This window comes from Pyrgilauda ruficollis, unplaced genomic scaffold (assembly GCF_017590135.1).
Source record: "Pyrgilauda ruficollis isolate IOZ18807 unplaced genomic scaffold, ASM1759013v1 scaffold81, whole genome shotgun sequence".
NCBI lineage: Eukaryota > Metazoa > Chordata > Aves > Passeriformes > Passeridae > Pyrgilauda > Pyrgilauda ruficollis.
Genome location: NW_024530044.1, coordinates 1,427,207 through 1,633,199, shown reverse-complemented (window position 1 = coordinate 1,633,199; position 205,993 = coordinate 1,427,207). Strand labels below are relative to the sequence as shown.

At 41.8% G+C, this 205,993-nt stretch overlaps 4 protein-coding genes across 8 annotated transcripts in view; 2 read left to right on the top strand and 2 right to left on the bottom strand.

The window, feature by feature from the left end:
* The first annotated feature begins 5,080 nt into the window (after positions 1–5,080).
* STAT4 (signal transducer and activator of transcription 4) lies at positions 5,081–45,492 on the top strand. The gene is made up of 24 exons (XM_041487586.1): positions 5,081–5,141; positions 7,373–7,501; positions 8,986–9,130; positions 21,612–21,710; positions 22,507–22,599; positions 24,477–24,555; positions 26,119–26,204; positions 26,828–26,979; positions 28,131–28,289; positions 29,192–29,284; positions 30,094–30,153; positions 30,936–30,953; positions 31,034–31,127; positions 32,009–32,053; positions 34,571–34,654; positions 34,922–35,020; positions 36,250–36,385; positions 37,718–37,770; positions 38,516–38,610; positions 39,168–39,304; positions 39,725–39,916; positions 41,142–41,208; positions 41,681–41,789; positions 43,904–45,492. The coding sequence occupies exons 2-24, from the start codon at positions 7,374–7,376 to the stop codon at positions 43,928–43,930; spliced, it is 2,250 nt and encodes a 749-aa protein (XP_041343520.1). The 5' UTR covers positions 5,081–5,141; position 7,373; the 3' UTR covers positions 43,931–45,492.
* A 1,405-nt stretch (positions 45,493–46,897) lies between these two features.
* On the top strand, positions 46,898–70,388 carry STAT1 (signal transducer and activator of transcription 1). Its single transcript, XM_041487602.1, has 24 exons — positions 46,898–47,214; positions 49,263–49,391; positions 50,017–50,161; positions 50,791–50,889; positions 52,160–52,255; positions 52,913–52,991; positions 53,616–53,707; positions 53,933–54,084; positions 54,358–54,516; positions 55,580–55,672; positions 56,105–56,164; positions 57,322–57,351; positions 57,438–57,531; positions 58,407–58,448; positions 58,925–59,008; positions 59,574–59,672; positions 60,138–60,273; positions 62,059–62,114; positions 63,093–63,187; positions 65,286–65,425; positions 66,556–66,741; positions 67,235–67,310; positions 67,747–67,849; positions 68,417–70,388. Exons 2-24 carry the CDS (start codon positions 49,264–49,266, stop codon positions 68,438–68,440), a joined length of 2,268 nt encoding a protein of 755 aa, XP_041343536.1. The 5' UTR covers positions 46,898–47,214; position 49,263; the 3' UTR covers positions 68,441–70,388.
* Positions 70,389–70,857: 469 nt separating this feature from the next.
* GLS (glutaminase) lies at positions 70,858–124,513 on the bottom strand. The gene is made up of 16 exons (XM_041487565.1): positions 124,423–124,513; positions 118,877–119,006; positions 118,070–118,149; positions 116,301–116,464; positions 110,404–110,462; positions 102,895–102,927; positions 102,581–102,639; positions 101,421–101,487; positions 100,849–100,899; positions 98,258–98,434; positions 97,032–97,163; positions 95,490–95,582; positions 75,650–75,711; positions 74,642–74,718; positions 74,430–74,493; positions 70,858–74,072 (listed from the first exon to the last, which is right to left on the bottom strand). The coding sequence occupies exons 2-16, from the start codon at positions 118,937–118,939 to the stop codon at positions 73,916–73,918; spliced, it is 1,338 nt and encodes a 445-aa protein (XP_041343499.1). The 5' UTR covers positions 118,940–119,006; positions 124,423–124,513; the 3' UTR covers positions 70,858–73,915.
* A 56,008-nt stretch (positions 124,514–180,521) lies between these two features.
* The window catches only part of NAB1 (NGFI-A binding protein 1), a 25,792-nt gene continuing 320 nt past the window's right edge, over positions 180,522–205,993 (bottom strand). Inside the window, exons 2-9 of one of the 5 annotated variants that reach the window (XM_041487606.1) lie at positions 203,753–203,920; positions 200,249–201,079; positions 194,774–194,907; positions 193,738–193,789; positions 188,128–188,238; positions 185,651–185,792; positions 184,297–184,446; positions 180,522–183,196 (exon numbers count right to left, since the gene is read on the bottom strand). In XM_041487606.1, the coding sequence (XP_041343540.1) occupies positions 183,105–183,196; positions 184,297–184,446; positions 185,651–185,792; positions 188,128–188,238; positions 193,738–193,789; positions 194,774–194,907; positions 200,249–201,064 (1,497 nt within the window). In that variant the 5' untranslated portion in view covers positions 201,065–201,079; positions 203,753–203,920 and the 3' untranslated portion in view covers positions 180,522–183,104. Of the gene's footprint in view, positions 183,197–184,296; positions 184,447–185,650; positions 185,793–188,127; positions 188,239–193,737; positions 193,790–194,773; positions 194,908–200,248; positions 201,080–203,752; positions 203,921–204,859; positions 204,951–205,766; positions 205,988–205,993 lie in introns of those variants that run through there. The other 4 variants (XM_041487611.1, XM_041487610.1, XM_041487608.1 and 1 more) reach the window with 4 other exon arrangements.

Genomic DNA, 205,993 nt, shown 5'->3' with positions numbered 1-205,993 from the left:
TGCTGGTGATATCCAACAATACAGTTATGACCAACTGCACAACTGTTTCAGATTTGTTGGTCTTATTGCCTAGCCAAGAAGCTGACATTACTTCTGAAGATGTTTGCTTTGTTATACAAAGAACACCAAAATAAGGAGTTTCAGAGAAGAATATAAATCAATAAGTCCTCTTGGTACCATCAGGGTTAAAATCTGTAACTTGGGTACATAATATTTTAAGTATTATCAAGCAGAGATGATCAGATTTCAGTTTAATTGCTCCCTTTGTGAAAATACATTATTAAATTAATTAACCAAGTTGTCTTCTCAGTCCACAATACACTACTAATTCTGAAATTGTTGATCTTTGCGTTTAGAAGTCATTGTTTGGCATTAAACTGGTTTTTGCAATTAGCATACACTAGCAGGCTTAATAAAACTCAAGGTCTCCTCTAAGAGAACTACAAAATTAAAAAAAAATTCCTAAGTATGCTCAGAAATCACCATTATGCATGGTCATCTTGACCCCAGGCAAGGAAGGCAGTAAGAACTCCAGCAACTATTGACAGCACAAATCCCAAGTGAGCTTACTATGAAAAAATTCTCTTGCCCAGCCAACACTGACCTATTTACTAACCAAATTAGCAGCAAGGGTCTTCACTTTACCCTGCAAGCTCTACCTCACAGGTACATATATAAAACCTCACAGCATTCACCAGCTAACACTGATTTTGTATTCCTTTCTCACACCCTAATTTGGAAACCACTCATCTTAAAGTCTTCAAGATCTGCACAAACAAAAAGTAATCATTACCAATTGTCAGGGAAGCTGTTATATAAGAGAAAAGCTTCCTGAGCTCCCACAGACTACACTGAGTAAAAAAGCCTGTTAAGGTAACACTACCAGCATTTCTAACAATTTACATAATCACAACCAAAAAAAGGAAACCTGACTCTAGAGTAATTCAGGAACAGTAAAATTCAAATTTGCATTATATCATTCAGGAAGTGGACAGGTTAAATCAATCACACATTTCAAGAAAGAAAACTGCTGAAAAAATGATGACTGGAGCAGACATACAAGGCAAATTTTACATTCTGCATATGCAATATTTCATTTATACTACAAAGTAATTAATACAAGGTCCCGCAGAGTTTCTCTCTTTCTCCTGCCTCTAAATTGCTGTCTTTACCCTCACATTTTTCTATGCTTCCTTCATTTCTCTGCACCCATCCTTTCCATAAACAATGGCAGATTACCACTCTGGTGGAATTGAGGCCCTTCATGCAATTTCTTCCTACCTTAATTTTGTCAGTGTAGAAGTTTGTACGGTGACTGTAGGACCCCAAGTGGCATTGGCCTTAACTTTCACAGGATGCTCAGGCTTCTTTCTCTTGAAGAAAAAAAATCTCACCAGAACTATACAAACCTTTTCTTTTGAGAATAAACACCCTCAAGTCTTCCCAGGATACACATTGAAGCACCCAGTGCAAAATTGCAAATGTGACACCAAGAGGTAAAGTGATAAAGGAATGCATCAAAACAACAGACCTGTTGTTCAAAGACAATAAAAGATTAAAAGTCCTACTGTCCCAGCTCAACAGAATCTCTCACCTGCTGTGAGCTGGTGTAGAAGATCCTCTTCCCAGTGGTAGGGATGGGCATGGACCCTCCATTAGGGCCTGGACAGCAAAAAGGGCAGAAATCCTCTACCTTCAAGTCATTCAATTTTTTCATAGTCACCTCACTCTTCCCTGCTCACGCACTGCCAAGTGGTCACTCTACCTGCACCTACCAAAAAAAAAAAAAAAAAAAAAGGACAGAGACAGCAGGATCAAAAGGTCAAATTGCCCTGAAAGCAGAAACCTTAGCCCAAGTTAGCAGGAGAAAACTTAAGCTTCTATAATTCCTTATTTCTCATTAGTCTCCATGTAGCAAGTCAACTTTTTTCTAATTGATGTCACATTGAATTTGGGCAAGATAGGTATCTTTATATAGATCTGCACATATAGTTCACTCATTACTGGAAGGGGGAAAGCAGTAAGTATTTCAGCAATTAGGAACAAACAAACAGCCAAAACCATTTTTTTTCTAGGCATAATGTCCATTACTTTAGCTACATACAAACACAGAAATAACAGTTCTTTCCAGCATTCATAAAAAGATTATCATAACACTTAACTTTAGGCCAACGCTGCTGTTCCTTGTTAGAATGACAACAGAGGCATGACCAACACCAAAGGTTTCAAACATCTGCCCATACAGAACAACACCATACTACTCCAGAAGACTGCAATCATCTGCCCTTCTTGTTCTTTAGCCCAACCTTTTATCCCCTCATGTTGATGCACGGCACCTGTGTGCCCTCTGCTCCCTTTGGTGGTTGCTCAGTGCCCTGGGCACTCCATGGCTCGTTACCTTCAATATCATTCACCTGTCCTGCACAGCTGTACCCTGGTGGTGTGGAATTGGGGATGAGGCTCAGCTGCAGCCTCACTCCCAATTACCACAAACTGTGTGCCTACAACAGTTCCTGCCTTTTTTTTTTCTCCAAACAGAGGACAGTAAGGGATGTGTCCTGCATACAAAACTACTGATTTATGCTGTGCTGACTAGAAGGAACTACACTGTCAGCAGGACAACTTCTCACAATTACAGTGTTTACTTGCCTCACTGAGACCAGAAGTCCATGTTCTGAATGCAGGAAAAAAAGCTATGGACAGTTCAAATACAAGACATAACACATGTAGAGCGTGTACAAGATGAATGTCTCCTTTATGTAAAAGACAGATGACACATACTCTAATTAAAGGTTAGTCAAGGAGTATAATGACTAGAGGCCAAACATGAGAGATGGTAATCTTGATTACAGGTTGGTCAAAGAGATCAAAGTAATAAATTGGCTCAGTGTTCCTAGAAAAAACTTTGTGAACTTTTGATGAGAAGATTACTATGTCCTGAATTCCTTCTCCATTGCTTGAGACCTTTTCTTCCCTTAAACAGCCCATACAATATAGACACTTTCTTCTTGTTCTCTGCTCTGACCAATGCTGAAGCATCGATGAAGTGGAATGAAACATTACACAGTGAAGATTAACTTCAACCCATCAAACCCAACAGTGGTTTTAATCTTTCCTGGCCTGCCCTATCTGTACTCACTGAGCTCCTCCAATGAGTGTGAGCCACAACTCCTTGCCCCTGAACTTCTCCTTTCAGCCCAGGCACTGCCTCCTTCACAGTCACCTCTTGTGCTAGACCAGCAGCATCCACCACATGCCTCGAGCCATCTCTTTCAGGATCCTATCCACACAGATCTCCTCCAGAGCTTACCTGAACTCACCTAGACCATCTCTTTCCTACCTCACTCCTGCTCCACAGCAGTTTCCCTCACACCTTCAAGCACCACCACATCCTTCACAGTGTGCTAACACGCCCCTGACCCTTGTCCAAGAGCACAGAGCTGAGCTATGCTTCAGGCTCAGAAGGGAACCCTTAGCCCTCCCCACCCTGACAGCTCTGCTGCTCCACACCCTCTTCTCCCACCTGTGGTCCTCAAACAGCCCCCATCAGGCTGTCCCTGCACGCCTCAGGCCTTTTCACGCCCAGCTACACCTCAATGCCTTTGACAATCCAACTCTAATGCCCTTGGACCACAATCCTCTTTATTCCTCTCCCCCAAACAAAGTGCCCTTCCCTTCCTCTTTCTCCAGCAAGCTTCTGCAAAGCCCCAGAGGTCCCTGACTCACTGTAACATCACTTCATCCATTTTCCTGCAGCCCTTGCTGTGAGGATCATGCCCCTGTTCTCTTGCCTCCACAGCTGTGGCTCACATCCAGCATCCTGCACCCCCAACAGCTGGCTCCACAGCTGGCCTCCATCCCAGACACTGACCTGCCTTCACTGCCCTACCTGCCAGGAAGTGGGGGGAGAGAGGAGGGAAGAAGGGAACAGCAACTCTCTTCCCAGAAACCGATCTCCAAACCTCAGATGAAGAATGACCTCTCATTACCCTGGATTTTGAGATCACCAAGCTGAACTTCTGGGTTATGGCCTCCTGAAGCAAGCCTGAACAGATACATCCATCAGATAACAGGAAATATTGTGTTGTCTTAATATCAACCACTCCACCATTCAGATAATTTTCTAGGTTAAGCAGAGAAACAGCACGCAAAAAGGGGATTGAAAACCTGTCACTATCTTGTTTTGTTGCAATGGTATGAACTACCTGTCTTCTCATCATCACAGACAGCAGTTGCTTAAGGATGCTCAGAAAATGAGTGCTTAATGTAAAAAGAAAAAGAAATAGTTACCAATATTTATTTAAAAGAAATACAGTGCAATAGTTCCCCCTACCGACAGCACAAAATCACATTACTAATCAATGTTATTTCCTGGGTGGTCCTCAAATTACTAATTCGCTGCCCTGATGTGGTCCGCATAAGCTAACCAGCCTCCTATGCTTGCTGAACCCTAAACGACAGAGGGCAGGTCTGAGCAGAGACTTAGTCTTAAACTGCACCAGGGGATGTTCAGCTTGAACACCAGGAAGAATTTTTTCATGGAAAGCGTGGCTAAGCACTGGAATGAACTGCCCGAGGAAGTGGTGGAGCTCCTGGAGGTGTTGAATAAAACTATTGACTGCGGGTCTTACGTTGATATGGCGATGTTTAGCCAAATTTAGACTCGATGTTCTTGGAGGTGTGGTCCAACCTCTGTGATTCTAAGTCACAAGAGTTTGGGGAGTTTCTCCGTGGCCCAACTCGTCCAAGAACTGCCCTTTGCCTTTTCAGTGAGCACAGCTCGGGCACTGGGGACACCGATGCCACCGCGGCTTTTGGGGGAGCAGCGCAACCCTGAGTCCCCAGGGATGCCATTGGTCCCCCAGCGCGGCGGGACCCAGCCCTGTGCCCTGACAGCACGAAGGCGAAAGATTTCGGTATTTTTCAGCTTCCTGAAGACAAGCAACTTCCTCCAGGCTCTGAGCTTTGCCCAGGTGCCTGTCGCGACTGGGGCTCCTGCGACAGGCAGCGGGCAGGGCCGTGCCGCGGGGCTGACGCACAGGAAGGCGCTGCTGCCGGGGCCGGGGGCGGGCACGGCCGCTTAAAGCCCGCGGGAAGGGCGGCGGGACGGCGGCGGCGGAGATCGGCCCGACCCGGCACAGGCAAGGGCGGCGGGGACAGCGCTCCGAGCGGGACGGGACGGGAAGGGAAGGGAAGGGACGGGACGGGATGGACGGGGCGCGCACCGATCCTGGAGCGGGCTCCAGGGCAAACCCGGGGGCTGGTCTGCGCTGCCCGGAGTGCGGCTGGACGCGGCTCCATCCCCGCTCCTTGCCAGCCGCCTTACAGAGTGGTTAGGACAGGACAGCTTGCACTAGAGACCAGGATGCTCAGAGCCCCATCCAGCCTGGCCACGAGCACCTCCTGGGATGGGGAGTCCACATCTGTGGGCAGCCTGCTCCCACCCTCACAGTAAAGGATTTTTTTTATGTCTAATCGCAACCTACTCTCTTTCATTTTGAGACTATTCCCCCGTCCTCTCTTGTAGACAGTGTTGCCCCATCTCTCCTGAAAACTTTCTTTCAGTTCCCTTCAGGGGCATTCACGATGAGCTACAAGTGCCCGACCTTCTCAGCTGTCCCCGCAAAACCTTTTGTGCAAAGGGAACATGGGTTGTACGAGCACGTCACAAAAATCCTAGGGACAAACGCTACCCGTGTGCTTTGCAACAGTTTATGCATGTGAGCATCCCCTCAACTTAACGGCAGGCCTAAGGAGGCTGCAGACTGGACAAAATCTTGCCTTTTTTTTCTTTTTTTTTTATTTTAAACTTTGGATTAAAATATTAAATTTCCTCACTAATCTTGTTAGGATATCATAATCACCAGAATTCACTAGCACTTACAATAAAAACTCCCACTGAAAGTGAACAGACTTTAAAATCTGTTTGGTTGAGTAGGGGTTTTTTTGGTTTTTTTTGGTTTGGTTTTTTTTTCCCCCTTGAGTGTGAGCTCAGAAAAAAAAAAAGTTTAAGATTCAGTGATCCTGGAGGTCCCTTCCAAACTTTAACCATTCTCTGATTTTATTCTATAAATTATTAATGCATTATGATTTAATTCCTTGTATGTATCACTAGAAATAAGTTTTGGGATTCTTTGTAACTGTCAATACAGCAACACGGCGAAACACTCCTGTACCTAACTCCTCCTCAGCAATTTAAAGAAACAAAGTAAATATTCAGGCAATACTTTTTTCCTTTCAGAATGGAAGTAACAGAGAGGAGGGAAAAGTCACTGGGCACATTTCCACTGACGTTATATACAGTTTCTTCATACCACACACAGAATCATCCTATCAGCTTTCCTTGAGAAACTAAAACCTGTCACTTTTACTTTTGCATGAGTAAGTGCTCAGGACTCCATTAAACCTTCAGATACTACTTTTTTTTTTTTTTTTTACTTTAAAAGTCAAAAGTCTTTCTTCTGACTTTAAAAATGCAACATGAAAGACTACAGCATTAAAATATGATATCTTTATTTGAAACTGTTGACATTCTGAAACTACAATTCAGAACTGGAAATAGAAAAGCTGCATATGAAAAGGTCAGCTTTCTACAAAAATGTCCATTTTGATGAAATTTTGTCTTTTTCTTCAGGAAAAGTGTCTATCAAAAATGTTCCAACAGATCCATATTTTGTTGGCCAACTTCAGTCTTTAGCCCTGAATATATTTTGTGTCTTTTGTTAAGAAGAAATGGAAGATTACTGTGGGATCGGGGTGTTGGCAGAGCCCACTGATCTCAGCCCTAGGACTGAGATCCCAGGGCACATCAAATATAATTCTATGGTAATTTAAATTAGAGATGTACTAGATTTAGGTTGTAAAGCAGTACTGTCCTAACAGAAAATGTGGGGCTTTAGGAACAACACAGTAACACACAACCATGATGACTTTAGGAAAAATTTGAGTGGCATGAATTCACCAAGAAGAGAGCAAAATCATTGCTTTCCACTACCCTTCAATAAGAATAGTTCTACCTGGGTTTGAAGAGTACAATCCTAAACTTCTTCCCTTGATGAGAGATGGTGTGTAAATGCACTTTTGCCACTTTATAAGCATCATAAAGTATCTCCAAAAATGTACATAAAGGAAGGGAATTGACAGAGATGCCCATTCAAGTGTAAGACCCAAAACTTCTTTAATGGCCTTGCTCACTTTTTTCCCTCTTCCCTTTAACTAACTAAATTTACTCAAGTACCAACTGTTCTGAAAGACAGAATAAAATATCAACATATATAAGAGCTGCAATGAAAACAACTGATTTATGCAGTTTGGGTTAGTAATTCATATGCATTTTTCAGTTGCAAAGATGTTTAATTCCTTTCTTTTGTAGTATGTCCCAATGGAGTCAAGTTCAACAACTGGAAATAAAGTTTTTGGAGCAGGTGGACCAGTTCTACGATGATAACTTCCCCATGGAAATCCGGCACCTGCTAGCACAATGGATAGAAAGCCAGGACTGGTAGGATTTCATTCATTCTGTCTCCTGTTGTTTCAATCACCAACAATTCTTTTGTTTGCTGGCAGGCTTTAGGATGCTCATTTACAAACTGTGCAGGTATCTACACTCTATTTCACTAGTTATGGATTTAGCTATTTAAACTTAGGGAATATTGGGAGGTGAAGTTTCACATTTGAACTTACTCCTAAACAAAATCCAATAAAAATTGATTTAAAAAAAATACAAGTTAATTTTTAATGGAAATGTTATACATTTACCTCTTGCAGTACAAAATTATTCTCTTGTCCAAAACTGCACTTAAAGCTGGATAATTCTGGGTAACAAGCCAGCTGTTTACAGGAAGTGTTCTCTAGGAGGTCCATTTATGCACAAATTTTGTTTCACTTCTCTTGAGAGTAACCTTAAGAAGATTCCAAACTAAATGCAAAGGAAAAAAAAAAAAAAGGTATTAGTCATACCAGAAAGAGACATCTCAATTTTTCAAGCTAACTCCACAGGACTATTGGAGGACTATTGTGCAGGGTGAAAAACTGCTAAGGAATAGAATCTTTCTTTGTGGTTTATGGCTCCATCTTTATGGGGTTCTGGCAACATGGATAACATTAAAATCTCCTTTTTGCCAGATGTGGAGTTAGCAGGCATATCACAAACGGGCACCTGCTATTTGTGAAGAAAGGAGAGAGGCTGTCCCAAGGGCAAGGATGCCACGCTGTCCAAACTTTCCTCCTCAGTTTTGCTCACGAATGCCATTGCACTGCGCTTACCAAGCTGTACCACAAACAGCAGAACCAGTAAAGCCTGGCTGTGTCTGCGTCCTGTGTCCCCTACATACCCTTGACCAGTAGCCTCAGAGTCCTCCTGTATCCCCAAATAGTTTGGCTGGGGGAAGGCTCAGCTGGTCCCTGGTGTGAAGTGATGTATCTTCTGCCTGACCATCTGGCTGTTGCCTCCTGGAGCAAGTTATTGCTGCTGTTTCCCTCAGTGGAGGTGCTAATTTGGATTCCTTTCTTCTACCAACCTGCCAGATTGCCATGAAATTTGTAAGAATTTTATCTTTTGGACTTCAAGCCTGTTGCCAACTTTGTCTGAAACTGGGCAGCAAATTCAGAAATTATATCTGTGTGACTGAGTGAGATGGACAGTTTGCATAAGCACCATTTCCTCTGACAAGTGAGCTGGAAGTATTTAAATATTCACTGGACCAGAGACTAGAAAACTGTGGTTGTCTCCTCTGGCTGACTCTACTGTCTGTGCAAATACCTCACCCTCCATTTATGCATATCTGTAAGAATTTTTTTTATAAACCCCACAAAATCATAAAAATCATTATTCACAAGCTCTAACTATATGCAAGTCACCATATACTTAAAGTCTTTTTTTGCTGCCTAGATTTCTGAATAGATTATAATTTTCTGTACTGCTAGATTGACACATCATACAGCATTTTAAATGTGCATTGTTATTGTTGTTCATTGACTCTTTAGGGAGGCTGCAGCCAACAATGAAGCAATGGCAATGATCCTCTTACAGAATTTGATAATACAGGTGGACGAACAGCTGGACCGGGTGTCACAGGAGAAGAATCTGCTCTTGATCCACAACCTGAAAAGAGTCAGGAAGCTGCTGCAGGTGGGTCATTACTTCAAATGGCAAACTGCACTGCACACTCTCACTGGTCTCTGGAGGCAGTGCTCGAGCTCTGTGGAGTGCAGTTTGTTCCGATGCCCAGCTCAGAGCTGCCCCGATTGCCGTAGACTCTGAGCAGCTCTGGGAAAACTGAGCCTCCAACAAGATAATTCAAAATAACAATTCCACTGTCTTTCTGTGGAACAGTAATTCCTGTTTCAATGCATGCAGCTTGGATACAAATGCTGTGACTTCTTAGCTCTGTGTGTATCTGTGTTTCACTGAGCTCTTACAAATAAGACTGTACAGTGCTTATAGATGCTCATGTTTATTACAAATGTAATTACCACCTCTCAGACACCTACAGATATTTAACTATGGAATAAAATACATGCTTGGGGCTTAAGGCAGCACCATGAAAAAGGAACCTCTGTAAATCATTAGCATGCTTGCTGTTTTATGCTTTTCTGGGATTATTTGTTATGAATTGCTTAAAGGATTTACCGTTAGGCTTCTGCAAAATGATATTTATTTTGATTGGCTGAATGTTTCTCTAATAATTGTTTATCTAAGGCAAGGATTCTCAGAGTTCCACTTCATTAGTCACCTACTTCCTGACATCTATCTGTCTTCTGCATAAAGCAGATATGCCATGGAGTTTGGGGGTTTTTCTCTTCTTTGATGGTGTTTTCCATAAGTACTTAAATGATAATTACATTGCTTGCCAAACATTTTCTTTATTTGAGACATATGTACATACACACACACACTGGCCTGGAAAATCTTCATGACTTCATCAATTACTTTGTTCTCTTCATAGCTGTGTCTTTCTACTCTTTATCCCTAATGGTGGCCTCTTAAAAATATGACACTGTTTCCATCACTGCCACTTTTTCATCCTATGCTATGCAAGCAACCTCCTGTAATTTTCTGGTTTTGGAGCAGCACTTTTCATAATTTCAATACTCTTCAAACACCACATTTACTCAGCTGCAGAAATCCTTTTTGCTCTGTAATGATCTTGGCACATTTTACCACAAAGCTGTATCACCTCAGTAGAAGATTCTTCCACAGGAGAAGATGTGTGGAAAGAGCATTTCAGGCCAAGCAGTTACACTGGTGTATTCCTGCCTTAAAAGACAATGCATTTATGATAGTACCTGCACAGGCAGAAGGACTAGAACATATTTACATACAAGATCTACAAAATTAAAGTCTCTCATTGTTGTTCCTTCTGCTCTTTGCCCATTTATTTTATTCTAAATTTTTCACCAAAATTTGAAGCATCAGCTCTGTGTGCTCTGCCAAACTGGGCACACCGAGCCAAGCAATCAGGCCTTGGGTGAACTCATTTGAGTTCATGTAATAATCAGTGTGAAAATGGCCTGAATGAAAACCCTTTCTTTCAAGTCCTGTCATGTTTGGAAATTATATCATTATGTGCTTCAGGAAGAGCACAAAGTAAAGGAGGCTTATTCCAGAAAGGTAAGAGGAGGGGAGTTTCAAGTGATTTGTGATTAAATGGTTTCTCAGGTGCTAGGGTCTGAGTCATGATTCCAGAACAAGTCAAAATGCTCAGGCATCCCCATTACAGCTGAGCAGTGTTATGAACTCCTTGAGAGCACATGTGTGATATTGGAATTACTTATACTGCTTATAAAACAGGATCAGAATCTTGAGCGTTGCAGTAGAATGTTTCTTGGTGAGAAAAAAAAACCAAAACAGCATCTCTCCCTATCACTAGTAATGTTGACCTTTCTTCATTGCATCAAGACAGCACATAACCTGAATTTAGACAAAAAGCTATCAAAATACACATGTAAACCACCAAAAACTGGATGGCACTTTCACTGTTGGAGCTTTTCCTGATTTTGAACACTATCACCCACAGTCTATATTTTGATCTCCAAAATAATTAGAATAGGCTGGAATAGCTTTAGGTTCTTGCAATGCTTGATAACAACCTATTATTGGATAAGAAAAATAATTTATACTGTCTTAAGAAATCTGTGACACCAGAATTTTGATTTTTGTGTAAAACACCATGTTACAACTTATAAGGTATAGGACATAGAGGATAAATGCATTTTCAGCCAAAGTATGGGCTGCATGTTCTGTAGAGCTGCACAGGTAGTCTCCTGCTGCAGCTGTTAAAATTATTTCTTTCACTGATTAGGTGAGTACATCAGTAAAGAAATGCTATAGTAGCTGAAACCAGCTGACAGCCTGTCCTTGTCATCAACTGTCAAGTGTGATTAATGGACTGAATGTGACACATAGCATGGACAGTATGTTCTGTAATGTTCCTAACTTTGAGTATACAAATTATCTAATTATGGGTCTAATCTTTTGTTAATGCATCACTGGTTGCATTTTATTGCTGAATATGTGAGAAGATTGGAAACGGGCATTTGGCTTCCCAGCCACAGCTGGAAGCCCTTGCAGATACCTAATTCCTGCAATTTGAGCTAGTTTGTGACAGGTTTGTGAGACGGCACCAGGAAAATGTGACTGATGTACAGAGCAGGATGCCATGGTCCTTTTTGTCCCAACACACCACCTAGGGAATGGGAGGCTGGAATGCTACACTGTGAAACTAATGAGGTTTTTCAGTGACTGATGAAAGAAAGACTGGGTTCCCAAATAGGGGAGGAAGCTGCTTTTGTAAACGTCTTTTCCTATCTGATGACTCTGTGAACAATGTTGGTTTGACTTTCTCTGAAGGTTAGTTACCATGAGCCCACCTTCATCTCTGCTTCGCTCTCTAGTGCAAGCACTTCTTTGAAATTTCACAGTTCCCTCCTCTTCCTTCCCCTCTGAACCACACACAGATGCACAGACCCGTGTGCATCGTGCACACACACAAAGCTGTCCAACCACAATAGAAGATCTGAGTACAATGTTTGTTCATTATTTTGAGCCAAATTTTGTTACCCTGTTGAGTAATACTTGACAAAATAGATAATGCTGGAAACCAGCACTTATCACTATATACACAGCATAGTGTGTTGAGCTGTGGTAAAGGTTCCTCAACGATATGACAATAGCAATAATAAAGAAAAATTCAATTAGAGAAAGCACAAAAGCTATTCAAAAGCAACCTGCAGTTCTTGACAAAACACAAATGGAGAGACTAACATTTAATCAGAAATACAAGTGGATGGTTAGTGAAAGGCAGCCTTAGAAGAGGAAGCAATGCACACTTCCTAAGTGGCCTGTGCAGCTGTTTTCTAGACAGACAAGGACTCCTTAGGATCAAGATTCCCAATGCTGTTCCTGAGTCTGGAGGATGTTATTTCTAGGAGTCTCCAGCACCACAGCCAAGCACACCTCACCTAAAAAATTTCCCTGGGATTTTTGTTATAAAATTGAGAAAATCTTCTATTCAGACTGTTTACTGAAACATCTCTACATAAATATGTTAGCTGTTCTGTGAAAATAAGAATGGAAATAGTGAAAGAAAAGAGAATTTGCCTGCCTCAGTTGCAATACAGAGTTTTGGGCAACCTTGGCAGTTGTGAAGGGCAAAGAGCAGAAGTCCAAGCAGGAAGACGGGTCTGCCTGGCACCCCTGCTTTTAGAACACAGGGACCATCCCTATTCTCTCACCATTAGAGAAATAACTATGGAGTGTGGCATTCCTGCTTAGACTGCTTACATTTCCAAAATTATCTGCAGGCAAAAAGAAACACTGAATAGTGCTTCAGGAAATATGTAATTTGAAAAAGTTATAAGCACTTGACAATAGTGTTAAGAAACTTAGCTAAGCAGCTGTTGTCACTGCTAGCTCTCTGTAATTCATTTCTCTATCTCTTGCTCTCATTGAAACATACCTTCTTCCTGACATTAATCTGGTATGAATGCACATACTGTATTAAAATCAGGGTCAGCATTTTAGGTTAAAATCCTTCATATTTACTTCCTACATTATTATTACTTCTCAAGTCAGTAAATTGGATTCATTTTTATAGCAGAGCAGCCTTTTGTTGCTGTGCTCTTCAGTGGGAGGCAGAACAGCACAGTCACTTTCTAAGGTTAAATTCTTTGTCCATCTTCCTAGAGAGCTCCTGCTCCCCCCAGCAGCAGTCTTGGAAAGGGAAGAGGGAGAAAATGTTCAGAGGCAGTGGGGGAAACTATGCTTATAGTTCTTTCTCTTTCTTAAAATCTAGATGGAGAAAAGCAAAGCAGATTAGTCACAAGGAGATGATTTGTGCTGTTGTTATGACAACAAAATGTAAAGGGCAGATGTTAAGCTTGGAAGAGCTGCCTAGCACTTCTAGGAACCAAATTGCAGATGTAGGAGTCTGCATGACCTTGGCCTGTGGATGATTACATCCCAGTTTTCAGAAGGAACGTTTCTACATGACAGCATCACATCTTTGTGACACCTGTCCCTGATGTGAGCCCCTGTTCCACACACCAGTGCTCAGAGACCCTCATGGAAGACAGGCACTGTCCACATTCCTGACTCACATGCCAAAATCCTGGGTTGGGAGAGAGCAGCCAGGCTGCAGTGCAGCCAGGGAGCCAAGGGCAGGGGAGGCTCAGAGGAGCCTGGGAATCAGAGATGCGCACAGTGCCCTCATGTCCCACCGCTCCATTTAGGAATGATGCTGGTGGCAACTGCCTGTTCAGCTCTGGGATGTCCTTCCCCACACACACTCCAAGCTGGAAAGCTGGAGCACTCCTCTTGCTGGACAAGAAGCAGCTTCGTGGAATGCAGCCTGGCCCAAGTATGGGTTCAGATAAGCAATCAGGAGGAGCCTGTGTCTGTGCTGTGCTCTGTGACAGGTGCAGGACAACCCCATCAGGAAAAAAGCAGAAATTCCCAGAATCATCCTACTCATAACTGAAACCCTTATTTATACTCTAGTCTCAAGATTACTTCTGAAAGCAATCCCTTCTCATTAATGGCAACAGGCATCTGTGTCACTTCTCTATTTATGGTATTCAGGGTGAAATCTGATTACATAAATTTTCCTTTATAGAAGTGAAATAACAGATTTCAAAAATAAGAAGGGCTGCTCTGCTCATTTACCATTGAAGCCCGAGTTAATGAGTATACTGTGTGCTCTGGGGAACAATTTGCTGTAAATTATGTATATTCATGAAATTCATTTAATTCTCACAGCAGATTCTCCAGTATTTGTGAACTTTACCAACTCCCCAGCCCTGCTAGAGCCTGAGATGAGGGGAGGGAGGGTAATGGGATTATGCCTGAATGAGCAGATCTGTGGGCACGCACACCATTAACACCTTAGGGTCTGTTTACAAAGGGAGAGGTCAGGCAGAAGCACCAGATCTGCTGATTCACACCAACCAGTTATATAAAAACAAGCTTTTGGAAGTTCTAGTAAGTAGCTGGGAAATAGTTCTTTAGTTACATTACTTTATCCTACACAGCTCTGTTTTTATGGAAAGGTCTGGAATAGTTCTGAAAGTATCTTCTGTCATCTGAAGCAACATATATCAAGGCATTTGTTTTTCTACAAATACATCTTTACATGATGCTGCTTAAAACAGTAACCCAGCAGTGCATTCCTGATTCCTTGTCATGTTCCTGGTTATACTGCCCAGTTTGTTTCCATCTTCGATGAGCATCCCTGTGCTTCTTCAGAGAGAACTAAGTGAACAAATAAAGGTTGTTTTGTTCAAGTGACAGTTTACAAAAGCCTCTGTACCAGAAAGGAACATGCATGAGGATTGCAAGGAACAATCCTAAGATTATTCATTTCAGTACATCATAGAAAGTGGACAAAATAGCGTTAGATCCGAAACAGGACATTCCAGTCGGTGCTCAACAAAAAATTCTAATGAGCCCTGTGCTGAGAAACAGTTGCAAAGAGTGGAAACAGCCATTGATGTTTTAGTTGCAGTTTCCTGTTAAAGCTTACAAAAGGCTGAGAATGGAACAAAATAGGGAAAGTTCCTAATAAACCACAGAAGATCCATTTCAAAATGTTATTTACACGTATTTAGCACTCGTGTAGCCTGCCAGATCAACAACTCAACACAGTAAAGGAGGACATGTTTTGAACCAGCGTGTCCTGCTGTCTAACACAATTCAGATTGTATTAGACTGCTCCCAGTGAGTTTTTCAGTACAACCATTAAAGCTGTTTACAGAAGATTTTGGCGTGCAAATGGGAAACCCCGCACAGAAGTCTGTTTGCTGAAGCAGCTAGGTGTCTGCTCCTAGCAACTGCAGCCTGGTGACTGCAGCAAATAAAGGTTTTTAAAAATTATTGGTACAAGTCTGAAAAAGGTTACTTGTTACAAGTAAAATATGTTGGGATTTCTAGTTATTATTTAAAGAAAGCAAAAAAAGTTTATAAACCTTTCAGTTTGGTTTTGTAGAATGAAAAAGAGTTAACTTGCATACAGAAGTAAAAATACAAGCAAACTAAATAACCTCTTGTGGGTTTTGTTCATTCTGAAGTATTAAGAGCCCAGTTGCAGTTGAACATCTGCCTGAGAGATTAGTTAATAATACTGAGGTCTTTGTGCCCAGAGGAAGAGGCGGATGTGGAGATCAGTCCTCTCTGTCCTCTGATGTTTTACCCTTTTTCACGGGGTATTTATTTTACCCTTTTTCATGGTATTTTTATTTACTTTCAAATAAATCTCATTAAACAAGTTATTTATTCTTAAATAAATATCAAATAAGAGGCATTACTACATTATTCACCCATCTCTGTCTATACAGTTCTGCTGTCTGATGATGATTTCCACAGAAATGTATTTTCTGTAGCTTTATCTCACCTTACCTGCACAGAAATCTGCTGTTTCTGTAGGTTATTCCTGGAGTGGTTTTAGTGTCTGCTGTGAGGGACTTAGCATCGGAACTTGAGGGGTGGAGAAAAAAACCTCTCCCTTCACAGCTCGTTCACTGTGCTTTTACAGATTTGCCTATCGCAATTTAGTTGCACATGCCCCCAGAAAAAATTATGATCATCTGGAAGTTATGCATCACATGCTATGAGAAAACTACAAGACTACAAAGCTGTGTATTAACATTTCCCACACCTCTCATAGGAGTTTTCTAAAACAATGAGGTTGCCTTTCTCTTACATATTTTGAGAGGGGGAAGGAGAAATCTAAAAACAAAAGTACAAGAGCAGTCTAAATAGTGTCACAGGTACTTCCTCTTAAAGACCTCGATAAAACAGATGTATCTTTCTAGTAGAATATTTTTAGTGAGAATACTGCCTGTTTAAGTACAAGCTTTCAAAAAACTCCCAAGCACTTAACCTTTATCAGGCTAACACAAGGACCAACTCTTTCTTTGTATTCTGCTGTTGTCTTCATTAGACTTTCTGCCTGGATGCATAAACAGAGGTAGAAAACAAATCAAGGTGAAGTGTTATTTGTCATATTTGAAGGTGAAAATGGGAAATATGTATGTACAGCTATGCCTTCCTACCCACACAATCGAGATACATAGCTAAACCAAATCTTTTTTTCTTTTAAAAAATAAATTATAGACAAAAGGGGTTTTTCTCCCTGTTTTTGATTTTATGAAGGATGAGATATTTGCTTATCCAGAAAGATGCTGAGTACCCAACTTTGTAAAATAATCATATCAGAAGTAAGCAATAGGGAAGGAAATGTATTTGTGCTTGACTTTGTCTTGCTGTTTCCTATTTCTCCTCCCTTCCATCAGCTTCTTTAAATATTCATTCAGTATGAACAAACACTTCAATGGTCATACTAAATAACCCTTTCACCCCTCCAAGTAAAGCTCCTATTGTATACAATTAAGAAGCTCAAGAAGGGCTTTTACTAGCAGAAATGAGAATAAAAACAGCTGATGGTTTCAGAGTTTAAAAAAAAAAAGGAAAAGAAAAGAAAAGAAAAGAAAAGAAAAAGGGGAAAAGAAGAGAAAACCTGACCAAATTCTGAAGCAATTTTCAGAACTGGAAAGCACCAAAACCTACTCGAGTCCATTTTTAGGTCACTTTGAAAATACAGAGATAATCAGGCAAACCCCTGACTGACTTTCTAAGGGTTTCATAGCCCATCCTTCTACATTACAAGTCGAGACCAACTAACACGTAATCCCCTGCTTTCACCACTGAAAACAGAGCCAGTTGCTCATGCAGTGCACATCCAGTATTCACTGATAGGTGTGTACAGTGTACAGAGAGAGCCCTTTGACAGAAGGACAGCAGTCAGTGTTAGTGTGGCTGGGAGTGATCCACTTTATGATGGAGCTGCCCACAGGAAAATCAGCTAAAATACTGACATTTTAAAAATGGGAAGAAAAGAAGAGTAAGAGAATGATTCTGGTCTAGATTTCTTCCTTTCTGTTAGAGCAAGCAGATACTAAAACTTACATTTGTTTGATGTTCTTTTTGAAAGCACATGTATTTTTAAATGCCATAATATGTATTTTAAAGTTTATCCATGACCTTGCAGCTTACAGAATCTAACCTTGCGTTTCCCCAGCCACTGTTTCCTGCACCTTTAACATACTCCAAAGAGTTCAAGCTGTTTTAAAATTTGGCTCAAGGGCATAAACTCTGCATGCTATAATGTACAAACTGTTTTTGCAGAAATGCCTCTTTGTTTTTCTCCATGATCTAGTAAGATACTGTCACAACAGATGTCCCTGGAGTGGAAAGAGTGCATGCCGGGTGGCAGTAGGAAGGTTTTCTCCAAGAAAATGTCATCAGCATTCTCAGAAAATTGTCACCTGTTCAGAATGAAAGTTCAAGTTCCCCCTGCTTGCTTAAATTTAGCATCATGCTGGTAGTTCTTGAGAAGAGTCCAGTCCAAATAAGATAATTTGTTGTTTGTTGTAACTCATGGCATGGAAAGACCTCACTGGAACAGAAGAGAGGAGAAAGAAAACTTTTAAGAACAACAAAATTGCAGTAATATTAGCAGATATTTTGATTTGAAAGAAGAAAAGCTAATCTTCAATTTCTCTGTGTTGGTATTTGTCAAAATACAAATATAAATTTTCTCCTTACATGTTTAAACTTATTAATACAATTTTGCATATCTAAAGAATCCACACTCTTCTTCCTCTTCTGGCTGCTAGTGTTCATGTCACTGAGTTAGGATTCTCCCATCTCAAGTCATTTTTGGTTAAAGTTCCTTAATTTTCCAATTTATACTACTCTTTGCTGATAGGATATAGTTTTCAATTAGTCATTCAGAAATCAAGGTCATGTTGGGCAATTTCTGCCCTCAGCCAAAGACAAAGTGGAAGTGCAGAGCAACAAGAGCTGGAAGTAGATGAATAATAAGGGAATACCAAGCAGAGCATTCCAAAGTGTAATTACAGCTGAGAAGTATAAAACATAGGCAGAAATTTTTTAATGTTATTATTTTTCCAGAGCCAAAAACATGGTTATTGTGACTTTTAGTAGCTATTGTTATTCAATAAGTTGCAATTATTGAGATATTTAGTGTTACAATTCATTTATCCATTTATTACTGATGAGTTGCAATCCATATGCTCTCTTACTGCAAAAGAGGCTGCTCCAGGAGCACAGGTGGCAGCTCTCTGTTGACCTTCTTGGCATCTACTCAAACTGAATCAAGTTGAAGAAGCACCAGCCTGACATAAGTATGGGAATCACTATGGAACCAGCTTGTTTCTACAGATTTATGAGTTAGAGAAGAAAGGGAGGGGGGAAAGTGAATTTCCACTGCATCTCTTGGTTCAGCTGGTTTTTTCTTAATGAAACAAAGAAAAGGAGAGGAAGAAAGTGTTTTTGAAAGTTTTGCATATGAATCGTGTCTAGAAACGCTAGGGAAGTCCCTAATAACCGGCATCCTCTGTGGGGAATTTTAACACATCCCACTGTCAAAATTTTTTTTAAAGAGCCTCTTCTATATAAATGCATTTTTCCAGCTCCAAGAGAGGATATTTATTTCTTCTTGACTTGGTTAAATAGCTTTTTTGGACCCCTTTACACCCTTGCAGTGCTGGAATTCTGTTGGGCAGTGGTAAGCCAGGACTAAGGTCAGCCTCAAAGGTAAGCTACAAAGCCTCAGGCTTTGTAGCTTCAGGTACCAATGCATGGCATGAACACTTACTGGCCATCTAGAGGGAAGGTGAAACCCTGTTTTACTACCAAAAAGAAGTAACAGCCAGAAGCAGAAATTAACAGAGGAATTAATATGCCCATCAGTGGACTTACAGCAGTGGCAGATTTCTCCCCACAGCTTTCATCCTAAACCTTATTAGTAACAGGACTTTTCCCTCTCTAATCAAGGTACAGATGGATGAGACAGGCTTAGCCATAACAGCTGAAGCAAGGCAGGACTGTTCCCCCCTCTCCCAACTTCACCTGTGCTCATCCTTAATAATAAACTGATCCTTTGCTGAGCAGTTTCAGTCCACCAAGGAGCAGAAAACCCAGTCAGTAAAAAAAGCAGGAATCGTTTCCATCCCAGTTAGCAGCCTGGATTGGATCCTTAAGGTGTCAGACACTGGGCTGGAGCACAGCCAGGAGCACAGTCACTCTTTGCTGCAGTTAATTTGCCCTGGCTGCTACTGTTGGACCTCAGATCCACATGACACCCCACTCAACCCTCTGCAGGAGGATCACAGCCATTTCCCACATGCTCTATTCCCTTCCCAAAGCTACATCCTGACACTACAGAGAGAGAGAGTTTGGGAATATGCCCAATAAAGGGGACTATGAATATATTACTGGACCTGAAGTGCAGTGGTGTTGAAGGAAATGTCCTTACAGTAATGGAGCTGCCAGAGAGAAATGTGTAGTGACAGATCTTTGGCACTGTTATTTGACAAGGAAATCAGCAGTGTGTCCTTAATCAAGTCTCCTCCCACTGCCCAGGAAGGAGCAAGCAGGGAGGGAGTGCTTGGTGTTTCATCTGAGACACAGTGTGTCCTGGGTAGTATTACTCATCATTTCTTGTTTATAGAGAAGCTCCTAAAACCAGTCAGGTTCATAACTCCTGCTCCTCAGATACAGATGGTTGCTGGAGCAAAGTACCATCCTGAACTGCTTTTAAGGAGATCAAAGGAGGCACAGCACTGGGGCTGCTCTGGGTGTGCACCGGTTGCACTGTGGGGCATGTACCTTTCCTGTCCTGAAAAGATTTCAGAAACCATAGAAACAAAGTTTCATTTCACTGCTAACAATGAGAGGGCAGTCAAAGCTTTCTTGGAAGGGAACATTTGGTACCTTGGTTTTTTAGTTTTAAGAGTCCTGCCTCTTTCACCTTAGTCCATACCTGGAACCACAGTACACATGGTATTTAATACCAAGCAACTCAAACCAAGTTGCCATGATCAAAACTACCATTTTTAATACGGTATTTGTTCACTTTGTAATTGAAGTCAAAACATATTTCAAATTACACATTTCATGCATGACCTTACAGGAAATGTTTAGTGAAAAGCATTAGAAAAGTATTTTTAATGCCACAGTACTTGTTGCATACAGAAGGAATGTGTTCACATTTCTGTCAGATGCATTCACACCCTTGTGTCTAACATAACAATTGGTATGAGATATCAAAGGAAAATATGGCATTAATTAAAGTTTGTATAAACTTATTGTGCCAAATTCAGAGACAGCTAGAATAAAAGAGGTTCTGAGTGGCAGGGAGATATGATGAAAATAAAGACTATGAAAAAGAGGAGAAAACAGAGTAAGTCCAGAACTGAAAACTGTACAGGAAAAGAAATTAACTAGATTAACCCTGATGAATGGACTAACACTACAAGCACTGAATGAAGGGTATCTGTATGAATGATACTGAATGAAAGGCTGAAGGATACTGAGAAACACTGAATGAATATATCATCATATAGAAGCTGCTTGAGAGTCCTGGATCATTTCAATTTTATAAATACAGCATAAACCAATATTAGTTCAAATTGTGCCCAGTCCTCAGTCACACATCAGCAATTCAGCACTTTATTTATGGTGGTATAAAAATATAGATTTTTTTTTTCATTATTTACCTTGGGACAAAAATTACTTATTCCTTTTTCTCAGGCACATTATTTTTTGAAAGAGAAAAATTGTTCATAGACATTAAAATTTAAGCCTTCTGCTTTATGCTGAGGAAGCTTTCCTGCTTGCATCATTACCATATTGATATGCTTACAAACTTTTTTGTTGGCAGAAGTGCTACATGCTAAGCAGCAACATCCTATTGAAAATCGAAGACGTGATAAAATCGTGCCCAGAATAGGCTGACAGGAAAGCCCTTTCAAAACAGCTGTGTTAGCAGGGGAGCAATTTGATCTCCAAATCATGTACATCTCGGAACTGTATCTTTATAATCTCCGTGGAACACTGTTCAGAATATTTTATGACGGTGGCACTAACTGATGCTGCCCTGAAAGGCTGAACCAGCACATGAAAAGGGGAGTCTTTTCCACCCACACCAATCTGTACCTCATAGACACTCATACATCATGTTGCTTGTGATTTCCAGAGGGACATCCTGAATTCTGGAAATTTTTTGAGTTGTATTTACTTGTGCTTGCAGGGTAAATATCATGGTAATCCCATGCATATAGCAGTGATCATCTCAAATTGCTTAAGAGAAGAAAGAAGAATATTGGCTGCAGCCAGCATGCCTGTACAGGTAATGAATTACATTTCATTAATCTGCTCCATGTTAATCTGCTCATGTGCTTTTCAGACCAAATCCTGGCCCCTCATTCCAGTGAAGTGATTTGTGTGCACTAGGGGTTGCCAAATGTTGCCCTTTAAACTCACATTTGAACTTCATTAGTGGCTCTTCTGCTGGAAACATTGCTATGAGGGACTTCCATGTCACAGCTAATCTTCAAAGACTTTAATCTGTAGGAAAGGTTTTAAAGAGATTATTCTTTACAAAACAGATGTGTGTATTTTAAATTATGCAACGCATTAATTCATATTAACTATGGAATGCAGAAGACATTCCATCCAATAGAGTTGGATGATTTAGAGAGTTATTGATGATTTTTGTGTTTGGAGAAAAAAAAATTCAAATTACATATGAAACTTATTTTGGGAAAATTGTTACATGATTAAAACCCAGAGAGAATTTTTAAGACAAACGTGTCCTTCTTAATCACTTATGGATGTAATATGTATTCCTATATGAGACTTATGCCATGGATCTTTTTAAAAAAATCTAATAATCTATATTTCATTTCCTAGATGTTTAATGCCTGTAGTACACCCACACCTTTTAATCTCTTGGATTTCAAAGTTAAAGCTGCATGTTTTTCAAATGTGTAGAGCTAAACTTGCCTGTGTGTTTACAGCAGTCTCCAGATGGTTGAACACTGGCTTTGGAATTCCCTCTCTGTGCTGGAACTTGCAGTACATTTTCTATCACCTATTATTATTAATATTACTCACCCACGATTTATCTGTTCAATGTGTTCCAGGGGCCACTGGAAAAGTCTCTACAGAGCTCTGTGGTTTCAGAACGCCAAAGAAATGTAGAACACAAAGTATCAGCAATCAAGAACAGCGCTCAGGTACCCTTTTTGTCCTGTGTGCTGTCTCTGCCCATGTGATTTTCATACAGACACACCTGAACTGTCTTTAAGCTGGGTAGCACAACGACTTCTGCCAACAGACACAACTCTCCATTTTCCATTATTCCAAGGACATCTGCCCAGACTGACAGCTCAGGACACACCTGGATTCTCAGGTGTTAGTAGCTGTCAGGGTTCAGTGTCAGAGCTCCCTCTTTTAAAGCTGTCACACTCATCCCTAGGGAAGTTGCAGGCAGACCACTGAGTGCAGTAAGAGTATAGCTACAGTCTCTAAAAAAGATGCGAGGCTCAGAAAATGTATTTTTGCAATTTCACCTCCTTCAGCTGGGTCAGCAGTAGCTAAACCTTCACAACCTCTGAGTCATGTACTGAGACCTTTGTCGAGCCTGAGGCTACGTGACTTACTTACATGGTTTGGAGTCATGAGGGGACAAGAACACTGGCAGCTGATGGTAACCACTCTCCAGGAGCTTCTCATGCCATTGCAGGCCAGAGCTGGGCTGAGCCAAACCTGTAGCTACGTCCCAGAGACCTTGAAAGCTCAGAGAACAGCTGCCCATTCAGTTCAAGGCAGGATAAGGATTCAGAGTACTCATGGCTTTTTTGCTATCCCAGCCCCACTTTCAGCTTTGCAGCAGACTCAGTGTAGAAACTATATTTGAAATACCTGTCCATATGTTGTTCAAGAGTAGCACTTCTGGTATACTGGAAAGAGATCCTAGCAGCATTCTCTCATCAGTGTATCCTTTCACAGAGAAGAAGGGTTAGGGAGATCAAACCCTTAGAAGGATAAAGTAGTTTCAGAAGAATGTCTTACCAGGTCTCTATCTAGACATAAAGTTGTAAGATAAGAGTTGCAGAGCAAAGCAGCAGCCTGTCAATCTGCTCCTCCTGCCTGTGTGGGGAAGCACAGCCACCCCTGAAGGACCAGTGAAAATGAGAACATTTTCTAGATAGCAGGGTTGGGTTTTTTTAGTAGGTAATTAAGTTGAACGCAGAAATTAGCCAGCTCCTCGTGCATGTAATTTCATACTTTACACATATAATTTAAAACTTTAGTCTCCAAAATAAAGAGTAAGCAAAAATGGCTAATTGTGTGTGGGCTCATTTAGCAAAGAAGTTTCTGTATTTTCACAGACTCTTAATGTGCACATCTTAGGAAACCAAAAAGGCTTGTTTATGAGTTGTTGGCAAAATCAAGGCTTCCTATAAACAGCATAGAAATAGACCTTCAAAGTACAGCAGATAATTTCCTACAGTTTTATTTTCCTTCTTTTGATGGGGTGTTTTGAATTATCATTGATTGGTTACTAGAAAATATCTTTAATATTTTTTATAGCACTTATGAAAAGAAAGCTGCAAAATGCCAAAGCAGCAAAAAGGTTTCATTTCTTTATCTAAATTCATAAGACATTCTGTCAATAAATTCTGTGAGCTCTACTCCTGTGTCTGATTCCACCTTTTTTGGCTCTGCACACCCCAATTAAATTTCCATTTAAGTAAATGTAAAATTATTCCTTTGCCCTGCTTTAAAGTTTCAAGAAGAATGTAGCATTATTGGCATAACAATTTCAGTTTAGCTCAGGCTAAGACAATTGTTCCTAGTTTCTTTTATGTCATTGCACTAGTAAACAAGAAGGGATAAAACTGAATCAACCACTATCAAATGCAGGATAGAGGATAATTGACTTTCTGAACAAGTAAAATAAGTCTGTAGCTATAAATTTATTATTCAATCATATGTTATAAAGTTTACAAGACAGGAAACAAGGGTTCCCAGAACTGTTCAGGGGTTTTCAAATGGTAAGAAAGGAAAATACTACATTATGCATTTGTTAATTTCTTTCCTGGGAAAGATGACTGACCAAGATGTGAAATACTTGGAAGACTTGCAAGAGGAATTTGACTTCAGGTATAAAACAATACAGAGCTTAGGTAAGAGTTTTTATACTAATTTTTAGATTTCCTAGGAAATGGCTGATTCTGCAGCTAGACTCCAGCATCAGGGGGTTTTGTGCATTACTTGATTAATATATGTAAACATAAAAATAGATCTTTGGTTTATACAAAATTTTAGTCCTGGAACATAATGACTCTTTTGGGGTTAAGAGAGTAAAGAGGATCATGTTAAGAAAGTATAGTTATTTCCTATGGATAAGCTGCCCAATGGCACATAAAGTAGTACATTTCTTAATTTAAAGAACCTATTTTTCAATATCCCCACCTTTACATGGCCCTTCTTTGGGAGAATTTGGGAGAGACTCTTATTTCCCAGAGTCGTGCAGAACTGATTTTTCTCGCCTTTAACTTGGCTTTCTGTTCTTTTTTGACCAGAGTGGTGATAACCAGCTGGTAAGCACTCTGAATGCATGTTTGACCAGCCTGTGATGGCTGAGATCTGCATGTGCAACAGTCCTTGCATGGTCTCTTTCAGAAAAGAAACTGGGGTCTGCTTGTGTCTGCTCAGATATCTTTATATTACCTTCCTTTGAACATGCAAAGATACTGGGCTTGAAACACCCAAGTCCTTAAGCACATCAATCCTAAATGTTGAAGGCTGGATAAGACCCAGCAATCAGAAGAGTTGCCGTGGTTTAATGAGTTTCTAATCATCAAGTCAATCATGATTACTGACCACACAGATGCCTGAAAGCTCCCCCACTTCCAAAAGAAAACATACTGACAATAAATTACTTTCAGGGCTTAAAATTTCACTGCTCTGTTCCAGCACAGCCAGCTTAGAGTGTGTGGGAGCAATTGCTGTGGCTGAGGTGGTGCTGGTTACTCATCTGCCTCTACTGAAACATCTACCCTAACTCAATAGGAAGGCATCCATCCAGAGCTTAGCAGGCACACAGCTGGCACCAATTTCTTTTTGGGATGTAGCATGAAAGATGCAAAAGGTTGGGGAAAGCGAGGGTGGGAAAGAGCTGCATGTGAAAGAGCATGGGTGAGCCTGAGGACTCTTGAAAGTAGTGCCTGATCCAGAGAAGGACAAACGTTAGACAGAGGGGGGAAATGCCCAGTGATCAGTGCTCCTGGCTGCTGAAATTCCCCTGGTGATGAACACTTCATCTCTCTTTCAAATGCCTCCCAGCCAGGCATTTTAATTCACATCATATCCAAAGAGCTTTAGTCTAACTGCTGACACCACAAGCTGTTTGTGTGTACAGATCAATCACTGATCCAAGCCAGATGTACATAATACACAGGGATGAGAAATTTAGACAACTCTCTGGATATCATCTATGTTTTCTGCCTTTTCCTGCCCCACACACATATCTACAGATATGATCCATAAAATCTTATGTTAAACTCTCACTAAAGCTAATCCTTCCAAATTAAATATGCTGTTACATAATCTACTGATGTTTATAGTTTATTTTTTCACTAGTTCTTGCTGCAGTCTGGTAGTAGGTTTTTTTTCCTCTTCTCCCCTTATGAACAGGCATACACACCCACACATGTATTTATACTGATTTTTTTTATCCCATGTAGAGCAGAATGACAAAAACAGTGCCCTCATTAAACAGGAAATGTTGGCGTTGCAGGCGATGCTCAATACTTTAGACTACAAGAGAAAGGTTAGTGACAATGTTTTGTCATTTGTGGTTAATCCGCTTTCTCCCCTTATTCTCACACCAAATACTCAAATGTGTACGTGTGCCTTTCTAAATTCTCATCTGAGAAGAACAGACTCATTTCACAGGAGTTAAAAATTTGCAAAATGTTTGGATGGGTCTGGGTGATTTTAACTAGAAGTTAAGAAATTGGCAATTAAGTAACAGCTCAGTCAAGGATATGGTTCTGCACACCTTAAGAGTGAAGCAATTTGAGTCCATGAGGGCACGGTTATGATTAAATCAAGCAAACAAAAACACAATACATTTTATATGATGCAAAACAAAAGCAGAACTTTTTGAACTTGACAGAGCTTGCAAGTGTCAAAACCTTGGAGACATTATGCCCACAAAGAATGCAACACTCTTCCCTCCTACCGTCCCAAAAAAAAAAAAATTACTGAAGAGTTCACAGGGATTCAGGATTAATATACAATGAGTGATGAATCCTGTCACTGAAGCAATAGGAACTAAACATGGTTACTTTCAGAATAATTGAAAATAAACGTAGTAAGCGCTTCATGATAGTTGGTGAATTCTGCAGCTGTTGCCTGTGGTCACTTAGTGAGACCTTTCCTACTTTCCAGGAAGTGCTCAGTAAAATAGGGCGTGTGATCCATGAGATCGATATGCTGATAAGCAACATGCTGACCGAGGAGCTGCTGGACTGGAAGAGACGGCAGCAGATCGCCTGCATTGGGGGGCCCCTCCACGGGGGGCTCGATCAGCTCCAGAACTGGTAAACCTGCCCTGACCTCATGCTTCCACTGAAAACCACAGGAAGTCTGCTGCACTTGAAATGATCATTCCTTTAGATCAGCTGCAACAGCAGCAAATTCATCAGCAGCTAAGAGAGTAAATAACTAAAAGGTGCTAACTAAAAGCAACATTCGCTATTCAGAATGAACACTAGCCTGACTCGTGGTAATCACTAATTTTTGGGTTTGTATCCTGCACATAAATGAGACATACTCTCTTGGGAGTTTTGCTTGAGTAAGAATGGTGCTGACTGAGTTTGTCATTGAAGGCAGTGGGAGTTGTGTCTAGGCAGGAGCTGGGTAGAGGTTTTATGCTTTGACTCACTCCTCCAAACTTCACACTGTGTAGGGATTGAATGGCAGTAGTCTCTGTGGTGGCAACTCTGAAGTGATTGCAAATAAAAAGAAAATAGCATTATATTTAAAAGACAGCATAGCCAGACAATGTCAATACAACATCATGGTCATTACTCTCCCATCAAAACTCTCATATGGAAAAGGTGAAGTAAAAGGAAAGAATTAAAAAGAAAGGTAAAATTGTCAAGAAAATTTTTAAACGAAAAAAAAATGGCTTTTTTGCTTTTTTTTTTCTGTGTAGGTTTCTTTTTTTTTTTTAATGGAGTATTTTTTTTCCCAACGAACATGCTAAAAATAGCTTTAAAATCTAATTTTATACACATATACCCTACTGAACTGTTATCAGGTGTGTTTGGATTTCTTTCTCCTTATTGCTTTTACATTTCTTTAGTCTTGTTAGCTTGCTCATTCTATATAAATATTATCCTTTTAAAAAGTACATTTTGCAAAATTCCTGAGCTGTAGGAAATAATTAATGTTGGCACAAGTGCCCTGCATGTACAACATCAGGACCATACATATATTTCTTCCAAATTATCACAGACGGTGTTGCACTGTTGTGAAAATATTTATCTTTGAAGATAAAGGAAGGTGATTGCCCAGGCATTTATATACTCCTGTAAACAAAAGATGAATGGATGTGAGTTTGGGCAAAGCTGGAAAGCACCATTCAATAGAGATTCTGATTTTCCCCAAGCAAGAACTTCAGTAGTTCTTGTGTTCCAAGAAACGGTTTACAAGAAAGATTGCAAACTAATCCTTTCTCTTGCTGTAGCTTTACACTGTTGGCAGAAAGTCTCTTTCAAGTCAGAAGGCAACTAGAAAAGCTGGATGAACTCCTGACCAGGCTGACTTATGATGGGGACCCTATTCCTGTGCAAAGACCTCAGCTGCTGGAAAAAGTCAACTTTCTGCTCTACAACCTTTTCCGGAAGTGCGTAAGCCACTGCCAAAGTGCAGAACTTCACCTCAACGGGTACAACAATGAGAGCTCACTGTTAAGAACAAGGGGAAAAAAAAGTTTGAATGTCTGAGGATTTTAAGGACCAGGTTCCTAACACAAGAAGTATGTAGAGCTGTCATCATAGAAGCTGTAGGCTCCAGGCAGCTTCTCATGGGTAGCATTTAAGGGCTTGTCATCAAGTTCTGACTCTTAAATGAATGCCAGAAATCCCCTTATTCTAGGAGGACTTATGTACATTCTGCTGAGAAAAGTTGTGAGGTTTTGTGTTTGTGATTTTGCCTTTCTCTTTTAAAGTAAATGTTCCTTTTCTTCCCTCTGTCTCCCCCAAGCTACGCTACCTGCTGCCCTCTCAACTCACCTTTCTATTAGTAGATAAAATATTAGCATAATTTCTCTTGCCTTTTGTACAGACTATACTAGAGATATCCTACAAGTGAGTCTCTGAAAGCAAAGTGGGCTCAATTGTTTGCTCTCTCTATATATAAAAATTAAAATGACAGTTTAATTATTATTATTTAATTTCATTGGAGCCATGCTCAGTGTATTTCCATACTCTGTTTTATGGCTCTGATAAAATGTTGGAAGACCAAGACTTTTATCATCATTGTATTTTAGAACTGTAGAATTTGGATTCATTTTCAATGTCTTTCAAATATCTGTTTTTTACGGGAGCAATTTCAGGGAAAGTTAGATCACTGGACCAGTTTGAGAACTGAGAGTTGGAATGCACAGCTCCCACTTCAGCATCTACAGAGAAATAAGTCTTTAAGAGATACCAGCCCTTTTCCCTTCCTCCCTCCCCCTCAAAAAACCCCATCTGTTTGTTCATACATATTCCTAAAAATCTGTTTGTTTCATTTCTTCTCACACAGCTCCTTTGTGGTTGAAAGGCAGCCCTGCATGCCAACACACCCCCAGAGGCCAATGGTTCTCAAAACTTTAATACAGTTCACTGTTAAATTAAGGTAAGGGAAAAAATCTGATATAAACTCCTTCATTCATGTACAGTATTTTGTCCTAGGAGAATCTAGAAAGCAAAGCAGGCCAACCTGAGTTAGGGATCCATTCAACTGCAGGGAAATTTTCTGGAATGGTGTTATCACAGAATCTGTCACGCAGAACAAGTGGCAATAAAGAGTAAAACACAAGGAAGAAAAGCACATTGTGGCTAAAGGCATCACCTTCACAGTTCTGTATGCATTGAATTCTTGTTGTAATGACTTTACAAACTGCGTAAATAATGATCCTTATCATACAAGCCAAAATCTGAATAGTGAGAGCCATTTCTGCACAGATGAAAGAGAAACTGCTGCATTTGGGGGGTCTTGGGTGAATCACAGACAGATTATTTCTTTCCCAGAAGCTCCTTCCCTGACTTTGGGAAAGAGCAAAGGTTAGAGAGGAACTCTCATTTCATTTCCACCTTGCAGCATGAAGTTCACGGAGGGCTTGGCGGTGAGAAGAGAGACATGAAGGAAAGCACATACACTTCTGTGATGCAGAGATTATACAAATCCATTTCCTAATTACTTTGTGTCGCTCCAGCCACTCCCTCAAACACATGCTAAGTTTTCCACACACTTAGAGGGAGGGTAGGGCACCTACCACTGGAACAACCCAGCTCCTCTTTCTGAGAATTCAACCCTGTAAATTGTGTTGTAATCCTAGATGCCTAATCTGTTTTCAGATTATAATAATTATAATATAATAACCAGTATAGTGTTTTCTGGTGAGACGTTTTTTAATACCCACTCTCTCATTTTCTGTTTTGAAGGTTGCTAATTAAATTGCCAGAGCTGAACTACCAGATCAGAGTGAAAGCAACTATTGACAAGTAAGAAACTTAAAAGTGAAGATATTCTCTTAGTCCCTACAGAGACAACACAGGTTTTTTCAGTGGCTACCCTATCTGATTTTTAAACTGCTTTTAAAACAAAAAGGAAAAGAAAAACTTTAAAAACCCACCAGTTAAAAGATCAGAGTAACACTTCTTTTTTATGTGGAAGACTTCTTTTTTAAAAACAAAGCTGCTAAGTCTAACTGATGGTTTCAAATTAGAGGCAAGAAGTCCATTTGTCTCAAGACTTAGAAAAAAAGTCATCAGACTGATGCAGCAGCATTACACACAAGTTTGAAATCAAACTGAATTGCATTTATGGGATAGTTAATTTTGAAATAGCTCTGAGGTCTCACAATGCAACCTCCCCAGCCCCAGGTACCAGCTACCTCCCTCCTTCTGCTTCTTGTGCTTCTGCAAGCCCCTAAAAACCACCTTGGCTGCATGGACATAGATGTGGGCCCACAAGAAAGAGGGAAAACACCCAGTGAGGAGGGAGCAAGAGAGAAGCCAGGGCTGTTTCTCTCAGAAGTTGTGTCCTGTCTGATAATAAATAGCAAGATAAAGCACACTACCTACATATGGCCAGATGCAAAAGTCTAAGTGGACAGTACGAATTTCAGTTCTTCAGCTTAAAAATTGTAGTTGTAGGGTCAACACAAACCAACTTTGAGCAGGCAAACTCTACCATCTCAGATACGTTTCTCAGTACAAGTTCTGTCTTACACATTTACTGATTCACAATCTGTTTCCTCTCCCCCACCCCTCTTCTCTTTTAGGAATGTTTCAACTGTAAGGTAGGACAATAAAATATCATATTTATTAAATTTTTCCAATACACTGGTATTTGAGTAGATAACAGTCATGTCCTCTGCAGTAACCGTAGATTTGTTCTGTGTGGAACACATGTGAAAGCCATGAACATGGATGAGTCTGCAAATGGGAGCTTGTCAGTAGAATTTCGACATTTGGTAGGTTTGACACTTTTTTACTGTTGTGTGTCGAGAAATAAAAGATTCTTTAGAAACTCTGAAGGGAGAATTGTATTACTGTCAAGGCCACACTCATTTTCTTTCTATTTGTACAAAAACATTACTCCTAGAACCTCTTTATGCCATTCCATACTTCATCCATTCCATGAAATAAGACTATATATTTTCACAGAAATGACAAAGCAAATCCTAATTACACCAGAAAAGAAAAGAGTAATCATGCTGAATTAAAAAGCTTCACAGAAACTGAGTTTGGTTAAAAAAACCCCAAACACCAAACCAAACAGAAAAAAAAAAACCCAACCAAGCAGAAAAACCCAACACACAGAACAAACAAACAAAAAACCACACCACAATTTCTAGGGGAGATAGAATTGAATGCTTGAAATCTATCGGAAATTAATATCTGTGATAAAGCCTCGTGAGAGACTAGAGCAGTGCTTGTGGAACTTCTCTGAGAGCCCAGTGAGTCCTGCTTTCTGAATAACTCTCTTGCCTGTGGTAATTTTGGGCCTTAACCACAGATGCAGTGCATCAGTGTAGTTTTGCAAAAGGAAATTGACATCAATGGTTTTTAGCTTTTTTTTTTTTTTTTTTTTTGTGGGATACACTTGGCAAGCACTCTAATTAATGCTTTGTTACATTAACTTGGTTTCCTAAAAAGTCTTTAAAAATATCAAAAGACTTCTCACTGAATAGAATTTTTTATGTGCAGTATCAGAGCCTTCATTAGACTTCATTTATATATTGCAAATAAAATCTTATTATAACTAAGAATATCCTGGTTATAAATTATGTTATTTATATGTACTTCTGTCTATAGTTTCTCTGACATATAAATATTGCTTTGCTTTACACAGCAACCCAAAGAAATGAAAACAAGTGCTGGAAGCAAAGGAAATGAGGTTTGTGCATTTATTTTACATGTTGTTTTTGCATACTCTCACAAGTATTTCATATTTGATTTTATTTAAATCAAAGAGTTGTTATATTTTGAAATATATATGAAGCACAGGATCCAATTATTATGTTAGTATAATGAGAACTGTTTGGAATGACTCAAATTGTAATTGCATGCCTGAAGTCTGTATATTGAAGAAGTTCCAATAGAAGGTAGAGAATAATAATTCAAATGCGTGCATTCCACTCAAAAGTTACCTTTTTGGTCGTTTACATTTTAAAAAAAAAAACAAACAAACAAAAAAAAAAAAAAACAAAAACAAAAACAAAAACAAAAAACACAACCAAAAAAACACCCAAAACTAAATAAGCTCTTAAAGATTTTTTTTGGGTTGAAATAATTGTTTCCTACAGGAAAGGTCCTTTAAATATATGTTCTGCTGGTCAGGTTCACAGCTGAAGTCAGGGTGTGATTATCTTTGCATCAAAGGGGTTTGCTGCCTCAGCCAGGACCAAAAATGTGTTTAATCTACTTGCACTTGTCCCAGCCTGGTCGTAGGTTCCCCTCTCGTGGTGACTCTGTGTACGGCATGATAGCACTAAAACCAGCATAACTGAAAGTAAAGTTGTATTAGCAAGTTGAAAAAATATTTTTAAAAATATAAAAATAAAATCACATCACAGCCCAAATAGCTGTATTTGTACAAGCACAAGAGATATTTGAAGTATTCTTTAAATATAAAGCAAAAGGTGGGATCAGCATGAGGAATTTGACCAAAACCTAAAGCAGAAGATACATGTGCCCATTTCACACACATTTCTGAGCAGAACAACTCACCACCCGATTAGCAAGACTGAAACTCAAGGCTCATCTCCCAGTTACTTTGCTGCTTACAAAATCACTGACACCACAACAAGCAAATGCAAAAATGTAGGTTAAGAAATGTTGTCACTCCAGTTTTGGCAGCATTTTCCTCCCACTTGTACACATTGTGCCTTTAAATCTATATAAAGCTGTCATAGGGCTGCGGAGAATTGGGACGGGTGAACTGTGACCTGGTTCACTGCTGATTTCCTCAAACAGAGCCTCTCCTTGGTCAAGTCAGTCTGTGAAAGTGGTTATTAGCAGAACAAGAGTTGGGATTTTCTTTGTTAACAGCAACTATAATGCTTTCAAAACTTGGTTTGTTATAGGATGTTCCGTATGCTAAAAGTGTAGTTAAATATAACTGGCCTCATTAAGAAAAAAGTGAAAGTTCTCTATTTTAGATTTCTCCTTTCATGCAGATGTACCTTTTTGCCTAGATGATTTTTCCATGAGAAAAATTTGCTTCTGCAAAATCTTAATGGGGGAAGAAGGGTTGTTTCACCAACCCTTTTCAACTTTGTGTCAAAAATACAGGTTGAGCTGGATTGATCCAACCTATATTAAAACATTTGAGCTAATTTGATAGCTATTTCATGTAAAAGCCTTCAGGTCTACGCTGGGTTTTCCCTTTGCAAAGCAGATTTATTATTCAGATGCCTAAGGACCTCCTGTGATCCCAATTCCTCATTTATTCAGTACCATTCGTTGCAGTGGCCTGTACATGTCCTGGAGGAGGTGCTCCATGGCAAAGATAAAGCCACAAGGTCCTCTACCAAGAAATACTTTTATTTTACATTGATTGAAAACAGATATTTCACTAAGGGAGAGCATTTTGATTTGCAATTTTAATTTTTTTTTTAAAGAAAAGTCTGACAGAAATGCACGATGGGGAGGGAAAGGCCAACAACAAAGAACACTGGAAAAGAGCAAATATATTTTTATACTTTGAGTTGGAAATGTAGTTCAAGAAATCTGTTTCCTAAGGGCCAGAGATTTGGGTCTTTGCAGAGCTATGCTGCTTTGTAATCAAAACAAACGCTAATACTACAAACTTTAATCAACAATGACAAACAGATTTTAGTTTTTTTTCCATCCAATAAAAGCTTGAGGTTTTAATACCAGATTTACTTCAGATTAATGATTTAGGCCTCTAGTCCCTCAAGTAGTACCCACAGCAAACCTGGATGAAGGCCCATTTGTCATTAAAGCTGTGGCTATTTGCTTTGTTTCTGGTTTGTTTCTCCTTGAAGTTGAACATCCCTGTTTAAAGTCGAATTTTCAATCAGTAAGGAAACTTTAGGAAAAAGAAAGTTGGAGACAACCTTTATCAGACACACAAAATTATCTGTTACCTTCTTGTGTGCAAATCTGTGTTTGAAAGTACCATATTAGAAAAAGATAAAAGTTTATAAGTACTGCTTTAGCAATATTAAGGGGCTCTTTTAGATTCGTCAGAAAAAATACCAGACTCCTGGACTAATTTGATATCAGGGTTGAACAAACAAATTGCTTCCTTCACTTCCTCCTTTTCCTGTTCTGCTTATGTATTTGATATGAGTTTTCTTTCCAAGTGTAACCTCAGCAGCTGGATCACTAAAACAGTGTTAAATGCCAGCTCTGTACTCCCAGCTTCATAACCTCAATATTCCCTCAGGGCCCTCACATGGTGACCGAGGAGCTGCACTCCATCAGCTTTGAGACACAGGTCTGCCTGTATGGATTGACCATAAACTTGGAAGTGAGTATTCAGGGCAGATTATCTGGGGCAGGAAAAAAAGGCGTTTCCAGCAGTTTATAGAAGTACAACTGTGCAGGGCCACAGCACAGGGCTGCCTGCCCTCGGTGAGGCCCCCAGTAGTAACCACAAGCTGACACAAGATTTCCAGAGCTTCTGGAAAAGAAGTCTGTGCTTTGGGAAGAACGAGAGGCTAAAAACCCAAAGCACAGCACAGCACTAATACTTTCCTCAGCAGCATTTACCCAGGGCATTCATTCTCTCCACCAGACCAGTTCTTTGCCTGTGGTGATGATTTCCAATGTCAGCCAACTGCCCAATGCATGGGCCTCTATTATCTGGTACAACCTGTCAACCAACGATCCTCAGGTAGGTCCTCAGTATGCAAATACTGACTTTCTGCATTTTCACCTTTGTATTATTTGGTTACTAAATACATTAAGTATAAAAAAATATGTATTTCCCTCTTGAACTGGCCTTATTTTTGTCACGTACACAGTTATCAACATCACACTTTATTGTTGTTCTCTTTATCTTTCTTTCCCTGCCCAGATATAAAACCACATGCACCCTTAGCTTTTCTTTTTGTAGCCTAAAGTAGTAGTTCTTAAACTAAGGAGAGGTGACAGGCATTCTCCACAACTTCTCTGACTTCACTAGTTTTAATTTATCTTTCTTGGGTGGGGCTGACTAAAACTAGACCTGTTAGAAAATAATTCTACCAGTACAACTCCAGACCAGGAAAGCAGGCACATAGGTGAATCTGTAATGTACCTAAGTGCTGCTTTCCCCCATGGATTTTGTAGGAACTTGTGCTTTCTGTGGAGAAGATTATAAATGTTAAGTAGCAAGTTCCAGTGGCTCTAACCCTGAGCAAAGGCAGAATCATTCTTTTGAAGGCTCCAGCTGTCTCAGCACATATTTTAGATTCAGTCACTGTTACTGTATTTGCAGACTGTGGAACAGGGCTGTCAATGGCTCTCAGGCTTTCAGCTGGGGATTAGTGCAGTCACACAGATGCTCAGAGCAGGGAAAGGGGCAGACAGTCTGCCATGCTGGCAGGCCAGCTGACCAGCAGGCTGGACTGCATTATCACTCTGTGATACTCCAAAGAGTTTTTGCACAGTCTTCAGTATGTCCATTGTGTGTGCAATCAAAAAAAAAAAAAAAAAAAACACAACTGAAAAAACTAAGATAAGCCAAATGATTCAACAGCATGTCACCATATCAGCGTGTAATGGTTTAAAATTTTCCATGCACTAAACATTAAAATATAGTGATAATATCTAGATTTTTTTGGACAGGATTTAACCATATTTTCACTGTCTTTACACAGGACACTACCAAAGGCATAGCAAGGTATTTTAACATCCAAGATGCACACAGGGACTTTAGCTCTCTCTAGGAGTCTTGCCCTGCAGCTCTGCTCAGGCTCCCCACCGGACCTAGCTTGGTGCCCACACATTTGCCCAGTGCTTCCCCACACACAGAGCTCACTTTCAACACTTCCACATTCTGCTCAAGTACTTGCAGTCTCCTCTTACAGCCTGATATGTATTCATGGTTGCTATCTAAACAAAGCATTCATTCTGTTGCAGAATTTGTCTTTCTTCAACAACCCCCCTGCTGCCACTTTAAGCCAGCTCTTAGAAGTACTGAGCTGGCAATTTTCATCATATGTTGGTCGTGGACTCAATTCTGAACAGCTCAACATGCTGGCAGAGAAACTTATGGGTAAGTGTGTAGAAATATACAGATTTTATTTGCTTTGGGGTTCTTACATTTGGTAGCTACAGGTAGGGGCTTTAGGCACACGCTGTGGTTTAGCACCAGCTGGCAACAAAGCCCCACACAGCCACCCACTCCCCCAGAGTGAGATGGGGAGAGAATTGGAAGGGTAAAGTGAGAAAACTCATGGGTCAAGCTAAAGACAGTTTAACACATAAAGCCACACGTGCACACAAGGCAAACAAGGAATTCATTCACTACCTCCCATCTGCAGGCAAGTGTTCAGCCTGGAAATCCGGGCTGGATTCATCACACAAAGGAGTTACTTGGGAAGACAGATGCCATCAGCCCAAACATCCCCTCCTTCCTCCTTCTTACCACTAAGTTTACATGCTGAGCATGTCACCCTATGGAAGAATATCCTTTTGGCCAGTTGGATCAGCTGTCCTAGCTGTGTCCTCTCCCAGCTTCCAGCACTCCCAGCCCCTTTGCTCATGGAAGGGTTGAGAGGCAGAAAACACCTTCACTTTGTGTAAGCCCTGCTTGGCAAGAACTAAACCATCCCTGTATTACCAACACTGTTTCCAGCACAAGTCCAAAACACACTGACTACTGTGAAGAAAATGAACTCCACCCCAGCCAAAACCAGCACGGCATGACCTCCACTCCCACACGGATGTCAAAAATGTCACCATGACATTTTTTTCTTTAAAGAAAAGCAGGCATCAGCTTATTCTTATCACAAAGTAATTCAACTTTCGAACTTCCAGGCTGCTCAAGTGAAGGAAGAGGGCATCAAAGTCACACTGAACTGTGATGTTATTTTGCCTCCTTAACAATTATCTCATACATCTGAAATCAAAAGGAAGTATTTCTGCTTACTTATGAGATTTGGTTTGGAGTTTTTTTCATTTTAAGTACCTGTCTTTGTGGGTCTATTCATTTCTGGGGCCTCACCAGAGATGCTTCACTGGTGTCAGCACAGCAAAGAGGCCCTGTAACCTCGGCAAGATGAACTCTGAGTACTCTGAGACCCAAGCGTGCCCCAGAAGGGAGAGACCCTGGGGAAAGCTGACAAGTAACATTTAGGCTAAAAACTGAAACTGAGCATGTAGTGTTGCAAAAACCAAGTCACAGGCTACTTTAGGCCAATATTTCCAAAACTATTATCATCTGCTTCAAAAGAATAGAGAAAAACAGATCTACAGTCCCTTAGCATGCCCCTATCCCTCCCTCCCCTCACCCCCCACCCAACTACACAGATATCAAGCAATTTTTATTTCATAACTTCAGAATAATACATGTACCATTCGGGCTTTTTTTTTTTTCTTCTTTCAGGACAGCAAGTGAGTTACAATGATTATCAACTGTCCTGGGCAAAGTTCTGCAAGGTACTGTTCCAAAAGTAACACTAAACTCTTATTTCTCCTAACACCCACAGCCATGCCTATCTTTGTTTCTCTGATGCTGCTGATAAGATTCCCACTGGCCATATGTGGGACTTTCAGCTCATCACAATCACATCCCTTGTAAAATTGTAACTAGGAAAAAACACTTCCAGAAGCATAAAGCTTATATTATAGCGTGCCTTATATATTTCAGTATATGATCAATTGAAATTCTTACCAAAGCATGCAATACATTTTTCATAAAGCATAAGATTTTTCATGTGTTTAGTTTTGACCGAAATTATTTCAAGACAGTCAATACATGCAATAACTTTGATGAGGAAGAGAGAATGTATTGAAAAAGAAGGGTAAGCTCCTTTAATTCATATTAACTACATTATTTAAACACATGCAGAACCTTGGAAGAAAGTTCAACTTTCTCATCTTCTTTTCACTCAAAATATAAATGTATAACTAGGAAGAAATCACAGATGTGATTTTTATTCTCCTTGAAAAATGAGGTGCTTCCAATGCATATCTTAAAAATCAGTGGGTTTTATGTCAGTTTGAAAGAGAGATGTTACTCAAAACCACAGCTCAAATTGTGATTCACACTTGAGAAAAGTAGCTTATTCTTAAGAAACTGAGAATAAACTGCCATGTGAACGTTGGGTAACATCACTCTCATGATTCTCCTCTTGTGTGTGTTGGTTTTGTTTGTGTTTTGTGGTTGTTTTTTAACTGTTAGGAACATTTGCCTGGGAAGTCCTTTACCTTTTGGGTTTGGCTTGAAGCAATCCTGGACTTGATTAAAAAACACATTCTTCCTCTTTGGATTGATGGGTGAGCAACAAGGGAATTGCTGTATATTGATGTCTCTCCACATTTTCTCTGTCCTTTACTCATCTCAGTTTTAGCCATGCAGAGGAGTAGTATTTGCAATGAGTTCAACACTTCTGTCTCCCTTCTCCCATTCATAACTTTTGGAAATTGCTGTCAAAGGGGAAAAACATGGGATCTCTTAGAAATGCAGGTTTAGAACTTTTCTTCAGTTCTGTCTATGCAGTCAAGTACTGGGATAAATTTCCCCAGGCTTCACAGTACTTTGAGCTCAATGCCATATTCCACACAAAGCTTTGGTCTTAGTCCCCAAGCCTCGTAGAGCTCTGTAACCAGGTTTTGAACACCTGTATAAAGTCTGGCCAGATCAAGGCCAGGCTGGATAGTTCTGAGCAACCTGGTCTGGTGAAAGATGTCCCTGTCCACAGCAGGGGGTTTGGAACCAGGTGAACTTTAAGGTCCCTTCCAACCCAGGCCCTTCTATGACTCTATACATTGCACAGATCAAAGTCTGCATTTTTTTTCCAAAAGTAAACCCATGATTTCCTGTTATACCTCAGGTACATAATGGGATTTGTAAGCAAAGAAAAGGAACGAATTCTGCTGAAAGACAAGACACCAGGAACATTCTTATTAAGGTTTAGTGAGAGCAATCTGGGTGGAATTACCTTTACTTGGGTGGATCAGCTAGAAAATGGTAAGTATAATTAAAATTTTTTAAAAACCAAGCCAACAACTAGATCAAAACTAACCCAAACTCTGCAATATACCTGCAATACAGGAGTCAAGTTTTGTTTGGTTTGAAAGTAAAATTCACATGTATCATGTTATAGTATGGTTTTGGACAAGATACAAGTATCATAATTTCTCAAACACAAACCAAAACTCTGACATTCTATCTCTGAGCCCTTTATATTAACAAAGCTGTCTGTGAGGTACACCTGCTAACTGCAGGCTTTAGATTTGTTTCCAAATATGCAGAAATTAAATATTGAAAGATACAAACGTAGCTAAGAACAGGTAAAACCTGTACAAGTGTAAACCTCAAAAGAAATGCAAAAATGTGTTCCAGCTGCAGCTGTCACCTACAGGTTATGGTGCCTTTGTGTTTTTGCAGGAGACGTAACATTTCATTCGGTGGAACCCTACAACAAAGGCCGCTTATCTGCCCTGCCCTTTGCCGACATACTGCGCGACTACAAAGTTATCATGGCAGACAACGTTCCTGAAAACCCCCTGAAGTACCTGTACCCAGATATCCCCAAAGATAAAGCCTTTGGCAAACACTACAGCTGTCAGCCAAACGAAGGTTAGGCTCCACTTCTCTATCTACCCTTCCTGCACAGCAGCTGCAAAGTCATGAGGCAATTTGAGGACTGTAGGGAGAGGAGGGAGAGAAGAGATTAAGATGCCTCCTGTAATAGTCATCTTCAAGAGAACTGTTTTAACATGTGTCTGTCATTTAGACAGCTTCATTTTGCAAATACATCCCTGGTCTTAGAGGTAACAGTAGAGATGATGACAATAGTCAAAAGAAGCTAAGAAATGGATTTTTCTTTCATGACTGATGCTTCGCAAAATTCAGGTCTTGGGTGTTCAATGGAGAGGAAACTGAAAAGTCATCCTGCTTACTGGATTCATAGTTGTGTTACACTGTAGCATGCTGTATCTTTAATTTCAAGAAAACAGTATTTCCCAAACAGCTTGGAAGCCCTACTTTGTTTCATTTCATGCAATGGAACCCTAAAACAAAGGCTGTTTATCTGCACCACCTTTTCCCAATATACTGCACAAGTACAAAGTTATTATGGCAGACAATGTTTCTGAAAATCCCTGGCAACTGCACTGGAAAATGCAAAAAGGCTAAACAAGGATGGCTCCAAATATGTTCAGGCCCACGTTCTTTTTTGTCCAAGTCCACTCATTTTTAGATCAAATTCATTCTTGCTTAAAGAAAACCCTCAAAGCCTTATTTTTTTAGTAGATAAAACACATTCTTCTAGACTTTCAGTATCAAAGGTTATAATTCCATTTGAACTCAAATTCCTACACAACTCAAAAATATTTGGAGGCTACAGTATTTTTCTCCCTCTTCATTTTAACTCTGGACTTTGCCTAATGCTCCAATCATCTAACGTCTTACATATATGCTTAATTTCATGCAAAAGAATTGGAATTCAGAATACATGGCTGAAGCTGTATCTGCAGAGACAGAGCCCCAAGCATTTGCAGAACTGAAATCTGCAGGTTCAGAGTACCAAACTTAAAGAATTGTATATTTGCTTTGAAGGCCTAACAAAATCTCTTTCATCAGTTGCAGCATTATATTGTGATTCACATCAAGGCAGCACAGGCAATTCTGTGACTAAGATCTGAGCTCAAGGACTAATTTCAGAAATTCTCCTCACTTTCATGGCTACTTATTTATCCAGGGACTTTACAATTGATTATTGTCTTCAGCATTTCAAGCAAATAATCAATGTCAGATAATAAAATGACTAGACAATATTTAATTTCTCTACTATTTATTCTAGTCTCAAAGCCCTCAGATGGAGGAGGGAAAGGTTACGTTCCTTCTGTATTTATCCCAGTCTCCAAAATGTAAGTATCCTCACAAGTGTGTTACACTTTATCCCATTTTAGAGTTTCCCCTGCCTCCTTTCCCCAAACTATTTGAAAATAGTTTGGCAAGGACTGCTAAAGACAAGAAAGGGAAGTGAAGGACTTCACCTGTAGACTGCTTTTTCCATTAATGGGGCAAACCATTTGTAAAAACTGAATGCAGATTTTATGGTACTCTGATCTACTTTTCTTTCACTGACTCCTTTTTTTTTCCCGCAGTAGCTGATGTTAGGGGCAAGGAAAGATGACAAACCTGACTCAATCTCCTACATTTTTAAGTGTATACCACGTTGTTGCATGAGCTTACAGGGCCACCAGCAAGCCTGAGAACAGGGTTAATAAATTTAAAAAACATTCATCATACTCCACTGATATGCATAGAGGGATTCAAGTTTTTTCTTAGATCTATTTTTGCATTTTTTTGTTTGCTTTCTTCTTTTTTTCTTTTTAGTTTAAATGACTCTGCAGAACCACATTCTCCATCAGATCTTCTTCCAATGTCTCCAAGTGTTTATGCTGTGCTGAGAGAACACCTGAGTCCCACAGCCATTGAAACTGCTGTAAGTTGTAAACTTTCCCATTCCTAAGTAAATATTAAGCAAACAGGATACAGCACAGATGGTGGTTAATAAAAGGCTGCTTGTACAACTGTGAATCAGAGCTCTTTTCATCACTTGTTCCATTACATTCTGAAACAATGGTGCAGATATTTCCTATTCTAAATGGTGCAGGATACTGCAAGCATCTTGAAAGCACTGGAATTGCCTGACATGCTGGCCAATGAATCATGAATGTCAGAACACAAAGATCCCAGAGTTCTTGCACAAATGAAGGCTTTACACTGACAAATACATGCCACCTATACTAATTCTCTGGATAGCACGAAGCCTGGACTTGCTCAGGGGAGCTGCCCAAGGAATTTGATTGTTTCCAATTCAGCAAACTTGCACAACATTTTCATGAGGCAAGATTTTACACGGGCTTTCAAAGTGTGAAATTAAAAGTCAACTAAAATACTTGCAGCAAAGAAAAGTAATATTAGCTTAGTATATAGAAAGGTTAGGAAAATAGTCTATGAACATCATATTTTTTTTAAAAATTCCTCTTTTCCTTATTGACTAGGAATGATGTTCTGAATAATCATGGCTCAGAGTCCTTAGAGCAATGATGTATAGCCAGGTGGGAATTAGTCCAGCAGACTTTTCTCAGAAAACATAGCAGTGGTTTGGCTCTAGCAGCTTTAGAAGAACATCTTTTTTATTACTAGCCCTTAACTTTGTGTATGTTCAATGATTTATGATCTTAAAATGGTTATGTATTTAAAAGCCTGCCAATTCCCCTTCAAATGCTTCTCTGTAAACACTTCTTCTTACCCACAAACAGAACAAAACTAAACCAGAATCCTGATTGTCAGTGATTAGAAGTACAATTAAACTTTATATAGAAATGGATGAGTTCTTTAGTACATCAACCTGAAAATCCACTCAAGAGCAAGATATCTTTTTTTATTCTTCACTTTTTTCTCTGATAGCACTTGTGACAAACTAGTTCTTTAGCTGAAAACAAAATAACCAGCCTGAATTAAAATTCTGCATTAAAACCTATCCCACCCAATCCAGGACAGTCCCCACTGATTTCTATTTTGGTTTATAACGTGGAAATGGTTCTGACCTCCTCAACTGCACTTATGAACAATGCACGCATTTGCTTTCCTGAACTTTCGTCAGAGTAAAGAATAGTTGGATTCACTTTCAGTTAACATCAGCCTCCAAACATTTTTGGTTTCTTCTTGCATGCTCAGTAAATCTCAAACCAACTCTATTCAGGGCTTCAAAATAAGCTGTGGCCATTGTTCAAGGTGACAACCTGATAAAAAGAATGCGCCTGGTAGCAAATTGCAAGCGTTAAATACAATTTTAAAGGTACCAAGATGAGCGGTTCAGTGCTGCTAGATGGTAAGTGATATTTCTGTAGGCTCTTCCTGGAAATGTTTTCAAGATCTGCTAGAAATTGCATGAGAAAAAATAGTTTTAGAAGATTTTTAAGGAATTCCTTCCTTCCCTTTTCCATTCAATTTACCTTGCTAAATAGAAATGAGGAAAATATGGAGGTTTTTTTCTCTATCAAATTCACACAACAATCTACCCTGCTGAAGAGCTGGCTGAGTATAGCAAGCAGACAAACTGCACTATTAAAGCAGTACTTTTTCTCCATGAAATGCCAATAAAAAAGCATCATGTGAGATACAGAAAACAAGAGTGAAATCTGCAGCAGGCCAAGTATCCTATAACTGAGTAACTCAGTCTCAGCAAGATATACTTTCTGCAGTCTTGCTGAATTCCCTTCTATTCCCCCCAGTCCAGCTTCCCTTACCCACCCAAAGAACAAGAAAGAACCCTGCTATACATTTCCACAGGCTTCAAGAACCACAGAAGTTCATACAAAAATAAATGCCATGCTTATTCTTATTGCAACACTTTCCTACACAGTGTCTTCTAAAGAGCATTCCTCTATTTTATAAGCAACTAGAAACATGATTTTCCTTATCAGTTTGTACAACATTGTCAAAGTGACTCCACAGTTACCTTGAGCCAGAGAAGGTTTCATCTGCATTTTCTTTTGAATGAACAGCTGTGAGTGCCATGAGACTAATCTTTTCCTTCTTTTCTTCTAGCTGAGTTCTCCTTACTCAACTGACTGAAGTGCACATACTGGAAAAATCAGTAATTGTGTGAACATTGGATGGGTTAAAGAAGTCATCATTTTTTTTTCCTGTCACCTCGAAAGTCAGCTTTTCTGGAAACCATTACATTATTCTTAGGCCTCTTTCAACAACAAATAAACAAGGAATTTTCTCCCTAGGGATTCAAACAGCCTTTTGCAAGTCAGATTTGCTGTTGTCACTGAAAAAAGACCAAATCCTCTCAGGCTTGGGAGTCATTTCACTTCAGTGGGGTCCCAGCAGAGATAAATTTTACTTGCTAATTTGACTAATTTCCATAGAATTGCTGTAAATATGAGAGCATAAGAACAAAGTGTTTTGCTTCTGAAGACAGCATATAAAGATAACGAAAGACATTAATGTGTTTGGAGAAATTAGGATTTATGATGTTAAATACTTTCTGCTCATCCACAATCTTATACACCACTGAGTCAGATACTATTTCAAAGCAAAGATTTTTGTTCCTCTGACTTTGAATGTTGCAGAGGTATCTGGGGATTGCTTTTCTCCAAAGATGAGTTGCCTTCAACACAGATTTTTATCTGACACCACAGCAGAAGTTGTGAAAGGCAGGTAGGCAAGGCTGGGGAGAGAAGGGAGTTCCAGAAAGGAAGCAGACATAAAACTTGTGGTGTTAAAAAGGCTGTCTCCATTTCTCCACTGGAAGAGAGACTCAGTAAAACTTCCCCTCTCACAAAATAGCTGCAGAAGTAAATCTGTTTGGGCAGGAGGCACTCAGATGCCCCAGCAAGTACTGTCAGAAAGTCTGCAAATAAAAAATCCAGTCTGACACAGTTTGGATGCTAATTGCTCAATGGCAACAGGGAAGCAGTTTTAGAAAAACAGTCACTGAAGAGCTGCAGCATTTGCTGACCACCTGGAAACTTGTGCTGTGTGACAGGATATTACATGCGTGTCACAGGCTCACTTAATAACCAGGACAATTAGTTTTTGTAAAAACAGTAAACTACACTCTTTAAATACTCTTTTTTTTTTTTTCTTTCAGACATGTTTACTGCTGAGTTTGGGTTGTTTGGTTTTGTTGTTTTGGTTTTATTTCCCCCAGTGTTATCCCTAAAATCTCTGTTAATAAAATAATAAACAGGCAACTCCAAGGCCACTGTATTTCACAAATGCAGGTTTAACCAAAATGCAAGCCTTGCCCACAGAACACATGGTTAATGCATGCAAAGCTCATAAAACACAAACCCTTGAACACCTGCACCTTACAGCTTTCTCAAGCAGGTATAAATGAGACTTCTGTGATGAAAACCTAACCTTGAAGCAGTAAGACACAGATTTTACTTTCATTTCTCCTTTCATCCATGCTATTTAGGTTAGTTGAAAGTGAGTGAGCGGAAACAAAGTAATGAGATATTTTTGTGATACATGGAAGTAAATTTCAAAGAAACACACACATCTTTGTTCATTACACTGAATGATTCAAAACAAGCTGCATATAAGTTCAGCAAGCATGAGGTGTAAAACAAAAAACAACAAGAGCAATTCTGTATATAGCTTGGTAATACCTGTAATTTATATAACCAGCATGAATAAAATCAGATTTTGGCTTCAAGTTGCATACCTGGACCTCTGTGGATTCTTTCCAAGGCACAACAAAAACACTCTTGCTGCCTTTTGGTTGACCTTAAACTGAGCTACTGACAGTAACACAGAATTCTGAAGCAGGAAACATAACCTCCCTGACATCAGCTATTTGCATGCCTTTTCATTCTAACCTACTCACAACCTTAATGCAAACAAAATGGGGGATACCTTTCATTTTTGACCATCTAAAGAAGTACTGTAAGACAAGATCAGACATGGCATGAGAACCAGTCTCCTTTTTTCTTTTCTTCTTCCCTGCTCTCCATGCAAGGCAAGTTTTCAAGGTTCTCAAGTATTAACTTCAATATAACTGGAGTTTCTGAACAGCACCATGGGTCAGGTTTTGGCATGACAGTTCCTGCTATTGCTTCTGAACAGATTTCTGCATAGGGAAGACTTAATGTTTGGTTGAAAAGACCTGCCTTGAGATCATTTCACTGATTTAAAGTAATTTATCTGTAGGATGAATACATATAGCCCAAACCCCCTTCCATTAAAAAAGTGAGAATTTTTGTCTTTATGCCACGAGGAGTAAGAACGCAGCTCTCCACACAGAGAAACGACGGTGTGGAGGAAAAACACAAAAAAAGGGGTGCCAAGATACTACCAGAAAAAAAAAATCTGCTTTTAAGTAGTTCTATTAACTGTGCTTGTGCTTTCGCTGCGTTTTGCAACAGCAAAGTAAAAAAATGTGATTGTTTTGTGCTTTGTCTTGTCACTGTAACAATCCTAATTAAAAACCCTAAGAACTGCCAGTCACCTTCTTCCATAGCTTTCATTCATAGCCATGTTTATAGATCTCCTGCTCCTTAGTATTTCACACCACGACATTTACCAAACAGACCTATTTTTTCTTTTTTTTTCCTTGTGAAGACCTGCCTCCTCCATCTGTGGAGGGAGGGGGCACAGACCAGGCCGCAGAACCCGCTGCAAAGCCTGGCCTTCAATGGCTTCAAGCACCAAGATAACACCCAAAAAGGCCACGCTGGACCAAGAGGCAGCGACAGCGTCCCTGCGAGCAGGGCTTACAAGAAATGGAATGGGAATGGAAGGGAGACACGGCTCAGCCGCCTGCAGTAGGTCGGCGCCGGGCTGCAGTGACCGCAGCCCCTCAGGCCCGGCCCCGCCGCCCCCAGGGCCCCGCGCTGGTTTCGCTTTCGCCTTCGCCGCCTTTCCCAGAAGTCACGTGACGCGCCCCCGGCCCTGGAACGCCCCCGGCCCGCCCCCGCGCAGGCGCACTCGGCTCCCCGGGCGCGGCCGGCACCGCGACAGCGCCGAGCCGGAGCCGAGGTGAGGGGAGCAGGCGTGAGGGGCCGGGGGATGGTGCTGGCGCTGCCCGCGCCTCGGGGGCTGGCGGGGTGGATACCCGGTGTAACTAAAGCTGTCGCTTCCTCAGACTGCCCCCTGCCCGCGGGACACGCGCCGAGCTTTGCGCTTCGGTGTCCTTGCACCTGGGGCAAACAGGTGTCTCCTAGAGCTCTTCATTCCTGGCAGGGACACCCCTGCTCCTCTGCCGCATCCGCTGTCAAGTCCTACCGCTCTCCACAGCTCACCCTCTCCAGACCTGCCGTGCCGGGAGCGCTCGAAGCGGACCCTGTCCCCAGCCCGGCGCTGACGCTGCCCCCCAGCATCGCTGGGCAGCCGCTGCCGAACAGGTGCGCTGCTCCCTGCGGCGGGGCTGAGCCGGCCCAGCGCTGGGACCGCTGCCCGCGCCCTTGGCTCCCGAACCCCGCCGCCTGGGCCGGCCGCGATCCCCCGGGAATGGCAGGAAAGGAGGTAGAGGAGGAACAGGAATGAGTCCTGGGGTGCATCGGGTGGCTAGCAGGTCGAGAGGGGCGATCAGCCGCCCCTGCTCAGCCCTAGCGAGGCACATCTGGAGTGCTGTGTCCAGGCACAAAACACGAGGAGCTACCGGAGAGGGTCCAGCATGGGTCACAAAGATGATGAGGGATCTGGAGCACTCTCGTAGAAGGAGAGACTACAGGAGCTGGACCTGTTTAGTCTGGAGTAGAGAAGACTGAGAGGGGATCCCATCATTACGTATAAATAACTCAAAGGCAGGTGCCAAGAGGATGGTGCCAGACTCTTTTCAATAGTGCCCAGCGACAGGATGAGGAGCAGTGGCCACAAACTAAAACACAACAAGTTCCACCTCAACATGAGGAAGAACTTTACACTGAGGGTGGCAGAGCGCTGCAACAGGTTGCCCAGGGAGGTTGTGGAATCTCCTTTGGGACCGCTGTAGCACACTCAAATGCTGTGTTAGCTGTAATCTGAAAAGCAAACACATCAAAAGCCTCCAAGCCCTCACTTGGAACATAACATTTTTAACTCCTTTGCTACTCACACCTAGCACATGCCACTCAGCAGCTGAGGGCACTGGCATATAAAAACTAAAGGATTTGGGAGGAAGGGGCATAGAAGATAGTTCTTCACTACAATGCTACCCTGTTCTTTTGGATAGGTCTTATAAGCAGCCATTAAAAAACAAAGATGTGAGTGGATTTGCATCTCGCCACTCATATTCTCAGCCTGGGCTGTTCCTTGGACGTATTTTTACATGCCATTTCCACTACAAGCTGATAACCTGCAGCTTAGAAGGCTGAGGTGCTTCTAAAGACCATCCGTCAGAGCTGAAGCTACTCTCACAAAAGTGTTAAGACTGAGAGAAGCTGTTCTGCAGTCTTAGTTAATTTAAGCACCCGTATCTGCTGCGCAGGTTACTTGAACATAGACTGAAAATATGATCATGAGAACTAAAACATATAGAAAAAACAATTTTTCCCATACTTCTCCATTTAAAGTGACTTGAGATGCAGTCCATTTTCAGAGCAGGCAAGTGTAGACACAAATAGCAACTGAAAATGGGTACTTAGAGGGGTCTCTTAATTTTTCACACTCACTCTCGGTGCTGGGGAATACATCTGCACAAGCAAGAGGTGATACTCCACGTTCAAATTCTCAATTATGCAGAGTATAGGTATCAAAGACACAGGTCCTCATTCCCATATCTGCTAAGCAAGAGAGCAGTAGCACTAGCAATACCCTAAATGCCATGAAAATGGGTTCAGAGGAAAAGAAAAACGAGAAAGCACCACACAGCCACTCACTCACTTTCTCTCCTCCCTACAAGGTGGGATGGTGAGAGAATCAAAAAGGTAAAAGTGAGGTACATTATGGGCTGAGATAAAGACAGTTTATCAGGTGAAGCAAAAGCCATGTACACAAGAAAGCAAAAGGCAGGAGGTCAGCCATCCCTGAAAGCCAGGCTCCATCACACCTAACAGTGGCTTGGGGAGACAAACACCATCATGCAAAATGTCTCCCTTTCCTCCTTCTCCTTCCCCAAGCTCTATGAGCTTGATGCCCCGTGGTCTGGAATGTGCCCTTGGTCAGCTGGGCTCAGCTCCCAGCTGTGTCCCCTCCCAGCTCCTTGTGCACCCCCAGCCTCCTCACTGGTGGGGTGAGGAGCACAAAGGGCCTTGGTGCTGCGTAAGCCCTGCTCAGCTGTAACAAAAACATCCCTGTCTTACCAGCGCTGTTTCCTGCAAAAATCCAAAACTAGCTACTGTGAACAAAATAAATCAGCACATCCTCCAAATCTGTCAATGTTCATGAAAACTTCAAGTTAGTTATTTTTGACCTCTTCAGTCCAAATGCTACTTAAACATTTATGCTGACTTTTTTTTCACTCCTTCCTCAGAATGTCTCAGTGGTATCAACTACAGCAACTTGATTCCAAGTTTTTGGAGCAAGTTCACCAGCTATATGATGACAGCTTTCCTATGGAGATCAGGCAGTACCTGGCACAGTGGCTGGAAAACCAGGATTGGTAAGCCTAGAAATTAATCAGGCTTTGTGTGATAAGCAGTGCCCTCAGAAGTGCAGTTACAGGCAGAATGCTGGGGAAGCAAGCTGCTGGGTGATCCTTTGCTGGCAGGATGCTTCAGTAGCTGTGTGGGTGCTCCAGCCTGTGTTCCTGCCCATCTTCGGGGCTTTCTGGAGGGGTCTGATACCTGGAGTAAGTGTCCTTGCTCATAATGTTCTCAGTGGTCTGGAACAAAAGTGGCTGTTTTATGACCAATTACTACCTTGTTAGCATCACTTTCTCACTCTTCAAAGACTCTGAACTTCTGCCAGACTTTCTGTGGAATGTCTTCTCTTTGAGGAGTGGTACGACATGCACATCCATCAGGGTCACTTTGAGGTTCCTGATGTGCATGGAATGAGTAAATGAATTTGAACAGAATGTGGCAAAAATAATAGAGAAACAACATTTCTGTATCAAGGAAAGTCAGTTAAGAGAATGAAACTGGCTTACATTTGAAGGCAATTCTCAGTGCTTGCATCTTCTACAACTGGAGTTGGGGATTAAAAATCAAGTACACCTGTATATATATATTTTGGCTCTTGTGTTGGAAGTGTGTTTAACCCAAGCATCCTTTAAACGATTCCAGGGAACATGCAGCCAACAATGTATCATTTGCTACACTGTTATTCCATGACCTGCTGTCACAGCTTGATGATCAATTCAGTAGATTCTTGATAGAAAACAACTTTTTGCTGCAGCACAACATAAGGAAAAGCAAACGTAATCTTCAGGTACGCCTGGGTTATCTGTACAATCTATACATCTGTGTGTTATCTATATATCTACACATGTGCTTGATTTGCTTCAGTGCAATTGGATGCCTCTAAGCAGCTACCCTGCTGTGAGGGATTTTCACAGAGGATGTGTGAGAATCCTGATTTAAAAGCCAGAATTCAAGTGTTGCTCCATTTTTGTTTTGATTTGCTACGGTTAGAAAGTTAGAGTTTAATTATCAGCACAGTTAGAGTTTGAGAACTCTAGGAAAAAGAAAGCCCCCCAGGGTAGCACCATCCTGAGCAGAGCAGGGCAGTACTCAATCACAGCACATTTCAGCTTTGTGTGCAGGTAAAACAATAAGGTGGAGTTTGCGTCCAGCCTGGACTGTGTGTTAAACCAGAAGCCATAACAAGGTGTGCAGGGGTGGCCCTTGAAAGATGAGCTCTCTAGGACTGTAGGATACTATCCCACAACTCCTAGGAATGTCTCTGACCCTTGTAATCCTGGAGCAGGCTATGACCAGTGTGTTCCCTGAGGCACACACTAGGGTCATACCCTGATTTTTTTTGCCAGTCTGAAAATTACTGAAAGACAAGAAATTATGTGTATGGACTTTAACAATAGACTGTGTCTCTAATGCTAGGATAACTTCCAAGAAGACCCAATACACATGGCAATGATCATCCACAACTGTCTGAAAGAGGAGAGGAAAATACTGAACTGTGCCCAGGAGTGCAATGAGGTAACAGTCTTGAAATATCTGCTGCAGTTGTATCTTCCCTTGCCTGTTGTTTGGGACAAGGGAAGTGGATGAGGACTGGCAGGGGAAACAGGCTATCCTCTCTCTGCCTAATAAGAGGTTCCTTAAAAAAAAAAAGAGTGAGCACTGATATGTACCAGCTGGACAGCATGGCTCTTTTCTGCTGAATGAAGCATTTGGAGGATAAATGGCCAGGAAATAAATGTTATTCCTTGAGTGACGTAAAAGCTGTGCTGGTTGTTTTAGTGCTCCTGTAGTACGATGTAGCCTGATGTGCCAATTGGATTTTGTTTTAATAATTAGTGCTTAACTCGTATATCCAGTAAGATTTTTGGTTTGTTTTTCTGTATTTTACTCCCCAGTTTACTCTCTTATTACTCTCTCAGCTGAGCATGCTTCTTTGGACTATCTCTGGAAGAATGATGCATCATTCTCCTTCCCAGTTGTCTCCAAGTATTTCTTTCTAATTTTGGTGGTGTTTTGGGGTGTTTTTTTTACTGAAGCCCTTTTCTTTCTTCTGAATTATAGGTAAAGCGATATCTTCTCCATCATTTGTTCTCCAGCTTCTCACCTTTTTTTTTCCTTTGCAAGAACTGTTTCGCAATAAAAATTCCGCACTTGGGAAAGGCGTGCAAAATATATAGATAGCTGTAATCCACTTATGTAGAAATAAAGTGATGCCTGACCAAGCATGTTAATTTCCAATAGGGAAATACCTCAGTTTATAGCAAGGCTTTGAATGTGCAGCATGGGAAGAGCACTTGGGCACAGCTTTCAACAAGGGGCCCTTTGCAACAGTGTCCAAAGCAGCTGCTCTGAGAGTGTGACTCTAGGGAGCCCCTGTAGCTGCAGCACAGCTGCTTGGTCCTGGCAAGTGACATAAAGCACTTGCTGCTCCTTTCCAGTATGCAATAAATGTGGGTTATCAAAAAGGGAAAGGGAATTACAGAACGGTTTGGACTGGGAGGGGCTTTAGAGATCATCTACCTTCCTCTAGACTGGATTGCTCAAAGCCCAATCCAGCTTGACTTAAATCCATGATGGGGGACCTTTGGCAGTTCACTAAAGTAAATACTTTGTTTCTTTCAAATTCACCTGAATTTGATTTTTTTTTTATACTACAAAATTTTAGTATGATTCATCAGAACAAACCATGCTTCCTCAGGTTGTTTGTCAACAAATGCCACTCATTTACAGTAATGAAAAAAGTTACGGGTCACTCTGTTTTGACTTGTTCTGCTTCTTCCCTCAGATGGAAGTAGGGAGTGTACAGAACACTGCAACTGGGATGCCAGACAAGCAGAAGGAGCTTGATGCTAAAGTTAGGGCTATAAAAACCAGTGTTACAGTAAGTATAACACAACTTTTCTCAGCAGTGTTTGTTGATTCGCAGATGCTGAAAATTAGACTTGATAAAATGGCGAATAAAAGTAAGGTGGGGTTTTCAAATCTATAAACCAGGGATTTCCTGAGCATGGGAAGTACCTTGTGCCTAAACTTTAGCAACAAAAGCATTTTACCCATCTGACATACTAGCAACTCAGGGAAAAAAAACCTCTTAAATCATAACTGACCAGTTTGTTGCTAACTAGAAGATGTACTTTTTTTTTTTAGCATATAGATGTTTGTCTTAATAAATACAGCCACTAGAGAAACTTTTTCTCCAAATAGTGTGTAACAATTTGAAAGTTTAAAATGCTTTGTGCTGTTCCAAGTTTTACCACTGTAGCCTAGGTTCTCCTAAACTCTGTGAATTTACATGGCTTGACAACAAGGGCATTTCCATACTTTATAATTAACAGATTTCAGTTAGTTTTGAAGGAGGAAGGGTGAATAGAAGGTGATTAAATGTAGAAATATTTCCTGTTAGTGCAGGAACAGGCATTGCTACAAAACTGGACTTCATGTCTGTCAGGGCTGGTACCAGGCAGTTCCTAATCAGATCAAGTCTTGCATTACTTGAAAATATTAAATAATTGTTGCCACCCTCACTTGTGCATTACAGGATGTGGAGCAGGACATCAAGACATTAGAGGATATGCAAGATGAATATGACTTCAAATGTAAAACCCTGCAGAACAGAGGTGAGTCATTTTTCAAGGACAATCCCCTATTGTGTATAGTTTGTCAGAGTAAACTGCTCTTTATGTCAGGGCACTGAGCCTAATGGTAACACAGCCAAATTTACTGGTAATGTCCCTTGTTGATTAACTCTGCTTCACACTGAAACCTAAATTTCTGCATCTGTCTTTTGTCCCAAGTAAGAGAGTCTCCTTGTTAACACAGCATTCCTTTGCCCTCTACATTCCTTTGCCCTCTACATCCCTTTGCCACTAGAAGTAGCAAACCCTGTAGGCTCTGTGACCGTTCAGCCATACATTTAATTAGTGATGTTTCACAAATGCCAAACCAGCTTTAGGTTTTTAGGCTCTTGTGTACCAAGGGAAACACACAGAGTCCACGCTAGTTTCATTATACAGCTCTGTCTCTGTTGTTGAATTCTTTTTCTGGAAAAGGCTTTAGTTTCTAACACAGCTTGGCAGAGCTGACTGTCCCTTAGAACAGGGACATGTTCAGAAGGTACTAAGGGAAGCTCTAAGTCAGCATCTTGCTTTTTGTATTTGTATCCCTTCTCGCCTCAGCATTCCCCCCACCCATCCTTCAGCACTCCTTCAGCCTCACATTCACAATTTGGACTTATTTTACAGAGCATGAGTCCAATAATATGTCTCAGGAGGAATACAAGAAAGAGCAGCTGAATCTCCAGCACATGTTCTTATCACTGGACCACAAGAGAAAGGTAGCATTCAAGTTTTCTTTCAGAAGTCAGCAGCTCTTCATCTTAAGCACATGCTCATTTTCTTAGAATTGACATAAATTAGCAGTAGGAAAGTTTTTTTAATGTGTCAGTTGAACTGAGATATTTGCAGAGTTTTGCAAAACAGATGAGCACTAGCTAAAACAGTACTTAGTTCTCCTGTATGAAGTATTTCTAATAAACAGGGTAATCTCATATTCTGTGTAGGAGGTGGTGAATAAGATAGTGCAGCTGCTGCAGAGCACAGAGCACACACAGGCTGCCCTTATTAACGACGAGCTGGTGGAGTGGAAGCACAGGCAGCAGACAGCGTGCATTGGTGGGCCACCCAACGCCTGCCTCGACCAGCTGCAGAACTGGTAAGTCTTTGTAAGACCACATTTAAACCATGTTGTGGAGGAACACCACATCTAGGAAACGTACCGATTATTTATATGATCCCTTTTCATTCTGTCTTAGCACAACTGCATTCCTTTTATTACCTCACCACGTTTCCATTGAGCACAAAGTGTACTCCAGGCACTGCCACGTCCTCAGGGACAGTCACCTGGCTAGTGCCTCTGCATTAGTACAATAATATAATAAAATATAATAAAAACCTGCTAAAAGTAATAAGATCACGTCAATTGTAGGTTCACCATTGTTGCTGAAAGCTTACAGCAAGTTCGTCAGCAGCTCAAGAAGCTTGAGGAACTGGAACAGAAGTTTACCTACGACCCTGATCCCATCACAAAAAATAAACAATTTCTGCAGGACCTAACACACAAGCTTTTCCAACAGCTCATCCAAAGGTAATAGACCATAAGGATCTTCTGGTGTTACCATGAATAAATAGATGAAGAGCACCTTCCCTACCATTCCCTCAATATTTCCTACATAGTATCTTGTCATTTTCCAAGGTTTTCCTAAGTTTGTCAAACATTAAACTGAATTACTGGTTTTGAGATTTACCCCATCTAGGATTTCCACAGGTCAGGCCTATGGAAAGGGTTTGTGCTGAGTCATTATTTTAAGTTAGCAGGAGCTTTGCTGCAGTACACATTGATTACAGAGTCAAACTCTTAGTCTGTTAGTCCACTTCTCACTTCAACCTTCAGCCCTGCAAAGTTCAAGTGAAGAGAGGCAAGAAACAATCTGCACCAAGCTGTGCCCAAGATAGATAGACACCAGATTCTCCAATCCTTTGTCCCTGGACACATCATCTTTGCCTCCAGCAGGGGGATACCGGCCCTGCCTCTGTACCACCTTTTTGATGCAAATTACTGTAGCTGGTAGTTGCCTCACATAAGATCAGAGACTTATTCTGTAAACACACAGTAGATACAAATTTGGGGTGTATCAAAACAGGTTAGCCCCAAAAGTTTGTTTCATTGGGTTAGCTGGCCCTCATCAAATCCCGTGCTAGTGTATCCATGCCTTGGGTTAGCTGGCCCTCATCAAATCCCCTGCTAGTGTATCCATGCCTTGGGCATGTGTTGTTACACTGCACTCACTGTAAGAATTCAGGAAGACCTGGGAATGGCACACAGAGCAACACTTCTCACTTGCACCATGTTAATTACAGCACAGTGTTTCCTTGCTGTTTGATTTCAGAGAAGTGTCATGTAGCAATCTCCCTCCTCAAGTCATCAATGTATTTCAGAAAAGCCAACACTTACAAAATCACTATTTCTAGCCCCATTGTAACAATTGAAAGGAACTGAGTCACACACCTCTATGCAGATTGAAGCTGAGTGAATAAAGTATATAGTATTTCTGGTAAATCAGCATTCTTTTAAAGTTCTCTTTTATATGGTTTCTTATTTAAGAGCAGTACAGATAAATCATAGTGCCTTTAACCTGTTCTTCCCGTAGCTCCTTTGTGGTAGAGAGGCAGCCTTGCATGCCAACCCATCCTCAGAGGCCACTAGTCCTGAAGACAGGAGTGCAGTTCACTGTGAAGCTGAGGTATGCTTTCCCCTTTCCCTGTTCCTTTTTTTGTGGTAAGGCTTTCCTGTCACTGGCTTCCTGCAGCCAAGAGGATTGCACAGCCTGCCCTGCAGCCCAGGGGCTGAGGCAGGAGGAGGGAAGTGCCAGGGGCAGGGGCTTTCTTCTGGCAGAACTTAACTCACATTCAGCTTTTAACCTTTCCCAGAAGTGGGGTGTACTGAGTGTGTAACAAACACAACCAAACAGCAAGAAGACACGTGCAGAGCAATTTGTCATGCCAAAGAATAGCTCATTTGCCCATTTAATTTTATCTCTAAATGCTGTCTGGTATGGAGCAAGCTTGGAGCCTGCATGTGGCCCCTGAGTGTGCTGAAATATCTGTGGTAAGCAACACAACAGAAGAAAACCCCTATTTTTCAATTGCTGATGTTAAAATACTTCTCTTTCCAGATTGCTGGTGAAACTGCAGGAACTGAACTACAACTTGAAAGTGAAAGTTTTATTTGATAAGTATGTTGCATTTATTTCATTTCTCTTGTGTAATGGTAAACAGTTCCCACACTCAGAGCCCAAGAGCAGTCACATTAGAAGTGCTGAGTAGACCAGCAGCAGGCTGGTTCTCCATGGCAGAAGGTCCATCCTTCCTTTTTCCTTACCCATTCCCTTGCTCTAAATCTCTCTCTACCACCAGAGACATGTCACAAAGTGCAGATGGCCTCAGCTTCTCACCATCAGCTCCACAGAGGAGAGCTCACTACTGCTAAGTCAGACATGGGGCAGCACCTGGGCAGCAGCCATTCTGCTGGGGTGTTTCACCTGGATTACCATGAGGTGACAGTGTGGAATTGGACTCCACCATTTCTAGCCACATAATTCAGTCATCTCTAGAATCTCTTCCTTTTTGGGTAGTAAGGAATATGGTTATCCTCAAGCTGCCTTTGAATAAGGGGTATATCTGCCTACCTGTAACATATGACATGTTCTCAATCAGAGAGAAAAAAAACAGCAATTGAAACAGATTAATACCAATCTTTTGTATTTTGTAAGGAGTTCAGGTGAGTTTTGCACTTACTTCAAGGGCAGGGAAAGAAATGTGACAGGCTGTCCAAAATAATGACAGGGACCGTGCTTTCAAGAAAGCAAGTGGGTTTTTGTCTTCCCAGCCAAGTAATTTTGTTCACTTGAAATGGCTCTAGGGTCCAGAAACTTGCATAGAATAGTAAAAAAGTAAAAAGGAATTCTTATGTGGCTGTGGGAGGTGCGTCTTTGAAAAGTGCACTAGATAAAATGCAACTCACTAAAATTCCAAGTGCTGGGAAAACCAATTCAAGTGATGCAGCAATTTATTCAACGAGTTTAAAAGCAGATTTAGAGTGGCAGAACTATATTTTTTTCCTCAGAGCAAGAGTTAAAATCTTTATAGTAAAAGAAAGTACTTTCTTGATTATAAACCCCCCGTAGCAATATCAAACCTGAGTAAAACAAAGGCTGTGTTGCACAATATTTATTTTGACTGCTTTAACCAATTGGCTCGTCTTTTGCACAAGAATTTCACAAAAGCATTTTACCAGTTCTCAGTCAGCACTCAGCTACTAAAACATGCACATTTTCTGTGTCTTTGGCAGAATCTTTAAAAGATTATTTTGTCTTTTTTTTTTTCTTGACAGAGATGTAACTGAGAAGAACTCGGTCAAAGGGTATGTGGCATCAGAGTTTGATATATTAACATTAGGTTCTTTCAATGAATGAGAGATTTAATTACATTTTCTCTCTCTTTGTATAGGTTCAGGAAATTCAATATTTTGGGAACAAACACAAAAGTAATGAACATGGAAGAATCTACTAATGGAAGTCTTGCAGCAGAATTCAGGCACTTGGTATGGGGTTGTTTTTTTCTGTTACTGATACAACCACTTAATTTTTAGTAGAGCATGGTAGGAAGGAAACAAATTGCTTTTGTTACTGAAGTAATTATTGATTTTTTGTGTAAAGAGCAACTGTGACTCTCCTTTTTATTTGTTCTGTCCTTTTTAAAATATTTTTTGCCTGTTTCAAAATCAGAATCAATCAAAATGTGATTGCTTGTCACTGAAAAGGGACAGAAATGCAAACAAGAGTATTTGCTGCCATACAGCTTATGCTGCAATGGGTTCTTGGGAGAAGTTAGTTAAAAAAGACTAGAAAGGCTGGTTTGGGCCTTTCAGAGGAAGGTCCATAGGTGGGAAGTCTGGAGGAGTTTGAAGAGCTTTGAGTCTGGAAGATGAAATTTGTCAAGGAGTGCACAGCTGCAAGAGAGTCAGTGCCTTTGGCATGCTATGGGGCACTTCTGATCTGCAGATTGTGAGGGAACACTTTGGTTCCATCTCTACAGCAAGAGAGGAAAAATGCAAGTCCAGAACTAGGGAACATGGAACTCTGCCTTCATTGTCCAGAGCTGAGGCTGTCTAGAGATCGTCATCCAATTCAGAGGGGTACTTTGATAAACCAATATTCCACCTGATCCTGATTTCATACTGCTTCTGTTCTTAAAAGGCCTTTTGCATAAAGGCATTGCAATATCTTTTTTCACAGATGAGCAGTTTATAAAAGGGTAGTAGTTACCTAGCAGTTTATTCCTTAGGCTCCCACACCTTAGAACCAAATAGAATCAGACACTAGTGCAGCATGTTTGCATACAGTTGAGCAAATGGAACTCCACCACTTCCATTTGTGGCTACCATAAACAAGTGACAGGTTTTTTGTTCATTTGCAGCAACTGAAAGAACAGAAAAACACAGGGAGCAGAACAAATGAGGTAAGCAGCCCTAACCTTTCCTTTGTCAAGTTTTAGCATAATACTAACAAGGCATTCATTTAAGACAATGCTCTCTGCTCAGACCCATGAAGACACACGTGAGATGAGAGATCATGGGAGAGGAGTTCAGTGTTTCTACCAAGTGATCCATGTAGGAAGAGTCTGCAAGGAGAGCTACTGCCAGAATGGCAGTGAGGGACTCTCCCACACTGGCATCTGCCTTTTACAGGGTTTCCTGGCAAGCACAGATTTTTGTATGGCTTACAGTAACCCAAAAAAAAACCCCAAAAAGCATGCCTGGAGAGGCAGTTTTAAGAAGTCAGCACTGTCACTGTGACTTTGACCTGTAAGCTCTTACTGAGGTCTAGAGCATGTGACCATGGGCAGAAAAAGGTTTTCCTCATGATAAAGTCACATTACTTCACCCTAGGAATTTTCAGTCCCTGAAAAGTTATCTTATATTTTTTTTTTTGAAGGGTCCTCTGATTGTAACAGAAGAGCTTCACTCTCTGAGTTTTGAGACACAGCTGTGCCAGCCTGGTTTGGTAATAGACCTAGAGGTAAGTCTTAGATCAAAGAGATGGACTTCAGTTCCTGTGTGTCACTTGTGCTGACAATCTTAACTTTTTTCTCTCTTTTTTTGTTCTCTTTTTTGGTTTTTTTTGGTTTTTTTTTTAAGTCCTGGGATATCACATACTTTCAGTTATTTCAAATTATGGGAATGACACTTCACAACAACTCTGTATAGACAGAGGGAGAGAATTCTGTCAGATCTCTGGGTAAATACAAATAGATGTGCTTTGCAAAATGTCTGATACCTAGAAGGCTTAAGCCACAGGGTTGGTTAGCAGTTTACACTTATTTCAGAAGCAGTCTGCTGTGAACTCTGCTGTCACTATCAGTGCTGTAATAACTGACCCTAAATGAAAGTCTTTTTTAGACAAAAATCACCCAAGTCTTTCCAGTATTTCATCATACTTTCTCCCCTACATACAAACAACTACAGAAAAAGTCAAGATTACGCAAACAGGGAATTAAAACAGAAATGGGTGTGTGGATAATCTCAAGGAGGATTGTGGCAACAGTGCAGGGTAACCTGACATGTTTCCTTTTGTGCCCTTTCAGACCACATCCCTTCCTATTGTTGTGATCTCAAATGTGAGCCAGCTTCCCAGTGGATGGGCTTCTATCTTGTGGTTCAACATGCTGTCTACTGATCCCAAGGTATTTGCAAGAAAAAAATATATTTTATCAGGTACTATGTCTAATTTTCAGATATTGTTTGTAAGTGCTGCTGCATTAAAATGACTCTTAATGAGTTTCAGGTCTAGAGAGGGGCAGTGACTTCCCTGAGCTAAACAGAGCAATGTCTGGAACCCACATAAGGGTAGTGTATATGTATTCAGGATGTACAGCACACAGTGAGAAGCCAAATGAACATTCAAGAACTCAATTATGGTGCACTTCAGTAATCCAGCAATTCTGCCTGCTGGGAGAAGACCTATCCAGGGCCCCAGAGATTGCTTTTGCTGGTAAAGAGTGCCTGGAAGAATAGCTGCCTGCTTCTGCAGAGCTGACTCAAGCTGACATCCATTCTTAAACCTGGAGCTTGGGCAATACAAAAATTCAAGTGGCATTCCAAAATTAATGTTTATTAACTATAGCTTGTATTTTTCTCTTCCATTCTAGAACCTGTCCTTCTTTCTGAATCCACCTTGTGCAAAGTGGTCTAAGCTTTCTGACGTTCTGAGTTGGCAGTTTTCTTCTGTAACAAAGAGAGGACTGAATGCAGATCAGCTGAGCATGCTGGGGGAGAAGCTTCTTGGTAAGGTCTGCTTTCATCACAGATGGCCTGTCTGAATTGAAGCTGGTTCTGCACCTTTTCCTGCAATCCATTTGAAGTTTTCCTTTCCTCTCACAGCTTTCCCCCTCCTACAATGTGACTCTGTAGCAATGAAGCATTTTCCACTTTTCAGTATGGCAGGGTTTGTAAATGAGATCATGTCATGAAAAAAATCTGCATTTCTAACTTGGGAGTTTTATGCATTACAGCAAAACAGACTGGGCCTAATTCTGCCTTTTGAAGTAACACTCATGTTTAGTCAGTCTGTGAAGTGGATGTTTCTTGGCATCTCTCGTTTGTTTTTTTTAAACCCACCTCCATTCATTTTAACTTCATGCATGCCCCCAGCTACAGTGGGGATTCATCCTGCATAAACACAGTTGCAGTATCAGCATGCAAACACTATGAAACTGCTAAAGAATATCAAACTGAGTTATCTCCCACATGAGTGTCCTTAATAAAAGCCTCATCAGCCATGGGTTTTGTTTCCAAACTCCCTGCAGTTTGCCTGAATAGGCAGGGCACTTGACACTGCTACTGATTTTGCACAGTAGACTTTAGATGAAAAATACTGTTGAGTCAGTATATTTCACCAGCCTTAAGTTTCAGGAAAAAAAATTATATTTAAAGGCATTTGAGATTCATGTGTCTAGGTGGCAAGTACAGCATTCCACTCTCTAATTACCCCAAGACATAAGATCTGACAAAAAGCTGTTAATTTATTAGATTCCTTTTCAAATTTCTACAAGGAAATTTTTTTTTGTTTAATTAACCAACATAAAGAGACCAGTGATATATTTATATGGCAGATTTGCATTTCAGAACTGCAGGGGTTTTGTTGAGCTCTGGTAGGGTTGCTACTTAAATCTTATTTCTATAGATAAAAATATTACCCAGCTGAAAAAAGTCCTCATTGCTGAACACTATATTCAGGATTCCTCAGTGCAAGGAGGCAGAACCAGCAGGGTGCCAGGGCACAACCTGGCTGCTGCTTTTGCAATGGAAAGTTGACAGAATCTTGATCTCTTAACACCAGCAGTACCAGTAACAAGCTTCCTGACCCAATTTATTTTTAGAAAAATGACAGAGAAGAGCATATTTATGGGAAGCCATAGCATGATCTTTAATTGGAAGAATCTGGCTTTGACGACAGTCATGGTCTGCAAAGCTCCCAGCTACTGTAGGCCCAGCATAGGACTTTTCTTTGTGGCTTGGAGATGGTTATGAAACACTGTAGACATACAAACAAGGCTGAGGGAAACAATTGCAACAGGAATGAGTCTGTGGTTGGGGTAGACTTAGGAGTCAAGAGTTTCTGGGGCACCAGCCTGAAAATCACCAGAATCAAGGTAGGAAAGTGTTTAATTTTAGAGAGATGCTGCAGGGTCTGCTGAGCCTGCAGAGGAGCTTGTGGGCTGCAGTCTTCTTGCTGTGCTGGCAAGAACTGTGCAAGGATTCAGTTTCCTTCCTGGAAGCATTTTGAAGCTGGCAAGTGTTAGGTGCAGCACAGCACAGAAAGCGTCAGGATGGATTGGTTCCCATTACACAAGGGCTGCTCACACAGGTTTGGGGTACTGTAAAACCTCCCAGAGGGGAACTTGGCAACCTCCTCTGCAGTAGCTGTGGAAGCACAGCAGCCTGCCCTTCCTTTTCTTTCTTAGTCCAACAGCTGCCTTCCAAATAAACTCAGAACTTGGTTTTCTAAGTACTTTCAGCCTTACTAAGCAACTCGTGCAACATGACTGAAGTCAAATTTATTGTGTTCAGGGCCAACAAATGGAGGATCTCAGGATGGCCTTATTCCTTGGACAAGATTCTGCAAGGTATGCACACAGTTTTAAAAACTGTGATGGAAGAAGGATCTCATCTTACTTTATTGTGGGTTTTGTTTGGGCTTTTTTTGTTTGTTTTCCCCCCCAAGCTGCCTACTTTTCTAGTAGCATCCCCTAATTATTCTAGACCTTACATGGTCATGGGAGGCTTTGGTGGTGAGGTTAAAGTAGCAGCAGGAAGAAAAAGAGCTTGCAATGGCAAGGAGTAGATGATTTTGAGGCTGGTTTTGATCCATGTAAACTCCACAGGGGGGAAAAAAAAAAAAAATCTATCTTTCAAACACAGCACCTCCATTATTATTAATGCAGCTGCTATTAATAGAATAGCTCTCCTTTTGACTATTACAGAAAATGTAAGCAAAAAACAGCAAGATGAACAATTCTTCTGTGTCTTAGTGAAGGACATTCCCCAGACCATGGGAAACTGGATCAGGGTGAAGATTAACTCAGGGTGTCCAAGAGGGTCAGTATGATGACAGAAAGCCACATCATGGAATTTCACAACCCTGGCTGAAGCAAGACAGGAGGACTCTTCACATTTTTTTCAGCTTTAGACCCTAAGCTGGTATAGAGAAGTAGGAGATCACAGCCAGGAGCAGACTCCAGGGGAAGGGCAAGGCTACAAGTGCCCTACAAGCACTCTAATTCATTGATACAGAACCCTCATGAGACATTGAGATCCAGGTCTCAACAGAAAGTGTCTCTAAGGTCTTCTGCTAGCCAGCCCAGTCAAAAACCCCCGTGGCATGGGTTTGAATGTCCTACAACTCCAACAGTGATAGCACCAGGCTATCCCTATTGGCACAAGAGCCTTTTATCTATCTGCTCTTAGACCAGTGTTGTTGCATGTGAGAGGTGATGGATCACATATTTGTCAGTACTGGAGGCTCAGACAGGCATTTTTACTCATGTCTCACTATCCTTGTTCTTCCCCCTCCCATCCCTGCCTTTCCATATTCTGAATTTCAGGAAAATATAAATGATAAAAATTTCCCCTTTTGGCTGTGGATTGAGGGAATCCTGGAGCTTATTAAGAAACATCTCCTGTGTCTCTGGAACGATGGGTAAGACCTTAGTGAATTTAAAGATGTGATCATTGCCTCAGACTTCACTTTTAGGCTGGCAATTGCACCCTCAGGGTGCAGAGGGTGGATCTTGAAACCAGAAAAATCTGAAGCAAATGAATTCTAGTAGAGAGGAATCCTCTGATGAGGTAACTGCTAAAAACAAGAACACCAGGTTGTCCCATTTAAGTCACAGAGCAGGGCTTTGAATGTTAGGTTAGATTTTTTTTTTTTTTTTGCCTCTGCTCCCATTGTAAGTCGGTTCTTTCTACATCCTAGAACATAGCCAAGAAAAACTGAAGCACAAGGAAGTATAAGTCCTAGTGATATATCCATTTTAAAAACCCAAACCCAAACTCCCTGCCCGAAGAGAGTTACTGTGAGCTGCCTGGAGGTGGCAGCAGCCAGACTCGGAATGCCTGTGCCTGCACCGTGTGCCCAGAACCCGGCAGCCTTCATTGATTTTTTAAGAGTATTACCGAGTAGAAGGACTCTGCCAGATGGGAACACAGTTCCATTTGCCCTTTAATACTGGTTTAGTAAACTTTTCATTCTGGGATTTCCGATTTCAGATGTAATTCAGCCCAAACTAGGCTTATCCAAAGTCACAATCCTGTGTTTTAGCTTTAGCCACATTATGAAACCTCATCAAACAGCACACTCACAGTGGAGCATCCTGGTATCTCACACTTCTGCAGGATCTACAGCAGCAGGATTGCTTTGCCTTGCTGCATTCAGCAGTGGGCTTCACATTTTTACCCCCCAGCTCCAGAAGAGTTCTGTCAAAGGTCTGTGCAAAACCCACTTTCTCTAACTTAATGCACTTGAGGACAGTCATAGTACTCAAAAGATCATCCCTGTGCAGCACAAGCCTTGTTTCCCTTCCCCAAACCTCCCCCCTTTCTTTGTTGCAGTGCAGTGGAAATATTTATAACCATTACTGAAGCAGAGTGGTAGTTCTGGGATTGGGATTACATGTGGATTTGGTACAGACTTGATAGCAGAGACTCCCCTTGGATACAAAAGAGTAAATAATACAACCTCAGAAACACTTGCCTTTCTTCATACTTGAGAGATAGGAAGGCAAAAGACCTCCCTTACACACAGGATATTGACTACTGAACACATTTGTTACCTAAATCATGGCATTTAAACCAAACAAAACACAACGCTCACCAATCAAACCCCCAAACCCCATAAAACAGGGCAACTTACTGCATCTGAAACTCTAAGCAAAATTATGGTTGTTTAGGGGTTTTATGTGCAAAGCCCACTTTCCCTAACTTAATGCACTTGAGGACAGTCATAGTACTCAAAAGATCATTATTGATGGAGTATTTTGATGAATAAGAAACAGGGAAAACCTATGGGGGGAAAGAAAACAGCCAACAAAAGCAAAATACCAAGCAATAAACCAACCAAAACCAAATAGCTGGGGCTTGGCCAGGGTCATACCCTGGTGCTGACTTGAACAACTCCCTCCCCAGTACCTGTCCAGATCAATCAGTCTCTTACAATTACCACCCAGCCTCCTTGTCCATGCAATAACAATTGCTGAGCACAGTGAATAAATCACAAAAGTTTACAGTTCCTGTAGAAAACAGGCTCAAGGCCCAAAGCAAACCCCACACCTGTAAGAGTGTAATCTGGTAGCCAGCAAAGCTTGTTTCATCAGCCAAAAAGGAGAAACAATTATCCTTCAGCATACTTTTGAACCCAAGACTGGCTGCTAGCTGGAACCTGACCCTGTTACACACCTGTGACATCACTTCTGCTCCCACAGCCCAGCTTTGGCAGCAAAATGGACAATCATTTTTGTTCCAAGTTCAGAAAGATGTTTGTGTAAGCCCCCAGGCCGAAGTGAGAGTGCTGCGGGAAGCTGTGGTGATTCACAGCTGCCACGAGGCGTGAATCACCACCTGAGTGCAGCCAGGCAGTCCTGCTGCCAGCTGTTCACAGCACAATGCCTTCTGTGAGGCTTTCACCAGTACTGCAGCTCTTCTAAGTGAAGGAAAGCTTTTTAGTTCTCCTAACTAGCACAGCACAGCTTGGTTTTTATGTTGGGGAGTAATTCAGCTCTTTCTTTTCAACATTACAGCTGCATTATGGGCTTCATCAGCAAAGAGAGGGAACGTGCTCTGCTGAAGGACCAGAGCCCAGGAACATTTTTATTGAGATTCAGTGAAAGCAGCAGGGAGGGAGCAATCACCTTTACCTGGGTAGAGGAATCTCAGAATGGTAAGTCAGCAACAGAGAACCTTTGCTGATCTGATTACATCAGAACAAGAAGTCTTTGGGCCCTTCTCCTCCACCCTGAGGAGCAGCACAACACACCATACTTGGGGTAACTCAAACCACACAATCAGTTGATCAAGGTTTCAGCTAGGACAAGTAGCACTTCACAGGTCCTGCTTCTGTCCTGGAAGTTGGAAAGGAAAAACTGCCCAGACTGTCTTCCCTGCCTACTTAGGCTCTCTCCCAGCCTTTAGTACACACACAATTGCATCTCCTTCCAAGCCCAAATGCAGCTTTGGTTTGTTCCTTCCCACACGCCCCCTAGATAAATTACATATTCACTTCATTTTCCAAGTAGTTCTCCTTCCTCCCCTTGTCCAAATGGATCAAGGAAGATCTTACTTCTTCAGCGAGCTGCACTAGTTTCTCATCCTCCCCTAAGGAATCCCGCAGGCATCTCAGCTACAGGAAGTTAAAACCTCCCTTGTACCCAGTCAGAGCTCTCCCCTTATCACACTCAATACACAGCCTCAGCTGCCAGCGTGGGGCAGCTGTTGACACTTCAGTTTGATGAGCCCAAAACCAGCAGCAAGTGGAAGAGAAACTGCTGAGTGTACTTGGGTGACTTCTTTCTCTTGGCTGCCTTCATACCTGAGACATCCAAAAGTTAAATTAAAAGAAGGTTGATAGTATTTGCAGCATTCAGGAAGGATTATATGTCTCTCCGGATGATTCATAAAAGCCTCAAGTGGTGTATTTGGATCAAACTCCCTAATAGGCAGCAGAGTTTGAATTACATAATTTGGAAGAAGGTTAAAAAGGCAGCACAACCTAAATCACTTAATGAAATAGTGCAGTTAATTTCCATGGACAAGTCACACCAGTCATTGTGAATACAAACCACACCAAGAGCCATCACTGTGTGCTCCCCCCCATGCCTCCCTGCCCCACAGAACAATTGTGCTCCCTTTGCAGGCATTAAATGCTTCCTGCAGCGCTGTAGGTGTCCTCCAGGCAAGGCTTTTGCTCACGTGAACTCTGAATTTGTTGGAAGTGCCTGCAGATTTTCTGGACACTTTCAGAAAAAAAACTTGATAGCCAGCTTTAAGAACTGCTGCTTCTCTCCTCTGCAGAGCCACAGTTCCACTCGGTAGAGCCCTACACCAAGAAGGAGCTCTCTGCCGTGACCTTCCCCGACATCATCCGCAATTACAAAGTGATGGCAGCCGAGAACATCCCTGAGAACCCACTGCGATTCCTGTACCCCAACATCCCCAAGGACAATGCCTTTGGCAAATACTACTCCAGGCCTAAGGAGGGTGAGTGCTGTGTGGGGCTCGTGCCTTGGAGCTTGTCTGCTTGCTCCTCAGCTGCTGGGGCACTGCACAATTTCCGTGGCATGGAAAGAAAGGGAGCAGTTGGCCTGAATGCCTTGGCAGCCCGTCCCGTGTTTATAGGTTAAGAAAAGGTTTGTTTTTAAACAGGCACAACATGAGACCAAAAACTGAAACCCCTGATTGTCACTGGCCCTCCAGCTCTTCTGTCACATGAGCTGTTCCAGAAATGTAGGCTCCCACTAACAGCCCTGACAGTGACTGGTTATGGAAGGGGTTTCTTTGCCATTTTCTATAGGAGAACAGGAAAAGTAACTAAAAATGGAATAAATTAACCATAGTGCTGTAAAATGCATGACAGAGAGACTTGCACATTATCTGGGTCATAGGCTGTATTTTTGGTACAATAATGGTGAAAATATGACGTAAACCTGCTGAAAAAAAAACATACCCACAAGCTTTTCTTCTCTCCTTGAAGCACCAGAGCCAATGGATTTGGATGGTCCCAAGGGAACCGGCTACATCAAGACTGAGTTAATCTCTGTATCTGAAGTGTAAGTCCTCACAAAAATGCTGGATTTTTAAGAACTGATCATAAGATTTTAGTTGTAGTTCATGTCTCTTCATACTGTTTAAGCTGTAGGTGCCCCTGTGAAGTCTTTCCTCTTTGAGAATCTGATCACAACACATTAATGCACTGCTGTGTTCAAAACACCATTTTTAGGCAAAAAACCCTAGAAACTTGCAGGGAGTTGTACAGGCAAGTAATTTCTTGAAAAGCACATTCTCAAAGACTTGCTGGACTTCTTTGGTTAGGATGTGCACCCCTGAGTAGTCTGAGTTTTCATTTAAAGCCAGGCTGGCTTTGCAAAGCCTGCTCTTCCTCACAAGAGGCCTGGTGAGTGGCCCTTCAGGCCTTGGAGCTGGACAGGGTAATCCAGCTGTGTCTCATTTCTTTGGTGACAGTTAATCCCTGCTCTTCTCCATCAGGCATCCTTCCAGGCTGCAGTCCCCAGAAAACCTGCTGCCCATGTCTCCCGAGGAGTTCGATGAGGTGTCTCGGATGGTGGGCCCCGCTGAGATCGATACTGTGGTACGTACCAGGAGCCAACCTGGAGCCCAAGGGTTCTGCCAGAACTTGCTTTTTCCTTTTTTTACCCCCTTATCTGAGACATACCTCAGATACTTAAGCAAACACTTGAGAACATGTCTCTTCACAAGCATAGGAAAAGCTGGGGATCCAGAGTTAGACTGGAATTGCCAGCAGTTGTTTTTCAAACGTGTCTGCAGGGAGAAGGGTGAAGAACAGGAGAGCAAAGCTTCCTGCGTGTGCCTTGCAGGTGGAGGAAAGATGGCAGGGGAGGAAGGAGTATCCCTGTAGTGCCTCTGGTGGGCTCTGTGTGGGGAGGGCCCCGAGCAGGAGTGCACTTTGGAAGTGCTGCCCTGCCAGGGCTGGCGAGGTACTGCCATTAACAGAGCAGTGCTGTCCTGCAGGGTGTGCTTCAGAAAAGGAAACAAATTAAAGTGATCCCCACCTCCCCACCCCGAGCAGCTGAATCCTGGTGTGACTGGGGCAGAACACGGTCATGCTCTGTGGTTAGCAAGGCCTTGAGAAGCAGGGCTGGGCCTGTGTAATGGAGGTTTCCTTTTCTCCTTGCAGATGTGTACACATATCCAGCTCTGAGCTTTGGCTGCGCTTTCCCCGCGCCGTTAGCACGGCCGATCCGCTTCACGCCTCCTGTGCTGCTGCCAGTGCCTTGGTGACAGCGCTTCACTTCTTTGGGTTCTCAGCCTGAAGGCCCTGCAGCAGTTTTAGCTGATGGGAATATCAACAGCAGCAGCCTGAGCAGCCTCCTTACCTGCATATCTTTGTTTAATTAGCAAGATACCCTGCACATTTTTGTTTAATTAGCAAGATACCGTGCCAGAGTGGAGGAAGAGGAAGGTGAGAATGTGAGCTCCTCAACGACAGTGATGGCAGAAACATGCATTCATTGTTTGAAGGAATTAGTTAAATGTTTAAAACAGTTAACTGTACATAGAAGGCTTCAAAGAAAAGCTGGTTTTTTTGCAGAGGTTCTGTTCAGAAAGCTTACACCTTGAATTTTTGTCTGCATCACAAAAGGGAAGCACTCCACAGACACCATGCCACACCAAATCCACGTGCTGCTGAAGGTTGTTGGGCTTTTAGCTCTTCTGGGCATGGCCCATGGAGAGAGCAGAAGCCCAAAATGTTACCTGCATTTAATTTTCACAATTTTCACAAGGCATAATCTTGTGTAGGATGTTTAGCACAATCTTTCTCAAAAAAAGCATTTCGTAGGACACCACCTTCAAGCTGCATTGGCACATGCTGAGCTTGGAACCCAAGGTGTATAATCAAAACTAAAGCCTCTGCAGACTGCAATCATCAGACAAAATCAGAACCTCCTCTTAGAATACTGCAAAAGGGATTGGTCTGTTTTTATTTACTGTGCGTAATCTGCCAAGGTGAGGATCTGGTCACCCCTATCTTTTGCAATAATACAGAATAATGTAGGCTGTAACAGGTGGAATAGAATCCAGTTTTCTCATTCATTATGAACCAGGGCATTTATTTAACTGTTAATTTGAGTAGCTAAAATACTTTACAGGTTTTGATAATGAAGTGGTTTTGTAATTAGGCACAGGAAAGTGAAGAAGTTGTTAAGAGGCAAGGCTGTTCAGGCAGCTGCTCTCCTCTGAGGGTACCTATTAGTGCAGGCTGCTAATTAGCAGGGAGCTGAGCAGAGCACTCGTGCTGCACCCCATCTGTCCAGGCACAGGAACACTGCAGGGGCCCTGCCTGAGCAGGGGGTGGGACAAGGTGACCTCCAGAGGCCCCTCCAGACCCCCTCAGCTGCTGTTTGGGGAAAAAAGGACTGCTTCAGTTTGGTGTGTTGTGCCAAGACATCTGATTGCCCCCTGAAAAAGCTGCACAGAAAAATTAAAGGACCTAGAGCATGTAACACATGTATTTAAATGAAAGCATTGCCAACATATATTTAAAAGAAAGCATTGCAAACTGACTTATTTTTGGTGCCCTGGGTTACTGAGATTAACAGTGCTACAGGAAATGACTTAATGCTTTTATCTTACTGTAGCTAGCTGGATGTGTATCTGTTGCTAATGCAAAAATCAACTTGTTTTTTGAGCTATGCTTTGTATTCATGTTCTACAAGTCATTTTATTCTTCAGTTTTGTGGGACTTAAAGCAGTGGCCTAATTCACAGCTTGGTCTTTCCATAGCCAGTAGTTCTAGAAGCAGTGACTTTTCTTCAGTGGAATATTCTTTTATATATTTTAAATAAAAGGAACTGTCAGTTGCCACATTTGTTCTCTCTCTCGTGTTTTGGCTACTTCTATTATAAAGTGGATGTGCCAGACAGTATTTTACTACTCTGTATCTCATTTTAAACTTGCTTGTGTAACTAAAGCATTACAGCTCTGAAGCCTGAGGCAGTATTGATGCTTTTAATTCTCTGTATTGTTGTAGGTCTGTCTGCACTGGAGTTCTTAGAAGGTGGCTATTACCTTTTTTTAATTACTGCTTGTATCACTTCATTTGTTTCCATCCCCACACAACCTTCAATAAACTGAACTTGAATTTCTAATTGGAGTCCTCAATAGGATAACTGATCCATGGCTCATCTTTATGGGTTACCAAGCTGGACCACTGCTGCTTTTCTCTGGGGCCAGTAAGTGACAGAATCCCTCATCTCACACTTGTCAGGCTTTTGTATGAACTGTACAGCCAGAGTAATAACAAAGGGAACTGTTGGTGTGATGAAGGATAGCAGAGTAAGTCAAGAGAAAGCCAGACCTGTTCAGAGTACCTGGCCAGAATTCCAGCATTAACAAAAAGCAACCACCGGTGAAAGGGCACAGCTCTGGAAGTGTAGGTTTCAAAATAAACACCAAAAAAATCAGAAAAACACTACAGAAATTCATTCTGATTTCTTGTATGCTTTGCACAATGGAAATGACCAGAGCAGGTTTTCCAGGACAGCCTTCCCACAGCTGAAGACTTATTTCAATGGCAGTCCCACAGATAACCAACAAAACCCACCAGCACCACCAGCATCTTGATATTTCCATTTATTATGCTGTAAAAAGCAACACTATCTGGATTTTATTTCTTAAAATAAATAACTTTCATTTTCAGAACCAGTACAGCTCAAGTTTAGATTCATTCATGGGAAACTGCTAGAAATACATTCATCACTGTCTAGTCCCCACAATACAGAATCTAAAAGTCAAGATCAGCCCAGTCAGTTACAATGACCAGAAGCACACTGCCAGTAAGTATAGTCACAGATAGTCCAGCTCTGAAGCAAAAAAAAAATCTGGTACAATACAGTTTGTTCACAAAGGCTAATTAATGCTAAGACTACCACAATATTTCTGAGTACAAAGCATTAAGTTAGCTGAACGAATTCAGGTTGTGATACAGAAGAAACATATATGACATAAAAACAAAGGAGTGGGGGGAATCTTCTTTGGAGCAGAAGGAAGTCAGCGCTGGATAAGATAACCAAAAGCTATTTACTGTAAAATCTACATGTCAGTGTCATGAATGATAAACAGCCAAACCAATGTACTGCATATATTTCTATTTATAAATAACGCCATGTCTAAGTAGCTGCATCGCTGAATTGGACATTACAAAATAATCCATTCTCCTCACAATGAGAAAATACTAAAACTAACCAGCAAAAATGCACTGAAGCTAGGACTGGCTAAAAGCACTCTGTATGAAAGCATTAAGTTTAGGAACAGCTATGATCTTCACTGTTAGCTCAGTTACAATCCTTTTGGTTTTGGTTTGCTTATACCATGTCTACTATATAATATACCTGTGTTTAAAAATGCCAGTTTGAACAATGCAATGTCAGTTAAATAAAGCTGAATCAGGTATTTTTCTGAGAAGCTACAGAATGTGTTGTAATAGGGGCAAAATAGGGAAGATTAGCACTGAAATCCAAAATTTTAAACTAGGGTCCATCTGAAAATATTCCTTTACACTGAAGCTCATAAATCTGTTGCCTTGTGCTACCCAGTGACTGATGTAGCTCAACAAAGAGCCAGAGGCCATTTCATTTAGTTCTTGTTTACAACGGGGGCAGCCATCACACAGGATGTGAAGAGAATGGGTTAAAAGCCTTCAGAAAAATAGCTGATCTTCAGAAGAACAAAAAAACAAAACAAAAACCAAACCCAACCAGCTTAAGAACAGGAGGATTCATAAGAAAAAGTGTTTGATAACCATGCCAGCCAGCTTCGAGATGCTATTGGAGGGCTTTAGACTTTCAGACTCTTTCATGATGAAGACAGTCACTGCTTGTGATGAGTACCAAGCACTTTTCCATGTGGCTTGTCCTCCCTGCAGGGAGGCAGTATGGCATTTTGACAAGAGACTGTACAGGATCTTGAAAGGATTTATTCTCAACTATACTGACCTGCTGGGTCGCTCTGGAGAAGTTCCTCCTCTCCAAACCTTAGTGTACTCATTGCTAAAGGAGGGTAATGTGGTTCAGATCATCTTTATAAAGTGCTTGGGCATTCTAGGAAGAATTTGGGCATTATTTCAGGAGATTTTGGTGCCAAAACACAGAAAATTTGAACTCTGAGATCTACTAATGACTTGTACACTACATGCTAGGATAAAAACCACCATATACACAATTCTCAAGCACAATCTCCTTTTCCATGTGCTAAATGATTCCTGCCTAAAACTCTTGTGCTAAAATCCTTGCCTACATCCAACAACTGTAGTGTGTTGTGAGTATCTGAAGTGACTGCTCACTTCTGAGGTTTTGTGCCACACTACTGGCACAAGCAATTGTACATGGGACAGGGAGCTGTGGCAATATTGGACTTCTGTGAACTACAAATACCTGCTCTACATTTTCCATGACAGGGCACGTGCCATGCTGGCTTCAGCGGCAAGACAATGAATGCCACCATTCACCACAAAAGGCATTTACTCACTCGTGTTCCTGGTGCTGAACTCCTGTCCTACACCAGGGGAATCCCAGTGATGCAATATCCTGCTCCCTGGTTGATGGCAGTGCAAGAAGAGAACATACCCCAAAACCTGGCTTATCTCCTGCTCTGCTCCTGTTGTGATTGGCTCTATGCTCCTTAAAGCTGTTTCACTCCATCCGTGTTCCTTACCACGGCCTAAATGAGCTCAGACTGCATTTGGTTTGGTTCTTTGCCTTTCAAGCACTTCCATTGCCCTGGCTGGCTCCTGGTGCAGCCAGCAGGAAGGAGCAGCAGCTGTCAGCCCCCCCAGGGGTAGTGCAAATACACCTGCAAGGAACACCTGCACGGAGTGGAAGCACCCGCCTTCCCCGGCCACAGGGAAGTACTTTAGCAGCTGAACATGGAGAGAGAGGAGGGAGGCAAGACAAAGGGAACGGAGAGAAACGCTCCCAAGACAAAAATCCCACTACACACCGGAGCTACACGGCACACTCCCCTACGCCATTTGGTCAAACAAACCTCAAAACACATTCCCTGACAAGACTATCTCTAAGAACAAGCCTAGACCACTGACAAGTGTCACCTATATACTCTGTGATATTTATATTATGTAAACAAGGTTGTGTGGAATTCTTTTTTTTCTATTTTTTCCCAAAGATAAGTGCAGATCCTTACTTAACACACCCAGCCTAAATCTACATCAGCATCCTCAGCTTTCAAAAAACCTCACTGACGCTCATACCTGACAGTACTCTGGCTCATCCTGGCCATACTGGAAACAGAGGGCTAAAGAAACAAAAATTCAGCAGAAAAGTTCCTGACCACGGACTAGAGTTCACACAGAACACAAAAATAAATTAAGTAGTGCACAGTAAAGCCAACAACAGCTAAATATTTTTATACATCAATTATATGCAGCATGAGGTAATATTGCTCACATTATGGAGGGAGATTCTTAGTTGGTTTTGTTTCTTTTGAAGAGATTGGATTTGTCCTGTGCGTATAGAAACTCCTGTAACGTAACACTGAAGTAACAGAGACTTCTGTAAAATATATACCACTATCAGATAGAAACACACACGCTCTTCATTACTTATGCATACCACAATTAAACAGGTAAGTGATTTGATTCTTAGGATCTAGCTGAAGATGATTATAGCAAGCCATCCAGATTTTTATGAACCGTTCGGTTCTCCTTCCCATCGTTGTTATCCTCTGATGGCGTGTATTGGGTCTGATATTCCTGAAGAATTTTAAAAACATCATGGTGTCCAAAATGTAAAGCTTCATCCATAGGAGTGTTATTCCACCTACAAAGAGCAGCACAAGATTTTTAAGATCAGCACATTAAGCACAGAGCCAAAAAGCACCACAAATCCAGTTCTTTATGTACTGCACTAATGGCTCAGCACACAGACCCCACTCAGTTCAGTAACTGTGGAACCTCATTAAGCTGAGCACGACCCTTGGAATAATGGGTTTAGTGGTTCATTTTTCATTCCTGCTCAGTCTGCAGAACCTACAGAGAACCAGTAGGATCCCATTCCCCCGCTTCAGTAGCCTGGCTCAATACATTCCACTCTTATTTGACAGGCACCTCTCCTCACAGGGACTAGGGAAGTGTTACTGGAGCATCTTTCCTCCAAACCAGCAATAAAAACACTCACCTGTCTTTGGGGAAAGGATTCACTTTGCATGCTTCCAGCAGAAACTTAACAACATCCACGTGTCCTGCAGGAAGAGCAGCTGTGTGAGTGCATGTACTTCTATATATCTATTTATGCACAGACAAAAGCTGGTATGCACAGCTTTTGACAGCAAGGATGTGCTAAAGGCAGACAGACAGACAGACAGCAAATGCTGTGTGAGGAGACAGTACCTTCTGCAGCTGCCACGTGCAGGGCTGTCCGTGAGTCGTAGTCCCTTTGCTCCATGTCCATTCCTGACAGAGCAAACCTTAAAAACGAAATAAAACACAACAAAAGAGATTGCAGAGCCAAGTCTTAGGTAATTTAAAGCACATTACAGGACACTGCCCTGCCACGAGAGGATGTAAGCAGCACCACGAGCACATCTTTGCTGGTAATGAAAGGGGCTTTGGCTTTGAAAACCAGCTCAGTGCCTTAACTTCCTTTCTGCTCTTTAGTTGCCATAAATAAAAATAAAACATCTTTGCAGAAAACATAAGCGTCAACACGTCTGATTTAAAATCATCCATGGACAAGCTAAGCCACATAAGGCAAAGTAAATTTATACAAGGTGAGAAAATCCCAGGAAGTCTCCCAAGTCTGAAAATCCTGAGCAGCATTAAGGGATTGGGAGGGTTCTTGCTTCACTCTATGATTCCCTGGGACAGCAGAGTTAAACTATACACCATATATTTTTCCACCCACTAATTATATTTAGATACATTCTAGCCAAATTAATGCTTATTTAGCCTACTACCACTATTACTTTAAATTTTCAAGGTCAGGTTCTCCTCCAGATTTCAAAAGCAAAGCTAGATGTCCTAACCTGTCCAATAACAATGTATATTTTCCAACCTGAATTTGTGTGGCACTTTCAGAATTGAATATTAAAGCAGGTGAGAGTATAGACAGGATTTTCTGCCATTGCTATAAAAAATGGTTAAAGAAATTGTTTTACTGTGATCCAAAGAAATGGAACACAGTGGGATTCAGGATAGTGTGAGGGTACTTTTTTCATGGTTAGATTTGGGTCTTTTGGTTGGGTTTTGGATGAACATATTCAATCTCTAGCTCATGCAGCTCAATGCCCCCAACCCAGACACAGTGTACGTACATGTTCCTAAATAAACAACAGCAGGAACCAAACAAGCAGCATTCCTACTCCCAAATTCCTGTTCCAAACCCCCAGTGATTTTTACCTCCGGAGCGCAGACACATCCCCTGTGTAGGCAGCAAACAGCAGATTTATCACAGACTTCACCTACAAAGAGAGATTGAGTTCCAGTTTACTGATCTTCTTCCCTCAACAAGAAAACCCAGTGGGGCCAGCTGGTGCAGTGCTCATCAACTTGTGAATTGTTTCCCTTTGCCTGACCACATTCTGCAGTACAGCTTGCTTTGCTACCAGTCCTGCAAGGTCTGTCTTTCCAAGGCTGAAGTCCTTAAGGACAGTAAAAGAACTAAAACCAATTAATTTCTGCCCTGTTGTGGTAAAAAATATGAGCCTTGCTCTTTGGGCAAACCGTGTTTCTCTCTTCAGTTGCCCAATGACACCAAGTATTGGATTGCACAGCCAGCATCACTCTGCACAATTTATAAAACCACGAACTCCTCAAAAGGCAAACTCGCTCTGGAAAAGTACGATTATTTTTATTTTCAACTGTAAAGATTCCTAATGCCAGGAGAAATCTATGTCAGCAGACAGAGATTTACTTAAAAGTTACCCTTTTTTCAGTGTATTACAGATAATCATTGCATACATCCAACATACACACTTTTGCTCAAATAAACCATTTCAAGCAGTTCTGTTACCTAACAAGCAAGGTTTCCAGGCAGATGAAGCTGGATCTTTTTAGATAAATATGGGCTTAAAGCAAGACACAGGTAAAGTCTCTGGTAAGTAGTGCTTTTCTCAGCTGTATTAATTATTCTAGTAAGAAATGATACTGTCAGGGTGCACCAACCTTGTCCCATGCATATTTTTAATACATCCTGGCTATAACAACTCTGCAGGTTTTAACAAGCACCTAAAATGACACGCTAGATGGTTTTAAGCATCCACATCAGCTTCTTTCATAAACTGACATAGCCACTCCTAGGCACCATTTCACAGTAATTTCCAGTAAACTTTCTAAATGCTGCTTTGCTTTTTGAGTCTACCAAGCTGCGTCGCTGCCACCAGCCAAGCAACAGAGAGAAAAGAGGGAGCTGATGCTGCACTGACCTTCTACAACAAGGAGAAACAAACAAAAGGAGAAATCCCCACCCACGAGCAAGTCCCCCACAGATTTCTGCAAGCACACTGGTGTATTTTCACAGGGCCACAGGCGAGCCAGCACCTGCGCCTCTCCCGGACCAAAGCCGTGGAGCTGCTTCTAGTTTGTTACACCTCAAACACGCACTGAGGCAAAGAGCACCAAGGAGAAGGAGGCACAAAGGCCAGGATGGAAATACACAGGGGACACGGAGCCACCCTGATCACTCCAGCACCCAGTGCAGCTCCTTTGCAGTTTGCACCACGGGGCTGTGAGATGCAGATCTGTAGGACTCCCTCCCTTCTCAGCGCTGGGCTGTCCCTAAACCTGACTGCCTCCAAAGGCTGGGTCCCTGCTCAGGCTCCCTCAGCTCTGACCCCACAAGACCTTCAAGTGTGGCAAACCTGACATGTCACCCCACACGCTCCTCTCCAGCGTTAGAGGACTGGCACTGAGTGATCCCACTCCCCCACAAAGATCTTTTTGTTCTGAGCTTCTGCCACAAGCCAAGCCAGTGACCAAGGCTCCCAAGCAGGTCCTGCTCGGGAGGCAGAGCCAGCTGCTCCCATGGCTGGGCTCTGCCCCTCTCCAGCCCGGTTCAACACCTCGGGAAGGAGCTGCTGGAGCACCCCAGGGCTGGGCTCTGCCCATGCAGGGCCACGGACGCACGGACACATGGACACACGGACACAGCCAGGCCAGCTCGGGGCAGCAGCCGCCCAACCACGCTCCCTATGGGCTTTCCATTGGGAGCACCACAGCCACCCCGAAATGCCAAACCCTCCAAGAGAGACCGCGGCTGCAGGCAGGTGTGGAGGGGGAATTCAGCCGGATAATCTCTGCGTTTCATCGGGATGAGTCAGGCGTTCTCCTGCCGGGAGAAGCCGCTGGCACCCGCAGGCAGAGGGGCTGGCGGCACTCCCGGGTCCGGGTCCTACAGGTGATGAATAGCGTCCCTCTTCGGGGTCTGGGATGAGCAAAGGACACACTGTCTTACACAAAAACCATTTCAGAGGTAACTGGCCATTTTGGCTGGGCTTCTTGATGTTTCTGGGAAATGCAAATATATATTAAAGTAATAAAATAAAAATAGCGCGCATTCCTTTCTTCAAAAAACAACTTTCCAAGTGCAGTCAGGACCCAGAGTCCTGGATTCAGCTGAACATTTCGCTAAAAAGTGATTTTTGTTTTCTATAAAGATGTGACAAAATATAATTTGGAGATTCCTGAGGCTTTGTAACACAATCACCTTAGATTACATCTCTCAGCAGTCTGGGAGAGGTCAAAGCTGCTCCTTCCTTAAGATAAAGTAAAATCAAAGGTTTGCTTTACTTTAAAACTGAACTTAATAGATCAAAACAAAAACAAATACAAGTCCAGACAAAAAGATCTCTGCTTGTTTACCTCAGAAGGAAATTTGTTCTGTGTCCGATATTAAAAGTAATGGGATACAAAAAGCAGGAGAAACACAACGAATTCAGCGGGACAATTATTAGCAGAGTAATTATCCAAAGCTGGTCAAAGGAGAACTCAAACTGAAATAAGCCAAGTGCGGCCATCATAGCTGAAAAAATCCTTTTGGGACAACCTCCTCCTGCTTCTAGAGAGACTTCAGTGATTTTATGTGAGAATTAGACTGGATTTACTGCCAACAAAACACACCCTGACCCCGTAACTGCACCCTCCAGTAACAGCAGCATAGACCAGGCCAAAAAATTAACAAACTTCAGAAGGTATGAAACAAAACTGCTCAGAGGGCAGCCATAAAAAACAGGAGTTTTATTGAGTTCACACAAAAAGTGAATTCAATAAAATTTAGGAATATGCAAATACAAAATACATTTTGCACTCAAAGTAAGAACACACAATTTCCACAAGCATCTTATGGGTCTTCCTTAGTTTCCAAGGAAATATTAATCTAAGCAGTGTACATACTAAATCATTGTGTAAGAGGCTGTCATTTACAGTGAGAAAACTTACTAAGTGAACAGCACTTGCTGCCATAAGCTTTGTATCTGTGCCCTGATGTATCTGATTCTCACTTAGGCTGCCACAAAGTCAAGTACAAATTCTCTACCCAAAACTCACAGTACTAGCTTGAAATAACAGGTTCATTGCAAAAAAAAAAAAAAAAAAAAAAAAAAAAAAAAAAAAAAAAAAAAAAAAAAAAAAAAATAAAAAGGCAAAAGAAAATCTGAAGTGGCAGCAGCAAACATACGATTTTGGGATTTTTAACTGTAGGGGAGAAAAAAAATAGTGAACATGACAGATGAGCTCTATCCATTCAAACTAAGTAGGGCACAAGGCAACTAATTTAAGGGTTTAGAGCTCTGCCAGTGAGTTTCTCACCAAGTGGTTCATGAACATTCGGTGTTGGTGTTTTGATAAATGCACTGGTGAACACAAGCTTCCCTCGTGTTTAGAAAAACAAAGTTTGTTTTTCACAACCTTTTCCTACTGCACGTACTTCCCTAACTGTGAAAATGCAATAAAAGGAGAAGGGATGGAGTCCCTTTGCTCTGCATGAGCTGGATGGATCTCACACGGCCATAGAGCTGCACGGCAGGATCAAACCCAGAGCAGAAGCTGTTGCACCTTTTGTCAAACAGGAGAGAAAACCTGCGTGCACTGAAGCAGAGGGATTTGGCAGCTCTCTCTCACCACACCAAAAAGACAGAGCACTGCTCACTCAGCTACAGGGAGACCCTCTCTGTGCAGCAATCTTTCCTCAGCACTGGCTATAATCCTTGTTATCCAGGCAGTGAGACCAGCATGTAAAGGTTCTTCAGAAATACTCATGTCACCCAGTGGTAGAAATCAGAAACAGTTTCACTGTCAGGTTAGTAGGTGTTAGAGGTCTTGGACTCAGCTGGCCAAAGCTAAGAAGGATCCAAGTCCTGCTTCACATCAGAGGTGGCCAAATGACCAACATCTCCGGAGGCACCTCTCCAATTAATGGCTCTGTGAGTCCGTGGGTCAGCATGTGAGCAGCTCAAGACAGAAAAATCAAGACTGCTGGTGCTCAAGAACTGCACTGAGGTCAAGTTAAAGCAAGGAAACAGCCTGAGCTGAGAGCAGCAGGAAGTCAAAGTGCTGCAGCAGATACTTCAGATAAACACGGGGGACGAAAAGGCAAAAAACAAAAGAGCAAAAACACCATTCCAAAACCCCAAATGGACAAACTGAGCGAGCAACAAAGCCAGTTACAAAGCGAAACTCAAAGTGACTCCTAGTCCAAAGCTTTCCTATGTCAGTTATTTTGCACATCCCCCGAGCCTGGTCGTGGTGGGAGTTTCAAAGCAGTCTCCCTCAAGCAGCAGCGCTGACGTGGAGGATGCACAGGAACAGAGGAACTGCAGTGGGGAGCACTGCAGCAAGTGCATGGCTGTGGCCCCTTCTCTGCAAGCACAAAGGACTTGGGCATGACATGAGAGCTTTAGGGGTGGTTTTCAATTTCTCAGCGTACCAACTGGAAAAACTAAATTTAAAAAAAAAAAAAAGTTTAACTTCAGTATTAATATGCTGAAGTTACTTATTGCAAGTGAAATTTCAACATCATCTAACTGATCTGAGTGGCTTGGCTGGAATGTGGGAATTGCCTTGGTGGAGTATTTGTAACAAAGCAGTCTTTCCTACCTGAGCTGCACATCCAAATCCAGACTTATTTAAATAATCTCACAATGGCTAAGAGCAAATGCCCACACAAGACTGAGCTAGAATCACTCCTCTCTTTACAGAGACCAGTTCAGAGGACTTTTTTTAACTGAAGACAAGGGTGCTACCACTGCCTGGCTCTAATGCCATCCACAGAAGGCCTCTCCAAACACTTCACTGACGCTGTCAGTGGCACTAAGGTGGGAAACTGAGGCCCAGAGATGGCAATGAACTGCTACAGTCTCGTGGTGAAGGGAGGGTGGCCTGACACCTCCTGCCCACTCCTTCATGGTTAATGCAGAACCCCAAACCTCGAGCAGGAGCCGAGCACAAGCAGCTGAGCACACAGTGCTCTGTCCTTGCCCACGTGTCCCTGTCACCACAGGGCTCTGTCCTGCTCTGCCATGGCTGCAATGCCTCCAGCACGGCAGGGAGAGCCTCTGCCCCCAGAAGAGAAAAGCCAAACAGCTGTGCGTGTACAGAAAGCAAATCCTTCAGAAAAAATTAATTTAGCTCAAAGCTGGATTAATTCCGTGAGAAGCTCTTAGCTAAAAAGGTCAGTGAATCTGGATTTTAATTTCCTATCGTGTCCTGCTTCCTGAGAACGCTCCGCCCTCTATAATTTCTTTGAAAACACTACAGAATTAACATCCTGATAAAAAAGTATTACTTCCAACTTTATGTTTCTCCAGGTGGCTGAGCAATATAGTCAAGCTCTACAGTTTATAGTACTGCTGCTCAAGGCAAGCCAAACAAGGATAAATAAACAACTCCCCTAAACTTTCCAACGCTCTTTCCATGAAATTTAAGGATAACAACACAGGTTAGCCTTCTGAAGAGATGTTCAAAATATTGAGAAAAAAAGGTTTGAATGGATATTGTGCCTCAGGAACTTTGCTGTATCTGAACTTTACTGTGCACCAGACCAGGCGTGCTGACAGGAGACTTTCAAATACAACAAGAGGAGTTAAAAAGAGAGAGCAGGGCTAGCTGAGAGAACACGTGCACCACACTCTTCTCTCACATCCCATTTCTTGTGCTTAAAATGGGACACAACGCTTCCTCTCAGGGAACCCTGCCCTTCTGGCCAACTGGCTCGAAGAACAAAGTTATAAACGTCCCCCTGCATGGCACAGAGGTGCAGAGATAAACTGGGATTTAAATTGCAGCGCCTAAAGACACGTGGCTGTCACAGAATGGGTCCCAGGTAAGCAGGGCTCTGGGTTATGTCCCGACGAGGCTCCCAGCCCTAAGAGAGCTGCACAGCAATGGGAATGCACTCCTGCAGCTCTTCACCAGGGAATCAGGGGAGGTGTCCCCGAGGCCCACCTCTCAGTGCCACTAACCCCACGGTGCTGAGCACAGCTCATCTGCACCTGTGACAGCCTGGCTGCCCCCTGGGACAGCCGCACCGCGGGTGACACGGCACAGCTCCACACGGAAAACCCGTCAGGGGGCATTTCCAACCCGCACATCCCGGCAGCACCATGCTCCCTCCGGCCAGGAGGCTCCGTGCTGTCCCACTGGAGGCCACCCGGCCTGCCTGGCAGGGGACACAGGAGCCCCCACACGCCCGGCTCTCCATCCATTGTTCCCAGCACACGGCCCAGCTAATCCGGCTCAGCGCGGCATCAGCTCGGAAGCGCAGAAAATAGATTGTTAAGCTGCCCAAGGTGAGCACCCGTCCAGTGAACGGGGATTAACGCTCCACTGAGGGACTCTGCCTATTCCCATCCTCTGCAAACGGCCAGGGACTGACAAGGAAGGCGAGAGCAAGGAGTTTAGTGAGTCACGAGTGATTCCATAAAGTAACAAAAGCTCCAAGATCGACAGGAATTCACTTCCACAGTAGCACTGTTCAGCTGCTTTTCCTAAAGCTGATCCCTGATGAGGGTCACGCAGCAAAAAGCAATCCCTCCTCCTGCTCTTCGGAAGAACTGTGGATTTTTGGATGCTTATTTTATCAATGGAAAACAATCCCTGAAGCCCAAGATGCCAATGTAAACTCTGAAACAGCAGCGCTGACCTACAGATAAGACACAATAAAAAGCAAACCTAGAGCACAAAGCAAACCATTTAGTCATCCAGTTTTTGCACACTGAACTTGTCACTCACCTACGTTGGAGCACAGCCTTTAGATGGCCTTTTCCCAGCATGGAGAGTTTCAAAATAAAGTAAAAATAAACAGGAAAAAAACCCCTCAAACCCGCACAGAGTGAATGTTGGCGTTTCAACTCTGAAACTAGAATGCAAGTAGTCCCTAAAAGGACAAAAATAAACCAGGGATGGGTCTGAGAGTAGAACACAGGTATCTGTATGTTCAGATACTAGACAGAATCACTTATTTTACAAGTAGGCCAGTTTTGCATTTACATTTATTTTGCAATAACCTGGAATCTACTCTTCAGTGTCCACATATAAGGCTATTGTTGGGGAAAAATCCAGGTCTAAAAGAGACAGCCATAGTCTTCCTTTAAAAGACCATTGTTCAATATGAAGGTAAGCTGTACTTCATAGGGGAAGGAATCTCAGTCAAAAGCCTGTTTTAAAATTGAGCTTCTGCTTTGTTTCTCCTGAAATAAAGTGGAACTTACTACCTAAGGGTAAGTAAAGCACGTATTTTACAAAGTCAAAACTGAGACTGAACCATAGACAAATACCCAACCAACCTCTAAGCGCTCCGAGCTCAGCCAAGCATCCTCTCCCTTTCACAGCCAGGACCTGCCCTGTCTGCCCCACTCCAGTGCAGGCTGCCTGCCAGGACACAACTCCCAGACTAAGTGCCATGTTTTACTCACTAAATGAATCCCAGACTAGTTCAGGTGCCCACCCAGGGGGAGGACTGGCTCTGAAGTGGTCTCAGAGCTGGCTAGTGAGGTTGTGTCCATGAATATTTTTAGGGATGGAAAGTCCTTGAAGGCACTCGAAGCAGCCTCTGGATTAAGCCCCAACATTACCTTACTCTACAGAAAACTCAGTTCCATAAGAACAGGCAATTTCTCTAAATAACTTCCTGAAGCACACAAAAGTGAGGCTTTCAGTAAGTGATCAAATGATCCCACGGAGCTCTACAGCAACCCAACACCAACTGCCTCTGACAGAGCCTCCTGGTTGTTTGACTTCAAACAAACACAGACAAACTTATAACATTTAAGAAGTTATAAACTTAGAATTCCTTGGAAAAGTCTTTGTTCCCCCTACACTATAAATAATTAGATGATGTGTGAATGAATCAATTAATGCATATGCCTACACACATTAAAGTATAGATATATTTGAAAAATACAGACAAGGCTAGTTTTATAAAACTTGTATTTCTTCTTGACAACTTCCATCACCTCTTTAGCCTATCCTATTTTCTGCACTACTGATCCTTGTTTCCTCATGTAATGTGACAGAAGTGCAAAAATAACTTTAGAATCTGCTCTGCCATGTTTTAAAACTGACACAGGAAACAAGATTTTGTCAGTTTTTTCCCCAGTTCCTTTCTAACCCTTTGACTATCCCTTCTTTTCCTCTAGGTGGTGCAAGGTCCTCCCTCTTCACAGCTGGGGACAGAGGACGACACCCAGCTCCTTCAGTTTTACCAGCCGTGGGTGCAGTGCTTATTTTTGGACTCAAAGCTGCCACAAGTGACTTTCAAAGCTGCTACCACAGGGTTTATTTCTGGAGTCTCCCTGGTGGAATTAACTTGAAATGCCGTTTGCACAGCAATTATCCATACAGTTTGTGCTGTTGATATCAAACTAACAGACTAACAAAACGCTTATTTATTCCTCACTCCAGTTTCCAGCAGCCCTGCTCAAACACAACCCGTGCATGTACTGAAATACTGAAAGCTGCTTCTCTCATGAGTGATGTCTAGACTGCAGGCACACAAGAGGCTGTATTTTCATGTATCCAAACACAAAGCAGCTCTAAACCAACTGTGCTACTAGTGCTGCAAAACCCTCAGGCAAGCCAGCACACCGGTTAGTTATTACTTTTATTTAAAGCTAGGCAAAATCCCAGTAGGTATTGAAATATCTTCTTGCAATTCAACTACTCACATTGTTTCAAATCCTAGCTGGTAGAATACTGATGATAAAAAAGTTTTCAATGGTCCTAAAAGTGCCTGTTTAAAATCCAAAAACAGAGCAAGGACTTTTGACTAGGTTCAGGTCACGAACATTGAAACAAGCCTGTACCAGTAGCTCAGTCTTGGAACTTGTCACAGAAGCTGTGCATGCAGCTGAATTTAAGAAGTAATTAAACCAAATATACACATCCAAGGCTTGTCTTGACACCAGGACCCTTTCTTCAACCTAAGAACATCTGCCAGTTTGCTTTACTGGCAAACAGATGGGCTAAGGCCACTAAAGGAGAAGTGCAGCTTTCCTGGAGGGAAGGCTAAGCAGAGGTGGTTTGTTCCCCTCTTCCATCTACTGGCATCAAATGGATTTCCATCATTCATATTTCCCTCTGATTCAAGCCTTTTCAAGTACTGGATTATGCCACCCAAAATTGCAAATAATTAGAGTATTGAAACCACATGTTACAGTAAACTGCATTTCTTCATCCATCTCTGCCTGAAGCCCTTTTTCTTGTCAAAATACTTCAAATTAATGGAGGTACTCAAAAGCATCTAAAAATGGTATTCACTAAAAATGAGCACAATACCATAAGAGTTTGTCCTTGTTTTTTCCTTCTCTGTTACTGTACTAGTTTGCATAAAATTTAAGGACACAGAAAGCAGTAACTGTGAGCAGAAAGTACTTTTCCTCCAATCACATTTGGAGCCATGAAAGACAGAATTCATCTCTTCCAGCACCAACCCCATGCTCATAAGATGGTCATCAAGTGCACACAAATTTCTGGAAGGAGTTTGTAACACTTATATTCCTCAAAACAACATCTCTCTACCTGTGAGTTCACCCTAAACACCATCAGGCAAGAGGTGAAAGTTCTTCAACTGTCCAAAAATATTCTTTGAGTCACAGATAGGTCTGAGATCAGTTCTACAATTAATTCAGCCAGTGCATGCTCAGAGATTATTACGTTTAATTATTCTAATTTTTAAATGCTAAATGAAATTTAGAATCCTGTAAATGAAATTTGAAATCATCTGTGTTTCCAATATACAGGTATAGGCTGCTTCATGCTATGTTGGATTTTATTCAAGTGCCTGAAATACAAAACAGCCCTGGATGAGGGCACCTGACGGAAGCAGTAACCTTGTTTCATGGCAACACACACTGGCAGTTTGTAACGCCTTGTTATTTACAGTTCTGACTATTGATTAATTCTGAAGTATTAGTAAACTGATGCTGTTTAAATTACAGATAAGACTATTTAATGATGACGAATTAAGAGTTAAGTAATTAAACAATATGTTTACTAGAATAAGCGAAACATGTACTTACCTTCTGCAACTGAGATTCCTTCACAAAGACCATGCCCATCTATTCCACTCCTGAGATGTGCAAACCCCGCAGGGGGAGACAAGCTGTTTTGGCCAGCCATGTTCCTCACTCCCACCTCTGCCTCCCCTGATGGAGGCAGAAGAAACAACCATTCACTAATCCTGACTCCAGGGCATGATCTCCAGGTGGGTCACACAAAGCAAAGGGTAATCGGATCCTTGCACACAAGCCTCTCCCTCAGGAATTAAGGCATAGCAACTCAATTTCACTAGAAAATATTACACAGAGTCATAAGAGAGTCCAGGGTGTGTGGATGGGGCAGTTTCACCTTTCCAGTGCCATCATCAGGAGCAGGACAGCAGGAAATGTGGGAAGCAGACACTGGGATCGTATTTCCCCTTTCTAGCAGATAAAACCAATACTAAGGATGAACTGGGTTCAAGGGGTACAAAGAAAAAAACCCCACAGAAATCAGGGTTCAAGATTCAGAGCCATTGACTCCATCACTATTAGATTACAGGATCCCAGAAACAGATACTTCTTTAGTTGGAAGGCACTTCCAGGGAAAAAAAGCCTGATATGAAGTGTCAAGAACAGGTACTAGGATGGACCCAACCAATACTGCAGTCATAGATACCCCTGAACAACAGAACATCCTAAATTTTTCAACACAGAAGGCCTTACAGTACCTAATGCTGAAGCTTCACCAGTGCTCTGATGACAATGTTGTGACTAGAGAGCTTCCCTGCCCCTTCCCATGTGTGCCTGGGCAAACAGATGAGCCTGGCAGAAGAGGAGCTGATCGCAAGAGCTACTCACTAACAATTTCTTGTTATGTCTTATCCTTTCCTTAATATATATATTTTATATATATTTTATATATATATATATATAAAATACCACGTTGGTATGGGTATATCCATCCCATCCCTTTGGGGATGCTTCTGTTGATTTCAAACACTGGGAAGAAGAGAGAAAACGGAGCACCAAAGCTGCCTTCACTAGATTACAGTGAGCATGGCCATACTTGCCTCCACCTCTGCCAATTTCTTCTGTTACCAATGAATTAGCACACTTTTTGCTTTTGGAAACAATAGAATTAAGCACATCGCTGAAAAGACCCCCAAAATATCAAGTGAGAATTGAATTATCCTTCACTAGACTTAAGAGCTAAAGTTGGCTGATTCCACTTTTTTTTTTTTGTTTAAGAAGACCTTTCATGGACATCCATAAACTCATAAATAATGCCAGCAAGAGAAGTTCTTGAACACCTAATAAAGCAAACCAAATTAGAATAGCAGTAGTGAATAACAGTGGATCAGGCAGTTCCACAGAACTGTAAATTAACAAGAGGAAGTCATAGAAAAACCTGGCCTGGCTCCTGGGTGACCAGAAGCGTTACGGCTGCATTGTTGGCCATGAACAGTATGACAAAAGAACCATCATAGGTCAATTAATCCTTTCAACAAAAAGTTTACCAGATTAAGTGAAAGATCTAAAGCATGAAGATTTCCACCCTTTAAGATGACGACCAAGCAAATTTTCATTTCTAGCTGGCATGCATTTGCCATGAGCAGCTTGGATGGAAATACTTCAATGATGCTGCCAATGTCTCAAACCTCCAAGTTTCGTAAGAAAATGACCCTCTCAAAGAGTTTCACTTACTCCACACTGTGAAACATTTTCAGCATTTCTCATCAGCAATAAAACATTTTGTCAGCAAATAATGATGGCTGGAAGTTCAAAAATGGTAAAACAATTCTTGCAGTAAACTATCACAGAAATGTTATACCTACTTTGATAGCTCCTTTTCAAAGACTAAAGCCTGCTAACAGTTCTGCAACAAAGAGCATTGGGAATATACAGAGAAACCTTAAAAAGGGGAATGAATGCTAAGCCATTGATCCTGGATGCAGGGAAAAATAACAAGAGCCTTTGAAGCAATGGACATAGACATCATTAACAGTGCAAGATTTGGGACCAAAGGACTGGGATCAACGGCAGTCACATGAATCCAGTGGAATGCTGATGGGAGTTTTAGTGACAGAGCTGTGTTAAGCAGACAGGACAAAAGGATGTCTGCCTTTTCAAGGACCTATTGACACCACTGATACCCACACAACAGAGTACAGTCGGGCAATGCTCATCCCTTCCCAGCCTGTAGGCACTTCACAATTTGTGGATGACAGTTGACTCTTAAATACAGGGCTTGGAACTGGAATTATAGCCAAAAGAAAGGACTTTGCTCTAGAAGGATGCAGGGCACCTGCACTACCAACACACTGACTTCACCCTACAGGTTGAAAGCAGAATGGGGAAACCTTACCAGATCTACCACTCTACTCTTGTTGAGAAGGTTCTTTCTAAATACTAGGATCAAGTTTCTATAAGCCTTCTTATTTTTAGGCTATGTATTCCATACCTTGTACTGAAAGGTATGTTTTCCTCATATTGAAAATAATTATTGGCTTAAATATATCTTCTGCCTCCCTGCTTTTATCTTTAAACCCTGCAAACAGTCATATTACTCCCCAGCAGCCTTGGTATATGGAATAAAACATACCCAGCTGTTTTAGCCTGCTTGTCTATATTCTCAATCATAATTGTCAATGCTGCTCTGCAATGGCATTAGTGGGGATTTTTTAAAACATGTTAATCAAAACAGTTTATTCTCAGATCAAGATTACATTTTAATTATTTCATTTGCAATAATTACAGGCTGGAGAATTTTAAGAGAGAGGTCCTTTAAAAGAAGCGTGAAATGTACTTTCCATTCAGAAAGTAAATGGAAAGCAAAAGAAAGTAAAAGCTACACATATAACCAAAAGCAGGTCTATGAGTCCAAAAAACCCTGATTATTGCATGAGTAATTCCTGAACAAACAATAAAGTTGCCTGCCTCAAGGAAAAAGCTGGACTAGTGAATGACATCAACAGGAAATGAGTAACATTATCTCTTCCTATCACTCCACTTGTGTTCTCAGTTCATTGTTTTGACAAGTGCTCTGATCACAAGGGGTCCTAACAGTGACATGCCATCCCTCAGCAAATAGCACACTTCCACATTTGCATTTAGCCTGTTGGGCTTCAATAGAAAAATAAAGGGAAGATGGCCTTTTCAAATCCCTAAATCACTTCATTTTCAATGACATAATGAAAGAATACTTAGAATTTGGTAAGAAAACTACAGTAGGAAGTGAAAATACTAGTTACTGCAGACCAAAAGCCACTTTTACTTATGCCACTTCTGGGACTCCCTAGAAGCCAACAGATTACAGCATGATGGTGACATCATCACATTCACTGAAAACACAGGAGTCACCATCACAAGCTACAGAAAGGGAAAATTCCAACTGTAGGTTAGGAAAAAATTCTTTAAGTAAAGCATTAAAGCACTGGGATAACTTACCCAGCCAGATGATAAAATGTTATAATAGGAGGTTTTCAACAGCTGACTGGCAAAGCCCTTGAGCCACACAACCCAAGTGACAGTAGGTGGTTCTTTGAGCAGGGGCTGGACTCTGAGATCTCCAGAGATCCCTCCCAGCCTCTGTGACCTTGTGGTTTCCTTCTTAAGGTTGCTTACAGTGCCCTCTGCACCTCACACAGGTTACAATAACTGCACCCAGCTAAGTAAATCTGACCTGCTTTAAGGAAAGGTACAATATGAAGATAAATGTCCAATTCACAGTGTGCACACGAGTTTTGTAAAACCACACGAAGGCACAGCTATGTGCCAGCTGAGTCAGAACCAGAGCACAGCAGCAGCTAGAACAGGAAGCAGCACCTTACAGCAGATATGCTGCCCCACGAGCCTGCTTAGCACAAAATACATCAAAGTACGGTAGGCTGGAACATTTTTGAGGAAAGGAAGACATTCTAGAATTACTTCCTTTTCCCCTTGTCCTTCCTTCAACCCCATTTCCTCACCAGCCCTAGTGCTGAGGTGTCAAAGTGTCTACTATTCTCCAAACACCCACCTGCCTTGTCCTCGGTCAAGCACCCATGCCAGCTTTATTGACTCAGTTAAGTCCTGTTCAAATTAAACTGGTAAAAAACCAAAATAACAAAGAAAATACCCAACAAACTTGCCCCCACCACACTTCTGCCACTCAGCTCCATTCCAGGCTTTATTCAGCTAAGCTGCAGCCTCAGATGTGACCATCATGTACCCCTGCTATGCACAGAAGAAATGAACATGGCATTTTCTGGAGTAGCTGAGCCATGTGCACAGTGCTGCCACTCAAGTCTTGCAAAAACATTTAAATGTTCAATGTCTGAGTGATACCAAAAGTCTGCATAAAGCAAGATTAGATGCCAGTAATAAAATTAACTCCTACTTGCATGAAAACAAAAAGAAAAGAGGGCATTTCTAATTTTGCACACAATGTTCTCTAGGGGCAAACGGCAAATCAGAAACCATGCTTGATTCAAGGTAGGTAGTTAAATAATTTAGACTACTTAAATTATTCAACACACTAGGACACGAATTCCTGAAAAAAAAGTGGGGCTGTGCATGACTCGTGTCTTTACATATATTAGTTAGTCATGCACTTTCCAGACTAGACAAATGTGGAACAGACAAGGTGCCAGCATGATAAAAAAATAGCTTTAGTTAAAATTTCTACCCAATTTAAAGCCTCTTGCCTACTCTCCAACCACTACAGACATATGTTAACTCAAATCCTCAAGGAGACTGCACTGAAGGCAAATTATTACGTGGATTATTAGGGTATTTGTCATTCTAATAAGAATTCTGCTGAAACAAGTTTATTCTTGTTTCACTGCAATAACTGATTCTGAACCTTCAAAAAACTACAGAAATATTATTTAAAATTTAAAAAAAAAACCAATGAAAGCTTACAAACAGTGTTTAGGATACTAAAACATCATACATAAATTATGCTAATAATTAATTCCTTTGCTCAAAAATTACTGTGCATCAATGACATGTATGTATCAAGACCAAGAGATATATGAGCAATAAAAAAACAACATAATCCATTCCCCGCTCCCACCCACCCTCCTCTGAATCCACTGCCTTTTCATTCCTCTACCCACCCATTGGTCTTCTGACACAAATTTATGCTGAAAACCAAAATACAAGAGCCAAAAAAATTCTACAGTAAATCACCTATGGCTCTTTCTTTGTACCTACTACTCTTTTTCCTTTCATCATCTTTATGACTTTTACAGAATAAATTCTTTTGATATGTGATGTTCTTAAGTATAATGAACATAGAGCTCATTTTACAACCATAGAACGAGTAACTGCAGCTTATAAACCAGTCTACAGAAAAGCTAAATTGACAATTCTGACCATCCTCAGTATAGGCAGGCCCCAGCATCACTACCAAAACAACGTGGGGCTTGCACCACCTCCCTTGCTACACGTGATTTATTACAAGCTGTATTTTTCCCTTCACTGCACTGGCACAATTAACCATACATTTTCCATGTGACTGGAATCAGTATCTTCAAAACCAGACAAATATACAGTGATGTTAAAATTCTACTGCACCAGGATTTCTTTATTAAAAAAAGTCATGGCGACAAAGTTTTGCCACTTTGATTTTTGCCTTCAACTTTCTAAAACAGTTCAAACAGAAAAATAATTAGATTATTGTACAAAATGTTCACAGAATCTTAGGGAAGTTTTCAATGACTGGTTTAACTAAATCTGCTTATTCCACCTACTCTTCCAGAATCTTTTTTTTATAGAGTACTCACTATATCAACTTCAACCTAAAAAATGTGTTTGAACACATCTGTTCTCCATTGAGGGAAAAAAAAAATACAATAAAAAATCAGCTTAAAATAAATTTATTAAACAATACAAAAATAAGCATGCTGGAAATCAAGATACATAAATAACATACAATGCAAATGAAAAATGGAAAACGAGACAGGTAACTTAACAACTGAGCCAAAAGGTACAACACAAATGCTAAAATAAATCTTTAAAAAGCATTTACATTTCTAATGAAATGTTAATGATGCTGACAAAGAAAAACAAACAAACAGCTAAAATGCTTGAATATCAAGAATTGCTATTACTGTAGCACAGGTGAACACTAAAACCGTTGCAGACTTCACACATGGAATGATAACTCTCAGTGGCCCTGGAGTCTCCCCCTGCCCGTGGTGGGTGACCTTGGCTCCAGGTGCCCTGCAGGAACAGGAGCCATCTGCACACGTGGCAGTCAGGGCAAGAAACTACAAGTGTGGGCAAGTTACAGAACTGTTGGTTCAGAGGAGTCTCCTCCTGACCCTTCCTAGCTAGAAGCTGCCTTCAATTCTGAGGCAGGCTTCAAAAGCATATATTACAGAACTGTAATATATATATATATATTTACAGATTGTTTAAGCTGTACCCTAAATATTCTTATTATGCATATCAAAGACGTAGTAGTTCTCTTATTTTTGTGTTTTCCATGGAGGACTTAACTCTACCACAAGTTTTACATGTGGAAAAATCGTCCACCTTCAACCACATCTTTAGAAGTGGCTTCAAACAGTACTAAAAATCAAGGTGGGTAGAATCAGATCAAGCAAATCCTGCATCATGCCTTTTCCATTTTTAATTAAATCAGCAAGTCATCCAGCAACATGTCACCACTGTAAATACTTTCCATTAGCAGCACAGACACGTTATGCTCCCTCTTGCAACTGAGGGTATTTCAGGTAAAGTAGTTCTGCAGGATCTGAATACTCGCTTTGTCTCTGTAGCTACTAGTTTACTGCAAAATCCTCAAACAGGCAAGACATTTTTGTAATTCAAGACTTTGCCTTTATTTTGAGGATAAGCACTAATAAACCAAACCTTATCATCAGAGATAAGATTATAAAATAGTTATTATTCAGCAATTCATGACTGACACTTATTACTGACATCTACACCACAGATTTACCTCTTCATCCCAGTAGGGCATCAAATTCACTGAAAATTGATGTTCTGTATTGTTTTGCTTATATATTTCCATCCTAGACTTCAAAGACAGGAAGCCCATCCTTTTACAATACTCTGCTAAATGAAGATTATTCAGGGTTTAGTCAGAACTTTGTCAAATGTTTATGCAAAATTAACAATACCTAAACAGATAATTAAGAGAAGCCTGCTTTCTCAGATAACATCAGCTCTGTTTTAGGCATCTTCCTAAACTCATGAACATACAGATGGGTCAAAAAACGGCAGGTAAAAACTAACTCTGCCATTAGGCAAAACTCACATATCAGTTTGGAGTTTTAGATAAAAAAAAGGAAAGGGACTGGGGAAGGGAGCAGAGAGAAGAGGTGAGGGTGTTAACTACAGAATTGTTTGTCACTGTCTCTTAAAATCCTCTTATCATGGCTTGCACAAGTTTCTCCAGTTTGATAAACCTGGACTCTCTGTAATGTGTACTAAGGATGGGATGTATCAGATTATTTATAAATTTATAGAGGAGAAAATTTCATAGAGAATGCTATTCTAAGATTCTTTGCATTATTAAGAATCTATTTCCTGCAAGTGTTAAGAATTTAGCAAGTCTTTGACCTCTGTTCAGAACTGCCTATTGAGCCTACCTGAAGCTTAAAAATATCATTTGGAGCTACATCCTACTCAAGATACTCAAATTATCAAATTAGGCAGCTTTAGAGATGCAGCTGCCTGTAGAAAAATGCAAGTCCTCTTTCTCAGTAAGCTGATAGAGCTGCAAACTCAATTTCCAAAAAATAGCAATTAATGATAACTTCTTAAGAATTTGCTCCTGTGTAAGTGAAACCTCATATATGAACATATGCACACATTAATGGTTGAAAAATAGCTCTAAACAGCTCTAGTAAGATCTACCTATCTGCTTCCCTGTGAACATATTTCCTGCTCACTGCTCAGTTGGTTACCAGTCTAAACCCCAGATTGCTCACATTCCTTTCCAGGGTGGAGCACAGCACTATTAATAAGGCAGACTTCTGAGTCATAACTACCAGCTGGCAGCACAAGCTGCAAGAGAGACACTCCAAATAGTTGGGGCAGAAATCTCTCTGCTGCATTAGTTACCTTGCAAACAAGACAGGTTTTTTTAACTCTTCCTCCTCCCCACTTCTCCCACTCTTGCCCAGGCATTTTTGCTCTCTTTATTACAGCATTGGCGTTAGTAATTATTAATGGTTTGATTAAAAGAAAAAATAATCTTCACTAGCATGGCATATGCAAAAGGTCCATTTCGGTTCAAATTTGAAAGCTCATCTTAAAGTAACCCTGATATGGTAATAATATGACTCAGAACCTATCTCCACTTAATATACAATTATTTAGAAATTCAGGAATGTGCTGTATTTTACTGAATACTATTTTATATTTTAATTAATATTCTATCTTTACATGCTGACCCTGCTCAGTGGACACAAGCTCTTGCTCAGCCTCAAAGTTCATATACTTAAAATTCTCAGATATAAACAAAATAAACAGATACATACCACTTTTGTGGTGTATCTTTGAAAACACTAAGATTTACCTTTACTTTTTTTTTTTTTAAACTAAGTATGTTCTAAGTAACTACAAAAGTCAGTTTACAGCTTTGGGTTTTGTTTGCACATGCTTTTTCCCCCACACACCCTTGAACTTTGACAATCTTTTGGTATAGCATACAGAATTTACACAAAATGTATATATAAATGAAACACCAGGTAAACAATATTCAAATCAAAGTTAAATCTGGAGATGCTTGAGGGTTTTTAAAATGAAGAATTTAATGGAACTAGAACCCATTTGTTTAGTTCTGCTCTCCCCGACCTTCCATTCTATACACTACGGTTCTGGAGATGTCCTCGTTTGATTCAGGTGACACTTTTTTCCATACTGTTTCTTTTAAAGCAAGTTCTTGCTGGAGATTCTCATAGTCCATTGGTCCAAAGGAATGCTAGTTGTTCAAGCAACATACATTATTTATTAGTGTACTTGAAGGAAAAAAAAAATCCATACTTGCAGTCATTGCTAACAGACTCAAGTTTTTCAGCTCTTCACATAAACTGTTAAGTTTCTCTTTTCCACTTACAAAAAAAATTAAATTCAAAACTGGGTAATTTTTAGATGAATACATGCAAATAGAAGCACTTTAATAATCATTCTACTGTATTGAAATTTTCATGCCTTAGTCAAAACATAAGAGTATTGAAAACAAAGAGGTTTTCCTTATCTCAATGCCCTCATGCTTGTATCATTAGTAAATGTAGCTGGAGTGGATTCAGTTCATTCCCAGACACTGCTTATGCTGCTCCCTAAGTAGCAGGCTCTTGTCTGCAGCACTACTCATGCCTGAATTCACTGCCTGTGCAACTCTCAGCAGGTCATGTGGTGTCAGAGATATCCTTGTGAAAATACAGCTAAACACAGCTCTCGTGCCTTGCAGCACACAACAGAAAGGCTAAGCCCACCAGCTGGTCAAGTCTTTATTAAAGGCAACCAGTACAGTAAAACTCTGCAACTTCCACCAGATATCATCCACCTAATCTAGCAGGGGGGATGAACTGCATGGAGTTACTAATCCACTAATGAATTCTCCTTACACAAAACCCTGTGATAGTGTGGTCCACCCAGGTTAAGTGTCCACTAATAATGTACACTAACTATATGATCTGAAAGCTTTGATGCAATACATGTCATTGAGCAGTTTGGCATTTAGAGAAGAACTTGCCATATTTCCTCTGAAGTCTATGAGCAATTCTCACTGAACACAGACAGCAACTTACCCGCTGATCACCTCCTTCTCTGCGAGGATCAAGCTTTTTTGCAAAGTGTCTCAAATTATCGTAGTTATGGAAATTGCACAAAGAAACCAGATCCTGCAAGCATTTAGAGAACGTGCATTATTATCTGCATAGGACAGCCAAATGCATCTCAGTTAATAATAATACTACCACTTACATTTTGCATCATATGCTAGTAACTTAAACCAGTAAGAAGGGAAGTTTATTTAATAAATGAATATTCATGTCCACAAGGCACTTTGAACATAATAGATCTACAGGATAAAATTATAATAATACCTTTAAACTCCTTCTTACAGAAGGACACAACAAGGAGGAAATATCTAGTTTAATAAATTCATACTCCAGGCGTATGTAACACTTCAGGAACAGAAAAAATAGCCTGGGCTAGGTCCAGTACATCCAACTTCAGTCAAAAGGATGAAACAAGGAAGTAAGTGACCTAATGGATTCTCAATCACTTTGAATTACAACATGGAAGGCTATAATTACAAAACTTGGCGATGCTGTTCTATTTTTAAAAGTGAATGTTACATTCATGTTACTTGTATGCCACAATCATGTATCAGTTTTTAGGCCTCATTGCAATGCAGTAAATCCTTCACCTACCCCTCTATCCTAGGATTTAGATTTAAGTTACCAGACTATTTAATATGAAGCTTTAAAGCACTTTAACTAGAATTGGTAACTTCTTAATTTGAAGCTGAGTAAATGTTAGATAAATAGAAGCATGAAAAGTTTTAATAGCTGCTCAACCTCCCATTTCTAATTAACCAATCATCATTACAAGGTGGTTTTAGGGAGAAAAAAGGCAAAAAAATTTTTACATTCTCCTCTCTCACAAAACACCTTAACTAATCATTACAAAGTCCTCCCCAAAATCTTTCCTGCTTCTAATGCTCCTATCAGCAGACTCTCCATAGCTCTTTCACTGGCACAACATGAAGCTGGGAAGAGTTTGCCCAACATCTGCATATCATCTATGAAGACATCTTCTATGTCTCATGGTTTACAAACACCAGTTTAAAAATACATCAGAATGGAAGTATTTTGTTACAGTCTTCTTCTTTTATTGCAATGAAATAAGAGTTGTATTTCCAGTGTTTTGAAAACTGCATTTTATAACAAGAGAGGAAAAAAAGTCTATAAATAGAGCTGTACAGTTTTTAACGCAATATACTGGAGTCCAGCGCTTTCATTACCCCATGAAGTGTTCCTTCCCAAAGCTTTTCCACAACAATTTCTCCAGCGTTTCTGGCATCACATTTTAATGCTCACTGAAATCAAGTGCTAGTTACTACTAAAAAGCAAACATCTATTCTTAGACTTTCACCCTTGAATCAGATGAAACTTGCTATGTAGGGAACAATGAAAAATCACTATTTAATTCATTTAAATCTCAGCTATGCCAACTGAAGCTCAGTAAACTGAGTAAATCAGCTGCAAAAGCAAAAAAAAAAAAAAAAAAAAACACCAAAAAACAAACCCAAACAACCAAAAAACCCCAAGGGCAATGGTGCTTACATGACAAAAGTGGATTCCTTTAACACTGTTGCCCATCTTGTCCAAAGGAGGTGACCAGCACATCAAGCCCATGACATTAGGAACAACCAGAAGAATCCCACCAGCAACTCCAGACTTGGCAGGAAGACCAACCTACAGAATAATCAGAGAATTACTGGTCTCTGCAATTGCTCCTCACTATTGTAACACAATGCATCAGCACTTTCCTGAAGACTATTGTGTAGCATTTATAAAACATGTAGCTGGAAGGCACTTGAAGCTGGAAAACCATTATTACTTATCTCTTTTTAGATAAACAATAACCTGATCCAGTTTGTGACAATCCAAGGTTCGCAATCATAAAACTATTTGCTCTCAGGAATACAGTGAGTCAATAATACTGTGAAAGAAGATAATTTAAATCTATTTAAAAAAAGGTAATTATGACTAAGCAGTAGTGCACAAGCGTATGTCTCATGAACAGCTTGCAATAAGGTGGTAGAAACCTGTAAAACACTTGACTGGAAAAGGTGAAAAACAAAATCACAAGAAAACTGGAAAGTGTCTATGAAATCATACAATAACCTACTTATTTACAATCTGAGCAAAGGCATGTCTTTTTTCAGTTGGAACCAACATGTTCCATCCTCATGGCTCTCCAAAAAGCAACTTTCGTTCACTCAATGCACCATAATCAATTTTACATGTATGCAGTAAGAAAAAACAAAAAGTGCTGAAAAAAAATACTGAAAGCATAAGATACAGTCCACCTTGAATTATAAACATGTAAGGAACACACTGCTAGAAAACAGGGGCAGAGTACCTGTGCTGTGTATGACAGCCATTTTCACACATATAAGGACAATTTCTGAGCCTGAGTTACTGAAGAAAAAACAACTGTCTGCAAAGGCTTTCTGCTATCCTTGACTCCCATACAGCAGGATTTCTTCTGCCATGTTTTCAGTTCCTGTTGCTCTCATGAACAGCCTTTCCTAAGGAACAGCATTTATGTTTTGATATGAAAAGGATTTCCAGAAGTGAGGGCAGAGTGCTCTAAGGTATGTGACACTAGTAGTGCCATGAATCCTAGGTGAGATTTTCCCTTACAGTGTGCTCAATTTCTAAACAATTCATGTAACTCCCTCTCTTCTGCCTCAAAAACAAGGAAGCAACCCCTAGAATGTAGAAAATAATAGCACAGATTAACCTTCCTGATCGGCTGTAATTAATATCTGTAAAGTACTTACATGGAAGGCAAACTGCCCTGAAAAGTCATACATGCCACAGGAATGCATCAAACTCAAGGTATTCCGGACTGCCTCGGGGCTCAGGACTCTCTCACCAGTGATTGGGCAAAAGCCACCATTAGCCAGAGTTGCTGCCATCACACTTGCAGACTCACATGTTACTTCTATCGAGCAAAGCTTATGGAAAAGAAATAGAGATTATAAGTACTGGTACTTCTAGCACAGTAAGGCCAACTACAGCAGGATCAACAAAATACTGAAATCTTAAAATAACATCTCAGAATCACCTGTAGCATAACATTTCTTACAGATTACACTAGTAGCATCAATTACTACAGTCTGAATCTTTCTACTATAAAGATCCCAGTGACAGTGTTTGTAAGCCCTCTTAAAAGCTGGGGACAGTATTTTTATGGGTTAGTGTCTCTGCTCGATTCCTCCCCCCACCCCCCCCTTATGTTCCTTTGAGAGGAAGAGGTCTGTAAAACAATCTCTAAAAAAGTATTTTGCATCTGCTTAAATGGCAAAGCCACAGAACAACTGGTTTTTTTTTCAATTTGAGCTTGTTTTGTGTGGTGGGTTCTTTTTATTTTAAAGCCTTAGAAGATCCCACACATTATTAGAAGTCCAATTTAAAGCTGCAAATTCTAGCACATGCAAGTGTTAATGCCAGCACTTCCTGCTGATGCAGCCTTATTTCACCTTTCTCAAATTTAATTTCTTATATAGTAATGATACAACCACACCACAGTTTTTTCCCAGGATCACTGCTTCAGTACAGACTATACATACTTTGGTGACACATCAGGAAATGTGATAAGATGCCATCACCTGATGCTGCCTCATTTCTGCAGAAACCAAAAGATAAGTTGGTTTCAACCTGAAGCTGAAATGCTGCTCTAAAAAGTAAACAAACTAGTGCTCGTATTCCTGCTTCTGCCAAACAGTCATTACATGATACTTCATGAAGTTACCTAAGCCACGTTTGCATGAGTAGTTACTACCTGGAATTCTTATTTTCCGGGTGCCAAACTCAATACATCCTAGTCCAATCAACTGGAGTTGCAAATCAAGAGATTGTCAGAGACGCATCTAAAATGGCAACTGGGTTTTAAACATATGAAGTATTACACAATATCACCTACTTTCAAAAAAAAAATTGTTTCTAGGTTCTCAGTTTAAGCACCTGCATTCTGTACCTCGTTTGTCTAAACTGAGAATAATTCATCTTCACTTTACAGAGATAATAGGCAAATATGTTTATTCCTGCTTAGAAAGTTCCCAGTCACAAAAGGGAGGAAGGAATGTTACAGAAAACCCAAAGAAAAGAAATAACTAGACCTTTAAGTAGAATCTGAGTGTTGGAAAGGTAAGCATTGTACCATAACAGGAAAACAGAAATGCTGCTCGTGTATGAGCTACCCTTTTCCTGAGCACGGAGTGAAAAGGGGATTTTTCAAGGGAAAAAAGAAAGAATGACACATGGTCATTAAATCAGAGATCAGAATGCACAAAAATGAGGCCAAATTAAAATACATCAGAAAAGTAAGCTTTAGAATTTCTTAGCTTATGAATAGCTTCCACTTAGAAAACATATCAGGCAGTGGGATACAAGGCATTTAAACAGCATTTTTACACAGTAAATTCATGTAAATTACACATTCTCTTATGCCACAAGTTCAGAGTAGACTATTAGCTTGTACCTAGTTTCTAACTCAACAGGAGGTCAACTACAGCTAATCACACATACCTTACTTCACAAACAGTCATCCAATCTAAATATAAGAGAGCAGGTGCATCCCAACACAAAAGACTCAAATAAAATTTGCATTTTGAAAATAATGGCTTATAATTTGCATAAGTAACTTGCATTAGCAAGTCTCCAAGTCAAAAACAGATTTTGAGAACTCTGTATTTCTTTTTTTAAACTCTCCCAGATGAAGTGAATCAGTAACACAACTTGAACTGCCTCTTGAGAACTCTACACAGCAGGGCTGACTTGTGAACGTTTAAACATTAGGAAACCCTTACTGAGGAAATACCTCACACTTGCCAAGTTCTCATTTTGTGACAGTTGCAAATAACTTGCTGAAAGTGAAAAAGGAAAAAAAATGGGGGGGGTGGGGGAGGGAAAATATAAAAATATATTCTTACTCAAAAGCATTGAATTAAACCAAAAGGAGGTGATATTCCCATTACTTCCCTTGTAGCTCTCCCTCAAGGCTACAGCTCAGCATGCATTCTCCAGTTACAGAGGTTAAACTCCTCCACAGCACCAAATGAAGCAGCAACCCAAAGAAGAAGTGTTTTGTCAAACTCACTGAAGTAATACAAGACATTTCAAGCTTCTAACTTCAAGTGATTTAAAGACTATTGCTAGTTTGTATTAGCAACAAAGACACCTGAGTAGATCACCTAAGCAAAAGCAAATCTGGATACATCAAACACACATCTGTCATTTCCAGAGTTAAACAGAAGCTGACATTTAACTGCAAGTCATTGAAGCCTCCATGTCTAGGCACAAATCAGCTTCTACTGCTTGTAACAGCAATTCTAAGCCTACAGTGAGTCTCAATTTTAAAGCCAATTACCTGAAAATAGAAGTCTAGTATAGCAACCATATCCGTGCCTTCAGGAAAGCACTGAGGAAGGAAAAAAAAAGAGTCATTTGATAATTTTGGGGTTAAGTATCACTTTTAGATAGACATAACTTTAGCTATATTGTTGTCAGCATACTAAGCATTAGGTGTATTTAAATGTAGTAAGTAGAAATACTTAATGACATCAGACTTATAAAAATAACACAGTGCAGCAATATCAATAAACGAGGTATTAAAATATTTTTCAGCATAGTTTTCAACATCTTTAAATAAGCAAATGGAAAAATGCATCCAGTATAATGTCACCTCTACAGTGCAGATTATACTTTTTACAACAAATAAAACAAATTACTATGGCTATGTTACAGAAAAATATTTAGAGGTGTTTTATTAGGATGGTATATACATCACACTTTTTAAATTACAGCATTTGAATAAAATGAATAAGACATATCCAGTATCAATTTGTGCCATATTGTACATAACATAAAAGTCTTCACAGACAATGAATAAAACTTAGCACATCATCTTTAAAATACACTTAAGAGAAAAAAAAGGTTAACCTTTTTTTCTTTCAAGTAATAGCCAATTGCAAAGTTTCTATCTCCACTCTCCCTTTCAGACTGGAACCTAAAAGAGAAAAAAAAAAAAAAAAAAAGAAGAAAATATAAGGCAACATGTCAGACTTTCCAAAAAACCCCAAAAATCGCTGAACTCAAGGTATACAATGTAATTCAGTAAAATTCCATATAAAGGATACATCACTTCTGAACACAAATATTCTACAAATGGGACAGAAGTAGCCACAGCAGCTCATCCCAGTTCACTCAGATGGAGTGAATCAGCACTGACATCCAAATGAGCACAGTACTGGTTACCTACACAACACAAGCTGACTTGGAGAGAAGGCAAAAGAGGGTAAAATGCTCATCTTGGAAGCATTTCTAAGTAGGCCAGAGTGGAATGGAACATCCCACACTGGGACAGTGAAAGGGTCATGATTCCCCGCCCAAAGCAGAGGAACGTGAGGATCACACAGCAGGCCAGATAACGGCTGCACTCCTCACTGGGATGATTAAGGTAAGGATGATAATTAAAGGAGGAACACCTGCCTGGTTCCTTCTACAGGACACACCTTTTACTGTAACAAAGCTCAGGAAAACACCTCTGCAGTGCATTGCAGTTGGCAACCTGGAAGCAACTCTGCTAAAGGGAATCTTCATGATTTACCCCATGCTGCCTGAAAAACCTCTCAAAAGTTTGGGAATGCTATACACTGAGTTTCTAAGGGGAACTGTTTGTTTGAGAAAAGAATTTCAATGTGCAAAATAAAAAAGCAGAAGGAGTCCCAGTTGTATCAACTGTGCTTCCTAAACATTTGCTATGCAGCCACCAACATGCAGAGTTTAATTTTTAATATCAACGCCAGGAAGAGAAGAGTTGCACTTACAGCTCTCATTGCCATAGCACCAACAGAGCACTAAGACAGAATAATGACATTTTCAAAGAGGTAACCAAGACTTTCAGGTGAAATTCAGCCACACTGATGTCAGAGACATGCACAACTTTAGTTGTAAATTGTTAAGTGAAAGACACCCTCCAACGTAAGGGATGAAACGCTGGTTGAAATTTAAATAAGTGAACTTTGTCATAAACCCAATGTATCAGTTATCAGTTGAACCACTTTCCACCTAACCATACTGAGTGAACAAACAATACTTACGTAGCATTACTGAATCCAACATACTCATTACCAGCCATTTTATTCATGAACTGCATCACCTGTCACAGACAAAGACAAGGAAAAGCAATATTTTTACACATAAAAATGTTATGAACTTTCACCCCAGCCTTACACAAAATCTTGCAACACCATTTCATAAATGCAATATGAATCACTAAATGTTTAAACAACCAAGTACATCTACAAAGACAAAAACCAGTTTATTACTAAAATTTCACTTTCAATTCCCTTGCCATCTTGAAACTTTTACCACTGAAGTTAGTTAAAAAAGAGAAGTTATAATGTTAACTTACGTAGTCAAATTTTTCTGCATTATTTGCTCCTTGCTGCAAGAAAAGAAAAAATAATTTACAAAAATTGTTAACAAAGGAACAAAGTTAGTTCACTTAACAGTATTAGGATTTTAATGCAAATAACTACAGTATGAGTCTAATTAAGAATAAGATACTACAATCACTTTTAATGAAAAATTTAAATGTTAGATAAGTAAATTTTTAATTATTATTTAAATACTCCTATGCATCTTAAACACCTGTATGCTGGAGATTAATTTAAATTGAAAAAGGTATGCTTTATTTTAAGTGCTCTCTATTCAACTTTACATGCTTAGCATAAGTAAATGCAGTAGCTAAAGCAAAAAAATACAAAAGTAACTACAAACAGGATAATTACAGTAAAAACACTAACTTTTTATAGATTAGTAAGGCAAAGGTATTCTCATATTACCAAGAGAGCTGAGCATAGGGAGGTTCAGGCTACTTAAGTTAAAATATTTCCACGGCCAGTGCCCATACTAAGAATTTAGACTGAAGACTTAAAGTGAAGTGTTACCCCTAACTATGAAAATAATGGCAATTAATTAAAAAATATCTGATTAATGTCCTACCTATTAAAAATTGTTAAAAAGCTAGAAAAATAGAATTTCACATCAGACGGCACATCACTGTGCCAACAATGTACAGGAAAACCTAAATCCAACTTAATAAGGATGACAGTAGAACTTAATTCTTAGGGTGGGCTTGGTTTGGGTTTTTCAGGGAGGATGAGGGTTGTTATTTTGAGGATTTATTTTTTCCTCCCTTGTTCAAGAACATTCTCAAATTTAGTAGCTGCCAGTTAAAGACATTAATTTTTTAGAGGTCTCTGATGGGTGACCTTTTACAAACTCCAATAGAAAAATATCCAAAGAGGAGTGGGAATAGCACATGGTCCACTGGGGGGACTTTTAAAATTTTTTTAAGTAGCCAAGTAGAATTTTTGGAGGAAGTTTAAAAACCAATGGCATCGCATACACAAGTGGAAACATTGTATCTGAGAAGATGTTTTAATACAAAATTTTAATATTAAAGACACTCTACTTAGAATAACAAGACTCTAACAAATCTCAAACAATTCAAGACGCTACTTGCACTGTGTTTAGTGTGGGGATAGGGAAGAAAGTGTAAAAAACGGAAGCTTTATATCAACCAGTATTTTACTTAATGAAATGCATAAAGCCAGTCTCATTTCCCACTCTGTATGTGGATTAGGGTGTTGCAGATAATCTTGGAAGCCCATGCTTCAGCTCATCTACGAGAGGATGTGCAGACACACACGTACAATCACTGGTGAAAGGAACATCACACTGTTCTCTCAAAATTACGCGCCAGTGGTTACCTTATGTTTAAAGGCTAATAACCTTACTCCTAAAGGCAATCATCTCTAGCTAATTTTCAATTAGATAAAAAAATGCATGATACATTTCATCAAAATGTTCCTGTATAATATACCAGAACACAAATCTTAAAAATTTAACTCCAAATCTGTTCAATGAAAAATAATTAAAAGAAGAAATTACCAACTTCATTGAACTGTTGCAGTTGTCAAAATATTCCATAGATCCTAATGCTGTAAAATATGTAACAACATTTAAACCACAAAAACCTTTTTAACCTTTCAAATGCACAATGAACATCTTTTTCTGGGAAAGTGGGTCAGCATTAGTTATGGGATGCTGCATTGATAATTGTATGGTTAGACATGTATAATAAATTGAAACAGGCTCTTTTGTTAAAAAAAAGAAAAGAGGGAGAAAGGGATCATGCTTTCTGCAAAAATATAAATACATAATACTTCACTTTTTTGTTCTGCCCAGTGGAAAAAAATATTCCCTCAACAAAAACACGGCTTTACCAGCAGCACATAAAATTGGTGGGCAGAAGACTCAATGCAAACTTTTTCCACATCGACTTCTTATAAAAAAGGTTCCTTTTAAAGATCACAACTAAACTTGTATTTTGGGAAGAAAATCTTCTGCACACTAAGCCAGATAGTGAGTTTGTGGTCCTTGATGTTCCACGCACTTGTAGAGGTATTTCATACCACACACAAAAGCATTGTTACTGAAACCACTGCTCATACACCTGAACTGTTTGCTTAAGCAATCACATGATCCAACCTCAGCAGGGATTTACTACAACTTGTAACTGAAACAAGAAACTCTGCTTCCATACGCATGATGACTAAAAACCCCAACAGATTATTTCCCCTCTTCCAGCAGCTGACAGAGGTGTCCTGCTCCTCCTAAAAAGCTGGAGAGACACAGTGGCAACACACATTCTATGATTAAAATTCAATTGCAAATATAAAATCCTAACATTCAGAGTACCGAGCAACTTTTCCATAATAATTTAAACAAATAGAAGGGACAAGGGAACTTCTGTTCTTCCACAAGTGCTTCTTATTTCAAGTTTAATCGTATAAACCTATGAGTTTGGGGGCACAGTATTTCTTAAATAGCATTTTTAAAGTTCAGATGCAATTTAACCTGTCTAGAACACCAAAGAAAACATTCCATGCACTAAATTCCACAAACACTTTGTACATTTACGGGAACATGTTCATATACACACTTATACATGCTTGTGTGTATATGCATAGGAAAAAAACACTTCTAAATGAATACAAAATTAAATTTACAATGTTAAGACTGAAGCAGTTTGATAGGCAGAAAATTCAAACTTTCAGAAGACAGCTCAATACAATTTTGTAAACACTTAAAACCCCAATGGACACTATGGCTGTCAATCATAAATTTGAATTTTTTGACTGTGTCAGTTTTTAGTGATCTTCCCTTTTTTTTTTTTTAAAGGTACTTGTACTGTATTACTTGTATTTCTACTAAAACATATAAACAGTTGCAAAGGCTACATGCCTACATAGGAAAGAGAGACCCACGGATACTTACCAGAGCTTGCAACAACAAAATTAGGCAGAATTTATTAGAAAAGCAGTTAATATTAGCCACTTTTCATTGATCAACACTGTTTCTGAGACTGGACCATATAAGCTCTTACCACGTGTCTCTCACTAAAGTAATTTCTCAATTTTGAATCTAAGCAAAGCTAATAAAAACACCTGCACCATGAGAAGTTTATAATCATCTAATAATAGAAGATTATTTAAAAATTAATTTCTGGACTATTTAAAGCCGAATTTATAATCTAACACTATACTGTAATGAAAATACCCAGAAACAAAAAAATCATAATTCTGTGTCAGAGTGCAAGAAAACTTTTTTTAAACACGTCTGCATTTTTTATGAAGTTAACTACTAATGTTGTTATTTTAGCTTTCTTTACTTACACAATTTTATATTTTATTTGTTAAGATGGTCCTGTTCTGTGAGAACTGGTGTCTTCACAGTTTAGTGTACCATGTTCAGCTCTGAAATACTTGAGAGTACACTGTGACAGACAGTATTTGACCTAAGACCAACACTATCAAAATTTCAAACACTTGTAAGATTTTTTTTGTGTCCTTCACTTCTGTGCATGTGTGACCACTTAACGCATGTTATTTCACAGAACATACTACATAGTTAATGTCAGATTACATCCAATGTACTTGAGTTTTATTAAAAAGTGGAGAAAAACATGGATGTAAGTTCTAACCCAAATTAGTTACCATAAGAAAATTAGTAACCTAGGAAGAGAGGCAATGTCACCAAAGTGAAGACAAGTATCTGGCAGAGAAGATCACAACACCAACACGTTGTAAAATGGTTTGTATGCACATTTACACATCAGTCTCTCAGGAAGGATAACTCCAGTGACAGCACAGAGCAATTAAGCTAAATCAGTACTATTTATTGTAATTGTATTGTCAAATAAACCATGCATTTTCCCACCTCTCAGGTATTGAGCTGTAACTGCATAGGTTTCCTAATAACTGAATCCTGACAGCAAACAGACTCTTGGCACAGCTAGACAGGTTTTTTCTACCACTCTTCGCCTCATTTGTTTTGTGATTTATCAGCATATTTAGAAAGTTCTTAAATATACCACAACTCTCTCCAGGTTTCATATAAAAAAATAAGCTTCCATTGAACTAAGGGTTTTTTTAGGGTCAGAAAGATCAGGATTTTCATTTTCTTGTACACTATTTTTTTGCAATACCTATGAATTTTGCTATTGCCAACATGTCTAAATGCTTCCCACATAATTCAAGAGCACAGCACACCTCCCTTCAATGAGCACTCCAGTCCACACTGTCTGCATGTGTCTGCCAGCACTTAGAGGATCTAAAGATTTGCCTGAACCTTTGCTGTTAGGTTAGGAAAACTTTTATCTACAGATGGAATGTTAAAGCACACAAAAATGACTTAAGATTAATCCCTTGTTCTCTGGTGATTCCACCCACTGCCATCTGCCTTCTTCTCTGAACCCTTCCTCTTCCTCTCACCTGCACTACCAATGTGACAGTCAGTAAAGGTGATGTGGAAGTGGGAAGTCCCTGACAAAACCACTGATATTCCTGGAGTTGACAAGCTTTGAGAATTGAGTTTAAGGTTTAAGAAAACTGAAGAGATCAGAGCAGTAAAATCTATCCATACTACAGGCAATAAAGACTTTTCCCAGCCAATGTGATGTACAGAAAGCTGCACTGGATCTGTAATAAATCCATACAGGAGTTGAATCACCACCTTTCAAGCACCTGTATTTCCTTGGAGACATGATAAAAATTACTGTTTTATCTCATACCACTTTTCCATAAACTCTTGTAATTGCCACTACAATTTTCTTTTGATAAAAATTATTTGAAAATTGTTATAACTATGTAATTTATGTAACTAGTAATACAGGCAAAGGGCTGTAAGGGAAAAGGTCTTCAGTGGGTTTTTTTTAAACTTTATTTCATTAAAAGTGACCTGCAGGATGTCCTTTTGCTAAAGCATTTTTATTGTAGACACATGCTTTAAACTGCTGGAACAGTCTGTGGAGTGTAATGCAAGTACAATTAGAACAGGGGCAGGGGTTAAGGCACCAAAATGTAAATACAGTACAGTCCCAAACACAGGGCACTTGGAAAATCACTTAAGATGCCAGGAGTAGGATACAGCCATGCCTAAGTAACTCAAACAAACGTGTAACTTAACATGCACATACCCCTAATTATTTTTTATTATGGATTGCAAAGACAATGTAATTTTACAATTTAGGTCCCTGATCTGTTCCAAGGCAGGAACACCAAATTCTGGCAGCACTCAGAACTAGGTGTGTGATGCCAAGAGCCTTTTATACCCCTAAAATGTTAACATATTACATGTTAATATATTCTGATAGAGATTACTCCAAACATCATCCCTCATCCACAATCATAATCTGTGCCAGGCTCCAAGGACAGCTGGGTGTAAGAGCACATCTACTAACAGCTGCTCAACTCAGTACAATGTATGGGAACACTGAAAGACTTCTTAGATCCATTTCTCAGAGAGAGATAATGAATCTCAAAGGAGGGAAAAGCATTCTTAGCCATGAAATACAGCAACAAGCTCTCTGTAGTTATTAACATGCTATCATTAGATAAATCTGTGATATACAGTGAATTTAAATTTTCTTGTACTTTAGGAGCCATACACTGTTTTCAAGACATGTAAGTAACACCTTAAATAAAATGAATAAATGCAGAGGAATTGAGGGCAAAACGTGAGTTAATGAAGCCACCTTTTTCAGAAAAAAGCTAAGTTTGATATTAGATCAAATAAAAATGTGAATTATGTAATTCACTGGTTAGTAGCAATAATGATAAGTTGCAGATTGTAAAGAAGTTACTTCACAAAAATTACAACTACTAAGTAGTTTTGTACCTGTGACCCTCTCCGTAATTGTCTTCAGAATATATTTAGCTTGGTTAGTTATTCAAATGATAAATGGTATCTTAGCAAAAGCAGTACAGAAAATCTACATTTTAATCACACTGAAAACAAATAATGGTGTGATAAGTAAGATATGTGTCCACTAGACGTGCAGTTCCCACATGCAGAAATGTTAGTGCAATGCAATACTCTTTATAAGAACATTACAGAAAAAACCCAAATAAAAGTTAAAAAAAAGCCACCCAGCAAAACCAATCCCCAATCCTTCTAACAAATACCACAGTTGCATGCATTAAACAAATCTGTGTTATCTATTCAGAAGTACACCATTTATCAAGAACTACGTGCCTTCTGCAAGAGGCACGTGCTTTTGTTTTGCCTTATGATCAGTAGGGCATGTTGTAGATGTCCAACATTTTAACATTTCAGACAAGTGTGTTAAGTCAGATTTTAAAATTCACTATTATCCAAGTGAATTTCAATGCTCAGTCAACCTTTAAAAAATATTAAATGTGAATAAATTTACCTGTCATACTTAAGGCCATTTTCTTTCACCTACAGCTATCAAAGATAAATGTCTTTAAGCAGGAGTTCTTACACCTTCTTTAAATATAAAATAACAGAAAGTCATGATCTAAGTAATTTTAAAATCAACGTTGTGGAAATAGGGAGTAGGAAACACACTGTAGCTAATGGACTTGGAAATGCAACCGAGAAACAGGTTGTAAACAAGACTTTTGGACCTCTGAAGTAACAGTATCAAGTTTACTAATCAAAAACTCCAGGGGACTGACAAGTTCCCCAGAACTCTATGCAGGTACGCTTAGGAAAAAAAAAAAAAATTTTTTTTTGTACCTGTGGCTACTAAAACCAGCAGAAAATACAAGTCAAGTAAGTACCTGGCAAGCATTAACATTACACAGAGTTTATACCATTAAGAACTTCAAGACATTTTTACAGCTGTTCTACAAAAAAAAATAAAATACAGCTTTCCAAAAGTCTCAAGATCATGGACTAAACATGTAAAGCCATTCAGACCTGGTGTGCTTGACAAAATAAATATCTGTTTTCAAACACTCTTGTTTATGAAAGCACACTTACATCCCAACAGTAACTATGTACCATAGAAGCTCAACATAATTTAGTGGTGCAGGATGTTAATAGCACACAAAATCAACGTAAGACTGACATTCAGATATAGCAGCAGTGCTCCTGTACAAATTATACTATCTTTCATTTCTTCTGCACTGCAAGAAATACTCTTGTAACTTTATGCTCTTTAAGAGCACTTAGACACTCAGAAATGTACTTCTGAGTGCTATAAAGTATATTCCTGAGAAATATACTTCCTCAGCAATTAACAAACAGAAGGCAACACTCTCAAGAGAATATCAAGTGCTGTGCAGCTAAAGAAGGAAACAAATCTAATACCATCAAGGAAAAAGAGTTTTTCAGATGCATTGATACTTGCTAGAAATTGCTATTCTAACACTGCATTCATTTGGAAGGCTTACAATTCCCAAAATATTAGTTTGTCTACCTGCCAATGAGTAAAGTGCCATCAGATAATGCAGACAAAAATCAAATACAGTTTATAATCTGCACAAGACATTTTTTCTACATTCTACTAAAATACTCAGAGAGAAACTAAATATTAACTTTTTACCTTGATTAAAGATGTGATCACAATTGCTCCAGCATTCACCATAGGGTTATGAGGCCTGTCTGTGAAATAAAGTTTTCCATTACAAATATATTCCAAGACATGTTTGTCAAACAAAACCAGTCAAATGCCTAAGTGAAAAATTATTCTAGATTTAAGTATGACTGAAAAGCTACTATTACAGAATAGCAATTACATAATCTTAAACCTTTAAAAAATGCTGTAATCCAACACTATACACAATATTTTATCATTCTGAGCACAATATTCTACAGCTTAGAACACACTCAGCCTTATGCTACTTAACAATCCAGTAAATTATTTGGTTTGGTGTCATTTCTTTTCTTGAAAATCACAAATCCTCTTCATTTAAGAACTTAATTTACCTCATAGCTGACTTGCACATACCTGCTACACTTCCATTTTCCTTTTTCCCCACTGATGTCCATATTAAGTGTATCTTTGCATTCCCAAGTCATTCTTGGCTGCTGAATAAATCACCTGCTTTTGTATCTCCTTTTTCTAAAAAACCTCTCACCAGCCATCTTACTTTTCCCAAATAATCTACCTTCCACAAATTACCCTTTTCTTTTATAATTAACATTTAACATTTTTGCTGTTCCTTTTAACTAGGATGTTGACTTCTGAGCATTGTGGTGTCTGAAAATCTCAAACAATTCTCAATACATTAATATCATGACAGGTTTGAATTCTTTACTTGCTGTTGCTTTACCTCCAAATCTGAAAAAAATATGTATTTTAAAACTGCACAAAAAGTGTCCACTATTTTTATGTATGATATACAAACAAGGACTCTAAAAGAAATTTGAGAATATTTGGGTTTTGGAGATGAGTCTGGTATTTGCAGCATACACATATATTCCCACAATAATTACACTGGTTGTGGTCAATGGTACTTAGCCATCAATGACTATCAGTTAATCTTCAAAAATTTTCTTTAAACTTTCTAATCTTCAACACTTATTAGTATTTTTCAGAAAGTCAAAATTAAAAGGAACTTTTAAATAAATCAAACCATTCTATTAGTGGAAAAATAAGGCCCAACCTTCCAAAAAAATGAAGCTCCCTTAAAATACAAACTTATGGTCTAGATCATATTTTAAAGATGTTACTGCCATTCCTTTTTTCTCTGAAAGAGACTCACAAATTGTTCAGATTTCATTTGATTGTACTTAAGAGCCACATATATCAAATATCCTGTTGTTATCTACTAATGCAAGCAATGAGGGCCAAATGTGTTTGACTTCTGATTAACACCAGATCCTGGATAAGAAAATATAGCACTTCCTTAGCTCCTCAGGGACCACAAACCTGAACACAAGTCAACTGACCACTCACAGCATCACAGCCTGCGGGTCAGAAGGGACATCTGGAGGTCATCTCCTCCACCCTCCACTCAATGCAAGGCTCTTGCCACAGTTCCATAAACTGAGTCTTGAAAACTTCCAAATGTGGCAAATCCTCTACCTCTCCAGCAATCTTGTTGATCCTAGATGACAAATGCACCCTAATATGCGATCTGCAGCTCCTAAGCCACAGCATGGGGCTACTGCCCCTTGCTGTACCAGGTGCCAGTAGCAAGAAGAGTTACAAGACAAATCTTCATGCTGGCAATTGCTCTTCAAGAATTTGAAAAGGTTTCCAGAGGAGCCCCTAGGCTCTCCCCTCCAACTGCTCCCTGGGAGTTACATGTGCCCTGGGCTGCACAGCACCCTGGCAGCCCTGTGCTGGAGCCCTCCCCAGTGTTTCACTCCTTGAGCTGAGGATCCCAACTCTGGACACACAGTCTCTCATGCACCATCAGAACACACTGTCCTCTCATTTCTCACTCTAGCTATGCTTCTCTTCTTTACAGCTTCCTCTCACCAACATAAGGTATCACTCCAGTCCATAAACACACTCATGAATTTATCACACGCAGCCCATTCTAAAAATATTTTTATAAATATTTTGCTCTTGACTCTTCTGTTCATTTCTGTAGTTTCAATCTGCCACACGGTACAAAGAAAAAACACAACCAGATTCCATACCATGTGTATGTTTGAATAAAAAGGATGCGCAATGTTTATTTAGCACTCAGCAACGAAAGGCTTACCAACGTGGTATGTCCACACAGAATATACCCTCTGAAATGCTATTGCTTCTCATTTCTTTCAAGATGTCACCACCTACCTTCAAAGTCAAGGCATTCCTGGTTCCTCTACTCTCAAGATTCCTGTCTCTGGCTGCTTAACATCCCAAGCTACCTGTCCTTGTTCTGGCCACTTTACAACTAACACATTTCCATGTGCTGCCTGCACGTGAAGAAGAGAAGAACCTTCTGATAAAACAAAACAAGGACTTTCTTGGATGTGCTCCTGAAACACAGTTGTGTGTGGTTCCCTGCACAAGAATGTCACTGAAGGAGCCTTACCAGCTAAGGGGGGGTACAGCAGCCTGGCTCACCCAACACCAAGAGCTGTCCTTTGAGGCTCTGTCCTACTGCTGCCAAATCCAGCATGTCACAGCGCTGGGCAGGACACCTGCCATTAACCCATTAACCCACTGCTGCATCAGAGCAAACCCTGCAAGGTGAGCAGTTTTCACCATTATCTGCACAGCACCAGGGAATACCAGCCAAACACTTCCCATACACAGGTCCCTGTGTGTCATACACCAGACAGACAGACTTCTATCTTGCCAAAACAGCTACAAGCTTCCTAGAGGTGCTCCACGCCCCAAGCCTGTCACTGTTTAAGAGACATTTGGACAATGCCCTTCATAGATGATTGTTGTAGGTCCCTTCCAACCAAAATACTCCAATCTTCAATGGAGAACCTCTCCCCAAACTTAAGCTATACTGGCCTCTCTAAAGGGCTAGGATGCCTAACTAAAAACTTGCATTCTGAAAGATTTCTGCAGATTTCAAAGAAGAGATGTAATTCCCAGGTAATTCCATTCCCAGGTAATTTTTCGCCTCTGGGGGATGTACAGGTTCTGACACTATGTTAATTTTTAAAGAAATTCATACACAGGTCTATTTCTAAAGCAGCAGCCACTACTGATCTACCTCACAGTGGGTGCCATCAGCAAAGGGATTCCAGCCTGTACAACAACTAAGCATGAAAACTGATACTATAATTGCATGTTTGCCTAAGAGGTGAACAAATGCATCCCTTAATCCTTAGAAATGAAAGAGGTATCAAACTGTGCAAACCTGACACATTACTGAAACCAAACACACACACTCTCTCTATTATCAAATAATAAAGGCAGTGATCTGCTCAGGCTGATAAAAAAAATAAAATCTTTTATGCAGCTTCTCTGCAAGTCATGAGTATTGCTGTATCATTTCATTATACTTTCAAGTAAGTTCATGTTTTTATCCTTAATGAAATATAAACAAAATAAACAATTTCCTGGCAATCCCTCACTGAATTACAGTACAACTTTTATTACTGGACTAAGTTCCACAAATTATTTCATTACTGGACTAATTCTACAAATAATTATCACCAAGAGGAGGTTGTATGTATGGATAAGAGATACTAACTGTTCATAAATACAGGTATTGTTAGATTTGTTGCATCATGAACTCAGACATGAAAAAGCCTGTAGCTGCTTAATGACCACTGCAAGGAAAATTATTCCTGATAATGCCTGTTTCAGACATACTTTACTATGCAAAATTTCTGATCTATGTCAATCAACTAGAATAATCTTTTTTAAATTAGCACAGAGATTGTTTTATTCCTCCAGAAATCTGAACTGGATTGGGCAATATATTCCCTTTATTAAAAAAAGTTTTAAAAGAGAATATTCATAAACCAGCAGAAGTCTCCAAATTTCCTTCGCACAGCACAGATCATACTCAAAACACAGCAACAGCTTTTTGTTGTCAGTTGGCATTTTTAGCTATGATTTAAAACTGTCTTACAATATTCTTCATTCTTTCCAGCTTCAATCTCAATACTAGTAAACAATGAAATGCAAGAATAGCCTGTTTTAGGAATCTTCTATATAGTTAGTATAGAAAAAATATCTTCAGATGCATGTCTAAACAGTTTCCAAACACCTGTGTATCACTTCATAAAATCTGGAATTACAAATATGAAATTCAACTATGTCTGAATATTTAGAAAGTAAATAGATTAAATATTTATTTTGTTTAAATTCTCAAACCTGGTCTTCAAGAATTTATGGATGTTCAAATTGACAAATACTCCACATATCTGAAGTTCATACAGTGGTTTAAATCTACAAGTGCAGATTTAATCTTTTAAATCCTTCTCTTCCCTCCTCTTCCTTTACTTGGAGAAACTCAACCTCCCTTTCTCTTACTATAACTGAAATGTTTCTATTTATTAGACTTCTAATTTCTGTTTTAGTCTTTTTTGAAGGACTGTACAAGAAGCCATGCAGTTCAGTTCCAGCAATTTTTTTCTCATGTCTGTCAGTCACAGAAGCACATACGTAAAAACTAAATTTTCTTTCATGTTCATTGGTCAAAACTTCAATTGTCCAAATTCTCTTATGCACAACAGCCTTATAACACTCTTGAAGTATGTAAACAGTAATGTAAAAGACCACAGCCCACCAATTCATCTTCTCCAATAGCTCAATTTTAAAAGTAGCAATAAAAGAAGAAAATAATTACTAGACTTTGTCATGTTATTAAAAAGAGAAAATATGGAACTACTATATTAGTTCAAAGGAATTACGGGGCAATTTTCAGCACCATCAAAGCTTTTTTTATAGTAGAGCTTTTGTAGGATATGAAAGACAAGTCTTCACACTGTACAACACTGTATTTGGAAAAAGGAAAGCAAAAACACGACAGCATAACTTGACAAAATGCTTAATCCTTTCTTGGCAATGTATTCCTACACTGTTATTTCATCGCCATTTACTAACATAATAGAAGAAATAAATTGCAAAGATATATTTTATTTTTAAGTATGGAAAGAGGATTTTAAGGTATAAATAAATAATTTTTATATTAATCATTTGCATGTATTTAAAACATAATAAATATAATTAGGTATCATTAATATATTAATACTACAGATATTTAAGTCAGAATTCAATACAGTCCTTGAAAAAGATGTCATCCAAGCCTTATGCTGCTAATTAAATATTAATAGCAACACCATGGCAACAGAAACATTGTCTGTTCTTTTACTGAGACAGATCCACTAAAAGAAACATTTGTGTTTCAGAGATAACATCCAGTATTTCCTCTAAGTCTACATGAGTCATCTTTCTCAGATTTTTGCCATAAAATTTAAAAAAACACATTTCCATTCTTAAGAATTAATATAATATGAAAAAGAAATAATCTAGGTAAGCGCTGTAGGAGAAATTCTTGCTAAAATAATCCTGCCACAGGGGAAAAAATAAAAACATTGTTTTGAATGTAGCCAGATTCCATTTAGAATAAACTGTGGGAAGATTTTGCCTTCTGGAAACTAGTCAGTGCTGGCCTTTGGCACCAGCACCTGCTTCTCAGAAGGCTGAAAGTGATATGTTTTTCAAAATCAATTTAACATCTTTCATTCTTTCACCACCATTTTATAGAAGCCATGATTAAGGAACCCTTGCTACCAACTCAACTCAATAAAAATAAATTTCAAATGCCTGCACTGTTAAAATTCTTTGGGTTTTCCTACAGCAAATGGAACAGAAGCAATAAAACATCTTTCACTAGCATTCTAAATTAGGCAAAAGAGACTAACAGAGACCAAACCTACCTTGCTGATAGCAAAATATTCTGGGACACTGCCTAGTAATAAGACTTTAGAGGATAAAGTTAAATCAAAAAGACTGAAAAAAACTGTAGGCTTGCCTCATAATTTTCTAAACCTGAGTATTTGCATTATTAAGTACAATGTATCTCTTACCATCTTCATTCAGGAACAATTTGTTGAATCTTAATCCACTAGGCTCTTTACCAACATATCTGTGCACATACTCTGTGCCAAGATCATTGACAGCAATGGCGTATTTCAAAGGCTTTACGCAGGACTGGAGACAGAACGGAACTTTGGTATCACCCACAGAATGCCTGGGAAAAACACAGATGAACAGACTTGAAATTTCCTGTTTGTCAGCTGTGGCAGTGGAGTGTTAAATGCTTCATCCATCCTTAGCAACATTCAAGGACTGTTGACAAAAACGCCCCAAAAAGCAAAAGCATATTATTACTAAGTCTCATTTTAAAGAACATAACAATGAGATTTAGAGGTTTTAGCAACTGACTCCATAAGCCAAGCATAACAAAGTCAGTTGCTGACTACTGCAGAGGTAACAAAATAAAAAGTTCAGAAACGTACCAGAGCAAAAATTGTACCAGAGCAAAAAATCACCTCAAACCTCTAGTTTTACACTTATCCTACTCAATTGCAAACCACATACTCAGCAGGGTAGAGCTGACCCAGATAGAGCCACTATACTGATTTATGCCTATATAAACAAAGATGAGATACAGCTTGGGTTTGCAATTTGAGAACAACAATCAAATGGCTGTATTTACATTTCCTTTAATAATGGCAAAGACACAGCACTTATTACATGCTATCTTTTGGAAAGTTTACTTTCAGCATCTATGTCAGACTGCACCAAGAGTGACTCATGCAAGCAGCATATGCCACATCAAGACAGAGCAAAAGGCTTGAAGCAGCCACTTGTCTGATGGCGAAATCAGGAGTGTATTTGCTTCTGTTCTTTGCAGAAAACACAAGGCTTCTGTGAAAATCACAATACCATTTTGGCATTACAAAAGCTAACATTACACAACATTAAGCATTACAAAAATGAACATTATAAGAACTTTCATTAGCACATAATATGCAAAACAAAGCAAAATGCCAATTTAAAGTATAAGGTTTTTTTTACTATTAATAGATTACAATTCAGACACTTCAAGAGGAAGATGAAAAAATACTTCTGCTTACTTGTACAGCTCCACCCCGAGATTACAGAACATATGGCTAATTAGAAGCAAACATACGGATCTCAACAGATCATGGCAAAATGAACTCCAAGCCACAGTCACCAGAAGCAAGTCTGATGCTCCCAGGAATGCCCCATTCACAAACACAACACCTAAAAATTGCAGTTTCCAGAAGCTGCAGTAGGACCACAGGAAACTGCAGGTCAGCAGAGCTGATGAGCACCTTGCATTGTGTACTCACAAAGGGAGACACAGAGCTCATGTTACTTCTCAGCTAGATGGTGCAAGGTATCCCTTTACATCTAGGCTCCTAACTGTCTCTGCTACTCTGAGTTACTAATACTGAGAAAAATAAAATCACTGACTAGATCTAAGACCTACATACACCCTTACAGGGGAAAGCTTGATAAACTTGAAAAGCAAAATCGTAGTCAGCTCTGTCAAGTTCCCACATCTTCATTTTCCTTTTAAAGAACATGAATCTGCATTTTTTTCAGTGACACACAGATTATATAACAATGCTACGGTGAAAACATTAAAATGCAGAAAAGGAGCTAACACTTAAGTACATTGTGACCTACACAGAAAGTTATATATGTTGATACACAGGTGTTATTAGACAAAGCTTTTCAACTTCCAAATATTATTGCTACAGAAGCAGTGCCTCTATCTTTCCTTGAACTATGCCAAGAACAAAATGTAGAAGTTACAATATACCTCTGTCCATCCACGGTGCAAAGGGACACCCCCCACAAATCGGGGCTGAACTTGGCCAGTTGTGGAATATAGTCAGCAACCTATCAGAGTGTGAAATAAAGAGAGACACATTACAATACCCATAATACTTAACTCTACATTAATTAAAATAAATATCAATGGAAAGAATATACAAGGTACAACTGATTTATTCTACAAATAATCACCTGGTGGTATATCTAAAACTTCATTAGAAATTATTATATTCACTAGATCATTATCAAATAAAACCTTTTTCTAAGTAAAATTTTCATCACATTCAGAGAGGTATCTGTGTTCTGTATAACAGCACGTCCAGCATTTTCAAATAATATAAAATTTTTAGTTTGTAACACAGTCTGGGATTTTTCAACTAATTTATTGGAAATAAGCACCAGAATAATTTTTGTTTACTAACCAATGTGCAGTATTAACAATTACTTTTGTCACACAATCCAGACAGATGTGTAGAGCTGCATCATTTTTCTATAGCCTAACTGTAGTCTGATCAATTATACAGCAGTTTTATAGTTTATATAAAATAAAGAAGGAATAATGCTATTTTCATATTCCAGCATCAAAATGCTACAAGATTCTTAGAGGCTGTGAACTGTATTTCTAACATAGTTTACAAATTGCAGGCATAACTGAACTTCCAAAACTCTTTCATCAATTACCAGTTTAATTTTGCTAAAAACGGTAAGAAAAATCTGCCTACTTAACAAATGATGCATTTCATTAATACTGAAAATCTACAGAAGTTTGAAGTTGAATTTACAAAGAGGTTACCTTTCCTCCAGATTGTTTTTTAGCACTTTCATATAGCTCATCAATATGGGAAGTAAACGACATAAAATCTGGAATGACAAACTTCCTTCTGAAAGCTTGAGTAAGCAACACAATATTACTCTGTACACACCTGCAAAAAGTTAAGTTAACATTAATAACGTTTATTAATGTGCTGTGAAAAAGCAATTACATGTTATTTAATTAGGACCCTCAGTCCCTTGAAGCTACATGCCTACAAGAACAAGCCTACATTACTTTTCCAATTTGCCACTCCATTTTTTAAAATTAGTTGTAATAGCTTTACTGCATTCATTTTTATTCCTTTCTACTTAAAGCTCTCTTTTGAAGTTTCAACTGGGAAGCTGTACTGCAAGGTATTATCAATCTGCCTTCAAGTAGCACCTCAGCTCGCAAAAGGGATCTAAAGCACCCAATTCTTAGGATCAAACCATCAAGTTTATCTAACCCAGTCTAAATAAGTGCTAATTTCAGAGTTAGATCAGACTTGGGAGGTTCAGGGTTGCTTTCTCTCACTTCACCCTTTCACCACTAACTGAGGTGAGAACGCTGCCAACAGACCAAACTGGAATGTGATTCCATTCTTAATAGGAAAAAAAAACCCTGTGGAAAAAATTGATAACATCTCCTGCACTAAGCAAAAGCTTCTTCTGCAAGTTTCTTCTTTCAAATCTCCAGCACTCAAGGAATCTCTGTTGCCTTTCAGCCCAGAAAACACAGCTACGCTATCGGCCACACCCTCTGAACGTCAGCCCATCTGGGACAGCGAAAAAGCCGATGAGGTAAAAAGGAAAAGACTTATCTAGGACAAACAGAAGGAAGGATGAAAACACAAACTGATGCATGCTGAAAGTGGTGTGAGAGAGGAGAGCAACTGGCAGCCATTATCAAGCCAGCTGAAATATGACCTGATAAAAGGTATTAACAGCCCTATCCCAGGGCAAGGAGCACAAAGGCAGGTTTAACAGCAAACAAACAGTTAACACCTTCACACCGTGCCTTCTGGCACTGTTGACAGAAGCAGACACATACTATTAATGCAGGCAAATGGAAAGTTAAGAACATCTAGGCACATGTTATGAAGAAGAGCATACCTGCCAATTAACACTTAATCAGAAAAAAAAAAATTAGGGAAACGTTTTCACTTAGAATAGATATTTCAATAATCCTACTATTAAAAGCCATCATCAGTTCAAAATGATGGTTCATGAAGACCAGTGAAGAGACAGAATTATCCTCCCTTTGAATACCCCCTCTTTTTCTAAGCCTTTAAACTCCTCCTACTTCAAGGACTTTATCTTAAATTCAACTGATATCCATTTCAAATGCTGATAGGCACTGCTCTCCGAAAGTGAAAGAGAAACTGTGAAGTTTCCGATGTACACAGTCACCTTACAAACTGCTGTCTGTAATACACTGCTTTCTTAGCCTGTGTGAAAACTGCAGTTGAGTTGGTTTTGTTGCAATCTGTCATTTTTTTTCTGTATCTTGCAAAATTTGCTGTTTGCTTTTGTTCCCAGCAGCTTCCAATTACAGTCACCTATTCCAGGTGCAAAACCCCTTTTCAAAAGTAATTAGTAACACTGATGGCAGCTATGTGTGCAGAAGGATATGCACTAGGCTCAAACTTCAGATGCACTTCTACATTGTCTGTATTACCTGGGCAGTGTTAAGCACTTCTGCAAGAAAAAAAATAAATATCTGAAGTCCACCCAAACCTTTTAGAACAATTCAATACAAAGTCTGGAAAACAAGAAGGCAGTGTGCACTTAAATACAGTCCTCTTAAGATCACATTATGTTTCTGAAACAAGAAGGGCATTTATATACTCAAAATTTACACCAAGCCTATGATGCTCACTTCAGCAGTTCAATCCCTTTAATGTAGGGATTAAAAATCACTACAGAAATGGTTGTGCTGGTGAAGGACATTGCTTATTGTTACTCTGCCAAGGTCATTGTCTGGGTATTTATCCTGGGTATTTACTCCTTAAACCAAGAAAACAGTATGAATTCACAGACTAAATTAAATACAAGGGTTCAAGTAATCTAGATGGGCATTCAGAACAATAGGTGCATGGAGAAAATAAGAGAGTTCTTGGGTGTCCCTTTAACAGGACACTAAACAGGTTTGACAGTTTTCAGTCAGCCAGGACATGAGCCAAGACAGCCTCTAAAATTCTGCATCTGACATCTCCTCCCACCGAAGTAATTAACTAATTATGCTCCAGATAACCCTCTGGAGATGGCTGGCCTCAGGCTCCGAAGAAGTGGAGCAATAGGAAAAGATCACAGGGAGGAATTCAAGTAAATAATTACACTGATAAATAAAAACCTTTCTACAGTCAAATATTGTGAACAACTTGGCCCTTATCTCTCACATAGTTTAGTGGTGCTCAGGATAGGTACACTAAAAAGTCCTACTTTACTTTCTTCCATTTCCACAAACTTTACAATCTCAACCTGAAAAAAAACCCAGAACTCTCTTGCCAAATCCCAATCCAAGCATTTCTTGCCTCACTTTAAAAAATGTCATTTCAAACAATAAATTTTTCCTGATACATTTTGGTTAGGAAGATTAGGCTACAAGTCTTATGATCAATATTAATTGTCAGTGACTTGTGTAGCAGAGTTTGAAAGCAACAGTTCGAGGGGTTTGGAAATTGTATCTTTGCTCTTCAGCATAACGTTAGGATCACTTTGTTTTCTTTACCACCTTGTTAGGTTGATCTATTTTTCAAGTTCTGACTCTGATTGCTTATTACTGCTTCCCTACATAAAGCAGCACAAGTTTAATCTAATAATAGATTAATTGTTGAGTACTGTTATTATAACTGAGTACTATTATATTAAGTAGTACCAAAAAGGAAAAAAAGGAAAGGAAAAAAATTCTCATATCAAGGTAACCAGCATGTTGCACTGCTTTCAGTAGCAGCCTGGTCTCACCCTGCAAAGACCACATTATGTTACACAAATGCAACATTAACAGCTAATTCATTAATTTATAAACACTCTCTCCAAAATGTGCACCCCAGAAATCTTCATCTCAAGAAATTCTGCAGATGAAAGATTGAAACTCCAAGTTGTTCTGCCTGTAACATGGAGATTCTTTCTGATGTGGAGAGTGCTGTAAAGCCAAAAAACTTCAAAATAATGCAATTTTAGTTGAATTGGAGCCTAATGTTTAGAACAACTAAAAACGCATACAGAATGACAGACAAGACAGATATATGAGCTGGTCTATTTTACAGGTAATTTCTACTGGACTTGATTGATTTAGTCAAACTTATGCTACCACTACTCCAGATCACTTAATCTTGATACTTGATTTGATCTGGCAGCTTTGGATTCAAATTCAAGAGGAGAATTACACCACTGACTTTTACGTTTATAAAACTGAAGCTTTCAAGTCCTGAGGTAAGTACAGCTGACCAGATACATTATTGTATTTCACACATTAAATACTCATAGAAGAAAATACAGGGACACTGTGCAAGCCTATTCACAACAAATGCAGTGTCCCTACAAGGAACAGGTAACTGAAGTTCAGGGGTTTTTAATTTACAAAAGCAGTTACAAAGGAACCTTCTGCTACTGCAAAGAAAATCATATTCAAGAAGCAACCATGTAAAGTTTCCACAAATTGTTATAGTAATGACTACTCTCTTCACACAGAGGATCAAATCCCAGAGATGTGACACAGAACATAAGATAATCCTGCTAATTAGCAATAAATTCTTTTTCAGATGAAGAGCCCTTGCCTAAAACGTAATTCAGTTTATGGTGACAAATAAGCCTTCTAGTATAAATGTAACACATAATAGCAAATGCATTTCCTTTCCAATCCACCCATACACCCAGGAAGGTTTCTGAATCTAACAATTTAGAGTTCTTACTCTGCTGACAAGAAAAACAGTGAAGACCTGGTCTAGAACTCAACACAGGAGTAAAGTTAGTCCATGCTGGACCTTTACAAAGTATCTGACATCTGTTTAAGGAGTTGACTGGCTTTTTTGTTGCACACACAGACATTAACTTCTTCTCAATCTATTTCCAAAAATGTTCTTATATAAATATATATTATAAGTATATACTGTATATATTTTATATACCTACATGTACATAAAATATATGTATTATATATATGCACTTAAAAAATTGTATGTGCAAATAAGTTTTAGGTATTATGATTTACTCTGCAAATGGAATAAAAATGCAGACAGAAAAATAGTCTAAAAATTTCATTTCAAAATTTAAGAGCCTCTACATCTCCAGTCTTTTGGCACACAAAAGCTGTAAGTACAGGAGCAAAGGAGTGTGCTTGAAATGAACAGAAGACAACCTGAACAGTGCTTATACTTTTCAGCTGACTACACACTTGGCTAAAAAAAGAACAAACAAAAGCATCACTAAAATACGGCACACAGATCTTTTCCAAAACAGACCAATGTCTGCAATCCTAACCCCTCTCATCTCCACGTATCTTGAAATTTAACATCACTGTTTTCCACACACTCACTTTTAGAATTACATACATGCTCTGAACATCTTGCCACACAGAAGCAGCATCCTGAACTTCAGATTAAAAACTGACGAGTGCAGCAAGAGAGCAGTTTTATGTAATCATACTAAACACCTCATGCTGCATCAATTAATTTTGTTTGGCACCTGACCAGGAGCTGCAGTACAGGGTCAGACACACATGCAAACAACACTGACACATTAAGCTCTTGTGGAGACCACACAGCCTGCCTGCTGCATGAAATCGGAGAACAAACTTTCATCAGAACAGCATCAGGAGCGTGTGTTTGACACCCTTCCTAACTGATTTATATACCTTATGTCTCTCCTTAAGACAGCACTCAGTAACACACAGACAGCATTCATTCAGAATTATACAGTTACATAATTGACAGAAAGTTTACTTTTTAAAAAGGTCTTTGTCCAGCATAACACCATCTGAAGTAGTCTGAAGAGTCAGTCTTAGCATATCCATGCACTCTTTCAATCGAGGATCAGATGTACGTAATCCTGTAGATTTGAGTGCCTATTACAATAAAACAATAATTACTAAGGGAAAAGATTTGCTATTACAATCTAGTTATCTACTGCTCAGCATTTATCACTGTAAGAGATCTGCCACTGCATCATCAACACAGACATTGTGACACTTGGCTGAATCTTTAGCAATTTCCTCTCGCCATTTTGGCTGCATGGCAGCATTTTATGTCAGAACATTAATGTTATTTGAAATCCAGTGGTCCAACTACATTTTACAGAAGCACAAATACTACCGAGCCATGCCACAGGCACAGCTGCTTTCAAGCATACTCTTTTGCACATCAAAGAAGTGAATAATAACATTAATATTTCAACTACAGAAACTGCTCTGGGAGGGGGACAATACATTCCTTCCCGCAGATAAACACGTACAAGAGAAATTCTTTGCTTTCCATTCTTCCATTTAAAATGTTAAAATAACCTTGCAGTAGTTAGCTTTCATACAGCACTTTGGAACAGTAAACTTACAGTTATGAATTTATGAACTGGTATTTTTTCTTGTCCTTCTGCAATAGTATAGAAAAGAAGATCTTCTAAGCTGGGAAGGAGACCTTGTTTCATTTTACTGGAAAACAGAAAAAAAAAGCATAGATTATTTTAGTGCCTATTTTTATTTACACACATTTTTGCATTATCCTCAGGCAAACACATTTTCACTGCTATCATTAATTTCAAAGAAGTATTTCATCGGTGAACACAAAGCTTAGACTTTAAGCAGAAAAAAATGGTAATCTTACAAGCAGCATACATATATTTTACAATAGCAAACATTCTTAACTGCAACTCAGTTATATTTTTACTGTCATACATTTACTGCTAAGATTATATTTAGATTTTTTTGGGGAGCAGATAAATCACATATCACTCGTTTTGATGTTACCAAGGGTAGGTACGTTACTTGCAGAGGATAAATTATTTATAAGATTCCAGGATGTATATGCCCCATAATGAAATTGTAGAGCATACTGACCCAACTGTTCTACAAGCAAGAGAAAGAGATGATAAATGTGTAATATTTTCTTCAAAACAGTCCCGTTTTCAGCACTCCACAGAGGAGTCCTGAAGTCCCTAGCTTTCTAGAAGCTTATGTAAGCCCCATCAGTTACCATGAAACAAGCAAAGCCATTTGCAGCATAATAGAGCACCTGAAGCAGAAGGAGTGACTCTCATCACACCTACTTAGCTAAGTAAACCCAGTGTAGATGCACCTTTAATGGTCACTGTGCTTATCAGTGTAAACACACCACTCTCCAAGGATCCCAGGTGTTACCTGGGATCATACCTGTTTCACTCTGAGATAGGCTTCCCTTAGCCTGCAGGTTTTCATTACCTGCATCTCCATTTCATGTGAAATCTAAATAAAACCTACCAAACTAAGCACTCAGATTCCTTCTAAGACAGAAAGCTGTAGTACTGACAGCTTTCCCTTCCCTTTGAAGTTTACAGATTAAACCTGTAAAAAGTATAAAAATATTCCTTGATATCCCAAAGCACCCTGCAGCAGGCAGGAGCCCAAGTCTTTACACTTGCCCTGTAAGCAGTGCCCACTACACTTCCAGACTGAGAGGGGCAGTAACAGCAAAGGGATTCTGATTCTTTGGTCGCCTGAAGTGCCCAAGTTTGTTTCCAGAGAAAAAAGCCAATGTTCCAATGTTTGACAAACAAAAAAACACAAAACCAAAAGAAAAAAATATGTAGATAGTAACTAAAATGCAGAGTATACACTCTTACATTATTTTAACCACCAGTTTTAAAGGTCCATCTTATCATCTATTAATACTGGCAATGCTTTGTTACCATACAGTAATAGATAAACTATTACCTGAAACTAGAATGCTTAGTGGCAACTTATGTATTTTTATACATTTATGCATATGTTTACAAAAAGTAGGTCCAAATTCTAGTCACTGAAGTTGTCAAGAGATTAGTAAGTCTTTGAATAACAGAACTCAGGGTTACAACTGCAAAAATAAAATATTACAGCTAAGCATAGACCCTAGATAGGCCAATGCAATCTTACTGACTGACGTTTAATCCTCTCCTCTCCCAACACTTACACAAGTCAGATTTATGATTATTTTTAATAAAAATCTGATTGTACCCAAATACCCTTACAAATTTAAGACAACATCTAGACTGCCCTTGCCTCCCTCCTTTCCTTGTAACTAGCTGTGAAAACAAGTAGTAAAAAAAAAATCACCTCTCATTTTCCAATTTAAAACCTTGTACTTACATACTAAGAACAGAAGACAGCTTTGTAAGCCAACAGAACTTTCCTTGTCTTACAGTCTAGAATTTTTTTTTAATTTAAATTATGCTGGCTGACTAATGCACAGACAGGCTGGCAATTCAACCAAGACAAACGCTTGCAACTACCTCAAGCAAACTACTGAGCAGCCCTTTTGCTAAAGAAAATTCAGGTCTTCCAGGCAGCGTGTTTCATTTTCAATCCTTTGGGGACAGTACGTCCAGTCAAGCCAACAGAACCAGAACTACCAACACAGCAACTAAAGCTTTAGGATGTCTGCATCCTAATTCTGCAGGGAACTAATTTTAAAAGTTATGCTAAGTTACATCATCTACGCCCCTACATCTTCATCATTCACACAAAGCATTCAACTGAGCTCTGCAAAACGTTGAGATTTCATGTTTTAAGGAATGTCTCTGCTACACAAGTCGTTCCTGGACTTAAGGTCTGCTTAAGGTCTGGCAGAGGAAACTTTCCTGTTTCACTCTGGCAAAACCAGCCAGCAAACACACTGAGAAATGTTAACTGATAACCTATTTAATTACACATTTCTGAGCAATTACTCAATTTTACAGCTGTTCCAAGTATGGAATTTCTATCTGGAAAGATGCAGAAAAATACTTCAGCCATTTAACCAAGATTTTACCTGCCTCTTCATAAGATTTTAATCTATTAAAGAGACCTGCACCTTTCACAGCAGAGAATCTCTCAACGTAGTTTCCATATCTTTCACATCTGCTGTAGTTCAATATTGGGTCACTCAGCCTAATTAAACAATGGAGCTGCACAGATGACCAAAGCAAAGAGGATCACATTCAATATATTTACAGAAAATTGCTCTTTGTCAAAGAGTCCATCTTTTGGTAAAGTTTATCAGCTAAATAGGGGTGAAAAGGCTTGCTCTGCAGTTTATCAGATCAGTGATGTCAGTAACTGATGTTTGCTTAACCTAAAAGATGTGTTTTGGCACTGTGAACACACTTAGCAAGATAATTCTGTTCCCCACACACACACAGACACGTAAAAAGCTGTTTTTCAGGTCAGGGAACTTGCAATTTTCACAGTCAAATTAAGTGGAAATTCCGGTTTAACAGACTTCATGAATAATGACTTGATATATCTTTACCTTCTGGGAAAAAAAAAAAAATTAAAAAAACCGACAAAAAAACCACCAGACTATTAAACAACTAGACTTTGGTAGTATACTAATCTGTGGACTACAATACTGGTGGACTGATTGTTTTAAATACAAAGAAAAACAGACATATGAAGTCCAAGCACAAGGACTTTGCAGTCCTTCTTTCAGATCTTCCTTTTGCATCAGTATAATATCTATACCAGATTCTGGGGGACTTCATTTTAACAAATGCTGAATTTCTAGGATAAAAACAAGATTAAATTTCAAATAATGTGGAAGATTCCTACTCTGTACTTCAGGATAGAACTGCCAAAATGCAGAACAGGATTTACAGAACAACAAATTATATAAAGGTATGATATTGCTAATAATAGTTTCAGGCATTATTAACAAATATGACACCAGTCATAAAAATGAGATTACAATTACTGTCACAAACAATGCTCCCTCAGGGACCATTGAAGATCTTCATCAATGACACCGACAGCGGGATCAAATGAAGCCTCAGCAAGTTTGCCAATGACACCAAGATGAGTGGTGCAGGTGACAAGCCTGAGGGATGGGCCACTATCCAGAGAGACCTGGACACACTCAAGAAGCTTGTGCAGGTGTGAACCTCATGAAGCTCAGCCAAGTAAAGTGCAAAGTTCTACGCCTGGGCCACGGTAACTCCTGGAATCAACACATCCCGGGGGAAGAACAGACCAAGAGCAGCCCTGCCGAGAAGGATTTGTGGGTGCTGGTGAAGGAGCAGCTGGACATGACCCAGGCACTGGTACTCAGAGCCAAACCTGTCCTGGGCTGCATCCAGAGCAGTGTGGGCAGCAGGTCAAGGAGGGGATTTTCCCTTTACTCCGCTCTGCTGAGACCCCACACAGAGTACTACCTTCAGCTCTGGGGCCCTCAGCACAGGAATGACATCGGCCCACTGGACCAGGTCCAGAGGAAGCCACCAGGATGGCCAGAGGGATGAGCACCTCCCCTCTAAGAGGTAAGGCTCAAGGAATGAGGGTTGCTCAGCCTGGAGAAGAGGAGGGTCCTGGGAGACCTCACTGCAGCCTTTCAGTACCTAGAGTGAGTCTAAAAGAGAGATGGGGACAGGCTTTTTAACGGGGTCTGTCGCAACACGATGAGGCGTAATGGTTTTCCACTAAAAGAAGGCAGCTTTATATCAGATATAATGAAAAAATTTTATGGGGAGGGTGGTGAAATGCTGGAACAGGCTGTCCAGACCTGGAAACAGGTCCCCACCCCTGGAAACATTCAAGGTCAGACTGCATGAGGCTCTCAGCAGCCTGATCTGGTTGAAGATGCCCCAGTCATTGCAGAGGGGTTTGGACTAAGTGACCTTTAAATGGTTTCTTCCAATCCAAACTATTCTGGGATTCTATGAAAGCTGCAAGTCACAGTCAGTAGCCACTCTACCTAAGACAGGCACCTTGAAGAATTTGTCACCATACTACAAATGCTGTATATCTTGGTTGTATCTCCAACTCTTGTCAAGTCACTAAGTAACTGCTTTCTGTCCACTCTGTATCACTCTATAGTGAGACACTGGTCCCGTAACAGAGGTGGGCAACTATTTACCCAAGAACTACATACTTATAAACTACATATTTATAAACTTAGACATGTTTAGTAGCTAACAAAGTGCTTCTGGTTAAAAAAAAAAAAAAAAAACCCAAACTCTACCTTAAAAACCTTGGCCTCTACAGAGGTTATAAAAGGTCTAATAAAAGTGCACTTCTGTTTCTCACATCTCTGAGTATTGTATCCACACTCCATCAGAAGTATCAGCAAAATTAAACACTGCCTGGTTACTTGTTATTCCTCTGTTATCTGGCCAGCAAAAGAAAATTTATTTTGAAAAGTATCTCCAGAATTCATCCCTGCCCTTAAAAAAAGAGCACTACCACTCCCTTGTCATTAAAAAAAAAAAACAAAACCAAAAAAACTAAAACACTTCCTTTAACTGTTTGTTGATATTCTATATACTACTACCTTCAAAACCTTGGCCTCTACAGAGGTTATAAAAGGTCTAATAAAAGTGCACTTCTGTTTCTCACATCTCTGAGTATTGTATCCACACTCCATCAGAAGTATCAGCAAAATTAAACACTGCCTGGTTACTTGTTATTCCTCTGTTATCTGGCCAGCAAAAGAAAATTTATTTTGAAAAGTATCTCCAGAATTCATCCCTGCCCTTAAAAAAAGAGCACTACCACTCCCTTGTCATTAAAAAAAAAAAACAAACCCAAAAAAACTAAAACACTTCCTTTAACTGTTTGTTGATATTCTATATACTAGCGTCTAGTACTATTGCAACTTAGCTAAAAAAAGTGAGCAATTTAGCTTTCAAAAGTTAGGGTCACTCACGCTTTGCTCCTCTCTCTCACCTTAATCAAGGCCTTTTTAATTTAGAAATAGCTTCTACTAAGATAAACTGTTTCATCCCTTTACTGTTCAGCACAAGATGAACACATACTGAAAGTAAAAGCAAGCAAAGAACAGTTACATTGAAAGCAGGAGCAAAGGGTATTAAACATTACACACATCTACAACTGAGTAATGTCTTAGGCATGAGCATAGATACTATTGTGTTTTAATCCACAACTCCTATTAATTAAATATACTGGTCTGTGACCACTCTCAACTCAAGCTCAATTATTTTTCCTGTCCAAAATACATTAAGTTGCAGTTGGATACATAGTGTGAAGGCTGGATAGCAAGGATAAGGAGGTGGTAGAAGATGTTATGGAAAAAATGCACCAGGGGATCTGGTTATGCAATGGGATACTAGTTATTTCATCAGCCACAGACCTCAAAATTTATTCTCACTATGAGGAATTGAACTGTTCTAAATTTCTGTGTAGTCTTTGCACAGAACCTTTTAGGCTTTTACTTGCAACTCCTACTCTGTACACAAGGAGTGTTAGGAAAGCAAATAAACAGGAAAACCTTAGGCTGTCTTTTGACATCATGGGTTATTTCAGTATCCCAGAACCATGACCTTATAATCAAATAGAAAAAAATAGGCCCCCAACACTAACTAAAAAAGAAAAAGGCTATTGCCAGTTGAGTCCACAAACCATTTGTCAACCATGACTCAAATGTTAAGACACTACGGATGGCAAAGTGCTGGAATCAGCAGAACACAGACTTAGCCCAGTTGTCAATGCAGTTCAGACACCTGTCTTTTGAAGAACCTCGCTTTTCTTCTCAAGCCTGTACTCTGTCTTAATATAGCAATAACTTCCACATGGAATGTACCATTTACAAATGCTTGAAGGAAGATTGTCCCAGTTCTGCTTCAAGAAAAGTAAAAGTGAAAGTATCCAGCAGCCTGACTAATGTGCCACCAGGCATTCCTGAACAACCTGAAATGAAAGTTTCTAGCTTTTTCTGTATTTGTAACTACATGCTAGATGTTTTATAGAATTTCTCCCTGTTCATTTTGCAGTAAGATTTAAAGAACAAGTATCTGACTTTCAAATACATCATTTTGACAAAAGCCAAAAATTATTACAAGTGTTTAACTGGTTTGTGATTATATAGCTTTGCCACACAAGTTAGAAATTAAAGAACTTCCCTAATTGATGCTAGCTGTAGGAAGCTAATAACAGCTCAGTTTAAGAAAATATTACCTCTTCAATAAATCACCTTTGAAATATCCTCCAAAACCCATCACAGCTGGCATGCTGGTTTTTTCCAAAGTTTTTAATGTCTGTATTCCTGCTTGAAAGCAGACATGCAGTCTTTATAAACCACACTTATTCAACTACAGAAGGATATTTTTTTTTGTTCCAAAGCATTATAGAGAGCTAATCCAAAGAGGAGACTTCATATTTGTTGAACAACAGCATAAATTCAAAAATATTACCGGTTATGATTGTGCATTATATTGCATAGTTACATAACCTGACAGGCATGCATTTTTTAAGGCATCTGACAGCAGAAGTAACTGGTGATGCCTTCAAAGCGGGCTGTGCCCCACTGAACCAGTCTGAGTAGCTGACACATCTGGGGGGAAAAACCAGAGAAGTACAAGGTCACAGCCTCTCCCCCCACCTGCCATACTGAAGTTCATGGTAAAAAACCCACAAACCACAACTGAAAAGCAGAACTATTAACAAGCTAAGGGCTGAAGCCTTCCTGACTGGCTTTGTGGAATCTTCCCCAGACTTCCTCTTAGCATTAGACTAACAGAGACTTTACTCGGAGTCAAAACAAACTTTCTCGGCCCTGTTTCTTCTGTCATTTGCTCTTTTCATACAGGTAATAAGCATAGCAAAGCCTGGGAAACAGCTTGGGTTTAATTTTAATTATGCCACCCCATCATCAGGCCACAGGATGCCTACAGGAATGCCATGGGGTACATTTCAAACACATACAAAGGAGAAATCTTCACTGGCCTTGCAGTTAAGCTGTCATATTTCTTGTAAAAGGTTATCTGAGATTCTAAATGTACCCAGGCTCAAACAGCCAATGTACAGACTGCCAAGACAGGGGGTGGTAGGGAATGAATACTCAAGACTTACATAAAGCTGAAGACTAACAGAGAAGAACACTCTGTCCATTAACCTCATCATTATACTCAGGTATCCACTACCAGGTACAAAAACTGGAACGGATACACCTGTCTCTGATGTTTTTGGATTGGTTTTTTTATTAAGGAGTATTTCAGTTTCTGAGTGAAGGAATACTAATTTCATAGAAATATACAGCCTTATCATTCTACTACCTGCATATACCTTTGTCACCAAGGGACAAGTAAGCACCTCAGCACAGGCACACATCCTGCAGCACCTATAAACATCTATACTCACCACGTACGGATGGCAGTATCTGTCCCTGGCTGCACTAGATTACAGAACTGTTAAGGCTGGAAGGGACCTCTGGAGATCACCCAGTCCCCAGTGCCCCCGCCAAGGCTGGGTCACCCTAGGGCAGGTTACACGGGGACGCATCCGCGGAGAAGACAGCGCTGCAAAACTTCCGAGGCAGCACTACGCACCACGCACACTGCCTTTAATAATTAATGCGAGATGACACAGCTTTCACTTCCCTTGAAAAATATTTTTAGCCAAGTGGAAGCGCTACCAAAGCTACCCTACCACCCACGGACAGCAGGGAGGGACCCCCGGGGGAAGCCCGAGGCGCAGCCTGGGCCGCACGCCGCGGGCAGCGGAGCCCCGAGCGGCGCACACGCCCCCCGCCACGCGTGTGCGCCTCCCTCCCGCTCCGAGCCGCCGGCAGCCGCGCCCGCACCACCCGGGGAGCGGCCGGGATGGAGCCCGGCAGCCCCGGGGTCCCCGCACCTGCCGGGGAAGCGCCGGCCCGGCCCGGCCCCTTCCGCAGGCACCACGCGCGCGAGGGGAGGCGGCGCTCACATGGCGCCTCCGCATCATCCCCCGCGCCCGCAGCCCCCTCCACACTCACTTCTCCCCGCCGCCGCCTACGGCCACCTCCTTGCCGCCGCCGTGGTTATTGTTGTGGCCGCTATCGGCGGGGGTCTCGCCGGGAGTCGGCGACGGCGCCTGCGCCCCCTTCCCCGGCTCCTCCAAGGCTCCCTCCGAGCGGGTGCACAGACCCCGCGCTGCCGGCAGAGCCGCCGGGCCGCGGCGGGCGGCGGGCGGGCTAGCGCCGAGAGCGGCGAGCGGCGGCTGGAGGCGCCTGGTGCCGGCGGCGGGAGNGCAGCGCCGAGCGCCACAGCCGCATCATCCTGCGCCACCGCGCCGACTGCCCGCCGCGCCGCCCGGCCGCGCCTCTCGCACCGCGCCGCGCCCGCCCCCCGCTGCGCGCCATTGGCCGAGCCCTCTTAACTGTCAGGCGTGCGGCGGGTCTATTGGCCGGTCGGGACGTCACTCAGAGCCGCTGCCACGCCCCCGGCGCGGGCCGAGTCTCCCCGCGGGGCCGCTGGTGTCGCGCGCGGCCGGCGGGGCGGGAGCAGCAGCGCCCCAAGCGGGCGGACCCGGAGCGCTGAGGGGGGCCCCGGGGCGCCGCCTCCCTCCCTCATTCCTTTGCTCCCTCCTTCCTTTCCTCCCTTCCTCCTTCCCTCTCTCGCTCTGCGACGTGTAAAGGCGTTGGGAGCGGGCTGGGCTGCGGCGGTGTCGGGTTCAGGTTGCCATGGATATGGCCATTTTTTAAAAGTGTATGTTTTTGATTACGAGTGCACCGCCTCTGCCGTGCCGGCAGGATCACAGAATATGCTGAGTTGGAAGGGACCCACAAGGATCAGCGAATCCAGCACTGCACAGGACACCCAAGAACCTCACCCCGTGCCTTGTCCGAACCCTTGTTGAACTCTTGTCAGGCTGGTGCTGTGACCACTTCCCTGGGGAGCCTGTTCTAGTGCCCGACCATCCATGTGAAACACATTCTCCCAACACCCAAGCTAAACCTCTGCCGACACAGCTGCAGTGCTCACCACAGAGGAGAAGGATGCACAAGGCCTGCGTCCCTCACCCACCAGGCACCCTAGGACAGGAGCCTCTTGGAAATGCCCTCGGAAGGAATGGTTGTTCCCACATTTTTTGGGTCAAGCACTTCTGGCAAGGAGCAGAGCAGAGAAATCTCCTAAGAGGTTTCCACGTACTTTCAATTAAAGAGTAACTGCATAGCTCATTGCCAAAATTTACAGTGGAGGCTGTAAGTCTTGGTCAAATGTCTGAAGTTTTTGGGTTTTGAGAAAAATAAATAAACCAAACACAAGCCCACAAAAATCAACCACCTGGCTGCCCAGGTGAACTGGGTGCGGCCATTCTTCATGTTCACATCATCAAACATTTAATCAGAGTGTGGAAATTTTGCTGCTGCTCCCCTACAGGTCCCAGTTTGGGAGCCACTAACCCATGATTGTGAAGTCCTAAAAGCAAAAGTGTAGCAGAATAGCAGAAAATAACTGCAGGGCTTCAGCATAAGGTGTAAATGTCACTCTTTATATACACTTAAGCTTCTGTCACAGCTGTCAGGATGTAGCATTTTGGAAGTCACAGATTTTGCAGTTACTTGGTGAAACTTTGCTCACATCACCAACTGCTAAATTTGCCCTAGATGAGTACAAATCTATATTAGCAAATTTTATCCATTATGGGTAACAGTAGAAGATGAGATTTCCTGTCATCCTACTTCCTCAGTAATGCCAACATGCAAACCAGTTTTTTAATTGTCCCTAGTCTTCTCAGTTTAGGAATCTTAATTTTCAGGGCAAAAATGTAAATACTTGTGGAGCAGGGAGTTTATTACTGCTAAATTTCCTTGTGAACAATTTCCCCATGCATTGACGTTTATTTCATCTGGTATGTTTATTATGTTTGGCAGAGGTGGGGGCGGAAAAGCTGCAATTCTGACTTAAAATGATCTTGCTGCACACTTTATTTGAAATGTTTTACTCTGAAGACACTGACATTTTGTTTTCCACCACCCCCCAGATTGCAAGTTTCAGCTGTCTAGGCATAGTAACTTCCTCTTAAAGACCCCCATAAAACAGAGAAGGTTCTGTTACCCATTTTTCATGCACTCTGAGATAACTACAACTAGACATGGAGAATAGTCTTGCCTTGTGCTTCTACTTACCCGGCAGCACAAATACCCACAGGAGTTCCCTATGCTAATAAATAGTCACAAGAGCCATGAGGGTTTTTGGAAGAAGATATAAAGATAGCTGATAATCTATGCTTATAAAATGAGCCTCCACACACCAAGGGTTTTGCTTCCCACTGATCAAGGAAACTTGAAATACCAGTGTGGGATGTGTAATCCTGTGCTGCAGTAACTTCACATACAAAAATGCAAAGTACCTGCATTTCTCACGTACTTATTACGTTACCTATTATATTTCCTGGAACTAATTTTGGATTTCCATTTGCTAAGTCCTTTTTGGCAAGCCAATACTGCCTCTTTTATTCTGTTGCCCAATAATAACATTTCTCATTTTTAAAATTATGTTATGTAAAATACTGTAAAGCTAGAAGTCTCTCAAGCACCTTTTCCATTTTTTCTACAGTCTGCTGCTCTAAGACGAGAGACAGTGAGTGCTGTCTCTTCCAGACTGTGCATTTGGTCACTAATTGAACAACACAGTTCTGCAGACAGTACAAGATTCAGAATTTTAGTGCCAAGGTGGTTTGCTGGTGTGACAGCTGCACTCTTTTCTAAGCCAGCTGTTTAGCCACAACCTGGTGCAATAACTTGTCTAATTCATCTCTTACACTGTAGGGGGAGAAGAAGTGGAAGAATGAAAAATGTAATGATCTGGATCTTTCCTTTCAGTGCTCTGCTTTCTGTTCAGAACATTTCAGATAAGGTGGTGGGAAGGAAAAGAAAAGGCTACAACATTCACAAAAATACTTGCCTCTTAAAACAGTACCCCATGATACTTAACCCTACAGCAACTCTTTAATTTTACTCACTTCCCTTTTTTTTTTTTAATTTTTATTTTGTACGCTATTGCCTTATTCCTGTATTTAACCTTTAGTATTGCCTTCACATTACTATATTAGTCATCTCCCATTGCAAGTACTCTTCATTAAAGCTTTTCTTAAAACTCACTTAAAAAATTGATCCATTGACCCTCGACTTCTCTCCCTGGAAATTCCCATCTGTGTTTTTACCTGGTGAGGGCAGAAAATGCAAGTTGCTCTGTGTGTGGGACTACAGATACACAGCTTGGGAACAATGCAAAATGATAAATATAGTTTCAGATCCAGAAAGTTCAAGGGCAATAGTGACTCATTCACTATTCTGAGAACTTTTGCTGCATAATTCAGGCCATCACTCCTTGCTCCTACTATGACTAAGCCTGAGACGTTTCACCCACTGATTCTCTCCCCTCCTCCCACTGGCACAGGTATACCAGAGTCTGAATCTAAAGACAGATTTTTTTTTTTTTTCCAATTTAAAATAAACCATAAGAAATATAGTAAAAACAGCATCAAAAGCACCACCATTTGCTTGGGAAAAGCTTTATACATTGAACCTGTTAAACTGGCACTGATTTTTGTATTGATCCAGATGTTAGACTGGGCTTTCCCATATCCCAGCAAAAACCCCCTTTAGACTTCTCCTTTGAGCAGAGTGATATTACTCCTCTCTTTGGAAAGAGAAGACATGCCATCTGCTCTGCCGTTCTGTGTTTCACACAGTATCCCAAGAGAAACAGAAAATTACAAAATGGTTTCCACACAGAGCAAAGAAATTTGAAATTAAAATTCCCCATAGCTTTTATTTTGAGTTGGTTACACAACCAGCAGTAATCATAAGCCAATTATTCCCTTTTAATTTCCACAACTATACATGTTCTTTTGTAAGAATAAAATTATTTGAATTTAAGACAACAAGATTCTTCAGGAAAGAAAAAAAGAGGATCTTTTAAATAGGCATTATTTTTAAAGTATTTCCCTTAAGCTGTATTGTAGCAAAATATTCCTAGTATAGCTCTCTAAAAATAATCCATATTTCAGAGGTTTTCTTTTCTAAAAGGGGCATAGCAGCATTAATCTCCTAGGAGAAAGGGCTCTGAAAAGCAGGTGCAAAGAGGTCTTCCCAGTTCAAGCACATACACTGATAACAGCTTTCAGGAAGGTTAAATCCTCCCATCAGATCAGCAGGGCAGATCTCAGATAAGCAGCAGAAATTAAGGATTATCTTGACTACGACATGAACTGTTTACTTTACTATTTTAAATGGTTATGTTGGCTCCATTTCATTTGTTGCGGGATAATGCTTTCCAAAAGAGAACTGAGGACCAGAGACAACTACTATCTATTCAAGTATTTCCACCCATTCTAGCAGCAGTTCCTAAGAATACTCTTTTCTTTTGTGAGGCTAACTTGGTGCACCTTTGGGTAACAGTTTTATATTGATTCAAGGGAAAGGTGCTCAGTCACAAGAAACAATCCCCGTTGGATTGTACAGAGGATACATTACAGCTCCCTCTGAGCATAGAAGCATAAGCAGTAAATAGTTACTTTTTAATCTAAGAAAATCAATGTTCAAATGTTTTGGCATCATAGTTCAGAAACCCAACAAGGAGGAAAACATTCAGAGGATTTATTTAACTGGAAAGTAATGATTGAGGGAGTGACCTCAAGTGACAAGAAATAAAAATAAAATCAAAAATGCCCTCCCTGCATAGTGCATCGATGAGTCAATAGCTCAGTTCATATCACTCACATTCCAGGCAAACGGAGGCAGTGAGGAATTAATTCAAAGGGAAGAATATTTGGAGGATTTTCTGAGACTGACATAAAAAAAAGACTACAAGGGCCTAGGACATTCCTAGCGTGGTTATCAGACCGCATATGATGTGTTCTAGCATACATAACAAGAGCAAGCAAATCACAGAAGCAGAGTTATTGAGGATGACCTGCAAAGACTGGCACATTTTTTCCCATTACTCTATTGGTGAACCTGCTTCCTTTCATCTTGGTTGGTGAGACAGCACCATTGTTCCTCATTCTCATTATCAGTCATAACATTTTTCAGATGTAAAATTCTTCACACAGTCAGAACATCCACCTCGAGCAGCTAACAGAAAAGCATTCCTTGCTGCATCCAGCACACTGCATGTTATTTGCACTACAATATACCTAAATCATAGTGTTACATACCCCATGCATTTCACTCACAGTCACATTTAATGCTTCATTCTGATGACATCTCAAACTTGATATTAACAGAGGGCAGGGAGCAGCAGCAAATTTGGATCTTCTGTTTGTATTCCCAGTCCTCAAATATCAGCCTAGGTGATCTTGTGCAAGCAAGAAGAAACAAGTGACAACATCATCCAAGTGCCCCATCATATGCCTGAGATGAGCATGCATGAGGGAGCTCAGGGCAGCCCATGGGCTCATGTCTTGCTGCTCTTGAGAACAGACATGGAAAATTGGTGCCGGCATTTGGCATTCTGGAGGTCAGAGCACTTGGGCTGACCACCAGCTGGCTTGTCACTTACAAAGCTCCACAGCACTGGGCAGTCACTGGCTACACATTTACACCTTAGTTATTAGGTCCCTAAAGGGCATTAAGAAAAGATGGGAAGGGACTTTGACAAGGGAACGCAGTGCCAGGACAAGGGGAATGGCTTCAAACTGACAGAGAGCAGGTTTAGATTAAATATTAGGAAGAAATTCTTCATTTGTGAGGGTGGTGAGGCTGCCCTGGCACAGGCTGCCCAGAGAAGCTGTGGCTACTGCATCCCTGAAAGTGTCCAAGGCTAGATTGGATGGGACTTTGAGCAACCTGGTCTAGTAAAAAATGGCCCTCTCCATAGAAGGGGCTTGGAATGAGATGATCTTTAAGGTCCCTTGCAACCCAAACCCATTCCATGATCTGCATTGTGCCATCTCGGCTCTGAAGTGATGGAAAAGCCAGTGTGTGCTGCATCCTCCCCTTGTCCTAAGCTGGTTGCTTTCAGCTCTGAATTTCAGCACATTAAAAAGAGCCTTAGAGAGATGCAAGCTTTCAGGCTGAAAAATAAAAGTGCATCCCATTAAATTATGCCATGAAGGAAAAGCCCTTGTTTTACACTTTCACAAATACCTGTGGCCATGTAGAAGCTTAAGCTTGACAAAACATCCCGTCTTAAGCAGAGAAACAAAACAAAACAAGGTAAAATGAAGCAAGCAAAACAAGCAGTCAGACTGTAATGGAAATTGTCTCATCATAAGTGGTAGTCAAAATAATTTAAAAGTCTTCCACTTCCAGAAGGCTCCTCTGGAGTACATAGAAACCACTCTGATTGGGTACGAGGTATAATGCCAGCATCAACAAAATCCCACTACCTCTGAAATGGCAAATTAATCAGCAAAACCACATGCTTTTTTTCTGCCTGATATTTCTGGCACCCTCTCATTTCTGTCGCTGCACTGAGAGAAGAGGAATGTACACTTCAGGTGACTGAGTCCTCAGCCTTCCTTTGCAACTGCTGTGAGTTGCCAGTCTCCTTCCAAGCTACAAGAGTGTTTAAGTCTCCTGTTTACTTAAAAACAAAAGGTCCCATAAAGACTAATGAGAAAACAGACAACTTTTTTCGTTTTTGAAGGATGTAACCTTGAAAGATTTCTCTCCTTCCCCCACATCTAATTCTCTCTCGATAAACATGTAACTTTTTTAGGGAGGTGAAGGAAGAAGGAAGAAAGACCAACAGCACTCCAGTAGTACATCGTGTACCCTCATACTCCAAGGGTATTTAATGTTTATCCAAGGACTTTTGAACAGTTCCACAACAGTAGGCCAGGGAACTGAAGATCTGCAAAACTGAATCTCAAGATTTAAAAACTAGAGCAAAGGAAGTTTTAAAATAGCCTGGATTAAGTGCATGTTTTTGCTAATAACTAGTCTACTGCTTAAACATGTGTATGTTCATCCTAAATTCCAAGACGAAAAACATTCAAAAATTTTGTATGGTATTTTTGGTGCACTTGAAACACTTGTGGAAGCCAAAGATTTGTGCTCAGTAACATTAACTGCTGTCACAGAACTTCTTCACATCATCTTTAACTGCTCCATAATGCTCCATCTTTTCAGACAGGGCTTGAAACAACTCTCACAGAAGTCAGGAGCTGATAGGAAAACATACAAGACAGGAAACTCTACCTTTTAAATAGTATTTTTAGCCCTCAGCATACTTTTCATAGCAGTATTAGACCAAATTATTTGGGCTTTTACCTCAACTGATTGGGTTGTAATGTGGAAATTGGTGTGTTTCTAAGATGACATGAACTCTGGTGGCAACATCACTCATTCCCACGCACGTGCCATGGCTTGTCACTCCCCCACAGTTGTCCTGAGACAGCTATTGAACTACAAAACAGAAGTGAAACAAGCTGGCTTATAAATTGACAGCTCACCATTCTCTGCTTTGAGAAAGAGGAATTTCACATAATAAGGCTGTGAAACATGTCTTGAGGTGTTTTGAATTAACATGCTGTAGAAGGGCTCAAAGGAAAAGCACTAGCCAAGAAATGCTGATAATTTTATTTCTCTCTGTACACTTGGCCTTGTACTACAGGAAAGGGATGTTGTCAGATAAGAGACTTCACAGCCTTCCTGTCACAGGCAGTTTTTAAACTATGACCATGTGGCTTGGATATTTGGAATATTTAGATAAAGTTTCATCTCGTTCTTTGATCAACAAATGGAGCTTTGGGCAATCAGCTACCCCTATAATAAGGCATAAGGCCAAACCAGTTGCCTATCTGAATAATACGATTCTATTGATTTTAGGAAATACAAATTCTGGAGTTACTAGAACATCTTATTTTGCCATATAGTTGCACAGAAAGTAACCTTGTAATGCCCTACACTAATCACCCAAGACATCGTAGGTCTAACTTGAGAACAAAACGAAGCCCCTACTGTGGTCCATTCAATGGGAACTTCTGTTTTGTTTTCAGGCTGTTTGCTATATGTGCTGTGTTTGACTAAAGTCTCACTGGATATTTGGGGATCAGCTCTGCTAAAACAGAGTCAGAGAACAGTAGCATAGTTGAGCAGCCCAGCTGTGGTAGGGAGGATATTTTCAGCTAAAAATACTTCAGGACAACAAATAAAAAGTGAACTATATTGAGTACTTTGGGCCAGAAGGCATGTAGAACAGATGCATGTAATTATTCATGTAATTATGGTTAGGAAAATATCATCCAGCCACCTTTCTGTTTCCTCCCCAGCATTGACTTACTGTATCATGACTTCAGCAGTTAGAAACTCTCAAGATAGGAAGACACATGCCCTATTAGTCATGTTTAATCAAGGTTACATTTTGTTTCATTTCTTGCACTTTCATTATGTGTATTTTCATGTAATTCTTCTATCCAGTTTATCTCACCTTGCACATTTCTGCAAGTTTTTCTTCTGGCTATCTGCCTTTTCAGTTGTATTTCTGTCTTTTGATTTATATATTCTAACAGGGAAAGCATAGTCAATAAGGAAAAAAAAAAGCCTAAATAGTGACTCATTTTGTTCTGCTTTGCCTGTTAGTTACATTGTTTGATATGTCAACATGTTTTCTTAACAGTAAAGGTGAAAATCAGAATTGAAAAATCACAAGCAGTAGAATGCATTGCCTTTTTACACAGAAATATGATTGAAGAGAAAGGTAACTGCTTAGCAGGGTTTACTGAACCTGCCTTGGTGTAAAGTCAAATAAATTCCACCCTTTGAAATAAGAAGTAATTCTTAAACTACTAGTTGTTGTTAATGATTGCTAGAACTGGAATTAATCAATGAAACCACATGCTAGTGAGTAATAATCTTCTAGAAACATCCTGAATACAGAGATTATACCCTTTATTTAACAGATAAGAGGGAAAAGGTTAATTTACATCTCAGTACTAATTTGAGTAACAAGAACCATTAACTTAGGACGGTAATGAGCTGAAACATCCACCAGCTCAATCCAATGACCCTGCAGTTCAGGACAAGCAGAGGGATCTGTGTGATGGACTGCTGCTGATCACTTCCTGAGGATTGGCCAGGCTCTGGATGCCTGGCACACCCCACCTGAATGGCAATTGAGTCTGGCTCAGGACAAGTGCTTGTATGGAAATAGAAAACCGTGAGGAACAGTGCTCTTCCCACATAGTTCTGATAAAAGGCTGGTAGCCTTTTTTCTGTATTCCCAAATAGATTGCAGAGAATTGGCTGCAAAGCTGCCAAGTAAACATTACAAGGAGGAGAAAAAGAATGAGCACCTTTAATAGCATTACAGCTGTGTCTTTCTGCCAGCTTATTTCTGCCTCTTGCATACTTCTCATGTCTAGGCCACATTTATTGGCACACTGAGACCTCCATCTTAAAAACTGGAAGACTATCATATGCATGAGATGAAGGCAGAAGCAGCAGAGTCCCCAGGTGACTGTCACCCAGACAGACAGACACAGACCAGTTTTGAAGTTGATTACTGCTGAAACTCCATATTGGGAATGCTGTGCTCCAAAGAGAGCAGCAGCAGAGCAGATTGGCTTCAGCCTGCTCATAGCAGGACAGAGCTGGTTTGTCCCTGCCTCTGTTACCTTCTCAGTTCAAGGGCATGAGTAAGAGGCAGCTGTGCCACGAAGCTGCAGGTGCAACCTTTGGGTGCCTATTTCAGAGTTCACGTAGAAAGCCAGCAGCGTCTTCCAGCCAAAACTTGAACTGCTTAACCTTCAGCTCTCACAGGCTTTCAGATCAGAGCTGCAAGTGCATGGAGAAGATTATTCCCAAAAGGTCTGGCAGTCTGTTACACATTACCTTGAAGCAGAGTGGGCAGAAGGATGTCAGGGCACTCTCTCTGGGGCAGAAAGGGATCTCGTGGGAACAATCAGTCCACTGGGTCACGCCTGCCTGTGTGCAAAGGCCATGCCATGGCCCAAGAGAGAGGTCATTTATATATAAGTGCCTTCCTCACAGGTGTCACAAGGCTGTCCACTGAAGGCACTAACAGCTCAGGGCTTGAAATGCTTTCGAATTAGCCTGCATGAGAATGAAATTGTTCTTAACTGCTTCACTTTTCCTTCCTAAAGAATTACATGCTTTTTTGACTCTGTAATAATGAGATTACAAGAAGAGAAAAGCGATAAGGAATGATGCTACAAGCAATCATGAGGTAAGCATTCTTAACAAAGCTAATTAGTTTTGGGTTTATGAAAAGAAAAATTAAAAATTTCTAAGTTCTCTAAGTGATCCTATAGAGATGAACAATGCCACATTCCACTAAAAAAAAATCCAGAACTCTGAGTGCAGGCAAACAGCCATTTAAAGAGGCATTTTTTACTAAGAAAACAATCTGTTTATTATCATTGTTGTGAGGCTTTTTGGTTTTTTAACTCCTATTAGTGCAGCAGACTGAAAGTACCTTTGCATTTTGTGAATCCTCAGCAGAACTGGCTATAGCAGAGTATGTTGTAGTGACACTGCCAATCTGCCCAGCATCTGCCCAGTGTGACATGAGGCAGCACACGGGAGCAGGGCTCCTGGCATGGACACAGCCACCAGCGCTCTGACTGCTACCCTGAACATTGGGCAGAGGGGCATTTTGAGCTCCCTGAACAGTGGGAAGAGGGGCTTTTGGAGCTGGCATCATGAGCAAGTCAGAGCAGAAACTGTCTTGCAAAAAGCCAAATGCAGGACAAGCTTATCATTTTTATAATTGTCCTTTAGAGACAAACCTCACTTGAAGTCACTGCTCTGAGAACAAAACCAGGGGGAAAATAAAAAGACAAAACTTCTAAAGCCTTTTCTGCCATGAGGAAATTCATCTTTGATGAAACCTGGAGGAACAGATGTTACTGAGTTCCCAGGCACGTCAAATCTGGAAAGAAATGAACACTATTATCCAGGAAATGAAAGCGATGGGAAGCAGCTGTGACCTGGAGCCTGCTGGCTCTCCCTGGCAAGTTCTGTGACTGTTGCTCATCCCTGCAAAGAGGAATTTCAGTGTCCCTTTAATTCCCTTCACACCATCAGGGACATCCCTGTGGAGGCTGGCCACCCCAGCCCCACCAGCATACTGGAAGATTAGTTTAGGGAAAGTGTGGATGTTGTCCTAATCCTGTGTTGAAGCCATGATGGATGCGAGCCCTTTGTTACACAACAGGATCCCTCCTCTGACTCAGTGGAAAGGATTTCCTGGATGCCCAGGGCGGTGTGGATCAGACCCAGGGAGGATATGCAAGGGAGCAGGCTCACTGCTCAGTCAGTCACAGCACAGCCATGACTATCCCAGCACTTGAAATAAGAGCTGCTGGCACACCTCCACACTTCTGGGCAGCCTTCCCATGTGCAGGACTGACACACTCACTGTGAACCCACGCAGATATTAAGATATTTGTCTCTAGACCCTAGAGATTAAAACAGACACATGCAAAGCTTCCCCTCCCTGTTCTCAGGTGTGCACAGCCAAGGCCTGTGTAGCTGTGCTCACAAAAACATCCTCCCCAGCTGCTGCTGGAAGGGACTCACGTGGTCACTGTCACCTCGCAGACTGGCTGGCAGCCCTCAGCACTTCCAAGGAGCTGAAGATAAATGAAGCAAGGGCCTTCAGCAACCTGATAGTGCCACAACTGCACAAAGCAAGCTTTTGCTGCCCTGACAAAGGTGGGGGATAAAAGAGGCCATAATACCATAGCCACAGTATTAGACAAACACACAAGTGCAATGTCTTCTGTCAGGAAAGCATTTGCAATAATATGGATAGTGTAACTACTTGCATTTTTTTTAATATAGTACATCATCCCAGGAGCTCTTACACAGGACAAGTGGAAGAGATCCTTTTCACTCATGTGAATCCCATCCCTACCCCTCCACATTCATTTCAGTACTCAAGCTCTGCTAGAGGACTGAGAGGACAAGCAGTCAAGTGCTTCGTCAGCTGATTTGGGACATGCAGATGACAGCAACGATGGCACTGAAGAGACTGCATGACAGTAACAAAGAAAGCACAAATTATCTGGAAGGAACTGGTCAGTGGTCTCCAACTGGCTCCAGGCCCCAGCTCAGAAGGTCACACAGCTGACACATCATCCTGTGAGTCACCCCCTGATACTGCCTGTGTCCAGCATAACTCATGTGGCTTGGCAGCACTGAGGGAAGTTCCTCCTCCTTGCTTGCTGCCCAGAGTCAATGCTGCCCTACAGAACACAACGTTGCCCTACAGAACACACGAGACAGTGAAGCCACCAAGAGACAGATGGCAACTTGACCATCTTGTTAGTCATCATCAGCTCCCTGAGTGGCAGTACCAGACCAGATTCATACATGAACATCAATTACAAGCTGTCTAGATGATGTATCAGCACAGCCAAAATACATCTACTTACATCAAAAGTAAGTTTGCAGCCCAGGTCAACTAATTGACCTACATTGCTTGAAGTCTCTGCTTAAATAACAGAATGTGTTCAGCTCTTAGCTAGGCTGAAACAACAGACACCTTCACAAAACACCAAGACAGGTACCTGATCTCCACAGCTCTGTGAAGTAAGGCCCATAAGGTAATACAGGTTTCATTCAGAGTCTGCACTGCTACACCCTCCGAGTTGACTCCCTAACCAAAGACTTGACTGGCACCCTGACAGCACTAGGATATGACAGTATCACCCCATCAAACAGGTCCTCAGTAAAAACCACACCCCTGTCAAGTAAATGGGAAAATTATCATCACCAGACTAAAGTAAGGTCTGAGTTCCAAGAATTTTGGCTAAACTTAAAAATTAAAAAACTCATACACCAGAGGGAAGACATGGTGTTTCAGGAAAAGGACAAGGAAGCTGTAAATGAAAGCACAGAAGTGTGATGAGATGGGACACCCCTGGCTTGCCAGGTGTGCCTCCATCCCTTCCAGATAAGCCCTGCCAATCATCCTGGAGGAGAAAATGCCATGCCTGGAAAGAAAATGGCTTTCCTGGAGTGTGCAACAGCACCCAGCATGTAATTTCTCAAGGTAATGACAATGAAAGGATTATGTTAGTAGACAGGTAGCTGTAATGAGAAAACAATGACACATAGACCATGCAGGATACATCTTTCCAGGTGTAAGAAGGGATGGTCATGGTGGTTGAGCTGTCTATGACTGTATAGACAAGTGTTAGAGGTGGGTGCTCAAAACATACTGTCTTTCATGAAAAGCAGAGCAATAGCCTTACAGTTTTTTCTGTTAGGGTAAGGTGGTGCTTTTTTTACAGCATTAGGTTCTGGTGACCACCACCTTGAGAGAAGCTGGGATTTTCCTTCTGCAGTGGAAAAAAAAAAAATAAATCATACAAGTCAACATTTAGCTGTCATCCTGTAGTGCTGAATGAAGTGCTGCAAATGCCAAGGCTGCTCCAGACTCACCAACTGCAGAGCCTCAGATGAACCTCTGAGTCCAACACAAGTCATACTGTACACCTGAGACAACACATCTGTGTGACTGTCCACTTCAAAAAGCTGCATTGTGTGTTTAGGGATAGACACCAGTTAGAGCAAAGCAGTTAGGGACAGCACAGATCAGGAAAAAAAGATGTGCAAGAATACTTCTCTAGATGCTGCAGTACTTTCAAAGGCAATGATGAGAGTTTTACCCAAGAAGGGTTTTAAACAGAAGAGCTCATACCTGTTTCCTGAACTAGATGCTAAAGTTACTCATTAGCATTTCAAATTCAGGCACAGGATGTTTGTTTGGGGCAGGAATGTATGTTTGTTTTTTATTTCCTCAGAAGCAGGTAGCTTACATCTGATGGATATCAATAATTAACTCCAGCCTGAGATGAAATTGTACAGGTTTAACTTCCCTGAGAGGCAGGTACCTCCCTGTGTTTCTAGATCTGACAGGTTCTGGTGTGCCTTGCTCCCACACAGGAGGTAAAATGCCAACTTATAGTGAAGTGATCCCTCTGGAAGAAAGGACCCTGCACTAAATGCTGATGGGGATAAGGGAGGGATTGATTTAATTTAAATCCAAATTTTTAGAGTGCTAAAAGAAAAAATGTTATGAAAAAAATATTTATTGTTCCTAATTATCCTTAGGCCTTAGGTTTTGCTAAAATCTGTCAAGAGTAAAAACTTGGTTTTTACATGGCATGACAAGGTGCCATGTTCCTGCACCTGCTCTCAGTAGATGCTTCAGACCTCTACAGAGCCACTTACGTGTGTGTGTAATTAATGTGGGGAAACAATCTTGCACTTCTGAAGGCTGCTCTTGAAGTGCAACTTCAGACTCCTTCATCAGGCCTAATTGAGCTCTTGGGTATCAGATGTTTCTGCACAAACATTTCTCCATGCACAGCAGTATATATATATATATTTTTTTTTTATCAGTTTTTACTGTTGATCCTTTAGTGAGGGGACCTGAAGCTTTCTTTCATTAACACCAGCTTATCATTTACACCTAAAATCACCCCAGCTTTACAGGTATGTGACAGTAGCATCACCCATACCCAGCAACAGCAGCAGATGGTTCACTTGGGCACTGCCACAAGCAGGTTTTGTGTGTTACGTGAACACTTGCCCTCAAGGTATATTCTAGAGCAGAACCTGCTCCCACAGAAATCATAACCAGACTCACAGCATCCCTGACAACTGGCAATAATCAGCTTCCCCAGAAGTATCCCTCTCCTTCAGGGAGGAGCAAGTACCTCCAAAGTAGAGGGCTGGCGAAACTGAATTCCCCAAGTGTTGGATGCCCAGTACATTGCCCTGGGGTCTTCAGAGCTGGCCTCAACACCAAGTGGGACCAGGTGAAGGTCTCCTGTTGGATGACAGTCTGTGCTTATGCACAGCAAGCTGGTGGGGATTTCCCAGTTTTGGCCCTTGCTTTCTAAAATGAGGAAGTTCCCCACATCTGCTGGCTTGCAAATTCCATTTCTGTCTGGCAGCAGACTCTGCAGCCCGCGATGGCAGCACAAGCAGAGAGCTTGTGGAGCACTGCCACGGTGCTGTGCTTTGGGAGGAGGCTGCCTCCCGTACAAAGCAGACCTTGTACTCTCCCACCAGGGCTGTGCCTCATCCCGCCCCGTTCCAGCGGGCTGTCTGCGAGATGCCAAACCCGGGGGAGTCACATGGCTGCATGGCAGACGTGAGCAGATCTATTTAAATTGATTATGCTTCAAACAAAACTGGTTCAATGTCTACTTACATTCCGGTTTCAGGAACATTTCATAACCACTAAGCCTTTTAATTAAAAAATGTACGACCTTCGTTGCTGAGCCAGCAGTCTTTGAAAAGCATCTCTGCAAACAGCAGGTGAGCTCAGGAAGGGACCCGAGGCACGGGAGGAGAATCTATTGGCCCCATTCCTTCTCTCAGAACCCTTGAGCTGCCTGGGCACATCTGCACATAGGTGAGGCTCTTACAGACCACAGCATGAATTATCTGCCCCCAGCAGACAGAGAGGACAGCTCAGACTGGTGCCTGGGGTGACAACCAGGAACATTTCCTAAACCAGGGGAAAGAGCTCTCTCCGTCCAGCTGACAGTGCCTGCAGTCAGAAAGTGTTTATAGCTTCCAGCTGAGAAGTCAGCTAAAGTACCAGCCTGCAAGGAGACTCTGCACTGGCTCTCACAAAGGAGGCTCCTGTTCAGGCAAACTTGTTGCTGTTTCTTTGGTGTGACTGCACACACAGCTCCTCAGAAGGAAGCTGGTGGCCTCCTTCACGCTGAAGTTTTGCAAAGTTATGTAAAGGAGTGTTGTTTTTCTGGCCATCCCTGCAAGCTCCGGTCTGACACATCACCACCACGCTGATTTCTCTCCCAAGGAGAGGCTTGCCGGAGATCTGCGCTTTCGGGCAGTTCCCTTATAAGGCAAAGCTTTGGGCTCAGCTGGACTTAGCTATTCCCTTAGTCTTTAGTCTTCAGTGCAAAAAAATAGTCCTGCACTCTGATAAGCCATTGTACCAGTGTCAAGCCAGAAAGAAGAAAACAGAACTGCTCTTTTTGCCTTTGCTAAATGCCAGCTGACTTCACCATTGGAAAAAAACACCCCGCTCCCTCCCAAAAACAATCGGCTCAGAGAATGTGTAATGTTTGTACCATGAGTTTTGCCCACCAACAATAGCCTGCAAACTCTTCAGCACTTGTCTCTTCATCACATGTTCATCCAGTGCTTAACTCGGCAGAGCTCTGCCACTCATCTCTGAACCCTGGGCAGCACAGTCATGTAAGCACTACAGAAAATAGTGAAAACCCCATCAAACAACAACTTGAGTTACAAGGAGGCTGGGCTGGGCCCTGACTCATCCCTCCCAAGAGCCCTCTCACAAAGGGCACCAGAGAATCGGTAATAACAAACACGCCAGCCCAGCTAACTCCCTTTTGAGCTCTTAGCCAGAAAAAAACCCCACTATTGTCTCAAATCCAGGGAGTGTAAAGCAATTTGGAGATGACAAGCAGTTCAGCTACTGCAGTAGCAATCCTGAGAAGCAAAAGGAAGAGAAAGAAAGTGTTTAGAGTGTGGTATATATACTTATACTACACTCAAGCTGGAAGCCAGGTTTAAGCCTGACCCTGTTTATGGTTGAACTGATAATGCTCAGGTCAGACCTCAAGTCCTGAATTTTCCAAGGAGCTGCAGAGATGCAAGTTTGAATCTAGTTCTACATGATTGTGGTGCCCTGGATAAAGATATTCTGTGTCAAGCATCCTAACACATGAAGCCTTAGCAGTTAACACCTCACAGCTGTGTAAAGTGGATTACAGATTTGCCTTAAAATGTGCTTTCCATAAAGAAAAGCTATTGCTCAGATGCCGATGCAGGCACAGATTCAATGAACGACTGAAATAAGGTGACAGAGAAGATGCTATCCTTGGCTGCCTATCTGCTGTGCATTAGCAAGCCAGTGGCTAAGAGTATCTTTAGCTGTCAGCCTCCTCTTCCTAAGCAAGAGCAATTGCTTTGGTATAGTTAAAAAGCAGAATTTATTATTTCTTAATAAAGGATTAGCAGTGGCCCCATTGATTTTCCTATATGCCTGCCATGGCCCTACTTGTAGATTGCTAACTGGATCTATAAATGCAAGTCAGCCAGCTCTTAAAAGCCATTGAAAGGCATCATTGTGTGCTCCTCAGCTTGGAGATGACTCACTTTTCAAAACTGAAATGCCAGTAGTTATGTGGTGGTTTCTCAAACCCCAAGAGCATTCTGTTGGAATAGTGTCACTGGAAAAAGTCACATCAGCTGAAGGGAGAAGCTGAAATTTGTCACCTTGCAGCTGCTGCCCAGTTTATTTGTTACCTGCCTAGTGGAACATTACCTTACCAAGCGTTGTTTCCTTTTTGAAGGATGAGCACTTTGCAAAAACAGCACGTAACAGACTCTCCCTCTGGGACCCCATGATCCTTTCTCCTCTCCCCATGGGGAGAGAGGGCCTGCCACCCTGCACTCCAGCAGCAGCACGTGAGCCCGGCTGAATGGGTGCTGAGGCATGTGCAGAGTCAATGGGGATTTACTGCTCCACCCAAATTTAATCTCATCATAATCCAAGGTATTTGTACACCAGCGTGTGGTTTGCTGGAGATAACCAGGGCTACTGTGTCACAGGAGGCTTGTCTGTCAGGCAGGGCACGTAGTGTCTACTGCTGCTTTCATGGCTTATCTTACAAATCTATTGCAGCAATCAGAATGAAGGCGGGGAGATCATAATAGTTACCAGAGAACAACAAAAATCTTTTAGACCGGTACGTTTGCAGTGCAAGAGGAAGAGTTGTGGTGCACTTTGTTTTGTTTACTTCCTTGAGTAGTACCACCATGCATACCACAGTGATGGCTTAATCCAAAATAACATCTTTTTTTATGTGTGAGAGGAGGAGGAGAGCTGAGAAAGGAACATGCTGTAAAAACAATGCAAACTGGATATGCAGAAACAAGGGATATTTTTGTTTCTTCTACAAAGTCATTAAGCAAAACAAAATAAAACCTGTTGTAATTAAATTCAACTTGTTCCGAGCCAAGCTGCCTGTTTCCTCCTGCGCCTGCCATATCCAAGCTACTTCTCCATTTAGCAGCACAAGGCACAGCGCTTTCGTACTGTAACAGCAAAATCAGCACAGAACTTCCACTGCATTTCACAAAGTGAAGTGGCATATTATCTATCAGGTGTGGGCAGCAACAAAGGTATTTCATCATGAACAGCAAAGAACTCAACAGGAAAAAAACCCTTGACCACAGAAAACACATCGGCCCCAGCATTTTCATCATGCCACTGCCGTTAATTAATCACTCAATGACATTGCTGCTCCAACATCCCAGCCATTACCTCATTGCTCCAACATCCCTCATTGCCCTTTCTCTGAACTGCTTTTGCTCCAAGAATGCTGTGGGGCAAAGATCTGTCTCCCAAGGCTTTGAAGTGCTTAGTGCACTGCTGGCATCATATGAAAACATCATAAAATATACACAAGCAAGTATCTGCATAGATGATTACTATTACCAAGGCTGTTGCTACATTTGTTGGTTATTTTACCATGCAACAGCTATTTCGCTCTGATTTCTTATAAGCTCGTGATAGGTTTATACAGATGCAAAGGTAATCTAGCAAATGCTAGTGATTAATAACTTCCGCAACTAACATAATCCGCGAGCAGTAAGACAGAAACTGCGTCATTTTCCGGGCCGGGTCTCGGAGAGCAGTTGGAGCTGATGGGAAAAGCTATCCAGAGGCACAACCTACAGGTACAAGCTGATACTGCACGCGGGCTGAGGGCACCAGCGCGGCTCACCACCATGAAAAAGCAGTTTATCCACAAGGGAAAAGTCCTCCTGACAGGATAAAAAATGTTCTGGATGTGAAAGGGATACAAGCTACACAGCTCCCCATGCAAAGCATCCAAGCATTCCCTTTCTTGCGTTTACCCTTTCTGGTCAGGGGGCTGGAAGAAGATTTCCAAACCTGACAGGAACACAAGCATTGGGTGAATGAAGCTTGGATCATCATATTAATAACGGTTTTACCTCGAAGTTCTTGTGTCCTTGGAGAGAATTAGTCACTGTAATTTGTAATATCACCTCCCTTCTTCAACAAGTCAGATTTGGAGTCCATGAAAGCATTATGCACACCAGATACAGGAAGGAGAAATGGCAAAAGGAAAGGTGAGTTGCCCCCAAGGAAGGCTCCTTTTCTTCAGGGAGCTTGCTGAGTAGCTGTGAATGCAGCCTGCTCACCCTGCTGGCCACCTCTTTTGCCTCCATCCCCTTTCCTGCAGCAATTCAAGGAAATAGTCCAAAATCCGTATTTCTGCATCTCCAGGACATTACTTTTATCACCAGGCAACGTTTTTTTCCAGTCTTGCCAACATACCTGGGTCCAGTGAGCTGGAGCACAACCCCAGCAGGCTGCCACAGCAGGAGGAGGCCTGGAGGCACTCATCACAGGCTGGTACCAGGTTGTCAGGGTTATCCAAATCATAGGTGGGGGAAGAAGAGGAGAGCCCTGACTGCTCATGCCCAGCCAGCTGTGCCCCCCTGAGGGTCACACACAGGGAATGAGGGGTCTTGTCAATCCCCCCTCCCCAGGCAGCTCTGTCCCCATCAGTCTCTTGACACCCAAATATATGAACATTGTAATTTGTGTCTTGAAAAATGCAGATGTCCAGCCACTCCAGAGCTAATGAACAAGGTTTGTTTCAGGGCTGACACATCTTAAAAAGCCTGGCTTTCAGCTGCACAGCAATTTTTCTAAATTGGCTCCATTTGAGAGGATTCAAAAGGGGTGGCCAACCATGACCTACAACTCTTCAAAATACCAGTCTTCATACATGCCCTGTGAAGGCCAGATCCAATCTGAAGACCTTTACTGCTCCCAGGTAACTCAGTCACTCTGTCAACTGCAGCAGGAAATCAGCTGGAGTAACTATTTCCAAATCACCGCAGACACTTTGTTCAGGGATAAAGGGACCATTATTTCTTTTTTTCTTTTTTTTTTTATTCTGTTCTTTTGGATGGAAAGTCATATGGAGGCAATCATCACATGGGCATCTGGGAGAGATTCCAGAGCAGAATCAAAGAACATGCGGTTTTTTTGCTCTGTGTTGCTATTCTGGAAATTTTCTTCATGTGGAAAAACCCCAACAACAGTCAAGCTCACCGTGTTGTTTACTTCTCTTAGGGCACGGAGATGTGTTATACACCCTACTTTAGATGTCAGCAGTTTCAGCTGCACAATAAAGTCCTTTTGGTAGCCACAAGGATCTGGTAGAGGTTTCCAAAAGTACTGGAATCTGCTGCAGGAGCACTCCTGGCCAGGCAACCTCCCTGACTTCTGCAGGTCCCTCCTTAGCAGCTCGCACATCACTGCTCGTGATTTCAGAAGTGAAAACCAAGAGAGACACCATGGCAAAAAAAAAAGTTAATTTAGGTTATAAAAAGACGGGATTTCTGTTTCTTTATAAAACGTGCAGCCATGCATTTCCTTTGCACTCCCACTACAAGCCAGCGGGGTGCGCCAGTGGACCAGCTTTCCTACACACAACTCAATTTTTGCCTTAAATGATGCAAACTCTCCTCCGCATGCATCATAGCCTTCTTTAAAAAAAAAAAAAAAAAAAAATAGCAGTCTCTCAGATGAGTGGAATTCTCCAAAGCATCTGAACACTGAAGTTACCAGATTGCTACTTACTTTCCATTTCTTAAGCTAGAACTACCTTTTAACTCAGGAACCATTTCTTTTTTTAAATGAAGTCTGAATGACAATTTTCACCTTACAGAAATAATAAAATACAAACTCCAACTTTTAGTGTTTACAAGATGGAAAACAGCTTGTAGAAGTGATGGGAATGCTATGCTGAAGTTGTAGCTCCAATCCATTGCACCCTATTTTCCTGAGAGGCTCCTTGTTCCTACCACACTGACTTAGTATATTCATTTTTTTTTCTGAAGGGGACCACAGGTACACAGTTTCATACCTACTGTGTAGGCCCAGGAAGACATTTCCATACTGGTGGAGATCCAGCATTTATACAATGCAACATAAAAATCCTGAAAGCTCTAAAAGATGTTTTCACTGTATTAGTGACGATCATTTTGATGTGAAACCTGCTTTAATGAATACCTGACAACTAAAATTCTCAAAGGAATGATTTCACTTGACATGAATGCATTCAACTACTGTTTGTTGAATGATATTCTTCTTAAACAGCCAGCCAAAGAATATAATGACACCTGTAAATCAGGGGTTCACAACCTTAGCAGCACTCAGGGCCACGTTTGAAACCTGCCAGAGCTCTCAGGGTGATGCTGGATTTCAGGATAAGCTCAGGAGGATTTGCATAAGCAGAGAGAGGCCTTCAGGAAGTCAGTGTTTGCACTGTAACCAGGGAGTAGTCCTCACCACAAACATTATCAAGGACTGCATGCAGAATATCTCTTTTGCAGCCAGCATATTTACTGTTTCCTCACAAAATGTGGATGGATGTAATGCCAGCTTCTGTGGGCCAGGTCAGGACATTGTACTGGCTCACGTTCAGAGCAGCTTCTGTTGGCACTGAAATAAGTCGAAGTTCAATTCGTTTAGGGGTGGAGCGTTCTGAAAGCCCATTTTCTGCAGAATTAAAAAAAAAAAATTAAAAAAAATCAAACACCTAAAGAGATACATCCTATATGCATAAGCCCCTGGAAAAAGTACTTTCCAACCTGCCAAAATGAGTCAGAGCGCTGAGAATACCAACGAGGAGCACCAATAAACCCAGCAGAGGAGGGGTGTAAGAACTGAATGCTTTCTGGAAAAAAAAAAAAGGCACGAGCAGGTCTCGTTTCCAAAGGGCAGCCGTGCCTTTTCTTACCAGCAGGTGTCACATGGATGTAAGTTGTCATTTCAGCTGACACCGCATCCCCTGCCTGGGACAACGAGCTTGGCCCCACATCAAGGTGCCTGGGGAACATGTTTCTGGCCAGGAGATAAATGGAGTTGTCCTCCACCTGGACAAGGACCAGAATCACTCAGATATGCCTTACATGCCACACAGGGGACCTGGCTGGCGTTTCAGGAGCCACCTCTCACTGGGCACTTCTCTAACAGGACACACGACCCTCATAGAGGGCAAGGATGCCTGACAACTGACCCTTAGCTCCTTCCTCAGGGGCACTAACAACACCAATGCTTCACAACCTTTTTTTTTTCAGGAAATATCACTGTTTTGTGCCACTTCAGCCTGCATTGCCCTTTCCAAGAAGTCACAGCTAGGTCCTCAGTCTAGGATGCTAGACTGTTCAGCCCAGAGTAAATGCATGGATGGGGGATTTTAGCAGGATGTGCAAGAGCGAGTGGTGTTTCTTCTCAGAAGCATTGGGATTCCCAAAGCGTCCCTATCCAAGATGCGAGTTGTGAATGCTAAGTGAAAAAACACAGACAAATAGCAATTTCTCATCTCACAGCAATTTCTGAGCTTGAGGTAAACACTATATAGGCCATTTTTTAAAACACTTCAACAACTGCTTTTACTCAATGGGATCCTCTGGAGCCCAAATCTCTTCTCCCTCAGCTCACCAGAAACACCGTGGGCTTCATCAGTGTTGCACAGCAGCTGCACAAATCAGCCCAGCACTAGGAGTGCATCATATCCTAGAGGAAAACTGCCATGGAACCACCAGGAGCTCACCCAAACCTCTACCACCACTGCCACTGCAGACTCCCCTGCTCCAGAGGACTTTGCACAGGCAGCCTGCAAAAGGAGTCCCTGTGTGCCCCATGGGATGGGAAACCATCAGGGGATAGGAGCCCCAGGATAACAGGAATTTCACCCTGAGTGCCTTTGGCTGTGCTGGACCACTGTGCTAAGAGGGAGTGACAGCCATTGTTTTGCCCAAAAGGAGAGGCCTGAGCTTCAGCACTGTCACACACAGAAAGGAGGCATCACCTGGGGGGACCCTCCATATAAGCAGCTGCTGAGTGACCAGCAGTGGAGCAAATCAAAGCAATTATAACTACTAAATATAAACATGGATTAGTATGGTTCATAAAGTCAGGAGTCATGCCATGTTCTCTTGCTTTGGTTTTGCTTCCAAAAATTCTTCTAAATGTGAGTATCTTTCCCAGGATATATACAGCCTTGTATTTTGTTCCCCTCCTGGAACAAAGGGGAAGATGGATGCTTTGTAGATACCCATTTTCAACAGCCCTGTGAAAGTGTGGGAGTACAAATGTCTGACATCCCCCTGCACAGCTTCAAATACCCTCAGGCCCATCTCCTGCTTACAGGCTCCTTCAGCCTATGCCAACCTGAAATACCTTGAAACAGAGATGAGTCATTTGTAAGGACTGATGGCTGATGTTGCTTCCACCACCCTCCTTCGTATAAGAGACTTGCAATAAGAGTTTAAGAGACCGAGAAAAGCTTGAGTTTTATGGAAGCTAAATGCTACAGCAAAGCTTTTAAACTAAAGAATAAAATAATAGGGTGACCAATAGAGTCCCTACAGCTGAGGGATGTTCAGGAAAGCAAAATATAAGAAATTTGCTTTATTGGCTTTGAGCAAACAGCTCAGTTTGAGTAGCACAAATGGCACAGAAACACCTGTGGCCTCAGCACTGCTCCACAGTACTGGGGTTGAAATGACCCACATTCATTCATGCTAGAAAATAATGAAGCTCATAACTGAAGTCATCATCCCAGGATGGAGATGCTCCATCAGGGGTGCAGGGTGGTATTTCCCATGCACAAATGCAGTAGGGAGAGGAGTAGAACAAAAACACACAGAAAGAAGTGCTTGTGTGGCCTGAGTGCTGCATGGCCCCATAATTCCCATCACCTCTACTTTCCTACCTACTGTTTCCAGCTTTCACTTTCCAGTCCTCATTCATCCTGGAGCTCTGGGATGCTCATGGCAGGGAATGTGCCCTTATGCACTTCTGCTACAGTGGCTATAGGCAGCAAACAAAAACCCAGCTGTTCCCATCTCTCTCTCCAGAGTATAGCTGGCTCTGGCACCCCAGCATCTACCAATGTTCAAGTAGGGAGGAAATACAAAAGTTTATTTAAATAAACAAATTCACTCTGTAAATGCTACGTGTGGCCAAACCGGATCTCCCAAGGCACACGGAGCTGCTCCTCAGTTGGTACAAAGTGTATCAGCAAAGGATATTTGCTCAGAGATTACAGCCTTGGGGAGCAAAAGCCAAGCCTTGTGACAGGGCAGAGATAAAAGAAACTGGAACTGAGACAAAAAGGAGGGAAAAGGCAAAAATCAGAAGAAAATTAAATGCCATCTTTCAACTGCACATTAATGGGCTTTGAACAGAGGCTGATGTTACACAGTTTTGAGGCAAAGCATGCGTTGCCTCAAAACTGTCCCTCTGTACTCTGACATATTTTTGCAATGGCTGAATACTGCAATTTTTTCACCAAGTGCAGCATCATCAATGCCAGGACCTGGCATCTCCCAGGGCCTGGAGGACCCCTCTCCTCTTACTCAGAAGGTGAGGGGTGGGAAAGGGAGCAGAGAAGGGGCCAGGGCAGCTCAGCTGCCCTTGGTCTGAGGCAGCAGGGCTGGCTCAGCCTGGGAAGATGCTGCATCAGATCAACTCCATCCTAGTCATCCTTATGAATTGACACTGGAAAGAGCACAGTTGTGGTTTGCTCCTCTAATTTTCCTTCTCTTGCAGAAAGACCACCGTACAAGCACAGAGATAATGAGTTTTTCCATAAGAGTCCTTCCTGACCCAAGTCCAAACTGCCAGAAACATCTCCCAGGCTGCTGCATGTAAAACTACTTAGCCCTTTCTCCAGAGGTGAGGAACTGCCATCACTAAAAACCACTTTTTTATACATCTACATGAAAAAAAATATTTTTATGGTTTTATCCTTTTCATATACCCAGTGTCTGCTGCAAGCCCAGTGCAGCCACAGCCAAATTGCTTGGTTGTGTCAGAACTCTGGTGGGGCAGGAACAGTGACTGGTGGGAATTAATTATCCCCTTGCATCCATGGAATATCTCCCACCTTGTTTATTCCCTTCTTCATCTCAGTGTTCCTTTCCACTGCAAACCTCCAAATTGGAGTTGCTTGTTTTTTCCCAAAGTCCCTTTGCCTGTGGGGCACATGTTGTGAGGGGGGGAACACAGCTCTGCCACCACCAGGCCCTGCTGCAGCTACTGACAGGGAAGCAACAGGACAAGCCCAGCAAAAAACCCTTTGATCCAGAAAAACAGATGAGAGAGATGGTTTGGTAGCAAAGATTCCCAAAACATTGAAAATCCAACAACAGTGTGGTTATGACATTTAGCAGAAGCAGCTTAAAAATCACAGTTGTTATGCTCCTACCTGGTATCCCACCATCAGGAAAATGAAAGTCAAGAGAGGTGCTCATCCAGCTGGGTTGTGAGACTCAGGACTAAGGGGGAACAGTTTTGAAGATCTCAGGGAACTCTGCACCATCCCCTGAATCACCTGGACAGATTCACAAGCTGGTGGATATCTTGACTGAACCACAAGATTGTGAAAAAAACAAGCATGGAAAAAGGCTGCCATTCACTGCTATCCCCAGTGGACAAGGGGAATGGCAAGAAAAATTGGCTTTTATTTTTAAGTTCTTCAAGGAGCTTTAAAAAAAATAAAATAAAAAAAAAAGTGATGGAGGGAGTGGTGAAGCAGCAACAGCAGCCTGTGAAGGTGCAGTGGGGCAGGAGGATGAGTCAGTGTGAGTGGGCTGGGGCGAGGGCCATGAGCAGGACTGGGGAGTGGGCAGGCACAGAGCTCCTGCTCAGGGTCCTTGCAGAACACATGGCCTCCAATTGCCACAGGGAAAGAGCAAAAAACACCAAGGACCTGGTTTTACACAGAATGAGAAAGCAGAAAGCTGATGGTTAATGGCTCCAGACTCTTTCCTGCATCCTGCACATTTGGCAGCTTTGCAGTGCCCTGATCCAGAAGCCTAAAGTGCTTCTCCCACGAGATGCAAAGCCCTCCTGCCAGGTGCGCAGGCTGCTGGGCACAGCTTTGTGAAGCTCCAGGAGAGCCTTCAAGCAAGAGGAGCTCAAAGAACCCAGCCCTCAGCCCCCTTGAAACAGCTTTCCCTATTGAATGATCATCATAATTAAACCAGAGCCAAGTGTCATGGCAGAGCAGCAGCTAAATTACAGGGTGGAGAAAGGCAGGGGTCTGACTGCCGGGCAATCAAAGAGGGCAAAGGAAACCTGAGCTCTGTAATTGCACCCCAATCTGAGAACAGGCAGGAATAGAAATGTGCCTCCAAAAAAAAAAAAAAAAAAAAAATCAAAAAAAAAAATCAAACCATGTTGCAATTAAGTTTCTCTCCCTTTCTAATCCATAATTTGAAATGTAATTATTTTACATTATTATGGGTAATACCTCTGTAGACCAGAGAGTGTTGTAAATTAAAACTACCTACTATGCAAACCTAACCTATCTCCAGTAAGTTAAATTCCATGACACTGTTTGCAGGCCATGTCCCAGGAAATGCAGCAAGAAAGGTGAGCACCAGGGTGGCTGGAAGTGACAGAGCTTCATCTCACCTTTGTACAGCTCCTCACCTCTGTACAGGACATCCACCACCCAGCCCCAAAAGTATCTCAATTCACTACCAGGTGCCTTTCCCCCCTCCTGGCAGGGATAACCAGCAGTGGAAGCACCACACTGGGCAGCTGTTTCCAGTATGACCTCTTGTAGCCACAAACAGCAAACTGTTGCACCCACAGCCTGGTGCAGACTTGGAATAGTTTCTGAGGCTTAGAAACCAGGTGAGATTTGGGCACTGGAGCTGACGGTGGCCATGCTCAGCTCTGATAACAGAGACAGGGCTGCTTGTACGTGCTGGGAAATGCTGCAACTGCGTGGGCAGAGTATGATACAGTGGACACATTTAGAAGCACTTACACTGACTTTTAAAAATACATTAATTTTACACATTTACTACTTCAAGAGGTTGGGTTTTTTTGGGGTGGGTTTTTTTAATTATTTAAAATAACACCCTTTCTCCCTGCTAAAATTTGTTCTGCATATCAATCAGAGTGAAGAGAAATCCTTTGGACCTTTCTCTGTGCATAAAACCACCACAAAAAAAAAAAAGTATCAATAAATTATAAAGTGTTCTTTCCACAGCCAACTGTGTGGAGAAGGAAATCCCCAGCATACATGTCTTCTACAGAGCCACTTTATCAAAATACCACTAAAAAACACACAGTTTCCATCAGAAGTTCAGAGGTTTTCTGAAGCATACAGGCAATCCTGAGCTGGTAGACCTGGAAATGTGCAAGGCCACATTTGTAGGACCTGGGAGGACATTTCTTCTGGGAGCTGTGCTTCACCACACAACATCCTCATGGCACATAAGATGCCTGAGCCACTTGCTGGCAGCAAAACTAATTGTAATGCATCATTAAAGTGGCAGGAAAACACATAGGGAATTATTTATCTCTCATCTTGTAACAGAATGGCAAAGCTAGCCTTGGAGAATGCCTTTTTAAATTTTTTCACCTCAAAACACATAAAAATTACTAACAGATTCGAGTAAATTAATACTATGAATTAAGTCAGCAGTGCTGCTGCAGAGAAGTGAAGCTTGAACATCAAAAGCCTAGGTATCAGCCCAAAGCAGGTGCCATTCCTCTGGTTATGCAGGTTTGCGACCACAAGATTTGAGTTTCCTTCATCCCTTACTGAACGAGGGCTCTATTGATTTATTTATTTTAATCAGATTTCTCTCAAGTCACGCACACTCATCAAACCTGATTGGCAGGGCATGAAATAGCAATCCCTAAAAATAGAAGCGAGGAAGAGTCTCGCTCCACTTCCACCCTCCTCCCAAAAATCTGCCACACGGGGCTGTAGCGAGGTGGGGTCCCCTGGGATGGAGTCAGCCAGACAGTGGAATTTGGATGCTGTTCCCATTGCAGGGGACAAACAGCAAAGGAGCCAAACCCACGTCCCTTGGAGGCTCTTGGTTGCAAGGGATTTGCATTGCCTGTAAAGGCAGCAGTACCGCCCAAGATCTTTCTGGGCTGGAGAATTGGGGTCATGTCACAAGTGGGATCTAGCACCAGTCCCTAGAAGCAATAGTGATGGGCAACATAGAGAAAAAAAAAAAAAAAAAAAAAAAAAAAAACCCAACTCAATCTTTTCTGTGAGCTCTGGGCATGATCCTAGTCCCACAGAAGTGTGTGGGCGTTTTGCAACTATTCCCAGTAAATGTAGATCTGTTCTCCTCTCCTTGTTCCCTTACTGTCTCTGCCTGGCATTCCCTCCTCGCCTCAGTTCTCCTTCCCTCTGCCGGGGTCAGCGCCTGCAGCCCCAGGCATGGATTCACCACCCATCCTGTGCCGCCATGGAGGTGTGCACGGCCGCTGGAAACCGGTCCATTTCCAACCAGCAGCTACCGGCGTCACCTCCCACACCATCAGGGATAACTGGCTCCAGGAGCACCGCATCCAGCGGGAAACGCCCGCCGGCCCCCGAGCTGCCGGCAAGCAGCTCTCCGGGAAACGCCGCGCTCGCAACCTGCGCCTTTAAATTCATTTTACTATTACAGTCATTTCACTAACTACTTAATTGCAGCCATCTCTCTGCGTCTGTCTCGGCCCGACACCCACAGCTGCGGCCGCCCACGCTGCCACCCACGCCGGCCCACGCTCTGACTCATGCTCCGAGCCGTGCTCGAAAAGCCCCGCTCCCCGCCGAATGCTCCCTTCAAATGTGTGCTGCTACTTTGATCTATTTCCATAGATTCCTGTGAGTCATCTGATCCGTCTCTGATCTAAACCCAGTAGACTAGAGCCTGCATGTATGGTGTTTTGCATGAATTTGGCTTGCACAGAGGGCTGACCCTGCTGAAACGCACGGGCATGCGAGACCACAAAATTCCTGGGAACTTCTTCCAGGAGGGAATTGCTCACTTATCAAAAAAACAAGAGCAATTATTTTGAATTAAAAAGTCTCATTGTACTTTAAAAATTTATATATATATATGTATAGGTAGCGGGGACAGCATTATTCAGGGATATAAGGCCACAGCGATGCTCAGAACCCCTTTCCACCAGATCCCTTCACAGCCTTTTCCCACCTCCCCGTTTGTTACCCCTCTCCTCCTTTTGCAGATGGCAGCATGGTGGTGCCAAACCTCAAAGTGCACGTTGGCAGGAGCCAGCCTGCCACTGGCAGCACCTTAATGAAGGCACGGGGGATGATCTGTCCTGGACACCTCGAGGCAGAGCAATTTGGCTGCTGTCACAGGGGAAGGGACTAATGAGACCCAGGCTACCACCAACGCCTACTGTCTGGCAGATTTGTGGTCCCTCGTTATCCCAAATCTCGAGAGATGTGCCCCAGGGATACCCAAACTCTTCCCGAGTGGGTATTGCCTCCTGGTGATCAATCCAGCACTTGTGGGCGGATCCACAAAAGCCATGGGGGAACATTTCTAAGCCTGCCATCCCTTCCAGCCGTTATGTGGTTTGTGGAGGATGCTGGCATGGCTGAGTGTGGATAGTCAGAGGTGCTCACTCCCACCTGGAGGCTGTTGGCCAGGTCGTGCCAGCCTGCACCTGAGCTACCCCTCCCCTCTCACAGCCAGCACTCACCCTTGCAAATGTACCTTCCTCAAGCCTTGCTACTGCAGCCACCAGCATTATTCCCATTCCACAGCCTCCCTGCACACAGCAGGCAGGCAGCATTCCTTCCTGAGTGCTTCACAGGCAAGTAGCAGATGGTGCCTGTCACTAAAAGCAAATAAATGCTTTGGTGCCCTGATTTATCTGCGCAAACACCACCTGAATTATCAAGGACAGGAGGTCCCCTTGGAAACGCCCTTCTTAGTGGATTTGCACTCGTTGATAACAAGCTCTAAGTACACGGAATTCACACTTTACAGGGTGTGTATCACTAATGGCTTATTTAGGTTTGCACAGATGCATTTGAAACACAATTAAAACAAACCAAAAAAAAAAAAAAAACCAAAAAAAAAAAAGAGAGAAGCCAGATGGGTTTCATGGAGTTGTCACAAGGATAATTCCAAGACATTCCAGCCTAAAATGCTAAATATTAAGAAAAAAAAATAAAGAACTGAAACGTACTTGAAACGTACACCTGAGCTTCCCAAAGTCAGTGGCAAAGCTCCTGTCACCTCCCTACAAGAAGAGAGCTGCAGGCATACAATTAGAGATGGGAAAGCCAGGACCAAATTGCTTCCCTTTGCTCCCTGAGTACAAAACCAATTAACTCCCTTCTGCACAGCAGATGAGCAACAGAAAGCCAAATCTTCAAAGCTTCCCAGTGGCTGATGTTTGGGCTCCCCCTTTTATATTCCCCATCCATCCTCCTAATGGGTCTCAGCACTGCCATCATGCCTGGCACCAAGGGAGAGAGGGAACCTGTGGCCATCCATCTCCCCCTGCAAAATGCAGCCCAGCTGTAAAGGAGCTCTGGGAACTAGAGGTTTATTTAAACCAAGTCGGTGGATCTGGGCCCCCCCCCTGCACCAGGCACAGCTGGTCTCAGCTCTCCCTGGGAGTTCTGTATCTTCCAGGAATTCCTCCTGGTGAGCACGGCAGGGTGTGGCACAGGGAATGCTCTGCCGGCCTGGAGGGGGGCTGATTATCAATTTAAATATTTTGGACTAGGGAAGCACGAACCTCAATCTGGTAATTTATCACAGGAATAACATCAACATCAGGAGGGCAACCAACCCTTACTGCAAAACGTTGTGGTACTCAATTCCTGGACACCCCAAAAAGTGCCAAAAATAGCCCAAGTGACCCAGGGAGCACAGCAAGGATCATCAGCAAGAGCTAACACTCCCTGGGGTTTTTTTCTGGAAAACCTACAACAACGTAGGACTTCCGTACTGAACAACCCTTTCTCCCTTTTTTCCCCCTGGTTGTTTTTGCTAATTTTCTTTCATTTTGTTTTTGTTTGTTTTCAAGAGAACTGGGGGAGGAGGGAGAGAAAGGGGTAGAAAAAACATTGTGTGATTTGATTTGAATTGCACTGCACTTTTCCTATGCTTTTTTTATGCTCGATGGGAATGATGCATGCAAGTCTGGGAAAACAGCACATTTCACCAGCCTGAAAAATATTGCCTTGGGCCGAACCCAAATTTTCACCACTTTCACTGGAAGTTGAACAACGTTTTTTGAATAGCCAGAGTGGCAACCTGTGATACCCAGCATTCTGATAGATATTATATGGTAACTGAAGCCTCAACAGTCTCAAATATTTTTAGGGTGTTGATGGCCATCAGCAGCACTGAGCATCATGCTCAGAAAGCAACACTCAGCCCTTGCCAGCCCTTGCAGTGCTTCCGAGTAGGAAGCGACAAGGCAAGCAAGTCACTAGAGGGAGAATTTCTGTCTTCCAGGTCCATAAAGGATATGCAATATATAAGCAGAATCAAAATGAATCACAAAACCACATGGAAACTGTCTGATTTCCACTATTATTCCTAACACATCAGCTCTAAATGATACACCCCAGAAGAGCTGCAGTTAAAATATTGTTGTTTATTCAGTTATTTCCATATGCATCTTATTTACTTAGGATCAAGACAAATACTACTTGCATGCCTACTCTGCTGGCATTAATCATCTCCTGCATCCTGGGATGCAGGAGGAACACAACAGCCATGTGTGTGGGCAGGCACAGAGGTGGGTGTTTGCCTGTTGGAGCAGAGGTTTGGAGCAAGCCAGGGTGAACATTCAAATTCAGAGCCTTCCCAGGGTCTTGCACAACACTTCACGTTTATTTATCAATTTTTTCGTTTAAATATCTTTTCTTTGCAAATTTTATCTGTGAACAAGGGGCACATTGGTGGGGTTTGCTGTTTTGGAATAAGATGGGGTATTTGCTTCCCTTTGGTGGAGGCTCACACCTCTGTGGCCTTTGAACACAGATTTTCAGCCTTGCCTCTCTGCTGCATCTTGGCACTCAGCCGCTCCCCCCACCAGCCCTCCCTCTCCATTGAGAGCTGCTGAAAGCACCTTGGCTGTGCCTGAATGGAGGAACATTTGTTCCGCTCGCTCCGGCACAGGGAGGGAGCTGTGTGTCAAGAAGTGACGCTGGTACAGCGCGCAGGAGCCGCGCCAACGTAGCCGCTCGCAGCGGGGATGCCAAGGCGCGGGCGCTGCTGGCTCCACTCGCAGCAGGAATCGCATCCCTTCGTGGGAGCAAAGCCACACTTGCTGGGAAGCCCCGGGCCGTGAGAGCCACGGCATCGCTCTGTGGAGGGGAGGCAGCACACAGACACCCGGCACAGGGATGGGGGTTGTGGCTCCAGCTCTCTGCACCACCCCAGCTGCTAACTCTTTAACCAACCTAAACCCTTTTTCAAACATTTAATTAGCTTAAGAAAATGGTCAATTTCACTTGGAATGTGGTGCTAGTCTGTTTACTTAAAAATCAATTCATCCCGTATCTACACAAACAAAGGCAAAAAGAAAGGCCAGCTCTAGTAAACCTGATTAGAGCAAGCCTGATCAAACACTCCCAAGTTAAACACCTCAATCCATCTGTGCACAGCCACCCTGAGAGTCAGTCCTTTAGGCTAAACCCCACTGGCAACATACACCATTTGGGATAGTAACAACATATTTAATATCTGAATGTCCCCTTTTATCTACCTTAGAATTACAGAATAAATTAGGTTGAAAAAGACTTGCAGTCATTGAGTCCAACCTTAAGCCTAATACTGTCACATCCAACCATGCCCCTAAGTACCACATACCTTTTTATTTCCCTCCTGTCAGCAGCATGTATCACAGTTGAGACAGCCATGAGGTACAGAGTAACACCACAACACCTCAGAAGACTGCAATCATCTGCCCTTCACGTTCTTTAGCCCAGCCTTTTATCCCCTCATGTTGATGCATGGCACCTGTGTGCCCTCTGCTCCCTTTGGTGGTTGCTCAGTGCCCCGGGCACTCCATGGCTCGTTACCTTCAATATCATTCACCTGTCCTGCACAGCTGCACCCACTGGGGATGAGGCACAGCCCCACTCCCTATCACCACAAACTGTGTGCCTACAACCACCTACTTGCAACAGCAAGGAAACCCATAACATCTCCTGTTGATGCAATTCATGACCCAGCTGTGCCCACAATGAATTAAGAGATTTTTCAGCCTGGACAGGAGAACAAATCCCTTTTTTGGGAGCCCTCTGCCATGAACAGAGCCTGAGTTGGCATTACAGGAGTGCTGATGTTCTGCTGACCTGAAGATCAGCACAGACAAATTTCATGCAAACAGCAAAGCAAAAGCCAGTGTCACCAACTTTTACCTTCTGCTACCAACTTCAGTGACCACAGTGGAGGCTTTTTAATCTCACCAAAGCCTGAGGTTCTGTGGTAACATCCATCCTCTTACATCCTCCCTTCTCCATTCTTTCTAAGGAAAGTCCAAGCACAGCAAAAAAGAAAACAAGTAAAAATGTATTATCTGCTTAAATATGCTTTCTGCCTTCTTTTTAGAAGAGAAATTTTAGTAAAGACCCTGAGGGGGAGTCTGAGGGGGGACAGGTTGCATCCCATCGTACCCAAAGGAAATACAACAGCACAGTCCCTTGGGAACAGGGAGCTGCCCCTCTCCCAGCTGCACCAGGACCACTTCGATTTCAGCTCGGGAGCTAAGTGTAAAAAAAAACCCCAACAAACCAAGAAGTAAAAAGTTACTGTATTTTGGTTCCTTTCACCAAGGACCAAGAGGGTGTTGTGGGAATGGCAAATGGGAATTCAGGGTGATCTGCAGAGCAAAAAGGACCTCATGCCTTTTCTTCCTTCTTTGAAATACATAAAAAAGTAAAAAAAGTACATAAAAAAGTTTAGAGGATAATTCTTCTGTCTTCTCTTAAACAATGGAAAGAAAAAATACAATCTTGGCATTTTTGCCCTCAACTACAAAGACTGTGAATTTATTTTGGGAGAAAGCAAAATGGCATCTCAGAACCTAACACATTCAAGACACTGAGCGCTCCAAAAATAAAGCTGAGCATCACAAGGCAGACAGCCCTGTCAGCAGGCTCTGAGCGGGGATCGCCTGCCCCTGTCAGAGCAGATTTCATGAAGTTTGATAGCAAAGGCATCTGGTGAGGGCTCTGCTGTCTAATCCTCAAAGCACACCTGATATTGCAGGAAGAAATCTTGGATGTACTCAATAGTCACACTGTCAGACTGGGGCTCCATTTAGCACCAGGAGCTGTTTCTAGAGAGCTTGAGAAAAAGTGACAGAGTGAGGAAAGAAGGAAGAAAAAAGGGGATAAAATACAGGATGACACTTACATAGATGCAATGGCTAAGAAATGGCTTATTTTCTACCCCTAGAAACATTCCTGTTGAAAAATACTGTATTAGTTGTCTCCAAGTATTGCAGGTTCTATAGGACACATTGATCTTATACAAAGCACAAGGCAAACACGGTCCTTACAGTGGAAAATTGGTGGGGTTTTGTTCAGCAATGGGAGTGGATTTCTGGAATTAGTACTCAAAGTCATTAAAATGGCATATAAGGCTTTAAAATATGCATTGGGTTTTCCTGAGTAAATCAGCATTTACATGATGAGAGCACAGGAGGGAAATCCTCTAGACACCACGGAGGAATTTGTTCATTTGTCATTATTGAGTTTAGATAAACGCTCCTTAATGTGTTTCCTACACTCCTGGAAGTTGCCATCGTTTTACAGGGACTGGGTGTGCCCCAGCCCCAGGAGAGATGTATTGCAGCAGGCATCCCCAGCCAAGAGCTGTCACTCCTGTGGGTAACAGTCAGAGCATCCTGCTCCCTCCTCCTCCTCCTGCTCACAGCCCAGTTATCAGCACAACATCCCTACATGTGCCAGAAATACAGAGGCAAGTGTTGTTTCCACTGCATCCCAGTATGAGGATGAACCATGGAGCACCCTGACCCTCACATTTTACTCCCTTTGCACTGCTGAAGAAAAGGAGAGCATTTTGGGGATGCAGAGCCTGGCTCTGCCACAGCAGCTGGCTCACAAACCAAGTAGTTCTTACTGCAGGGACCCCCTGCATTTTCTCTGTTGAAGTAATTTGTGTAGGAATGATGACACTGTCATTAAGGGTAGATGTTAATAGCGATATCTACACAAAGAGTGTAATTTCAGCTGCTCTGTTCAGCCTGTAGCCCACAAACATCAATAAGCAGGGTGAATAAATCCACACATGTCCCTGTGGGATCACTCCCCTGACTTGCTTTTCATCCTAAACCCTAGTGAACTAAAAGCTACAGTCACCTCTACTGCAACCCGGTATTTAGGCTTATGAAAAACAATAAATCTTTACATTCACAGAAACGGCTTGGGGTGTTATCCAGCATTCCCTGACCTCAGGCACAGCCTCTGCTCCCATCCTCTTTGTGGCCAGGAGCCCAGGGTTTCCCAGCCAGCCATGCCAAACCTGCCAGGCACTGCAAGGGCACCTGGGGCTGACAGTGTTTCTGCTCCACTTTTCACCTGAGCTTCTCTGTTCGGGAGCTCTGTAACACCCATTAATTACTACTCTGAGCAGTGTGATGGATTGGGATGGGTTTGGGCTTTGGAGGGAGCGTGGGGCACAGCAGTTCAGCGGGATCCAGCTTTCTCCATGCCTGCATCTCTTCCTCTCGCTCAGGCGGAAAACAACAGCTGTGACAAGCGGGGGAGCAGCATCGCCCACTCCCTACTCCCACTCACGCCGGGAAGAAAACAGCCTGCTCTCAGTTCCTCCTCACTTCTGTCGGCTTCCAGCAGTGCCGGGCTGCCAGCGAGGCAAGAAGTAGTGTCAGCAGAGCGGGTGCAACTCTAGAGATAAGGGGAGGTCACTGGTTAAACATCTCATTGATTCTTTTCCAAGGACGGGAATTACAGAGTGCCTGCAGCGCTCGTAAATTGTCATTGTTGCGGGATGAAGTTCACCTGTAGTAGCCAGCCATGAGCAGAGACTTTGTCAGAGTCAATGATTAGTTATTTATTTCCCTGGATTTCTACAATACTAAAGTGGCACCCATCCAAAAAGCTCTGGGCTTAGAGCCATGATTTAAAACACGCACATCCGAAGTTATCCACCCCCTGACAGCCTCACCCCCAGCAACACCCAGCTGCGAGTCTTGGATGGGGGGAAAGAGAAGGAGGGAAAAAATATGGAGAAAAGCAAGAAGCAATCCCCCTGGCCAGCCCACTCTTCTCTGGGAAGAGCAGGACCTCCCTCTAATGCCCAGTTACCTGTATTCTCTCAGGACACAGGGCAACCCCTGCAGCCTGGTGTCAGCTAACAGCACTGCCACAGCCTCACCCTTGCAGCCAGGCTTGGCCAGGGCCTCCTCACATCCCTGCAGGTCACAGGGATGCAGATGGTGAGGCCAAGAACAAGGATCTCTAAATCCTGGTTTGTGAGCAGTTAAACCAGGATGGGAGACTGTCTGCAAGGCGAGGGAGAGCTTTTTCTCAAGCCAGGAAAGGGAACAGTGCCTCTTAATATAGCAAGGGGAGTAATATAAAAAGAGTCTTCCCTATCTCCCACCTCCCATCCCTCCTACATCCTGACTTATTTTAGTGCCTGGCTACACCCTGGCATGCAGAAAACCATTAGGGTTGCCAAACGCCTGTTTCAGGAGACAATTTACATACACAAAATAATTTTGTTTTTCTTTGCTGCTTCTCACTGGAGCACCTGTGGCTAAGGCTGACCAGCAACCCTGCTGACAGCTCCTGAAGTTCCAGCAAACTTGGCCGGCTGGCTGGGAGCAGACTGGGCCTCCTGTCCCCAAATCCCAGGAGGTTTCTCTGGTCCTGGCCGTGCCTCCAGGTGTGCTGGTGGCCAGGCTTCAGGGAAGGGCCGTATCAGGTCCCTGCCCGCCCTGGCACCTGCCAGGGAACAAGGGGAGATGTTTAATGGGTCATGGCCACACGACACCACAGCTGGCAGCAACGCAGGGTCTTTGATTTTGGAGTGAGGACAGCGAGAGCCCAGCTGTGGTGGGCTGAGGAAACCTCCCCTCCCACACCAACTCTCTGTGTCCCAGGGAGAGACATTAGTCAGAGCCACAAGGTGAGGTCACAAAGTCACATACTGAGACCACAGGGCCTGTTTACACGCAGCTCTGGAAAAAGCCTGAGCAAAGAAAACTCTTCTTTTTGGAAGAAATCCCGCAGCTTCCCCATGTTTCAGTGGTGGCCAGCATCCCCTCCTAGTCCCAGCAGAGCAAAGCTCTTGACCTGTCCCCTGGTACAGGGCACATCTGCCAGAGCATCTCTGCATCCCAAGAGGCTGTGCACTGAGGAGCCCAAGCTAATGACAACTATTCCTTAATTTTTGGTCAAACTAAGTATTTTCTGTCACAAAGGCACTCACAACAGAATTCATCTGTTGGTGAAACATGCGTACTGATGAAAGCTGCCACTTCATAAATGAAGGCTCCTCCATTAAAAAAAAAAATCTTATTTTATGGAGTTTCATTCTAATAATATTATTTTTACCTATTAAATTACATGTCAGAAGTAGTTACTCTATCATGTCATATTATGACAGGAATAATAGTTGAAATATTCTCCTTTTACTTGCCATTACAATCACAAAGAGCAGCTGTTATCTGGTGCTGTTCAAGACATCTTTTCTTTGTTCTAGATCAAAGTGGCTCCTGTTTGTGCCCCAGTGAAGTCGTCAAACCATTTCGTTACAACATGAACATGAGCCACTTTGATCTAGAAACAAAGGCAAGGGAGATTAATCAGTATCTAGCCAAACCACTCTTAATTAAAAAATTAAAAATAAAAATAGCTGAAGCTCTTACATCATACTATGATGTGTAGGTAATTGTAAGGCATGTAATGCACTGCCTTTACAGGGATGACACAGAAGCTGGAATGGCAAAACATCCACACACACTAACCAGATTTTCCTCAAGCATCCTAAAATTTTAAAAGTTAAAAATAAAATAATTTAAAAAATAATAATTAGTAAAAGATTTCCCCAAAATTCCTATTCATGAAAAACTGAAAATATTTGGGTTTGCTCTAATTCAGCAGGTACAAATTATTTTCCTTTGTGACATTTTATAAGAATGCTGAAATCCAATCCTGAATTTTATCTATCATATGTTTGGTTTATAAAACACCATCTTCAAATAATGTCTGCTGAAGCCTGATTTGGCTACTGATGTATTGTCACAGAAGTTTGCTGAATTCTTTCTGAACCAGGTGATCTCCAAGGACAAAAAGAAATATCAGATTTAGTAAATCCAGAATATTTCAAAGGCATGTTTCTGTCTCATCAAGAGGGCCCTAGATAATCTAAGATTTTTCTTCAAATTTACAATACATGTATAAATTAAAATAGCAAAACAATTATCAAAATACTTTGATAAAAAAAAAATTGTGCATTAATTGTATAAGGTTTTTTAAAAGTTAAAAGAAATTCCTGAATCCTCAATTTCTAGATCCAAAGATTGGAGGTTTAGGGATGAAGTAATATTCCCTTGTTTTTCTCATCAGCTACTGGCCAACTCTTTTGCTGAGTAGGGGAAGGAAAAGCCCCAGCAGTTCCACTATGCAGAAACCTTGCTGGAGGCTGCAGTGGCAGCAGGAGAGGTCTGAAGGACCAGAGGTTTGTGTTCTCTTCTGGTGGTCCTTAATAAACTCTGTCTCCTGCCCCTCTGCTTTCCCTTTGATTTGCTGTCCCTCAGCCTTGATCTTTGCTTTTATTTATGCAAACCCAAAGCTTTATATTTTAAAGGACTGTCTCAGCACTCCAGCAGATGCAAAGCACAACAGCTGGATATTAATGCAGCTTGGCATCACAACCATTTGGGGCCTTTTTTTCCCTTAATTAATGCTCTACCATATTACAACAAGGAAACAGTTTCTCTTCTTTTATTACCATCCTATCCCTGAGCCAAGTATTAAATAAGACTTAATTTAATTAGTTCTTGTATTTTCTCCCCTTGCAAGATTATTCAGTAACACAAGGTTCCTACCCAGCTCCCTTTCTTGCAGACAGATAGAAATCCTGCTGATGGTGGTGGGAACTCTCCAGACACCTAATTTACATGCAAGACGGATTACTGGGTTATGAAAAGTAGAGATATTTTCAACCAGTCCTGTGGTTCACCTTTTGCTTTGCCACACATTCCCAAGCTGCTCCGCTCTCCCTGCCCTTCTGCAGTGTGTGGGGATGCCACCAGCTTCAGACCTCACTCTCAGCACCACCAGGCTTGTCCCACCTCTGGGTTGCTCCAGAAAAATGAAAGCTGTGAACTGTAGGTTCAAGGGTTATATCCTGGCATCCCCTTATCCTGCTGGCATTGCTACTTTCCTTCATTCCCAGCTTTTCTCTGCAGACTAGGTGAGCTGGTTTTCCCCACCCTGTGTTTTGAAGGGAGGAAAGGCCTCTGGTCTCCACTCTTAAGCACATTCCTCTTTGGAGTGGACCACTGGTGTTCTCAGACTCCCTGGACATCTGGATCCAGATGACATCCTGCTAGCTCCTTCATGAGTCTGCCCACCAAAAGCCTGGCTGGAGACCAGGACTGCAGCATCTACTGCATTCCCATACTCCACCACTAAAATACCCAATTAACAGGGCTGCTGCCCCAACAGATCCCTCTCAATCCATCAAGGGGAGGCTTCTGCTGGGATTTGAAGTCACGGAGCCACTGCTGTGTGTGCCCAAGGTAAAGCCCAACCAAGGTGGGCCTTAAGGACTGGGACTGCTGGAACAGAGCTCTCCAGGGGGCACAAACTGCATCTACATGGGTTGGAGCAAGCCCGAGTCTCATCCCAAATCTCATCCTGAGTGGGAACAGCAGTGAAAGAGGGCTGTGCCTCCAAGTGAGCCCCACACTGTCCCTGGCACCTGCTCTGGGCAGTGAGCTGTAACAGCAGATGCTGAGGATGCTGCTGAAGGGTTTGGCACCACTGACATCTGGGCACTGCTGATCTTGGCTCACCACCTTGATCCAGCCCTTGGGTGACCAGGAGCAGCAAGACATGCCTGGCAGCCCAGAGGAGATCTGGCTTTAGAAATCCTGCAGTTGTTTTGACTTAGGAGTGGGCATCTCATCCTTTTGAGGCACAATAAATAACTGACATGCTGTGATTAGTCACTCAATATCAATTGATGTCCACAGTCACAGCTTGGATGGAGCACAGAAAGCAAAGCCCTTGCAAGGAGCCCTTGGGAAAGGGATGCAGTCACACAGGTCATCTTTAAGGAAGAAAAAACCTGTCCCACGCTTATTAGCTAGGCAGTGCCTGTTCCATGAAGCACACACTTCCAGCCAAAAATGGGGAACATCACCTTGAAGCAACAAATTACAGCAAAACCCAGAGCTTGAGGGCAAACACAACCAAGAGAACGAGCAGGTCCCAGCTCTGAGGGTTTCATTCAGTCCAGGGCAGAAAACCCTTGGGCTGAGTCAGGCTGTGAGTCACATCCATCGATTTCCCAGCACTCCTGCAAGCAGGCTTGCCCAAGCAGGGGCTACAGCCTTCCTGCTGCTGGCTCTGCCCCCAGCACCCACCTCAGCTCTGCTTCCAAGCACTCTGCCTACAGGAGACTGGGAGCAAAACTCCCAGCGAAGAGCAAGGAGAATTCTGGCCATGAGCAGTGTCAGGCAGAGGCATCAAATACCAGCAGCACTACAAGGGGAAGGGAGAGATTGATGGGAAGGGTGAAGAGGCAGAAGAAGCCTGGGCAGGAGTGGGTGTTTGGTCCAGGTACTGGTGACAGCACACCAGGAGGCTCTGGAGTCTGAGAAAAGCACTCTGCAAAAGGAAAAACACATTCGAGCAGCGAGGTGAAAGGTCTGGAAAAAGCGGCGAGCGAGAGAGAAGGAGTAGGAGGAAACGTGGGCGCAGAAGTAGGTGGTGCCACATAGCAAGTTTCTGATGTAGCCGGGAAAGGCATCCAGAGCTCCCAATTTCCAGGCCCACACCTTCACCAGGAGACCATCTGTGCTCTCCCAGGGTGAAGGAGCCCCTGGGTCAGGCAAGAGCGTTTTCCTCATTCTGCAAAAAATAGCAGGCGGTGCCGAGGCGCGGAACAGCACCACTTCCCAGGGTTCCTGTGCTGGCAGTGACGCTCCAAGCTGGGTCTGTGCCTGCAGTACCCAGTCTGTGGGAGAACTGCATCACTGCTCTGGGACCTGCCATACTTACCTGCCTCCTGAAATGGTGTCCCTGCTGATGTTTTAAAAGCACCAGACGATAGCTTGGCATTTTTTCTTTCAGTGCACAGCCATAGGTAATCCAATTCCTCCCTTTGTAGCACTTCAGTGAGGATTTTAGGTTGGACCTTTTTTCTGATTTAAGATTGTCTTTCAGGAAGACAGTCATATCCCCCCAGATTCTGTTGAATGCAGACTAGAGCAAAGCAACCAGACAGTGCAGTGGTGGGTCTCTTCTTTCCGTTTTTTCTTTTTCCCTCCAGCCTCAATTGAAAGGAAAATTCTAACAATTCTGAATAGGGATTCCTTTTCCTGGTGTCATTTGTGTTTGTGAATACTCACCTGTTTTCCCAAGTCCTGATGCTGGGGTACCATGGGGAGGACTGAGAGGCAGTGTCGGGAGTGCCTTCAGTGCGGTGGCGGTGCTCAGCTGCAGTGAGGGCACATCCCCATTGCAATGGCCTCATTCCCTGCAAGGTTCCATCCAGCACGGCCTTGAACACTTCCAGGGATTGGACACTCTCAGCTTTTCTGGGCAGCCTATTCCAGAGACTCAAAGGGAACAATTCTTTCCTAATAAGTAATCTAAACCTGCCCTCTGTCAGTTTGAAGCCATTACCCCTTGTCCTGTCACTACCTGCCCTTGCCAACAGTGCCTCTGCAGCTCTCTTGTAGGCCCTCTTTAGGTATTGAAAGGCTGCTATAAGGCTCCTCAGAGCTTCCTCTTTTCCAGGCTGAACTAGCTCGGCCCATCTGCATTGGAGAGGTGGTCCAGCCACTTTGACCACATTTGTGGCTCTCCTCTGAACTCATTCTGTCAGGTGCATGTCCTGAGGTTTAGGTGTTCGAGATCAGGAGACTGAAATAAGGAGCAACGGTTCTGAAAGTCAAGATGTAGCTCATCTACAAAAAACAAGGCACCTCTGGCAGGCACTTCAGTTGCACCTCATGGGCTTGGGAGCAGGGTCAGCAGCAGATGACACATCCAGCCCCTTCCCCAGCATGGCTGCAGAACTGCCCAGAACCCCTAACAATGCACAAATCAAAATGCTTTGCAAACACCACATTCCATGAGGAGCAAAACTTGTCCCATTAATTTAACAAAGAGGGTGTGAAGCGGGGGGAGTGATGGCTCTTCCAGCCTCACTGCCAGGCAGGGGCAGGACACAAGGAACCCAGGCAGTGTCAGTCCCTCAGTGTCCCCTGCCAGCAGCACATACCTCCTGGGTGCACAGGGCAGCCAGAAGCTCCAGCACAGCCACAGCAAGCAGCAAACCAAATCAGCCTCTCACCATCCCATGGGAACGCAAACTTTTGACACCATTGGAGAGCGCCCTTCGACATGAGCTATGGATTTGCATGTCTCTGCTCTCTCCCTGTGAAATGCAGGGGCCAGTTTTTCTGTGTTACCTGTAATAAACATTTAATGCCACACATTCAGGATCCCTTGTTTGCCCTGTAGAAAGTTTCTCTTCATGCATCAGACTGGGAGAACAAAGCCTGGACTGTTTAGCCGCAGGATTTAACCACCTGTTGTAATACCTTGTTGATCTAATCTTTTGTTTTAATTAAAAGGCTTTCAGTTGGGTTTGAAGGATTTTTTCTTCCCCGCACCCAATGCCAGCTTGCCACCTGCTTCACTGGCTCTGTCTTGGCTGTGCAGTTCACATCGATCCTTTCATTGCCTCCAAAGGCACGGAAATGGATAGAAAACAAACAAATCCACCTCAGCAAGTGTCCAGCCTGACACCCTCCACTGTCTGGCCACTGCTGCAAAGGGTGAAATGAAACAGCTGCCACGAGTGGGGAGCCAACAAAGCAATATGCAGAGTGTCTGCTGCTCTCCAGGCCAGCTCGTCTCTATTTGAGGGAAGAAACCTTCGGGCAGTGAGATGGGACCCCAGCCCACTGACACTCAGGGGATTGCTTTGGCCACCAAGAGAAAGATGTCTGCATGAGGTTGAGATGTAAACTTGGTTTCAAGCACTGACATGAGTTCTCCTCTATCTCATAATTAAAACATACACAGCTACATCAGCAATCTCCTGCAGTGGATGCATACTTTAAGATGGCCACTTTGAATATCATTTTGACTTTTTTCCTCCACAGATTTAAATAAAATCCAGACTCCACCAGCCAGCAGAATTAGTTTTAGCCTTTTGAGTAGGTCACTTCAGAAGAGGAAAATAAGCAAATCAAAAAACAATATTTCAGAAAATGCTCTTGCCACTCCCACTGCAGCTATGCACTGGTGCTGCCTTCCCCAGCCAGTCACAGCAGCTCTTGGTAAGATACACTCCATTCTCCTTCCCATTCACAATTCTTTGTTCCTATCAAGCTTCAAAAGCTTTTCTTATCCTTCTGAGGAGCACAGTGACAAGCCCTTCAAAACCGGCCACATGCCTAACACACCAAAATAATTTGAAAACTCTGTATTCACACTGTTTCTGGCACGTCACTTCACTTCTGCCAGTGCTACCAATACAGCAGGGAATCCAGCATGGCCGCAACCATCCCTATGGAGCCACCTTCAGCTAACAGCCACTACCACCTGTAAGAATGAAACATCATCCAAGAAGAGAGCAAGCAAGGCTTTGGGAATATCAAGTGGCTGCATTTTTCGTTGCCTTTCCCCTGCTTTGGCAAAGAGGCATGTTAAAAGCCAAGACACCTTCGGTTCCATCACCACCCATAGCATCCAGCACTCTCCTCTGCTTCCCTGGAGGTGGCTGCAACTGGGAAGCAGCGGGTCTGGCCAGTGGGAAAACAGGACACAGGGAGATGGCTGCTCCGAGGCTGGCACGCCGTGCCACCGAGACCTGTCAGGATGTGTCACAACACGCAGCGTGTCGTGCCTCACCGCTTTGTCGAGCAACAAGCCGGGAAAAAAAAGGGAACAAAAAAAAAAAAAAGGGAACAAAAAAAAAAGGGAACAAAAAAAAAAGGATTCGGATCTAATACATGAGTGGGCCGGTATGTGCAAGAGAGATGAATATGAAGTAAAACATGCTGGATGCTACAGTAATAACCGGGCGCACACGGAGAGGCTGGAAGGGAGCCAGGGAGGGGAGATACGAGAGGGATGCTCTGAGCTCAGTCTCTGCGTGGCGGAGAAGCTGCAGCTCCTGAATGAGTGCAAGGCGGATCCCGAGGCTGCCGCGTGGGCGTCAGGCTGACACTGCTCCACCAAAACCAGTGGGAGCCCACGTCAACCCCAGGCTGGGGCCGTGCCCCCTGCCAGGCTCAGCAGTTGGTTCACCAGACACCCGGTGTGTGGGGGGAAAGCTGGATATTGTCCTTTAAAAATAAAGCGGTTCTTATGCATGTGTCAAGTGCAGCGAACTGTGGTGCCAAGCACAGAGATGGGTGACCTCAACAGATCCCTGCGAAACACAAGAATGTGTTCCCCAGTATTTCTGTATTAAGGGTGGGACCAGCTCACACTTCTTTATATGGCAGTGCTGAACCTGAGGGCCCCTCTGGTAGTGGCTTCGTGTCCATGCAAATCCCATTTTGGTGACCAGTGGGAGGAGAACAGAGGTCGCAGGCAGGCACCCACTGCCAAGCAGCATCCCTGCCTCCATTCCCTGCCCGCCAGAGGCGGCGGGAGGAAGGGCTGCCTTCCCCAGGTCCCGTGGGCGTTCACATGGCCCCTTCGCAGCAGCCAAACGCACATTTACGAAGAGCAGACTTCTAACGGCATGGGGATGAGTCATTACGGGCTTTCAAAATGCGTAAATATGGTCACATCCTAATTCAGTGTGTCACAACGAGCTACCCTGCATCTGCGGGTTACTCGGCTCCACAGAAACCTCGGAAATTCCTGCCCAACCTTATGATGCAAAAATTCATCTAAATTCGTGTCACTGCATGCAGAGAGTTAATGTGGTTTTTAGGTTTTTTTTTTAATTTTGGCACTGGGTTTCAATGGAGGCTTATCTGCAGTGCTACAACCCCGTACTGCTATGTTTTGCATCACAAATTTACAACTGAGTAATAAGTAAACACAAGATTTTTTGGCTTGGATTTTCCAAGGTGATTAAATAATTTTCTAAATAGCTTTGAGAATGAAGCTGTCTGAAATCCCCAAGGTAATAGGAAATTGACTGCATCCCCATACGCTCCATAGACATAGGAGGAATTCAAATTTACTGAGAAGTAATATAAAATATTTAAGAAAGCAAATAGAATTGAATAAAACCTCTTGCAATGTAAATTAAATCTGCCCAAACCAGCAGTGATTACCTTTGCTGCCATGGCTCCTCCAGAGACTGACTGTGCCTCAGGCTCCACATGGCCCCTGCCTCACCAACGCCCGTCACAGACAGCGTGCACCTCATATGTGATTTGAAGACCTCCAAATATTTTTTTAAATGTTCAAAAGCAGTATTTGTTACACGCTCACCCAAAGAACAGGAAGACAGGAGCATCAGGAACCAGGCTGAGCGATGGTTTTGGAGTCAGCAGGTGTCTGGAACACCACCTGATGACCCAGAGGTTTGGCAGTAGCCTACCTTAGGGCTTCCCAAGCTTTCCCACAGTGGGAACCACCTGCAGCACCCCCCTCAGCCCTGAAGCGCTGACAGGTCACCCAGGCACAGCCCGTCAGCTGGAGCCCTGTCCTCGGCTGGGAGCCACAGCCACAGCCAGGGTGAAGGGGCCTCGCCCGGGCCTGCAGGGGCAGGGGAGGAGCAGGGCAAGGCGCCCCAGCTGGGGCCTTCCCGGCGGGCCCGGCCTTCATCCCGGCTCAGCCGGGCAGGGGGAGCCGAGAGCCACCGGGGGAAGGGCTCTGGAAAGCCATCCCTCCTGAGCAGCTCGAGGAAATTCATATTTCATGTTCTGCTCCTTCTCTGCCCACGGAGTTCTTTCTCGTGGTGGTGCGTAGGTGTATGTGAGGGATTTATCCTTTCCCCACTGAATCACTGCAGCACAACATCTTTTCAACCCTTCTGTACAGCACAAAAGAGCCTCTCGGCATTTCTCCTCATTTTCCTGCTTAAGGAGACAGCCAGCAAGCTCCACAGTGCGACCCACTTGCACCCCAGCTCAAGGCTGGGAGCGGCCCGAGTCCAGCTAGCTCTGGTTGGGGACATGTCTGGGGAGCAGACACCCCTGCTGCTGCCGGCTGGCACCCCAAAACCATGTCCTGATGCCAGCATGAAGGTGCCTGGAATGATGCTGCTGGTTCAGCTGGAAAATAGCTCCACAGTGAAGGGAAGGAGCAGAGCATGGTGCACTGAGCATGCTGGGCTCCCCTCAGGGCCTCAGGGGCCCAGATCCAAACCAAAGAGTTCCCAAATCCCAATTACCACAGTAACAAAGCCTTCATGCTTTAACCAGGGGCTGCTGACATGCTTCCGTCAGGTCTGATACTGGTGTCGTGTATGAGTTCTCTGTATTTTGAAAGGAAAATGGGTGGAAAATGAGTTCTGCAGTTATCATGAGCAAAGTCATTGCCGTGAGTGGAGGCTCACCACAGACGAAGGCCCTCCTGGCTGACCCTCATATCAACTGCTTATTTAGGAAAAGACAGAAGAGCTTTGGAAGGTAGCCAGCAATAAATTCTAAATTTTGGCTGTACTTCCTGAAGCTTCAAGTGAGCATTAATGACCCTCGTGTAAGCTGTCCCATCCAACAGTGCTTTCCAAACAAGGATGTCACAGCTTGGTAAGACACTGTGTGCAGGCCTAAAGCAAACCTGTGGGCTCCAGCAGCACAGTGCCCTTCCAGCACCACGGCATTCTTACCGAACTTTGGGCAGCCACTGCTCAGCCCACAGCAAGTTAGAAAAAATAGACATCTAAAGGTTTTCCAGTAAACTTGGGTGCAGCCTGACAGACCAATAAAGTGGCTGTCCCCCCATCCTTGTACCTTCAACACAGGAGTGTCTAGCTGCTCCCTTCTCCTCTTCCCCAGAATAGGGCAAGATTGCACTGAAGTGCAAGGTAAAAGCCAGCAAACACTGAGCCACTGGTCCAGAATTCCCAGGTTTACTCTCCCCTGGACCAGGAGAAGGCAGGGGGATTGCACCTACTCTGACCCCATCTCTGCTTCAAACCACTCCTGACTTTCATGCCATCTCAGCAACCTGGATGTTTTGGTTTATGGAGGGGTTCTCCCCCCTGTCCCCCGACACCTCTTTGAAGTTTTTGCTGCTTTTCCCTTTTTGTACCTCATCTCTCATATCCAGTTTCTGCACCCTAACAACCTCGCAGCAGAGATGTGGGCTGCTGCTCAGAGAGCAAGCTGGGACAGCGTGGATCGCCAAGGCTCCCCCATTCCCAAAGAGCACTTAAACACGCCTGCCATCCCATCCTAGCAGCTCTGTGCTGTTTGCAATTGGAGCATATGCAAAAGCAGGAGCACAAGAGGTGGGAAAGGAGCTCAGCACCTCAGTGCTGCAGACCCTGCCCAGGTTTTAGTTCCTCCCTCCTGCCTGGGCCCAGAGCCCTGCAGGCTGTGCACATAATGAGGCCACCCTCAAATGAGGATTCAACCACAAGAGCAGGAAAAGGCTTCCTCCACTGAGAGCTGCAGTTCGAGGTACTCCCTCCTCCCCTACCCGCCCCCTCCCACCCCAAATTAACATCTTTTAGAAAACACAATTTAAAAAAAACCAAAAAGGACAAACCCTGGGGAAACTAAAGAGTTCTCACGGTGAATTTTATTTTGTAAGCAACAATATAAACATGTGAATAAAACAGGCATCATTTGCAGGGCTGGCCTTTGATCCAGAGTACCCTGGATCTAGCAACCCTTCCCGAGCAGACCAGGGCAAGCCTTTACCTGCGACTCCAGAGGCTGGCCAGGATGCAGTCCACCAAGACCTTTGTCATGGAAAGACCAGTGCTTGAGTATTTGCTATTACCAAGCGTATGTGCAATCTTGGAATGTACCGCCCACCTCCCCCACCCCAGGAATAAAAAAAAAATAAAAATCATACAGCTGCAAACCAGTAAAAAAAATTGCTTCCAGCTTATTGAGACTGAAATGGCCTGTTGGACTATAAACTGAAATATCATTCTGGAGATAACCAACTGGTTGTGACACAAAGTACTGTATTTACAACTCAAAAATATAACTGTTATAGACTTTAATTTATAGCAAATTTAATACATTAGTGTTTACAAAATAAATTCTGGACTCAACTGAAACAGCGTGCTGCTTAGCAAGTTCTTTTTCCTTCCTCTCACTTTAACTGAAGAGACCAGCAAGCTTAAGAGCTTCTTCTGTGACCCACACACAACTTTTGATGGTGTCAGATATTGGAGAAAACCAAATGTTTCCTGCATCTCTAAACGTTTGCTGCTTGGTACGTTCTATTGCTCAAGCTGTACAGTTCAAACCTTAAACTGTCCTTTAACAAGTTCCATACACGTCTCAGGAAAACTACTCAGAGTAGGTACTAACCAGGGCACTGGTTAATGTTACAAACTGAAGGAACATCCGTGCTACTAACTCACACAACAGGAAAGAGGAAATATAACTACACATTCAATCTCTTATGCCTAAACAGCAAAGCTGCAAACTCCATTGCTTAAGGTAAGATACTTCAGTAAGTGAAACAGTACCATACAGTTCAAGAAACATTTTTTTTAAAAAAAACCAAACATTTTAATAGTATAAAAAAGTTGTTTTACTGGTGTTTCTACTATAAAGCTTTGTTCCACAAATCAAGTGATAAAATAATTAGATATGTTTACAGTGATAAGAGACTGCAGTGTAGACATTTCAGCTCACATTTTGCTGAGCACTTCAGTACAACAGAGACTGACTGGTTTTTTAATACACACCTAGGACACAGAGCAAACTGCAGACACCAAGTGCACACCTGAATGGGGAAGTTTACCCTCTGACATGGTAACTCACTTTCTTCAGCTCTCCCTTTCCCCTCCACAACACATGGTAAGCACAAACTGTGTTTGGAAATGGAGGCATATAACCTGTCCTGACTGCAGAGCAGCACAGAGGAAAGATGGATGCACACAAACACACACCATGGTAAATTCCAAAGTTATATGCCAACTACTCCTCCTTAGATAAAATGACATCTTCAAAAGTGAACATGTACAAAAAATAAAAACTGTCAAATAAATAAAGAATACAGATGTTAATTAATCACATACATTAAGAAACGTATTGGCATACTGTATGCAGTATACAGTATATTCATAGAATCATGTGGGCTGGACAGCACTTAGTAAGGAGATATGTGCTGAAGACAACTCCTTTCTCTCCTCCAAAAAATCTTATGGTTTCTGGATATCAAGTGCAACCTTTTACACCGATGCATAAATCCTGCACAGTATCTCATCTTTGCCACATTGGGATGCCTTTTTTTTTTTTTTTTTAAGATCCACAGAGAAGTCCAGGAAGTTATAATGGTCTCAATGACAATTTTTGCAGCCCTGTTCATACTACTTGGTCTCTCGACTTTCCTACCAAATGAAATTTCGTAGTTGTATGGTACCTCAATCCCCAGTTTTTCCCAAGGAAATGGGAGCCAATCATACGGACTCCTCCATCCTCTAACTGGCATTTCCCACACTCCTGAGCTGTGTGTAGGTATTATGCTGTGAGTGTGTTACACAAAGGCTGCTGGAACCATTGGAAGTGATGTAGCGATAGTTAAGTGTCAAGTACATCTGCTATGATACAGAATCAGGGTCTAGGTCTATCAAATGCTATATCCACATAACATTTTAAACCATGAAAATATTGTATGCATTTTCCTTTTTCTACAAATATTGTTGCAAACTTGCTGTTAATTGTGTCACGAGGTTTGCATTCCTAGTTCTCCAATGAATTTTAATTCAAATGTTTAACAACCATATCTACGCTAGGTACACTGAAAGTAGACATTGAAATTTCAAGTAAAATGAACTGTAGCCACATCTACTGGACTCAATACACGTCCCGACATCTAGATTTACTTTGATAAGTTATACAAATACATAATACATTCTTAAATAATGAAGACCCACAATATTAATTTGTGAATCCTCCCACGTTATAAAACCACTTTTACAGGAATGTTTATCCACCTGTATTACTGTTTTAGTTGCAGTGTCTCTTGCTTTCCTGTTTCCACAGATTACTGTACCAGTTCTTAGGCTTTGGCTATTGAAATCTCTTATTGAATGAGGCAACACTGGTTATTAAGGCTGGTTTTTTTTTTCTCTTGTGAAGTTTCATTCTTTACTATGACACTGTTTTCCAGAGCAGAATGACTATCTTGTGTCTTCAGGTTCTGTTTTTATGACCTTCCTTTCGATGTTGTTAAAAGCTGAATGAGGAAAATCCTTTAATATACCAAGGCCTTCTGCATTGAGAAAAGAAAGAAAAAAAGATGTTAAAACAATGTTTGGAAACAAATATATTTTGTTCTTAAACCAAAAAAAAGGTCCAAGAACCACATGAATACCAACAGATGAAGCAATAAATTCTGCCTCCTCCTGGTCTTTAACCCAGCTGGGTTAGAACCACCTCAGTTACACTGCAGTGATGACAGACGAAGCACCACAGATTCACTTCAACCCCTCTGACAGCAGGGGCTAATGGAGATGCACTCTGCACTTGCATTTTGAGAGGGAACAGGTAAAAATCCCCTACTAGAGATTTCACTAAGTGAATTAGCACTGGGATTGGGACAATCTGCAAAAGAGGTGAGCCAAGATTGCAGTATCCCAAAGTGAAAAAGACAAGATTCTGCCTGGTTTTCAAAGCAACTACTTTTGCATCTTGTCTTTCAAATAACCTCTTTCCCACTGCATCTTTCAAACTCAGGTGGGATTTTATTATTGCTTCTAAAGTTGCGAGAGTCTCAAGAACTCCTGGCTTTATTTCAGTGCACTATTACACTGAAAACACCCACAGAGATTTCACAAAGGTTTTTTGCTCTCTTCTATCAAACTTAGAATGGGTTTCTCCCAGTGCCAGAGGTAAATTACAAGACTGGCAGTGAGCAGAGGTCACTGAATGAGAAACCCATGTGGAAAAAACTTACTGCGTGACATGCAGTTCACAGCAGAGAAACAGTGCTAACTCCTTATAAATCAGAATGAAGACATCTTGTTTATAAAAAGCCTGATTCTATTACACAGAATGAAGCCATGTCATAATCATGTTGCTGTCACTGTGATGCAGTTTAAGCATTTAATAGCAGTAATTTGGGTCAATACCAAGGACAGACACATGCCAGGACTTGGTTATCTGATTGCAGCTACTGCATCCCCTAAACCTTTCCCAAATAATATTCAATCTGACTCTAGGTTAGCAAGTAACACTCCTCTTGGAGTTTTCTCCAAAGCTTTGATGGCATGGTTACACACAATGCATGCCAGCCTGCCTTCCTGGCTGCTTCACTCAGAGACATCACAGAAAAGAAGAAATGGTGGGTAATTTCTCAGGGGCAGCACTAACCCGAGGACTGGGACTTTGCCTCACCACTGGGGTAAAGCCGGATCAAGTCACTGCACAGAGATTTCCCAACGTGCTGCTCTCCATCAAGTGAAATGTGCTGCATCTGTCTGCTTGGCAGGTTGGACATCCGGAGGTTCAGTGGTCTTTCACCTGAAAGTTGTTCACAGTGAGACATTGATGCATTAAGAGAAAATCAGTGTGAAAAAACAGACAGAGACTTAAACACATGTTAATTCTATCAGCAAAAATGCTTCCTAGATTTCAGCTGCTCAGAGAAGTTTTCTAGCAAAACAGGGCTTATGTAAATATATTGCTTTGCAGAATACTTCACAGGCACTGCTAGGAAAGGACACTCAGCCAGACAAAAAAAAATTATGTTTTTAAAAAACCCTTTATTCTGCTCAAAAATCCTCTTGAGATAGAAGAATTTTCCTCTCCTGCTGCACAATCCCTCTGAGATCCTAGAAATTTCCAGTTCCCCCGCACAATGGCCAAATGGCATAAAGAAGCTTGCTGGGCCAAGGAAAGCTGGATCCACACACCTGCTCTTCATGATTACTTCTGTACCTCATTGCTTCACCAATTCACACAATGAAAATCTTGTATTGATTCCCTTAGTTGTCCCTCTACTGCTTCCTTTCAACCCCCTTTAAAAAACTAGCATTTAAAAAACAGACACAAGAACTTCTGGTTGTATTTCTTCTTTGTAACATTTTGTCTCATTTCACAACAGTAAAAAAAGTGATCTAAACAGAAATACTCAAGCAAAACAAACACTCCTAAAATTAATTCAAGACAAGGAATAGCCAGTTGGTAAATCAAAGAGAACCACAGAACTGTAAGCTTTTTGAAGAATAACAAGCCACTAAGAACATCATTAGAACATGCTTAGTGCTAAGCAATTTACATAGCCAGCTCCTCAGGTTTTGTTCCTAGACTGCACAAACAGGTAAACAAAAAGGGGTACCTACTATATTATCTCCTTTATTTTCAATTTCTCAAAGTAAGAACACAAATTAAATGCAACATTCTGCTCTGTTTTCAAAACTGAGGATAAAGCTAGAGCAAAGTCCTGCTCTCAAGAACAGCAGTGCACCCAACCTCCTGCCCTCTCCACGCTCTTCCTGGGGAAACAGTTTGCCCAGATGCACAAAAGGAACAGAACAGAACCTGAGTGTGCATCTGATTGCATGATTTACACCGTAAGCACTTCAGGGCAGAGAGAGATCTTGTCTTGTCCATTCAGTGCTCAGGGTTCTGTATGAGATAAACACCACCACTGACAGAGGTTGCATAACATCAAATGTCTCTGCTGGCAGCACCGTGTGCCTGGGAGCTATGGGAGCTACCATACCTTGTCCATCAGCATTATCTAACGACATGCCATTGGGGCTGTGCTCTTCCGAGTTCTGCCTGTAACACCCTGTGGAAAGACGTCTCTCTAACGCTGCCTGGTTGCAGAGAAACTCCATCTGTTTTGCCATCACCTTTTCCGACTGCAATTGAAACAAAAAAAGATTTCTCTCTATACATAGAGCAAGTCAAAACACAGGGGGAAAAACAGGATCAGATGAAAAGACTAACAGCCTAGATAGTGGTTTTTGTTGACTCATATGTACAGATGTGTGTTTTACGGTTTCTTCAAAACTATGAAGCAAACAAAATATTTTTGCACCCGTAGAGATTTTCATAATGTACATCTGAGTCACTCAAGAATACTTAAAATCCAAGCTGTTGTAGTTCATCTACCCAGAAATGCAACATTAAATTCTGTTCTTCAAAAACACATAAAAATCACTTCCTGCACTTTAGGACTGCAGGTTACGTGAAGAGAATCTCAAGAAAAGCAAAAAAGACTGTCTTAATTATCCAGTTAGCTCTGTTCAAATACATGCCTTCACAAAGTATTCCAGAAAGTATTCCAAGAGCAATGGCAACATCTGCTAAAAACTTATGCCAAGATTTCACCAGACATCTTGGAATCTTTATTTTAGGAAACAGCACTACACAAGCTTAAAAATCTGCCATTCTGAAAGTGTAGGATGACAGTATGTTTGTGGGGGATAAAGGTGTGAAATGTCTGTCTAGAAGAAGAACAAGACCTATACACCTCTAGAGAGTGGAGCTAAACAATCCAGCGCAACGTGGGAGGAAATGGCGTCTGAATGTTTGTCATTGACTTTAATGCCAAGAGAATTCTAACTTTCACTATAATCTTGTTCTTGAGAGAATGTAAATAAGCATCTTGCAAAAATAAGAACAAAATCACAAGTCAAGAAAGTTGATTTAGAAGAGCCACAATGAACATAAGAACAGAAAGTACACAAACTTAACACGTACAATTGATAGGAAAAATTGATTTCTTCTTCAGGTAATGCCGTAATTGTTTCAACTGCTACAGAGGTCTATTCATTGCAGAGCATTTCACTTTTCATGGGAGATGCTGAAAGCCCTGACTTCCCACAAAAGGCTGCTTGCTCAGCACAGTTCAATAACTGAACATCTACAATGACAGCTTAACAGACCAGCAAAACCTGGGCTTCTCCAGCACCATGGTGACCCTGACAGCAAGTAAATGGCACGGCCAGTATTTACATAATTTGGCTCAGAGCTCATCAGGGTCTGCAGAAGAACACTGACAGATCCAGCCCTGTCTTGGGAGGAAGGTAAAAAGAGAACCTATTTTCAAATAGTTTATTTTTAAGTGTGCTTTAACTTTGCTATTCTGTCAATACAACTTTTGAACTACACAGTAGTTCTGTTACCAACTTTTGAACTACACAGTAATTTTAAAAAAGAATAACGCATTTTTCATTCATGCTATCTTTGTTGTTTACTTGGGATAAAACCAGAATTTTAAACTTCAATGATGCTTCACAGAAAAACCTGCAGAGTTTCAGATACGTTTAAGCTTGAATTAAATGTGTAGTCCATTGTTATGTGGCAGTGACCAACAAAAACTTTAAAGCATATAGAAACCAAGCTCATGTAATGATTCTGTGACATCAGAACATGTGGTGTAACTGCATTTGATGTATCCCAGATTTGTATGACCGAGCACTACTTTGCAATAGAAGAAGGTAAATGACAGGGTAACACATCCATTCTCAGAAAACAGGAAGGTAACTCCTAAATGTAATCTTACGTGCAAATTTGGTGATTACATTTGCCCAAATCAGCTACACAAAACAAATTTGTTGCAACTTAGCATGAAATCCCTCCTTGGCAAGAACTGGCAGTAGGAGATGGGTATTTTGCCTCGAGGCTGGGATGCACTACAGAAAAGACAAAGAAAAAATTGGCAACCTGCCTTCATTTATACAAAGCTTCCTGTCTGCTCAAGAACACTGCACTTCCACCAGGCTAGGTGCTGTTCAGGAAGCCAATTTATCCTCTCAGATCCAGAGGTTTGCTTATTTCCTAAACACATTGGTCTTTCTTCTTGTAAGACATGTCAGCAGAGAGGACTCCAAGATCGCCTACTCTATTCCTCTCGACTCAGAAACTTGAGCTTTCCATTTATAGCGGGTAACGCAAGTAACACAGCACACACTGTACCAATACTACCCTACTTGCTCCCAACAGGCAACCACAGATTTTCAAGCCTACTATGATGCATCTTACCTCCTTGGAACTAACAAGGGCAAAGCTGTAGTACTGTGACAGAACAGTTTCGGGAGGTAAACCCAAATGAAGAGTGATGCAATCACAGCTAAGCTAGGTAGCCTTTTAAAACTGATGGGAATTAATTTAGTCATCAAAACAACAACATCAAAACCAATGTACAAAGACACAGCCTGTATTATTCACAATGTAGTGTAGTTGGTTTACCTGGGAATTAAGAGCTGTTGGGTCTTCACTCTTTCCTTTAGCCAAAGCAAGTGGCATTTTGTCTTGCTGATAGAGCGTCTGGACTGTGTCCTGGAAATCAGGATAACCATCCTATTGAGCATAAAAAGAAACCAAACCAACAGGGACATATTACTATTTTTCCTTTACCTTCTCTGTACACTTAGAAGAAAAAAACAAAACAACAACTAAAAATCACATTCCTGAACTTCTGTAAAAATTCTGGACTGCAATTTACATGTTTGTGCTATCCACTTCATTTAAGTTTGTGCATAAAATACACACAGCCCCCCCACAGCTACTGCTATATACCTAATATGGCACAGAAAATCTCATCTCTCTCAAGTTTCAGGTGAATCCAGACTACCCTTGTTACTCACACTAAACTAGTTTACATTCAGCCTTGACAGGCAGATTTAGGCCTATGGTTTCTGTCACTTTTCAGAAATCAAGTTTATATGTAGGCAAGGATATATAATAACCTTGTGAAACTGAGAAAAGCCTCCTGAAATTCAACATATTTCACACAGAACCTACACTTGTATCACAAAATGAAATCTCACCATTTCAGAAGTACAGTGGAAAATTTACAGACTATGAGAAAGCATGATTCAATAATTCTTCCAGTCTGAAATTCTTATGACATGCAAATCTCTTCTGCAGCTTGCATATGTATCAATAAAGCAAATAAAGTTCCTGTGAAAGCCTGCCAGACTCCATTAAAATAATCATTGAAGCAAAGGTTCAAGATGAGGGGTTTATCTATCTTGGTATTATAAAAGGAAAGCTCATGTGCACTAGAGGAACATCCAGAATTGTTTACAAAAGCAGAGTATAGGTAACTCTGTTAAAATGTGAGAGGAAGCCAGAGATCTTAGGACAGACTCAAACCTGAGAGCCATGACATCTGTCACTGAGGTTCTGCAGACCTCAGTCTCAAAAATACACCAAATTAGGGATATTTGCCTTGTAGATTCCAAAGACACAGATGTCAATAATTGCATTTTCAGCAATAGATGGACAAAACGGTTACAGCCCAAGAAAAGTAGAAGTGATCTTTCAGAAAAAAACACAGGGAAAGGACTACGAGGTTCCCTCCACTGACCTGCAGAGCAGGGGTCTGACCCAAGGCAGATGGCCAGGACCTCAATGCAATGTAATGCCATTAAACCTATACTTTTTGCTCAGGAAAACACCTTAAAATTTGTCAGAACACTGCATATTGCTTTTAAACACCCAACATACTCCCTCAGAGAACAAATAAACACAACAGCTATGCAAAAACTTCATAGCCAGGTTAACTGCCACAAAGCCTCTAGCTAAGCTGGAAACAAAGGCTTTGCAGCACATTTCCATGAGCACTGACCACATCTATAGTTAAGACCTGAATCTGTTTGGGAGAGGAGAATGATTGTCCGTAGGAAGATGAGAAGCTGAACACACAAAACCCTATCACTCAGGATCCTATTTTTGCAACAAAACAGGTAACACAGTTCTTCACAACACATTTGTGATCACCTGCCTATACCAAACTGAAGGCTGTTTCCCAAAGGTGGCTCTGGCTGCCTGCTGCTGTGTCAGTCCCCCCTCAGCCAGGCAGGTAACTCCTGGAGGATGACACGTTCTGGATCACCTTCCCAGAGCCACTCCCACTGCTGGCTGTCCCCAGTGCCCTGTGGGATGAGGAGCACGCTGGACCAAGCACCAACCTGCTCTGCCCTGTGGCTACCTGGAGGTCCTCCTGCATGCACTGCAGCATTTTTGTTTTGCCATGCCGCTGCTTAGTTGTTTTCCAAGCGGTTTTGTGCAGCAGATGTTCCCAGTCCCACATGTGTTTTTTCGCTCCCTCTAATGACATTTTTCCTATGAAAACAGTACCTTCTACTGCTTTTGCTGTTTTTGTGAAAAAAAAAACAAATCCCACACTTTGGTTTTCTTTTCAGCCTTCTCAGAAATAGTGGAGGTGGGGCTTTTCTCTCCTCTTCCTCCACCCATACTGGCACCAAGGGAAGATGCTTCCTTGCAGCCTCTGCTCAGGTCTCCCTGCCTGTGCCCCCTGACTCCCACTGAGCTTCGGGAAATGAGTTTTTGAAAGCTCTTCCCACCTCTCTTGTTCAGATGAATGGAGACACACACACACTAAATAATTTCTTCAGACGACAGACAGCAAGAATATTTTTAAAAACTCTCCTTTTTTCCTCTCTTGGCTGCTCACGCAGACTCTGAAGGGGAACATTGCCAACCCCAATAGCGGTGAGGAACCTCTTCCTCCACTTCTGCCTGATGTACCTGTGACTTGTTTTGCTTTCTAAGCTGGTGCCACAACAGCTCACTGCTTTGAGTGGTGCTGGCACTGAGTCATGGAAGGTGACAAAATAAGGGGTGCCCCTGCCACACAACACCTAAGCAGGATTGATCCTTGCTCTGCAGGAGAATGTGCCATTTCCACCCCTATTCACCCGTCCTGCTCTTTGTCCAGAGTGGATTTAGGAACTACAACTCCTTTTTTATAGTCTGCTCCCAAATACCAATTCACTCCACTCCTTTTTTTGCTCCCTCCACACCTTTAGTCTGTCATTTGCCTGGAATTTTTTTCCTTTCTCTTCTTTACACTTCACTCCCACAGCTCACCCACCCACTCAACGAATAAGAGGGGGAGAGCTCACAGGGGAAGAGAAAGGCTTTTACAGGTAATTTGATGTAATTCATGGCACATTGTTTCTTTGTAATGCTTGTGCGAGTTTCATATTCATGAAAAGGATAAATTTACAATGTGGCTGCAGATTGACAGTGCTGCAGCTTGCACACACAGCTCTGCTGGCTCTGCTCAAGGATGACCTTCAGAGCCTCTCTGGAGGCTTTTTTAAGTGTTATTATATTTCAGGAAATTAACTCATCTTTTTTTTAAGTAATCTTTTACACTATGCAAACAGGCTGTGAAGTCTTTCCAAATTGAAGCCCTAGTAATTTTAGGCCACGCTTCACAGAGACATTAATGACTAATAGTTAAAGGAATGGTGAATCAAAATACAGAGTTCAGCCTTAAAACAGAAAGGCAAAATGACTCTTCTCAAAAAAAAAAAAAGGAAAAAGAAAACCAGAAAAGAGCTAGTTATAACAACAAAAAATATACCCCATGTTCAGGTCCTTTCTGTATTTTCCTGATAGTGAGCGAACAGATCCGCAATGAAGCATTACAACTCCAAAAACAGTATAAGGAATTCTTACCCAGAACAGAAGGAAAAATCTGCATTTGCTACCATTTTCCTTTTTACTTTCACCTTTCCAAAAAAACCCGAACCAAAACAAAACCAAAAAAAATCCCTGAACATATTACTAAAAAAAGGCCTTTTTTATTTTAAAAATGCAAGCACCAGGAACCCAAAACAGCAGTGATCTACTATGTCATACTGCATCTCTTTTACATTTCATTGAAGTAAAGCCCAAAATTTACAGTGTACCTCAAATTTAAAATGCACTGAAATAATGCTTTACTCCTCCTTAGAAGACTCCCAAAGTTGTGAGGAAAAAAGACATTTCTACTGGTAACAATACAGGCAATTTCAAAATTAATAATGCTATGCTAGCAGATTGAAGATTTAATTAAATTTTATTTTCAATTTCTTATTTTGGAAAAAATGACCTATTTCTGAAATAGTCATTTGTACAATTAAGACTGAAATTTTCACAAGCATTTTAAAATATAACTGGTCATTTTAGATAAAACAAGAACCAAGTAAATATAATTTCTCAGAATTATTGAACTATAAAGGGTATACAAGAAGCAGGCCTTCCAGACTCTTAATGTTTCACCATGCAGAAAACAGGAGAATACACATTCCCTAAAGCTATCCACATATCCTGCTCTCCAGAAAACCTTGAGTTTCAGCTTGTATTTTTCAGGGTTTTAATTTTACACTTTCTTTCAATGAAGATGCTGTAAAAAACAGCACCTCCCTTGCAGTGTGTCAATTTAGACACTTGCTCATCATCAATTATTACTGAATGAAGGAAAAACTTTCCAATGCTGAAATCCAAGTCATTGAAATACTACTTCAAGCAGAGGAGTGGCAGCTCCCCACCAGCTCTCACAAATTAGGGCTGGACTGAACAGAAGAGAGGAGACTCAAGCAACCATCCTGCAACATGTTGGTCAAGGCTGTTGATAAAGGTGAAGCTGGATAAAATCATTTAATGCAGCTTTTCCCTGCTCTTTTTTGTGGATCCAAGAACAAGCATAGGTCAAAAGCAAATCCTGACAAATGTAAAGGACATTACTGACTTATCAAAGCTACCAGTGAATCCTCATTCCATGTGTATATTTTGCACAATATAAACTCAAAACCACAACTGTATATGGACTGATGGAACTTCATAAATAAGATGAACTCCTCTACATGTGTTCAAAACTGCCTTTTAAAAACTAACTGCTCTCACCAGGGCTTGCCTCACATGGAAAGCCTTTGTACAGGTGAAAGCACTGCAGTACTGAAAAAAAAAATTAAAGCCTTACCACATACAGTGCATCATTTATCACAAAATGCGTTGCATATAAGAAACACACTTCAGAATGTGTTGCAATTTTCCTCTACAGTTAGAGAATACATCACCTATCTGTGTCACATACAAATCTAGCTCATATTCTAACACACATTTAACCTACACCTTTTTGAGTAGATAGTACAATAAAAAACACCCACAATGCTAAGGATAAATTAGATACCCACGTAACAGTGAAACAGTAATTTGTTTAAAACACAAATTATAAAGCAAGATCTGCTATTCTTATAAGGTATATAGGTATATATATATGTACATTTTACTTTTTTTTTTTTTTTTGGTTAAAAGTAACTTTAAAAAGGCCTCAAATTTACCTTCCAGCAGTAGTAACTGAAGAAAAAGGCAAACTACATACATGCTGCTCCTGCACTGTTAACAAGAAATTTCCAGCATCTCCCTAAGCAACATCTTGTGCAGGTGTATACATTAGCCATGTATACATGCATTTGACACAAAACTCATTACAAAAAGCTGTAATTTAATATCTACAAGCACAGCCTTTTGTGATGAAATATACAGCTTTTAGTTAGTTTTTGACTTTTTAATATGATCCATGTCCTAAAGTATGGCACAGTCAGAGATGGCTAATATTCTGCCATCAGTCCTTATCCAGAACTCTGCATTTTGGACATGATCAACAGCTGACTCCAGTGAATTAGGCAAACCCCACCTCATGCTGACTGAAAAGCAGCAGGCCTTACGGGAAGACATCTCCTACAGTGCTTGAGCTTATTCCACCACAGGAAGTCAGTCAGTCCCATTCCTCCCCTCCTACTCACTCTGAGTGCAAAACACTGAGAGTATCTTTACCATTAAACAAATCCTACTCTTTACCCCTGCTCCTACAGGTTTCTCCATCAAGCACTTACATTTACAGAGACACTGGTGATGTTTTCCCACCCTCTCTCTCTCTCATACCCATCAACTGTCTATCAAATGTTTTTCTGACAAATCTCCTTAAGACAGATCCCTTCAAAACAAAACTGAATTTCAGCACACACAGGTCAAAATACAGAAGTCACATTACTGTACCTCTATCTTGATTCTCTTTGGTGACAGCTCATCCCTTTCTCCACATTTAGATCTACAAGAGAAGACAAATACAAGATCAGTAAACAGCACATTAACCCCAATCACCAATAATAATGAAAAGGAGTCATCATAAAAAAAAACAGCTCAGGGAAGAACACTGAGATGCACAAAAAAACCTCCAGTCCACTTTGACATGGTAGTGAAAGTCATTCAAGCATAGAGGAACACAAGTATTTCATGTTGTTTTCAGAAGCATCAAGAAATTCATAGATTCTTCCTTCCAAAGAGGAAGGAAAGCACAGAGAATAACAGAAATGCTCTTGGCATTGCTTATCCCGGATGGATGTATATTTACATGAATCTCTACAAAAGAAAGGGAAGCAAAGGAAAACTTTCTAGAAGGGTAGCAAAATGTATTTTGAAAGGATATTACATTACAGGCAAGGGAATCAGCAGTTAAAAATCTAAGGAAAGTATCAAGATACTCAATCATACTTACTAATGCTAAAGTTTTAATTAAAAAAAATTAAAAGCTGTTAAGCTTTTGTCGCCATTTCATAACAGCAGTTCATTTAACAGAACAGTAACAACTGAAATTAGGACTCAGCTTCAGTTCCTTTAAAGCAAGCTTGTAAGCCACTCCCTGTGACCTTATCTTTTTGGCTAAGAAGCCAAATCTGTATATGGAAAAAAGGAAATTGATGCACTGAGCATCTCTGGCTACTCTGCCAATTTACATTAACCTCAAAACACACTAACACCTCATATGCTTGAAATACCAGCCTCTCAGATGCCTCTTAATATGCACTATCCTCAAAATACTTGGAAAACTGGAGAGCAAATAAAAAGGTAACTCAAGACAGCTGAATCTCATCAGTTTATAAGCTTCAGGACTCAGCCTTTCCCTCCTTTCCTCAGAAGAGCACACTGCTAACTGAAGAGCAAGAAGAAAGTGTCTCTAGTGCTTCAGAAGAAAGGCTATCAGCCTGCTTAGTTCCCTGAAAGTAAAGACCCCCTGAGCTAAGGAAAGCCTTACTTGGTGGTCCTGTAGGTGTACTTGTAGGTGACCTCCCGAGAGATCTGCCGGGCCAGTGCGAAGAGCTCGTCCCTCCTGGTCAGCAAGGCGTTGTCTTTCACGCACAGCTGGGCAGCTGCTTCGTTAACTGTTAGCTGCAAGTCAAACACACAGGCACTCAGCATTCTCATACTTTCACCTACTGTGCTTGTTCAAATACCTCTTCTGAAATAATAAAGAATTTTGGTCACAAGTAAAATTACCTATAATTGTACACTAAACCCTGGAGGGTTTCTTCAGTTTATTTATACCCCTTACTAAACCAGGTAACCTCTTTGGAAAAGGAAAGACATGAATGCAGTTGGTTCATAAAGTAAAACATTATTGTAAGACTGTCTCAATGTGCACTGCTTTTGCTTCATCCCAGCACTAATTAAATCTCAGTATAAAACAGTAGCTCTGAATGTTCACAGTGTTTGGCTCCCAAAGCCTGGCTTACAGGGAATACTATTTTTATAAACGCAATATGCCCAGGACTTGGGGGGAAAAAAAAATCAACCACCCTGACAGTGTGGGTACAGATGGCTTTCCCTTGTGAATACAGAATAAATTCTGTAGAAGGTGATGGTTTAAGAAACGATTAAACTTTTTTTAGCTATGTTTCTCACCCTCATGTTTGTGAAGACTATCTTCAGACATGAATCAAATGTAACTTGTTTCAAGGATGTTTTCCTGAGCCTGCCAGGACACATTTCTAGTGCCTCTGCTGCTGGCAAAAGATTCATAAAGAAGTGGGGGGGGGGAAGGAAAAGCCTGAAATTGAGGCTCCAAATGGTTTTGCAATGCTCTTCAGAAGCCTATAGGAAGTTGTGATAATGTCATGAATTGTATCAGCTTAAAAACACTGCTGTCCAAGAAGCCTATGGTCAGCAGTACGGACACAAGATTAGTAATGCCATGAGACACAAATAGAGATGCTGGACAGGCTACTCCAAGCTCCTTCCACAGCAAGCAGGGCTTGAAGAGGCTTTCTCACATTTTCCTCAGCTGAAGAACAGCCAGAACATGTAATGAGGCATAACAGCAAGAGGCCAACAGAACACTACAGGTGTTTCTACCAAGTGCCCACAGCTCTTTCTACCATTTTACTCTTAGAAATTAAGCTGCTTTGGAGCTACTGTCAACAGTATATTCTGCATCTGTCCCAGGCTGGTGAATACTGCAGAGCAGCTCAGTTTCCACAGCACAGTCAGCACACCCATGATGGATGGAGACGTGCCATCCCTGACCTGCACCTGGCAGCACCGGAGCAGCGGCGCAGGCGGCACAGCACACGTGTGACCTCAGACACCAAACCCGCTGCTCCCACAGACAGCAGGTCTGCACTTACAGGGCATCCCTTGGCAGAAGGACAAGAACTCTCCCCCTCACCCTGCTGTCTGCCACACTGCAGGGTCACCTGTGAATTAAACCAGAGGCCAGCAGCTCCCCCGAATCGCGGCACGCTCCATCCCTGAAGGATGGAAGCTGTGACAGGACACGAACGACACACAGCCATGCCGTCCTTCACCACGGGGCTTGGTGGCATCCAAACCATGAAGAATTTTTCTGCTCAATGCAACACCTGTGCTCCAGGAAGGTTGAGAAAACAAAAACATCTATCAAGAAGAGCTGAGACTCTTCTCTCAACAGCCTGTGCAGTATTTCTAGTAAAACCTCACACAGAACTGCTGCCCCTAATATTTCAGAAGCAATTTTTCCTGTGTTCAGCCTAAAAGCCTCTGATCTCAGTAGGGCATTTCCTATGGCATCTAAATGTTAGGCAGAGCACAAACTTGTTTTTAACAGGTGAACTAGGTATGTTGCCTGATCCTTTAGTCCCTGTACAGACAAAAACCCCAAATCTCACAGAGATCAGATGTTCAAGGGCACGAACAGGTTACTATGTTCCTACAATACAAGATACTAAAAAACAATTACCCCTTAGACAGGAGCAGCTGTTCCACAATGTCTGTCTTTCCAGAAAAAAACACAATGGGGAAAAAGACACAATATAAGATTAATACAACACCGATTAAAATAATTACCATCCAAAGCAGGCATTAATTTCTGTAACACTGATAGCTATTACTTTGCCAAGGATGAATAATACAGCTAATGCTTACAAAATAATTTGAGATATTTTTTATCCCTCCAAGTGTTGAAAGGTTGCAAAGAGCTGAAATGACTGAAAATGCTTTGGGTACTTGTAGGCAAATGCTGTTTATCCTAATATGTGAGAAAAGCCAAATGTTTATTTGCTTGTTTTTCCTGGTTTCTCTTTCAGGTCACATTCAGACTTACTGAATTGAAGTGCATCATGGCTTTCTGCCTTTTCAGGAGGCATAATACTGCAGATACAAAGCAATGCATGCCTAAAAATAAAGAATCTGTTTGCTGGAAGCCTTAAGGATATGGAGCAGCACAGAACCATACAGGAGAGGGATGGGTATATTTCCATCTGATGGGGTTCACAGACTCCTCCACTAGAAACCACATAATTAAATACCAAACCCTACTGTTTTGGTGAGTCAGCAAAAGAAAAGGAAGAAACCAAGCTAGACAAAATTAATTGCTTGTTTTTCTAATTCCACTGGATTTTTTTTCCCTGTTTTATAGGTACTGAGACAAAAACTGAAATATGAAAATGCAAATTACAAACTTGACTCAAAGTTGCAGGGGTCACCAAGTTCAGGGGCATGCCTTGCACTCATCCCTCCTCTAGTCCAACTTTAAACATTAAGTGTTTGAAAAGCTGTGTAATACTGAAACAATGGCATGGATTAAGGACAGCATGTTTATTAGTTTTGGAACGCCTTCGGAAGATTTTATGTCAGATTAATGCTTTATGCAAATACTCCTACCAGGAGCACACACTTCCAAACCAGCCCAGTGTCTGCAGCCCCCACAGGTCTCTAATGGCTGCTCCAGCCCTCTGAGACACTTCAGTGCTCACACTGAAACAAAATATTCTCACTAATTCACCACTAATGATTCCACCATGTTTGATCTTAATTTGCACCCAACTCCCCTCTGCTTGAGGAGCCAGAGATATCCTAATCTTTACATTAAAAATCTAACCATTACTTAAGCTTTCTAAATTCACAGTAAAGTTTATTCAGCTGTTCCCTGCCAGCTGCAAGGAGAAACCTTGAACTGTGAGGTAGAATGACAGCTCTGGAATGTATTAACACGTGCAGAAAAACAGTCTCTGGACCTGCAGAAACTTACCTCCCTGGTTGTTTAAGGTCCTTCCTTCTGAGCTGCAAATTCCTTAAGCCATCAGAACCAAAAACACACCGAGGCTGAGTTTACAAAAGGCAAACTCTGGTTTAGCAGATTTTAAACAAAAAACAAAATTGGTCTCATTGCTGCTATTTATTTTCTGCCTTAAACACAAAATGAAGACAAAACTGTTCAAAGCAAAACTTTGTGAAATCCAGCCTCTTTAAGCCAACAGTAAACTAATTATGAGCAAATTCTTCTTGCCTGCATGTGTGCAGCTCCCATCAAGTTCAGCGAGGCCCCACATGCGTAAGTGAGGCATAAGTCAACCACAGACTCCTTTGATCTGGTGCCCTTAATCACAATAGCGATAGAAATATTTCCTAAAGCCAAACCATGCTCTCATTCCATTTTTAAACGTGGTTTTACAATGATGTAGTAAAGATCTGTAGTGCAATACTAAAAAAAATGAACAAGACAGAGCAGTTGTCCTTTCTTCCAGTTCACTGCTATCTCGCTCCTTCAATTACTACCCCAGGGTTCATCCCCCCAGTTTTGCAGAGCCACTCCTGAACCTACACAAAAGGTGCCCCTGGAGCCCACCTTCCAGTACACTGCTGGACGCTAGAAAATTATTCTACAAGTAGTCTGCCCAGATTTCAGAGCATTTTTTGCAGTTGCTACCCCAGAGAGAGGCTGTGAAAGCACACAGCCTCACACTTGTACATCTCGACTGCCTCCATCCTCAGGTGAGGAGAACCCCCTTTCTCTGAATCCTGAATCTGCAGCCATGTATACAGGGCATCTACACAATTAATCCTTTCAAATCCTGCCTCCATCTCATACACAACTTGTTCTTTTACAAGGGGGACTTCCACAAAGTCAGGGGAGTAAGATGAGATCTCGTCCTGTACAGTGGATGAATTCATAGATTATAAGTGTTTGACATAAAGCCACAGAGCACGTAAGTGTAAGCTGCACAACTAGAACTGTGTGGTAGGAATGTGGCTGACTACTCTATAAGTGTCTCCGCAGTCTGCAGTAAAAGCCCTTGTCAAGTCACTGCCAGTGATGTGCAGTTGCCTTATAAATGTAAATAAGTAAACAAAAATGTAAAGAAATACGCCTTGTTTCCTTCTGCCCTTCTACTCAGAGACATAAAGAGAAATCAGTCTTATGCTATGGATCACACACCTACAAAACTTCTTCTTGAAGCGAAAAAAGGCTAAAGCCAGTACAGTTTTTTTGGCACTCCTGTAACATAAACACTGCCTTTCCTTTTGGGAGCTAAGCCTTACATGCCAAATTTTAAATCCAACTGAAATTTTGCAATCACTGTTAACTGTGAAAACGCTGATGCAGCATTCGTATCAACAGTGTTTTGGCAGAGCTCTGAATTAATGTTTGTTCTCCTCCTGTACAGTACTTTGGCACTAGGAAACGACTCCCCACACAGACACACCTATTGCATTACAACACATGCAGTGTGAGCCTCAGGAATGCCACAAGAGGAGCAAGGGAGGCCCACATGAACTTTCAAAGACAAGAGGGAAGAGATGCTCCTCAGGGATGAAAAGACAAACATCCAGATTACAACCACCATCAATATTGGAGACATCCTTTCCTTTCCTCCTCACACAGTCTGCACCTCACTTGACAGGCTTAAGGCGACCATGCCCAAAAAACCCCACAGGTTGTGTAATTCAGCTTCATCCCAATTCAAACAAAAAAAAAAGTCCATGCCTCTGGGTTTAGGGACCTAACTGACAGAATCCTTTTTATCTCAAGTGCACAAGCTACAGAGCAGAGTCTTGAGGTGAGGGAAGACAGCAGAGGGAAGTAATCACATCAGACACAAGGAATTTTAGTTACTGATCTTCCAAACAAGTCTGCTCTCAAAGCTACAAGGAAATACCACGACAGACCATCTTTAAGAATGTACCAAATCCTTAGAATGCCTCAGGGTGATACTGGTTGCTGTTTTGGTGCCAAACTCCAAACCTTCTGTCTGGCAGGCCAGACCAGCGAGCGAGCTGGTGACACCAAATCACCACGTGCACACACACACTCCCCCACAAAAGGAGACCTGTGCTGCACCTGAGATTTCCATGTCAGGCCAGCACTCAGACACACAACTCCCATCACTCAGCAAGAAATGTACCCTATGTAAATACATCTTATCAAAGGTGTAGGAATAGGGGAGGAAGCCCAGCGCCACTCAAGCTGTTTTACCTCGTGGAGGGTGAGATGCTTGCCATCCTTTCTTTTCGAGTCAAATCTGCCATATATTGCACTGTACTTCCTGATCTCCTCCTCTTTGTGAGGGTCATCGTCACTCATCTCAAAGATGTGACCAATCATCTTTGCCAGTTTCTTATTGGTTTTCAGTAACTCCTTGACTTCATTGGAGTCACTTTTGGGCAGGGAGGGAACCATACGTTCTACACATTCAGCAACTGACAGAGCAGCAGCAGCATCCAGGGTCTCGCTGTTTTCCTTTGGTGAGGCTGGAGAGCCAAGGTCAGCTGGGGAAAGGCTGTGCTCACTCTCTGTGGTGTGGTGTCCCTGCCAGAGTCTGGGCTCGCTGCTGCTCTGCAGTGATAAGCTCCCCACGTCAGATTTGCTCGTGCCCACGCTCTGCACGCACGTTGTGGCAGCACATTTCGGAATCTTCAGGTGAGGCTCTCTGGTGCTGCTGTTCCTCTCGTAACTGCTGCAGGATATCCCCAGCCAGGCAGGAGACCCTTCTGGCAGCTTATATATTGGAATGCTGCTGACTGGTAAGGAGGTGAGAGGCTGGTTAAAAAGGCCAGGGTTTGTGACCCAGTCCCTCAAAGCCTTCTGCAGCCGTCGGACATGAAGCGGCTTGCTAGCCATGCCCACGAGAGCCATTATCTCCAAAAACTCCTCTTCACCTGCTTCACAGAGCTGCTGGACATCATCACCACCCTGCTGAATGAAGGCATCGAAGTAGAATAAGAGATTTGCTTTTTGTAGTATTCGATACAGCTGCAATTCTCCAAGGGTTCTGGGTAGAGCTGACGCCATCACGGACGACAGAACCTGCAAACAGTAAGAACAGAGAGAAGATGAGCTCCAAAGCACCGACACCCAGATGTACTGTCCCACCGCCCAGCTTTCCACAAGGCTGTCAACTCAGAGGACAGCATTTCTTTCTCTCATTACAAGAACACCCACGGAAATTAATAAGGGGCAAAAGCTCTGTTTTTTGACTTGTTAACTTAATGGAAACATTTTTGAAAAAAAACAGATCTGCAGATAGTTGTGATGCACCTACAAAAAAGATGATTCAAACACAAAGCCAGCTTGTTTTCAACATTCCTACTTCATGTTTGTTCCCAAGAATGTCAGCCAATAGCACTCACAGATTCTACTCGATTCTCTTTTATATCTTAAGATCAAAGCGATAATAAAACACATTCTGAAGAATTACTCGATTCCCTGAAGAAAAAAAATCTCATCAGTTTCAATTCTTCTCAATTGTCACACCATTTTTCCCCCACAGAAAGTGTGGAGGACTGTAAAAGGAAAAGAAAGAAGAAAAGTGCTTCACAGAACTCCAGAGGATGAATGAAGTTGGGTCACTAAAAGAGTGTTTAAGAACCAAGTATTTCTACAGTTTTACCTGTTTCACATAAAAAGGATCTAATGCCTCTGCTGATCTTAATTATGGCAGCAACAGCTGCAGACAAAGCTAAAATACTGATGGATTCCAACATACAGTTTAAAAACCTTAGTTTGAATTCACCTGCCCATTTCATTTGCTAACAAGGCTGCCGGTCATTGACACCTGAGACATGAAATACCACTCAGCAATACAGCAATTGTGCTTAAAGGCTCCCAACAGACAGATCTGTGTGGTGCTCAGCCCTTACAGCGGCAGCAAAAAACAAGTTTCAACTTCATAAACCCCTTATCCAGTTATAGCACAACTAATAAACTCCTCAGAGAATTCTTGGATCTCACACACACACCTCTTCACTTTATGGTGGCTTTCACAGAAACAAGCAGATAATTTCCAGTATTACTGTATTACACTAAACCACTAATCAATAAGGTCTAAAGCACGTAATTTATAGTTGGTTGAGAAAGTAACAGAACTAAAACATTGAGCAGGTCTCCTAATATTGCTCTGGCTCTACTATCACACTGGACTTGAAAAAACACCCAGTAGTAACCTAAAAAACAACACCTACAGAAAGATTTGCACACACTGAGGAAAAAGTATTTTAATACTGTGTAACTCCCCTTCCTCCAGAACTGCAATGCAAGCAAATACGTTTGCTATGGGGCATCGGGAGATTGGTTACCAAAAGTAAAAGTCAGAGAAATTATTTTTACAGCATGTGCTTTTGCATATTGTAAAACATGGAAAATACTGTAAAAAATGGTTTGGGTATTTTTGTGGTTCTTTCACAACACAAGCCTTTTCTTCAGCAAGTCAACATACAGATAAAACAAGCAGAACCCAACTTTTATGCAGGAGGCATCTGGAAGACCAGGCTTTTGCTACAAAATTCTGATTTAACTCTACTAGAGAAAAATAAAATCAGGAGGCCAACAGAAACTTCCCAGAAATGTATGTGGCAGCAACAGGATACTGACAGTCAATCTCTTCAGGAAGAGAGATGAAGCCCAGGGGAAAAAAAAAAAAAAAGAAAAAAAGACTCAAAACATACAAAACCCCCAAACCACCAGCTGAACATATCATTCCTGACATGTGTGCCAGTATGTTTAAAGCAGAAGGGCAGTAATAGCAGTTTAGATTCAAACAGCTACCTCAAGGAGCTGCTGGTGAGCTTAAGAGCTAATAAACTATACACTTTGGAACTCAGGGTGAAACTGTACACATTTAAGAGCTACGTATTTTAGAAAAACAGTCTGGTTTTCGGAAAGAATAGTTAACTGCAGGATATCAACCAAATACTGTCAACACTCAAAGATACTAGAAACAAGGAAAATTAAGAAAATCACTTAAAGGTAACCCTTTACAGGGCAACGAATTCACTGTTTTTAAAAGTGTCATTATTTCATGGAATTTCTTAGAAAAATCCTCCCATTCTTAATAAAATTTGTCAAGATAAACAAAACTAACAGCTTATGGCTTAGTGGCATTCCAATAAACTATTCCTACCCTCCCATTTCAAATGATGCTGCCTTTTCACCATCAATACCACAAATTAACTTATATAACTTTTAAAAGAAGGTCCATTTCCTCTGAAAGTTATTCATCTTAGCACAAAATCTACATAAATCTACATAAATGGACTTTGTGCAGAGAGCTAAATTGAATCTTGGGAGGACGGTGGCAGTAAAATGACACACAGCCCAAGAGCTCCAGGCAAGCCATGGAACTGAACTCATTTTTCCAGCCCACAGGCTGGAAGAGCAGCACCAGTCCACGAGCAGCCTTTACCTAGAGGCTTCTAATCAACAAATCTCCTCATGACAGATAAAACTGGATTAATATGTACTATGGAGGCATCAGCAGCGAGTCCACTGCGTTGAGATTTGCATTTAAGGCGAGACTGAAATCCCTTTGTTTCATAGTTTAAAGACCCATTCTGTTTTTCAAATTCAGCACAGTAACTCCTGAGAGGGCTGAGCAATTTTTCCACGCACGGCTGCTACCAATTTCTGCAGAGAAGGCATTTTCGAACACTCCTCCTTCTAAACTGTTTTCTCCTTGCATTAAACATTTCCTCCAGCACTCACCTCAATGCCATCCCAAGTTATTTCTAAACTGTACCGAGGGGAAGGCTCCCTCCCCTTTCCAAGACGGCCTCTCCCAGCTACGCTGCTTCTCCAGACATGAGCGCTCCGGTCCCTGCTTCGGCCCCACTCACAGCCTACAAAGCCCGGGAAGCAGCTATGCTAGTCCACCTGCAGGAGTAAGACGAGGCTTAGGAAGAGGACAAGCAACAAGCAAGGACTGCTGAGAAAGCAGCACAGCAGTGGCTGAGCCCGAGGAGACTGTCTGTGAACCCAAAGGACACCTGGAGTTGCTGCTGCTGGCTCCGCTCACCGGGCCGGCTACGCAAAGCCTTAGCACACCCACTCAAGTCTCAGCGCCCCACATCTTTCAGGTGACCTTTAAGCTGTATCTAAGAGACCTGAAATACTGCTTTCCACCACTGTTCTCATTTCTTAGTGCACTGGGGACTGTGTTTTTGGGGCAAAGGGTGAGCACGAGAAGAGGTTACACAACGAGAAGACACAGGGAGAGCTCACAGCCAGGACATTTGTGTCTGCTCCTCACCAGGAAGAGCATCTTGGATAAGACCCTGGGGCACCATGTGTGATCCTCCTCTTCTACAGCCTACTCAATAAGTCTTAGGCTGTCTAATCTGTGATCCCAAACCAACCTGGTTCAGGAGTAACAGCCTCGTCATGTCCTCTGGCGAATCCCTAAGAAGCCAGCCAGAACGACCTGCTGCCTCAGGAGTGAGCAGGTACATCGAACACAACTGCAAACCCGTTTTCCAGCAAGAGGCAGGAATGCAAAGCTGGCGTGGGGAGGTCTACAGGAATAAATGAAATGAACACAGCCACAGCACTTCAGCTGCTACTTCTCTCTCTTCTTTGCTTGCTGTCCATACCAGTGAGAAAGAAGTGTCAGAACACACAGGGAAGAGCAGCTATCTCTTATGTTTTTCACATACAGAACAAAGAAGCCAGAAAACTCCCCACAGCAGACAAAGCTGTTTAAAATAAACACAAGGCTGCATACGGTTATAGCCACGGGAGAACCAGGAAATCACAAGTTAGATTTTCACTCAGCCTTTGCAACCCACAACCATGCATTCTGATTTTCCACATTACCTCATTCACATCCACAGCCCATCACCCCACACGCCATGCCCTCCTCTCCAAACGCTGGCTGTCACCTTAACTCTGACCACAAACATAACTCCTGGGAAAAAGGAAAACAAAAACCACAGAGACACCACAGAGCGCTCTTAAATATCTGTAAACAGCTAGCGCAGGGATCACAACCTATTTCCGCTCCCTCTATCCAGACAGCGGGGCAGCGGCAGCCCCGCTCGGCATCTCGAACCACGGGCAAAGCCCGGCTCCTTCCCCGCTGTGCCCGCTCCCAGCTCGGAGCCGCACGCTTCCCGGAGGAGGCAGGAAGATGCGCGGCTGAAGCAGGCAGGTGGTGGATGTGGGTGAAGCCCCGGGAGAAGGAAAACTCGGGAGCTGTGGGATGTACGCATGGGACATCCTGAGCAGCTTTCCTGCTTTTTAAGGCTGCACGGCAAGTAAAAGCAACCGAGCAACTCCAACCGATCGTAGAGATTTTATTTCAGGTGAATTCTAATTGAGCTGTCACCAATTAAATTAGGAATACAAGGAGAAAGTGTGAAACATCACATCCCTGTATTTTAGGCAAAAGTGATTATTTCATAATGTATCTCGATCACTTTGGGCGTTTTGAAAAGTCTCTGAAGACAAACCGGGTTTGGGTTTGAGAGCTGGCTGCTTTGCATATTCATTACATTTCTGCAGCGTTTCCAAAGGACTTTTAGCAGGAGGAGAAAATTACATGTAGCTGCAGAAGAGAGACTTCGCAAATTAAATAGTCTTGTCTAGCTGTGAGATGTGCCAAAATACAGCCGATGAGTGAGCTCCGCGTTTACGTACAAACCCGTACCTCGCCTCAACTAATGACAAACTTGAAACGTGCAAGAACACCCTTCGCGTAAGGACGAGACGAGCGCACAAATACCTCCAGAGCAGGGTCCCGCACCGAGGGATGCAGCTCCCGGGAAGGAAACCCACGCGGCGGCCACGGACGGGCAGCGGCGGTCCCCGCACAAACTTCGCGGCCGCCGAGCCCGGTGACAGCAACCCTCCCGGGGCGCCTTCTCCGTCGGGGCTGCCCCTCGGGGCGCCGCCGCGCCCGCACAGCCCCTCCCGTCGGTACCGGGGAGAGGCGCGGCCCCGCAGAGCCCG

What these genes read in the sequence shown, in the direction of transcription:
- STAT4 (XM_041487586.1), top strand. Translation starts at nt 7,374, where the DNA reads ATGTCCCAATGGAGTCAAGTTCAACAACTGGAAATAAAGTTTTTGGAG. An exon ending in TAAAACAATACAGAGCTTAG is followed by an intron (nt 24,556 to 26,118) that starts GTAAGAGTTTTT and finishes TATCCCATGTAG; the next exon opens with AGCAGAATGACAAAAACAGT. An exon ending in CCTGGGCAAAGTTCTGCAAG is followed by an intron (nt 37,771 to 38,515) that starts GTACTGTTCCAA and finishes TTTAACTGTTAG; the next exon opens with GAACATTTGCCTGGGAAGTC.
- GLS (XM_041487565.1), bottom strand. Translation starts at nt 118,939, where the DNA reads ATGTCGTTTACTTCCCATATTGATGAGCTATATGAAAGTGCTAAAAAA. An exon ending in CAGGGCAGTTTGCCTTCCAT is followed by an intron (nt 97,164 to 98,257) that starts GTAAGTACTTTA and finishes ATTATTCTGTAG; the next exon opens with GTTGGTCTTCCTGCCAAGTC. An exon ending in AAGGAATCCACTTTTGTCAT is followed by an intron (nt 95,583 to 97,031) that starts GTAAGCACCATT and finishes AAATGCTTGCAG; the next exon opens with GATCTGGTTTCTTTGTGCAA.
- STAT1 (XM_041487602.1), top strand. Translation starts at nt 49,264, where the DNA reads ATGTCTCAGTGGTATCAACTACAGCAACTTGATTCCAAGTTTTTGGAG. An exon ending in CTCGACCAGCTGCAGAACTG is followed by an intron (nt 54,085 to 54,357) that starts GTAAGTCTTTGT and finishes CGTCAATTGTAG; the next exon opens with GTTCACCATTGTTGCTGAAA. An exon ending in GCTGGGGGAGAAGCTTCTTG is followed by an intron (nt 60,274 to 62,058) that starts GTAAGGTCTGCT and finishes TATTGTGTTCAG; the next exon opens with GGCCAACAAATGGAGGATCT.